Source organism: Neopelma chrysocephalum, unplaced genomic scaffold (assembly GCF_003984885.1).
Source record: "Neopelma chrysocephalum unplaced genomic scaffold, ASM398488v2 Primary Assembly neopelma1_98, whole genome shotgun sequence".
NCBI classification, from domain to species: Eukaryota; Metazoa; Chordata; class Aves; order Passeriformes; family Pipridae; genus Neopelma; species Neopelma chrysocephalum.
Window position 1 is genome coordinate 2,097,293 of NW_020897761.1, and position 277,975 is coordinate 2,375,267.

The 277,975-nt window shown below is 52.8% G+C and overlaps 4 protein-coding genes and 1 long non-coding RNA gene across 13 annotated transcripts in view; 3 read left to right on the forward strand and 2 right to left on the reverse strand.

The window, feature by feature from the left end:
• Nucleotides 1-3,665, reverse strand: part of STX6 (syntaxin 6) — a 12,539-nt gene extending 8,874 nt beyond the window's left edge. The window contains exons 1-3 of the mRNA XM_027694809.1: nucleotides 3,582-3,665; nucleotides 821-990; nucleotides 161-255 (exon numbers count right to left, since the gene is read on the reverse strand). Of these exons, the coding sequence (XP_027550610.1) occupies nucleotides 161-255; nucleotides 821-990; nucleotides 3,582-3,616 (300 nt within the window). The 5' untranslated portion in view covers nucleotides 3,617-3,665. The remainder of the gene's footprint in view (nucleotides 1-160; nucleotides 256-820; nucleotides 991-3,581) is intronic.
• A 10,040-nt stretch (nucleotides 3,666-13,705) lies between these two features.
• On the forward strand, nucleotides 13,706-15,129 carry IER5 (immediate early response 5). The gene has a single exon (XM_027694779.1). It carries the CDS (start codon nucleotides 13,827-13,829, stop codon nucleotides 14,523-14,525), a length of 699 nt encoding a protein of 232 aa, XP_027550580.1. The 5' UTR covers nucleotides 13,706-13,826; the 3' UTR covers nucleotides 14,526-15,129.
• Nucleotides 15,130-67,103: 51,974 nt separating this feature from the next.
• CACNA1E (calcium voltage-gated channel subunit alpha1 E) lies at nucleotides 67,104-178,423 on the forward strand. Of its 8 annotated transcripts, none has more exons than XM_027694868.1 (49): nucleotides 67,104-67,506; nucleotides 84,042-84,308; nucleotides 92,986-93,091; nucleotides 93,531-93,670; nucleotides 104,074-104,177; nucleotides 104,944-105,096; nucleotides 105,215-105,396; nucleotides 119,515-119,618; nucleotides 130,985-131,100; nucleotides 132,055-132,108; nucleotides 132,359-132,487; nucleotides 132,722-132,931; nucleotides 134,224-134,336; nucleotides 134,580-134,692; nucleotides 134,826-134,957; nucleotides 135,294-135,366; nucleotides 135,743-135,860; nucleotides 136,176-136,243; nucleotides 137,440-137,537; nucleotides 140,633-140,689; nucleotides 141,589-142,194; nucleotides 142,291-142,565; nucleotides 143,199-143,358; nucleotides 143,899-144,028; nucleotides 144,581-144,640; nucleotides 144,978-145,084; nucleotides 148,951-148,962; nucleotides 150,337-150,433; nucleotides 151,556-151,716; nucleotides 152,113-152,250; nucleotides 152,785-152,986; nucleotides 153,184-153,348; nucleotides 153,826-153,936; nucleotides 154,886-154,969; nucleotides 155,052-155,177; nucleotides 155,374-155,439; nucleotides 157,388-157,479; nucleotides 157,623-157,788; nucleotides 157,955-158,082; nucleotides 160,581-160,677; nucleotides 166,513-166,618; nucleotides 167,855-167,962; nucleotides 168,493-168,593; nucleotides 168,871-168,977; nucleotides 169,608-169,716; nucleotides 171,088-171,216; nucleotides 172,657-172,837; nucleotides 172,951-173,141; nucleotides 174,041-178,423. In XM_027694868.1, the coding sequence occupies exons 1-49, from the start codon at nucleotides 67,124-67,126 to the stop codon at nucleotides 174,578-174,580; spliced, it is 7,275 nt and encodes a 2,424-aa protein (XP_027550669.1). In that variant the 5' UTR covers nucleotides 67,104-67,123; the 3' UTR covers nucleotides 174,581-178,423. The 8 variants fall into 8 exon arrangements, with proteins under 8 accessions (XP_027550669.1, XP_027550672.1, XP_027550675.1 ...); XM_027694866.1 differs by lacking the exon at nucleotides 160,581-160,677 and adding an exon at nucleotides 164,657-164,753 and having other exon boundaries at nucleotides 67,123-67,506; XM_027694872.1 differs by lacking the exons at nucleotides 67,104-67,506; nucleotides 160,581-160,677 and adding exons at nucleotides 83,180-83,522; nucleotides 164,657-164,753 and having other exon boundaries at nucleotides 174,041-174,580.
• Nucleotides 178,424-210,616: 32,193 nt separating this feature from the next.
• Nucleotides 210,617-216,183, forward strand: LOC113973119 (zinc finger protein 813-like). Of its 2 annotated transcripts, none has more exons than XM_027694843.1 (3): nucleotides 210,617-210,741; nucleotides 210,891-210,996; nucleotides 211,736-216,183. In XM_027694843.1, exon 3 carries the CDS (start codon nucleotides 211,848-211,850, stop codon nucleotides 213,012-213,014), a length of 1,167 nt encoding a protein of 388 aa, XP_027550644.1. In that variant the 5' UTR covers nucleotides 210,617-210,741; nucleotides 210,891-210,996; nucleotides 211,736-211,847; the 3' UTR covers nucleotides 213,015-216,183. The 2 variants fall into 2 exon arrangements, with proteins under 2 accessions (XP_027550644.1, XP_027550645.1); XM_027694844.1 differs by having other exon boundaries at nucleotides 210,894-210,996.
• Nucleotides 216,184-255,244: 39,061 nt separating this feature from the next.
• Nucleotides 255,245-257,194, reverse strand: LOC113973106. Its single transcript, XR_003536134.1, has 2 exons — nucleotides 256,965-257,194; nucleotides 255,245-256,867 (listed from the first exon to the last, which is right to left on the reverse strand). It is a non-coding gene; the product is annotated as an uncharacterized LOC113973106 (long non-coding RNA).
• Nucleotides 257,195-277,975: the final 20,781 nt, after the last annotated feature.

Consider the following 277,975-nt stretch of genomic DNA (forward strand, 5'->3'; position numbering starts at 1 on the left):
CCAAACCCACCTGGGCAGCCCCAGGCGGGAGCGCACGGGGAAGAGGAGAAGCCTGGGACAGAGCAGGTAGCAGGTTTATTCTCAGCTCCCAAGCTTGACTTTTTTGAACCACCTTTTTTTAACCCCCCTGCCTTCCCCAGGCTCTGACCCCATTCCTTACCCTGACCACCTGCCGTGTGCTGGTGATGAAGGCTTTCCTGATGCCCAGCTCCGTCGCATCGAGGTTGAATTTCCGCGGGTTTGCCTCAACAATGCGTGGGCAGCGAGTCAAGGAGTGCCCGGAAGTGGTGTTGGGTGCACACATGGACACACAAAACCCCGAGTGTGCCAAGTGGCCATTGTTCTGTGCCTGTTCCCAAAATTTGATTAGCGAAGTACGGAACACTGGACGGAAGAACAGGCATGGCAGGAATGTACCATGCACCAGCGGTAGGTTCCTCCTTTCCATGTGTTTTTTTTGGTTCTGTGATGCTGTGCAGCGCTTTCAGGAGCGCTCAGATGAACACAAGGGAAAAGGAGTATTTCTGGAAGCCAGCCTAGAGTATGACTGACTCCGCAGAAATCCAGATTCAGACAACACAATAGGCTTTCTAGAACAAAGCATCTCGGAATATACCTTGTAAAAAGGAAAACAAAAAGGCAAAGGGAAAATCCTTGCCTTAATTTCTCATCTGCAGGTTGAGAAGAGTAAAATGTAAATGTAAAATTCAATCCCAAACAGTCCTGATTTCTGCAAAAAATGGCAAGCACTGGTACTTGGGGATTTAGTATGACTTGGGAACCACAAGCCCCTACCTCCAAAGGACCACAGAAAGGATATTAATCGTTTCATCCAGGTCTTCCAGGTCCCACTCAATGCTCCGCAGGTTGTTCCTGAGCTCATTTGTGGTCCAGTCGATTTCTTCTCTCGTGGCGATGGAGGGATCCTGCAAGAGCTCTGTCCACCTCTGGAAGAGCCCCTGGGCAGTGTTCACGGCTTTCTGCACCTCCCTGCAGCCGGGGGGAGTGAAGAGAAGCCAAGGAATTATCATCAGCTGCCCCGCAGCAGTGACACTGGGACAGCCCCGTGTCCAGCTGAGCAGGGAAGCTACGGCTTCCTCCCAAACATCTTTCCTTCAAACAACTAGTTTGGTTTGTAAAATAAGGATGTGCCCTACCTCCTGGACAATCCTGTCTCTTGCTGCAGCACAAGGTGCTGAGTAGCAACTTACAGCTATTAATGAAGGGACCTATTTCTTCAGGGGAAGTGTCACACAGGCAAGCCAGGGCAGAGGGTCTGAAAGAGGCAGCTCTTTGGCAATCCATGTTTTGCATTCCTTTCAACAGTTTTCCTCTGAAGGCTCTTGACTACCCATGTAAGATACCCCAAGGGCACACAGAGTCACAGGAACTGTCCCCACAACACAGCCAGGCAGACTGTTGAGTGCAGCACTGTTTATTTTAATTCAGCATTTAAAAAAATACACAGCCCTACTACGCTGGCTTAGGGAACACAAGTTTTTTCTGCTGCTCTAAGCTCTTTTGGAGACGAGTGCACTCACAGCAGGGGAAGACTTTGCTGACAGCACTGCTCTGGGGCAAGCAGGCTTGTAACTTTGGGTGGTGGGCCCTCAGTGTGGTTATCTGTATTTACAAACTCTGGGATCCTGAGCTGTGAACTGCTCCCCCAGGTTCACAGGGAGTTGGGGTGAGGAATGAAGTCGAGACCAGACTGTGCTGGTGTGAAAGGTGGCCACCATGAGCTTGCACACAGCATCCATGTCAGATGCAGGTGTTTCACCCCAGTGAAGGAAAGCAGGCTAACACCAGGAGAAGCTCAGGACAGATGAGATGAGCCCACACCCTGCAGGGGTGCCAGGACTGCAGCTCTCAGCGTTACACCAGGGCCTGAAGTCCTCAAACTGCTATCTGAGCTGCAGCTCTCAGTGCCCCAGTGCGTGCCCCTCCTCTTCCCGCACGCCCACGGCTCCGAGTCTGCCACATCCAGTGCCCTAAAGTCAGCAACCCACACTCAGGATCTGGAAAACTTCATTCCTTACACTACTTGCCAGCAGTGCTTTTGGTTTTGTGTTGGTTTTTTTTTTCATCTGAACACACTTGTGGAAGCACCCAGAAGCAGGAATGTAAAGCAGAGCTGGATGTTCTCCGACGGGAAGAGTTACAGACACCAGGAAAGCAAGTTAAATGCAACTCCAGTTGGCTCCACAACCACCAGCCCCTCAGACCTGCCAGGTAATAATTAACTCTGGGAGCGGCAGCACATCCCCTCTCCCCTCCCTGCCCTTCCCCAAATGCCGCAGGAATCTCTCTGGAAAGTCTGACAGGACATTTGTTCCCCACCCATGGCAACTCCTATTTTTTCCCCTTAGCACCGTTTCAACCTGGCAGAGGGACTCACTTTCCCTGGCTGCACCAGCATCCCTTCCCACACCTCCTGCACTCCCGTGCCTTCCCCCATCACCCCCCTACGAGCCTCTCTGCTGCTCCTCAGCGCTGTTACATTGTGACATGGAGCGGAAGACCATCCCCCAGCCAAAGCTGAAGGTGGCCCCGGGCTGTGTTTTGAGACTGCAGTGCTTTCACAGAATCACAGAATAGCTGGAGTTGGGACCTCTGGAGATCATCCAGTCCAACCTCCCAGCCAAGGCAGGGTCACCTGAAGCAGGTGACACAGGATGTGTCCAGATGGGTTTGCAATGTCTCCAGGGAGGGAGACTCCACGACTTCCCTGGGCAGCCTATTCCAGGGCTCTGCCACCCTCAATGTAAAGAAGTTCTTCCTCATATTGAAGTGGAACTTATTGTGTTTGAGTTCATGGCCATTGCTCCTCATCCTGCTGCTGGGCACCACTGAACAGAGTCTGGCACCAGCCTCTTGGCACCTTTGAGACATTTATGTGAATTGATGAGATCCCCTCTCAGTCTTCTCTTCTCCAGACTAAACAGGCCCAGCTCCTGCAGTCTCTCCTCATTAGAGGGATGCCCCAGACCCCAAATCATCTTTGTGGTCTCTGCTGGACTCTCTCCAGCAGCTCCAACGGAGCTACTTTCACCCTATGAAGAATAATTTTCCCTTGACCACCTTTGTGTTTGCCTATGTTCCGACTCCTCTCCGCTCGCTTCCTCTCACGGCCATTGTCCGTCCCACAGCCTGGTCCCCGCTTCTCTCCCCCTTCCCCCAGGGACACCGCGGCCCCCCGGGGCTCCCAGCCCCGAGCCGCCAGCCCGCAGTGCCCGCTGCCCGCGGGGCCGCACCTGCACCCAGGGCCGAGGAGCCCCTGCGGAGAGCGGGGAGGCCCAGCCGCGGCCCGACCCCCGCCCGCCTGCTCCCGGCGCCTCCCGTGCCCGGCCGCCACCGCCAGACCCCCGCGGTGCCCGCACTCAGCCCCTCGGCAGCGCGGGGGGGGCCCGGCCGCCATTTTCCCCCCCATACAGAGACCCCCGCCCGCCGATCGCTCCCTTCTCCACGGGCCTCCCGCGCTGCGGGGCGGCCGCGCCTGCCCGCTCCGCGCCCGGGAGCGCCCGCGGCCCCTTCCCGGTCGCTCCGGCCGCGCCCCGGAGCCCCCCGCGGGCGGCACTCACCCCTTCACCACGAAGAAGGGGTCCTCCATCGACATGGCGCTGCCGCCGCCTCACGCCACGGCCGCCCACAGGCCCCGCCCCTCGCCAGGCCCCGCCCCCGTCACGCCTCCATCAGGACACGCCCCCGCAGCACCGCCTATAGGGGCGTGGTCTGGTGACGTCGCCCCGCCATGGCGCGCGGTGGTCGGTCCGGCGGGATCGTGGAGCGGTCCCGGCTCTGCCAGGGACGCTCCCGCAGTTCATCCCGGGGTCCTCACACCCGCATAATCACATACACAATCGGTCAGGCGGGAAGGGACCACTCCTGGTCATCTGGTCCCACCTCCCTGCTCAAGCAGGGTCATCCCAGAGCACATGGCACAGGATCGTGTCCAGGTGGTTCTGGAATATCTTGGGTGAGGGAGACTCCACACCTTCCCTAGTCTCTTGTTCCAGTGCACAGTAAAGAAGTTCTTCCTCGTGTTGAGGTGGAATTTCTTGTGGATCAGTGTCTGCCCGTGGCCTCTTGCCCTATGGATCAGCACCACTGAGCAGAGCTCGGTCCATCCTCTGACCTCTCCCTTCCGATACAGTCATTGATGAGGTCCTCTCTCGGTCACCTCTTCTCCAGGCTGAACAGGCCCAGCTCCCTCTGCCTTTCCTCCTAAGTGAGATTCTCCAGACCCTTGACCAACTCAGTAGCTCTCCACTGGACCTGCTCCAGGAGCTCCATGGCTCTCTTACACTGTGGAGTCCAGAACTGCTCACAGTACTCCAAATGTGGCCTTACCAGGGCTGAGTAGAGGGGTGGGATCACCTCCCTTGATGCCCTAGTCTCAGCAGCCCTACCATGACAGAGGTGGTTCCATATTCCTACCTAATGCCTTCCCACAACAGTCCCCAGACTGAATCACCAGCATCACTGTGCCACCAGCAAGACAGTGCAGAAGGCAGTGTATGTCCTCTTCCTTGTGTTATGTGGATTTATAATGTTAATTAAAAAAAAAAAAGAACAAAAAGCAGCCTTCTCAGTGAAGAGAGGAAGTGAGGTAAGGAGTTCAACCACCATCTCCTCGCACACCTGGAGTTAGCAGCAGTATTGTCCATGCCAGACTGTTTTGTGTGGAGGACATTTTGTGCTTTATGCCAAAGCCAGGACAGTAACTTTTTTCTCCCTCACAGGATTTACAGTCTTACAAACCTCATATGAGCCAGCCAGCCAGCCTCTTCAGCCAGGTTCATTGGCCACAACACAAAAACCTGTGCCCAAGCGTGGAGATAATCCGGAAAAAGAAGGGTTCCCAACCCTTTGCCTGCTCTGCACAGGCACAGGGATCTCCTGCTGAAAGGGTTTCCTCCACCTACTGCTCATTTCTATTCTGCACCCTGCATTGGAGGCACCTTTCTCACTCCTTGCTTATCCGCTGTCCTAGTTGATAAAATGAGTAATATGAACTTGCCAAGAAGGAGGGGAAACTTCCAGCCACAGGGAAGCTCCAACAGCTCTCCCTGCAGCACTCTGAGGCCCCACGTCCCTCTCACCCTATGTGCCGGAGTCTTGGCACTGTGGGGTCCCATCCTGCCCCGGGCTGGGGTCCCCACCATGGTTCCCAGGAGGAGCAGCGCATCCAGGCTGTGTTCCCAGCCAGTGTGGGAGGAAAAAGGAGGGAGCTACAGGCAGTCTGCTCGGCTCCTGCTGCCCTTCCTTCCCCGGGAAGGCACAGGCACTGCTTCCTTCCTCCTTCCTTGTGCGGGGTGAGAACAGCCCTGTACCACTTGGCTTTTGTCCATCCCAGGGTGAGGATCCCTCCCTCCCTCATTCCCACCTCTCCTAAATCTCTGGGCTCTGATAGCTGCGAGCACAGGTAGCCCTGGGCTTGGAGCAGCTGGCAGGAGGGGAATGGAGCCTGTGGAGTGCTGGGGGATGTGCCCATCCACATACACACAGCAGAGATCCCTCTGCAAAGGGATGTCCCTGCCTCGCTCCCACGGGACAGTCTGGCACAACGATTGATTTTTGCAGAGGCTTGGCCAGGAGGATTGCCCCAAATTTTGACCAAAGTGCACACCCCTGCCTGTGCTTCCCAAACATGGCAGTGGTCCAGCATGCCGAGCAAAGGCAGTGCCAGTTCACTGAGGGAATGGGCACAAACCCCACTGGCAGAGGTGCCTCCTCAGCATGGGAACTGGATACCTGGCTTTTGCAATCCCAGCAGCTTTCCTCACCGGTGTGGGGTGGGAAGGCTGTGGCACATGTTGAACCGGTTTCTGCAGTTTTAGGGGGTGAGAAATACTCCTCCTGCTCCGGCCAGCCCCACACCAGGTGTGGTGCAATAGGTGGCAGCTTTAGGGCTGGTGTTTGCTGGCCCTTCCTTGCTGCATCTTGGATGGTTTTCCCACGCTGGCAGGTTTTGGGATGTCCCTGCCAAACGTGTGCTGAGCATGGGAGGTTCCCTCCAGGAACAAACAGAGTGCCAAGGAGCCACTGGGCCAGTTTGTCTGTCCCTGTCCCCTAAAGGCCTTACACTCCCCAAAGCCTCATGATCCTCCCATGACTTCTGCATGTGCACCGCCTGAAATATTCATCGCATTGGGAATGAAAAAGGGAAAAGCTCCCGTAGCCTCTTATAGTTAGTAGCTAGGAATTTCAGAAATCCTTTAATAAATTATGTGAGCACTTTATTCACTTAATTGAAAACGATTTCTTTTTTTACAGAATCATTTCGGTTGGAAAAGACCTCTAAGATCATCGAGTCCATTTGTGAAAAAGTGTAAAGCTTCACAGAGCTGTTGAGGGCTGAAGGTAAGGTGGTTTATTTACTGAAATTTAGGGAAGTTGCAAACTTTCCAGGAATAAAAAAAGACAACCTGGTCTTTGATGCTGGAAATTAATTTATGCGACGTAGTAAATTATTTAGATTTTCACCTGAAAGCCACTCCAACTGTGCAGCTATGTATTTTTTAGGAGGGCATGTTCCTTGTGGGAAGCTCTGATTTTGGGCTTGGAAGCAGCAAGGAGAGTTTCAGGAGCTTTTCGGAATGCTCAGCTAACCTATTCCTCCTGGGAGAGGAGTGCTGGGTGCACGGCACACAGCTGCAGAACTGGTCAGGAAAGATCTGATGAAACACTTCTGCACCAAAAAGTGCCAACTCATCAAAATCCCAGCTGTCTGCAGGAAAGAGCTGGGCTCCCTGGAACTTTTATCAGGAAAATCTTTGTGGCGTGTGTGTACATGCACAGGGATGTGTGTGTGTGATCCCATACCAGCCTGGTGCAAAGAATATGTGTTTGGTGGCTTTTTCTCTTGGGGAAAAGCTGCATTGGCTTGAACTTGGATTTATGAAAGTAGAGGGGACTTCCCCCCTCCCCCCTGAAAAAGTTTTACAGCTAAAAGAAGAAGTGATAAAGAGTTTCAGACGCTTTGGTGTTTTTCGTCCTTGTTTGCATTTTCAGTGAAAATTGAAAATTTTCAGTGGCGATTTTAGGAGGATTAAGACAGTGATAACAATACAAAACACTGGTCTGTAGCTAAATATTCAGGGGTGCGGTGGCCAGTGAGGGTTTACATCAAATCCTGAGGGTTTTCATCAAATCCTACCCACTCACGTCCTCTCTGTGTTTATCCTGAACCTAATTTTTCACAAATCCTTGGAGGTTTCACTGAGAGGCACAAAGGGAACAGATGACACGAGGCTCAGCCTGTGACACGGTGACCTATGGGGGCAGCTCCGAGGTGCTAAAAGAAAAAACAAGATGATGAGAGGTGACTGCTCCTTGCCAAGGAGGCTTGGATGCTGGATGCTCCAGGTGGGGCTGATAGAGCAGGTCTCCTTAGCCTTGCAGTTATCTAGGAAGGAGAGAAGCCTGACCAAAGCTTCTCCTGGGGGCTGTGGCTGTCTCTCGTGGGGTCTTGCTGTGTAGCAGAGTTGGTTCCATGCCACAGCCATACTCTCAGCTGGGTTCCTAACAGTGCCAGGCCTGTGTGCAGCGCAGACTGACAGGGCATCTGGACAAAAACGGTAAAAATGCCATCAAATATGGCATAAATGAGCAAATGCAACGTGGTAATTCACGTTAGGATGCAGGGAGACTGTTCAGAATAAGGGTTGTTTTGGAGAAAATTAATTTTCCTCTTTGCAGCGCATGAGCAATCGGTTATTTAATGAAGGTGAAAACGGGAAATGAAATTGGGGAAAGGTGGCATTGCTTTCTGCATGGCAAATCCCTGCCTGCCATGGGATGCCAGGGATGCTGAGATCATACCTGGATCCAAAAAAGGGTTGTTAAATTGCAGGACTAGTGAGGTGCTGGACTGATAGAGTGCTTGTTACTTATACAAGTGAGTGAAATTGGAAGGAACTTTTCTCCAGCAGCCTTTCCCTATAATCTTTCTTGTAATCCCTGTGTCCACGGATGACCTCTCCAGGACTCCAGGCTCCCCACAAACCAGGTGAAGGATGAGGCGGCTGGAGGAAGGTCCTTACAAGAGGGAAGGGGCACAGATCAGCAGGAACAGAGGCAGTCAATGCCTGCTGGCAGACACAGATGTTTTATTTTGCAGTTCTCCTTGATGGTGGGAGGAGGGATTCGACAGAGAGGATCTGCTCTGCCCTTGGAGAGGATCTGCTCTGCCCTTGCTGCTCTCAGTGGTGGTTGCTATTCTGTGGTGTGATTTTCTGGGAAGTCCCAAAGACCCTGATCCCCCTGGGGGTCCTTGAAGGAAGCGGGAAGTGGAGCAGGCAGCCTCTCCTAGGATAACAAACAGCTCCGTGGCTCCAGAGCATCGTTGTGCAACCTCCCCATCAGGCCCAAGCGGGAAGCAGTCGCGCAGAGGACACATCTGCACTCTGGGGCGTGCAGAGGGCTGCGGCTGTCATTTGCCCGATGGCTACAAGGAAGGTGACATTGAGATACAGGGAGAGGGGAAAAAAATAATTAGGCTGAGACTCCTCTGGGCAGAGGATGTACCCTGTGGATTGCTGAACTGTGACTGCGGCTGGCTCTGCGCGGAGTTCGTGTGATTAATTGGGGATGTTTAACCCTCGCCGCCGAGGCTGCTGCCTCCTCTAGCACAGAGTTTGCTCAGGAGCAAATCACTCCAGTGAAAAACACCGGCTGGGCTGGGAAGCCAGAGGATCGTCTGCTGAGCTGCATCCCAGAGCTGTCCTGCTTCTTTTACCCCTGGACACAAGGCAGCCTTTGGAAATGGGACAGGACCCGTTGCAGGCGTATCAGAGAGGGAAAAAAACATACAGGAAGGTGGACTACAATAGAAGGGGTGTCTGATAGGAAACCCTGGACAAATAAATGCATTTTTTTCCCCAGGAAACCCAAACCAGTTCCATAAGCCACTGAAAGATATGGGGCCACATTTTTCCAAGGGAAACGGCTGCCTGAAGAAGCTGATAGCTGGGAGTGGGATTTTTTTTCCCCCTTCTTTGTGTTTGGAGAGGTTGCAGGAGGAGTAGCAGGATATCTGATGGGCAAGGGCTCCGGGTCACAAGTCTCCAGAGGACGGGAGGGAAATCCCAAGCCTGTTTCTCAGAGTGAGGCAAGGGAAATTTTAAATCATTAATGTAGGGGGAAAAGGGGGAATCCCAGGTCACTGGGAAAAAAACCAAAGATGCAAAGGAGAGAGTCCTGCCTGCCTGGGGTATCAACACTATAATCTCTGTGGATGGGAAGGGGTTTTTAACTCCGGAGAAACCCTTTGCTTTCTAGTACATGGCTGTGCTGCAGGCTCACACCTCACAGTGGTTTCAGGGTAGGTGACAGAGCTGCTTCCTCTCCTTTGGGTTTAGGTCTGTATTGATTTGTTTGTGTTTGTTTCGCTTGTGTTTGGTTTTCATTCAACAGCGATAGTGGTCAGCGCTCTTTTCTGTGTTTTGGGAAGTTTCCCAGCTCTTCTGACCTTATCTCCAAGCACGGATAAACCAGAGCAGTTGGGAACCCTGGGGGATTAGTTACCGATATCCGATTGCGGCAGGTCCGGACCGCATCCATGCGAATCATCGATATTTCTGGAAAAAAACCCAACCACAGCAACCCTCCTCCTCCACCTCCTGAGCACTGCATGGGTCCCTCACAATTCAGATGTTTATTCCCATCCAGAAATGAACTCAAGCTGTGGATGGATTCCCATTTGGAAATGTTCCTCCCTGTCCTGTTTCGTTTACGTCAGCAATCGCTGGGGATGTGCCTGGATCTCCCTGGGGCTTTGGCTGTCCTGAAGCTCTGTTTTTGCTGCAGGCAGCTGCTGGTGCAAAGGCTGTTGCCCCAACCCTACTTTTAGTGAGGGATATCTGGCTGATTTGTTCCCAACCTCTTCCCAGAAAGGGTCTAACGCACAAATCCTGGTCCGAATTGAAGAGAGAGGGACCGATGCACTGCAGTGGTGCTGGGACAGCCGAGGGAAGTGATGGATGAGTTCAACCTGTGCTTTGAGGAGACTTTAATTTCACCGTCCATCCTACCAGGAGGGTTTTCCACCTCTTTACTGCATATGGCTTCCCCCTGGGGCCTGGGCCACACATTTGGTGATAGGGAGGGGCTGGCGGGGGGTGTGTGGGGAGGGGGACAGGCGCCGCTGTCGGAACAGGATCTTGCTAACCACATCCGCATCCCACGGCTGCAGGTCGGGGTGGCCGTGCTGTGCACCAGATGGCCGTGCCAGGACGGTCTCCAGCCACGCTGCCGCCGCGTGGGATGGGGCTGGGGGGGGACGGGAGAACCACGGTGCCGCCAGAGCTGGGGATGCGGGCAGCCGGCTGTGGATGCAGCCCCGGCATCCCACGCTGCTCCCGGCCAAGATGCAACCGCACGAACCCCCAGCGAGCTTCCCGGCGCCGACCTCCTCTGCTCGCCGTCGAAGGCGACTTTAAACGCCTCCAAAAACACCCGGTGGTGTGCGCGCAGCCCTCTGCAATTATTATTTGTACCACAAGCTGCTTCCTCCCTCGAGCTGCTTTTATCTCGCTTTGTTTTCCTTTCCAGGTGGGGCCGTGGGCTCCCCGCTGCTCGGCCTCCGGGGCTGCCTCCTCTGCAGGCTCTGCCGGCCGCAGCTTGCTGGCGGAGAGGCCACCTTTGTCTGCCAGCCAGCCCGTCCGCCCTCCTCCTCCTCCTGCCAGAGCTATTTCGGGAAACAGCAGCTGAGCCGGAGGATTGTTAATTGTTCGTCAAACCCCTTTCCAGCCCGCTTGGATCACATGAGGAGATTAGAGCGCCCGTCACACCCTTCCCTTCCCTCCGCCTCCTTCTCCCGTATCCCCCCCTGACCCGGCAGGATGGGGGGCAGTGCCCCTCCTGCGGACAGATGGATGGACACGAGGTGCATCCAACCGCCCGGGATTGCTGGTCCCGCCGAGGCAACGGCTCCCACGCCGTGCCCAGCTGTGGGAATCACGGGGATGCCAAGCCGTGGGTATCACAGAGGTGCCCTGTTCGGAGGGCAACCCCAGCGGGATCACCTGCCAGAGAGGCCGCTCCGGGTGCAGGCAGGAGCCCAGGGCAGGCATGAGCCCAGGGCAGGCAGGAGCTCAGGGCAGGCAGGCAGACAAAGCCACCCCAGGCGCTGACCTCAGAAGCTGCCATGTGACTGCCTCAAACTTACTAAAGCATGACATCAGCCTGGGAGGGAGCGGCAGGGCTGCCACCAAAATACCGCCAGGCTTCAACCGGCTGCCTGCTCACTGCCGGGGCTGCCTCTGCCTGCTCACTGCCGGGGCTGCCTCTGCCTGCGCTGCTGCTTGTTCTCTCCCCCCTTTCCCTTCCATGGTTCTCCTCCAGGGAAAGAAAATCACCACTCCGTCTCTTTGCAAAGGGCAGGAAGAGCAGGCAGGGGCAGGGCAGATGTCAAGTCTTTGGTGCACTGGGAATAATGTGCTGGGGGTTGTGCCTGACAGGCACGGTGCTGGTGGGTGAAACTGGTGGTAATGGGTACAAGCTCTGCTGTCTGACATCCTGCACCTCTGCTTCTCCCTGCTGGCTCTCTGAGCACTGAGGGGAATGAGGGACCGCTCTGTACCCATCCCCATCCTGCTAATCCTGAGCCAGGGCAGGGAGAGGATGCCGGCCCTCCTGCTCCTAGGCAGAGTAGGCAGCCAAAGTGCAGTGACTGGAGAGAAATGGTGCTTCATGCCATCAGGGTGAGGTGGTGAGCAGCAGAACAGGTCAATCCACTCGGATCCAGGCACCTTCACCCAGCAGAGCTCCCACGCTACATCTCCTCCACCTGCACGCGGCTTTTTCCAGCCGGTGTGATGACTTTGCACTGCTGCCCTTCATCCGGCATCTGAGCTGGGATATACGTGGCTGAGACGGATCAAACCTGACTTTATCCTTCTGACCCAGATCACCTCTGCTTGAGGATGCAGGTGCCCAGGTCCTGCAAACAGCAGTCCCAGGGCAACACACCTGGTGATGTACAAGCCTCTTTCCAGCAGCACAGCAGAACATTGTGTCACTGAGGGGACATGGGTGGCAAGCAGACGTGCCGGCTGCGGGCCAGGAGCCGTGACTGCAGTCCCAAACATCTGAGCCCAGACCTGCCCTGGCTGGTTAGACTGACCCAAGGGCTTAGGCCAGGGTGTTGCCAGCCCTCCGAGGTGTGGGGAGCAGGTTTGGCGGGTCTGGGATCCTTTGGTTCCCACCACTGGGACTCGCATCCCTCCAGCCTCCCACGCCGGGCGTGGAGGGGACAGCCCTGCTGCAGGCGGTCGGGAGAGGCTCACCCTGGTGTGGGCAGGGGGAAAGCTGGGACCAGCTGTTTTGGACAGTGTTTTGGCTGTGTGGTTGGGCATGCTCTGGTCTAGTTGTTTCAGACAGTGTGGCAGGTCCTCGGTGGAGGAGGTGGGCATTTTGAGATGTCAAACCCCAGGTTGACCTGCTGTTGTGTCCAACACCCAGAAAGTGTCATTTGAGGTTTTCCTCAAGCTATGTTTGAGCAGGAGGAAAACATGCATTTGGTCTGAATGTGGGATTTTTTTCTGGGGAGAAGACTCTTGTTATGTCAGCTCTGTCTTGGTGTGGCTGAATCTTCACCTGTTTTTTGTTACCACTGTGACAGCCACCCTCTTGTCCTTCCAGCAAACCAGGACATGGTGGCAGATCCTACTGGTAAAACACCATGACAGGCTGTGGCTTTCCTTTGGGGGAGTCTGTGGTTTAATCCCTTGGGAAAAAAGGGATCAAAGTGAGTTGTCATGTGTCACTGGGAACAGAAACTGATACTCAGGGGCAGCACATTGAACTTCCTTAATTTTGGGCCCTTTCACTTCTCTCCTTGCAAGTGGTGGTTACTCCCGGTGGATGAAGGAGAGTCCCCACTCCAAGCCCTGAAATACCCTCCAGGCTTTTTTGGAGGATTCCCTGGTGCCTGGAGCTGTGTCTGGGGGTGACTGTGTTGTTCCCTGTGTTCCCCAGCCACCAGACTGGTCCTGACACCAGCCCTCACAGCTACAACCAAGTGAGGTTTCAGTTCCCAGACAAAGTGCTCCAGTCTGCCATGATCCCCATCACCCCTGGAGATGCTGATGGCCTGTTATCCTCTCCCATCCTCCCTTGTAGCCACTTTGTGAATCAACCTCTTCTACCCTGGGCTTTCTGCAAGCTTCGCTGCCAGACCCCTGGAGCAGAATTCTGCCTGGCAGCTGGGCAGGGATGGCTTTCTGCTCCATGTCAGGGCAGATTTTCCTTGAAATACTAAAAGACACATTTCCCCCTCCAGCCAACACCAACACCAGTTCATTCTCTAACACGACAAGATGTCAGAGACGGGCTGAAATTGGGGGAAACCTTTCTAACCTGACAAAACAGGGGTTGCTCTTGGTTTGATTTTTTTCTTTTTTTTTTTTCCGCAGGAGCGTTTCAGTCGCCGTGGCCGAAACCACCACGGCCGCCGGCCGCTCTGACCGAGCCCGTGCGGGGTTCAGCGAAAGCTGGGGGTGCCGCCGCGGGTGTGGGCCCCACCGCCCGCCGGCGTTGCCGCTTTAAGCGCCCTCTCCGCGGGGCGAGCTTTCGAACGCGCTGCCCCGCGCTGCCATTGGCCGGCGCGCGCGCGCGGGGGCCAGCCGGCGGTTGGAGCGGCCGGCGGCGCGCCCTGATTGGCCGAGGCGGGGGCGGTATAAAAGGCGCGCGGGCGCGTGGGCTCGCTCAGTCTGCGGCGCGAAGGGGCGGCGAGCGGAGCTCGGGTGTGCTGCGGATCGACCCCCCGACCACCTCGGCCCGGCGCGGAAACCACCCCCCCCGTCGCCCACCCGGTTTCCCCCATGGAGTTCAAGCTGGAGGCGCACCGCATCGTCAGCATCTCGCTGGGCAAGATCTACAGCGCGCGGGGCCAGCGCGGCGGCCTCAAGCTGCACAAGAACCTCCTGGTGTCGCTGGTGCTGCGCAGCGCCCGGCAGGTCTACCTGAGCGAGCCGGGCTGCCCGCCCGAGCCGCCCCCCGCCGCCGCGGGGCCCCCCGAGGAGGAGCCGGCGCTCCGCACCGCTGCCTGGGCGGCCGAGCCGCCGCCGCCCCCGCAGGACGAGGCGGGCAGGGACTGCCAGGGCCCCCGGCCGCGGCGCTGTTGCTGCGGCGAGGAGAACCGCGGGGGCTGCGCCGGGGCCCCCCCGCCGCCGCACTGCCCCCGCAAGCGGAGCGCCGGCGAGCGCGGCCAGGCGGGATCCCCGGTGAAGAAGCCCCGCCGCGAGGAAGAGGAGCCGCCACCGCCGCCGCCCTCGCCGCCGGGCGAGCAGGAGGACATGGAGACGGGCAACGTGGCCAGCCTCATCAGCATCTTCGGCTCCAGCTTCTCGGGACTGCTCAGCAAGGAGCCCAAGGGCCGACGGCGGCCGCCCCTGGACGGCGGCGAGGCGGCGGCGGGCACGGCGCCCGCCGAGGCGGCGGCCGAGACGGGACAGATCTGCTGCGATGAGCCGGTGCTGCGGACCCTCAACCCCTGGAGCACGGCCATCGTGGCCTTCTGATGTTCCGGCCGCAGAGACTTGGCCCTCCGCCGCGGGACGGGGCGCCCGGAGGTGACTCCCACCCACCCACCCAGCGCCGCGGGGCTCCGGCGCCCTGCCCCGCCGCACGGGAAGGACCGCGGGGCAGCGGCGGCAGCACTTCCCCGTTCCCCGCCGGGTCCTGGCTGCCGGCACCCGCCCTGGGAGCGCCCCCGGCCCTGCCCTCCCGGAATTCCCCTTCCCGGTCGGGCCGCCGCCCTCCGCGGCGCCCGGGGGAGGCTCCTTGGCTGCCGCCGACCCCGGGGGCGCCCCCGCCGGGTGGTATTTTAAGCTTGGAAAGTATTAAGTTTATTAAATAAAAGTCTCTATTTTGGAAAGGTTTTAGGTCAGAACTATTACATGGTGCTTTTTAAAAGTGTTTTATTGAGAGAAACGAAGTTTACAGACGCTCTGACGGAAAGTCCTTGAGCCTGTTTGTTAGGCTTGGTAACTCCCGGTCTTTGTTGTATAAAGGCTTGGGGCTCCCGTAGGGATTTTTGTACAGTGTTCTCCTTCAGTGATGTATCATGTTTTGTATAAAATGTAATTCTACGTGTACAACACGTATTAAATATTTTCAACTGTATAAGCCTAGTTCCTGTTTGTGTCCCGCTGGCTTGGGGGGGAGGAGGGCAGGCTGCAGCCGGGGTGTGGTTTTGCATGTCTGTGGCTGGATCCACCCTGCCTCGCCAGAGGCTTGGGGTGGGTTGGAGTCCAGATCCTCTGGGAGCTGGGAAAGAAAGGGAACTTCTGTCAGGGCGCCTGGAGTCCTTCCCAGGGTCTTTGTAGTGATCCCACTACCTCCAGCTACAGTCTCTTCCCGGGGCTGGAGCTGCCGTGGCATTTGAGGTCTTGCTCTGAAAGTACCTAATGTGTGAAGTCACTGTCTGTGGGTGGAAAGCGGTTGCTAAATCCCCGAGGAGCAGCTGGGCGCAGTCTGACCAGGCCTGTGGCACTGCTGGGCTGAGGACTGGCCTCCAGTGTTGCCTGCTCAAAGGTCTGGATTGGGGTTGTGTGAGTGGATTTGTCCCAGTTGGACACAGCTACTGCTCTGCCAGAAACATTTTTCAGTGCCTCCTCCTTGCTGTTACTTGCAGAATAGTTCAAATGATAAATACCGGGAGGGTTTTTTTTTCCTCTTTCATTATCAGTAAAACTATAACTGGGTTAAAGTTCCTGCTCTTAGGGGTGGGGAGAAGAGTTTGGCCTCGGCTTCACAGTGACTGGAGCGCCTCAAGGCGTTGTAATTAGACTGAATTGTGGGGGATTTTTTTTTTCTCTGCTTCTTGCTGAGAGATTCACTAGAGGCTTCTCTGCTCCTAATTAATGAACTTTTCAACTGAGGATTGCATCTCTAGCAAGTCAAAGATGTTTGTGTGCTGTGAAATGCAGCCTGGGACATTTGACTGAACCTTGGGAGCCTGCCTTGGGTGGGAAATGAGGGATGACCAGCTTGAAGGTCTCTGGTCCCAGCTTTCTCTATGCTGGAATGGGCATGTGGGGAGCAGTGCTGTCCCAAAGGGGGGGCGCTGGGCTTGTAGGGTGGGGGTTTTAGACCTTGTTTCTGTGAAAACTGGAGACATCAGGCTTGGTGCTTGGGTAGTGGGGGCAGAATATGTGATAGTGGAGAAGCTGCCTGGTGTGGGGTGGCTTTGAGAGAGAGCTCTATTACTTTGTGTGCAATTTAGTAGCTCTCAATTCTTAGGTAAAAGCAAAAGTCCTACTATCTTAATTTTCTTGATAATTGCACCTAATGGTGACACACAATTTTAGTCTGGTAGAGAACACAAGGAAATGGTGTGTGATGAGACATTTGTTTTCACTTGGTGACCTTTGGGAGGTGATGAGAAGGGACTGTCCCTGCTTCTCTTGTGCAGGTGCTCTCTAGGAGAACCTCACAGTCAAAGACCCCCACCAAGGGAAAGGAGGTCACCTCAGGATCTCTCCAGTAAAAGGAGAGCATGAGGAGAAGGAGTGTGGCTACAGAGAATTATACCCCCAGCTCTCCTGCTCCCTCGTGAAACACCCTGCTTTGAGGGTCAGAAGCTGGGCTGGAGGATGGAAAGAACTTCCTAGTCCTGTACCAGCACAGTTTCCTTCCAAGGCCAAGGGGAGCAGGTTTCAGTTCTGCTCCTTGACCACCAACAGCATCTCCATGGAAGTGGATGGTTTGCCCAGCTCCCAGGTCCTGAAATGGGATGGGGACACTCCTGATCTTGGCATTTCTAAAGGTTTTCTGGGCATTCAACCCCTGGAAGATCATCTGGTCCTGATGGTTCCTGTGTCCCTGCGCAGACAAGACCCAACCTCCCTCTGGCACAGAACACCAGCAGGCTCCTATCTATTCGATCTTCCAGAGAAGAGTTGTGCAACAGCTTAATTGCTGCTGGCCTCTGAAAGCAGGGCAGAGACTGCCCAGAGATGCCCACGCATTTCCCTCAGGCTGGTGTGACCTCCTGTGGAGCTACCTGAGGTGAGCGAGTTCTCACTCCCCGGCTGATGGTCACAGAGCCGTGTCCCTGAAAGACCCGGCCCAGCTCCATCTGCTGTGCCGACACACGCCTCGCTTGCTCCCGTGGCTGTGTTTTTATGACGTGGGGGGTTTGCTCCCTGGGACGTGCGTGTCCCTGGGGAGCTTCAGGCTGCTGCGGCCGAGGGGGCTGGAAAAAAATAATGGGACACAGGAAGCTGCCATTGGCTCGTTACAGAGGGGTCTGCAGCAAATGAGCCTCAAATCAAAAAAGACCCATAATAACAGCACTGTGTTACTTCTGAAATCAATTATTCTGCTCTGTTTTGTTCTTTTTCCTCACCCACTGTCTTTTTTTAAAATTCCCATAATCACTTGCACCTAAATGGAGTCTGTTTTCCTTATTTCATCTGTTCCATCATGCTGCCTCAATCCCTAGACTGTTCCTTCTGCTCACGGTGCTGCCTTTAGATCGCTGCAGAGGTGAGGGTGACAGATGGGACAGCTGAGCAAGGACTGGGGAATGAGCTCCAGGGGAGGCTAATGACCCAAACTCACTGCCCAGGCCAGTGCTGAAGGAGGGAAGAGAAGTGCGTAAATAAGCCAGATAAAAATAAAAACTTCCATCACTTGGAAGAGAGAGTGACTCCTATGGAAACTGCCTCACGGGGTCGAGGAGGATATGACTTAATGGGAAGATGGCAGGATCCTCACCTTCCCAGAATAGCAACGAGCTGTTGGAAGAGCTCTCCCGGGCTGCTGCCCTTCCCCCAGTTCGGGTCAGATCCCGTGGGAGAGCAGAGGTGCTGGGAAAATCCCTTAGCACAGCCAGAGGGTGGGATAGAAGCCGTGGGAGGGGCAGAGAGAGACCGTGGCAGCTGTGCTGCCAAGGTGATGCTTGGGAAGGAGGGCAAACAGCAGGCTTTCACTTTTCTCCTGCTGTAATCATCCAGGAGTGATCCCTGGTTGCAGCTCTGGGCGGGTGAGCTGTGGCTCTCCCCAGGGATATCTTCTGGGGAGAGGGAATGATTTAAAACCTGCTCTCGCCAATAAGGAAGTGCTAAGGGTGTGAATCATCCCGACCTGTAAAGGTGTCTGGTCCGGGCCAGGTGCCAGCAGAGGCTGGGGGAAGCCCGCGGGGCTGGGAGGTGACAGCAGCGAGGGGCTTGCAGGAGGCTCCGTGTTTCACTCTGTCTGCTCTTGCTCCCTCCTGGCCTGATGCAACCCGGCATCACCCGCCCATCCCTCCTCTCCTGGGGCAGGGGAAGGGGAGGAAGGCTCTGCACACTCATTGCTGCAGCATCCTGTGTCAGTGCTCAGGAATCCGGCAGGCTGCTGGGAGGGAGGTGGGAGGCAGGCCAGCAGCGGGGCTGTGTGCCTGCTGGGGCCTCTCCCTGCCTGGGGAGCCATGGGCAGCCCGGGGGTAATGGAGCATCCCTGGGGGCTGTGTGCCTGCTGGGGCCTCTCCCTGCCTGGGGAGCCCCGGAGGGATGCTTTGCCAAAGGCTAATCCGTAGGACAGGGTTTTTTTTTTGGGCAAAGAGGGGTGCAGGAGTACTGTGGCACGGTACTGTGCTTAAATGGTAGCTCCATAGGCTGAGGAGAGGCATGCCTAGATCCCCCAAACCTTCGTGCCGCTGTGGGACTCGCATCTGTCTCCAATGTACTGTGCTCGCTGGTGACACTCTGCCAATATATATTTGGGGTGGGTGGAGGGACCCCGGTCCCCAGAGGGCTGGGGGCTTCTTGGAGCGGAGCAGGGGCTTGTCCTTGCTGCTCTCCCTGGGCAGGAAGAGGCTCTGTGTTTTCCTGGGCAGGGTGCTCCAGCCCAGGGAGCGAGGGAAGGCGGTGAAGCTTCCTGGCAGGGCTGAGGCTTGCAGAAAATCCCAGGGCTTCTTCCAAGGAGTATCCAAGCCTTTGTGAGGCTGGAGTGGGGCAGAGAGTGGGGTCGGCACCGTGAGAGGGTGACTGGAGCGTGGAGAAGCTGGCTGGAAGGTGCCCAGAGCTGCCTTGGCACGGAGGGACCTCAATGGGGGAGAGCTATTCCAGGCCAGCACTTTTCCCGGAGGCAGGGTCAGGGGCCAGGCAGGCGCTGGGATGCGGCGACAAACACAAACAACTCCCTTCTCCTGGTCTTCTGGTTGTGATTTCTGCTCCCGACATGCAAACCCTGCGGGGCCCCCCTCCCCTCCCCTCCTTCTCCCCAGCTGGGCGAGGGCTGGCCTGGCTGCCTAATGAAATGCAGAGCTGCTTGGGAGAGCAGGGGGGAAAAAAGGGCTCTGTTTGAGGTTTTGTGCCTCTGGTTTCCTCTGGCCCTCTCTCTCAGCGGGGTGATTTATTGGTGATGGAGCCTGGGGAGAGGGGGAGGGAAGGGCTTAGAGCTGCAGGCAAATAGTCATCCTGTATTTCCCAAGCACTCAGGCGAGGCAAAGGGAAAAACAGGAGGAGAGGGAGGCAAACTGCCCGGGCAGGGGCTGAGGAGCATCATTTACTGGAGCTGAGCTCTCCTGAGCTCCCAGTTGCTCTGAGGTAGTGTTGAGTGCTTTGCACACCGAAGGACTGGCTTTGTGATGGATGCCCTCTCCCTCCATCCCAATTTCCCCACCTTCCTATGGGCAGTGGGGTGCTGAGACCTGCCTGCAGGCAGCTGGACTGGCTCTTCTGGCCCAGCCCAGCCTGCAGCACTCGGTCCTCTGGTGCAGCCAAAGGAGACAGCTCATCCATTTTCTCTTTCCCAAGGAAGCCATCCAGACCTTTCCCAGGCCCATGGAGAAATGGAGGTACTGGTTGCCACTGACCTGTTTTTGGGCACCTGCATGCCCAAAAAGGCACTGACATGCTGTGACCTGCCTGGCTGCAGATGCATTTGCTGCCTGCAGCTACCCCAGCTCAGACCAGTCTTACACTTAGGCCAGGCTTTAGGCTCTGCTGTGCTGCTCTGGCACTGCCAGCAGCGAGCTCTCCTCCTGTGGGATGCTCCAGTGTGCTGCTGTGTTGCAGGGTGACCTCCTGCTCGGGAGAAGCAGGCAGGACTGCCTGTTGTTCCTGCTCGCTGCTCTGGCTGGGAACGTATGTGGCTTCCTAGGGGGAAGGTCTCCTCCTCCTCCTCCTCCTCCTCCTCTTCGCCTCTGCTGACAGCGTCTGACCTCAGCTGTCGTCCCTGGTGGTGCAGGGGATTAATCTGAGCCTCGGGACAGGTTGAGGCATGTCCAAGGCGGAGGAGAGCTTCATGCGTACAGACACAGAGGAAGGAACAAAAACAATTCCCAAGGAAATATTTTCCTGCTGCTTTTCCTGGCAGCGAGCAGGGCGGGAGGAAAAGACCTCAATATAAATTGCTTGCAGGAGACTCCAGCCCTGGGGCTGCTTTGCCTTTAAGCTTCCAGCACCGCGTGAAACTCAGCCCCCACCCCAGACCCACCGAGGGATGGCACAAAGGGTGCTCAGCTGCCCAAGGTGCCACTCAGCATCCCCTCGCTCTGCTCAGGCAAGACACTGCCTCCGGCACCCGCTGCCTGCCGAGCTCCAGGGTGCACAGAGCCAACCCAGAGCGTTTAGAAAGCGAGGGGAAGGAACCTCCCCACCCCGGAGCAGCCGCAGGGTTTGCTGGTGGACTCTGCCCTTTGCCTGCTCCGGCCTCAGCCGCCCTCGTCCTCCTCCTCCTGCGCTGTTTGCTTTGGCAAGCCCGAGGCTTCACCCTGCCAGTGGAGTCCTGCGGTCCTGGGTCAGGCGGAGCGGGGGGAAGCCGGAGGGAGGCGCGGGGAACGGAGAACAGGGAGGGAAATGGAGAAGCAGACGGCCGGCTGGGCGGATGGGACACGCCGGCCCTGCCCTGCAAAGGGCAGGAAGGACACGGCTGGCTCGGAAATCTGGAGGGTGGGCTGGGAGAGGCAGGAAAGGGGAACGAGGGCAGGAAGCAGGGAGCATGTGGGATGCAGAGTGGGAGCCCCATCCAGAGTGGGATGCAGAGGGGAGAGCCCCAGTACTGCCCCAGACTTGTTCTATGGGAGTCGTGTGGATGCCTCCTCCCTTCAGCCCTGGGCTGGGAGTCTGGCATGACATGGTGCCCTGCTCCCTTTCTGGAACAAAGAGGAGGATGCTGGCAGTGTGGCACAGCAGCAGCGGTTTCCCCTGGGCTATCCCTTGTGGAGCTGGGGTCCCAGCTGGAGTGTGGCTGGAGCATCACTAGAAAAAACAGGGAGGAAATGGCTGTTCCAGCCATGTCCCACTCAGTTCCTCATATTTACTCCCACAAACCTGGGCACGGAGCAGTGCAGGCAGGTGGGCTCTGCCAGCACACATGGTGCTCCATCCCAGCTCCCTCCATCCGGTGGTGGGAGTGTGTGGTGATGGAAGTGCCAAGCCAGGAGCCAGGGCAGGAGGCAGGTTTGCCCTGTGGTGCAGTGCTGGGACTACCAGGCATCCCTGCCTTTCCTCGACCAGGTGAAGGGGGCTATGGGAGCAGAGCAGTGTTATGTCTCCATGGCAATGGGGCTGCTGTTTTTCAAGGCAGGAGGAATTTATGTGGTTTTTCACCCAGAATTGGCCCAAGGCAGTGTTTTACAGGAGTCAGAGTGCAACATCAACAAGCACCCGCAGTCCTGCGGTGATGGGGAACATACAAGGGCAATGGGATACCCTCTCCTCTCTGGGGTGAGAGCAAAACCCCCGGACCCCAATATTGCCCCAAACCCAGGGCTGAGCACATTGACAAACCCCAGGGCAAGAGTGCAGGGGAGGGTAGAGCTGGCCATTGCCCCTTTGCAGCCTCATGTGCTCCAGTGGGAATATTTGACCCCTTGAGTCCTTGACATGGCAGAGAGGCTGGGAGGAGTCACATCCGGAGGAAGACACAACTCCCATGGGAAGGCAAGGGGGGACGGAAGGACAGACAGGGGAGGGAACTTGGACTTTCCTTCCTGTTCTTTGGAAAAGGTTGCCCAGAGAAGCTGTGGCTGCCCCATTCCTGGAAGTGTTCAAAGCCACATCGGATGGGGCTTGGAACAACCTGGTCTAGTGGAAGGTGTCCCTGCCCATGGCAGAGGGGTCAAGGTCCCTTCCAATCCAAACTGTTCTATGATTCTGTGATTCCCTCCTCTGTGGTGTGGCATGGCTGGCCAGGGAGAGTTGCAAAACACTCGCTGGTGTTTTCAAGCTGGGATTTACCCTGTGAGTGGCTGTTGGGGCCGCACTGCCCTTCCCAGCTCTGGCACTCGGCAAGGTCTGGTGACAGCACCCATTGCCAGACAGCCTGTGCCACTTCCTTCTACGCTGGGCCCTGCCCTGTGGCTTTTCTATTAATGGAATTAAAGTCAGAGGGATGTAAACACTGGCCGGAGGGAGCCCTATTGGATATTCATGTCATTGTTCTCCCATCCCTTCTTGGAGTGTGGCTGTCTCTAAAGGACACCCACTGCAGGGTGCATTTCTCCCACCCTTATCCTTGTTGAGGTTTTCCAGGGGGGAATGGGTGAATTTTGTGTTGGGCCAATCTGCAAGGAGGTGGCTGGGGTGACGCATGCCTCCCGCGTGACCTTGTCTCCCTTTGGCCCTGGCAGTGCTCCCTGCACTGAAATTCCCTTCCTGGAAACAGCAAAGGAGTGAGCGTTTGCCTTCAGCTCAGGAGAGTGTGACGTGATGTCCCTGGTCAGTGGCCAGGTGGGGAGGGACCAGCCACTCTGGGCTCAGAGCGGTGGCACGGGGCTGGCTGGCGCTGGGAGAGCACCAGCAGACACTCCTCAAGGGGGTCGGATCCAGGCAGGAGGGAGGGCTGTTAAAAATAAACAGGGTGACAAGTGGCAGGAGGAAGGAGCCACTTCTCATGTCCCCACAGCCATCCCCAGGGAAGGGAGAATGGCTGTAAGGCAGCGTAGAGCAGGGCTCTGATCCCAAGCCTGCCATGGTGGCAAGGTCAGTCCCATCCCAGGTCACTGCACTGCCTCACACTCCCGGTCACAGCCTGCTCCTTCCCTCTCCGCTCACAGTGGAGCGGAGGCCCGGCACTCCCAGTTTTGTGCCTGTGGCAGCCTCTGGAGCTGCAGAGGTCCCGCTGGCGCAGCCAGGCAGAGCTGGCTGTGTCTTCCCTGGGTGGGGAAGGTCTCAAGTGCCGGGAGGCAGTGGGGAGTGTGGCTGTGTGCTCAGCCGTGGCTCACTCCGTGCTCTTTTCGGAGCACAGCCCTGGGGGGAAGCAGCCGGTTGGCACAAGCATCCGCCGCGTCCCCCCGCGGCTCCCGGCCTGCCCGGCCACGCGTCGCTTCTCGTTACATCAGGAGCGTAGGAGGCTGGAAGTGACCTTGAGAGGTGGTGTGTGGCTCTGGCCCCCAAGGCAGCCCGGTGAGGGTGATTCCCAGAGGATTAAGGGGCTGCCCTCCCCCAAACCCCACTGTTTTGGGGACATGTTTGACGTTCAGCGATCTGGGAGTGCTTCAGCTAAGGCGGCGCTACCCAAAACGATGCATCGATGCATCTGTTCAAATAAAGGGTTTGTGTCTGTAAGGACACGCTCAGGGCTGGCCAGGCCAGGTGCAATGTGCTGCTGTCATTTCCCGGAGCCGGTGGCCTGCAACTTGTCCCTACACGTACCTGCACCGTGACTCATGTCTCCTGCTAAAGACCAGCATGAGTGCGCATGGAAATCAAGGTGAGTTCCTTTGGCCATGCCAGGGGCAGAAGACTCATCTTTCTCTCACCTCTCTCCTGCTCCTCCTCTGCCCTGCAGTTCCCACGGTGGCAGCCCAGCAGGCACTTATCTCCAGGGACGTGTGCGTGGGAACAAGGGCACTGCCCATCCATCATCAGATGTGCTTCAAAGCGCTCGGCTCTGGTGGGAGGAATTGTGGGTGACAGCCTGGAGCCTCCCAAAACGCAGTGGCCAGCTTGTTGTGCAAGTGGGTGCTGAAGGCTGTGTCTGTGTGTTGGGGCCAGGTTTAGTGCCAGAGTCCCCTGGGAAAGTTGAGCTCAGCTGTGGCCACCCTGGGATACAGCTCATCTGGGAAAGAGAGGCTTCAGTAACAAAACAAGTGACTTTTCAATGCTGTCACTAGCATATGAATATCACCTTTGGGTGTAATCCTCGGTGACTGTGTCCCGCTGGTGCCTGCTAAGCCCTGGGTGAGATGTGGGGAAAAGTCAGGACCTAACTGGAAGAAGGTTGTAAATGGAGCTCTGCTCGTTTTGTTTCCTTGTACAGCAAAGCCCTCTTGTGGAAGTCGGCAGTAGCTTGCCAGGAAAATTCTGGCTGCTGCAATGTGCTGCTGCTTCCCAGGGAGACACAGTTCGCTCCCTGGGACATGATCCCCTGGGGTCCCATGGCCCCATCCTGAGAGGATATGGGACAGACCCAAATGTACATCGCACCCTGAAGTCCCTATATGCTCGTCAGTGCTGTGTGGCTGTGTTTTATCCCGTGGGGATTCCCAGGTTTTCCCAGCGAGCTGCTGAACCTGCTCTCCTGGCTCTGCTAGGAGGTGCTTGGCACCTGGATCCCTCAAAACGAGATGAGAAGGAATGGTTGCAACTTCGGCTTTCCTTATGGGCCACCACTTGTAAGGACACCACAACACACCCCCAGGCTGTAGCATCTGTCACTGGGATCTGTGATGCTGGGGTGGGACAGCAGGTGCCTGCTCCAGGGCTGGTGCTGCCTGACCTGCTCCAGACCCTGTGCACATCACTGCAGCCTTGGCATGGATAATCCCCTGGGGCCAACAGTGGATGGTGTCGGCCTGTCACGGGGTGGCCTGACATAAAAGAGGCCAAGCCAAGGTACTGCATAAACACCAGCAAACCCCAACCTTGCTGGGGCAGACGTGCTGGCTGGCAGAGGGGAAGACAGCAGGATGAGTCCCTGCTTTGCAGCAACTTCCCTGCCTTCCTGCAGAAGTCAATGGCAATTCCTTCTGGAGGCGCAAGGTTCCCGCATGGACGGGGTGATGGGTGGCTTTGTGTTACTCTGCATGCCCTGGCAGGGTCCCTGTCCTGTCCCTTGAGCCATCACTGTCCAAGGTGACACGTTATTTACTGCAGTGTAGCTTGGCTCACCTGGGAGCATCAAAGTTAACAGTTGGCAGCTGGGGGTGTGAGCAATGTCCTATCACTCAGCATCTCTGGTCCCTCACAAACTTGAGTCACCTGCTCCAGGGAAACCTTTTCCCCTAATGCAATACAGCCTGTTTGGCTCTTTAGTCCTGCAGAGAGGAGCTATTGCTTCACCTGCAAAGCTGGGTCTCAACTGGTCCCACCTGGGCATTCCACCCACACCCTATGCCAAGGGCTATATTTAAGCTCAGCTCAGGGCTCTCATTCCTAGTTTGGCTCTTGAGGGGAGGTTGGGCTGTTCTGTCCTATCCTGCTTGTGTGAGGTTCCTCCTTGGACCTGCCTGGTATGTGAAAGCAGGGAGCATGGATCAGAGTGCACCAGCATCTGCTGCCCTGCTTACAGCTGAGGAGGTAAGGTTTGATCTTGGAAATCACAGGTTTTGGGGCTGGTGGGTTTTGTGCTGAGCTCTGGGGGCTTTTCCCATGTGCTGTGCTGCTGGAGCTGTGTCTTTTGCCTGGTCAGATGTAACGTTTAAGTGCCTGGGACAGCAAGAAAGTAGCTTTAAGGGATTATTTGCCTTTTATTTTGAGGCACCATTTAGTGCTCACCTTGTGCATATGCCTCTTTTCTGAGCCCCTGAGTCCTGGTTTAATTCCAGCCTGAGTGATTGCATCCTGCTGCCATCAAATGCTTCCTTCTGCCTCAGCATCTCTCCTCTTTGCTCTCCTGCAGCACCTAGGGAAGGGGGTATTTTCCACCAGGGAACCCATTTGGTGCTGCTGACAGAGCTGGGTATTCTCCTATCCCGATCCTGGCTCTGTTATACCAGTGGGTGAGGGGTGCCCTTGTGTTTTGGGGGCACCAATACCTCATGACCACTAAACTCCACTGAACCCTCAGGAGCCAGGCTTTTTCTGTTCACTGCTTAAGCACTCAGTTCCCTTTGTCCTGACCAAGTTTCATTTCCCACGTTGGATATGTTTAAGTAATTTTCCTTGTACTTTTAGCTGCACAAAAATTGTTATTCTAGCTGCGTTTAAATTGTAGAGTTGCCACCTCCTTGCCTGAGGGCTGATGGCAGTCTGTGTAAATATTTAGAGTTTATGCTCCTGATATCAGCCTCTTGGCTTTCCCAGCCTACCTTCTCTGCTGGTGTCAGCAGGGGCTTGTTCCTTGGGCTCTGGGGGCTGACTTACACCCTGTTGGAGGTGATGGGTACATTACTTGTGTATCTGGGTGAAGAATGGATGCATTTCTCTGCTGGGGTGTGCAAGGAGTAAAGCAATCTGCAGCCTTGCTGTGACTGATTGAGAGCAGGTAATGTTTGCAGGTGGGTTGTTGAGTAAGACTTTGGTGGCCAGGTGAGGCTGGTTTCTGGTGTGATGTGGAGGGGGAGCAGGGCTGGATGTGCCCTTGTTTCCCCTGTACCCACTGCAGGCATTTTGCTCAGAGCCAGGGCAGTCCCTCAGCAGTGATGGACCCTGGCTGCCGTTTGCCTTGGTGATGTCCTCTCACCCTGCAGAGCTGGGAAGTGCATCCTCCGTGGCCAAGCCGGCAGATGGGGCTCCTGCCCACAGCGAGCTGCTCCAGAGGAGGCTGGAGAGCTGGGCATCCCTGGGCAGGCAGTGCTGGCGGTGACCCAGGGATGCTTGCTGGCCCCAGTCCCTCCTAAAGGGTTTTTGGTCCATTGCACAGGCTTTTTTTTTTTTTCCCTCATCGTTATCTCACAACAGCTGAACTCAACACTTCCTGGAGGCTTTCCTTGCTGTGCTGAGCCTCATCACATGCATGGTCACTTGGGGTGAAGAAATCCTTGACTTCTGCTCAACATCACCTGCCCCAAACTCACCTCCAAGCTGCTGCTGGCCACGCAGTGTGAAAGGTCTGGAGCACGGTGTGATCTGGGGAACCCTTTCCCCTTGGAGGGGTCCTTATGGTGGAGTTGCACTGTGCAGGATTTATGCAGTGAGTTGTCAGTTCTCAGTGTTGTTGGTGGGTGTCGTTGGCCCTTTCTGCTGGGGTGGGTGCTGAGCTCGGGGAAGGATGAGCTTAGAGTAAAGGTTTTGCTCTGTTGACACCAGAGCATGGGTTTGCTGTCTTTTTGGCATCTTCTCCTTGACCTTTTCTAAACAGAAGTGGTCTGCAGCCAGGCATTTGTGATGGACCAGTGCAAAGTTTAGGTCAGGGTAGATGTTCATGCCCTGTAATGGTGTCCCCTCTGCTCCTGCTGTGCCTGAGCACCCCACAGCCATATGGGATGTCCCACCTGTTTTTTTTCCTTTCTAGAAATGTCCCCAAAGCCATCTCCTGGCATTGTGCTCTCAGACCTGTCTCTTTGCAATCCAGGAGCTCGGGTGCTCTGCAGTCTCCCTGCACCTCTCCCCTTCCAGACCCTGGCACTCTCCCACCCTGGAGAGCTGTACCTCTGTGAGCATCCAGATGCAGCGTTCACTTTAATTTTTCAGCAACATCTCTGATCAATAAATTACACTCTGCCATCTCCAAAGTCATAAAAATAAAAATCTCCTGGGTGTAGAATGAGGTGGTTGAGAGGAATGATTTTTTCTCCTTGCTTTGCTCAAGCTGTAAAACAGCCTCTTCCAGCCGCTGTCACTGCTGGCTTCTCTCTGCTCTGCAGATCCCTGGGGAGAGCTCTGTTCCAAGGAACTTGGCACCTTGAGGAATGGCCTGGGACGTTTAGCCCGCCAGGCAGCTGGGAGATGGTCGTCAGCATTATTAGCTGCTGCACTGCCTGGAAATTTCTCTTGGAAAATCCTCTTGGAGAGGGATCAGCAGGGCTGTGTAGCCCATCCCAACTCTTTTTGGCAGGTGGAGGAGGTTGGGGATGTGTCTCTTCTCCCCCCTGGACTGTGCTGCTGGTGATTCCTCCTTTCATCATCTTACATGCTGGGTACTTTCTGAGGAGAGGGAGGTCTGGGGGGTAACTGAGGCTGCTTTGCTGTATAAAACCAGTGACCCAGAGAGGGGGGTGGGAATTGATTTTGGATTCTGATGTGATACCTAAGGGGCTGGAGCAGGGGCCATATACATGGGGCTGTGGGGAGCAGTGGTGATCCTTGCTGTGGGGTGCTGTGGGTGCTTAAAAAATCCAGCTAATTCTGAGCTCAGGTGGTGAAAAAGTCTGGAGAGAGAAGACTATGGGGGGTGTATTAAATAAAAATGAGCTTTTCTTTGTGCTCTGCCATCATGCTTGCAGGCTTTGAGAGCTGGGAGGCAATGGCCCACATTGGGCTGAGGAGACTGGGACTGTCTTGCTTATGGAGCTCCTCAGGAATGCTGAGAGGTGGCAGGTTTGGGGTTTGCCTGATGATCCCTGGGCAAAGAAAGGAAAGGGCTGAATGGATCCACTGACCCCCAAAGGCAGGTCTGAGGGAAGGGGACCTGTGCAATACACCTCCCTGCTGGAGCAGAAACCAGATTGCTCCACGAGGGCAATTTTAGTTACTTTTTTTCTAATGTTGCTTTTCCTGATAAACTGATATTTGGAGATCCCACACAAGGATTTGCCAGGGTGGCCTTCCACTCCACCAGCCCCCTGGGGAGCACCTCTGGGCTAGGCAGGGTCTCCAGCAGCTAATTGCATGTGCATGCACTGGGAACATTGGTGTTGGACTGGAAACCCAGTGCCCAGAGTGCAGCTGCTCCCCTGAGAGACACTGGCTGGTTTTGGAAGGGAGAAGAGATTTGATCCATTGTAAATACTGTTTTGTCATGGTAGAGATAGTTAAGATTGTATATAATGTATTGTAGTATTTTGTATATTGTAGTATTGTAGTATTTATTTTGTACAGTGTATTGTAATATATTCCCTTCCCCCCATTTTGAGTCTCGTGTGGTGTCTGGAAAACCCATCTCACACTGGGTTGAGATGTGGGAGGGGGGGCTAGAACTAGGGAATTGGATTTTAGGGCTCTCAAACCATGACAGGAATGCAGGCTCCTGCTTGCAGGTATGATAAGGTCTGCTTACACTGCAGAGTGGTGGAAATGGCCTCAAAATGAGAACAGGTGTGAAGAAAAGGCTTGGTCTTTCCTAGTCCCAAATGTCAGCATAACATTCCCTGGCTGAGGGGGGCCCAACCATAAATAACATCTTCCCGGTTTCCGTCCGTTCTGACAATACAGCACCCAGCCCAAACCCTTGTCAGGGATGCCTGAGTCCCTGGGCAGCAGCTCTCCCAGACACCCCCATGAAAACCACCCTCAGGGACATTTTATCCCACTCCCAGACAGCATGGATGCTCTTTGCTGTGTAGCTTGTTCTGTTTGCAGCTCCCTCGAGCCCTTGCTCTCAATTAGCTGCGTGGTGATGAATCCCGCAGGTTAATTGCATTTGTACCTAAAACAAAAAACACAAAAGAGATGATCTGTCTACTGTTCTAATTTCATTGTCCTTGGGTATGAATTCAGGGCTGGTTTTGTTGATGTTTGTTGCAATGGAGACAGCAGAGCTTCTGCCTCTCACCCTGTTGCTGCTCTTTTCATTCTTGCCATGGCTGGGAGCTCTGCAGTCAGCCACTGGCCTGATGTCCTGGTCTGCTCCTCCCTGTCTCCCACGGAGCTGGGATTCTTGGAGTTCTTGCTGTAAGCCACCTGCAGCTTGGGGAGGCACTCCCAATGCAGAAGCATTGGTGTATGTCTTGTGGGTTCTCCCAGGGACTTGTAAAATCCTCCTTTTGTGATTAAATCTGCTCTTGTTGCTGTCATGAAACTGTTCTGTTGTTACTTGGACCTTTCTTGAAGATGCAGGCGATGCCTGGTATGACATGATCTTCTGGTGCTGTGCGTGAACCCCCTTTGTAACCGAGAAGTTGGGAATATTTTTGACGTAGCTGTTTATGGGTCAGGGCAGAAATTATTGTGCTTAGCACCTGAGGTGCTGGAAGCTTGCAGACTGCCTCATGGTGGGCACAGGAGGAGCTGGGGAGAAGCACATGTTTAGGGGAGGTGGATGAAAATTCAGACTGCACCAATTTAGTCTTCCTTCAGCTGACAAAACAGTTTTCCCCATCAGAAAATTGCAGTGCTTCAACACTCAGCTGTCTCAGATGGCAAATAAAAGGTGATTATTCGGTTCGGAAACTCCGAGTTGTGTTTTGGAGTGCTCCCAGAGTTGAAACCTTGCACTCCCAGATGCACTGAAGTGACCTGAAATGCTTGACCTGAGCAGGCACAGCCCAGAGCTGGATCTCTTCTGGCAGCACCATCAGTGTGAGGGAGGCTTACCTGGTGGCTTGTCCCTGTGCTCTGCCTGAGTGATGCTGTGACAGGGACTTGCAGCTTCATTGCCATCACAAACCCTTAGTGCCCTCCTGGGTTTGCACTGAAGACCCCCCTAGGCAGGTAACAAATGTGTCCCTGGGGGTGGTACCTCAGCCAGTATCTGATATTGAGGTGAGGAAGGGTCTGTCTCTTGTGGACTCCTGCACACTTGGAGTGGTTTTGGTCCCTGATGACACAAAAGGGCTTTGCACCCTTGGTGCTTCGTGGTCCCACCAGAGCCTGGCTTAGGGCCTTTGCAAGCTCTGCCTTACTTTGTACCTTTTCTCTTGTTGGGAGAGGAGCGACAGCCCAGGAGTCCCAAAGTGGGAGGAAAAGCTGGTGTGGAAACCTTCTCCTGCTGTGCTACATCCCCAGTCTGTGGGCAGAGGCTTTTAATGGGACTTTGGATGGTGATAGCTGCACCCATCTGCCTTTCAGCTGGAGCAAGGTGACCTGTCACTGCCTGTGCCTGCCGGGCGTTCTGCTGCTCTGAGGTGTCCCGCTTGGCTCGTTTCTCTGGCAGCATCTCCTTGCAGGGAGTAATTAGTGCTTGAGCAGTCGATATTGCAGCCGAGGTAAATGGAGGGGAGCTGGGGACGGGAGCACGATGTTGCCATGTGCTATTGGAGTGTGGGGGATAAAGCCCCCCAGGGCTGGCTGAGCTAATCTTCTCTGCTGGTCTTAATTACAGGCTGGTCTGGCAACAGCCTCTGCTGGCAGGATTGCTCCCAGGGTGGGGGAGATGGCAGCAGAGCCACAGTGTTCTCTGCAAACGAGCCGCTTCGGAGCTCTGAAGCTGTCCTTTGCTGTGCTGGCGATACCCTGGTGCCAGGCTGGGGGTAAGCCTGGCGAGGGAAGGGGGTAAACGGCCCTTTTGGGCTTGAAAAATCTTTTTCCCAAAGCAGTGGGCTTTCTGGTGCCCTTGGGGGCTCATGGCAGCTGTGCCCAGCCTCATCCAGGGAGAGCTGTGATGTGCTGACGGGTCTTGGGATGCCTGTGCACCCACCCTGCAGGAACACGGAGCTGAAGGCTGCACATAGAGCATGGGCTGTGTGTAGGAGATGAAGAGAGCCCTAGGCTGTAGCAGGAGAGGCAGGTGAGGTTTGGGTGGGGGCTGGAGCTGCTTCGTGGGAGCTAAAGGGGCTCTGGCTCCTGCTAAAGCCACCCAAGGGGGCTGCTTTGCCATGTGATGGAGAAAGTCTCAGGAGCATCAGCACAGCTCTGTAGGTGTCAGCTGAAAATGAAGAGAGAAAAAGTACCCCCCTTGGTGGTCATTGTGGGGGGGAAGGGAAGGAAATGATTGTTCTCAGTGGGCTTTATCCGATGGGATAAGAGAAACAACAGGAGCAGGAAAAGCCAGGAGAGGAAGTGATTCATATGTTTAATTCACCCTCCAGTTCCTGTTATCCCATTTTATTAGTGCTCCATGGCAGCACTTGGAAGCCCCAGCTGAGATCAGTGTCCCACATGTGCTGCTGTGGTTTAGCTTGGAGTGGGAGGCGCAGTAGGAGAAGGATGAGCGTCCTTCATCTGCAGGGAAACTGGATCATAGGGTGGGGGAATAGCTCTGCTGGCTGAGCAGGGGCTGCACTGAGCTCTCCTCCTTATTTCTGTCAAGAAATGGGCAGCAAAGAGGGGAGGTGATTCCCTGGGGGGACATGATATAAACTGCGTTGCTATAAATTGCTCCCCATCCCCGGATGTTTCTGCTACATATGAGGCCATCCTTGGCTCTTTCCATCACATCTTTTGGACCTGTGACAAACACCTGGGTCATGTGTTGCCCTAAACATCCGAGATTTGTATTTTGGAGCTGTAGCAGTTGTAGCCAAGGTCCCCCCTGGGGGTTGGCAGCAGGAGGGCAGCTGCACCCCAGCTGTGTAACAGGAGGATTCAGAGCAAGAGGAACGAGGGATGTGCTTTTCATAATCCCCATATTGGGCACTGGGGGAAAGGGACAGAGCTCGATAAAGCCCCTTAAGGCAGTGCCTTGTGGGGCAAACATTCATTGAACCATCTGCTGTCTGTGCTGAACTAGTTTGCCACTGAGCAGAGCTGGCCAGAAATGAAAGGCATTTTTCTCCTGCAGGCAGCAGGTGATGTGCTGCTGTGGAAACAGGCTGGAGGTGGGTTGTGCTGGGCTTTGGTGGGGGGCCAGAAACCCCCCAAGTTGGGCTGAAGCCCTGGGGGTGTCCTCACACGAGGCAGCTCTTCTCAGTGGGCAGTTTTGTAGCAGGGATGTGTGTGCACATAATGAAATGGAAGAGATCAATCTTGTGCAAAACATCTGTTTTATAGGATCATAGAATATCCTGAGTTGGAAGGGACCCACAAGGATCATAGTGTTCAATTTCAGGCCCTGCACAGGACAACCCCAAGAATCCCACTGTGTGCCTGAGAGCATTATATAGTACAGCGTACCCAGCAAGACAGTGTAAGGAGAGGCTTTTTTAATGTAGAAAAGGGTATTTTCTTTTCAAGGAGCTTGTAACTGCTTCCTAGGTCCCCCCTTTTGTGCTTAGCCTGGGCTGCTGTATGTCTCTGTGCAAGGCTGGGATTAGCCAGTAAAATTCCCAAGGGTTGCAGTGCAGACACTGTCAGAAGAGCAAAACTCATTACAAGCTCTAATGTGTTCCCAGGGGCAGGTAGAAGAAATGTGAGCATTTACAGGGTAACAGTATTGTGTCTAGTCTGTAGAATGACAAAAACTGATGTTACTGGGGGCAGCGAGCCCTCCCTATCCCAAAGGATAGGGATCTAGTGCCCACTGCTGAGCTGTGCATCCACTCTAGAGAAGAGACAGAGAGGAGGAGCTGGTCCAGGCTCCTGCAGCCCAAGGGGAAGCAAATGCACCTCAGTACTGGACTGATTTGAGAGGAAACCACCTCCACAAAACCTTTAATGGGTTCCAGCAGGCTGTGACATCCAGTCCTGCTTGCATAGCAGATGTGCTTTTCTGATTAGCATCAGCATCCTAAATAAGGATCTGATTTGCAACTATCTGGGCTGGGATTAAGTGGATGATGTATCTGAATCCATGAGCCTGTGGCTTGTGCCAGCCTGTGCTGCTTGGGTACTTCCAGCCCTGTGCCTGCAGGTGCTCCTCCAGCCAGGGTCCCTGAACAGTTTCCCAGCAACTGTTCCCTCAGCTCCTCACTGCCTTCATCTGAAACTGCCCAAAGCAGAGCAAAACAAGTGGAGCTGAATCTTCTAAAAGCCTGGGATGAAAAGCTGAAGCTTCTCCCTGCCTTTCTCAGAGCAAAGCATCAGCTCTTCTTCTGGAGTATCATTTCCATGTGAGGCAGTGCAGGCAGCCCTGGGCATCCCTAAGGTCAGACCCAAGGGACATATGGAGAAGCTTTCTGAAGTCCTGCCCAGGTGAGGTGGGTCAGGGTGAGCCCAACAGGGCCTGCAGCCCAGGAGGCTGCAGAAGAAAGGGAGCTGAGAGCAGAGACTCAGCTCAGCTCTTGAGAGCAATTTCTTTTCCCCTTATCCCATTGCTCATTCCAGGCCTGAATTTCCAGATTTTAAAAATAGTGCAGTAGCTTCTGCTCTCCATCAGCTGGGTAACAGGCTGTGCTCAAAGCTGGTACATGTTGGCATCCATCGTTTCTGTATTTCCCCAGCCTTCTTATAATCTTAATTTTTCATGTAGTTTTGCACCACAGGTTCTCCCTTGGCACAGTCAGCTTTAAATCTGGACTTCTATTACTCTGGGTTTGTCCTAGAGGAAGTCTCAACTGGCCCTGGGCTGCCCTGATAAAACATCCCAACATCCTGCTGGCTACTGGGATCCTTGGAACCTGGGCTTGCACACTAGCTGAGGAAAGCTGTGGTAATGTGCCATTACAGCTGCAGGCTGATGTTTTCCCTCAGTGGTTACCAGCTTCCCCTGGATTTAGCTGAATTGTCTGGATCTGAAGTTCCTCAAAGACCTCTTGAAACCTCATTTCTACTGACAGACGCACTGGGAGAGCTGTATTAAAGCTGATAAGAGCTGGCTTGGAGAACCCAGCTTTCATAAAATACAGCTGCTGACAGCTGCTCCTGTAATGCTTTAACACCCATTGTAAATAGCTCCAGCAAGCACAGGGATAAGAGCAGGATATGATAGCTGTGGCTTAGGATGTGTGCTGGTTTAAGGTGAGCAGCCTGGAGATCAGATGGAAGCACTGGGGACATGGCTGTGGCTCTGCAGGCAGCCCTGGGAATGCTCCCTCTTTGGTGCTGTGGATCCTCAGGCATCACTCCCATCCATGCTCCTGTCTGCTGGGTGACCAAACCCACCCCTGCTCCAGCACCCTGTCCCCAGACAGTGCTGCATGCCAAGCAGAGGGGAGGCATGTAGGATTTCTCTTTATGGGGCCTGTGTCTGGTTTGCCTAAAGCTGGGGTCCTTGAGGCTAAAACAGGAATTTCCCTCTAGGCAGGGGGGGAATCATAGAACAGTTTGGGTTGGAAAGGACCTTAAAGACTATCTGGTTTCAACCTCTTGCCCTGGGCAGGGACACCTTCCACTAGACCAGGTTGCTCAAAGCCCCATCCAACTTGGCCTGGAACCCTTCCAGGGCTGGGATATAGCATTCCATAGAGTGGAGACTTTGCAAGGTACCTCTCTACACAGGCAGTATGTGAATGTGCATCCACACAAGTCCTGACTGTCCCAGCAGGAGTACAGTGGGGAGGGGAAAGGTCTGTTTTGTGTAGAGGAGAGACTGCTCAGGGACTGAGATTGAGATGAGCTGCACCAGGAGGAGAGAGATGCCAAAAAAAGCTGTTGAGCATTAGAAGCCGTTTCCCTTGTATACATCTCTGAGTGCCTCCTGCAGTGAGAAGCTCTCCCTGCCTGCTGGCAAGAGGATCCTGTTTGGATCTGTTTAGACATTATTTTCACTAATATTGTTGTTTATCATGTGTTGGAACTGTGCCTCAAAGCCTGAGCAGCCCTGGGGATGCCGGCTGCCTGGCGTGGTGCGTGCCTCTGTGTTCCCTGGGCAGGATTATCCCCCATGGAAACATCACTGGGGCTCCCTGGGGAGACCTATCACCTGCTCTCAGCTTTGCTCAGAGGGTCTTTATCTCTTTGGTGCTTTCATATAAAGCTGGGGCAGGCTGGCAGTGTGTGGGTTCCCTAAGGACCTGGCGTGGTGGCTGTGTAGTCACCCCCACTGCAGGGTTAAGGTCATTTTGCAGCCATTTGGCTTCAAATCCATGGGTCAGATCCCATTGACCCATGAGCCAGTGTGTCCTGGTAAATCCCCTGGTTAAAGGCTTGGGAAATAAAACCCAGCTTGTTTCTGGATATCGAAGTGGGTAGAAAGGATGGATTTCTTTGGACTTGATGATCCTGTAGGTCTTTTCTACATAAATGATTCTGTGATACTCTGTGCTAAGCTCCTCTTGATCAAAGCAGGTGAATTAGGCTCGAGTTGCCAAGCCTCAGGACATCCCAAATGAGTGGTGCAGCCTGTGAAAATTCCTGGGGCTGCTGAGCTTCAGGTGTGGGGGTGGATGTGTTTGGGACAGGGCTATCATGTGGCTTTTGAGCTTTGTGTGGTTTCCTGTTCTGGAATTTGGGGTGAGGATCCGACTGTGCTCAACTGCTGCTTCTGCCCAGGCCAGGGCTGGAAAGATTTGGGAAGGTGAAGACAGATAGGACAGTGAATGCTGCAGGTTGCCCAGATCTTGCCATGGGCCCCAAAAGGCACTGTCCATCCTCTGAAACCCTACAAACTTAGGTCAGAGAAGGCAGAACTGTTACATGTTGACTTTTTTTTGAGGTGACACCAGATTCTGTTCATAGCAGATTATGGTAAACTTGCTACTTACTACAGCTGAAGATACTGACCCTCACCCCTGCTTCATCTGCTGAAGGTAAATGTTTTATGAAGGCAGGAATGAACAATGTTGAGTCAAGAACTTCAGCAGGTCTGGCTAAGGTACCATGCAGATTTTGAGGACAGTGAAGATTGCTGATGGACTGAAGGAAGCTGTAACTCGCTTCAAAAAACAGGTGGTCATGGAAAATCACAAGATGGTTTGGGTTGGAAGGGATCATCTTGCTCCAACAAGTCCATGTTGGGAGCCCCAGAAAATGAGCCATAATGAACTAACTTGGTGTTGCTCATAACATCACAAAGATAACACATAAAAGCAATGGTTTAGGAGTTATGCTTGACTTGAATAGGAATCATATTAGGAGAACTTGAAGTGGATAAAAAGTTTTCTGGTCCATTTCAGTGTTACTGTAAGTGGAGAAACATTATGAGATTTTTTTTTTTTTTCTGGAAGCATTTCAGACTTAGCCCTAAGCTGTGCACATTACTACTATTTTTAATAATTCAATAATACTTTAATAATGTGAAAAACAACAAAGCTGCTGGTGATGTCTGCAGCTGATGGAGTAGCAGTGTGTAACAAAGAGGACAGGAGACCAAAATGCTGCTGCTGGGTGCTTGGTAACCTGGACCCCTTCCCCATGCAGTACTCAGGGTGGGAAGCAGTGGCTGGAGAGGAGTAGGGGCTGCTTTGGAAAATCCACCAAGCCCTGCCTGAAACCCACCTGGATGAGCCCTGGGTTTGGGGAGGAGCAGCCAGCATGTACATATTAAAAATACAGACATTTTAAAGCTACTTCTTGTACTTATTCTCTTGGGATAACACGCCTTGTTCTGTTCTGCAACCAGGGGGATGCTGAGAAGTTGGCTTGGAGCAGATTCAAAAAGCATGATTAAAGGTTTGTTGGGAAAAGTGCCACGTGGCCAGGGACCTGGTATATTTGAACTGTCACAGGGACGTGACTTGATCTGTCTCTTGGCTTGCTACAAGCATTTTAGGGTGAGGATTTGCCCATCCTGCCCAAGGATGAGGAGCACAGCATGCTTTTTGGGGGAGATGGGAAGATGCCGTCCAGATGATGGAGTTGGGGGCAGTGCTGCTGGGCTGCCCTCCCAGGGACTCTGGCACTGTTTTGCCTCCCTCCAAACCCTCCTGATCAGCTGCACCTTTGGATATGGAGCAGGGGTGGATTTGGGGAGGTACCTCGGCTGGGGCAGTGCTGTGGGAGCAGGTGAGGAGGTAACTGGGCAGCACAGCAAAAGCATCCTTGACCTGGTCCAGCACCCAGTGCACTTGTTTGGGTTGGCTTTTCCCCACGTGTGGACACCAAAGAGCTTTGCCAGCATAAGTTATTGCAGGGAGCTAATTGACTTTCCATCATCTCCTCGGGTCTCTTTGCGATTGAAATGACTAAAACGCAGCCGCAGGCTTCCCAGTAAACAATGAGCAGTTGGTTTCACATGGCTCCCTGTCAAAAATCCCAAACTGGAAAGGCAGGAAAACAAACAATCAGATCAGAGAGAAATGGGTTTTTGGCACTGGTTCCCTCCGTGTTGACTGGGCTGTGAGACAGACCCTGAGAAATGGCTCAGCTTTGAGTCAGGCATGGATGGGGAGGGTGAGGAAGTGGATAAAAATGTTTCTGTGCTGAAATCCAGACACCTGCAGTCACAGATGAACGAAGGAAGGGTGCAGGTCCCTGTGTGCTTTTCAGATGGCTTTAAACACGAGAGGCGTAGTTATACCCTGGGTACTGAAGCAGAACAAATGCCAGGAAAATACATGCTTCAGCTAAAAGATGGGAGCTTGGAAGCCAAGACCAGCACTTGTCTTGTAACTGGAATATAAACTATGGGTCTGAGGTGGAGCAACAGGCAGGGCAAGGGCATCTCCTCTGTGCTCAGACTGGAACTGCTGCCTGTTTGGTCATAACCTAATTGATAAAAATTTGCCAGAGCATTCGGAGGGAAATTTGCTGATATTTTTTTTTCTTGCAGTCTGCAGTAGCTGATGGGTGATGCAGATTTTAATTTTTTTTTTTTAACACAAATTTGATGTTTCTGGATCATTCCCATTCAAGGTGCAGCTTCCTTGTGATTCAGCTGGCCAGAAGTGTGGTCCCAAAAGAGATAGATCCATGCTTTTGTCTGTCTCCCACTGCACTCTGCTATTTTCCTTTTGTAATGCAGTCTTGGAAGTTTCTGTTACTGAAAAGTTTTTTCCAGAGAGGATTGTCTGGTTTTGGAAGAGTTCCTGCTTTGGGAAAGTTTAGTCTCACTTTACATAAACATCCTGAGATTTAGTACTTTTTTTTTCTCCTCTGCTTATTGTAGTGTTCATATTATTGCAAGAGAGTAAATATTAAAGATGTGTCAAGTTCCATGGGCTCTCTTGTTGTTAAACAGAAGCAGGTAGTTTGGCACAAGCAGGTCCTCAGGAGCAAACATTGACAGGACCATGTGGCATTTCCTGGAAGGTGCTGTTTTTACCCCACAGCAGTTTCACAGGTTTCTGAGAATTTACCAGGTGTGGAAAATCACACGGCAACCCTTACCCAATTTCTCTTCCCCATGGCAATTGCAACCTCCTCTCTCTAGGAGACCAGCACTTTTCCCCCATGGAGGTCCATGGTTTTCTGGTGGGTCTCTCCAGCTCTCCCCACTCGATGGGACCAGCAGACAACTTGGCAGCTCACGTATGGGCACCTCCAACTTTGCTGAAAACGTGGGGCTTCTTTGTTTTTCAAGATGCTTCCATCTGGCATGGGCTTCATCTCATGTCTCTTTAGCCCAGTTTAAAATACCCACGTGCTTATTTGGTAGAAAAAGACATGGATCAAAGAGATGAGTGTGGAAGTCAAGAGGTAGGAGACTAACAAAACAAGGATCTGAACTTTCTGATCCAGACTGATCAGCTTTACAGATACTGATGACCCAGGGGGGAGTGAGGAGTTGTACCCCACCATTAATTCCTCCTGGGAAGGGGAGGGTGGGTGATGCCCTCCTGCTGCAGCTCCCCTGGGATGGGAGGTGGTACCTGCATGGTGGTCCCTGATGTGCTGTGGGTCCTAAGCATGGGACAGACAGACATGGGACAAAGCTGGGTGCTCTCTTGTCCCAGAACAGCCCTGAGCCTGTGCCAGGGAGAGCAGGTGGAGATGCTGTTGTACCTGTAATGCCATGGGCACTGCAGAAGGTGGAGGCAGAATAACCTGGAGGGGGTATACTTCAGGGCTGGGAATGGTGTGGTCTGCATCACCCCCAAAAAAGCTGTTGGTCCACTCGTGCTTGGCAGAAATCAGTGCAAATTTAGCTTGAACCAGCCACTAAGTGCTAAAATCCCAGGGCAGAAGCATACCTTGCAAGGGGGTCCCTTTCCCAGTCTAAAAAAGGCAGGTGCTTCATCGAGACCACCTCATCACTGTCTTGCCTGCTCTCAAATCCCAGCAGCTTCCCAGCTGTCTATCCCAGAGCTTAAATAGTTTGTGCTACTGAGGTGTTGTTTCTAGTGTGTCATCTACAATTTACAGCCCATTACTCCTTGTCCTGTTCCCTGTGGGGATGCAGTACAATTTATTCCCACACCCTTTGCAGCAACCTTTTCCATAATTGAGGACTGCTGTCAAGTCTCTTCTGCCTTCTGATTTCCAGACTAGATAAATCAAGTTATTTTGGCCTCTTTTTCTGAATAGATTGTTTTGCTGCCTTTTGATTCCTCTTTTTACTGCCCTCTGAACTGCCTTCTGTTAGTCCATGCCTGAAGTGTTTGTGGCTGTACGTGTGGGAAGGAGGAGGAGGAGGAAAGCTAGTTAGGATTTTGTGCTGCGTGAAAGGAAAGCAGGATTAAAAAGCGGGAGGTCCTTGAGGTTACTCTACCCAGTGCTGCTATATGGGAATAAGAGGTTAGCCTGCCAGCAAGAGAACATGGATCAAGTCCAAGTAGTGCTGGGTTTGGACAAGAAGCTCAGGTGTCTGCAGGTGCTTCCACAAAGTTCGGGGTTGCGCGAGGTTGGACGCTCCTGGATGTAAAAGATGCTTGTTTCTGTCTAGCTGGGCTGTGCAGGGCTGCATTTTTTGGCTCCCTCTCCAGCCAGCACCTCGGGCTGATAACTTGCACCCCAGGCACTCACCTTTCCTTTGGACACTTGCAGGGGTGAGGGAAGCTCCTGCAAGCCCACTGGGAATACTGTGGGCGGGTGGGCACTGCTGCTGTTTTTTGCTCCCCTGAGATGACAGCAGCTCAGCACTGGGATGCCAGCGCTGCTCCTGATCCTGTCTCTCCATATTTCATTCCTGTCTAGCTCTGGGTGGTGGGAGGAGATGCTCAGCTTCGTCTCTGCGCCGATTGGGATTGTCTTTTCTTTCGGGATGAGGAAGCTGATCTGCATTCGTGTCTAATCATCCATGGAGCCGACAAAATTATCCCGTAACGTGTTCTACGGGAGAACCTCTCTCCTCCTCCCCCTCCTGCTCCACTAGCAGGGAGCTGGGAGCAGCCTCGCTGGGAAGGCAGAAGGGCTGTGTGGAGCTGTGGGGATGGGTAGAGGGAGATGGGCCATGAGTGGCGAACCCCCAGAGTTCGATTACCCCCAGCTCCCACCGTGAGCAGGTAACCATGGAGACATCTGAATCCGAGGCATCACTGGTCCCTGAGTTACAGCATATATGTATATTTAAATGCAGACCCTGGGCTTGTCACTGAGAAAGGGGTCTTGGAGTGTTTGGGCTGGCTCCCACCCTCGGATGTCCCAGTTGCAGGGAGGCCATGGAGGGATGGATTTGGAGGGCTGTGTGTGAGATGGTGTTAAAGCCCCTTCTCTGGGGAGCTGGAGGGATGCCCCCTCACAGGGAGCAGTGCCAGCTTGTAGGAACGTGAGAGAAACAGTGAGGAATGGGGTTGCTGACATGAGTGGACCCTCTGGCAGCATTTGTACCCTTCTGTACATTCCAGGGTGGCCTTGCTTGGGGTGGATTTTGGTGCGCAGTGTCCTGGCAGAGGGATTTCTGTCCATCCCAAAGAGGATGGGTGTTTGTGGGTTTTCCTCTGTACCTCCTCCTTGAGGTGCTGGCAGGAGCGTGCTGGGGCAGGAGCATGAATGAATGCTGGAGGAGACTTCTAAATGAAGCACTCATCTCTAGGATTTTCTTCCCTTCGCTTCATTCAGATTTAGGGATGAAGGTTTTAAAGAGACAGCACCCAGGCTGCATGTCACCAAGTGGGCATCCCTGTGAGGGGGTGGTTGGGTGTGTAGCTCTGCTGCTTTCCCAGCCCCAGGGTTGCCAGCGAGGCACTGCAGTGTCCTGGCAAAGCAAAAGGAATGTAACCTGGTGTCCTGGCTCTGGGTGATGTGCACCTGTGGCATTGTCTGCCCATGCAGGTGAGGTGTGTGCCCTGGCAGGGGTTGTGCATCACACAGCAGCACACGCCTGGGTGCAGTGTAAGGATCAGGGGCAGCTTTGGGACAGCCTTTGTGTCCAGCCCTGGAAGCTTCAGAAGTCCTGGATGCTGCTGGATGCTGCCAAGCAGGACAGGTTTGCTGGGATGCTTTGCAGTTGGTAGAAGGAAGAAGCTTGAGGGGCAATGGAGTGTGGGGGCATCCTGCCCACCCAAACGACCCCCTGGCCGAGGCTGCAGTGGGTGGTCTGCCGGAGAAGCCAGCAGTGCCAAGTCTTCAGGGGCTTCTGTGCAAACCAGCTGGGCTCATGGTGAGCTGTGCCATGCCAGGGTTTCTCCTCTCTGCCCGTGCTAAGGGGCAGTATAAGAAGAACTGTGTGCTGCCTTGGACCAGCAGCGTCACTGTGACAGTGCTGTGGGGCTCCTTGACTGAAGTGCAGTGAGCCTGAATCAGCTCTAGCTTCCCCACCTTGTGCCTTCAGGTCCAGTTTTCCGTGGATGCTGCCTGGGAAAGCAAAATAGAGCCCAAGCAGAGAAGCAGTGGGGATGCACCTCTGCAAACTGGACTGAAAAAGTGATGTAGGAGGAGGCCTGGAATGCAACCCCTTCCTACCGGCAGCTCTCAGATGCCATGAGATCAACTGCTGGCTGGTCTGGAGGGAGGCATGTGCATCCATGTTCCTGGTCCCCACAGCTGCCGTTGTTTTGGCTGGTTGTTAAGGTCACCGTGCCCTGGTGTGTGCAGAAAGGGGACCCGAGCTGCAGAACAGGGGTTGGGGAGCACCAACACGGGCTGGTGGGGCAATGTGGGGGGTCCTTCGCCAGCAGTCCCAGCCCCAGTTGTGGGATCAAGCCAGTCGGGGTGCAGGTTTCTGGCTGCTGCTGCTGGGCAGGTGGCTGGTCCCGGGGTGACCTGGGTGGGCAGAGAGGAGGCTGTGTGCCCCGTCCTTACCCCGGGGGGGGGTGTGCGCAAGGGGGTGTGTGCCCGAACAGTTGCCGCTGTGTTTTGTCTGGGCTCGTTCCCTCCTTTGTTATCCCCCGTCTGCCCCCTCTGGTTTATGTGCGAGTTCCCTTCCTCCGATTGTCAGAAATTTCTTTTCCACTGTGTGGGCAGGAGACAGATTTTAGCTGTCTCTATTTTCTCCCTTTTTTTTTTTTTTTTTTTTTTGTATTTCGTTTTATCCCCCCTCCCCCTTTCCCTCCTTCCCTGCTCCTCTCGTCTCTCCCTCCCCCCTTCTCTTCCCCTCCCTCCCTTTTTTTTCCTCTCCCTCCCCGCGGCTCTTTTCCTCCCTTTTCCATTACAAATCATGTCTCTGGAATAACCCCCGGCCGGATCCATGCCTCTCTCCCCAGGTAAGCGATGCCCAGCGGGATGGTGGCCCTGGGCAGCAGCTCCCGCTGGCTCTCCCAAAGTCCGTGGGGACATCGTGTGTCCCCCCCCTGCTCGCTGCTACCTGTTGGGGACGGCCGGGAGACAGCAGTTGGGGCTGTCTGCATCCTCCTCCTCCTCCTCTCTCTGAGCGATTCCCGGTGGACACCTCCTCCCCTCCCTTCTGTCTCTCCTGCTCGCCGGGATGCGCGGGGCTCCGGGGATGGAGCGCGGGGGAAGGAGCCGGCGGCAGCCAGCGGCCAGAGGTGGGTTGTGACTGGGGGGGGCCGGGGGGCTCCAGCAGCACTTTGGGACGGCACCCCAAGTTTGAAGCCCGGCTCCTGGTTTTTCTCATTCCCCAGGCTTCTGGGACGCGGGGATCGGCTCTCATAAAGTTTGTACTAAGGGAGCCCTGGCTCTGTGTTTAGGGTGGTTTGGGGAGCTGGGGATCCCAGGGGTCCCGCCACCCTCGGGAAGGAGCCTGTGTGTGTGGGCCCGTTCCGAGGGGCTGCCGAGCCTCATGCCCCGGTGGGTGGGTGGATGAAGCCGGATTGAGGTGTCAGCCCCCTGTCTTCCCCTGCCTTGGGTGCTCCAGGGAGCCCTGGCTGAGATGCAGGACAGCAGTGGTCTCCTTCAGTGCCAGTCCTCCTCCTCTGCCAGCCCCAGGCTTCCCAAACGTGCAGGATGTCTTTTCTCCTTTCCCCTTCCTGCCCTGGGCACCCAGTGCTTTGTTTTGTGTCATTTCCCTGTACCCAGTCCCCACATTCCATGGGTCTGGGTGCTGCTCCTGAGTTTGGTCCCTGCCTGGGTGCTGTTCGTGGCTGTGATGAATGAGTGGTCCCCTAAATCAGGGTTTGTTTGCCTGGTTCCTCCAGCTCTCCTGGCTGCTCTTGCATTGCAGAGCATGTGTGTTTTGGTGCTCGTGGCTCCTGCTGCCTCTTTACACAGCTGGAGTGGGGCCAGGGATAACTCTTCTCCAATGATCCTGGAGAGACAAGTGTCACTTGTACCCTGGACCACCCTGCTCTCCTCCATGGGCCACATCCCCCTCCATGAGATGAGTGATCTCATGCTGCTCCCTGGGCTTGGTCTGTGCTGCAGATGGGGGCTTCTGGACTCAGGATGCCGTGGGATGTGGTGACACCCTCAGCTGGTCCAGATCCATGGCTGGGGTTGTTTGGCAGATGAGGCACAGCGTTAGGGAAGGCGCTGTCGGCGAGATGAGCCACACGTTTGCAGCCTTAGCTGCTGCTGCTGCTGGCAGCCTTGGCAAGGCTGGGGCATGGCTGCCACCCATTGAGTACCTGGAGACCAAGTGCCATCCAAATGGGAGTGTGTTTTGGAGGGGTTGCCTTCAGCTCCCTCTCCCCAAAGTGTTTATGCAGCACTGCAGGTCTCTGTGCTACTGGGCTGAGCTCCCCTGGACGTGGGGACTATATATAGGAACTATAGGACTGGGAGGTAGTGGTGGCATCAGGCTGTCCCCTAGGATTGAGCTCCCCTCTGGTCTCTGCTGCTGCCTGGCTGAGTTTCCTCACTCCTTGGTATTCCTGGAGTACCTGGAAAGTTTGTTCTCCGTAGCTTGGGTTGCATTTGCGTCCCTTGAATGCCCAGAGGTTTCCTCCTCCTCTGCTGTCACACAGGGCAGTGTAAACCTTTTCCCAGTGAAAGGATGAGGGAGAGCGTGGCCTGTCCCCACTGCACCTTGGCAGCTATTTTGGGCAGGTGACAGGCTGATGCTGTGACACAGTCTCCCTTGGGTTCACCCCTGGTGCTGAGGGCTCTGATGGGGGTCTGAGCGTGTGTGTGGCACCTCCTGGCAGTGGTGCCTTTGACCCCATGAGAACAGGGCTGACCCCGTGGCCGTGTGAGGCTGCAGCCCCCCGTGCCCCATCCCCGGCGTGGCTGAGTCAATGCACCCACCCACTGCATCCACTGTGTGACTCACAGACTTTTCATACACTGGTGTGAATCACTCACACACAGCCACACTGATGACTTTAGTGACAGCTGAAAAGAGAAAACAGTCCCCCCAAACTGTCCCCAAGCATCACTGCTGCTGCCAGCTGGGCTCCTTGCTCACAGGGACCCGAGGAAACTTCTGCGAATGGCACTCTGGTGATGGCAGCTGGAGTTACTGCTCACTTCCTGCATCCTGTGCTTGGGTTGACCCATGGGTGCCACTGAGGATGCTCGTGGCTGGAATGGGTTGGTGAAACACCAGGGTGACACAGTCTGGGGGATGGCTCTTCTGCCTTGGTGTTAAGGGGGCTCTGCTCGCTAGATTTGGGTGAGTCTGGTGGTCTTATGAGCCACTTTCCTCAGGGCAGGGCACAGTTTGGGCCAGTTTTCCCAAGGCTGTTCCACTTTCCACCTCTCTCTCTCTGGGGACCACCACATGTGGTGATGTGGAGCCCTGTCCAGCCAGCTCTCTTCCCTTTTCCCAGCCTGCTGGGGTGCAGCAAGACTGTCTGAGCCCCAGTGTGAGCATCTGGTGACGAGCAAGAGCTCTCAGGAAAAGAGCCAGTTTCCCCCCCCATGGCTTCGGCTGCTCCTCTCCCCGGTGCTGCTGGTTGGCAGATGGTCCTGGCCAGCAGCTCGGCTGGTGGCTGGGATGCTCTTTGCTCTCCTGCCAGACACTGGGGCTGTGTCTCTGCTGGCTCTCCGGGGGCCGGAGGTGACTGTTTCTAACACAGGGAAGATGCTCATTAATTACCCTCCCCAGGGATCGCTGTCTGTCACCTTCCTGGCTCTGCTGGAGAGAGTCCAAAGGAGGAGGATGGGGTCCAGGTGATCCTGCACCCCTCACCATGAGGTACAGGCTTGCTGGGATTTAGTGGTGCACCCCTGTGTCCCCACTCAAGCAGTGTGTTTAGGAGGAGAGGTGATAAATCCAGTGCCTTACAGCTCCAGAGAAGTCACAGGCAAGGAGCAGGGGGGATCAGATAGGCTTCCCAGGTTCCTTCCACATCCCAACCTGCCCCTTGGCTATCTCCCGCATCGTCACCACGCTGCTTTGCTTTATCCCTGCCTGTTGCTCTTGCAAAAGCTCTTCCTGCCCTTCCCTCCCAGTGTCGGCTCCCCCCCAGCATGTCCCCTCCTTCCTTCCTGCTCCCCGTGGCTGAAATGAAGTGCTGGAGTATTTCAGGGATGTCAAAACACACCATTAGTCACAGGCGTGAGCCCTCGTGCCTGGGGAAAGGCTGCTGAGCTCTGTCAGGCTGAGAAATGAGCAGGGCAGGTGGGAGCCAGGGGGTTGGGGGTGTGTGTGAAGATTTTGGGCTTTCTCCCTTTTCCAATACCTCTGGCATCATCCCAACTTTGCTCTGAGCAGCAGGTGAGGTCAGAGGTTCCCTGGCATCGATTATTTCACAATTCCCCTGTGATGATGGGACGTGGCATCTGAAAAAAGAGGGGCTAGGTCCCTCCCAGCTTTGCTGGGTGGGGTTCTCCCCCTGAGTCCCATTCCAAGGCCAAGGGGACCCTCCAACCATGTCCAGCTGTGTTAGTTATTGACTCAGAAGGGTTGTTTTTCTCCTCTTCAGCAGAGGCATTATCTTTAGTGTTTTTCACGCTGGGATACATGCTCCCTGCCTCAGAGGCCGCCTCTTGTGGATTTAAATCAAATATTGGGTTTTCCAGGCTGTTGTTTAAACAAAGCAATTCGGGTACTGAAACACCCATTCCCTGCAGAGGCACCGAGCCCTGCTGCCCAGTTTGCCCTCCACAAGCATCTGTGCTCCCCAGCCTGGCTCAGCTTTATTGTCCTATTTCTTTAGTAACAAAACATTCTATTTCCTTTCATTTAGCAAGCAGGCAATGGGGGATCCTGTTAAAAATACACCGAGCTCCTGGTGCACAGCCTGTCTCCCAGCACTGGCAAGATGCTAGAGATGGCAGAGCCTGATTTCTGAAGAAAAGGCAGCAGAAAGCTCAAAGTTGTCAAGGGGAAGGGATTGAGCTTTATCTCCTCTCATTATTCTCTGAGGACTGCTGCCTATAAATAAGCACAAACCAGCTGGAAAGGTGCCTCAAAGCGCAGGGGTGTAGGCAGGCTTGGGTGGTGCTGAGCCTTACCCCTGTGAGCACATCCCCAGAGAGAGCCCATTAAACTGTGGCTAATATTTTTGTGAAGCCTTCTGGTTCAGCAAAGCATTTACATTCTCCTTGCCTTGTTTTTTTTCCAAGCTGCAGGCAGAAGATGGGCTTTAACCCCTTGTTACCATGGGGTAACATCTGCTTTGTGCCCTCCAACTGGGACCAGTGTGAGTGCTTTAAGCAAACTGGTCTGTGCTGGGCAGCCTGCTTGGTGCTGAGGCATCATGTGTGATTTTTAGAGGTCAGTGCTGGAGGGTGGAGGGCTCTGTGCAACCTGGCACTGTTAGCAAAGAGCCCTGAGAGGGTGCAGGCAGTGATCCTGCTCCCAAAAACCTGGGCAGGGTGCAGGAAGCTGCTTGCTGTGGGATGTGGGTCTGAGGGGGGGAAGGTGGGATAATGGGAGCGTGTGGTCATTGCTCCAGAGAGAAATTCCATCTTGTCTGCACTTGGGGCATGGATCCTGTCCTGACATTGGATGGGAAAAATGCAAACCTCTCCTGCCCTCCAGCATCTGTTCTCCAAAGCCACTGTGTGCTTGCTGAGGCTTCCCAAGCAGGGCTGGGAAATCGTATCTGGTTTAAAATTAACTAAACTGGGTCCTTCAAGGAAAGGAGCACCTCTTGTATATGTTCTTGTGCCCTGGATGAGCCCTTTGGTGTGCCAGGGTGGTACTTTCAAGTTGGCTGTGTGATGAGTTTTAATTGAAACCTCGTGAGCTGACTGTGCCTGAGAAAATCAGGCTGTAACTAATGGGAGTCGCTCAAGATGGTGGCTAATTACTGTGATTAACTGAGCAACAGGTTGAGTGACTCTTCCTCCTGCTCTGCCACTCATCCTGGACCCTCGGGGGAGTGGCTGCAGCAGCCAGGGAAGGATCACACCCTGCTTACCTGGGGGGTCAAGAGGCGGTGTGCAGTGCCCCAGTAGTGGAGCGGTTCTCTGGCCATTGCTGCACCTCTGCTTTCCCTATAAATAGGGGGTTTTTCTCTCCGGAAGCAGCTGGTGAGGGGAGTATTGGTGCTGTGGGCATGGCTGGAGCTGGGACCCCTCCTGCAAGAAGATAAAGGGTGAGAAACTCCATCTTAAAAATCTTAAAAGTGTGAGTTGAGGCATGTGGGACGTGTTGGGAAACGGGGTCCAACCCTTGAGTTTTCCCCTCTCATCCTCCTCTGTGGGAATTTTTCCCTCTCGTTGGGTACCCCCTTCAGTTCTGCCCCATCAGATGGTGGCTTTGGATGTTTGATCACGGCTTACTAAGCAACCTTAAAAAAAGCCCTGTTTACAAAACACATCCCCAATGCGAAGTGAGTCTGGTTCTGTGGGCTGCCACTTGCCGGCTCCGCTCAAAATGTGTCACTTGCACCGAGTGTTATTTTTAGAGCTGAGGTTTGCAGGAATGCAAAAGCTGGGCAGGTTTTGCCAGGGTGGCAGATTCCTGGGAGGAGGAGGAAAAGGGGACTGGGGTGATCTCTTGCTCTCTGCTGGTGTATGGTGGCTGCTGCTTTCACCATTGTCTTCTGGTGAGACAGTGCTCACGTGGCTCTTCCACATCTACATGGGGATTTATGGATCCTTTATGTGCCTTTCTCCTGGTCCTCCTTGCTCTGTGTTCAGTGATATTCCTGCTTCCCTACTCCATCTTTAGTACCTGATGCTTCCCTGGAGGATGCTCCAGGTCCCCGGTCTCTCTGTCAGGGCTGACTGTGGTGCAGCCCTGCCTGCTTTTCCAACCCTTTTCCTTGCCCTGGAGCAGCTGGACTATCTCCAGGGTCAAGAGTTGGGATGGACAGTCAGGAGGAATGGGTTGGATGTCAGCCTTGCTCCCTCCCCAGCTGCCCTGGGGCTGGATGGGTGCAGTGATCCTGTGCTGATGGAGCCCAGTGGCTGTGGGAAGCTGGTCCTGGCAGGAGAGTGTTGCTTCATCCACATTTACCTTCATACCTGCCTGTGCAGCTCCTCTATCCCCTTCCAGCCTGCTTCTGACCCCACTGATCTTGCATCCTATAACTTAACCCCAGCCTACTGCCTGTTCTGTTGTAAACCCTCTCCTGCTCCCTTTCTCTGGGTGCTGAGCTCTGGGAGAGGCTGCTTCCCCTTCCAGCCTGACTTTTCCCAGAGTTGTCAGCCCTGAAACTGTCCCAGGACCATCCCCTCTGTAGCTCCTGGGGCATCAAAAATGCTGCTGGGTCTTGGAATACTTCCCAGTGTCACAGGGGATGAGGGTTGCCCTGAAATGCCTTCTTGTGTGTTGGGCTGATGCTGAGCAAGGAGAGGAGGAAAACAGCTCCTCATGGTGCAGTGTGGTGATCCAGGGAGTCCAAGGGCATCCTGCATGATGGACCAGGGTGTGGTCTGGTAACCATGCACAGAGGTGTCACCAGCCTCAGAGGCAGCGGTTTGGTTGAAGTTGAAACACCTTTATGGAGTGAAACTGGTTTGCACCAGGCAAATTCATGAGAACCAGTCAGAGGGGTAAGGAGAGTGTAGAATCTTTAAAAATGGCCAGATATGATGTTGCATGTTGGAATAGGAAGTTGAAGGTTTGGAGGCTTTAGGTTTGAAAGCCATCTTTCAAATCTGGTGCTGTTTTTCCTCTGGTGGATGTGATATAAAAAGCAGAATTGAAATGAAGCGTGTCTGCTGTGTTGGAGTAGACATTTTCCACCAGATAAACTGAATTTTTTCTTCTCCCCCCTCCTCCCCCCTTGCAGTTTTTTCCCCAAGCAACTCCTGGAGCCTACACTCTTTGCTCACCAGGTTTCTCCTGCCCTGTACCCAGTCACCTCCCCACACTCTGGGCTGTGAGCCCTTGTGTGTGTTATTAAAGGTCTCAGAGGGAGAATTTCTCACTCTGGTGCGGGATTTTATCATTCTCCCACTGAGTTACGGTCCTGGTTCTTGTGTCAGACCTTCGGAGTGCAGTTGTTCTTCTCCCAGCACTGCATGGCCAAGTTTTACAGCTGGCTGTGGAGTCGGGCAGCAGGGATGCTCTGCCTGCTTTCTGTTCCAGTGCCTGTTTCCAGCCAACTGCCAAAACTTACTCAGTTGTTCTCATGTCTCACTCGACTTGCTTGTGACTGTCGTGACTTTGTTTTAGTCACTTTATCTGTTTTGCTCATGCAGAAAGCTGTTAGTGTTGCTTGGAGGGTCTATTAACCTTGGAGCTGTCACCTATTTCCTACTTGTTATTCCAGGTATTTAATTTTCTCTTTGCTCCTTGAGAGCTGGAGCTTGTTTTCCCTGTGATTCCCTCTGGAGGAAGGTGGTTTTACAGCTTCTGTCCCGAAGAGGGGTTGATGGGGTGGTGGAGAGGGCTTTTGTGTGCCTGGGGATGGGGCTGTGGCTCAGACCCGGCGCTATCCATTCTTGGGATTTCTGGATGACTAGAGCTCGCTTGGAGCAAAAGCTGAATTAATGTTTTAATTATGCCAGTCTCTTCCCCAAAGGCTGTTCTCTTTGTTTCTAATTTGTAAAGCTCTTGCACGCGATCTTGCTCTTCTCCTACTCCCATCATCCGTGCCGTGCAGCTCACCCTGGGAAGTGAGCTGCAGGCATGGGATGCTTTCCCTGGCAGGAACATGAACTGCTGCCAGGGCTGCAGAGCTGCTCCTGGAGAGCAGGCTCAGGCACCCATCCCACTGGTGCTCCGAAACAGGCGGATTGCTTGACCTTGGTTTTCAGAAGAGGCGTTGGGTAATGAGATGGGGAGATCCCGTGCTGTGAATCTCCAAAGCAGCTTCTCCCAGGAGTGCAGGTGATGGAGGAGAGTGTGATGCTTTCACCTTGGCATCTTGAAGGTGTTGCCTGCTGCTAGGGGTGTGGGTGCTGCTGGGGTGCTCCATGCCTCAGGGAATGGCATGCAGGGTGCTGAGGATGGGGGCAATTCCCGCTCTCACTCCTGCACCGAAGCAAGGAGCAGGGTCAGTTCTCAGCAGTGCTGTGCTTCTCCTGCCACGGGGGAACATGGACATGGGAGGAGGCTCTGGGATGCTGCTGCATGTTTCTACCTGCTTGGAAAAGGGGAAGAGTGTACATGTATGTGTGATAGTCCAGCCTTGTCATCCTCAGGGGAGTGTCCTACCTGCAGTGCCAGTGGAAGAGAGCTGGGCTGAGGCAATGAGAAGAAAAGCTGAACCTGCTCTGATGGATCAAATATGTATTTTATTAATAAAGACTTGCACTGCGATTTGAATGCCCAGCAGCAGGAGCAGAGTCGAAGTGAGGATTTAAATGCTTTAAAAAACCAGGTTGGATAGAATGAAGAGAGCAACTTTTCATCTCACTCTGTTATTCATCAGTTCCCTTAATAATTCAGGTGGACTTTTTTTTAATATATTAGAGGAGACTAGACTTGGAAAATAAGTGGAATGTGGCTCCTGGAGCTACAGAGTAAGTACTGAGGCTTGACAGATCTTCCTTCCAGGTGATATTGGATTCTTGCCATTAGAAAATACGAGTACCCCACACCAGGAATTGATCACCTCATCTCTTGTCCTTGTAGCACATCAGTATTATCGTTGTTTAACGGGATTGCATTGGGAAATGCTTCCATCTGCCTGGGGGATGTTGCTTTGCTGTGATGGTCTTACTCACAGTAGCACGATGGGGCGGGAAGGACCTTCCCATCCCCCTGCCTTGATGTGGGGCTCCTCTAGCTGAGACTGGACCGAGTGGATGTGGTCAAAAGGCACAGGTGCTGCCTTTGTGATGCCGGTGCCTTCCTGCACGTCCTGCTCTGCCGCTGGGAAATCACCCAGGCTGCCCATGGCTATTGCTGTGCATCGCTGTGAGGAGAAGACAAATCACCTCCCTCCAGCCCTTCGTGGTTCCCAGCACAATATATAAAAGCTGTCCCGGAGTGTTTAATGTGTTTCCAAAGGGCTGGAGGGTATGAGTGACTTGAAAAGGTCTCCTTGTGTGCCGGTTGCCTTAAATGTCTTTGTTTGGGTTTTTATCCCTTTTCTCCCCTTTTTTTGGAGGGGTCTGTAGGTTTGTGGATTCAAGGGTTGAATGCTGCAGGCTCTGGGCTGCTGTATCCTGCTGTTTCCTCCGGCCAAGGAGATATAAACATCAGGTTGGGGTATAGAAACATGTAATGCTTTTAGCTTGTGATCTAAAAAATGAGCTAAAAAACATTGGTGCTTTTTGTCCTAACTTTTTCAGGTCCTCTGTTGCCAGGGAGGGAGGGCTGGGAGGGACTTCTGGTCTAGTCCTGTTTTGTCTGGGGAACATTTTATTCTGGAGGCCTCTCAGTGATGTTTGGTGGGGTTGAAGGTGCTGTTTCCCCTATTTCATCTTCTTAATGCCAAACAATTGTACTTCTCATCTTTTCTCCAAACCTATGGTTTTCCACATCATGGTTGTTTTCTGGGCTCTTCAGTAAATCAGCAGCTTGCTTGATGTGTGTTTTCCCTGAAGCCTCAGTGGCTGGGGGTGCTTTGGGAATTGTCAGGCGCTGCTGCTCGTTTAGTTCTGAGCCAGGATTGCATCTCCACAGCATGGTGTGTTGGGCTGGGCCAGTCCTTCCTCTGGAGTGAGCTGAATTTTCCCTGATTTCCTGCTTCCAGACCCCAGGGTTTCATAAATAACCAAAATATCATTAGATTTGCAGGATCCCCTGGGCACACTGTGGTGGATTGGGATGTCTCTATGTTCTTAGCTCTGTGGCAGGATGTGGAGAGGGCTGAGCCTCAGCCAGAGCATCCCTGCGCTGGGGCTGGACTTATTTGGATGCTGCAGATAGGAAGGAGCAGGATGGTGGGCGGCACTACCATAACCCTCTCCCAGCCTGGGATGGTGCACACTGGCAAAATGCATGGAGGAATCCTACAGGGAAGAGGAAGAAGAGCTTGCTCCAGCCAAAATGCTGCAGCTCTCCTGCCCACTCGTTCCTTCCTGGGCTGCTGGGGGTTTTCTCCCTCCCCAGCGTGAGACAAGGTGTTTGTCACGTGCCACTGGCATCAGGCACGATGGGGCCAAGGTGATGATGCCTGTGTGAGCTGGGAGAGTCAGAGGTATGGAGCCTGTTTTTAACAAGGACCGCTTTGGATCCAGAGGGCACTAATTGGTTCTGGTGTGACGGCTGGTGCAGGGTCTCAGGGCACCACGATGGTCAGGTGAGCCATGGAAGGAGCTGCCATAGCTGTGGGTGGTGCAGCCCAAGGTGAGCACCCTCAGCTTCCCCTCCTGCACCCTGTGAGCGTGCTGGCACTGTGCAGCTGCTGTGAGGGCCAGTGGGGGTGAAGGGCTCGTTGCCTGAGGCTTTCCTGGATGGAAAACTTATGGCTAGGTCAGAACTGGCCCTGGGATTGCTGAGGAGCTTTGCAGGTTTGGCTGGAGGGGCTGAGCCCCTGGTTCACTGCCACACACCTCTGCAACTGGACACTTTGCATGGGAGCTGTCTGAGCTCTGAGCATCCCTGGGCATCGCCCCAGGGGAAGCCAAGCAACAAGGGTGAAATTGGGCCAGTTCTGTTGGGTTTAGGGTGAACTCTTGTCCCTCCTGCCACTCTTGGTTAAGTGCTTTTAGGTCACAGCCTGGTGTCTGGACTCTTCCCACTCTTCCAAGGCAGCCTGTGTTTCCGTGCCCTCCTTCAGACCGGGGGATGAAGGTACAGGTTTTACTTCTCAAACAATAAGCTGCTGCAGTGGATGCTGAATTTGATGGCAGCAGTGAGAGAGACTGTGGTTACTGTTGTCCTTTTATACACAATACCAATCTTATAGAAGTGTGGGCTTTTTTCCCCCCCTCCTTCCTTTTCACTTAATAATTTGGCATTCGCAGCACAGGGGAGTTTCTGGGAGATGCCACGAGGCTGCTTCTACTATGGGTTTTGTGTTGTTTTTTTTTTTTTTTTTTCTCCCTTGCTACAGTAGCTTTAGAAATTTATCATCACTGCTTTTGGTTTTGGGCTTTTTCTTTTTTTTTTTTTTAAATTATTTTTTCCCCCTGGCATATGGAAGTAGCAAGCTTGGAATCAATGCAATCCGTTAGCCGTTTCAAGCAGGCTGTACGTGCGCGGGGCTCCCAGAGGCAGGCTGGGATTTTTAGAAACACTCTGCACTGGCCTCGTGTTACAGCTCCTGTGGGATGTGGGAAGCACCCAAACCTCTTTTTGGAGGATGCATTGCTTGGTGTGTAGCATCCTTGGTCAAAGCTTATTTGGAGGGTCAGGCTGGGCGGTGGGGCCTGTGTCTGCAGTGCTGCTTCCAGGGCTCCAGATGTGCTGGACCACATCTGGACCAAGCAGTGCACCATAGCTGTGCACTGAGTGCTCTGGTCCTCATCTGTGTTGCTCAGTTGGATTTTCAGACAGAATGGGGAAGAGTGTAGGGGGAGGGAGCTTGACCCAGAGGTGTTGGCTTGGCTCCTGGCTGTTTGCTGGGCAGTGTGGAACCCCCCTTGCTCTTGGAAGTGAGGCGAATACCTGGGTTTGCCCTTGGATCCATTCCAAGCTATGGGTGATTCAACGCTTTGGAGGTCCAAAGTGGCTGGAAAGAGCCTAAAAACACTGTGGACTATTCTTGCCTCTGAGAGGTGTAACTTGGATGCCGAGGGCTGTGTTGAGTCTTGTGCCTAGAATCCCAGCCTTGCCTCCCGACACCACAGGGATGCTGACAGCTTGGGAAGCTCTTTGCAGGCAGCTTGACACCTTCTTTGGGCACTTGCTGGTGTTAACAAGCTTTGCTGCTGAATTTCTGGGGCCAGGTTTTCTGTGCAAAATAAACCAGAGCATGGTGGAAACGAGCCAAGACACAGTCTGTGTGTGCAAGGCTGGGGATGGATGGCGAGACATCCCAAGGTGGTGCAGGATGCATCTGGGAGGTGGGTCATATGTGAGGGGTCTGCTCTGGTCTGTATTTGGCTGGCAAAGGGGATGGTTCATGTGTAGGGCTAGTCTTAGCCTAAGGGTGCCCAGTGCCCTGGCTCAAGGGTGTTTTTGGAGAAGATGGGGCAGGCTTATGTCTTAGTGTCCACCTGGTGCTCCCTCAATAAGGGATTGTGTCCAAGAACGGGAAGGGGCAGGGGAGGAGGGAACAGCAAAGTGCTGGACACAAAGCCTGCTTCCTCCCTGTCAGGCTCCTAGAGTTGTTTCACTCTGAGGCTTTAGGCAAGAAAAAGGACCAGGACAGACCAGTTGCCTTCACCTATTTTTCCTGGACCCATGGCTACTCCACCCCTAGAAGTGTTCAAGGCCAGGTGACAGTGTTGTGGGGCTCTGGGGCAGAGCCTGGGAGCAACTCTTGGAGCTGGAGGAGGCTTGGCCCTGGCAGCCACTGTTTTAGGGGAAGCCTCGGTTTTGCTGGAGAGCCCTGGTCCTGGCTGCAGTGCTGGCTCCTGGGGACCCTGTGCCGGGTGCCCTCTGAGATGGGGGGTCCCGTCTGGGTGCTTGCAGGCTTTGAGCACCTTCTGTTTTCAGCTTGGGACTGTGACAAATTGCTGGCCCTGTTAGTAGGGGTTGTCCAGTGTATTTCAGACAGGAAGAAGGGTGTAAAATCCAAGCAGATGAATGTTGTATTCCCAAACGGTGATTCTGTGCTGCCATGGTGGAGTTTTAAGGTGCCCCAGACAGACCAAGAAGCACTGGAGGAAGACTGGAGCCCTCACAAGTGGTTCAGTTGGCAGCTAACACACAAACAAGGCTTAAAGCAAGAAAGTGACCTGGTTTAAACCTGAAATGCTGGAAGGGAATAATGCATCAGTGCCTGCCAGCGTGGGAAAGGGTGGATGTGTCAGTGTGGTACCCTCCTGAGAGGGATGAATTTTGGTTGCTGCCACTTGTAGGTAGTGCAGGCGGGGGGCTGGGGACTGTGAGGGATGATTGCTTGGTTCTCCCCAGCTTGCTCAAACATCTTGCTGGTGCTCCAAAGCCTGCTGGCAGACGGTGGATGGCTGGCAGGGGAAAATCAGTGGCGTTAAACTATTTAGGAAGGAGCGAGTGGGCAAGAGGAGAGAGAGGGGGAGCGACGCTGCCAGAAATAGCACTGCCCATTTATGAGTTGCCAAAGGTCTGGAAGCAAATGGGCTCTGCTGGTGTCCAGTGTGAGCAGGCACAGGGCTGGTGATGAGTGAAGGGGCTGTGCTGGATGAACTGGCAGTGCTGGATGGCTGTGCCACGCTGGAGGAGAACCCCCCAGGTGTCTGCAGGCTGAGTGACATACGCTGTCAGTCTCGCACTGCCGGTCCTCAGCCATCCTCGAGGTGTCTAAAAATTACAGATGGCAGTTCCCCAGTGTAAAAAGAGCCGTGTGTTGCCTGTGGAGGAGCCTTGTCTGCCTTCCTGGAGACGGAGAGGGATGGATGGAGGTGCCACTGAGGAGTGGCCGTTTGCATGTCGTCGCCACGTGAGTGCTGATGTTCGCAAATGTGGTGAAGTCCAAGAGCACGTGCTGCTGCAAAAGGGACTATTTCATGAGTAAATTGTCATGAGCTAATTGAGCCTTCGGGCATCATTTCAGTAGGGAGATGGGGCTGATGAGTGGAGCAGTCGGCTTGGGTTGGAGCAAAGCTCCTTCTAGCTCTATGCCTGGACTGGCTGCTCAGCCAGGACTGTGGAGGATGCGGAGCTGGACTGGTGTGCATCTTATTTCTCGCACCATTATTTATATTTTGTGGGATGTATGTTGCTCTTTTCCTCCTGGATCTTCCCAGGCTCCAGCTATCAGCAGCACAGAGCTTGGAGATTGGGGCTTGGCTGTTATTCCTGGCTGTGCCTGCTCTCCTCTTCTCTGTGAATTAGTCTCATCCTTAATTTGAGCTCATTTTCACCGTGCTTAAGTGTCCCACAAAGCAGCTATCTGGCAGGAAGGTTGCTTTGGTGTAAATTATTCTGCGAAACGTGCTTCAGAGGGATGAAACAGCAGAGATGAAATAGTGCCACAAATAAAGAGGAGAAGGAGGGAAGGCAATCGGGGCTCGATGCCAGCAATTGTAGCAAACGGATAAAAGAAGGGAAAGTGGAGCTGGATGAGCTCTCCTGGTAAGAAGAAACATTTTGAGGAGGAGAGGGAGCCCAATGATAAGGCAGTGGCTTTGGTCCAAAGGGAGGTGCTGGAATTGCTGGCTGTAAGGAAGCAAGGCAGACAGTGGGCGATCAGCACCGCTGTGGCTGTGGTTTGGAGGGGGAATTGGCACCAAGAATTAGGGGCATTCCTGTGTTGCTGGAGGGAGAGGAGGCCACTCACAGTGGCTGAGGTCCAACTGGGTGTTATCCAAAAGAGCAATGCCTAAAGATGCCATGCTCTGTGCTTGTCCTCTTGCCCGGATGATTTCCAGAAACTCAAACCCATCTCTTGGCATCTTAGTGATTGTGTTCATGCCCAGGCTGGCTTAGCCCACCAGTCCTTAGTCCACCAGTATAACTGTCTTTGGGAGCCAGAAGAAAGCAGGCAAGCTTTCCTGAGGGTCTTGGTGATCTCCCCTGGGCAGGAGAGAAGCCCCTGAGACTTTCTGGGGGTGTGTGCATTGGGTGGGAGGTGAGAACTCTGTGCTTGCTGAGCCAGGTTATTAGTCCTGGTGGAAAAAAGCAGGATTGCTGAAATGTTCTCTTTAGCTCTACAGTAACATTTATTTGTTTTACTCCTGTCTCCCCAGGGAGAAACTGGCCTTGGAGGATGAGCTCTGGGGTGTGTGGCAGCTTGGAGTGGCTGAGGATGACAGAGACAGGAAAGGGTGTGGAATGGGAGGAAGGAAAGTGGCTGGCCCAGGCTTTTGCCCCTGAGCAGCCGAGTGTCCTGGGACATGCTTTCCTAATCAGCAGGGAAGCTGGTTGCTTGCTGAAGGATCCTCAGGGCCTGATTTGTGCATCTGTTAACAGGCAAGAAATTCCTTTTTGTTGTCCATTTGTCCCAACCCCGCTCAAACCAGGTTAAGGTAAAAGGATAAGATAAGGCAAATCCAGTCAGTTCTCTGCAGTGTGTAAGGTGAACAGGGACTGGTTATGGAAGACCTGCATGAAGGAGCAAAAGGAAAAACCGTTTTTCCTCCTTTAAGGTGGAATCAGGAAGGTTTTGCTCTCTTTACCAGTGATTTGGGGCTCTGCCCTGTCCTTGTGGCTGTAGCTGCTGGAATAGCATGTTCTTCATATAATACTGGAATGGTTTGGGTTGGAAGGGACCTTAAAGATCATCTCATTCCACTCCCCCTGCTATGGGCAGGGTCGCCTTCCTCTAGACCAGGTTGCTCTGAGCCCCATCCAACCTGGCCTTGAACATTTCCAGGGATGGGGCATCCACAACCTCTCTGGGCAACCTGTGCCAGGGCCTCACCACCCTCACAGGGAAGAATTTCTTCGCCCAGCATGGCAGGATAGACTTATTCTCTATCCCCTTCCCTTCTTCACCGTGCAGTTTGTGCAAGAGATTGTCTTCATTTTTGCACAAACAAGACGACCTTTTTACTGAGTCTTTCTACATAATGGGAACAGAAGTCAAAGAAGAATAAAGCCTGCTGTCTCTCACCTTTACAGCATCCCTTTGTTTTACCCTCTCAGGGGTGCTGTGACTCCTTGTGCCAGGAATCTGATGTTTGCATGATGGTAAAATTACCTTTGCGGGTCTATTAAGCAATGACACACGATGTGGTTTGTGAGTCACCTCAGTGAAGGCACTGCTGCAAATGAGAACTTGTTCTCCCTGGCTTTGCCAGGTTAAACATTAATTTTGTGGCCACAGGATGCCATCCTCCTGTGATGCTGTAGTCCAAGCCACGTGTGTGACCTTCCTGCGACATCCCAGCAGGTGGCTCCTGGCTAAGACAGGTGTTTTTGGAGAAGCTGAAAGTTGGAGCATGAAGCCAGAATTGGGGCGTGTGCTGGTGATGCATGAGGTGCTGCTCAGACCCAGGACAACCCTCTTGGGAGCCCAGACTGAGCAGCTCCTGGGTCCCATGGCCACCTCTCCTGTGAGAACTGTCTGAGAGAGCTGGGATTCAACCTGGAAAGGAGAAGGCTCTGGGGAGACCTTAGAGCCCTTTCCAGTGCCTAAAGGGGGCTACAAGAGGGCTGGAGAGGGGCTTTCAACAAGGGCCTGGAGTGACAGGACAAGGGGAAATGGCTTCAAACTGACAGGTTAGATTAGATTAGATGGCAGGAAGAAACTGAGGTGGTGAGGCACTGGAACAGGTTGCCCAGAGAAGCTGTGGCTGCCCCATCCCTGGAAGTGTTCAAGGCCAGGCTGGATGGGGCTTGGAGCAACCTGGTCTAGTGGAAGATGTCCCTGCCCATGGCAGGTGGTATTGGAACCAAATCATCTTTCAAGTGCCTTCCAACCCAACCCATTCCATGATTCTATGATCTTGGGGCCACATGTGTTCAGCCTGCCTTGATATGGCGGTACAAACTTTTCCCAGGACAGTGCCCAGAAGACCTGAATGCTTCATGTGTGGCTTCATGTTTTTCCTTCTCTATGTACATCAAATCCTCTTTACATCTCTGGTTTCAAGCTGACCTGGGTCTCTGATGTCCTACATCAGCAGCAGTGCCCTGTTCTCAACCCTTTCTTCTGCTGCTGCTGTATTTCAGGTGCTCTGGAGCAAGGAGCCAGGGCTGGCTGCCTTCTGCCAGCAGTGCATCCCAGAATCTGCTCTGTTTATTTTTAAAAGCATTTTCTTTCTCCGTCGCGCAGCAACTTCTAACACATCCTGGCTCGTGCTGGCAACTCCTGCTCCTCTCTATACCTTGGCAATTCTTCAGCTGCTTTTGGACTGAGGCAGATGGGGACTGATGCTGAACCCTGATGTCACTTGGGACCGCTTGTCCCCCTTTGAAATGTGCCAGCTCAGGCTGAGTTACCAGGCTTGGCAGCACTGCTTCCCATATTCCCATTCCTTGGGTGCGGGAGCAGCCGAGGTGTGACGTGCAGAGCCAGCACTGCTGCTGCTGTGTGCTAACTGAAGTGTAAATTCAGGCTTTCCTCGGGGTGGTGGGGCTCTGTCCATGACTACCCGTGTGCACTGGCTCTTGGATCGCCAAATATCCAGGGAATGGTGGGCTGGGACGTGGAGATGTCACTCTCCCCCTGCCCATGGGTGGGTGAGGGGACAGTTTTAAGGACCATGAGCTGGGGGCTGTTTCCATAGGTGTGCTTTACGTTGTCTTTGGCTGCCTGCTCTGCATTTTGGGGAATGACAAGCAGTCAGAAGGGTCGTTGGGCTTTTCCAAGGAGAACCTCCTTGTTGTGGGAGTGGAGGGAGAAGGGCAGCGTAGCTCCATAGGGGTGACAGCCTATGCTCTTGTGCAGGAGCAGAGTTAATTCCTGGAGGGTGGCCTGGAAATTATCTTAAGAAGTCCTGGCTCTGCCCTTCTTTGGAAAGCAAACTCCTAAGGGCGCGCTCCCTGGCTACGTACAGCTTAAAGCACTGCTGGGTTCTGGATGCTGCTGTTGCACAAATCACGCTCGCTTTTCCATCCTGGATTATTTCTATTGCCAAGCTCGGTCCGTGCTGTTTGCAGAGCAGTTCCCACTGGAGCAATACCTCTCCCCTTGGCCCTGCTGGATGGAAGAGCTTGAAGGGGAACACTGAGCTGTGCCAGGCATTGTCCCACGTCCCCCATCCCTGCCCACGGCTGATGGAACACATCCCCTCAGGTCTGTCTGTCTGCATTTCCTCTGCCTTCCTGGGGATCTGGTTACTAGTATGGGGCTGGAATTGGGGGGTGGCAGGTTGTAGATGTGATGGATGTGTGATGAGGGGTGCATTGCCTTGAGCTGCAGAGACACCTGCCTGATCTGCAGCAAGGGGCGCAGGAAGAAGTGATGAGATGAGACTGTCTCAAAGGTGCTGCTGGAAGAAATTTGGGCACTGGGTTGTTTGTCAGGATGGGTGTTCCCAATCACTGTGATACCTTGCTGTCCATGCCCTGTGCTACCCTTGTGTCAGGCCAGATAGAGCCCTGTCTCCCAGAGCCACCCCAGCAGTGCCATGCCTGCCCACACACTAAAAGTGCCCCCAGGGCTGGGGCTCACTGCCTGCAGCCAGCCCTGGAGACCGGGGTCTCACTCCCTCTGGTAGTCTCTGTCTCTCCCAGCTCTCCATGATGGAGATGGAGGGCTGATTTATTTGATGTACATTTATTTATATAAATAATAATAGGGTTGTTTAACAGTTGCTCTTAGAGGAGAGATGAGATAATTTCATGTTTTGATATTCCTAAAGCCGATCCCCCTGGGAGTGGTGCTCTGCAGGAGGGCCCTTGAATCCAGGGCTGTGCTACCCCACTGCTGGCACAGGTGAGCCCTTACACCCACTGAGGTCTCGCTGGACTCGGAGATGCCTCCTTATTGGGATGGGGCCTGAGCAGCAGCCTGGCTCCATCTGGACTCAGTGCAGCTTTTCCCAGGAAGCAGTGCCGAGCCCTGAGGAGTAGGCTCTGCTGCTGGAGCGTCACTCCAGCTGTAAAAAGCCTGGCATGGCAGAACAAAAGCTGTTTCCCAGACAAAAGGTTGTCTGAAGTCTGGTGCCAGAGTATTTCCCAGCCTGAAGCAGCCCCTGGGTATTCTAAGCTGTGCTCTTTCCTCCATCTGATCTTTGTAGGTGTTCCAGGGGTCTTTGTTGTGTTGTTTTGGAGCTGTGAAGGCCTAAAAAAGTAGTGAGTTTTAGATATGAATGGGTGATGAATGTTTCTTAAGAAATGAGCCAAGTGGTTTGTCTCTGATTTCAGCATGTCCCTCTGCCCTGAACATGCTGGTGTGTGGGGTGCTGCCTTCCCTGGCTCTCCTGTGTTGGGACATTTGACCTGATCCTCTCACCTGCACCTTCTGCTGAATGTAGGACTATGTCTGTGCAAGGAGCCTTTGCCTGTAAATGTCTCCTTCCTATCTTCCCCACCTTGCTTAAGTGTCTCTCTGTTCCTGGTGTCATTCAAAGCTCCCAAGCACAGGATGCAGCCCTGGCTCTCATGGGTACCAAGGATGCTGGGATCCGTCCTTCCCAGAGCTGCTGCAAACCTGCCAGTGGCGGGGGCTGTGAGAGGGGGGAGTTTGATCCAACAAATTTTTCCCCGGTATCAAATGACTCAACCTAAAATAACACCCTCTCCAGCTGGCTCCTGCAACCACTGCCCTGCACAGACCCAGCCAGAAAAGCTGCAGGACCATGGGGGGTCCGGAGCTGACCTGAGCAGGGCTCACCCACCACGGCATCCATGCCACTGGGAGGGGAAGTGCACGTGGCAGGAGAGGAAAAGGCCACGAGGATGAATCAGCCGCTCTCGCAGCCCATCTGTCTCTGTTTGGAAGGGCCCCACGCTGAAATTCTTCTGAGCACTCCGAGCTTTAGTGCTCTCCTGATCCACTCTGCGTGAGCTCTCCTCCTCCCCTTGAGCAAGGACTAATAATTAGCAGCTCAGGGCAAGCATGGCTGAGCACAGAGAGGCAGATGGCATTTGATCATCTTGAAAAATCGAGTGGCCCCCATGGCCTGGGAGAGAAGCGGGTTAGTGAGTTGGAGGGAAGGGGCAGCAGGGGATGGATTTGGAGCATCCCTGTGCCCCAGGAAGGATGGAACTAGGCCAGGATATCTGAGCATGTGAGTTCCCAGGGAGAACAGCCAAGTTTGGGAAGGACACATGTCCTGTGGGCTGGTGAAGCAGAAAATCCCTGCCTGGCTTGGGGTGTCCCCAAGATGCTTGGGAGCAGCATCCTAGATGCTCTCATGTAGGCTTATATTTTATATATATACACAATATCTTATAAATGTTATATATATATATTTAACAGCTTCTTGCTCTGGTGCTGCTGTTAAAAATCACTCCCCAAATCTCCAGGGAAGGCTGCTGGGGTGCTGGACCATGGTTGGAGGACTCCAGCAGCTTTGTTGCCTGTTGAATATACAATAGCCAGGGCTTGTCTATTACTCCCTCTCCAGGGAGGGATCTCTGCCTCCCTGCTCGCCCTGGGGCTCATGGCAGTGCTGGAGCTCAGCATTGTGGTGCTGGACCCTTGTGCTGCCTGGGGAAGATCAGCTCCCATGGACCAGCACAGCATTAAGCCTTTCTGTTTTAACTCCAATGGTTTTGGTGAAGTTTATTCAGATAAAGGAAGCAAAGAGCTCACCCAGTGCCTTAAGTGCTGAGTGTACTTATTATGGTAATACACAGTTACTTGGCTAAAGACATGATTGCTGCCATTGTAACACAAACACACAGGCAGAGAAAACCCCTAAAAGGAATTTCCTCTTCGTAGGTCAGTGGTGCTGCTGGGAACCCACTTCTCACAGCAGCTCTTTATTAGTTAATCAGCTGCTAGAGGAAAAAAATGAAGTATGTTGTGAGATTCCAGGGCCTCCTGCCTGCTGGGGCTGGATTCCTTGGCTGTGGCACATGGTTGGGGTTGGGATAACGGGGCTGGGTCTCTTGGCAGCGTGTAGCACCTCTTGAGGATGCTGCAGAGAGGATCTGTTTGTTTTTTCTTCCATCACATGTGCTCTGGTGCTTGAAAAGGCTCTTCTCAGTGATTTGTGGGGTTGGGATGCTGCCTTTGGGTGCTTGTGTCCCGTTTCAGCCCACACTGATGTACAGACTAAGGGGCCAGAGCTGCTCACTATTCTGTCCCTGTTTGGCCATGGCAATCCCGTGCAGGAAGGGCTGGAGGGATGCTGGGTGCAGTCTCTCTAATGAGATCCCCATTAGATGGGCTGAGCTCCAGCTGTGTCAACACAGCTGGGTGCTTTGTGTCCTCATATATGCCCTGGGCTGAGCTGGGACTGTCATTCTGCTCCCAGCAACTGTGCAGGTGAAAGCACAAGTGCCCATGTGTTTGCAGGTGAGTATCCCCTCTCTAATTCAGTTTGGCCCCGTGGCCATGGTTTTATCTGGATGATTTCCCCGCGGCAGGAGCAAACAGTAAATTTCCTGACTTTTATTACTTTGAGACTGAAGTTTGGGAGATAAGAGCCTGTAGAGACTTCATTTTCAGGTGTTGAAAGCCTGTGATGTGTCACAGCACAGCGGTTCCTTAGCTCTCCTGTATCAAAACCAGACAAATGTACCATTGCTGGGCAGCAATGTCCCCCTCTCCGGTGGAGGTTGGGGTGGCAGAGGCTGCTTGGAGTCCTGTGCAGGTCTGTCCTATACTCTTACTGCATCCCAGTCGTGCAACCAGGGATATGGACAGCAAGTATGAGCTGGGGTCACCTGTGGGAAACCACATGTGGGACTATGAGGGGGTCATACAGGTGGATATGCTATGTTCCTTTGCTTTTTTAACTAGTAATTGTCATTAATGGAGCTGTGAAGCCATATTCTGTCCAGCTGTTACCAGGGAGCCGTGTGGCAGCCTGGGTTTATTCCCAGGAAAAGACTGATTTGCAGCTGGAAGGGCTCAGAGGCACCAATACCTGAAGGGAGCCTATTAGAAAGATGGATACGGTCTATTTATAGAGGCATGGAGTGACAGGACAAAGGGGGGAATGGCTTCAAACTGAAAAGAGAGTATATTTAGATTAGGTATTGGGAAAGAATTCTTCCCTGTGAGGGTGGTGAGCCACTGGCATACATTGCCCAGAGAAATTGTGGCTGCCTCACCCCTGGAAGTGTTCACGGCCAGGTTGGATGGAGCTCTGAACAACCTGGTCTAGTGGAAGGAATCTATGGCAGGAGGTTTGGAATGAGATAATCTTCAAGGTCTTTTGCAACCCAGGCCATTCTATGATATGCACTCAAGCTGTATGTTATTAAGCAAACCCAGCATGGAAGTTGGGCTGCTGGCTGCCTCCGTGGTCCCAGCTCTGTCCACGGTCCATTTCCAGCACATCCCGAGCTGTTTCCTGCTGACAGAGGCAGGGCTGGCATTTAAACAGCAGAAGCCAAATTACACGATGAGCAAATGTGGTGGTTTTTCCCCACCAATTCAGATTTAGTTTGGAAATAAAGCGTGTTTGTTTTCCGTGTAAGGAGGGGAGCAGAGGCCAGAGGACGGGCAGGTGCCCCGGTGCCGGGTGCGCGGCACCCCGCGAGCACCCTCGTTAGCGCGTAAGCCTCGTCAGCTTCCCCTCACAAAATGTTCTGGCATCCTCCCTTCTCTCCTTGTCGCTTCTCCAGAGGGAACGTGGCTTGTTCCGCTGGCAGCGTGAGCCCTGTTTGCTGAGGCGGAGGCAAAGCTAATTATTTCTATTTATTTCCTCAAACTTTCTCAGTGTTTCGTTTGAGGTCTCTGCTTGAGCTTTCCTGCTTGTCTCCAAGCCTGGGAGTCACCAGTGTCCCTGGAGCAGCCAGCCTGGTGGGAGGTGCATTGGTAGGCATCAGGAGAGCCAGTCTCCGTGTGGATGCTGGACCTGCCCTCGGGTTGTGTCCTCATTTGCTCTTGGCTAATTGTCCTCAGGGCTCTGCTGCAGCCACAGCATGGCTGAAACCTGGAGTGTTCATGCTTGGTGTGCCTGAACGTCTCCTGTCCTTGCCAAGGAAATGTTCAGGAAAGGAACAGGGCCACAGAACAACAGTTCTTTGGAAAAAAAAAAAAAAGTAAAACCAACACTAACCAAACAAAAAACAAAACAAAAATCTCATCAGCTACAGGAAAAAAATAAACAAAACCACCCAAAACAGCAACACAAAAGAAAAAAAGCCTCAAGAAAACCTGGAGTAGCTGAACAAGGAGTTAAACTTTAGCAGGGGAGGGTTGAAAACGAGCAGAGCGAGATGAAAAGCAGAAGTTGAGGAAAATGAGATCTTATAAAGGTGTCCAGAACTGACTTGAAAAAGTAATTAATGCTCCTAAAAAAAGTCGCATGGGTAAGCAAAGTAGTGGAGTGAAGGATCTGTTTATAGCTTTCAGTGGGAGCAGCCAACTCATCTTATCAATGTGCTAATTAATTTGCTGAGGCTCTTGCTGGCAGTTGCCTTTTCCTTTCCGGAGAGCTTGCCAAGAGCTAAATATCCCTTGGGCTGGGCAGGTTTAAATTTGGGGTGATTTTAGATACCTTCTATTTACAGTGCATCACTACAGACCCGAAGGAAACAGGATGTTCCCCTGGGCTGTCCATCCCTTCCCCTGCAGCAGGGAGATGTCAGGCTTATTTTGATGAGGATGAAGGGCCATGCTCTATGTTGTCCCCTCAGTTACTGTTGATTTTTTTTTCCTATATTATTTTTTCTCCTGCTGTGGTGTTTCCCAGCGTTTATCCCAACCTCTGTTTTCACCTCCCTGTTTGTTCTGGAGGAGGGGTTAAAATGATGATGTGCTCAGTTTGCTGCATTATTAGGGGCTTTAAATCTTCCTTTTCCTTGCTGGGTTATCTTCTCCTGTATCAGAGATGTAGTTAAGAAGGGGGCAACAACCCCAGCTCCCTTGTCCCTTCTTTCACCTCCATCACAGGCAAACACTGGGAGAGGAATTTCAGGGACTGATGGAGCAAAGGCCTTCCTGGAGCAATTCCAATGTGAGAGTACAGTGTTTCACCATGACAAGGCTTTGGGTATATTCTCAGACACAAGCATCTCCTGTCTATAGGGCATCATCTACTTTGCTTAGCAAAGGAGAATTACATGGCAAGGTGTTCCTGACAGTGTTCCTGTGCCTTTTGCTCCCATGTGTAGCTCCTGAGTCAAAGTCACACTGATATTTCCACATCCAGCTTCATGAAGTACTGCCTGTCTGTCTGTCATCCCATGAATGTGAGGCTGGAGTGGGATATGGATGATCCACCCAGGCATAGCTCACAGAGAAAACCCAACCAAATGGAAGGAGCGCAGGGGTGATCTGACCTGGGTGTCCCAAGGCTCCTCCCCTGTAATTTTGCTGTGATTCATCTATGGGAAGCTCTGCTGCTCCAGGGAGAGCTGGCTGCAGGGTCAGAGAGCTGCAGGTTCAAGAGGTGCAGGGGTGCCCAGTTTGGGAAATATGAGGAGAGCACCAAGGCAGGCAGTGGTACCCCTTGACCTAACCTTAGGGACCCAGTGATGTTGTGCACTGTGCCTGGTTGGAGACAGTCTAACCCAGCAAACCCTGGAGAAACAGGACTTTTGGTTGACGTGGGGTGAAGGGAGGGAATTGTGGTGCAAACAGAGCAAACCCCTGAGCCTCCCCTCTCTGTCTTGTTCCCCTCCAGAGTGATGAGCCGCAAGAGCACCCAAGATGCTGGGATTTGGCACGTGCTCCATGGGCGCGCCGGGCAGGGGGGCTGAGCTGGACGATGCCTCCCCCCGCTACGTCCTGGCCCTGCCCGAGGAGGAGACGTGGCGAAAGCACCGGCTTGGCTTGATGCAAACCACCCAGTCCTGCAACCTGCTGGAGCCCGAGGGCCTGGCCGAGGCCCTGGTCTCGAGGGCTGCCAGCTTTGATGCCCTCTACGAGCCCCGCTCCCGGGATGCCGACGCAGACACCGGCAGCGCCTTCGACCTGGGCCTGGGCCAGTATGTGCCCGTGAGCCCGGACGTCATCAAGCGCCGGCGGGGCGGGCTGATCGAGCAGAGGGACATTATCAAGGCACACGAGGCACACAAGATGCAGAGCACGCCACAGGCGCGGAGGAAGGAGTGGGAGTAAGTACCGGAGAGCCCCCAGCCCAGGTGGGCAGCCGGGGGGAGTGGGAGCGTTCCCTGTCTGATTTGGGGCTGGCGGGAGACTCTGGGGGGTGTCATGTCGGTGGCATCATCCCCGTGGTGCAGCTGCCACCCACTGTGCTCCATCTCCTGTTCCTCCTGAGCTGGGCTGCTCAGCTCCAGGCTGGAGGGCGGCATTCCATGGAAACGGTGCACTTTGGGTGGGGGTCCCCTAAGTTGTGAGGTGCTCTGTGGGACGTAGAGGAAACTTGGAAGTTCTCAAGATAGTTTTCCTTGGATGCCGAGTGAGTTTTGGATGCATTTGGGGTCATTGCCTTCTGCTTTTGCTGTGGCTTGAGCCCTGCTGTGAGGGCATTGTACAGATGTGTCACTTGGGGACGTGGTTTAGTGGGGCTTGGCATTGCTGGGTTAATGCTTGCCTTGATGACCTTAGATGTCTTTTCCAACCTAAATGATTCTATGGTTTGTATTTAGCTCCAAAAAGCGTTCAAGTCGGAGTCAGAGTAAGTTGGAGAGACTAACAAACTTGACAAAACAGAAGTGCTTGGCAGAGCTAGAACCTACTGGTTTTACTTACTGTTTTCCTTTAATTAAGTTATTCCCATAGTTTGCCTTGCTGCTGCGAGAAAACCCCGGTTCCAAGTCCTGGATTAGTCTCTCCCACCTGGCTCTCACTGTGTGACCAAGGCTGCAGCCATGTGCTTCAGTCCTGCATTTAAATTACAAGCTCCCCCTCCCCGTGTCTGCTCAGCAGAATTGCCTGGGAGAAGCTGTTACAGCACATCCTGCTCTGGTATCACTGGTCTAGAGCAGCTCCCTGCCTCAGGCACTTTGTTTGGGGAATAATGTTTAATAAAACACCCGAAGGAGTTGGGAGCCCCTGTATTAATTAGATGTGGCACGTTGCTTTGGCGAGATCCAGGTCAGCGTGAAGCTGGGAAGGTTTCTTTGGGATGGCTTCCATGATAAAACAGCTTGTGATAACACTGAGGCTGCTCCTGCTTTTTTTTTTGGAGAGCAGCCCAGTGTTGAGGCAGGCTCTCCCTGGCCCTTTCAGCTCTGTGCTCATCCCTGTGTGCCCAGGGAACCTCCTGGCCGGTGACTCAGGCAGCCCCACACAGGGAAAATAAATTGACATATGGGCTCGGCAAGCACTCGGTGCCTTGTTATCTTTTGCATCCCACCGGGGATGCCAGATGAATAAATCATGGCCGGGCAGGAAGCAGAGGGATGGCCTCGTTAATTGTCGGCTGGCGAGTGAGTCCCTAGAACGGCTGCTCGCTAATTAACTGCCTGGATCCTACAGCTCTCTTTGGTGGCAGGGACATGAAGCCAGAGCCCTTCCCGCTCACACTGTGTGGGATGTGCCCCTTTGGCCGCCCTCAGTTGCTCCATCCAGCGGTAACTCAAACACAAAGCCCAATATTTCTGTCTTTAACACATTGGGAATACACGGGCGGCCGTGCCGGCTGCTGCCGTCCCAGTGTGGTTAATAGGATGTTTCCCCAGGCTGGTAGGGTCCAAACTTTGCATTTCCCAGCTCCTGGATGCTTGGGTTTGTCATCTCATCCCACTTCACGGTGGTTTTGTGGGAAGCCTCTGGTGTGGGGTGGATGCTGGGCTCTGGCACTAGTGGCAGCTCTTGGGCTTTGCAGACCTCATGTACCACTGAGGACCTGAGAGCCCCACTGCCTGTCTCTGCCAGGTCCCTTCCTGGGAAGTTGCTGAGCACCAGGGAGCTTGATCTGTTCCTTTCCCAGACTTAGGTGCCCAGATACCCCCTCAGCCTGCAAAAACCGCATGCCAGAGGCTCCTTCTTTAACATCAGACTCATAAATGTTGGGAGAGGGACTTTTGATAAGGGCATGGAGTGACAGAACAAGGGAGAATGGCTTTAAACTGAAAGTGAATGGGTTTAAGATTAGGAAAAATTCTTCTCTGTGAGGGTGGTGAGGCCCTAGCACAGGTTGCCCAGAGAAGCTGTGGCTGCCCCATCCCTGGAAGTGTTCAAAACCAGGTTGGATGGGGCTCTGAGCAACCTGGTCTGACAGAAGGTGTCCCAGCCCATGGCAGGGAGTTGGAATGAGATGGTCTTTAAGGTCCCTTCCAACCCAAACCAGTCTTTCTAGGATATACCAGTGAGGTTTTCCCCAAAAGCTTTGCCAGAGCCCAGACTGGTGTGCAGAGCCGGTAACCCTAGCATTGTGGATGCTCTCTGGGAAAAGATGGATAGCGTGTGGGGGAGAAAAAGCAAATTAATTTCCTTGTGTGTAATTTTATTAGTAATAATGCAATTTTCTTGTGATTTAATTTTCAGAAGGGCTCATCTCACATGCCTTGAATCACCCTGGGGGCTCTCGCCTGGGCAGTCTGGCTCTGGTGAGCAGTAGGGGGAGTGTTTTCCCGTAGCTCCAACATGGCAGTGGACATTAAATGGAATATGAGGAATGTGGAAAATGGCTGGATATTTGCAGGAGGTCTCCTTGTACTCCTGTTTGCTAGCTCTGGCTGGGTAGTCTGCAGTGTGGTGGGCACAGGGAGAGAGTGCAACATGTGCCTCTCTGCTGCTGCACGAGACCTCTGCTCCCCTGGATTAGCTCTCTGTCTTTGCAGATGTGGCATTCCTGGTGTGCAGCCAGATGTTGGTGTTTAGCTGCTCTTGATCTGGGTTGCAGTGAGGGAAGAGAAGCAAAGGTTTTTTTTCTACTAGCATTGGCAGGTCCAACCCTTACCAAGCCTCCACCTCTGCTGCCTTTTCCCAGTGAAACAACCCCATAAGTGGAATAAGAATAGGAAGGATAAAATTCTCTTTTCTGGTTTTTTTTTTATTATTATTTTTCCATGAGTAAGCTGAGGCAGAGAACAGCAAACACTGTCTAAGTGCCTGTGGAGCAGTGGCTCTGTGGGAGGCTTTAACTTTATGGTGAAAGGTGCATGTACCAGCCCACCTTGTTCTTGTCTGAGGGATTTAAGCCCAAGGCAAACGTTAAACCCTGTATTCCAGAGTCCCAGCCTGATGCCCCACCCTCCATCCTTCTGTTTAGGTGCTGGGATGGAAGTATGTGGAGAGGTTTGCCATGCTCCAAGGCTGGGTGTGCTGCTGCATGGAGTGGTCATGGCTGAATCGCTGCTGTCGTTGCTCTGTACGTCTGGCAGCATCATTTGGGTGATGTTTGGCTTAGAGACAGCTCAAAAGAGAAGCTCCTCGTCAAAACAAGCAAACGGGGAACCTCCTGTGGCTTCTCCGGGCTGAGCAGCTGCTTCCTTAGCTGATGGTAAGGACAGGCAGAGCCACACAGGGAACATCCCAGAGAAGCTTCAAGCTGAATTGGAAGCAGACAGGACCCAAACCTGCTTTTGCATGGCCACAAACCGAGTGGGCATGGGAATTCGTTAAGCTTAGCTTATGATATTTGGGGAATGCAAGCTGTGCTCTCATTTTGGAATGATACCTGCAACAAGGATGCATGGAAAAGCCTGATTCCCAGATGCCAGGCAGGGAGCATGGGAGCAGAGGAGACTGGAGGGAAAGCAGCCAGGATGGTGGTACAGTGAAGGTGGGATGCTGTAATTCAGCACTGGAGTCCCTGAGTGATGGGTGGCAGGTTTCAGTGTCCCAGGGAAGGGATGCACTCTGCCCACAGCATAGGACAGTGATCCTAAAGAATAAGGTAATTAGAAGCGATCTCCTGTTTTGAGTTAATGCCTCTGATGCCACGAGTCTGTGAGGTCTCCCTTGCAGGGTATGATCTGGTTCATGGAGCTGCAGGATAGGAGAGCTTCCTGCTGCTCCCTCGGATCCATACCTGCAGTGCAGACCGTGGGGAGCCTTTTGGGCTGGAGCGTGTTGTTACTGCAGCTCTGCCTTTGTGCCGTTTTATGGGAAGCAGGGAGAGAACAGAACAAGCTGAAAACGCACAGGGTGTTGCTAACAGATCTCAGTGGCTTTTTATGACTTGGCAGCCTCTGTCTGGTTATGTGCACGCTCTGCATCCCAGATTACAAATGAAGCTGCCTTTTTTTTTTTTTTTTTTAAATCCTTATTTCTTTTTACTTGTGCTGAACGAGACAAAGGGCCCCCTTGGTGTGTGTTGGGCTGGCAGCTCAATCGATGCTTCCCAGCATATTCCCCAGCACCATCTGGGTTTAATTGGCTGCAGTGGTGGGGAGAGGGCAGGAGTGTGCATGGGGTGGCACTGCCTCTTGTCTGGGAAATGCCCCTGGGCACTGGGGCTGTTTTGGCAGCTGTTTCAGCACTCACTACTCTGTCCCTCCTGGGCTCTGCAGGGAAGGGACAAACCCTAGGTGGCTCTGGGTCATCGCTACTGATGCTTTGTGGCACAGTTTTGGGAGAGGTGTTTGATGTAGTGGGTGTAGCTGCTGTGCTGTGAGCAGCAGCCCTGCTCCCACCCGAGTGGGCTCTGTGGGGGCTGCTCTGTGCTGTCCTGGGGGCAAAGGGCTGGAGGAGGGCAGTGGCCCTTAGCTGCAGCATCAACGTTGAGAGGGATCTGTGGAACAGCAGCCCTTGCTCCTCTGTGTGTGCTGCTGGGGAAGGGAGAAGGTGTCCCAGCATCCCATCCAGGTCTCAGCTCTGACACCACTGTCCAGTGCCTGTCACCCCTCCTCAGGTCTCCCTCCTGTTTCTTCCTCCAGCACTTTTGCAGTGTCAGTAACTGTCAGAGGCAGCTTAGCCATGTCCTTCTCCACCATGGGCTCCTGTTCAGACTTCTGCTGCCATGTGTCTAGGAGCTTGGGAGGGCTGGGCAGAAATGTCAGGGCAGCTCAGGAACTGTGGGAGCTCTGCAGGTGAAAACCCTGAGATGTTGGTGGCAGGTGATGCTGGGGTTATGTACCTGGGAGCATCCTTCATGTAGATATATCCATGATTCCTATGCAAGTCCTCTGCAACCCAGGGCAAAGAAATTAACCTCTCTGAAAGTCTAATGAGTGCCTTGGTTAAGGTGATTCTCTCTGCTCATGTTTTACCCTGCACGAGGAGTAATACAGGTGGTAGAAAGGACTATGGATATGCTAAACCTGGGAATAGGGACACTGAAATAGGGCTTTTGTCGTGGTAACTTGGCCTTGAGCAGCAGGGAAGCATTTCTCCCAAAAGTATCTGACCTGGACTTCCCTGTGCTCTCCCTGCTTCCCTTTAGTGCAGACCAAGGTTTGGATCCTTGGGGAGGAGTTCCTTTTCTGACCTGGGATGAACCTGAGTTCCACTGAATATCCTGGCAACAGCACAGAAATAGCAGCATCTTTCGCTGAACTGCCTCAAAGTCTGGGTTTCTGGCACACCCTGGAGGAATTTCCTCTCTGAATTAATTCAGGTGACTGCAAAGCCTCCCAAGGGCTGCCAGGGAGGTGGGCACTTTAGGGACAGTCCCAGCCTCCCTGCAGAGCAGAGCCCATTCTTCCAGGGAGCTGGGCTCCTTAGGAGCTGGATGCTGAACATGGAAGCCAAGGTGGCTCCCAGCAGATGCCTCTGCTCAGGAGCTGCTGCCTGGTGTTTTGCCACCACATCCTGGCAGTTCCTACTTCCCTCGCTGGAATCTCAGCTGCAGGTGTTGGGAAGCTTTATTAGCACATCTTGGGGCACTGTTGAAGCTGTGCACCATACCGTGGCTGGTTGTGTTTCTCAGGAACAAGCCTTCGGAGGGAGCTTCCCCCCTGGCCTGGCCATGGCTCAGAAATGCTGAATTTCTGGGAGGCAGGGCCACCTAGAGCAGGCTGCCCAGGATTGTGTCCAGATGGGTTTTGAGTATCTCCAAGAGTGGAGACTTCAACCTCTCTGGGCAGCTTGTCCCAAACACTTAGTTCCCCTCACACTGAAAAAGTTTATTCCTATGTATAAGCAGTTTGTTTTATTGCTGTTTGTGCCCATTGCCTCTTGTGCAGTCACTGGGTTCCACAGGGAGGAACCTGGCTCTACTTTCTTCTTGCACTGTCAGGTATTTTATGCACTGATCAGATCTGTTTTGAGCCTCTTCCAGCCAGGTTGAGCAGTTCCAGCTCTCCCAGCTTCTCTCCCTTAGTCACCTTTGCTGGATTTGCTCCAGTAAGTCTCGGTGTCTCCTGTCCTGGGGGCACAGCACTCTGGATGTACCTCACCAGGGCTGCACAAAGGGGATGGGTCCCCTCCTGGACCCGCTGGCTTTGCCTAACACAACCCAGGAGGCTGTTGGCCCCTTTTTGGAAGAGCACATGGCTGGCTCAGGGTCAGCTCAGTGTCCACCAGGTCCCTCGAGGCTTTCCCTGCCGAGCTCCTCCCCAGCCAGGTTTTCTTCCACAGGTGCAGGGCTTGGTGTTTGCCATGAAGCTGAACTCCAGGCTGTTCCCCTGCCTGTTTCTCCAGGCTGCTGAAATCCCTCTGGATGGCAGCACAGCCCTCTGCTTTAGCAGTCTCTGGTTTAGAGCACCTGTGAGCATATTTCAGTGCAGCGTGCAGGCAGGGAAACTTCTGATATTCAGTGCTCGTTTGCACCCTCGTCCTTTCCCTCCCATGGGAATAATTCAGCCTCTTCCCCTCTCCCAGGCAGCCCTGTGTGATCCTGATCAGGGGGCTGTCTGCTGGCAGAGAGATGTTTGTGGGAGAGGTGTTTTCCAACCTCTCCACTGTGTACAGCTGATGTTATTTATTGCTCTGTTTCTAAGGTGTAGTACACCCTGCCCCCCCATACTATTTGTATTCAGCAATGGTGGAGTAATAAGTTAATTCAGGGTGGAATTCAGGGACCTCAGGAGGTGCCTAGTCTAATCAGACAATTGTTTATTTTTAAGGTAACTCAACATTTTGCATTTTAAAACACAGTGCATGTCTAATTGCACGTGCCCCAAATGGCATTTTCTTGTCTGAGAGGGTGGTGAGGCCCTGGCACAGGTTGCCCAGAGAAGCTGTGGATGTCCCATCCCTGGAAGTGTTCAAGGCCAGGTCAGACAGGGCTGGGAGCAACCTGGGATAGTGACAGGTGGCCCTGCCTGTGGCAGGGGTTGGAATGAGATGATCTTTAAGGTTCCTTCCAACACAAATCATTCTAGGATTCTGTAAAAGGCTGGGAAGGTCCCTGAAATTGCACTAATGCAGCTTTCAAAAGGTGACTCCTGATTTCCCCAAGTGGCTTGTGAAACACTGAGACCTTTCTTAGAAAAAGAGATGAGAGATGCTCTTCTTGTCTCCACTTACCTTTTTCATGCTCCATGGGAAAGGCCGCTCCGATCCTTCAGCACAGGATTATGGGTGTGTGGGTCATCCAAAACATGTTGTGTTTCTGTTGTTTGGCTGGTTTTGGGCTGGTGCTACACAGCCCAGCAAGGATCTTGCTTTTTAACTGGGGAAAACGGACTGGGGAAAACCCTTCCCAAACTGCTGGTGTTGTCTCATCTTTCATGGATGATTCTAACCAGCTGCCTGAGGGTTGTTTGGTGGGAAGTAGCTTTCCTGCAAGCTTGCAGCGTGGCACCATGGTGGATGATGCTGTAGCATAACACATGATGTCTCCATGGGCTCTGATACAAACCACAAGTCCTTTATTTGTCATCAGAGAAACTTCACAGGGGTCACTCTTTTCCCGCTGCAGCTCCCGAAAAGTAAACTGGTATCTGGTGTGCTGTAACTCTTGTCCGTGCATTCGCTCGAGTGGAAATAGGCCTAAAAATTCTTCAATGGACTTTTTCTCATTGAGGAATCATGGAAGCCATGTTCTGCTGGGGCTGTGGGTGAGGGTGTTTGCCTTCACAGAGGCTGCTGAGCTGATGACTCCCTGCCGACGCAGCAAGGGGGACGGTTTCTTCGCACCTCCCAGCACTGAGTAGCTTTCGGAGAGAGGTTTTGCTCTTTTGGCCTTTTCTCTTTCACAGGTTTGGAAGATGGGAGCAGCATCTCCTTCCTGGCTGCGCTCCAGGGATGGAACTTCTCTGACTGTCTTGAGCATCAGCTGCTCAGTGCAAGTTCAGACTTGGTGGAAAAAATTTTTCAGCAGCTCCATCTTCTCCTGGCGCTTGTCCTGACAATGTAATTTTGTCAAAGCCACCCTGTTTGCCAGCAGGTTGCTTTGAAGAAAGCTGAGACTGTGTGAGTTTGGCTTCATTAGGTTGGGGATGGAGTTGACGGGTTTCTGGTCCGACTTTCTTTTTGTTTCCAGGGGTATTTAAAGCCCAAAAGCAGAACAGAGGCTCCTCTGTCATCCCCACTTGCTGGTACTGTGAGTTTTGCTGTGTTTATCTGACTTGAGCCTTGCAGGGCAGGCAGAGGATCAGAGAAAGCATGGGATGGTCCTCAGGCATGGACCTGCCTCTTGTGGGGGCGAAGAGGAGATCTAAGGGAGAAGAAAATCTCCTGCTGGCTTTGACAGGAGCTAACACTGCTGCGCCAGAGGGGTCATGAGGATGCTGAAGGAGAAAGAGGGATTTATTCTGCTTTGGGTAGTGTAGCACTTGAAAAAATACATTTCAGAATCCCTCTCCAACCTTTTGACAGGCTAGAAATAAGTTTTCTTTTGTTGGCTGTTTATGGATGGCCCTGGGGATGTTTTTTCTGATCTTGTTCCCACACACCAAGTTTGGCAGCTTGGTGTTTGGCTCTTGCAGGTCTTGGGTGGCAAGAAGAGGAATATCCTTCTGGGGCCGGGCTCTTTCCCTTCCTCCTTTCTGTGGTCTCCCTTTATCCATTCTGCCCAGTCTTGGTCTTTTGGGCAGGGTAATTTTCAAATATTCATATTATTTCCCCCATTGGATCCTCTCAAGGGGGCCCCTCTAGAAATGCATTGCCCAAAACTGGACCCATCTGAGATGGAGGAGGATGGAGAAGTGTGATCTCACCTCCTGCCAGCTTAGTTAGTATGAGGCTGGGATGCTCCACAGCTTTTGGCTGAGGGGAGAGGTTGTGTAGAGGGATTTGGGGGTTGGAAGCAGGGAAGGAAATTTACTTTAATCTGATGGAAGAGCAGGAGAAGGCGGATAGCTGTTCTGAGAGGTGGGATTGCTGCATGCCTGCCCAGAGCAAACAGGATGCAACTGGAAGTGCTAATTACAGCCCAACTCTCAAGGCTAAATAAAGCAGCAGGGCACTCCAGGCAGTTTACTAATGGGTGGTTATTTCAGGGCTCTTCAGTTGAGCCATAAAACCTCCTGGCCTAAGGCAGAGAGTTAGGCCAAGGAGAGCTGTGTCACCAGGAACACTCCAGTGGGGTGTTTAGGTAAGAAATGGGAGAGCAGGCAGTGACAAGATCCTTCCCTGCTGTGTGGCATCACTGCAAACAGCACTGGGGCCAAGTAATGCTGTCCCTCATCTGTGGTGGTTTAGGGGTGATGGGGTCTCACCTGCCTCTGCTTGAGGTGTCAGCAACCCCCTTGTGCTTGTTTGGGCAGAATGTGCACCCACAAATGGGGCTGTTGGTGTGGGGTTTGGTGGTTTTGGGGAGTACAAAGCCCTGAGCAGCCTGTGGGAGGTGGGTGAGTGCAGGCACTGAGCTTCACAGTGGCAGAGTGAGACCAAGCACCAAAACCGGCTCTTGTGAGTTTTGTGGTGCTAGATGCACATCCCTAAAGTGTCCCCATAAATGCCCAGGTTTCTTGGCTGTCCTTTAAGCCTCTCTTAACCCTTCCAGACTGACATCATTTCAAGGCCAGGCTCTGAGCAACCTGATCAAGTTGAAGATGTCCCTGTACTTGGCAAGGGTTTGGACTAGATGACATTAAAGGTCCCTTCCCACCCAAACTGTTCTATGATTCCATGATTTGGTTGCTGAATCCCCCTTTGATCCAAGATGCAATATCCTTCTGCTTTATCAGTAGTGCTGATGTGTGAGCTATTCCAGTCCCACAGCAATGCAGTGTGGGGGGACAGCTAACTTGAAGGCTCTGTGGTATGTTTGGGCACTTTTGGTGGCTTCAGGAGGTATGTGAGGAGTTTAGCTTGGAGTGTATGTGATCCCAGGGCACTGTGGGTCTTGGGCCACCTGAGTAGGACCTGGTGCTAGGCTGTGGTGCTGGCATCTTGTCATGCCTGCCCTGTGCTGAGGAACACTTGGGGAAGGATAAAAAGCAGATTATACACAGCTCCTGATCCCTGTTTTGACATCCCACCTGACTTGCAGAGACACCTTTAACGTGTCTCCCCTTTGCTTGCACAGAAGGATGTCACAACAGATCAGCCACTGGGAAGCATCTGCATGTAGGGGAGGAGGAAAAGGGGCGGAGGCTCTCAGGGTTTCCTCCAGGCTCTGCCTGGAGCTCCCTAAAATGCCCTGGCTGATGCATGCCATCAGTCCTGACATCTTACCCCTAGAGAAGCTGGAGGCTGGTGGGCCCTGCTGGGGTGTGGTGGGACATTGTGGGTTTGGGAGCCTCGAGTGGGACCTGGTGGGAGCTACATTCGTGTTTATGTGGCATTTTGCTTTAGGTTTGTGTTGTGTTCTGCTTGGCACCTGAGAACTTGCAGGCATTTTAAAAAATGGGGCCAAAGACGTTCCAGGCTGGGTTCTCTTAAGCAATCACTTGCAGAAGGGTTAGGAAGAGGGATCCCTGGGGTGGGAATGCAAGGTGTGCTGCAGCTGGGGTCTTGGAAAGGGTCTGCAGGAGGAGGGCTGGGTGAGAGCTGCTCCTTCTGCACCACTACCACTTGCAGGAGCTGGTTGCGGGGGTGGTATGATGACCAAAATCTTAGTTTCCAGAAGGTTATTGCCCCATCCCAGCAAAGAGAGCTTTTACAAGATTGTTTTCCTATTGATTTTAAAGATGCCAAGGCTGGATGTTGGACTCAGGGGCCTTGGTAATTAAAACCAGCAGTGTCTGTGAACAGGGGGGTGTTTTATGGCAGCCAATTACACTTTCAGCTTCAAGCAGATTCAAGTTTTCCTGCTGCTGCTGTGTGACCCTTGGTGTGGCTGCTGCAGCCCAGTGACCAGGAGGGGTTGGTGGAGTAGTGGCAGTCACTTAAATCTGGAGGCAGTCTCTAGCTTGGTGTAAGATTTGCTGGCTTTTATTAGTTCTTCCAGCTGCCTCATTCCTCTGTGAATAAACTGAAGTGCTGACCCTGCAAAGTCAGCCCTTCGGGTCGGTGCTGGGAACGTGTCCTGGGGGTTGTGAAGGTGATGTTGCTCATCTCTCTGAGTGCTGGGGAAGGCGTGTCCTGGTGGGATGGGCAGTGCTGTGAGTCAGGTGAGGTTGTTGGGGAGAAGAGTGAGCAGATGGCAGAGAGGGAACACCCCAGTTTAGGTGAGGGCTGCCTTGCTGTGGGGGGGCCCAGAGCCTCTACTGTGCTCAGCCTGGGGCTTTGTTGGCAGGAGAGACGCCAACAGGGCTGTTGTGGCCTGTGCCACAGCTGCCAACATCTGCACAAACGAACATCAGGCAGATGCTGGTGTGGTGCCATCCTGGAGCTGCTTGGACCTTCTCCCCCCACATCCCTGGGTGAGCAGCACCAGCCTGGGAATTTTGTGCTCAGCTCAGCAGAACTTACCCTCTGCAAATGGGGAGAACATCCTCTTCCTAATCCAGCAGGTAATGAATCTGTTCCTGGAAAAAATCCTTGCATTCCTGCATGGTTATAAACGTGCTTCTGAGTCACAGCTACTCAGTCCCAATTTGAAATTTGGCCAGAACACCACTGTAGATGATTCTCATTTGGTCCTTTTTTTTTTCCCCAGCATAGCCATATTTCAAAAATAAATTCAAATAAGGTTGCCAAAAGCCACTTTCTAAGATGAGTGCAGTCCATCACAGCTCTTGGGAATATCAGTCATGGAAGGGGAGGCTCTCCCCCCTTTCTAGACCCTGCCTGGGCTGCATTAGAATCACAGAATGGTTTGGTGTTGAAGGCATCTTAAAGATGATTTAGCTCGAAACCCTTGCCATGGACAGGGACACCTTCCACTAGACCAGGCTGTTCCAAGCCCTGTCCAACCTGGCCTTGGACACTTCCAGGGATGGGGCAGCCACAGCTTCTCTGGGCAATCAGTGCCAGGGCCTCACCACCCTCATAGGGAAGAATTTCTTCCTAATATCTAATCTAACTTTGCCCTCTGTCACTTTGAAGCCATTTCCCCTTTTCCTGTCACTCCAGGCCCTTGTCCATCATCCCCCTCCAGCTGTCTTGGAGCCCCTTTAGGCACTGGAAGGGGCTCTAAGGTCTCACTGGAGCCCTCTCTTCCCCAGGCTGAACACCCCCAACTCTGAATATCTTCAGGGACTTGCCTGATGCTTTCCCCGAGCAGGGGAGTAGCTTCTGGCTTTCTGAGCAACCCGAGGCTTGGCAGAGGATACTTATAATGCTATTTCCCAGTTTTTTGGGTGCCTGTACCCAGGAATGCACAGGTGGGAGACTTCGAGGTGCCTGGGCTGAGCCAGAGGCTGCTCCAGGGGGCTGTGCGGTAACTGCGTGGGGGGTTTGCTTCTGCTTCTGAGCATCCTTCGGAAAGGGGGTCATGCAGGGGGAGCCCAGACGAAGCCCTGGCTGCTGTCTGAGGCTGGGGGATACAGGGAGGGGACAGCTGCCACTAGATGGCAATGCCGGAGCGGCGGCAGTGGCCCCGCCACGGGGGGGGGGGGAGGGGGGGGGCTCGGGCTCACCCGGGAAGGGGCAGCCCCGTGTCTCTGGTGATGCCCTGCCCTGCAGGGGTGGTGGCATGGCTGGGAGTGGTGGGGGAAAAGCAAGGAGAGGGCTTGGATGGCAATATCAACGTGAGAATCATAGAACCATGGAATCATTTAGGTTGGAAAAAACCTCTAAGCTTATTAAGTCCAACTGTTAACCCAGCACTGACAAGCCCACCCCTCAGCCATGTCCTCAGGTGCCATATCTATATGTCTTACAAATCCCTTCATGGATGGTGACTCCACCACTTCCCTGGGCAGCTTGTTTCAGAGCTTGACAACCCTTTTGGTGAAGATATTTTTTCTCCAATATCCCATCTGAACCTGCCCTGGTGCAACTTGAAGCCATTTCCTCTTGTCCTGCCCGCTTGTTGCCTGAGAGAAGAGACCAACCCCCACCTGGCTACAGCCTCCTTTCAGGTGGCTGTAGAGAGTGGGAAGGTCCCTCCTGAGCCCCCTTTTCTCCAGCCTGAACATCCCCAGCCCTCTCATCAGCCTTGTGCTCCAGACTGGAGGAGTGTTAGCCTGTCTCCACAAAAACAAGCGCATCCCAAGCGCCTTCCTGTCCTGGCACCGCCTGTTCCCCTCTCTTCTTGGATTTCCTTCATTCACAAAAACCCAAACAGCCCCCTATATCTGGCTCTGGATCCCTGTGCCGTGTTGAATCATGCGGGTATCAGCCATCCTTCTTCCTGACTCACGGATCCCAGTGTGCTGGGTGAGGGTCAAGATGAGAACAGCAATAAACATCCTGGGAAACCGAGCTTGCATCTCTTGGCATAGCCAGAGACTTCTTTTTTTTCCTTTTGGCTTTCAATCTTCTCTTAAGGAGCTGCTTTCTCATAAATATCCCATCCTTCAGCACTGTCTGAGCAGGAGAGAGACTCCCATCAGGGTCATCCTGTGCTCTGCTCTGCAGCAGCAAACGTAATGGTGAACCCCGGGTTGAGGGAACAGCCCACTGCCCCAGCAGAAGTGTCCAGGTAAGGTGTGTATTCCTGCTTTGAAGGGGCCAGGAGGAGGAAGGCTGCCTTCCTCCCCCTCAGCCCCTTGCTCTGAGCCAGGCAGGGGATGCAGAGGCAGTGCTGGGTCCATTCTCCTCAGCCTCTGGGCACCACACACAGCCTGAGCATTTAGGCGGGGTGGGGTCTTGCAGTGCAGGCTTAGGGGGTGGGAGAAGCCTTGGGGGGCCGGGAGGAGCCAAAGCAGGAGCTCTGCAAGGCTGAGGATCTGCTCCTGGCAATCGGCCCAGGCTCAGGTTTAATTAACAGTGACTTAGAGGGTTGAAAGGTGGGAAGTGTGGCATCGCTGCTGATGCTGCGTTGGTGGTGGGGAGGAGGAGGAAAAGGGGATGAGCCACAAATTATAATTGATTTGTTTAGGGTAGTGTCTTGACTGAACCGAAGGGACTGTAATTAGTTGGTAACTGGTGTGGCCACCTCGCTGCCTGCTGTTAGTGGAAGGGAAGCCCAGGGTCACTCTGGCTGGCTGGTGGCCTGGGAAGTGTTTTGGGAGGAATCTGCCCACCCCTACTCCACTCTGTGCTGCAGCATAGTGGTGATGTAGCTGGGGACTTGCTGAAACCCCCCAAAATGACACCCATTTTGGTTATAAGGCTAATTGGAGGCATAGTCAATAGGGATGCAGCAGATGGGCATTGTGAGCTGGTGGGCTCTTGGTGCCTGTCTGGGGCAATGATCCCACAGTCTGTTTTGCAAACATTCCTCTGTTATCTTGCTGAGGAGGACCTGATCCTTCCTCTTCCTCACCCAGTCAGCCCAAGGCCTCCTGGCAATGTACCCGTGAGAGCCTGGGACAAAAAGCACACCCTCTGGCCCTTTGGTCACAGTAGTGCCTGCAGGGTGGAGAAGTGCCTGGTGAAGTGGTGCCAGGCTGCACCAAGGGAGAAGCCCTTGCCCAAATGAGTTAAATCAAGCCCTTAATAACATAAATTGTTTTTTTTTTAAAATTTAAATGCCTCAAGTGTCCCTGGCTGCCGCACAGCAGGCGTGAGGGATGGGGCAGCAGTCACTGTGTTTGCAGAGCACTTTGGTGGTGGTGTTGTGGACAGGGGAAGAGCATCGTGGGGACACAGGGTGTCTTGTGAGACCAGCTGTAGCTCTGGGTGCTCTGCTTGAGGCAAAGGCAGGCAGCGAGTGTCGGAGGCCCTGGGGACCTCTCTGACCTCGGCGTTCAGTGGGAGGGGTGGGGGATCCTGTGTGTGAACAGCTCCCCGGGTGCGCTGAGCAGTGAGGCTGTGCCCTGCCTGGTGGGTACGGAGGACTTGGGGACATCCCTGTGGATCTGTGGATGTACCCTGTGGGTGCCAGGAGGGCGGGGGGGTTCCCCAAAGGTGGGTGGGCAGGCAGTCCCTGCACCAGGGCACAGCCCAGCCCAGGGGACCCTGGGCACCCCTGGGTGACCTTGGCACATGCAGAGGTGCAGCACCAGCAGCGTCCCCAGTCCTCTGCCCATAATGGGTTGGCTGGGTGGGGAGCAGGGTCAGAGCCCTCCCCCCTCCCCGTGGCAGCTGCTGCAGGGACAGATCCAGCCCGGGCTGTTTACACCTCTCCGATGAGCTGCTGCTGCTTCTGGCCAACATCATGTGTCAAACAGAAAATACCGAGTGGGGGGGAGGGATGCAAAGAAGGCTGATCTGTATGCGAGTGAGCAGGAGGGCTCTCCCCGGGCACCCGCTGGCGACGGGGCGGCTCCGGCGGGGAGCCGGGAGCCTCGAAGTGTCCCAGGGATGGGGGGGGGAACACAGTCCATGTGGCCGGAGAGATTCTCGGTGCGGGCTGAGATGCGGTGGGAAGGCTGCAGGCAGGGGAGCCCCCCTTGCCCCTCAGTTTAGCCACTCACCTAGGAGCACCCGTGTGCTGGAAAGCCCACTGCAGCCAGGGCGGGAGGGGTGCTTCTGGCAGGGTGAGGGCTCCCCCATTGCCTTTGTTCCCTTCAGACCCACCCCTCGACTCTGATTTTCCTTTGCGGCAGCTCCCGTGCTTGCCAAAAGAACGCACTGGATGGAGCGAGCGAGCGAGCCGGGCGTGTTGTGCGTGTGTGTGCGCTTGTGTGCGCCTGTGTTGCCACTGACTTCATTAAAGCGAGCTGTCCCCGAGCTGCAGAGGCGCGGCAGCCTTTAATTTCGTAGCCCGGCTCCTGCGGGAAGCCGACGCCGCCTTACGCGCTCCTGCCCTGGCAGCGAAGGGCTGAGCATCCCTGGTGCCTGCCTGGGGGCTCTGCCCTCCATCCCTGCCCGCTGCCCCAGGGAGCCAGCAGATGGGTGGTCGGGCTCCCTCAGGATGCTGAAGATGGAGTCGGGAGGAAGGAGTTGGACACTTGGCTCCAACTGAGCCGGACCACGCTGCAACCTGTTCCCCCGGCCTCGGCTGCTGCGCTGGGTGCTGTACCGAATTGTGTCTTCCTTTGCGATCGGGTGGATGGAAGGACTTGGATCCCAGCCCTTTCCCTGCCTGATCTCTGCTTGCCTTGAAGCGGGGGGGTTAAAAGGGGCTGGTTTGGGCTTGCAGGCAGAGCGGTGGGAAGGATGTGGCTGGGTTTAACCCCTTGCTTCGTGGTGGAAGGTGCTTAGGGACTGAGCCGCCGCGGCCTCTGGCGAGCACGAAGGAGGGCTCGCCGCCCTCCCTGCTGCCCGAGTGGCCGTTCTGGGGGGGCTGGAAGCAGCGGGGTGCCCCTCATGCCGTGCCGGAGGCACTGAGCCGGTGCCGTGCCTTGCCGCCTCTCCTCCACGCGGGTCCCTGCTCCCTTGGAGGGATGGAGGAGAGACGGAGCTGAGCATCACCCGGAGAGGAGGAGGGGGCTGTGGTTGGGACTGCGCCCCGCAACCCCCTCCCTCTTCTCTCCCACCCCCCCGCCGCCTCGGTGCTGCTGCTTTGGCTCACCTGTGTGTTTTCTTCCAGGATGGCTCGCTTTGGGGAGGCAGTGGCTGGCAGGCTGGGCTCTGGAGATGGGGGCTCCGACCAGAACCGGAGCCGGCAAGGAGCTCCTGCCCCTGCAGGAGGGAGCCCGGGAGCCTTCAAGCAAACCAAAGCGCAGAGAGCCCGGACTATGGCTCTGTACAACCCCATCCCCGTCCGGCAGAACTGCTTCACCGTCAACAGATCGCTCTTCCTCTTTGGGGAAGAGAACATAGTCAGGAAATATGCCAAGAAGCTCATTGACTGGCCATATCCTTTCTGCTCCCCCTGCGAGCCCCCCCTTGCTCCCCGGATTTGCCTCGGTGGCCGCCCAGGACACGTGTGTGGCACTAACAGCAGGTAAGGCGTGCGGAGAGGGGTGCCCCGTCCCCCGGGGATGCTCTCCTCGCCCTGTTGCTGCTTCCCCTCCTGTCCTCTGCTCTGTGCCTGACGGGAGCTGAGCTCTTTCTCCCGGCAGGGAGCCCCCCAGCCCCTCCTCAGGCTTGGATTTGTTATCCCCCCATGCTGGTGAGGTGGGGTGCTCTGATCCCAGTTTAACCCTGCGTGCTTTAGGATGCTCTGTGCGTGTGCCTGGCGAGGGGGTGGTGGTGGTGTCGTGGCCTTTCCTGTGTGCCTTGATGCCTTGCTGGAGTTTTGTCACCCCACCCCACGTGGAGCCACCCATCCCGTTGGGGACAGCTCCCTGGGAGCCCATGAATCTCCAGTTGCTGCTGGGTGGCGGCTCTGTCGCTCCTGTGTGTGCTCTCTTTGCTGCAGATCGCTCCTGGCAGGGGCACAGCCATCCTCGCCCTGCAGCCCCCGGCCCCCCACGGCAGCTCTGGGAACTGGCTGCCCCCTCCCTGCGGCAGAGGGAAGGATGCTGAAAACCTCTGTCTGTGCCCCGTGGCCCTTTTGGAGAAACTGGCACGGGGATCTGTGATTTTATCCCAGGGATCCTCCCCGTCGTAGGGCTGGGTGGTGGGTGCAGATATCCCCCCTGCTTCCCCAGCTCCTCCATCCTTTCATACATCCCCACGCACTTATCTCTCCTCCCACCCTCCCTGCGGGTGCCCCCGGGCGCCTTGGCCGGTGCCCAGCACCGCAGCACTCAGCCCCTCATCAGCCTGGGCTCAGTGCCCTGCTGCCCCCTGAGACCCCTCCTGGGCTTTGTCCCCAAGGAGGACCTGAGCCTGAAAACTTCAGTGTGGCCATGCTTTGGCTGTAGGACCCTCCCTGTGCCGTGTTCTGCAGCAGTCATTCCATGCAGCTCTCGCCTCTCCCGCTTTCTCTCCCCGCAACTTGTTGGTTGAGTTACCGGCTCCTCCAGCGGGCATGGGAGGGCTTTCCCTGGTGCCAGGCAGCAGTGCCTTGGTTTGGTGCAACAGGTACCTCAGGGAAAGGCCTCTGGTAAGGCACAGGGATGCAAGACAGGTCACCCACCCCGCTGAGCATCGCCCGGGAAATGTCCCTTTGCAGCTCCGACATGTCAGGTCAAACCTCTGCAAAGCAGGAACTGGTCCTGGTTGGGGAACTGCACTGTGTCCAGGCTTGAGGGCGTGACCTGGGTGTGCAGGGCCAGTTTAGAGGAGCCCTGAATTCCCTGTGGCATCCCTAAATCTGCCCCTCCTGGCAGCACCCACCGGGTGGGTGGCTCCAGGAGCGTTGGTGCGGTGGCGAGGACGGGGACGTGGCGGCTCAGCGCGGAGCCCTGCAGGGCAGCGGCCCGGCTGGCTGCCTGCTTTTCCAGAATATGCCAAATTATTCATGTGCTTTTTCAGCGGGATGTGGGAGGGCCCTCGCCCCTTCGGCTCTCGTTTAGAGTGAGAAGGAGCTGGGGTGCTGCTGCTGGCCCGGCACTCCCGGCGTGGGCTGGGGTCCCGTGCCGGCGTGATGTCTCATCTCCAGGCAGCCGCTGTCTCCTAGAGACTGGAGCTCCACGACCACGCGATAAAAACTCCCCGGCATTATTCTCTCCTGGAATTTGCAATGCATGAGGGAGATGGGCTCATTTTATATTTCTTTTTTCCAGAAGTAAGTGACATATTCCCGTGTGAGTGCTGGGAACGGGCGTGCTCCAGGCGCGGGAGCTGAGCGTTCCTGCCTGTCCTCCGCCTGGCTGCCATCTCTTTCCTAGAAACTCATCCACCCTGGAGTTCCTCTGCACCACTGGAGTTTTGAGGGCTTGGGAATGGGCAAGACCTCTTAGTGATGAGTTTTGGTTAGCTTGGCCTGGCAAGTTGTTCCCGTCCTTGTAGCTGTAGCCTGGCACAGGCAGCCGGTGCCTTTTGGTAGGGCCAGGAAAACCTCAGCTGCCTGGCCTGCAGCCCATGGCATTGCTCCTGGATGAGGGTAGTCTGGGGAGGTGAGCGTTGGATCTTGGCCATGGCCAATGAGAGCTGCAGGCTTTGGGAGGGTGATGGGCCAGTCCCTGTGCCGTGGGTTGGAGTGGGCACTGCACCGAGGACAGCCAAGGGGGCTGGAGTGGAGCGCAGGGAGGAGTGAAGGCTCTTCTTCATCCAGCTCCAGTTGACTAGGTAATAGGGCTAAAAATATCTGGTGATTCAGGCCTGGATATCTGCTGGGTAACTGTGTAATTATAACCAGCAGCCTCTGCAGTTTGGCTTCCCAGTGTAAATAGGGATGATGCATGGAGGGAAAGGAGGAGAAACAGGAGCAACTGGGATTGGGATGCAGCTCCATGGGGAGGCAGGTCCTTGCCGACTTCCTTGCTTGGAAGCCCAATGCGTTACCTCCACTGGAGCTGCTCTTTTAGCCCGTCCTGCCCAGAACGTGAGGCAGCTGCTGTTTTGGCTGTAGGAACATCTCCTCCTCTTCTCCTTGAGAAACACAGCCTCGTCCTGCCTGCTCTCCTCCTGCTGATGGCCAGGCCTTTCGCCCTGATTTCATTTGTTTGGCTGCCTGGAAAGCTGCAATTCAGTTAGCACATGAGATGGGCTGCAGCTCATCCATATCTGCTCCGTTCCTCATCCACCTAATCACATTTGACCTGGATAAGATCCCTCTCCCGCCTCAGAAAGGCCAGATGACATTGTGTGGCTCTGGCTGCGTCCCCAAGGACAGCATCTGGCTGCAGGCACACCCTGGCCACTCCACCTGTCCCTGAGTTCGGCAGGGGAGAGGGATGTCCATCAGGACCTAGTTCCCTGTAGTGAGGGGTTTCTCCTATCTCGGCCCCTTGGAGGACCAAATCTGCTGTTGGGATGGCCAAGAGCAGCCCGAGTGCCTGCAGGGCCCCAGGGTGCATTCCCAATCCAACAGTCACGGGGATTTTGTTCCGTGGGAAGCACACCCGTGTGTGCCTGAATTGTTTTGCTCGTGATGAGTCTCGCTTAGACCTGACACTGTGTGGGCAGTGCCCCTCAGGGACCCTGGCAGTGTCACCTGGCCGAGCATCTTCTGTACCTTTGCTTTTCCCCAGCCAAGATTCCGGCAGGTCTTGCTTTCCCAAGGGAAGAGCTGCGCCATGTCGTGCCATCCTTGGGCAGCTCCGCTCCTTGCGCTCCCCAAGAACGTATTTTTTATGATTTTTTTTTTCCCCTCTCAGGCTGTTTTCTGTGCCCTTCATTCATCAGATTTTAGATTTTTTTTTTTTTTTTTGGGAGGGGCGAGTAGGTGTAATGGCAGGTCCATCTTTTTGACAGCCGGGGAGAGCGAGGCTGCCTGTCAGATGGTGAATTTAAACAGAGGCAGCTGTTGTCATGGTGACGCCAAGTTGCATCCTGTTGCTGTGGCAACCAAAGTTAAAAAACTGATGTTAAGGCAGGAAAATCACATGATGTGGTTCTTTTTTGTTTAAAAAAAAAAGAAAAGGAGGAGGAGAGGAGAGAGATTTGATTTCCAGGGTGAGGTGGGGGAGAAGGAGACGCTTCTCCATGGAGCTGTTTGCACGTGTCAGGCAGACCCCGCATCCCACATCCTGAATCCTTACAGGAGCAGCAGCAGTAGCAGTGTGGGCAGCTCTGCCCGTTGGACTCCTGGCTGTCACTGCCTTCTGTTTAACCCCTGATGGAAACCAAACCAGCACGTTTTGGAGTCACAAGCAGCAATGTCTGTGACTGCAGAGAGTGAGCATGTCTGTGCAGTGGGATTTAGGCAGGCTGGGTGCTCCCTGCCAGCTGTGCAGGGACACGAGCACAACCCCAAGTCTATGCTTGCTCTCCTGACCCTGTGTGTAACAGGCACATAGGAGCTGGCTTGTGTTTAAAGGGTAGTGGGAGGATTTGGGGTCTGGACATCACTTTCTGTCAACCCCAAGCACAGCACAGATGGGCTGTTATGGGTGGCGGGATGCAGGGACAGGGTCAGCATGAGGGGTCACAGTTCTACGACTGCTTGAGGGCACTGGGTAGTCTTGTTGGTGGGGGAAGATCCCTTTTGTCCTCAGGGACAAGCCAGGGAAGTGTTGTGGGGCTGGGGAATCCCAGAGTTGAATTAGGGCTACTCAGAGGCTTTGCTCTACTTGGCACTTCTGTTTTTTCCTGGAAACAAAAAACCTCTCTTTTCTGGAGAGGTTGTGGACTCCCCATCCCTGGAAGTGTTCAAGGCCAGGTTGGATGGGGCTCTGAGCAACCTGGTCTAGTAGAAGATGTTCCTGCCCACGGCAGGGGGTTGGAACGAGATGATCTTTAATGTCCCTTCCAATCCGAACTGTTCTGTGATTCTATGAAAACAGCCTTGGAGAGGAGGTGCTCTCTTTCCTGCTGGGGTGTGGAGCTGAGAGGAGGGGCACTGGGGTCCTAGAGATGGGGGTGTTGAGGAGGTGGGGTTTTCTTTCTGTCTTGCCATGTCTGCATGGGACAGGCAGCAGTGCTGGGGTTGGGACCAGGAAGATGAAGTTCATGTGTGTAGAAACTGATGCTCATTCTCACTGACACCTGGGAAGCAGGGAAAGCCCCTCAGAGCAGTGGGTCCTTGGGAAAACCTGGGGAGAGGCGGGGAAATGGAGACATGAGTTTCTAGGAGGTGTTGGAACTGAGCTGGATGATGCAGATCAAGGGGTTGAATTGCTCTTGCTCTTCTTGCTGGCACTTGGAAGTAGGATTCCCCAAGGCCCCTGTGACCTCACTCCTCTGGCTCTTCTGCTGCTTCCCCACTTTGCCTGCCCAGGAGTGGGAGAGTGGGAGAAGGCACTGAGAAATGGAGGGATGGAGCGGAGCTCTCCATAGCTCCCATCTTTTGCCCGCATCCAGGGAGGGATTTGTCTCGTACCCAGCCTCCTGTGGAGATTGCATCAATGTACCATCAGCACCATAAATCTATCTTTGGGGATGGGAGCTGGGAACACTCCCTGCCTTAGCAATACAGGTGTTCTGGGCAGGCTGGTTTGGGCTTCTATCTGGGGAGGAAGGTGGGGAGGAAGGTCGCAGCTGGAAGAAAGGATCTGCTGGTGGCTGAACATCTCCCTGACAGACCCACCAGGGTGCTCCAACTCCAAGCTTGGGGTTAGTGCCTGCTCCAGGTGGTCTGGGTCATGGCTTGGGGAGATGCCTATATGGCCTGTGGTCACTGTTCCCACCTCAAAGGCTCTGGATGGGAAGCATGGAGCTGCAGGTGTGGCGTGCACAGGGATCGGCCGAGTTGCTAAGGAAACAAGTCAACGGTTCAGGGGAGAGAGCATTGGGTAAAGGAGATAAATCAATAAGAAAACCTATTTTTATCGGCTCCCTAATGATCTTCCAGGAGAAGCCAGACGAAGGAGGAGGAGGAGGAGAAGGCTGGAGGGAGATGGACTTTTGTTACCAGGCTTGGAGGGAGGCTAGGGCTACTCTGCAGTTTGGATGGCTGGAAGGTTGTGTAATTAGACATCTAATGTGAGAGAAAACAAAGCAGTGACAGAGCATTGTCTGGTGGGCTCCAGCCCTGAGCTGGGAGGTTGCTTGTTTGGCAGACATGAAGTGTGGGGATAAAATATCCCTCAGTTCAACCAGATGTTCCTGCTGTCCCTTGGGAGGTTTTCTTACCCTTGGCCTCTCAAAACCTAGCACAGCTGGAGCTATGGGAGATGGTTTCCACAGAGTTGATGTCTTGCAGCTCTCACACAGCTCTGGATGTGATAGCCTAGGCTCAGCTCCTCGGAAAAGTGGGCCAGTGGGGTTTGGAGAGTCACTTTTGGCAGTGACCTCATGCTTAGGTCAGTGCTTAGGGAAGCAATTGCCCTTTTAGACTTGGCCAGGTTGGATGGGGGTCTGAGCAATGTGGTCTAGTGAGAGGTGTCCCTGCCCACGGCAGGGGGATTGGAATGAGATGGTCTTTAAGGTTCTTCCAACCCAAAACATTCCCTGATTCTGTGATATCTCCTCACCCACATGCCATGCGCTTGCTGGAGGGTGGAGCAGGGATGTGGTTCTGTGCTGGGGTAGGTGTGTGCCGTCCCTGTGCTGTTGAACCAGATGTTGGAGCCCTCAAGGAAACATTGGGGTGAGCTGAGCCACTGGAGGTGGTCCTGAGCCCCCCAGGCACTGCTGCCTTGGGAGAAGTTGGGTTTTTCCCACCTGGGTGTTTCCCCCATGGGAGTAGTGGCAGTGGTGGGGAGGAGTGCAGGATGCTTGGCGGGTTTAGCCGTGCCGGGGCGGACAGACGGACTCGCCGAGCAGTTCCCACACTTCCCATCTAGGCAAATGTGCCTGGTGCCTGGGGAGCTGGCTGCACCGCCCCGCTAACACGCTGTTTTTCTTTTAAGCCGGTGCTAATTGCTCGCAGACTTTCAGGAAAACGATACAAAAAGATCCCAAACAGGCTGGTGGCTCGGGGCCAAGCGCCGCGGTCTGCCCGTCGGCTGGAGCGTGCAGCCAGGGGTGGGAGGCAGGGAGGGGACGTGGCTTTCGCAGGAGCCACGCCGTGAAACCCTCACTTGTGTTAAGCCTCAGAGGAAAACTTTTGGGGTTTGTCCTCTCCCTCCTCAGGTGCAGGAAGCTGCTCATGCTTTGTGCCTGGCTGGCAGCATGGTGCGAGCCGGCAGCAGTGAGCTCTGCAGCATCTCTCTTTGGGTTTGCCTCTAACTTAGCGACCATTAATTTCACTGAGTGGCCTTTTAAATGCCTTGGCTGAATCTTTCCTGGCTCTTCTTCCTACTGGGCTAAATACCTCCCAGCTCCTGCAGGCTCTCCTTGGCTGTGCCTCCTGGTCAGCTCTCTGGGGACCTGCTGATGCCCATCCCTGCTCCCACCTTGCTAGCTGCTGCAGGGTTGCTCCTGCCAGGGTCGCTTCATGGTTCCCCGTTTTCCATGCTCGTGGCCAGCGCTGGGGTACCTTCTCTTGTCCCTGGGCTCAAGGCCACTGGTTTAAAGCATTACGCTGTAGTTAGTGGCCAAAAGACAATGTTGCAAAAGGCAAAATCACCCCTTTTCCCTGGGGTTGATGTCATGGGCTTTGGGCACCTCCTGGTCTGAGAGCTGTGAACCTGAAGGTGCTGGGTCTGGAGAAGCCTGGTGTGGTGGGGAACGGCTCATCCAGGGGGCTGTTCTCTGTGCTGACTTGGGATGGTGGAAGTGTGGACGATTTCTTTACAGGCAAATCCATCCCTGGTGGGATCACATCCTCTTTCCACAGAGACAAGCTCTGGGAAGGTGGCAGTCCCCTCCTGGGGTGGCTGCTGATGCCAGTGGTGACAGTAATTGAGCTGAGGGTTTTTGGCATAGAGGGAGTGGAGCAGGGGTGTGCTGCCTGCTGATGAATCGCTCCACGTTTTGTTATTGAGGACAACAGGGCTTTTATTGCGAAGATGTGGGAAAGATGGATGGGAAGTTGGAAAGATATGGCCATCCTGTCACTTGGAAGTGCTTTGTTTTCAGGGCTTGGCACTGGGCCAGGCAGGAGGAGGGAGCTCCCTGTCCCTGCCTTGATCCCATAAATCAAAAGGCAGGAGGGAGCTGAGTTTGGGGTGCTTTCCTGGGCATCAATGTGCCCTTTCCTTCCCCTCCCACTCAGGTCCTCAGATGCCAGCACCTGCTGCCTCTTGTCCAGGCTCAGGGTTGCTCCTGGAGAAGGGTGTGTAAGACCTAGACATGGCTGTAGGATTTAGGAAGCTTTTAAGCGTCCAACCAGGCCCTGTTGACAAAGTGCTGCTACCCCTTGGAGTCTTGCTGAGCTGTGGCTGAGCTGGGATGTCTCCACAGGGAGTTTCCACCTTGCCTGAACTGAAGCTCAGCCTCAGCTGCCATCACTGTCTTGAGCTGTGAATGCTCAGCCACATGCTCTGCAGCTCCCAGTGCCCTCTAGGCTCATCCTGCTGCCCACAGGGTGCTTGGCAAGGGCATGTCCATCTTACCAGCACAGGGAGGACTGATCCAGGTCAGATTCCCAGGACCTGCAAGGGGTGTCCCATCCTACCCAGGCAGTGCAGGTGGTCCCTCTCATGGGGATGCTTTAGGACCAGAGCTGCTGATAGTCTGTGACACCTTCCCTCTCCGAGCTCTGAGCCCCATCTCCTGTCGCTTTGTGATGAAAAGAGAAGGAAAGCAGCCCTGGCCAGCAATGTATCATGCCAGGGAGAGCCTCCCTAACGCTGCCAGAGACCATGGCAAACCCTCTTCCAGACAAAGCCCAACCTGATCAGAGCCTGGCTGTCCCCCTTCAGACTTGTGCCCATCTTCTGTGCTACCACCACAAGCACCATCTCTCTCCCAAGGGAGTTCCCAGCCCAGCAAAGGCTTTTGGTTAATGACATGTGAGCTTGGGAGGGAGGTGATGAGGCGAGGAAGGTCTTGGGGGCTCTCAGTTCCCTTGTCACCCCTCCCATTTCCAAACAACACCAAGGTGTGCTTCAACCACCTGCCTGGGAGCAGCAGGAGGTGAAAGCCAGGCTGTGTTGTGTGCGTGTTCCAGTGGGGAAAGTGGTGGTGGTGTCTAACGAGCAGGTGAAATGCAGGGAGGGCTGGCGGGTTGGGAATGTCATCCACCTCTTCTCTGTTCCTTAACTCCCCTCCACTCCCTTTGAGTACATGATCCTGGCGACCATCATTGCCAACTGCATCGTGCTGGCCCTCGAGCAGCACCTCCCTGAGGATGACAAGACACCCATGTCAAGGAGATTAGTAAGTACCCTGTGTCCATCCCTCTCTGCCCTGCATCGGGTGGGCTGGTGGGTGAGCAGAGGCATCAGCTAAGGGGAGATATTCAATCCTGCCAGGCTTCTGGTTTCAGGGTGGTAGGGCAGGAAGTTTCCTCTGAGACCAGCTCCTCTAGCCTTTCTGGGGCTGCTGTAACATATTCCTCCTCTATGGAGAGGGTTCAGGAAGGCTTAAGCCCCTCAGAAAGTGGGGTAGGGAAGGACTGGGCAACCTTGGGTGACTTATAGCCACCATCTTTTTTCCCCAAGGTTGATGTGGCTGAGGAAGGGCTGGAAAAGCTCCCAAAGGAGAGGATGGGGCTGGGGAAAGTGGGATGGAACATGAGTTGGGCCAATGTGAAATGCCTGGTGCTGTGTTTGCTCAGTCCCCCCCTCTCACTGCATCACTGACTTCCCTCTGGCAGGAGAAGACGGAGCCTTACTTCATTGGGATATTCTGCTTTGAGGCTGGGATTAAAATCGTGGCTCTGGGGTTCGTTTTCCACAAGGGCTCGTACCTGCGCAACGGCTGGAATGTCATGGACTTCATCGTGGTCCTCAGTGGGTGAGTGGGGTGGGGCTGGGGGGGATTGGTTGGGCAGCTGGGCATGGGGGCTCGTCCTGGTGGGGACATGAGCTGCAGGATGTCCAGGGCAAGGCCCTGGTTTGCTGTTGTTTGTGGTGGTTCTTCATCCCAACTGGGAGGAAGGGGAGGATGGTTCTTCGTGCTGGAGGCTCCTGTGTTGGATTTGCTGTGTGGGCAGCTAAGGGTGGGACAAGGGTCCCCAGCAGGCTGGGATGGCTGGCTCTGAGGGCACCATGTCTCGCTTTCCTCAATTGGTGTCCTGACATCTGTGACCCATCTGGGCACGGGGTGAGGTGAAGACGAGGAGAATGGCCTGATAAGCAACTGGATGTGTTCTGGGAGAGGTTTTGTTCAGACACTGCATGGGGAGGAGGAAAATCTCTTGTCCTTTTGCCTTCTGAAGCACTTTCTAGGGTTGGCCTGATGCTGGGGGCTTGGGAACGAGGTCTGGGTGGGGTCACGTTCCCAGGTGATGCCTGCTCAGCATGCCAGCGTGCAGCAGTGATGCTGGGGGTGGTAGCACACAGAGCTTCACGGGTGCTGCTTGTGTGTCACTGGTGGTGTCACCTGCCAGGGACGTGGTCCAGATTTGAGTCCTGCTTGCAGTGTGATGGGCTGTGCTGGTGACAGGAATGAGCAGGGGCATTTGGGCTTGTGTTAGCTGACAGTGGCAATGGCTTGAGCAAAAGCCTCCCGGGGTGACTCCCCTCGCTGTGTGGAGGGCAGGTGTGTGCCTGCAGCCACCAAGGGAAGCGGTGCCGGGGTTGTGCCTATTTCTTTCTGTGTGCTGACAGAAACGTCACGTTCAGAGGAGCTGGTTTGATGTGTACAAACAGATGGTTTGTGTGGGTCTCTGAGCACTTTGTGGGCTTTGCTGGATGCAGAGCAGTGGCAGGGTTGTGGGGGAAACTGAGGCACAGGAGCCAGGTGAGATGCCTGGAGTCTCCACAGAGCTGTTTGCTGCACAGTCCTGTCTCTTGGCTTGCAAGGTGGTGGCACCACGTGGGATGTGATCTCCTTTGGGTGTTCAGAGGAGGAAATTGGGATGCTGAGCCTGGTGCTGCCAGGGGTGTGGTGGTGGGTGCTGCTTGTCCGTGGTGGAGAGGTGCAGGTTGAGACTGTGCTTGAGAGGAGTCTTGAGGAGAACGTGGTCTGGGACGTTTTGACTCCCTTTGTCCAATCGGGACCTGGATGGCCTCGCTGGGGTGTGGGACCATGTCTGCCTGAGAAGGCAGGGTGTGCTGGTGGTGGGGTGATGCCTCTGGTGGGGGCAGCAAACCGGCTCCCTGCGGACGGTGCAGCCGTGGCACAGGAAACTGCTGCTCTCCTGCATCTGCCAAATGACTCCTGGGGAGGACTCTGTGGCTCCTGGACTGGGAAAAGTTGCTCAAATCCCTGGTCACACTTCTGGGGACAGCATGGGACACGTGTCACCCCTGGTAGCAACAAGAGGGGCTCTCAGCCTCACCGTGCAACTGCAGTGCAGGAAGCGGGCGGGTGGATGGGAAATGCCCTTTGGGCATCCTTTGGGGCGTGGGCCAAGGGGAAGCACTGGGCTGGGAGGGGGGGTTTGCTGTGGACCCGTCCCCGCCCTCCCCGCGGCTCGGGGCGAGCTGACTGTAACCGAGCCGGTGCTGAGTCAGCGCTCGGCAATTACTCGCAAAAGCCTCGCCAGCTCCTTTCAGTGCCGCGCCGGGCCGGGCCCCGTGCCAGGGAATCAATTGTCCATGAAGGGCTGTGAGCTCCGTGTCAGCTGCCCTGATAGGAGGTACCTGGGTCCCCCTGGCACTGCTGGTTGTGGGGCAGAGCCCTCCAGCATCTGCTTCACCACCATCACCTGCCTTGTGTCCTGATGTTGCCTCCAGTGGAATGGAAACCCTTCCCAAGAAACCCCTGGTTACCTGCTGGCTTCATTCCGTCAGCGCTGGTGCCTGCTGACATGACCTCACTGACCTTTAGGGGCAAAATCTGTTCTGTGATGGGTGGAGGAGGCAACACACAGATTTTCATTGTGGACTGGTTTTGGGGAGGATGGGGTCACTGGGATCAGCTGGACCAGGTCATTGGGCTCCTCTGTGCTGTTCACATTGGGCTCCTGCTTTTGCTGTGTGGTGCCGACAAAGCTGCTGTTCCTTGGTGCCATGGTTGCGCCTCCCTTGCAAGAAACTCTTGCCTGTTTGATCTGCTGAATTATTGGCAAATTTCTGCAGCAAATAATCCTTGGCTGGCAAATGACTTGCAAACAGCTTGTGGGAGAAGATTTGCACTTGGCGGTTCGTTCTGTGTCGGTTGCGTAAGGCGGGTGGTGAAGCCTGCACGGGGGACGTGTGCGGGCGACCGGCGGGTTCGGGATCGTCTCTGCGGACTAAAACTTTCCACTTGATGAATATGCGAGTGTCTGGACAGAGATTTGTGGGAAGTACTTCTTGGGGATCTCTTTGTCACTTACCAAGAGGCAGTGGTGTGGTGGAGGGGATGTTGTGAGCATCAAAGGTGTAGGGTAGCGCTTGCCTTGGGATGTGCTGACCCATTTGGGAGGCTGATGGACCAGAGAGGATATCTGTGTGAGCAGAAACCACCCCAGGATCCATACCAGAGGGACCCAGCATCATGCTCTCTGGCCCTTGTCCCTCCAAGTGTGATGCAGGATATTACTCTTCCTTTCTGGACTTATTTTTTGCCATATATCTGATGGGAGAGGTCCTTAATGCAGGTGGCATCATGGTCCCAGACACCACATTAGGATTTCCGTGAGAAGTGGGATTTTCTGCATGCTCTCCCTGGTGTAAATTAGCCTAATGAGGGACTTCTCCTGTGAGCAGCCTCCTGGGACCCTCTGCAGGAATGGATGGCACTGACTAGGGTTCAACCTGTGTTTGCTTCTTGTGTCAATAAATCCAGTTTTTTTCATCTCAGTGGAAATCAACGCCCACCTAAAGCTCCCTGATGCTAAAGCTTCCACCGGGGAACTAATAGTCACATTTGTAAACCTTTCTCTGTTTATAACCTGTGGTTTCCAAATCTTCATTGCTGCCTGAAAAAACAGCCTGTTCTCCTCCAGCTAAAAATAATTTTGTCTGAAAGTGTGCATAAAATACCTTTACTCGTTCTGAGGCAGAGCCAGGGTGGGGAACATCTGTGTTTCCCCTGGGGACTGGGGATGCTCACCTTGCCTGTGCATGGACCAGAGCTGGCCAGGTGCTGAAGCTGGACTTGTGACCCACTTAATGCAGTGTGACCAGGACCAAAAAAGGATAAAATGGGTCAGAAAGGGCAGTGGGAGGTTGGTGACCTCTTAATTGGTGGTCCTGAGAGGGTGAGGTTGAAGGAGCTTCAGCCATCAGGAACTGGAGCATTAGCTCTCTGCTCCCTGGGTGCCATTAGGAAGAGAGAACAAGGACCCTGCAGTTGCCTGCTTTTGTGCTACACTGTATTTGAAGGTGCTCATGGAATAAGAAGGGTTAAACTCCCTCTGCAAATATCCAGGTGGGTGTGTGCTTCACACACTCCAGTGCCTGAGCATCATCTCACCATTGGCTTTTTTTATAGCAGTAATACAATAACATGTGAGTGGTGAAGGAGTGGGGGAACACTGCTAACAATGGGGGGAAAAAGCAAAATGGGAATCAAAGGGCCCTTGTGAAGTTGTGCTGCTCGGGAGCCGGGGAAGCAGCTGCTGTAAAACCAGAATAAATACACTGGGGTCACTAAAAGGAAGAGCTGGTGTCAGTGTTTTTCAGAGGATTTAATAACAGCTGCTACACCTGGGTGCCTTTTGTGAAGCCCTTGGGCACGGTGGTTTCCATTAAAGGATTTTGTGGGGTGGAGCGTGGCCAAGGAAAGGCAGAACTGAAAGATTGCTGGTGCTGCTTGCCATGCCCTTAGCAAGCCCGGAGCCAACCGGATGGGCACCAGCCTGTGCTGGAGGAGGAAAGCTTGGCTCTCCCAAGTCCTGTCCCAGAGACCAGTGTCCTCTCCCTGCAAAGCCAAGTGGCAGCCGTGAGCCAGGCCCCTCCCTCTGACCTGCCAGGGAAATCCTGCACATACCTGTGCCCTGATTTCCTGCTGGGACTGGTGTGAAGCAGGGCAGAGCGTTTCTGAGGAGGTTGCTTCCTGCCACGCTGCAGGGCTGCAATGTGAGCCCAGGGATAAGGAGGGCATTTTTGCTCCTTGTGGTGCTACCTAGATTTTGGTATGACTGTCCTGGAAAGTTCCTTTTCACACTTCCTCCTGATCTCCCCCATGGCAGAGGCAGGGATGCTTTGCTTCCTGGTATTTAGTGCACCTTGTGCAAGTTCTGTGTGTTTGGGTGGTCTTCTTGATCTCGGAGTTCCAGAGTTGGAGGGGGAACAGGGGCTGGCGGCAGCTCTGTCTGGGAATATTCATGTGCTGCATCCTCTCATGGTTTGGGGTGCTGGCCCCCAGCAGTGTGCCTGGCACACCAAGCATTTGTGAGAGCACAAACTTGCCACTCCTGGGCTAGGAACAGGCTCTTCCCCCAGCACCCACACATATGTTTTCCTAACCAAGGGAATATAGTGCAATTCTAGGCAAGGAAGCTTGAGGGAGTGGATATGAGGCTTGGAGAAGAAGCACTAAATCAGAGTACCAGTGCAGTATCCCGACATGGTTATCCTGCTGGAGCCTCAACCATTGCAAGGAGTGTTGTCCTGTAGTAAAGAGACAACTCTGGGTCCAAAAGCTGAACAATGCTTTGGTCACACCAGACAGGACTTTTTTTTCTTCTCTTTACTTTGTTTCCTTTCGTGAATGGTGCCTGCCCCATCTCCCACCCCTTTCCCAGCTCTTTCCTTCCAGGACAATTAGTAAGGTGTTTTGTCTTTCATTTGGATGAATAATTGATTTCCCAGCTTTGTGAATGTTTCATGTGCCATATGCCACGGCGGTGGGACGTGCCCGACATCGGCACCTCGTACAAAGGGCTGCACCGTTTCCCCGGCTCGCTGAGGGGGAAAGGGTGGGTGATGAGGGAAAAGGCTTCACACTGCTGGAGATGGTTAGTGGGGGGACCCCTGGGCAGGCACAACTATGGCTCTGGCTTTGGGGGGACAGGCATCCTGCCTTCCCCCAGCGCAGGATCCGTCCCGCGTGCCGCTCACGTGCTGTGCTCCATCCTTCCCGGCTCCTCTTCCCCGGCGGTTGGTTTCCTGCAGCCGCAGAGTGAGTCAGTCCCTCCCACGTGGCTGCTGGTCCCCGGGGGCATTGCCTCCCCTCACAGGCACCCCTCTACCCTGTGTGATCCCCTTCTGCACCCGGACATCCTGGTCTGAGGTGAAGCTCCTGTTCTTCCTGTGGGGATAAAGCCTTGGGCAAAAGTCCCTGTTTCTTTGTGCTGCCATGGACCTCGCTCTGGGAGTCGAGTTGGAGGGTAGAAGCCTGGCTTGAGGGAAAGGACAGTGGGTTATTTCCCCCACATCCTCATGTGGGGAGTTGGGATCACCCAGGTACATGTCCCTGGGATCTTGGACCCCTCCTTTGGCATGAGTTCAGACAGGTCCTGCTGTGGTACACGCTTCTCTGTACTATATTTCTCTTGCAGGATGGGCTCTCCTGCCTCCTGTCAATGACTTTAAGTTTCCACCACGTCCTGTGTGTGCAAATGCAGTTTTACCAGCATCATCTCTCCCTGCCAAATCCTGTACCTGCCAAGAAGCAGGGACCAGAGGCAGGAGGGAGGCAGCTCTCAGGGTCCAGAGCAGAATACTCCCTCATGCACCAAATCCTGGGGGCTGTTCCAGGGAGAGGTGGCCTTGAGGAATTATTTCATCCCCCTCATCAAAGGCTGGTGAAGGCAGATTTTGTCATTCAGCCTCGTCACACCTTGCAGGGAGTTGCTGGTGTCCAGTTCAGGGCCCTCAAAGCTGCTGGGAAGGGTGGGAGCAGCAGCTTTGCACCAGGGCAATCCACTTGTGTCATGGCCCTGAAACCTAGAAAGAGCAGGCTGAGGTGATGGAGGCTTTGATGTTGCTCTGAACTGTGCTGAGGGCAGGACTTGGACCTGATATCCTTGTCCCCTGGTATCCCTATCCCTTGGTATCCCCAAAGCAGAGTCACTGCACTCTGCTGGAGCATCCTCAGGGTGGGTGACCTGATCCCACTGGCCCTGCCTCGAGCTAGATTTGGACCCAAGAGTGTTGAGAACATCCTGCTATGTATGGTGCTGTCTGCAGAGAGGGGAGGGATTGGTTCACCCTCAGAACAGGGCAAGAATGGGGTAAATTCATCAGGTAACTTACTTTCCGTGAGCTGTTTGACCAGTGTATTAATTATGAAGTAGTCTCCCCTGTAGAGTCAGGTGGCAGTGCAAGCCTTCAGGGGCCTTTCCACTTAATTATAAATATTAATTTGCACGTCAGCCAGCCAGCCAGCACCCTCCCTGCCCCAGATTTTGGGCTGAGATTAGTCTGTCTCAACCGATCCCCTTCTCCACCCTGCACACCCTTTGCTGGGACAGCTTGTCTGTGCATGCCTCAGCAGTGGTCCCTGAGGGAAATGGTTGAGGGATACTCAGTTTGGGGTGGGAGGATGAATTGAGGGTCAGTCTGATCATTTGGGTGTTCAGCCTTTGCTTGGGGTCCCCGGTGTGAAGCCCTTTTCAGCATGCCCTGAGCTGTGTGTGCTATACCTGAGGCCTGCTGGTGGGCTGTGCTGGGCTGATGGGGATGGGAGCCCAGCAGTGAACATCCCCTGGCACAGGCAGAGGAGGCACAATGGGTGCTGTACTGTGGGACAGTGCCTGACTTCAGTGATGACTTTGTGTAGGCAGGGTCGTCGAGCTTCACTCGTAGTTTATTCTGCGCAGTCCTGAAGACCAGGGAGTCATTTAAAACACGAGTATTCTTTCTTTTTGCCTTTTTTTGCACCCCTGGGTGAAGAAATCCATAGGTGCAGGTCTTCTGCTGGAGGCGAGGGCGTGTGTTCTGCTCAGCTGCTGGGAGCTGGAGTGGCGCCGAGGGCTGAGCGTGGCTGTGCCGGCAGCCGGCCCCGAAGCCTGCAGGTGTGTCAGCCCCAGCGGGAGCCTCGAAAATAAATAAAATAAAATAATCATCCTGCTTGCAAACACAAAGCATCGGATTATTATTTTTTTTCCTCCCCTGAAAGCGTGTTTTTGTCTGCCGATGATTGCTCACTATTCAATTATACTTTGGGGGGGATTAGCATATATTTCCCATCCTGCCTCCTCTCTCATTTGCATCCTTCCAAAAGCTCCTCTCTGCTCTTTTCTCCACCTGAAGTCTCTCTTCCCCCTTTTCTCCGAAGAAGTAAAACTAACCCCTTTGCCTGGGTGACCTATAAAAACGCCTTCACTTTTTTTTTTCTCCCCTTCTTTTTTTCCTCCAGTACATATGATGAAAAGTATGAGATCATTGGGATTTTTTTAGCCTAAATCTGGCAGCTTTTTTCAAATAACTTGGATGGTGAGATGTAATTTTAGTTTGGGTCCTTGCCTAAAAATAAAGAATAATTATTAGCACATCAGACGTGGATATTGTAAGTGATCAAAAAGGGTTTAAATTGTTCTACCGGAGCTGCCACCCTGTATCAGCATAAAGGTCTGTCACAGCCCGATCCCATCTCTGGGCTGTGCATCCTCAGAAACTATAAGAAACCTTAATTGGGTGATATGGTTTAAAAAAAAATTAACAGTAGGCGTTATTAGAGGGTTAATAAGCAATTGACAGGTGCAATGCTGAAGTCTGAAGCAGCAAGGTGTGTTCTGAATGTTGTATTTATTATTAGCAGTGATGTGATGGTGGTGTCTGTTTGTACCAGCAAAGCCTGGTTATTGGGGAGAGGTTGTGTCTGTTACTTAGAGCCATGGAAGGGCTTGGGAAAAGCAGTCAGCAGCCAGGCTCGTGTGCCTGGGAGCTTGATTAGCTTTTTCCAGCTTCTTTAATAGGTGTAAAGGTGGTGCCAGGGCTGGTCAGACCCTGCTGGGAGGCTCTGGGATGGAGGGGTTTGCTGGGAGCAGCTCCAGCAGTGTGTGCTCCCAGTGTGCTCCCAGTGCCCCGCTGTCATTGTGAGCCGTGGCTGTGTCTGCAGAAGGATGTGCAGGCACCTATTTCATAGTGCTGGGTCCTGCTTTTGTCATCGGTCAGGAGACAGGTCTGAGTGCAACCGCCTTGCTCTGGTGATCTGTCCAAACCTCCTTCCGAAACAGCTCGTGATGTCCCTTGTCCCCCAGCGAGGACAAGGAGCATGTCACCTTGCCACAGAGGAGTCCCATTCTTAGCAGCTAATTTAGAGCGCTGGGAAGTAGTGCCCTGGAATCGCCTGAACTTTGCCTGGAGTGCGATGGCTCCGGAGCCCTTCAAACAAATCTGGGTTAGCGGAGGACTTTGCAGCCAGGGCGCTCCCAGGTGCTGCTCTGGCCCTCGGGAGGGGATGTGTGCTGGTGGGGCTGGGAGAGGTGATGGCTCCACTTCCATCACTCCATCCGACCAGGTAGGACCACGGCTTGCACTGATCTGTGGTGAGAGGAGAGAGCTGTCGATCCCCATCCTGCTCTACTACCAGGAGCCTTCCAGCTGGGCTTGCACTGGCAAGCCCTCGGGAGAAGGGCTGGGGCCTGTGTCCAGCCCAGGAGCATCCCTGGCCTCCTGGAGATGCTCAGTCCTGACTGGAGTCAGAGCAGGGGCTGCACAGGCCCCTTTGGGTGGTTTGGTGGCACACCAGGTGTTGGGATGTGGGGAGCAAAAGCTGAAGAAGGGTCTCGAGGTCTCCAGCATGATGTTGGCACAGTGTGTCCTCTATGCTGGCATTTTGAGGAGTGCTGGGTTACCCTGCTCTCCCTGGCAGGTTGTGTGAAAGGGATAAAAGTGCCAGTGCTCTTCTCTCTCCCTCATGCTGCTGAGTGGCCGTGCTTTATCATACTTATTGATTTTGATCTTACAACCAATTTAACAGTGCAGCTCTCCCCAGCCCCCTGGGTGCTTCTGACTTAATTAAGTCCCTTTTCTGCTCTCTCGTCAGCCCTGTGGGTAGGGGGGGCTGGTCATGGGCTGGGGCAGGGAGATTGTGTTGAAAGGGCTCAGGGGAAAGGGAAAGTGCCATGAAGGGTAAAAGATCCCTGTATATGTGTGGGATAAGCAGTGTGATACACAGGGAGTTGTGGGTGATGCATCCCAGCTGCTGCTGGGGCCAGGCTTTGCAGCTGACCCCTTGTGCTGGGGCAGGGAGGAAGACGAGACCGCAAAAAGGAGCTGAAACAACCTGGTTTGCAGATGTGAGAGCATTTCTGCTGCCAGGGTATCCTAGGAAACCCAGCCGCCTTTCTGGAGGGACAGGTTGGTACCTGCCGTACCTCGGGGAGAAGGGGAGAGAAAGAGTGCTAATTGCTCAGCGCGCCAGAGAGCTGCTCTGGCCTGTAATTAGATGAATTAGTGGAACAATGACCCAATTTCCCTCGGTTTTTGGATTGCTGCAAACAACCCGGAGGTTGCTGCCTCCCTCTGTCCCGTTCTCCTCCCCATCCCCTCCTCTCCCATGTCCTGCTGCTCTACTGCATCTTCCCTCCTCCTCCTCCTCACCCAGCACCTGGAGACCAAGCCTGGATGGGAGAGGGTTCTGCCAGCATCCCTAAGGCACAGCTTCCCTGTTCCAAGAGCAGGTACAGGAGCCCTGAGTGTTTCCGCTGCCGGACTCAGTATGTACCAGCCCCCTCCTGCCCCAATTTGTTTTCTGGAGATGGGCTTGAAAAAAATCTTTTTGTTTTAAAAGAAAATCTCTGGAGTTCTTCCTGTGCTTGCAGGTTGCCTTCCAAGGTCATCAAACTTTCATTACTATAGATTTTTGAATGTATGTGAGGTTCTCGGCTCCTTCTCGGCAATCCCAGAGGTGGGACTCTAAGGAAGCTCCATGTGTGGAAAAAGCCAGAGCAGCTAATGGCTGGAGGTGCTGCCAGGGGAACATGGTTGACCATCAGGGGAGTGACCCACATTTCTAGGGCACCATCTCTGCTCCACGTGCCACCTGCCTGGAAGGAAGGTTAATCCCTCGCAGCCAGGACGAGCACGATGTCGGCGGTGTCGAGACCCCAGAGTGCAATTGCACGGCACGGGTGATGTGGGGCTGCCCCCAGCCATCCTGGCACGTGGGGGGGCATCAGTGGGCGACTGCTGGGGCTGAGGGGGCCCCTGGGTCACTTTGGCTGATCACAGTGGCCCATGAGCTTTGGTGCCAGCATCAAATGGGGCTGACTGACATGCGGGCCTTTGGGGGGTGTTGAATCTCTGTACCTGCCCGGGGGCACGGTCTTCCCTGTGTCTTCCCCCAGCCTGGCACGAGAACATGGCTTTTGGCACTGAGGTGGCCGAGGGCGTTGCCTGGGATAACTCTGCTCTCTCCCTGTCTGCCTGCAGCATCCTTGCCACCGCTGGGACACACTTCAACACCCACGTGGACCTGCGGACGCTGCGGGCCGTGCGCGTGCTCAGGCCTCTGAAGCTCGTCTCGGGCATTCCCAGTAAGTTGGATGCTCCTGGTCCTCCTCTCAGGGTGTCTGCATCTGTCCCTGATGTCCTTCAGAGGGAGAGGGGTGAAATCAAGGAAGAGGGGACAAACCTCCTGATGTAGTGGGAACTCTAGGGTGGCAGCATTTGGTGTCCCCGGGTGGCATTGCCCCCTGCCCAGCCCTCCCTGTACTGGCACAAGGCTGGGCTTGGTGGAGCCTGCTGGCAACTCTGCTTCCCTGGCCAGAAGGCAGTGGGTGGATCCTTTCAGGACTGGGGTTTATTCAGGGGAGATTTTTTTTTTCTTTGTTTTTTTTTTTAATTGCAAAATTTCATCTGTTGGCATGGGGATAAATAAAGAAACTAGGCTACTGCTGGCTCCAGTCTTCCCATCCCTCCTGCCCTGGGCACCAGCAGGGCAGTGTGCTGGATCTGTGCCTTGTGGGCAGTGAGGGGGATGGAGCTGCACTAGTCATGTCCCACCAAGTTCAGGTGGGACAAGGACAGCTAGGACACTGGAGTGGGGACCAGCTCCAGAAACAGCCCCTCCTGGAGCCTTCCTCTGTGACCTAGCCCTCCTTCTCTTGGGATGGTACTTTTGTCCATGGTTCTCCTGCCCAAAGGGATCCTCCAGGCTCTGCTGGCTTCTTGCATCTCTCTGAGGATGACTGTCCTTCCTCTCTGCTCACCGTCCTCCTCTTGCCAAATGTGACCCAGACGTGCTTCAGGTAGGGGGTTTGGATCAGTGTTTTGAGCTGTGCCCTTTCTTTCCTCTCCCAGGCTTGCAGATTGTCTTGAAATCCATCATGAAGGCCATGGTGCCTCTTCTCCAGATTGGCTTGCTGCTCTTTTTTGCTATCCTCATGTTTGCCATCATTGGCCTGGAGTTCTACAGCGGGAAGCTGCACCGAGCCTGCTACACAAACAATTCAGGTGAGGAGAAGGGCTCTGCACCCACTTTGCATCCTTTGGGTGGTAAAAAGCTGGGAAGAGCTGTCTCCTACCTCTTCCTTACCTCTGCCTCCTTTGCCTCCTCTCTGTGTGCTCTCAGGTGAACTAGAGGAGCTGGACCCTCCCCATCCATGTGGGGTGCAGGGTTGCCCCCCAGGCTACGAATGCCGGGAGTGGATCGGTCCCAACGACGGGATCACGCAGTTCGACAACATCCTCTTTGCTGTGTTGACCGTCTTCCAGTGCATCACCATGGAAGGGTGGACCACAGTCCTGTACAATGTGAGTAGAGTTGCTCTGGGGTTTTTTTGGGCAGATGGGCATGGGGGTGAGGGAGCTGGAGGCAGTATTTCTGTGTGCTGGAAACTTCTAAGATCCTGAGTTTCCTTTGTGATGGGAATGGAGTTGGTCCTTCCCATTTGGGCAGGAGATGGTGGATAGAGGCATGTGTTACGTTCCTCCAGACGAAGGGAGCTCTAAGGGCTTAGTCCCCAACTCTGGGTAGTGCTGCCCATTGCAGAGAGCAAAACCTTGTGAGCTTGGGCTGCAACAATCCTCCTGCTTGAGGGCTGTCCCTGGGGAGGCATCCTTCCTTCCATCCTCCTCCTCCTGTGCTCCCCAGGGCAACTCCATGAGAGGGGACATGTTTTCTGGGCACTGCATATGTGCTCTCCCTGTACACCAGGCAGCAGATGTGCCTGCATCCCCATGGTGGCCTGGGAAAGCCCTGGAGCTAGGCTTGGACCCCCTGCCCTGGGGAGTCCAGGGCATTTCAGTGTCCAACAGGGAACTGGAATCTTTGATATTTGTGCTGGTGGAGCAGGGAATGTCTGGGCTGGGTTCCTGTGGTTTGCAGCTGCTTGAAGTTGCCGATGGCCAAACTCTTGGGGTGCCCAGAGAGCGACCTGAGGGCGAAGCTGGAAGCAGGAAAAAAAGCTGCAGGCGATCACAAAGTGCGGCATCGTTGTGGGCGACTGGCCATATAAGTATGTTTGAGTTTGTGGGCTTGAAGCAACCGTGCCTGTTCTGTTCCCAGCCTAATTTCAGCATCAATTTTGGCGTCATTGCACCGGGAATGTTTTTATACCCTGGTTCCCATAACGCCCGGAGTTTTGTAGAGTGGCATTGCTCTGCGGGAGGCAAATTGGATGGCATGTGATGGGGAAACGTGGCTCAGTGGTGGCTCTGTCATTGATGGAAAGGCTGCTTTTTAACCCCAAGGTAGGCCAAGGTACCAGGCTGCCGGTGTTGGGTCCCTTCCTCCCACTCAGTCCATCCCAGGGTACTTCTGGGGGTGCAGGATGGTGCGTGTGGACAGATGGATTGTGAAACCTAGACTGGAGTAGGAAGGAGAGAGTTCATGGCAAAGGCTTGACCTTACCATGAGGATTTGGTTTTCTTCTTCCTAAAGGAGATGGCGGTGTCAGAATCCCGCTGCTTCAGCGGGGGAATTAAGCAGGATTGAACCACCTGAGTGTTCAGACCGAAAAAAGTCGATTTCTTGTCTGCTTCTGGTGTGTCAATGGGATTAGAGACTTAACTACAGCACCTATTGCCCAGGCATAATTGAGTGGAGCAGGGAAGGTGATTTTCCAGTGCCCTGGGCAGCTGCTGCCTCCTCCCTCTGCCATACGCAGCCCGTGCCTGCCTGTGGCTGGTGCCAGCAACCTTCCCTGCACCTTGTTCTTGTGTTAATGACTGTCTCTCTGTAAAACTGCTTCTATCAGAGCTCCCCATGTCTCCTCCTTCTCATCCTTTGGTGCCCGCAGCAATTAGCAGCAGCGCTCCCTGTGCTGGAGCCCCAGTGGCGGTGTGTGAGGAGATGGTGAACTACACAGACAGGCAGTTTATGGTCTGATCGACTTCAAGGGTTTGTTTGAGTAAGTCTGGTCTCCTGTTGCTTGGGGTGTCCTTGCTGGGAAGGCTGGAACTGATTAGTTCAGTGTCTGAGATTTGCTGATTCATCAGCTGGGTCTTACTGGAGGGTAAGGATGGGAGGTGCTGCTGGGAGCACTGAAAACTATGCTCCACAGGACCCACCCTACAGAATCCCCCTGTTTACCACCACAGCTGATAAACTGAGGTCTCTCTGGAGCCCCTGGGGCAACCACAGCCCTGGTATCCAAGTAACCTTCCCGGCACCAGTTGCAATGCCGGGCAAACGTGCTCTGTCACCGTGTTCCCGATGGCCGGGACCATAAATAAGGTGCCTCCCTTTCCCGCTCCTCTGCAAAGAACCAGCTATTACTAACCTATAATGGAAAAGATTAGGGACCTTCCTTGGCTTATAATTGAATGAGAATTTGGGCCTTGGTATGGTAAAATGCTGCTGATTCACTTTGGGGGGTGGCAAGGGATGGTGTTCCTGGCACTACTGGGCGGCACCTCCTGCCCTCCCCAGGGACACGGGCTGTCTCTCAGAGTGCAGAGGTTATGGGTGCTCTGTCCTTTTGCTGCTTGGAGAAAGAAAAATGGATTTCTGCCTTTTTTTTTTTTTTTTTTTAATAAAAAATGAGAGAGGCCCGTGGGGAGATGTAGTCCCTGGGGGGATGGAGGAAGAGGGCTGGGAAACACAGGAGTACTCTGCCAACAACTTCATCACTTGGAGCAGCAAACCAGAGCAGGCTCCTGCTGCTAACCAGCATGGACCTTGCCCAGCACATGCCCCAGGTCTGGGGGGCTCGGCGGGGGACTCTGTTTTCCCACTGGGGTAAAGCAATGGGAGGCTGCGTCCTTGCGGATTAACGCTGCAGGGGAGAGGGAGATGGCAGGAAAACCACTTTAGCAACCTCTCAAAGAAATTGCTTACTATAATATTCCCCTGTGTAACTGTATCATGATTTTAAGATCCATTTTTCCACAATTTTACCGGCTCTAGGAGCGTAGCTCCCAGAATTTGTAGGCAGCATCACGAAAAGCTAATCAGCCCCATGGTACTTTCCACGTGTGTTGTTTCATCTATGTGTTTGCTTTTTGCCTTCTTTTCTTCAGCCTTGCCTCTATGAAGGTAGAAATCACAGTATGGGTTAAAAATAGAAGAAAAAGCCTCAGATTGAGGGGGTGTTATAGCTTTCCCAGCTCCTGTCCCCGGGAGCCTGGTGGACATTGTTTTCTTTTAGAGGGGAGTTTTGGTTTTATAGCTGTCTCTGTGGTCTGAAACGGGCTAAGGAATATTTTACTTTTCTTCTTATACTGGAGCATATGCCCCTTCCCTGGGCTGGCTTGAGACCAAACCTGATTTCTGTAGGGACCAGAGGGAAATATAGTGCTGGCAAAGAGGCTCACTGTCCTACTTCTCCGCCTCTGCAGCCGTGCTGGCATGGGGCAGGGGCTGGGTTGCAGTTTTGTCATTAAATGGTGATGCTTTGGGAGTGGCGGGGCTGGTGAGGGGCTGCCACTGTGTGCCATGGAACTGGCCAGACACATCACGGGTACACGGTGATGCTGGTGGCTTTGGATGCCCAGCCCAGCTCCCAAGGTCCCAGAAAGCAAACTGGACAGGAGTTTGAAATCAATATTTCCTCCAGAATGTCGGCTCGGGAGGCTGTATTTATTCACTCCAATTGTTTATTTGCTTTCCCGTTTGGAATTGCTCAGCTACTGTGCTTGCAGGTAGCAAGGAGGAGGCTGGCTTGATGGGATCTGCCACTCTCCTTTCCCCCCACGCTGCCAGGAACTGAGATGGGAAGAAAAACACTTGTGGCAAGGATGTGCTGGGGCTGTGGATGGGTGGGCTCTGCAGGGAGAGGGGACAACCCTGCCAGGCTCGTGTGCTCCTTTGCCTGGAGCACTGCTCTGTGCTCTCCAGTCACACCAGTTCTGGGCACCACAGCCCCTGGCTGGGATTTAGTGTTTGGACAACTGGCAACACAAGTGTGAGGAGAAAGCTGGTGTTTATAGCTGTGGGAGCAATGCCAGCATGGAGACATGCAGCCAGGGAACCCAGGGCTGCCTGCCCCTCGTGGAGCAGGTCTGGAGCACAAGTCTGATAAGGAGCCAGCTGAGGGAGCTTGGCAGGGGCAGCTCAGTCTGGAGAAAAGGAGGCTCAGGGGGACCTTCTCACTCTCTACAACTCCCTGATAGGGGGGTGCAGCCAGCTGGGGGTACAGCTCCTCTGCCGGGTAACAGGTGACAGGATCAGAAGAAATGGTTTCAAGTTGCACCAGAGGGAGGTTTAGATTGCATCCCTGGAGGGATTTGAAAGACATGTGGATGTGGCACTTGAGGACGTGGTTTAGTGGTGAACACAGCATGCTGGGTTAATGGCTGGACTGAATGATCTTAGAGGGCCTGTGCAAACTAAACAATTCTGTAATTCTATGATTCCTGTTGCATGTTTTCCTGCATGGATCTGGCTGTCAGCTTGAACTCCTCCTCCTCTTGTGGCACCAGGGATTGGGACCACAGGGAAGCATGAGGGCAAAACTGTACAGGGAGCCTTAGGAGGTGCCAGGGCTGAGTGTCGGGAGCCTTCTGGGTGCTTTTGCAGCAGGAGGAGAATGTTTGCTGGGGGAAAGAACACCAAGTCCTTGGCAGCTTCCAAAACACCTACCAAAATGCAGTGGTGGTGGGCAGAGCTGTAGGTCTCGTGTCCCCATGCAGAGCTGAACAGCTGCTGCAGAGAGCCAGGCGGCTGCAGAGGCGCTGGTTAGGTGTGAAGTGTGAGCTGTGTGTGCAGAGACGGCAGCTGAGACGCTGCAAGAGCGGCTGTAAAACAGGAGCTGCTGCAAGGACGGGGGTTTGCAGCAAATGTGACTCAACCACCATGTGCTCACAGCATGCTGGAGGTGCTGGGGCCAGGAGGGTGTGAGGGGAGGACATCCCAGTGTTTGGCATCTCCTCTGTAAGTGGGGTGCAGAAGGGTTTTGATGAATCTCGCTGTGTGCAGAAGTTGAGGTTTCGTGCTGGTGGGCACAGGGCTGGTTTTGTTTGTGAAGGACCAAACCTGAGATCACAGAATCACAGAGAGGTTTGGGTTGGAAGTGTCCTTTTAAAGATCATCTGGTTCCAACCTCCTGCCATGGGCAGGGACACCATCCACTAGACCAGGTTGCTCCAAGCCCTGTCCAACCTGGCCTTGGACACTTCCAGGGATCCAGGGGCAGCCACAGCTTCTCTGGGCAACCTGTGCCAGGACCTCACCACCCTCACTGTATAAAAATTCTTCCTTATATTTAATTTAAATTGACTCTCCTTCTATTTAAAACTGCTACCCCTTGTCCTATCACAACAGGCCCTCCTAAAATATTTGTCCTCATTTTCCTTACAAGCCCCCTTTAAGTACTGAAGATCTTCTGAGATCTGCTGGAGCCTGGTTTTCAAATGTGGTGACACATCCATCCTTTTTGAAACAGGGACTGTTCAGGCAGCCCTGATTTGGGGTGCTGGGAAAGGGAGGTGTGTTATCTCACTGGCCATGCTGGAACACGTGGATCAAAAAGGGGAGCAGGGCTTGACTTTGCCCTTGTCGACCCTGGAGGAGGCCAGAGGAGGAATCTGTTGCAAAACAGTTATTTTTCCATGTGTGTGTGTACAAAATTTGCATGTTGGCACAAATTCCTGGGGTGTCACAGTTGTCCCATGGGATGCTCAGCACTCAGTTGCTCTCCCTGAAGCACCTTTGTGTGAACAGTGTGAGTGGGAACTGAGAATCATGCAGATCCGGGTGGGTTCCTCCTCTTGCCTTTCAGAGTGAGGACATTGCCTGCCTTTCCATGGAGCAGCAAGGAGGCAGCAAAATCAATGACCTCGCCAGAGAGGATTTTCCTCTTTTTGGAGTTTGCTCACACCTGACATGAGCTGGGAAACCTGAGCCCCAGCGCTTCCAGGAGCTGCTGCAGTTCCTCTGGACATTGATATCTGTTTCCTGGGATACCTGGTCCCAGGGCAGGAGCTGCAGCAGTGCCAACCATGTGCCAAGGGTTGCAGGGATTCTGCAGCGAGGGCTTGTGATGCAAAGATCCCCAAAACAGCACCTGTCCTCACACCATGGTGATGGGCAGAGCACGGGAGGAGCTCAGTGATCCCAGAGCTGGGGGCTGAGCCTGCCCTGCTGCCCCTTTGGGTACTGTGGGTTCTGGGAGTGTGATGGATAACAGTGCTCCCAGCAAGGAGCAGCGCTGGCTAGAGATGATCTCTGGGGAAAGGAGGAGGAGGAGGGAGAGAGGCTGGGGAGCGGGGGAGGTGGGAGGGATGGCAAAAGAGGGAAACCACTTGGCTTTTTAGCCCTCTGTGCCCTGGGAGGACGCCAGGCTCTCAAGCCGGAACGGTTGGAAAGGGAACAGGAGTCCCTTCTTATGTGTTTTAAATTAAAACACAGCGCACACAAAATATCCTGTCGGGGAGGTATGAAAATTTAATCAGCACCCAGAGCTCTGAGCAGCTCGGCAGCGAGCACAGCCCGTAATGCCTCTGCAGCTATTCCTGGCGGCTCCCGGCCGTGCGGGCGCAGCGGGATGGGCTCTGTGCTGGGGGAGCAGGGGCTGCCAAAAAGTCCCCCACACTCGTGGCACCGCAGGACGGAGCCCCTTCCTCCTCCTTCCTCCAAAATGTTAAACGCTGAGCGTTTTAAATATGGTGAAATTAAAGAGGAGTTAAGAGAGGAGATGTCAAATTCCACCTCGAAGGTTCAAACGCTTCCTAACTTAACAAAGTGAGCTGTTTCTCCCCAAATGGCTCCAGTTGGTGCCCGTGCTGGAGCCCGTCCCTGCCAGGCACATGTGCAGCAGCCAGCCTGCTCTCCCCTCTCCTCCCTTCAGGAAAAACGGCTCTTTCTCTGCACTCAGCAAAGCCAGACCCTCGCCAGCTTGCCAAATGTTCCTGCCTTTTTTTTTTTTTTAATCCCCTTTTTCCCTCTCTGTGTGTGTATGTGCTGAAATGACACAGCAAGAAACAAACTGTGTCTGCTGGATCCCAGCTTTCAGGCATGTTCTATCAAAAGCTCCCTGCCCACACCCTGCTCCCTGCCCGTGCAGGAAAGTCTCACTCCTGGCAGCATTGGAGGAGCCGAGGGGCTGGTGGAAGCACCAATGCTCCAGCATGGATGCTCTGGCATTCCCCAGCAGCTCCAGGCTCAAGGATAGGAGGTGGAAGGGGTTTCAGTGCTGTCTGGTCCCCCATTGCTCGTCTTTTTTAAGCCCAGGACTTTCAAGTCCATTAGCAGGTTTGGTGCTGGAAATTGTGTTGGTGAGGTGTTGGAAAGCTGTTTTCATGGTCAATGTGCTGCATCAGGATTGGGTTGTGGGGGTCCACGAGTGAGGTTGTGCATGGGTCTGTTGCCCCAAAGCCTTGCAGCTGGAGTTGGGGATGTTCCTGCATCTAGGAATGTCATACAACCATGAAAATCATATTTTGGGACAGCATATCATGAGGCCTGAGCTGCCTCTCTGGGCTTAAAATGTGCCCAAAACAAAGCAGGGATCCAGGCTGGAAATAACCAAGCCCCATGGGAAAACAGCCCCAAAGCTGATCCCATGGAAACCGTGCCCTGCTGCAGCATCCAGGGTCTGAGTCCAGCTGAAAGGGCAGTGGTGCTGGCATGTGGATCTGCACTGGAAACACTGGCACTGCCTTAGCTAAGAGAGGGGTCTAATGAAGGCTGCGAAGATTTGCAAATGCTCCATCAGGAAAAATTCATCCTGCCTGTTGGGCACTTAGGAGGGTGCTGGGGAAGGTGCAGGAGGGATCTGGGCAAGGGGAAGGGAGAGATTTGGGAGCAAAAGTGGGGGTAGGTGAGGGGTCACGGTGAGGGATGACTGTGGGGAGAGGCAGAGAAGGAGGCACACATGGGGACAAGGTTTGGAAATCAATGCTGGGGCATCTGGGTGCAATTTCTTGGTGGGTTGGCAAGAACAGAACCAAAATTGGTCTTCATGCATATCTCAAATATTTTGAATGCTTGATTTTCAGTAATGCTTTGAGCAATGCATTTTTTGCATTCCATTTAGAAAAGGGAAAAATGAAATATGTTGTGGGTTTTTTTCCTGTTTCCCCACTCCTTCCCTGCACATGCACAAACAAAAGCGTGCCCACGTGATGTGGGCTGTGCTGATCTTTGTGTCCCCTTCTGCCAGGACTCTTGCTTGCCCTGGGCATCCAAGAGCATCCCGGGGTTGTTCCAAGCACAGGGAATAGGGCAGGAGGTGCTCACCCTGCCTGGAGACCCCAACATGTGGCCATGACAGGATGTGTCCTGCCACGGGTCAGTCCTGGCCTTGCAGAGGAAATGTACCAATTTCCTCATTAACCTGATTTGGAAAAGCAAAGCATTTCCATTCAGATCTTGTCCAGTGCTGGGGTCGCTGATGGATCCCAGGCAGGGCTGGCAGGGAGTGAAGCATGGCCCTGCATGCAGGAGATTAAATTACCACTATTAAAGGGAAGAAAGAGATCTGTTACTGTACTGGGGAGAGCAGCAGCGGGTGTCAAGGTCTGGAGGGAACTGGTTAGGCCAGGGAATCTGCTGTAAGGTATTTTTTTAGTTATTTTTCTCCCCCTTTTGCTGGGATATGGAGATTTTGAGGCTGTTGCTGCTGACCCATGTGTCAGTCTCAGCTGGATGCAGCTGTCATTTGCAGGGAGGAGCATGTTGGGGGCTGCAGAGGTGATGCTGGGGGGATGCCATCAGCCATGGCAGGGGTGTGCTGGGTGTCACCACCAGACAAAGACCATCAGGAGTTGCTGAGCCAAGGGTTTGGAGTACAAACCATGGAAGCTGTGTTGGTTTCACACTTGCTGTCCTGCTCTGCAAGCACCCGAGAAAGGCTGGTGAAGGCAGGCACAGTGCCCAGGGCAAAGCCCCTTGAGATCCTGGCTTTCCCCATCAAACCCCCTCACTAGGATTGCAGCCAGTGTGGACTGACAGACCTGTCCTGCCCAGCCATGGTGGTTGGGACAGTTTGGTCACCCCATCCCTGCCCGGCAATGCAGGCAGAACTGTGGTTACCCGTGGGAGCTCTCTGTGGGGCAGGAAATTCTGGGCAGAGAACAGCCACAAGAACAGGGTGCTGCCACCCATGCTGCTGGAGATCCTATAGATTCCCTCCAACCTCCCTGTAGGTGCCATATCCCCCGAGCAGACCACAGCCAGTCCATACAGTAATGAATGTGCATTACCCCAGTCTAATTATGTGCTGTTTCAGTCCAGATTCGAACAGAAACCACAGAAGCTCTTTCCTCATGCAGATGGATTTTGTGTACAGGGCATCAGGGTGTGCTGCTGGTGTTGGTCACTCTGGATGTGGAGGTCTCCAGGACACATCTGCTGGGAAAAGGCAGAAAACTCCCCTGCCCCTCAGGGAAAGCCTCAAGTGGGAGCCCAGCCCTGTTACGAGACACTGGAGAATCAATGAGGATGGATCTTGATAGGGCAAAGGGGAATGGCTTTAAACTGAAAGAGATTAGATTTACATTATATATCAGAAAGAAATTCTTCCCTGTGAGGGTGCTGAGGCCCTGGCACAGGTTGATCAGAGAAGCTGTGGCTGGAAGTGCTCAAGGCCAGGTTGGATGGGGCTCTGAGCAACCTGGGATAGTGGAAGGTGTCCTTGCCCACGGCAGAGGGGTTGGAACTGAGTGGTCTTTAATGTTCCTTCCAGCCCAGAATGTTCTAGGATTCTGTAATCTCTGTGTGAATGAAATCCAGCGACTCCCTGTGTCCTGCTGCTCCCCAGATGAGCTGGGAGCCCAGACCCTCGGGCCCCAGTTCCCCTCCCTGCGCTGGTGAGCAATGAGTGGCCACTAAGGCACCCTGCACAGACAGTACGTGCTCTCTGTTTATTTTTAGCTAGGAGAGACTGAGGGGTTTATTGAGGTGGTTTTTTTTCCCCTCCCCTTCCCCTGTAGCAAAGAAATCCTGAAGTTTCCCATGCGCCGCAGCCCGAGGGAGGGTACGTGTGGGCTGCGCGCTTGTGCTTTGCATTCGACTTGAGTATATATTTAGATTTCTTTAGATTTCTGGCCCCCCGAGTGAGACCTGCTTTTGCAGCTCCCTGTGCCTTTTCCTGCCCTTTGGAAAAAAAACAAAAAAACCCACCAAAAACCCACCACAACACAAGAGCTGCCTAAAGAATAAGCTGGTGCTTGGGGGTTGAGAAGCAGAGGTTGGTGGGGGTTCCTGCTCTGGGTTGGTGTCCACTGTGCTGGCTCTGTTCCCTCGTGAGGATCCTGCTCCCACACCCTGGTGGTGTCATTTATAGGCTCAGAGGGTTTTGCTGGCAGCAGAATTGGTTGTGCCAAGATGTGAGTGTGGTGGTTCAGCTCAGGCTGGGAGTCTCCACCAAAGCCTTGGTATGGGAAATACCCTTGGGTGTGTGGTCCCTTGGGGAAGAAGCTGTGACAAGCTCATGCTGGTTGTGTTGTTGTCTGAGGTGTGCCTGGAGGCAGCAGAAAATGTTTTTTAGTCTGGTGGCCATGGGAGAGTTTGAGAGGTGGTGGTTTAGGCTGGTGGGGTGCATAATGAGAAGGTGGTCATCTTAAAGGGAAGGGAAGAAGCAGCAAAGATCAGGCAGCTCCTACATTTCCCAAAGAGCTTGGGTGAGTGTTGGGACTTGGCCTGCTGCACTGAGAGCTGGGGAGGAACCAGGAGTTTCTTCATTAAAGGAGTTACAGCATTGGCGTAATTTGGGGATTAAACTCCCTGTGTCTACCCTGAATTCTGCACATGACGACCTCCTGGTACCTTCAGCAAAGGGGGAAAAAAAACTATGGGAAGGCACAGTGGACCAAAGTGATGAACCACTGCCTACAGAGGGATATTAAGAGCAAATGATGCTCCAAAGGAACAGGAAAAGGGGCTGCTCAGTCAAGACAACTACATCTTGGTGCTAAAATTAGTTGGGAAATGCTGTGAGAGCCACCAAAGGTCATGTTGACAAAGACCTCATGGAGGATGCTCAAAGGAGCAGCGAGCGGTTCCCCACCTCTGCAGATGGAAGCAAGGCACAGTGAAATGATGTCTGGGGACATTTGGGCATGGATGGATATTTCACCCCAGCTTTTGGTCAACACAAAGCAACAAAAGGCTGGATAGCGGGAACGAGGACACGTCCGTGAGCACGCCCAACATGGAAACCAAACACTGAGACCATGGCACCCATCAGCCAGGCCCTTGGGATGGCCTCCCCCCCATGCTTGGAGGGAGCTGGCACATGAAATGGCAGGTCTGGTAACAAGTATTTTTAACAACTCCATCGAGTTGGGGGAGGCACCATCTGACTGGAGAATAGCGAATGCGATGCCTATATTTAAAAGCGGGGGGAGGAGGGGAAGAAAAGTAAGGCAGGCAGGAATAGGACTGTAAGCCTGACCTCGATCGCATGCCATTTCGGAACAGATTTGGAAGGCAGGAGAGGAAAATGAATCATGGGTTTGCCAAAGGTAGGTCACTCCGGGCTAACCTGGCATCAGAGGCCTGGAAACATTGTAGAGCTGCTCTTTGTAGTAAAGCTTTTGCTATGGGAGAGTCTTAATGAAGCAGAGAAGAGGGGAAGGGGATGAGGAGCAGGAAAGCAAGTAGTACTGGGATGATCCTGAGTGGTGTTGAGGGGATATAGAGGATGTCAGCAACGAGTGGAGTCCTTGGGGATGAGTCATGGGCTTTCCTGCTTCCAGCATCGACTGGCTTCCTGGAGGTGGAGGGATGGAGACTGCTACTCTGGGCTGGAGGCATTTGAGGGCTGGAGGAAGAGATGTGGGATGCAGTGAGAAATGGAAAGCCATGTGCTTGTTGAGGAGCAGCAAAGATATCTCCTTGGAGCTTAGGTCTTGCTGATTGGGAAGCAGCAGTGTGGAGGAGGAGAGGATGAGTGTGGGTGACATCAGGGTGACCATGAGGCGACCACAGGGCAGCAGTGCCGTGAAGGAGGAGAGAGGATTGAAGGCGGGATGGCAAAATCTCTGTAGCATCATGGAGGGATGGAGTGGGACCCATTGAATTACTCACTCAGATCTTCTGTGTCCAGGGAAGATGGACTGAGCCTGGACAGGAGGAGGGAAGGGGCTACTCGGTAAATAGGGCAGGAGAGCCAGTCATGCAAGAGAGAACTGGAAGAACCTTGCTTTGGCTAGCAAAGCAGAGGCTGGAGATGGCCATGATTGCTGTCTATAAATAGATCAGGATGGGAAACGGGAAGGAAAAGAGCTATTTCAGCCTAAGGCCAATACTGGCAAAAGAATAGAGTGGTATATAAAATGACCACAAATAAATTTAGGCTGAGAATTACAGCAGCCATTGGAGCATCTGCCTGAGGAGCCTTCCAGTGGGGATACTTAGTTTTTGGCAGTCAGAGTGGTTGAGCAGGTACCAGGTGACAGTCTGGAGGCACTGCATCCTGACTGGGCATCGCCAGCTCCTGGGTTTGTAAAGTGCATTGGGATGTCCCCTGGGAAATTTTATTTTGGGGTGGGGGATCCCAGCAAAGCTGGCACCAGCCAGGAGGCTGCTGGGGGCAGTGCTGTTCCTGGGGCTGTTGGCATCAGCCTGGGTGGCTGGGACCCTCCCTGAGCTGGCTGTGGCCAGTGGTGTGTACTTGAGTGTGTGGGTCCATGACCATCCCCTCCTTTGCCTCAGAAGTGTCCCTCCTGGAGCTGCTGGCCGCTAGTGGTGCTGGACATGTAACCTCCCAAACCTCCTTAAAAATCTCTCTAATCCCCTTTACCTCCACCTCCGTGGGAGCTGGGTACTCAAATGGACATAGAGGTCAGGATTGCAGACAGCTTGTCCCATTGGGATCCTGCCAAGCCCCTGCCTCAGCTTTTCCTTGTCTCATTCTCCTATAGGAAAGGAGCTCATCTGTTTTCCATTCCCCATAACAAGGACCTCTGGGAAAGCCTGTGATTTTTAGGCAGGAGCCTGTTTCAAATGCTAGCAATCCTAGCATGGGTGGCAGGTACACAGAGGCATCTTGGCAGGGAGCTGAAGCCCAGCCAAGCTTGGGCTGAGGGCTGCACGGTGCCTTGAAGACTAATGCCATGGCCAGTGGTGCTGTTAGAGCAGAGCAGAGTGGCCTGAGTGTCTGAGGGCTGTGATGAACATGGAATGCACGGGATTCCTGCGCATCATTCCTTCCTCCCTGCAATCACTTCTCCCATTGCTCTGAAGAAAGGGACTGGAGGTGGACTGGGAAAGTGCAAGATCTTGGGAAGATGTGTGTGGTTTCCCCAGTGCCAAAGGAGGAGGGCAGTGAGTCCTTCCAGGTGCTTTCCCCAGCCTTGTCACTGAGGTCTCTGCCTACAGCATCCTCATCCCAGTGCATTGAGGCATGCTGGTGTTACCAGTCCTTCGTTGGAATCAATGTCAGGGTGTTGGGGACACCCAGCTGAAGTTCACACTGGTGCCTCAGTCACTGGAGGAAGACTCCAGCACGGTGGCTTTCTCTCCCCCTTGGAGACGCGCTTCTCCTCTTGCAGAGCCTCGCCTCAGCTCCTGCACTGGCTGACCGGGAGACGTGGTGCCAATGACTCAGATGAAGATGAGGGCTTAATTAGCACAGGGAGAGGAGGGGAGAAGAGAGAGAAAAGAGAAAGAGTCTTTCATCGCAACAAGATTGATACCACCTCCCCCAGACAGTCACGTTCTGCCGCATCACCCTCCAGCCCGGCGTCATGTGCACCGTGCCTGACACCGGAGGACAAATGGGGCCTGGGAAGCAGGGACACAGGGGCATTGCTTTATTAAAACCCTCGGTGAATTAATGTCTGGAGGTATTGAGCAGGGCTCGTCAGGAGCCTTTATAGCCGTCGGGCTGTACCCTGCGATCAGAGCTCCCCTCTGATCTCAGCTCCTCAGATTTGGGGTAAGGTACCCAGGGTGGGAGGGTGTCTGTGAGGAATTAGTAATGATGCCAGCAGCAGAATGCCCATTTGAAGGTATCCCACTGTGCATTAAAGGACAAACATTGTCTGCCCCTTCTTCAGACACCAGCTTCTCTGGTCTTATGGCACCTCATAAATCTGTGCTCAGCAGGCACAGCTGCTCCAGGGCTGCTTCGCCCCATCTTGGTGGGATGTGCAGGGGACAACTGAATCGAGCTGCTGGGGAAAACATGCTCAGCGTGGCCCTCTTGCCCTCAACACCCTGATTTTGGGCTGCAGGACCCTACACTTCTGACTATACCATTGCCTTAACATCGCATGTCCTTGCAGGGGTGGGCAGACGAGGTGGAGGAAAGTGGTCCTGGCCTATGAGGGCTGGAGACTGGGGAGAGTATGGCTGGGGCAGGATGCCAAGGGGCATCAGGCCTCTGCTAGTGGGGAGTTCCTCTGCAGGGTGCCCACCAAGTCTTGACAGGCATGGCCACGTTATCCTGAGGAGCCCAGTGTGGTCAACCCGGAAGGAGAATCACCACCACATGTTGCTGCTATTGAAGGTAACATCACGCATGTTTTTTCTTTCCCCTCCAGACCAATGATGCCTTAGGAGCCACCTGGAACTGGCTGTACTTCATCCCCCTCATCATCATTGGATCCTTCTTTGTCCTCAACCTTGTCCTGGGAGTGCTGTCAGGGTAAGTGAGACGTGGTCCTTCTCCTCTGAGCTGTGCCCATTGCATGTTTCAGAGCCCCCAGGGTGGCCCCTGGTACTGCCCAGGACCCCAGGACCCCAGTAGCTGGTCTCTCCATGTCCCCTATGCCTGCCTGCCCCACAGCAAGGGATTGTTCCCTGGTTATGCTTGGCTCTCTCTCCCTGGGAGCTGGGAAAGGGGCAGCCTTGATGATGCTTTCTTGCTGTTTTGTGTGGCTGAAGAGCTCGTGGTTTCGATCACCTGTAATAGATGGTTGGTGGGGATCTGGCTGCCTGGGACCTGCCAGAGGGGAGAGACATGGGGGGAGTCTTATGGAAATGCGTTTGAGTCCAGGATGGGTTTGCAGTGGGGTGTGGATTTGCTGGCTGATAGAATATGGTGGGCATGGGTTGGGGTGGGTCTGGAGAGTGATGCAGGGCACCTCCATGCTGTGCAGGCTGTGCCCAGGAGAGATGTGCCCAGTGCTGGTGGGGGGTGCACACTGGTGAGAGAAGGAGTGCCTGGGGTGCGTGTGGACAAGCCAGAGACGTGGGGACAATGCAGCTGTTCCTGTTCTGCACTTCCCAGGGGAAAGGCGGTTTTAATCCAAGCCATTAAACTGGGTTTAGAGAGAAAAAGTCTTGTCTCCATGACAATGAACTGTGGTTGCATCAGCACATCCTCAACCGCTGGCAGGGGTTGGTACATGGGGAGAGCATGTCCTCTCCTGCACTGGGAAGGGGGCGTGGGCTCCTCTGCCCTTACTGAAGCAGGTAACTTTTTAGCTAATTTCTCACCATGCCAAAAAGCAAAAGCTTTTGTAGCACTGTTTTGGCCAGGTGGAAAGCCCTTGGATGAAGGAATCAAGGTAGAGAATGGCCCTGGTCATTTCTGTCCCTGTCTTGTGAGTTCAGGTGTGATGGTGGTGGTTTCAGGAGTTTCTGGAGCAGCAGTTTGGGCTTCTTCAGAGTCTGTTGGTGGGTTGAATTTCTCCAAATCTTGTTCTGGGGTCTGAGTCCCGGGGCTTTGGGGACAGGCTACAGGAAGGGCTTCACATTGCCTTGCAGGGAGGGAATTCTTATGGGGGATGAAGATATCCAAGCAGTGTTGGATGGCTTTTGTATTTCTTATGTCACATCCAGCTTGGGCGTTTGAGCAAAGTCCAACTGGGTGTAAGTGTCAAGCAGGAGCTTTCCTGCAAAAGCCTAAAGAAGGAAAGTTAGGAAGCTCAGGGCTAGGTAGCTGGGAAGCCCCCTTGTTAGAATGTTGAATTGTGTCAGTGTAGTGTGTTGTGTGGACTCTGGAGCTTTTGGTGCTGGTGAGCAGCTTGGGGGCACAGCAAGGCAGCACTGCTCTGGCCTGCAAGCCAGACACTGGCCAGAGGACCAGAGGGGGGCTCATGGGATGCCTGGCCATGCCCTGGTCCGTCTTGGTGCTTTCCTGCACCGGGCCTGCACAAGGCAGCTGTTTCCATACCCGCCAAATTGGATGCAGTTGTCTAGGGCTCTTCCCAGGCACTGGCTGGCATTTCGACTGTTTGTTTATTGCTAATAGGGTTTGTATTGGGGAAGGATGCAAGTGGGTGGGTGGCCTAATTGGCAATGGAGATGCTCTCGTGGCGTGCCAGATATCTAGGGAAAAGCAGGACTGCTCAGCTTCCCAGAGGGCTGAGTGAGGTGAGCGGAGGTGGTGAGCTGGGCTCTGCCACTCGATGGCAAAGCCACCGTGTGTGACACAGCCACATCCTCTGCAGCTCCGTGGATGCAGCACCTCAGTGGGGGTGAAGCATCCGAAGCTGCTGCCAGCAGGAGAAGGTACTTCTGCACGCAAACAATGGATGTTCTTGAGCACAGCAAGAAGAGCTTTGTTCCTTGCTCTGTTTGCTTAGTTTTTATTGTTTTTAACACTTATCGCAATCCTCTTGTGCTGGAAGAGAGCACTTGGCTCTGCTGCAGGAGGGGAAGGGTGACCTTTCCATTGCCCAACTCTGAGCTGGATGAACAGGCAGGGTCTGGATACGCCGTGTGCCCTGCGGCTGGGCTGAGCTGAGAGGAGATGGTCACTTTGGGAGTAAGCTACACCTCCACTCGAAGGAATTCCTTCCCTGGCATTGCAGCACTGCTTTGGAGGGAGACAGGCTGTTCCCAGCTGGCTGAAATCGTGGTCACTCAGTTAACATGGGGCACACTGGTGAGCGCTTAGCCCTGGTAACCTGCTTGCAGAGGTCTGGACCCGTGTTGCTTGCAAACTGCTCCACCTGCATCGGTGAATAACGAGGTCTGCTCGGGACTTGCAGACTTCTTCTCCAAGCTCACGCTCGGGAGCTGCTGCCGAGCTGCCTCTGCCCTCACCTCATCTTGGCAGGGGTTTTCTTTGGGGCAACAGTCAAACATCCGGGGTAGGACCCGAATGCAAAGAGGCTGCAGGAGGACATTTGTATGTTTAATTTGCGCCCAGCAGAAGCTTGCTGGAGCCCAGATTTAGCAATCTTCTGGTTGCGATGAGCATCTCTCCCAACAGTCAGTTCCCCAACTGTTAAGCTGAGGCATGACCTCCGTGATGTAAACAGCCTGGATCCATCTGCTCCTTAAGCACAAAGTATGTGGGAGAGGAAAAGAAATCATCATACCAAGGCTCCTCGATTTCTCTCCCTAAATACTAACAGGCACACATGCACTGGAATTGCGTGCGACGCTATTAAGAGGAGATGGAGCTGCTCCAGGCAGGGGCTTGGAGAGCCAGTTCTTCTGTGGCTTTGGCATTTATTACTGTGTCTATTAACTTTCCCCCTCTATGGGTGCAATTACAGATCAATTAATTCTAACTGAAAGCAGGAAAGAAGAAAAAAAAAACTTGGCCCTGTTCCTCTTTGAGAGCAGGTACGAAGCCCAAGGAGATGTGACTGCTCAGCTTTTAAAGCTACACAAGCTACTGAAATAATCCTGGCAGAAGAGAGTCAGTGGGAGCGAGCAAGGATGGAGCATCCATTGAAATGCCCTGTTTTCTGCCATGTGGCAGCTGGTGGATTTGGGAGCTTGGGAAGATGCTGAGACTCATATCAAGTATTACCTGATGCTGTCTTGTGGCCTGAGAAGTTGCACATGCCCCATGCTGGAGATTTGCAAAGATTTCCTCTCCTTTTTTTTGTGAAATTGCTGAGTTTTGGTTTGGTTTTTTTTCTCCTCAGCTGTTCCTCGTGTAAAACAATTTGGATATGTGTGTTCAGGCTGTGTCTCCAGGGCAGCAGAGACATGATGAGAGCTGTGCTCTCTCCCATGCCTGCTTCCAGCAGCAGTAATGCCACCCTAGAAGTGACCACAGCTCACCACTGGTCCTCTGCCAGCCACTGTAGACACCCTGCCTGCTCTGCCACTCCTGGCAAGAAGATGGTTTATGTCTATCTTGTCCCTGGGAGCAAGAGGGTGAAAGAGTGAAGGTTAAAAAAAAGTCATGCTTGGAGGAATAGCACTGAGAACTCATGCAGAGTTCCCAATACCAGACAGGCTGCATTCTCACTCTTTTCCACCTCCTTTTCCCCAGCTTCTGCAGATCTGGTTTGCAGTCACCCTCCTCCATTCATTGCAGCATCATCCTCTTGTTAAGGGCTGGTAGACTCCATTCCCTTATCCAGTCTTGTACTTCTAGCCCCTTTCCAGGGTAACAAAGCTGCTATAATCACTGGTATTTGTGGTCTTCAACAACAGCTGAGTGGGTGCACAGTGGATGCTGCCTGACCTGGGAAGGCTGGATCCTCAGGCCAGCCAAGGAGGAGACCTTTGGAAGCTGATCACAGAGGAAGAAGTCGAGCACAATGGCAATAAAAATGAAATCCATCTGCCTTGTACCAAACGAGAGTAATTTAAATCCTCCTAATTGCTTCCACTCATCCTGGTGATGTTAAGTCTTTTCTCCCTTTAAGTCTTTTCTGCCCCCCACCCCCAGCTCTTGCACTAAGCCTTTGAAAGAAACGACTAATGTTATAATTAAAGGATCAATTTGGCAAGATTTCTTTGTCTTAAGATCTTTCTTTCAGGTTGGGTTAGCACTGCATTCCCAGTCTCCGGAGAGTTTTCTTCAGTTCCTTCAGGAGCCTTCTATACCATCTCTGAAATCTATTCACTTTGCTTAATTTGAATTTTTTTTCCCATCCAATTTGGAGGCATAACAAATGATGAATAAAATTAAGTTTTATAGCAATTAATAATAAAGGTGTTGAGGGAACAGGTATACATTTTCGATGGAGATGGGCTTCTTTTCTCTGGCTCTCCACAAAAATCTGGGCCCCCATGTGTTTGAGCAGGATCAGATGGTTTGGAGTCAAAAACACTGGGAAGAGGATCAGTATCTTGGAGGTAGGCGGTTCATGGAGGGGGATGTGGGGAGACACGTTGCCACAATGCAGGAAGGCTTGTGTGGGGATCATGAGTTGAGAACAAGGTGTCAACAAACAAATTTCTTTGCTGAAAGGCTGGTCAGGTGTTGGAACAGGCTGCCCTGGGGTAGTGGTGGAATCACCGTCCCTGGAAGCATTCAAAACACGTGGATATGGCACTGGGGGCAGTTTAGTGGTGAACAGGGTGGTGCTGGATTTGAGGATCTTAGAGGGCTTTTCCAACCCTAATAACTCTGTGATTCTATGCCCAAGAAATAGTTGGAAGCTTGGAAGCGTTGTGTTGTTTTTTCACTTTACTGATTGTAGGATCTCTGGGAGTGGCTCGGATGAGATGTGAAATGTCTGCGCTTGTGTGTTTGGGGACTCACTGGTTGAAGCCACTTTTGAGTGGAGGTGTGGGTGTGACGAGGAGGGTGGGCTGTGATGCCTCCTGCCAGGTCCCACGGCACCCCCATGGGCTGCACGTTGGTTGGGCCACATTTGGCGAGAAACGTCCACGCTCGTCACTTTGTTCTGGGGAGGCTCTTTGTCATCGACGTGGTATTTGAACATGAGTGAAGCAAAGGAGCCTCTGAGACCTTCATCTCAATTCAGCAGGCAGGTGGGCATCCATATTCAATGAGAGCCTCTTTGCCATGCTCTGCTGTACCATCTTGCTGCAGAGGCCCTCCAAGCCCTATGCAAACAAGCTGCCTGACAAGGGATGTGCGTGCCTGGTGTGCCATATCCTCCGGTGTTACAGGGGAATAATGACTCCTCTTACAGCCAGCTGGACGAGATTAAAAAAGAAAAAAATCCACAACAAAAAGATGACTTGGTGACTTTCCCCTTTGATTTCTCCTGGCAAATTATTTGCCAGCATGTCTCAATTGCTTCAAAATTGCTCTTGTTCGTGCCTCCTTGCAAACCTGCTCTGTGGATTGCCCGTGGTCTGCAGACTGTGGGTGAAAAGCTCAGTTTTTTGATCCTCTTGACAAAGCACTAGGCAGATATTTGTGCTTATAGATTGCTTTTGGAGTTGTTTGTTCCAGGTTATTGTAATTTCTGTGATCCTGGTTGACGACAGCAATAGAATGGCCATGGCTGCAGCTGTTTGACTTGGTGGATGGCTTTGGAGATGCCCAGTTCCTCCAGGATCAGCTCCACCTTTGTAAGGTGGTGCTGGGCACTGCTGTTTGGATGAAGCTGACAGGACACCCCAAATGACATCCATAGAATTATCTGTCCTTTGTGCATCAGAGGCTGCTGTTCGGTTTGCAGCAGCAGACTGGCACATCTAGTAGTTGCATTGCAGGTTTCACACTTGATGGCTGCTTCTGAATTCATTGTATCTGTGTGTTGAAGGCTTCAATTAGAGTGCTTGGAAGCTCCTGGGAAGTTAACATGATGAAATGTTGGAAACTGGTTATTTTTTTTTCCCCGTGCTGTAACTCACCTGCAGTACCGGCCATGCACCTTTCATCTGCAGATCACTGTTGCTTGCAAAGGGTGACTGTAAAACTGTTCTCTGCTTAAAGAGGATAAAAACTGGAGCATAGGAGAGAAGGGGAGGAGTGACATTTTTCCAGCACTGCATGAACCAGTGGGAGTGATTGCGAACAAAGCCCGGGGCTCTTGAAGCAGTGAAGCTGTGCTGCTCATGCCAGCCCTGCCTGATAAGAGTGAAATGCAATCTAGAGCTTCCAACTCTGCTTCTGGCTGATGGGGCTTCCAGACCCTCCACCACCCTTCTGCAGCTTCCTTGCAGCATGGGCTGACTGTCCTATTGCTGCATTTGCTGCATCATTGCTCATGGAGTTCTCTGGGCAATGGGGACAGCAATACAAACCTCAGCGTTGTTACCCTTGGAGAAATGTTGAAATGGAGAGTCTGCAACTGGAATGTTGGTGGCCCTCTTATCTGCTGGTGATGCCCTCTTTGGTGCAGCCCTGCATCCTGCTGGCTTCCTTTGCTGCAGCAGCACGCTCTTTGTTTGCATTGAGCTTGTCACTGGGACCCACGGGCCCCTTTCCACAGAGCTGCTTCCCAGCTGGGTAGATCCTAGGCTGTGCTGCCCTCCTGGATTATGTTGTCCTGTGTGCAAGACCTTACAGTTGTCCTTGTTGCTTCAGAGAATAACAGAACGGCCTGGGTTGGAAGGGACCTTAAAGCTCTTCTCATTCCAACCCCCCTGCCATGGACAGAGACACCTTCCACTAGACCAGGTTGCTCAGAGCCCCATCCAACCTGGCCTTGAATCTTCTCCAACTTCTGGCAGTTCAAGTGAACTTAAATCAAGCAATTTCCCATAGCCAAAAAACTTGTTTCCTCCTACAAAGCAGGCCTGTGAAGCACATCTTCCCTCTGCAGAGGTTTTTGCACCTTTTGGTCCCCTTGCTCCTGCCCTTGCTGTCAGTTCAGTGCAATAATCCTGGTCTGCAGTGCCAGTTTTGCTGTGCTGCTTGTCACCGTCTGTTTGAGTTGAAGCTCCAGGTTACAGACTGCGCAGTCAGTTCAACACTCTTACTTCAGTTCCTTTACACCTCTTGGGTAAATACCATCTGATCCCCCTGGTTTGCAACTGTCTCAGCTGTGTTTTCCACACCGTCTGTTGTCAGTTCTGTCCCATAACCTTCTCTGACACCCTCCTGGAGTCTCGAAGGCAGTTTTCCCTCAGACTGTGGTGCTCAAACCTGAAGTGGAGCCATGAGCTGAGACCTGAGGAGAGCAGCAGTATTACCTGATGTCTTACACATGGTCTTCCTTGGTATGCATGCCATTATATTTGTTTTTTTTTTCATAGCAGCATAGTACTGCTGTCTCACCTCAGTGTGTAATCGAGTATTTTTTTTTGCTTCCCATCCCATCCTTTCTGCTGCCTTATGTGGTTTTAAGTTTGGTAACTTGTTTGCTGGAGGAAACTTTAATGGTTGCAAAGGGTGGTGAATTGATGGGTTTGAAGATAGTTGGCTTGTTGTTTCGAAGCGTGGAGCCCACAATACTGAGGTGACCAGCATTATATACCTGCTCTGGACTCAAAGATGGTCCAAAAAGTAGAAAAGTGGATTGCAGTATCTGTGATATTCTTTTTTCTTAACTGGTTTTTGGTTGTTGGTTTTTTTGTGGTTGGTTGGTTGAGGGTTTTCCTGTTTTCTTGTGTTTTAGCATTTGGGGTTTTTTTATGTTTGTTTTGTTTTGTTTTGTTTTGTTTTCAAAAAAGGGGACCCATTTTCAAGCTGGCTGCTTCCACATGCATGGTTCTCCCATTAAAACCCGACCTGAGCTCTCCAGTTAGAGCAGAACACAACATTGCAGTAAAACCATCACTGCCCTGGTGTGGGGGAGGATGTGGGGACATGGAGATGAAGATGGCTGAGCATGGTGGTGTCCCCCTAAGGCCTCCTACCAGGAGCAAAGATGCTCCCAGGCTGCATGAGGGGAATGCCAAGGCTGTAGAGGAGAATTTGTAGGCAGAGGAGGAGCAAACCATCTGTGCTCTGATTGCCCCAGCAGGCTGGGCATGGTGTGTGGATGGATGGTGCCCTTGTGTGCAGGAGGACAGATGGCACACACTGCTCCCCAGATCCCACCATGACCCTCAGCACTCACCTCTAAAGCTCTCTGAGCACCTTCAGCTTCATGAGATCGGGCAGAGAAGGGCTGCAATGACACAGGGTTGGGACGTGTGGAGCTCAGCCATCATGGGTGGATGTTTTCATGCTGGAGCCATCAGGATTTAGGGCCTGGAGACCCAGGTGGACAAACAGAGGTGTTGCTGGTGGAGACTGTGCAATCTGCTGGGCTCCCTTGAACCCCCTTGCAGGGACCCCATGGGGCAGCAAGCCCTGGGCTCTTTGCAAGGCAAAACTGGGCCATCCCTGGCAACGTAACCCAAACACACCGGGAGCAGAGCCCTTCAATGGGAGGCAGGAGCCTGCTCTCTTGGTGATGGGATGCTGCCCTGCCTGTGACTTGGAGCCTTCCCAAGCGGCTGTCAGTCAACATTGCTGGCCCTGTTCTCACTCACACACAGTATTATCTCTACCCGCTGCTGCAAATTGGCTCTGAGCAATCCTTGATCTGTCAGCATCGCCTACCCACTCTCAGATGTCACCAGCCCCCGCTGCTGCCCTGCTCGGTAACGTGTCTCTCTGAAATGTAATAATTCATTAAGTTGAGATTAACTTTTTTTTTTCCCCACTCCCCTTTCTGCCACCCCTTCCTGCTTCTAATGGACAAAAGCAATTAAGATCCATTAGGGATCAAGTGTGTGGGAAGCGACTCCCTCCGAGACGCTGCCGCAGCTGCACGGACCTTGTCCCTGAATGCCTGTGGCACCAGCCTCCTGCAAAGTAGTGCTCTGTGGGCAAATGGTTGGGTAGGGGGAAAATGCTTGAGGAGGTGGGCTCTGGAAAAGGTGCTCCCATTCCCTTCTTCAGCAAAAGGTGACTTGAGGCTCAGCTGGTCCTTCTGGATGGCTTCTCTCGCCGTGCAGCAAGAGGAGGCACCAGCCTCAGCAGAGGAGGAGATGGAAGACAGGGATGGCAAAGCAGGAGGTGGCAGAGTGGCCTGATTCCCAGCTGGTGTAAAGCAGGGGAAGCTTACCAAGTGCTTCCAGTTGCAGGCAAGCTGAGAGAGCTGGGGTTGTTCAGCCTGGAGTGGAAAAGGCTCTGAGGAGACCTTAGAGCCCCTTCCAGTGCCTAAAGGGGCCACAAGAGATTTGGAGAAGGGATTTTGGACTAGGGCCTGGAGTGGCAGGACATGGAGGAATGACTTCAAACTGATAGAGGGCAGGGTTAGGTCAGATATTAGGAAAAAAATCTTCCCTGTGAGGGTGGGGAGGCCCTGGCACAGGTTGCCCAGAGAAGCTGTGGCTGCCCCATCCCTGGAAATGTTCAAGGCATGGTTGGAGGGGGCTTGAAGCACCCTGGTCTAGTGGGGGGTTTCCCTGTCCAGGGCAAGGAATGAGATGGTCTTTAAGGTCCCTTCCAATCCAAATCATTCTAGGATTCTATATGGACAGGATCTGGCTGGGTAAAGTGCTGCCAAGGTGCTGGCTGACATGGGGTTATGGCCTGTGGGGCAGAGGTTCAGGCTTTGGGAGGACCAGAGGACCAAACCAGAGGAAGACAGTCAACTTCCCCACTGACTCAGACTGCAAATGGCATCTTCTCATTTTTTGACATCCCAAATTTGCAAACAAAGGCTGGTGAAGAATGATAGCACAGCCAAATGCTCCTGCCTTTCCTCCAGATAGGGCAAGGAGGGGTTTTGACATGGCCTGCCCAAAACTGAAAGTGCATTTCACTGTTGGCTGTGGGAGCTCCTTCCTTCTCCCCCATCTCCTCCCACCCTCCTTGCCTTCACTTAGGCTGCTTTTCTCTTCCTTGCCTTTTGTTCTCTTCCCCTTCCCTGCCCTGGGAAGAAAGTTTTATTTCAGCCTGAAAGCCAGTGCTGGAGGGGGAGAGTCATTTGGTGCTTAATGCCAGAGCGGCAGGAAACTTCACCTTCCTGGGGTGGAATTAAAAACACTTGAATTGTCTGGGGACCTTAAACAAGAGATTGCAGGGAACATTCAGGGCTTTCCACACAAACACATGCACACACACACACATGTGAGAGCCCACACAGCGTCAAGGGTGTAATAGCTCAGCTGGGGTAATGCACTTGAACTCTCTCTGCAGCAGACAGACCAGTCCTTTCAATTCTTTTGAACATATTTTATTTTTCGAGGCTTGAGATTGCTGCTAGTCTCTGGGGAGAGAGATGTTCATCTTCCAGAGAGAACAATGCCATTTGTTCTTTGTAATCATGCTTCCCTCAGGGCACCATGGGACCAGGAGGGGGAATGAGGGCATGGGCTGGAGTTCTGTGGATGCTGGGACTTGGGGATGGAACAGGGAGCTGCAGCCAGCAGATTGTGACCCCCTGATGTTGTGGCAAGGAAGGAAGGGTGTGCTGGGGGGATGTCTGGTATTAGGGATGCTCCCCGTGTGCAAACGTGATCATCAGTGGAGGTGTAACTTTCGGGTCAAGGTGCCCCAGGTATATGGTGTGTGCAAACATGGGGTGTGGGACCTCCTAGAAGCAGGTCTGGCCGTGTCATCTTACATACAGCCCCTGGTGTGGGTGTAGATTGCCTGCATTGCCACTCCTGTGTTCCCTGCCAAGTATTTCCATTTTTCTGTACTTTGCGAATGGGGGTGTCTTGTCACACAGCTTTGGGCTGGGCTATAGGTGTAATCCTGTCTTGTGTACTGAGGAGTGTGTTTATCTGTGTGCTTAGGGGTGCATGTGAGCACGTGGTTGCTACTGCCTCTGTGCACCATGTATGTTGGAGGCTGCAGCAGGCACAGCATTAGTTCTGGCCAGTGTTGTTCAGTGTTGGATATGCCCCAGTCTGCACAGAGCCCCTGTGGTGCTGCCTGACCTCCTGCCCATTGCAGAGATGCCCCAAGCTGTTGTCCTCTTCTGGGCTGGTCATTACACCTGGACAGTTCTTGTGAGACACTGAAATCCAGAGGAGGACAACAGGGATGTCTCAAGTCCTGAGAAAATAATCCAAGGAGAAACTGGAAAGAAAAGGAATTCAGAGGAGGAGGTAAAGGCAGGGGACATGACCTGCCCTGCTCCATCTCCTCACTGTCTCTTCCCACTGCCTGGTTTTTATTCCCTGAAGGGACACACAGAAGCCGAGCCTGTTTTGGAGTTGGGTGGCACTGGGAGCATCATCCCTGAATGGTGGCAGCTCCCAGCTGGGGCATGCAGGACTCAGCAGTCAAGCAGGGGGTTTGCTCGTGTCCATCCATGCCTCCTTTTCTCCTCCCCGATCATTCACCCATCCCCTGGCCGTGCTTTGGCCAGGGATGGCTGTGCATCTCCCCAACAATCACCTTGGCAAACCCTTGGTCCCTGCCGTCCCCGTGGTTCTCCAGCCCCCTGCACATCCTGCTGCCCGTTGGACCTGCTCTCACCACTGCCTTCTGCCCTTCCCCAGGGAGTTTGCCAAAGAGCGTGAGCGAGTGGAGAACCGCCGAGCCTTCATGAAGCTGCGGCGCCAGCAGCAGATCGAGCGGGAGCTCAACGGATACCGGGCATGGATAGACAAAGCGGGTAAAGGCTGGGGGGCCGGGGGGCTCCAGGGGGCACCACAGACTGCTGGTCATGTGGGGTGGTGGGGCTGGAAGGGGATCCCTAAGCGACATCCAGTGCAACCCCGAAGTGGCTCAGGGGGTCCCGTGGTGATGTTGGGTGAGCTCGGTGTGACAGCCCGGCCAGGCTGCAAACAAGGACATCACCAACCGCTGATGAAACCTCTTGTTCTGTGGCATGAAACTGTCATGTTCTGAGCACGAGGCGTGCTGCATCTCCAGGGGAGGCTGTGAGCAACACGGCTGTCAGCTTTGCTCTGCAGTGGTTTCCTTTCTCTTGGCATTTGCTAGAGTCCCCTGCAGTGGTGGGCAGTGGGGATGTAGAGCAGTGAACGGTGAGACTGGTTTTCCAGTTAAATCTCCTCCTGGAGCTGTCTGGAGGGGATGCACTTACTGGTTCCTGCCTTGGGGCTGGTGGACCTGAGCAAGAGCTTGGGGTGGTGGAGGTTCCAGGCTTCCTGCTGACACCCAGCCAAGTGTGACAGCCTGTGGGTGTTGCCACAGTCCATGTCCTTGCTTGCTCCTCATAGGAATCAGGTCAGGGCGTTGAGCTCTGTGAAGGGAAGATTTACACTTTCATCTAGCATTCAGACTTCTAAAATATGGGTATCTCGAAACGAGCCCTGAGTCCCAGACCTTAGTTTTGGCCCTGGGTTGGGTTGTAGAGCCCCTGACCTGACTACAGTGGTCAGCTTCATGGTGAGGTTAATGACAGTGGAGGGAGAAGGGACGATTACAAGTAATTTTTCTTTCTGACCCAATGTGTGGTAGCTGCCACTTGCTACCCTCCTAACCAATACTTGATAAGAGTTTGCAACCTAGAGCCAGCCTCTGGGCTGGGAAAGGTGATTAGGTACAGGGCAGTGATGTCTGATGGTGTCTCATCTCCTGATGCTGAACTGTGTGTTTTGCATAGAGGAAGTCATGCTGGCTGAAGAGAACAAAAATTCTGGGACCTCAGCCTTAGACGGTAAGACAAGCAATGCCCTTAAAATCTGCCTGCTCTTCCTTCTGCCTGCCTAGTTGAGACAGGAGGTCTGGGGGTGCCTCAGTGGAATCTGCAGCCCATGAGGGGGGTGTGGGGAGGTGGATTGACAGCTTAACCCCTGAGCTTAACCCCTCTTGCCAGACCTAAGCACTGGTCACCAGGTCCTGGTTAATGAGCTGGCTGCTGGCAGAATTTTGCTGCTGTCCAACACCCATTCCTCTTCCCTTCCCAGTGCTCAGGCGAGCCACCATCAAAAGGAACCGGACAGATGCCATGGGCTCGAGTGACGAGCACTGTGTCGATATCTCCTCCGTGGGCGAGCGGAGGCTGGCACAGAGAAGACCTCTTCATCCAACCTTGGGTCAGTGCAGTTTGCAGCTTGCTTCCCCAAAACCTCTGCCAGCTTATTGAGTTGCCAGAGTCACACCCATCACGTGGAGGCTGTCGCCTGTGCCACTTAATAACCATTTGGATAAGTTGTGTCCCTTAAGAGCCACCTGTCCTGTCTCATGTTGCAGGGAAGGCTGGAGCATCCAAGTCCCTCTCTCACCTTGACTGGAGCACCCAACTCCTTGTCCCCTCTCTTTTCCTTTAGGTAACCCCTTGAGTCAGTCTGGCCTCAAAGGTGCCAGAATGGACAGTGCCTCCTACTTACGACACAAGGAACGGCTCCTGCGCATCTCCGTTCGCCACATGGTGAAATCCCAGGTCTTCTACTGGATCGTCCTGAGCCTGGTGGCTCTCAACACCGCCTGCGTGGCCATCGTCCATCACAACCAGCCAGCCTGGCTCACCCACTTCCTCTGTGAGTCCCTGGGCTTTGTGTAGGTGTGAGAACTCTGCCTGGGTGGGCTAAACCTTCTTGTCTCTGGTAGCTGGAGGTTGCAGCACACCCTCGCTCCTTGGAGAGTGGGGATGAACCCCACCAGAATCATGCTGGTATGGAGCTGGGTGGGGAATAACCTGAATTACATTCGCTGTTGATAACAAAGGAGTGTACACAGCTACGGAATTCAGCTTTGCCCTTGGCCCTGTGGCCACTAAGGGCTGTCTCAGCTCTGTGAGCAAATGTGGAGGGGTTGTACCAGCCTTGTGTCCTTCAGGTCCGATGCGTTTGTCAGCAGAGAGAAATAGACTGGGGGTCTTGGTGGGATTTATCCTAAAATTGTGACCAGTGGTGATGGAAATCTTGCTGGAGACATGTTTTTGAATGCCCACAAACAATTGCTGAAAGGTGTGAGTTTGCAGGGACGGGACCGGTCACGGAGTCAAAATTTTGGTGCAGAGCATGCCATGGGCATTCCAAGCTTCCAGTTACAGGAGTGTCCCTCAGCCCGTGGGCCATGGTACAAGGTCAGGTCTCAAAGGCACTATGCCTATGTCTATCCTAGCGTAAGCAAAGTGCAGAGCAGTGTGGTCAGCCCCGCGGCAGTCGTGTGTTACTCCTGAGCTGCTGCTGCAGTAGTGCTGCTTGTTATTCTTACCTTGAAAATGTCCCTGTCAACCACCGGGTCTACCCAAATCTGCAATGGTGTGCTCAGGCCTGCCGGGATCCCAGCATGCCACGGTGTGGTATGGCAGCTGGTCGTGGTGAGAAGCATCTTCTGGACGAGGGGAAGAGCCGGGCTCTTGCCTGCTAAACGTGCAGGAAATAGCTGGAGAAGCTTTTCACTGGCTCTTGGCTGTTCAGCTTGGTTTCCCTGGCCAAGTTCCAGCCATGTGCTGATTTAAATCCAGGTTGCTAATATTCTCCTACAGTGTCATGTGGTTGATGCCTTTGCAGACGCCTCAACCACTGTCAAATCACGCTGAAGAGCTGCTCTGCTCTGTGCTGGCCACCCCTGGTCCTCCCAAACCCCTGGGACACAGGTGTATCTACCCTGAAGAATTAAACCATGGGGTTGATGCTCTGTTACGTACAATTTAGCTCCTCACAGACAAGCTCCCCTCATCCCAGACTCTGAGAGCCTGGGGATACAGTGTGGTCCTTGACTTGTCCCGTTTCTGTGGTGTGCTGTATGGTGACAGGTGGGTGCATGCAGGATGCTCCACACAGCTCACTGTCCCCAGGGTAGCATGTTTGGGTTTTCTCTTTAGACTATGCAGAGTTCCTGTTTCTTGGGCTCTTCCTGCTGGAGATGTCCTTAAAGATGTACGGGATGGGGCCACGCCTTTATTTCCATTCTTCCTTCAACTGCTTTGACTGTGGGGTAAGCAGGCCTGGAGATGCTGTGGGTGTGGGGGGAGATGCAACATAAGGCACCAAGGGGGAGAATGGGATGGCCCTCACAGTGGGCAGGGGAGCCCTTTCTGCTGGGGCAGCCTCCCTGTGCCATCCTGAGGCACCAGGTCTTGGGCAGGGTGGTGGGTGCCTCATCTTCAGGCACATTATGTTTCCCTGCAACAGCCTGTCCTGAGCCTGTCTTTGACTTGTGGCTGTGTCTGTTTCTCAGGTCACAGTGGGAAGCATCTTTGAAGTGGTTTGGGCTATATTCAGACCAGGAACCTCTTTTGGGATCAGTGTCCTACGAGCCCTCCGTCTCCTGCGGATATTTAAAATAACCAAGTGCGTACCAACCATCAGAGCCTGTCAGTCTCCATCTCAGACTGGGGCTGCAGCCCAGATCCAGTCACTCCTGCTCTCCTGCTGGTAAGGTCAGCATCACTGTGAGTGCTGCAGCAGCATCTCTCTTTTCTAGGTACTGGGCATCCCTGAGAAATTTGGTGGTCTCCCTGATGAGCTCCATGAAGTCTATTATCAGTCTTCTCTTCCTCCTCTTCCTCTTTATTGTGGTCTTTGCCCTGCTGGGAATGCAGCTGTTTGGAGGCAGGTAGGTTGTTTCAAGTCTGAGGAATAGGAATTTCTTGATGTTAAAACCAAGTGATGACACCCTCTTTAGGTGCCCAGGAAGACTGTAAGCCTTCCCCCTCAGTCTGCTCCTAACAGTGGTACTTCTCCCACACAAAAGTCCCTGCTCGGGGGGTGCCTTTGGGCTGTGGGGGTCCTTCTAACCAGGAGACTTTTTGGTTTCTAGCACCAAATATTCAGGAGACCTTTTTTGGACTGGGGAGAGGTCCTCCTAAGCGCAAGAGAGCTGATAGCATAGCAGTCAGGGTTTGTTGACCTTGGTATTTCATCCCGTTTATGTTCCGGTTCCCCTTTCCAGGTTTAACTTCATGGACGGGACTCCATCAGCCAACTTTGACACTTTCCCTGCGGCCATCATGACAGTGTTTCAGGTAGGAGCTGGACTGCAAGGGAACACAACTAAAGAGACTTGGGACTCACTCCCCTGTGGCTGGAAGGGGCTCTTTAAACCAAAAAGGCTCCCCTCTGTTAGGATATAACTTGCTTCCTCCCTCTCCTGTATAACAAAGTGGATGGCAAGAGATGGAAACTCTTCCACCTCTGTTACAGAAGATGAAGAGTTTCAAAACTCTTCTGAGGAGACCTAAATCCTCAGCAACGTCCAGTGTGATCTCCCTCAGGTGCTGCAGCTTAGGAGCTGGGTTACCCACTGCACAGGGTCTCTGTACTGGCTCCTGTGTATTGGTGGGAGAGATCCAGGTGACAAGAAGGTGCAGGTGACAGAGCTGCTGTGTTGCTTTCCTGCAGATCCTGACTGGTGAGGACTGGAACGAGGTGATGTACAATGGCATCCGCTCCCAGGGAGGCGTTCGCTCAGGGATGTGGTCCTCCATCTACTTCATCGTCCTCACCCTGTTTGGAAACTGTATCCACACGGCTGCTGTGCTTTGAGTGGTGACAACCCCATCTTTGGGGGCATTCCCCTCCCCACCCACTGCTCCTTCCTTCTCTCCCAACTGGGAAAGACCCACCACACATGTGGCAGTGCTGGGTATCCCAAGTGCAGAGGAGCAGCTGTCTGGAGGTGCACTGAGGGCTGTTTAAATGGGATGGGTGAGGAGTTTATGCCTTTGGCTGCTCCTCACTGCGCTGACGAGGAGCCATCAGGGCCACCCTCCCTTGGTAGCTGCAGACAGGCATGTCCTTAACACACGGCTTGTGCATCCTTAGCTGCTCACAGATACTCTGCTGAACGTCTTCTTGGCCATTGCCGTGGACAACCTGGCCAATGCCCAGGAGCTCACCAAGGTACCTTCCTGCTGCTCCTTTTCCTTCTCTTGTGAAGGGAGTGGGGGCAAAGCCATTTAGACTTTGATTTAGGAAAGTGCTTAAACCTGCTGATCTCTTCAGCAACACCCACACTTCCAGTGTGGCTTTAACTGTTCCTCCATTTAAGCTCCCCAGTTCTGTTTGCTGCCAGTCAGATCAAGACAACCCTCATCTGTTGGATGGGATCTGGTGTGGGGACTGTTATTTTCTGGAGCACTCTGGAGATGTAGAGTGGGAAGCACTTTCCAGTGGTGTCAGTATTTAATCCCCATCTGCCCGCAGGGCAGCGAATGTGATTTAGGATGCAATTTAGACTGGTGCTTAAGAAGGTTATTGGGCTTACCTGTTTTTAAGACCATGCTGGGAAATATTTGGGGAATGCTAAATTGTTGGAGCACCATCTGGATAACTGTGAATACGAGAGAGCTGCAAGGGTCATTGCCACTCTTTGGAGCAGACCAGTGATCCCGTGGGGACCAGATTTTTGTAGAGCCTATGCCTATTACTCATGTCCTTGGGGCTCACTGCGAGGCTTCTGCGCTGGTGTAAATCTGACCCGAAATGGAGCATGGTGCTGGTTTGCCTGAGGGGTGCTTGGGGGGGTCCCTGTCCTCCCACAGTGGGTGCAGATGGCACTTCCAGGAGCTGCTGGCTGCTGCTGGGGTGAGAGGGATGGGAGAGCCCCACGGAGTGCCAGCAGCATCAATTAAGAGAGTGCCGAGTTTTTGAAAAGGCTGAATGCTCGCTAATGACTCCTAATGACATTTTTTGCTCCGGAGACACAACCATACTCATTAAATCAATCCGGTCTCTGCCGGGGTCATTCATGGATGTCTTACCTCCCACTCTGTTAGGGGGATGCCTGTGTAGCCCCTGTGGCTGTGAAGAAGGGAGGGCTGAGCTGGTCTACGCTGTCTGGGGCTGTTCTAGCTCTTGCCTGCAGTGGGCTGGGTTCACTTATTTAAGTAGAGCTCACGCCTTCAGTAAGATCTGGTGTAGTGGGGAAGTTGCATCCCCACAGCACAACGAAAATAAAGGCTGTTTCTGGAAATACAGCCCCCCCCCTTTGTCCCTCATGCTTTGGCATGTAGGGTAGCCCTGCAGATCCTTCGCATGGCTGCACCTTCCCTTGAAATCCCATCATCCACTAAGCAATGCCTCTCTTTTCTCTGCAGGATGAGCAGGAGGAAGAGGAGGCCTTTAACCAGAAGCACGCCCTTCAGAAAGCCAAAGAAGTCAGCCCCATGTCTGCCCCAAACATGCCAGCTATCGAGTGAGTGACCCCCCCCACTGCTACCCCAGTGAACCCCTGAGGCCAGCCAGGCTTCTGAGAAGGGCACAGAGCTGCAGCAGAGCTTGGTATGGCTGGTTGTGGGGGCTTCTCAAAAAAAAAGAGGTCCCTGCATGGGGTGACCCTCTCTGGGTGTCTTCCTGAGGATGGATGGATGGATTGAGGTCTAGGACTGTGCTCCCCAAGAGCAGCAGTGCCTTTGGAGAGGTGGCAGCACAGGGACCAGGTCACCCTGGAGGACCTTGAGTTGCCAGACCCTACCCCAAACAGCAAACCCAGTGCTTGGGCATGGCAGAAATACGCTAAAAAAAAGGCTTTCTGCCCCAAATATGAGTTCAAACACTCAGGGCCGATGCTAAGGGCGGGCAAGGAGGCTGGGGAGGAGGAAGGTATCTCAAGCTATTCTTGAGGAGAGGTGATATTTGTACCTGGGGAGCATTTCTTTGTGGCAGAGCTGCAAGAGAGCAGCCAGGGCTGGGGGAGAAGGGAGCAGCAGTGTCACAAATCTCCCCCAGGCTCCTTCCTTGGGAGTGAATGCAGTTAGGAGAGATGGAGCAGGTTTGTGAAATGATGTTTGCTTGTACAGAAATGTGATTTGAGCAAGGAGAAAAAGCCTCAAACTACATAAACCTGCAGCATGGTGTTAAGGAGCCTTGTCTCTGTGTTTCAGCAGGAGAAAATTCTGTTTTTTCCTTTCTAGATGCCTTTTTTCTCTTTATTTTGCAGTGTCATATGGTCTAAATCACATAAAACTTTCAAAGTCAACATTGGAACGAGGCGTTTTGATTTGTTTCCCAAAACAGTACATTTCAGTACAGCTGAAGGGATTATTTTTTTTCTCCCTTTTTTTTTTTTTTTTATAGAATCCCTTCCCAGGGAATTTTAAGGTTTCGTTATGCTTTGAAACCCAGCCAAGCTCGTACACGGCAGAATCTCTTGCAGATTTGCTGAGAGAAACTGCTGTTTTCAGTGCTGATCTTGGGGGGTCAGAGGCAGCGTTGGCAACAGCCCCCTCCCTGGTTTGGCAGTGGTGGGATCTGATGGTCTCCCCACTCATGGTTTTAGGGGGAGCAGGAACCAGGGGTACTTGTGAGCCCTGCCTGACCTCCCAGCAGCCACAGATTTCACCTTGTTTTGGGGGTGATGGGATGTTCATAATAAATCTGTGTCTGGCCAAGTACCTGGGGGGATTATGGGAAAGGTGGTGGAGTCCGTATGCCATGACTGTTTCTGGCTACCAGTGGGAATATGTTGGATAAAGTAAGGAAATAGAGGGATTTAGACTGCAGGAGAGAATGAAGAATGGACAGATAGAAGAGAAGAAGAGGGGAGATGGAATATATTAAGGCAGTAAAGGATTTGCCCACGCTGCACATCCCTGATAAAGCTTTCTAGTCATTGTGAGGTAGAGGTGGTTGGGAAAACAGTCTCTAACCTTTCCTTTATTGTTCTCATGGCATTGAAATGAGAGGTATTGATATTCACAGGTCTTTTTTTCCAGCTCCTCCCACTCGTGAGGATGGATAGGGTCGGGGCAGGTAGTGTGATGCCATGGTGGGGTGTGTTGCGAGCATCGGCTCTGATGTGCTTTTGGTGGTGCTGCACTGATGCCAGCAGCCAGGGAGGGACAGTGGGGACAGCACAGCACGGGACAAGCCAGAGCAGACCTGGCCTTTGAGTGTGCACGGGCACGGATGGCTTCACTCCTCGGTGGGTACCCAGCGCGGGCAGGTCGGTACAGCATTCCTGCCTGCAGAGGGGTCTGGCGGCGTGCGGGGACGAGTGCTCCCACGGGACGAGTGCTCCCACGGGATGAGCGCTCCCACGTGGCCAGGCTGGCGCGGGCGGCGGTGCCGGCCGGGGTGCTGTGTTGGTACGCGGGCGCCGCGGTGCAGATGGAGCGGGGCCGTTTGGCGAGTGGGTGGCCAGATGGACGCGTGCGGGTGCTGTCATGTGCTGGTGCCCAGCGTGGTGCGTGGATGCGTTCGGAGGCTTGGGCACTTGCTGTGGGGACGGCGGTGGGTGCCTGCAACTCGATCCCTTGCCTTGAGTGTGGCACTGGGCTGTTCCCACGCTGTAACGATGAGCGTGACCGGAGCACCTCCCCTGTGGGGACAGGCTGAGAGAGTTGAGGTTGTTCAGCCTGGAGAAGAGAAAGCTCCAGGGAGACCTTAAAGCACCTTCCAGTACCTAAAGGGGCTGTAAGAGAGCTGGAGAGGGACTTTTGACAAGGTGTTTTTTTGACAAGTGGTAGGACAACGGGGAGTGTCTTCAAACTCTTAGGGGGTGGTCTTGAGCCTGCCAGAGCTCAGGAAGCATTTGGACAACTCTCTCAGGCACCTGGTGTGATTCTTGGGGTTGTCTTGTGCGGTGCCAGGGGTTGGACTCAACGATCCTTGTAGACCCATTCCAACTTAAGGGATTTTGTGATTGCATCTGCTTGGGGCAGTTTGCTTGGAGCTGTGCTTATCTTAATCTTTTCTGTGTTGATATGAAGGTTAAAGCCTGGAATCTCCCCAACTGCTGGTGGGGGTGAAGGACACTGCCAGCCTTGTTAATCTTCTCTGTGTGGGGGCTGCTCAAGTGACAGGAGCTCTGTAGCATCTCACCCTGGGCTTGTGCCTTGCATTTGCTGGGGAGCTTCCTGTTCCCCTCTGTAGTCCTAGGGCAGCATGGTGACAGCTCTGAGCAGCTTGGGGCTGGCCTGATACACTCCTTCCTCTTTCCAATTGCCACGTTTTTCTTGGGAAAAGTGAATTTGGAGCAGTTTGAAACAGCTGTTAAATATCCAAGGACGAATGGGGGCTTCTGAAGGACTGCTCTCTCCCCTTGCGTGGTGTGGGGGGGGCTCCGTGGCCCCCACGGAATGGATCACAGCGTGTCAGTGGGATTGTGGGCAGCCCACTGCCGTTGTGCAAGTGGGGCTTCACTGTGCACACGCAGGGACTCGCTGCCCTGCAGCCGCTCGGCAAGGAGATGCTGGCTGCCCGGGGTGGGAGGGACGCCTCTCTGTGCTGCCCACAGGAGTGGAAGGCGGGCGAAGAGGGGGATTGAACCCGTTTATTTTTCCTCCCCAGAAGAGACAGGCGGAGGAGACACCACATGTCGATGTGGGAGCCACGCAGCAGCCACCTGTATGTGGGCCGCGGGGGCGCGTGTCCGTCTGTGGCTCCTGTGCTGTCTGTGCGTCCGCGGGGCCGGGGCACACCCCGCTCCCCTCCGGCCTCCTCGGCAGGGCGGGGAGGGGGTGGCCGCGTGTGTGTGCCTGTACCCGTGTGCTCCCGTGCACCCCGTTCGTGCGTGCGTGTGGTTTGGTGTGTGCCGGACCCCCCGTGTGTGGTGCTGTGCCCTACGTGCGTGTCGCCGCCCGTGGATGTGCCGTGAGCGGTGTGTGAGCGGTGTATGTGCTCGTGGGTGTTTCCCCGTGCCTTAGGTGTGTCGGGAAGGGCGCGTCTGTCTGCTCCAGGGTGTTTGCCGGTGAACTTACGACACTGCTAAGGTTTTCGTGGCATAGCCTAGTCCTCCACACAGAGAAGCCCAGTGCACCTCCTTCCCCTGCAGACAGTCAAAATTCCTGCTCCCCAAGCCTCGGGGCAGGCTTCCTACCCGGGATGTGCTGGCGAGAGGCAAAAAGGGGTCCCTGTATGCAGCGAGAGGGCTTGGCCCGTATTTAAGGTGGCTCCAGGCAATCACACAAGAGGAAGGTGGTCCCTGCCTGTCTGGGATAGGGCAAGCCAGGGTGCTGTCTGCTCCTAGAAGCTGGACAAGAAAGCTTCAGGGCAGCAGCGAGGCTGCTGGGGCTGGTCATCCATCAGCCCGATGCCTTCTGAAGGGGCCAGAAGTACAGTCTCAGCCCTGTTTCCAGCCCCTACCAGCACCAGAGGGATGCTGACGAAGTCTTAGCACAGCCTGTAACCCTGGTGGTGGCATTTCCCTCTCCCTGGGATTCCCAGATTAAATCCGGGGCGGGTGCTTCACCTGGTGGGAGGTGGGGTCAGCCAGGATGCTGACCCCTTGCTGTGCCCCGTCGCAGGCGGGAGCGTCGGCGGCGGCACCACATGTCGGTGTGGGAGCAGCGCACCAGCCAGCTGCGCCGGCACATGCAGATGTCCAGCCAGGAGGGCATCAACAAGGACGAGCCGCCCCTCATCAACCCCCATGCCAGCATCTTCCGCAGGAAGAAACCAGGGGATGGCGTCACCCTGGAGAAGTGCGCCGAGGAGCAGGGCAAGGGCGAGCGGCCGCTGGCTGAGGGACCGGAGCAGCCTGTCCCGGGAGCCAACCCCGGCGGTGGTGAGGACAGGAGGAGCCCATCGCCCCGGGCCAAGCGGGACAAGGATATGTGGCAGCAGAAATCATGCCATGGGAACTGTGAGCCGGGCGAGCAGGACGGGGCAGGCGGCAGCGTCGAGGATAGGGCCAGGATGAGGCAGAGCCAGCGGCGCAGCCGGCACCGCAGAGCCCGGATGGAGGGGAAGGAGCAAGCTGGCATCTTGGGGAGCCGCTCGGCCAGCCAGGAGATGGGTCTGGAGGAGGCCAGCACCATGGAGGGGGCACAGGATGGGGACCGGCGTGGGGACGTGGCCGCAGCCGAGGCGCTGATTCAGGGGGAGCCAGAGGCGAGCGGAGAGTCCATCAGGTTGGTAACTGGGGAGGGCATCTTGCCATTCCCACAGCTCCTCGTCCTCTCTCCCTATCCTCTCACACCTTGTTTTCTCTCGCATCCCTCCTGCAGGACAAACGGAGTCCCTGCCGGTGATGCTGATCTGATTGGGACTGCCAAGAAGGGGAGCCCCCCACATGCAGTCCCGGAGCCCCACGGGGGGAAGACAGGCAACCTGACGGAGCAGGACTGCAGCAGCCCGGACACCAGCGAGCAGGCGCTGCTGCAGGGCAGTCGCACCGTCAGCCGGAGCGAGCCCGACCTCTCCTCCATCACCCCCAACACCGAGAAGGCCACGGAGAGCACCACCATCATGATCGATGTCCACGACTCCGCTGTGGTACAGAGTGAGGACCATCTCTCTTTCCTGAGCCCCTCTCCCAGCCCTCGGGGACCCTGTGGGGATGGAAAGCCGCTTGCATGGCTTTTCCTGTCCACACCCGTCAACTGGGGGGGGGATTTCTTTGCTGCTCCTTGCAGTACCTCCCTCCAGCACCCCGGTTCCACATTTGGGAGTCCCAAATGTAACGCTGATGTGCCACCATCCCCTGGGGACCATGTCCCTTCCTCACCTCCTTCTCATCCACCCCTTCATCTGATTCCTCATTCCCCCTTCCTCTCTGCCTGGGCAAAACACTTGCATTCCCTGTTTTTCCTGACACGTGCACAGCCTCCACCAGCTTGCTGCCGCTCAAACACCTTAACAGCATTCTCGCTGTCAAGGTGAGCTCCTTTAAACAGTGTTATTAATTAAACAGCTTGGTGAAAACTGGCCTTGTTAAACCCCATTTCATCTGCTTCATCCCAGCAGCTTGTCTCTTTTTTTTTTTTTCCCCATCTGAGAGAGGGGTCCCTCTCCCTGTAACAGCACGGGGATTTAAAGAGGGAGTCAGGAGGTTTGCATGTGCCTGCATGTGGCAGGGACACCCCAGGGTGCTGTCTAGGTGCAAGGCCGGGCAAAGGCTCTCGCTTTCCTGCAGTTAGCAACAAGACAGATGGTGAAGCCAGCCCATTAAAGGAGGCCGAGACCAAAGAGGACGAGGAGGAAATGGAGAAGAAGAAGCGGAAGAAGGAAAAAAGTGAGACGGGCAAAGCGATGGTGCCGCACAGCTCCATGTTCATCTTCAGCACCACCAACCCGTGAGACATTTTTTGGATCATAGGAGCCCCGGGACTGGGGAGGGCTGCAAGGGGAAAGACCTCTTGACATCACCAAAAACAGGGAATCCCCGTGGGAGGGAGTCTGAATATCTCCCAAACAGTCTTGATAACCAGCTGTGGTGTTCCCCAGGCCCCACAACACTCTCCCTCTGTGCCAGTCACACTCTTGGCTCTCTCTCCCAACTGCTGATGGCTAGTTGGGATTTTTATTCATTACTTGTTATATTTATCTGCAGTTTTATACTCCCCTGTAGCTCTTCCCTGGCTCCAGCAGCCTGGAAGAATAAGCACCCCAATTTGTCAGAGTCTTTCCCTGCCTGGTTGTGGGGGTGTCTGGATGGATGGGACAGCCAAGCAAAGGGATCAGCAAGCCCAAATTCACCCTTCTCTTGCTCCTCAGACTTTGCTGCCCATCTTTCCGCCCTGGAAGGTGGTGACGTGGGGTGGGTTTTGCGCGTGGGCCGTGGCTGGGGCCTGCCGGGGGCTCACAGGTCGGGGTGTTGGGCTGTGTCCCCACAGGGTGCGGAGGGCCTGCCACTACATCGTGAACCTGCGCTACTTCGAGATGTGCATCCTTCTGGTGATCGCCGCCAGCAGCATCGCCCTGGCGGCCGAGGATCCCGTCCTCACCAACTCCGACCGCAACAAAGTGATTGCAACCCTCTCCCGCTCCCCCTGTCCCGCAGGGCAGTGCAGGCAGAGGTCCTGTAGAATTTTAGCTTCTGTGGTGGGGCACGTGTGGGACAGGGAATCAGGGCAGCTGGTGGCAGCACCTGCACTGTGCCATGCAGTCTGGCTTCTTCCTCATCACCTTCCTTTATAAACCCCAGCTTCCCACACGAGGGGTTTAGAGCCCGGGCTGCAGACCAGGGCACCTTGTCAGCAGTAAAGTAGCTTAAACTACTTTAGATGCTGGTGTTCATAGGCCCTGGTGTGGAGACAGACGATTCCAGCTCACAGCATGAGTCCCAAGCCACTTGTGCCATGCACAGGAAATTATTCCCTCCTGCCTACACAGGCTGGGTTTATGACTGTACTGAACTCTTAGGGAACAGGCTGGGTTTGGGGCAAGGAAACCAACCCTCTGTCTGCACCTGAGCCAGGCGAGCCATGGTGTGGGGTGGTAGTGGGGTCTGGGTGGGTACAAGTGGGCCTGTTTGCTTGGCAGCGGCTGCAGAGCACCCGTGACCTCTCTCTGCAGGTCCTGAGGTATTTTGACTATGTCTTCACTGGCGTCTTCACCTTCGAGATGGTTATCAAGGTAAGAGCCCTTGCAGGCTGTGGGTGCTGAGACTGGCAGCATCCTTGCAGGGGATGGGAGATAGCTCAGTTTTTCAGTTCTGGTCCTAAATCTGGGTGGCAGAGACCCTAAAGTTTGGTTCTCAGCAGTGGGAGTCCAGAGTGCTCAGCACCAGTTTTATCAGCCTCCAGGCTTCCACACAAATATGATGCTCCTTGACCTATACCCAGGACACGGGGATGAGTCTGCTGCTCCCCAGCAGTGTCCCTGTGCCCCAGCTTGTCCTACCAGTGGCTGCTTCCACTTGATGTCTGAGCTGCTCATCCCTTGCCTGTTTTTCTCTGTTTCTCCCCTCCAGATGATTGATCAAGGCTTGATCCTGCAGGACGGCTCCTACTTCCGAGACCTGTGGAACATCCTGGATTTCATCGTTGTGGTGGGAGCACTGGTGGCTTTTGCCTTGGCGTAAGTGGCTGCCATCCTTGTCAGCTCCCTGCCTTCCCTTGGCTGTGGTGGGAAAAGAATGCAGCTGTGTCTTATGGCTACTAGACCCTGACTTTGTTTTTTTTATTTCTCTGCACCCTTCTGCTCTGCTTCTGGGATGGCTCCTGGCAGCGGTGTGGGGCTGCTCCAGAGATTTATTTCTCCTTGTTTGTCAAATGCTGGTGAGCAAGCAGGCAGGGAGCAAGGCAAGGCGAGCTGGAGGTGCTAGGAAGAAGTTGATGGTGAAAGTAGATTTGAAACAGAGCAGAAGGGGCTGTTAGAGAGGGGAGAAAACCTAAGGGTGGCAAAGCTGGAGCTGTACACCTGCTATGCATCTTGGGGTGCACAGAGACAGCAAAAGCAGTAGCCAGCAGGGTGAAGCTGCCCTCTGAACATGTTTGTGCTGGAAATGGTTCCCCCTGGCTGATGACTTTTCCTCTGCTCTGAGAGGGAGTGTTGCTCTGGAGCCCTGCAGGGATGGGGATGTGGCCGGTGGGGTTTGTGCCAGCAGCCTCTGCAGCACCACAGTGGGGGCAGGGTCCTGTGTGCTTGGCCTGCAGTGTGTCCTCACTGAGCATCACCTTGTGGTTGGGCTCCGGAACCGAGCTTGTGGCACCTGCAGGTACCACAAGATGTCTGTGGTGCCTGTGCCCTGGAGGGGAGGAGCACCCAGGGATGAGTTTCATGCTGCTCTGCCCTCCTGTGTGCTGCTGGTTGGGGCAGGTGATGCAGCATGAGCACAGGGCTGCGTGGCACAGATGCGTGGTGCCAAGGTGATGCTCGCAGGCCTCAGGGCTGCGGTGCCCTGCTGGTGCCCGAGGAGGGAGAGGAGAAGAGAGGAGAGGCTCAGGCTCCTTTGTCACGCTGTTGTTCTCTCTTTGTGCCTCTGACACTGGCGGCGGTGGCGTTAGTGCTGGTGAGAGGGGAGGGCCTGGCAGCCACGCAGACTGGAGCCTTGTCCTTGTCCACAGCTCAGGTACCGTGCGAGGCTCTTGGGGCAGCTGTATCGGAGCCCTGAGGTCGCTCGATGGATTACAGCCCGTGATCCATCCCTCCCATCTCACCCCAGACTGGGCGGCAGCTCCTCCTCCTGGTTCTTGCCCACTTGCACCCTCCCTGGCTCGTGGCTTTTGCCTTCCTCACCCTCCTCACCCCATTCCTTGCCCGGTGCTTTCAGCCCCTGCTCTCTCCTCGGGAAGAGCATGGGAGAATTCAGCTCACACAGCGCAGGGATGAACCAGCCCCTGGGCAGGGCAGGGGGATGACTGCAGACCCTGACATGGGCAAGGGGCATGGGGCAAGTTTGCCGGCTGGGGACAATGCTCTGAGCCCCCGGGAGGCCACCCAGGCCACCACAAGGGTGGATCAGGTATCTTTGGGATTTGGCTGATCCCTCCTCTGCCAGGGCAGCCCTTCAGAGCATATCTGGCAGGGCTCAAGGGCATCACCTGCCTGAAGATGCACTGAATAGTTTGAGAATCTTTATTGGAGGACAAGAGAGCCTTTTCCTTCCAAGGCCTTTTCCTTCCATCAAGACTTTTGATGGCTGAAGGAGCATAGGTTGATGGCTCAGCCTGCTCCTGGGTGGATGGGTGTCCTCACCAGTGCTAACAGTACAGTAATCTGTGTTTGCTGTCCCCTTGCCCCCACCCCACAAAGGTGGCACAACTCCTGGGATTGCCCTGGGAGCTAGAAGGGTCCACCACTGAGCATGTGGGGAAGCTACCGTGTTCCTTCCAGCCCTGCTTGTCACCTGCCTGCCTCCACCCATGCTCTGGAGGGAAGGACATTCCCTCTGGGCATGGGGCAGCTGAATTCTCGAGGGTGATCACCCCATGGGCTGTGGCACAGAACCCCTTCCCATGGAGAAGGCCCTGGCATCTCCACATCCTTTTGCAGCAAGCATCGATGTCGCCTGCTCACTCTTGTAGCCGTAGCTGGGTAGATACTGAGTTGCTTGTGTCGTGGACAGGGGCTCTTTATAATGTAAACCTGCAGGATTGTCCATCTCCCCGCCTCCAACAGTGGCTCCCACTGGAGGAGATGATCTCATGGCTTTGGGAGTGAGGGGAACAAAGGAGCCATGGCGATTTCCGATGGGTTTATACATTATAAAGCATTTATAAGAACACCTGCCTCTCCTCTTGGCAGCCCATCACTGCTACACCCCCTGGAGCTGCAGGATGTTCACCAGGTCTGTGTCCCAGCCTGCCACCCCCCCCCCCCCCCCCCCCCTGGTCTCGACGGGAAAACTCTGGTGGTGATGTTTGAATCCATCCCTTTTTTTTGTCCCTCCATGAGCTCTCTGTTGTGGGTCTGGGGTGGGGTGATTGTCCTCCTTCTCGAACTCCCTCTCCTCTCCTCCATGGTGCTGGGTCAGCAGTGATGGCCATGGAACGGCTGTGGTGATTACCTGGATGAGAGAGGTGACCTGGTGACTGAGTCCAGCACTTCCCAGTAGAAGTGCTGGGACGTGCTGTGAAGATTTTCTGCCCCATTTTGCCTCCCCTGTGTGGTTTGGTTTTCTCACAGGGGTCCTGGGTAGCTGTGGGCACACCAGGAGGTCTTTGAGCTCGTCCAGTGGTGCCAACATCGTCTGCTGACTGTTGGTGCCACATCCAAATCACCAGTAAGGAAGAGCCCACCCATAAAGCCACCTCTTCCTGTGCCGTCTCGGCTCATCTGTAGCTCTCCACATGGAAAGCTAATACATCAATCCATACACAGCCTAAATAAAAAGCCGTAAATCTCCAAAGAGTTCAAATTCAGTTAGCTGGAATAACCAGAACCGTAACTAAAGACCCTGCTCACTTATGCCTCCTGTGGCACCCTCTGAAGGAGGCACTGTGCAGTGGAGTGGTACTCGCTCGTGGCTCTGCACAGCTGCCCAGAGGTGGTGGGGAGGCTGAGTGGTCAGTGTGTAGCCCTCATCTTACCTGGTGAGCAAGGGCAGGTGCCCAGCAGAGGTGCCTCTTTCCTTGCAGAGCAGCACCTCCTTCTGCCAGTTGACATCAGTGTCTGGAAGCGAGAGGGACCCCTACATACTGCCAAATAAGCTGGTGTGAGGCTGGTCAGGACAGAGGTCCCACCAGAGAAGTGCTGCGAAGTTAAACTATCCCCTTTTCAACAGACCTTCCACCTGTTGGACTAACATGCAGCCAGGGTCTGGGGTTAGTTTTATGTGTTTTAAGAAATGTTTTACCTGTATGCACGTGGCAGGGACTCAACTCAAACAGGGACAGAGGTTTGGTTACAACTAAGGACCTTGTAGCCCACCTTGGCTTGTCCAAGTGCGTGTCCTGCTGGGTTGCAGGAGATTCTGTGCTGCAGTTCAGGCTCTTAATCAGTGGATTTCTTGATGGAGGTGATTTGGCAGAATTTGGATGGGAACTATTGTGGCTTTGAAGGTAGGTTCCCTTGGAAGCACCTACCTTTGTCTGGTTGGGGCCGAGTCTTGAGCTCCCCCCTCAACTCTTGGCTAAGGAGGACCATGAACCCACTTGTTGTTGCCCAGTGTCCTGCTCTCTGCAGGTTTCTCTTGCAGCAGAGCTTTTGCTGTGTGCCCCCAACCCAACACCTCCAGCAGGGAGGGCAGGATCTCCTGGCTTGCTGGATGAGTCTCTCCCTGGAAATATGCCCCATCCTGAAGGACACAGTGTGGTCTACTCATGGTGCCTTTCAACCTAAGCATGGGTGGTGGACAGCTGCCACAGGGTCCCCGTACCTGAGAGGCTGCAGTCGTCACTGTGCAGCTTCCCTGATGCTTTTCTTACCTTCTTCCTCTTTTCTCTCTTTTTCCCTCTCTCTGCTGGTGCTGTTTGGTGGCTGCTGGGCTGGATCGCCGACAGGAATGCTTTGGGGTAACTATGGTGGTTGGGAAATTGTGGGGTGCTGCTCTGGGGAGCACAGGGGGATGGGTGCAGATGGATGTTGGTCTGTCCAGTGCCAGTGCTGACCCTTAGCCACATTTGCAGAGACTGCAGTACACTGCTGTGCAGGCACCCCCGAGGTCTGAAGAGATCCCTCCTTGGTAGATGTTAATCACTGCAGTTGAGCTGTCCTTGGTGGCAGCTTGCACCAGCTGAGCACTGCCCCCAAATCCTTGCTCCACCCTGAGTCAGATGCCCAGGCCCCTGATAATGAGCAAAACAGGAACCAGGAGGTGTAAAGTGAGTCCCAGGGCTGTTTGTACAGTTGCTTCCCATGCATGTGTGGGGCTGTGCTCCCAGGGAGGACTATTAATTAGTGGTTTTGTTTACATCTCTTAACGATTAAGCCCATTATTGTGCTCCCTGTTGCATTAACCCTAGCAGAGGAGCTGTGTAATTGGGAGCATCTGTTGTTGCAAGTCATTTCCTTGACGTTTTTCCAGGGTGCCTGGTGGATCCAGGCTGTGCCACCTTCACCAGGATCTCTGCTCCATCCTGAGATCTAGTCCGTGGGCAGTGAAAAGATAAGAAAAAAAACCTGGTATTGTGGTTGAGAATAATCATCATATTCAAGAAATGAGGGTCATGAGTGGGCTTTCCTCAATAATTCTGCCAGTAAGCTCTGCCTCGGCTGACTTGGGGTGGAGGCAAGTGCAGCCCCAATCTGTGGAGACCTTAGAGACCCTTCCAAGGGTCCAACCCTGCTGCCTTGGGCAGGAACACCTTCTACTAGATCAGGTTGCTCAGGGCCCCATCCAGCCTTGCCTAGAATACCTCCAGGGATGGGGCATCCACAATTTCTCTGGCAATGTAGATCCCATTGAGTACATCTCCCTCATTTTATTATTAATTTCTTGCAACTAGTAGTAACAGTAGAAGACAATTTGCAGTGGTGGGGGCCTTGTGCAAGCCCCACCTGCAAAAGGCACATGCCTGTAGTAGGGAAGCTCCTGGTACTGCCTTTACCCTGAAAGTCTGGCATTGCCTGCCCCAGCCCTGGCTTCCCACACAGAGGGGTTTGTTAAGGTCACTGCTCCCCGGTGAAGGGGAAAGGTGCTAATCCCGAGGAGGAGAGCACTGCTTCATTTGTCATCTCTGCCAGCTGTCAGCGCGTGTGTTGGAGGAGTTGTGTTTAGGTGGGCTGAGCACTCAGCAGTCACACGTTTGTGCCCCTCCTGTTCCCACCTTCACACGTGCTGGGGGGGGGTGTTGTCAGCAGTTTAAACCCCCAGAGCATCCAGGTCTACAAGGTTATTGTCTCTCCGTTCCATTTTTGGGTGTGTGTGCCTCCCTCCGACGTGGTAGGACCAACAAGGGCCGGGATATCAAGACCATCAAGTCTCTCCGTGTGCTGCGGGTCTTGAGGCCTCTGAAAACCATCAAGCGACTGCCCAAGCTGAAGGTAACAACCCCCATCTCCTGCCTTACACCTGTCTTCTCCTGCATGGAATGGTGGGTCAGGGACCATGCACATTGATTTGCTCATGGGCAGTGAACAAGTTGTTTTCAAAGCTTTGGGTGTGCTTTAGGAGCCCTGTTTTCAACCACAGCACCCTTCAGGCTGCTTCATATCTGGAGATGCAATGAGTTATTAAAAGCGAGCCCGGACCTCTGCAAGGTGTCAGAGGTAGTTCCTCTGTCAGTGGGGCTTGAGTGGGTGCAAGGCAGCAAAACCCAGATGCTGTCCTGAAAAGTAGATTGTCCTGGTTTTGGAGAGCTCAAATCTCTTTCCGGAGTTTATGATCTTTCTCTCTGGAGCAGCTTGCAAAGGACTTGGGGTTTTGTGTGCTATGCTGCCATGGTGTTGCACTGGAGGGATATTTCCCATCTCAATAGGGGGATTATTCCTGTGGCACAGGTAGGATTATGGATTTCTCTGCCTTAGCTGATGGGGTATAGAGCCAGAAAGGAGAAGGAGACCGAGGCAGCCCTGTTTTTTATGTACATGTGGTTATTTGTCTGATGAACTAAGCACAGTAACATGGGGTTTGACCCCAGTTTTTCTTCCTCATCACTGGATGGATTCAGCCCACGTCAATTCATTTCTGGAAATGCCTGTCCCCACCATGAAACAGGGATATGGGCATTCTTCACGTAAAGTGCTATGAGAACTAGGGCTGAGAGCACTAAGGGAGGTGCTGCTGCTGCAGGCAGAGGTATTTGCTCTGCCTTGTTATTTGGGGTGATGCAAAACAGCAAAGTGTTTACTGATTAGTCCTGAGTGCTGCTAATTGCATCATTAGGATGGTCCCCTGTCTGCTACCTTGGTTGCAGAGAACACTGAGGATACAAACATCCATCCCTGGTGCTGCTCCGGGGGCTGCATGGTGCCTACATGTGTGCTATGGGTGCTCTGGTGTTAACCTCGTTTATAAAATAGCTTTTTGCCTGGGAGAAGGCCCAGCTTTTTTCCTTCTTTCCCCACCAGGAGTGGGAAATACCTTTCTACATGCAAGCTTGGTTTTGGTCCTGCCCTTTGCCAGGGCTGTGGGTTCCCTAAGGTGAGCTCTGCCCTCTCCTGCAGGCCGTCTTTGACTGCGTCGTGACATCCCTCAAGAACGTCTTCAACATCCTCATTGTCTACAAGCTCTTCATGTTCATCTTTGCTGTTATTGCCGTCCAGCTCTTCAAGGGGAAGTTTTTCTACTGCACTGACAGCTCTAAGGACACACAGAAGGACTGCATGTAGGTTCCCTGTTGATGCTGCTTGACGCCTCTGGGTAATGTCTGCTGTGGTTCCCAGTTAAGTCCTTGGTCATGACCCGCTCTTGGCTGTATCTCTTGGGTTGGATGGCATGAGATGAGCCCTGTCCCATTGCTGTGTCAGCACTGCACATCCTTCCATGGGATGCAGAGACCCTTATTTTGCTCCTGTTCTTTCCTCCTTCTCTCTTCTGTTTTGCCTTCCCCTTCTCTGCTTCCTCACGGTTGTTATCCAGCTTCTCCCCATTTCTCCCTCCATCCCTGCAGGAGGAGAGGTGCCCCTCACTGCACACACACACTTCCCTCAGGGTTTACACCCACCATCCTTTAGTCTGGCAGTGTAAAAAGCAAGGTCATTGCTCTCTCCCAACCTTGCAGAGGGAACTACGTGGACCACGAGAAGAACAAGATGGAGGTGAAATGCCGGGAATGGAAACGCCATGAGTTTCACTACGACAATATCATCTGGGCTTTGCTCACCCTGTTCACAGTCTCCACCGGCGAGGGTTGGCCCCAGTGAGTATTCTTCTCTGTCTGTCCCCTTGAACGGGGGTGATCACATCCCCATTGGATCCCAGGTGGGACTGAGAGAGGAACTGCTGGGCAGGAAGGAGGAGAGGAACAATGAGAAATTATATCAAGACCAAAGGGCTTTTAGCTCCCCTATGAGGCTGGGGTCTTCCTTAAGGAGTGAAAAATGGATAATCCTTTCTTCTCTATGGCCCTGCGATACATTTTAGGTCAATATTAGAGATGACCATAGGAATAGACCTTTCTACATGGTCACGTGAGCTTGGGCAGTATTATTCTCTGTGTGTAGACCACAGGAAAATCCATTTTCCATCAGAGGCACAGGCAAAACACCGTAAAACAAACTGTAGCTACTTAGAAAGGTCTTGAAAGCAGATTAGGACAGAGCTTTACCTTGTCATTGCACAAGGGGGGACAGACAGAGCTGGCTGTACAGAGCGAGTCCCATTGGAAGTGTCATGTGGTGGCAGCCCTGAAGGACCTACCTCTGGTTGCTTTTCTTCACCTGTCTGCCCACAGGGTGCTGCAGCATTCGGTGGACGTGACGGAGGAGGACCGTGGGCCCAGCCGCAGCAACCGCATGGAGATGTCCATCTTTTATGTCGTCTATTTTGTGGTCTTCCCTTTCTTCTTCGTCAACATTTTCGTGGCTCTCATCATCATCACGTTCCAAGAGCAAGGAGACAAAATGATGGAGGAGTGCAGTCTGGAGAAGAACGAGGTACAGTCTGGAAGGGGGGAAGAAGATGCTTCCATGGGGTTTTTGCGGTTTGGGAACTTGGAGCTCCCCAGATATTGAAAAGGTGTAAGAGACCCGCGGGCCACCTGCCTTCTCAGATCATGAAGGAAAGAAATGTGGCAGCCGCTGTCCCCCATGTCTCCATCAGCCAGGTTGTGACGCACGTTGTTTTATTCCAGAGGGCCTGCATTGACTTTGCCATCAGTGCCAAGCCCCTGACGCGGTACATGCCCCAGAACCGACACACCTTCCAGTACCGTGTCTGGCACTTCGTGGTGTCCCCGTCCTTTGAGTACACCATCATGGCCATGATAGCGCTGAACACCGTGGTGCTGATGATGAAGGTGAGCCGGTCAGAGTGAGCCTGTCCTGGTTGGAGCAGTGGGGAGAAGGAGGATCAATCGGGGTGAGACCGGAGGGTGTTTTGGTCATGGAGATGCTTTGAGGCAGAGTCTGAGCATGTGTTCCCTTGGCATAGGCACTTTAAACGCTGCATGCCCCAAACTGGAGGTGACATCTTTTCTAAGTGAGATGACCCAAATTATCTGGACCTCTTAACTAGTGGAGACAGATCTGAATTTACTGTCTGCCTCCTCTTTACAAGGAGTGGCAGCTTCCCTGGGAGAGAGGTAGAGAGAGTAAGGAGATGTTCTTGAGACCCCCAGGGCAAGGAACATAGACCACCACAGATTTGTCCTGGGTGGAGAAAGAAAGGAAGTCTTGAGGGAGCCAGGGCAATAAACATGACCACATCAGGTCTATCAGCCTATCAGGGCTGACAGGCCCCCTCCTGGCTAGCAATGTCTCTCTGTTTCCATCAGTACTACTCTGCTCCATACACCTATGAGCTGGCCCTGAAGTACCTGAACATCGCTTTCACCATGGTGTTCTCCTTGGAGTGTGTCCTCAAGATCATCGCTTTTGGCTTCCTGGTGAGTGGCTGCTCCTGTTCTTTACAAGGGTGTTAATTTGGACTTTGGCAGCACACAGATCACAGGGGGAAGGTGTTAATAATGTGAGGTTCTTGCTACTTATTTTGGATCTTGGCCTGAGAGCTGCTTTTAGGGTGGATTTGCTCCTTTAGTTCTCCTTACACTTCCCACTGCTGGATGCTGCTGGGTGAAGCCACACTGCTGCTTTACTTCTTGCCTTGTTTCTGCTGTACTCTGGTGCCTGGACCATGTATGTGCTGTACCACGGCTCTGTTTAGGCCAACTGCTGCTGCATGTGCTGGTGGCTGTGGTCCCTTGTCCCCAGAGGGTCAGGAGATGCACTGCTGCCCTTGGGTTGTATCATTTGGATCAGATCTGAGAATCGGTGAAACTTTCTTGCCTGATTCACTGTCCTCAAGTCCCCAGCTGCTCACTTAGGATTTGAAACCATGGACTGCCTTGCCTCCACCTACTCCTTCCTGCTTATGGGAGATAAGATCCACTAGCAGCAGGGTTCCTAGCCACCCTCCTTGCTCCCAGTGTCACCAGCCACGTTTGGTCTTGCACCAGCTGCTGCATAAATAGCAGGGCTGAGGTGGGTCCAGGTGCCCATGAAGAGGAGGGCAGAGCAGCCTCCTGGCTGTGAGGGCTGGCATGATGAGCTGTTACAGCCTGACCTACACTGTCTGTGGCTACTTTTCCTGCTCCCGTTTGCCAGGGTGGCCTGTTGGATGTATGAATCATCTCCCAGGAGAAGCTGCTTGCTGCAGACATGCTCAGGTCTGCCACTGTCTCAGACAAAGGACGGTATTCCGGACCCTGGCTGCATACAAATGGGCTGCAAGGTCTCCATGGTTGTCCATGAACAGCTTTGGCCTGTGGCCCAGTGCCTTTCAGACCTGCCATCCCCGAGCTCAAATCCACGTTCCCTCTTTCCTTCCTTTTGCAGAATTATTTCCGGGACACCTGGAACATCTTTGATTTCATCACCGTCATTGGCAGCATTACGGAGATCATCCTGACAGACACCAAGGTGAGGCAGGGGCTGGGAGCAGCGGGGTGTAGCATGGCCCTGGGGGTTCCCACCTCCCTCTGACCCTCTCATCTCCTCCCAGCTGGTGAACACCAGCAGTTTCAACATGAGCTTCCTGAAGCTTTTCCGGGCTGCTCGGCTGATCAAGCTGCTCCGCCAGGGTTACACCATCCGCATCCTCCTCTGGACATTTGTGCAGTCCTTCAAGGTGAGTCTCATGTGCCGTGATCTCCACCCAGGCCACAGTGATGTGGTGCTGCTCCCAAATGCAGGCTGTTCCCAAGGTCTTGTTGGCTCGTAGGAGAGATGGATGGGCACAGCTTACCTGCCCACTGTGCTTTTTGTACTCCTCTGGAGCTGGACCTGTGATAAATGATGGGATGACTCATCTGCTTCTCTTGCAGGCGCTCCCCTATGTCTGCCTCCTGATCGCCATGCTTTTCTTCATCTATGCCATCATTGGCATGCAGGTGAGCACAGACATCCCTCTGGCATGGACAGCCTGCACCGGCATGTCCTCAGCAGTACACACAGGAGCAAGCCTTGTGCCTGCCTGTCATTGCCTCACTTGGTCATGGTGTCCGAGAAGGTCCTGAGGGTGGAACAGCTTGTTTGGGAGCTGCAGAGCCACGTGCCCTGGGGAAACTGCCATGGGCTTGTTCAGTCTTGCTCTGCAGCTGCCTTCCCAACTTGGACCTTTGGAGATGTGGCCTTGCAGACTCAGCTGGGCACCCTGTGTAGTGGCTGCTGGCAAATCCCCGCCTCTTTGTTTAGCAACTACTAAATCTCTGACTAGACAGCCCCCAGGGACTGATTTCGTGCCTGAGGGACCCGGTGAGCAGCCTTCTGTCTTTCCCACCCGAACGGCTGGATCACAGCAGTGATCCCTGCAGCCCAATTGTCCACCTCATCCCTCCACAGGGGGTTTATGTTGTAGCTGTGCCGCTGCTTGGGCACTCCTGCTTAGAGCCCTGTGATGACCCACCAGCTGGTGGGAGGTCTGCAGAGCATGGGGAGACAGCAGCTTTCCAGGCTCCAACTGGTAAATAAGAAGCACATGAGCTAAAACGCTCAGCTCTGCACGTGCCGCGGGGCCGCCTCACTTCTGCGGTGACTAAATCCCACGCTGAAGATCTGACAGAGCACCTTTGACGATGAACACTTGGGTTGTGGAGCTGCCTGATGAGCTGCTGCAGTACCTAATGCCTGACATGCGCTGCCAGGACAGGCAGATTTTTGGCAGCGCTGGTGTTTAGGATCTTCCACCCCCTCTCTCCCGCCCCGAGAGTCCCGTGGCTGGTTTTTGCTGCTCTGCCCTACACATCTCGGCACCAGCTCCAGGTGTTCTCCGTGCTAAACAGCCGCCATCTGACTCAGCCCCCCCACCCCACCCTGCCATGTGGTAGTATTTGATTTATTTTATTTTTTTTTCTTAACACCATTGTGAACAAATCCCCAAGCAGTAAAGTCTGTGGGCGTTATTTGAGCAAAATAGCTGGAGGCAGAAAATATTCTACAATTACACATTCCAAAAAACCTGCACAGGGAAAAAATACTCTGCAGCTAGTGTATTTTTAGGTTCAGGGAAAGGGGAATAAATATTTAACAGTAATAACAGCACATTTTTCCTGTTTGAGGCGCTTTACGAATGTTCGTTATGTCTTTCCATGGCCTTGGCTGTGGGTCATTATTAGAATATTGTCCATGTTTGTGGCTTTGTTGCCTCTCTTGGCCCTAGGAATGGTAGTGTCAAGTGTCTGGCTGTCTGTGGCGGCTTAGCAGTCTGCCTGTCCCACCCTCCCTGAGCCCTTCCCTGCCTTGTTTGCACTTCTGTGCCAGACCCCAGCATCACAGACCATTTGTCCACCGAGGGAAAAGCTTCTGAGAGTTCCCAGGACCACGACTCAGCCCCTGCCCGCAGCAGTGGGACTTTGTCCCTGCACCTCCAGTGCGCTCAGAAGCGCTGGGTGCTGTGCCGTGCTCAGAGGCCACTTGTAGCGCAGCAGAGGGGTGGATGTGGAGCGGTTGGACTCGGTTGATCCCAGGTCCTCTCTGTGCTCCTGTTTCCATGGTAGCTCAGCCTCTCGCAGCCTTTGCCACCCACTGTAAATCCCTGCCAAGGAGAGGAGAATCCTTCCCCAATGGCTGCTTGGCGCCAGCTCCTTGGCGCGCTGGCTGCTCACCAGCCTGTGTTTGCTGGGGTGCTTTTGTAGAATCAGAGTCTTAGAATGATTTGGGTTGGAAGGGACTTTAAAGGTCATCTTGTCCAACCCCATGGCAGTGACATCTTCAACTAGGTTAGAGCCCTGTCCATCTTGGCCTTGAATGTTTTCAGGCATGGGAATATGAATGTGAAGCTGCTTCCCTGGCAGAAGAGTTCTTGCCTGAAGAGCTGAGCTATTTTTCTCCCTCCTGTAGGTTTTTGGCAATATCAAACTGGATGAGGAAAGCCACATCAACCGACACAACAACTTCCGCAGCTTCCTGGGCTCCTTGATGCTTCTCTTCAGGTAAGCAGCCATGGAACACGCTCCTCTGCATGCCAGAGGTGTTTAATTTGGGCAGGGGGTTGTGAGATTTCTCCCAGGGGCATCCTGCCCTGACTCCATCCTGTGCCACCATGAGCTGCTGAGAATGGCTATGTTGGGCACAGGAGTGCCACAGGAGAGGCGTGGCAGGAGATCATGCTGTCCTGCCTGGAGGGCAAAGGCTGCGAGCCAGACACGACGGCAACATCCGGGCAGAGCGAGAATGAGCGCTGTGGAACCGACCTGGCCTACGTTTACTTCGTTTCCTTCATCTTCTTCTGCTCCTTCCTGGTTAGTATCTCCTGCCAAGAGCCCTGGGGATCCCCCTCATCAGCACCCCAGCCACAGGGTCATCTCCATCATCTTCCCACAATCACTCTTCCTTCTCTTTCCCTTCCCTTCTTTGCTCCCTCTCCCCCCACTTTCCTTTCTCTCTGCTTTTTTCCCTTCCATTTAGATGCTCAACCTGTTCGTGGCAGTCATCATGGACAATTTTGAGTACCTGACAAGGGATTCCTCCATCCTGGGACCTCACCATCTAGATGAGTTTGTCCGGATCTGGGCAGAGTATGACAGAGCAGCGTGGTATGTAGCCAGCTCCTTCTCTCCTGAGCAACCTCTCAGAGCTGGTTTTAAATGAGCGTCTCTGTGTTCTACTACTGGAACCATCAGTGATGCCTGGGATGGTCAGGGGTGGTCTGCTGTCACCCAAGGGCAGAAGCTGGTTCCTACAATGGCTGGTGGCACAGGCATCTTGGGTGATGTTCATGGTTTACCATGGTGTTTATCCTGAGAGCTGGAGGTTCCTGCTTTTCCTTTCCTCCCTGCCCAAGTGGGCAGATCCCCCTCAGCCTCCTTCCCTTTCCCCGTGCACCAGCTGGGTGCCTCTGCCCTGAGACTGGCTCCATCCCTTGGTCTGCAGCACCCACAGCTCCCCATCAGAGCAGGGCCAAGCAGGGATTGTTCCCAGCCATGGGGAGATGCTGGGGGTCTGCTGAGCTCCTGCCAAGCCACCTGCAGAGGACCTCGTTTGGGGAACTGTGTTCCCATGCTGGCCAGCCCACGCACCCCTCTAGGGATGGGAGGACTTTGTTTCCTGCATTTCTGCCCTGGCTGATGAGGACCCCGGTGAGCAGGGCTCCTGTTTGCAGGCAGCAGCCTGTTCCCAGCAACGGGATGGGCTCACAGTGGCTGTACATACCGTGGGTGGCCAGACTTTGGCTCTGCTCTTGCTGCTGCTACTGCAGGGGGCTTGCTGTCCACTCCTCCTCCCCCTAGGGTGATATCAAGCATCCCTTGTGCAGTGGAGAGCCCTTGGCAGCTCTAGGAGCATGTTTACCCTTCACTCAGCCCCCACACCACAAGGGTGCTTTATGTGGCCCCTTCCTTCCCCCCTCAGCCCAGGGACAGTCTCTTTGGAGCCATGACCTACTACTGCTGCTGCAGAGCCTGGGTGATCTTAGCTGGAGAGCCCTTGGCAAACACACACGCTCCCTTTGGAGACTCTTTGCCTCCGCTGTTAATGTCCTACCCCTCAAAAGACCAGCCACAGCCAAGATATTTTTTTATACCTAATATCAGCTGCAACTAGAGAGAGGAGAGGAGGTGAGAGCAGTGAAACACCCAGCTGCTCAGGGTGGGGCATCTCACCCATGACTCTTGGGAAGGATTTCTTCACACCAGGCACTTCATTCACTCTTGCCCCCCATGTTGGTGGCCTCATTCTCCAGGAGAGTCACAGTAAAAGCATGTCTGGGCTGTTCTGTCTGAGCCATGTGCCCCTCTGATTTCCGAGCAAGCTGTGCTCTTTTGTCATAGTATGTAGCCAGGGGTTAGGGGACATGCACAGGAGCCGGTGGTTGAGGGCCTGCCAGGGCAGCCCTGGCCCCTGGTGCTGGGTGAGGAACGGGTGAGTACATCCAAGCGGGTCCCAGTGCCTGAGTGGGGCAGCACTTCTGCTTCCTGACACCGGGACCATCCCAGGAAGGTCTCATGGGGGGAATATCCAACTCCAGGGGGGCTCAGGGGATGGATTTTGTCCAGATGGTTGGGTTCTGGTTGGGTTCTCCATCTCTGGCCAGCGATGGGGAGGGGATGGGAGACGAGCAAGGAGAAAACCAGAGGCGAAGGCACTGGGTAGGGCGGTAATGCTGTTCTTTGCCTCCTCGCGTGGTTTCCCTCCAAGCTTGTCCAAGGATGCCCGGGAGGCTGCAGCACGCTGCACCTCAGCACTTCCACCCCACAGGGTCCTGCTTCCCAAAGGGCTCTGGTCTGGAGTAGAGTGGGAGGCTCAGCATCCAATGGCCCCTGCACCCTCTCCTGCCAGCTCTCTGCCACAACTGCTTCCATATTTCAGCGGTGCAGGAGGATACAGGCACAGGCCATATCCTGCAACAACTGCACCGGGTCTGGGGAGATGAGCTTCTGTGGGCAAGAAGGGGTGTGTGCAGGGGAAGGTTTGCTTCTAATAATGTGTACCCTTGGCAGAGCGTGGTCTGGTGGTCGGAGCACAGGACTGGACCTTGAGAGACCCAGGTGCTAGTGCCACAGCCACCAGCTGGTCACATTATCTCTCCCCATCTCAGGTTCCCCAGATATTGGAGTCAAGTGGCTCAGCTGCCAACTTCCCTGGGACCTTTTGAGGCCCAGAGAGTTGGTTGTGTGAGGGCAGGATCTCTGTTGATGTGATGGGACACAACTCCACCGGAAGGGCTTGTGGTGGTGAGAACCCCAGCCAAGCTGCAGGCTCATCCTGTCTAAAATCCCAGCCCTCTCCCACCAGGCATAGGGGTCAGGGGCACGATGAGGAAGGGTGATGGAGTGGTGTTCACCACCAGAACTGTCCTTCTCCAGGGTGAAGATGGGACAGTGTGAGGAGATATGAGCTGACTCTCATGGTGGAGAAGACAGTAGCTGATGCTCACAGCTTTCCCCTCTCTGGGTCTGACAGAGCCAGAAGGAGAAGAGCCATGTGCTCCTGGGGGTCTTGCCCCACAGATGGCCCCAGCATCCCCCGGTTAAGCTCTCCATCCTCCCCTCCTCCCTCTCAGTGTCCTATTAACCCACCTGTGCTTCCTTTGCAGCGGCAGGATCTCGTATAAGGATATGTACAAATTAGTACGGGTGATCTCGCCTCCTCTGGGCCTAGGAGAGAACTGCCCCTACAGGGTGGCGTGCAAGGTTTGCCTCCCAGTCCTCCGCCACAACCTGGCCACGGGACGCACCATCCACCCCTCCTTCCCCCCCGCTCCACTGCCACCGCGCCTCCCCAGGGAACCCTGACGTTGCTTTCCTTCGAGTTTAAAGAGGTCCACTGCCTCCCAGAGCCAGCAGCTGTTCCCCTCGAGGGGAGGCATGAGCGGGGCTGGGGGGGCCCAGAACCTCCTGGGGTGGGTTTTGACAAATTGCGTCCCCCAGCCAGCCCCCCACCCCAGAGCCCCGAAGGGCGCCAGGCCAAATGCCACCATCCCTGCTCAGCTTCTCAAAGTACCTCACGTGGGACAGGGAGTTTTTTGCGGGGCTTAGATGTGGTTTGCTCCTGGGGAGGGAAGCGGGGGAGCGAAGGCTGGAGGATGTTGGGGACTTCGCTGTTGTTTTGGAGAATGAGGGCTGGGGGAGGATGGGGAGGCCAAGGTGACCCCTCTCCCTGGGGCATGCTGTGCTGTACCCAGCAGACCCTTTCTCAAGTGTGGCACTTTGGAGGACAACTGACCATGTCTCTGGGGAGCAGGACTTTTGCTAGTCTTGCCCACAGGTTGCTGGATCTGCCGGGGAGGTGGTTGACACCAGGGCACATCTCTGAAGCTCAACAGCCCCTCTCCCTTATCTTGAGCCAAACTCCCGGCTGCTGGCCATGGGTCCATGGCAGTGATTTGGTCTCTGTGTGTCTCACTGACTTGCACCTTTTTTTTTTTTTCAAATTTTATTTTGGGATGGCAGCTGAGCAAAATGCTCTACCTGCCACTTTCCCTGAAGTGCCATGACCTATGCCATGGCATGAAAGAATGAATCGTAGAACTTGCTCTTCCTTCTGTATCCCTCACAGCATCTGAGATGTGCGAGGGAAGCTCAGATGCCTCTGGCCTTTGATCTTGCCTCTGCAAAAGAAGAGGATTCCTTGGTGCAGCATAGTGTAGTTGCCCCATCTTTCTCGAAACATCAGAAAGGCTTCTTTCACTCAGCATCCCTGGAACAGGTCTGTCACCCTACACATCTGCATGTGGGGATGATGCACCACCAAAGAGGCAAAGCAGAGCAAGCAAGACAAAGCCTGGATGCTCAGTCATGAGAAAGAGATATTTAGGGACAGGAAATTTCTTGCAAGAACCTCAGGAAGAGCTCCTTGAAGTCTTTCTATTCTTGTCTGTTGCATCCCTTGCAGAGGATGGCACCTTTGCTGAGGACACTTGCCCAGGTCCCTGCAGACAGAAGACACCTTTGGAAGGAGTTGTTAGTCTTTCTCATTATCAACAGGGCTCCACTGGCAGACACTGCTCTCCTAAGCTGGATCACCTGGTGCTTAAAGGGGTACCTGTAATGCTTCCTAGGAAGAGGGAGCTCTGGAGCAATCTGGGATTTCTGCTGACTGTGGATGGGCAGAGCAGTGCAGGTGGATAAACTCAAGGTGAGGTGGAAGCCAAGGGTACTGAGAACAGCTTCTGTCGTCACGTGAGGGAGACCATCCCCATCTCTTCCTTGGTCTCCTCCTCCCTGTGCATGAGGTATTTCAAGGACACAAGAACTTTTCAGGGATTCTGACTGCCCTGGAACAATTCCCAAAAGGCAACTGATGAAAGAAAACCCACATGGCTGTTGCATCTTGTCAGATCCCAAAATGCCAACCCAACTTGCACTCCTTTCAGTTCAGTGAGCCCGCCCTGCCTGCCGGGAGAATGCTCCACAGATGATGTCCCTGTGGATATCACCTATTCCTGAATCTACTGTCACATCGCTTGCTTTTCCTAACAGCCTGGTATGGCACAGTACTTATTTCTTAACCACAGGAGGAGAGATGTCCCCTGGATTTCCTCCTCTATCACTCACAGGGTTCTCTGAGGAGCAGGACTAAGCCATTAGTCCCTGCTGGTTTTACAGGCCACCTTGTGCTGTAGTCATGGATCACATCTCCATCCAGACATGGGTAGATGGGTCAGCTCTCGCATCAAGAGGATGTTCCTGTGCTTGGACCAGCTCTTTGGAGCCTTCCTGTTCAGATGGATGTCATTCCATGTGCCTGCCAGTGCTTCACTCTGTGGGGAAGTAGTTTTTGGGCACTGCTGTGCTGCTCAGAAAGCTTTAAGGTCTCTGCTCTGAGGAGCAGCAAAGTGCAGTTCTTGTGCAGTCCTTCTTGGTCACTGATGCAAAACTCCTGTCACAGGAATCCATTCCTCCTTCATTGTGCAGAGAACCTCAGTGTGAAAGACAGTGCCTGTCATGTGCTGGGTACCCTAAAATCCCCTCTGCCAGGAAGGGTGGGTGGAAGATCACTGTCTTGCTTCCTTTTAGCACTAAATTAATGCATGAAAATTTCCAAGTCATCTCATCTTCAGACACCTTGAGTCAGTGCATATCCAGCTCTGCCAAGGCACTGCTTACAGACTCCTGGATCTGGATATTTCCTCTTCATCATCCCACTTAATGTTCTGCAGTGTTGTTATCAATCCTCTTTTCCACCCACTTAGGTATGTTAGGGATCAAAGGGGATGGTCCAGCCTGTTCTATGCCTGTACCCCAAACAGCTCCTGTTGAGGGACATCACCATCTCTGGTTCACATTTGACCTGTCAGAACTTGTCTTGGTGGGGCCTCTTTGGCCAGGAGTCTGCTTCCAGACCACAGGTACTCCCTGAGGAGATATCTTCTCCCTCTTCCACACTGCTCTGAGCACATTCTAGGGAAGAAGCAAAGGTCCTGTGGAGGTGCTTAATTTTTCAGCAGTGCCCTCTCTCCCAGGCCACCCCGGCTGAGGTGGGCTCCTCTCCAGCAGCGTCCTCCCAGCCCAGCTGTAAGGGTTGATGCCTTTGTCACTGTGAGGTTGCCCTTGGCCATTAAGCATCCTGAACCTTGCAGTGCGGGACAGAAGCCTGGCACGAGGGGAAGAAGAGGTGGCCGAGCCCAGGATCCCTGGGAAATGTGGATGTGCAGAGAGAGGGAGACACAGCCCAAATACCTCAGCCTGGCAGAGGGCTCAAGGCATCACCAGATGGCCTGTTGTTAGTAGCATTCCTCACTGCAGCAGTCCTAGGCAGGTCCTCGTGGAGCAGAGGAGCGCGAGGTGGGGGCCTGCCATACCCGCCTCCCTTGGGAAACCCAAACGAACCCCAATGTTGGAAGGCCCAAACAGCTGCCTCTGCTGAGACTCTTTAAACTCCAACCTGGTGGAACTTGCAGCCGCATGTGGGAGAGAGCCAGGGCGGGAGCATGGCATGTACAACTTTTCCTCCCGGTTTTGTTTTTTCAGCCGATTTCAGCATGCCTTTTGCACTGGTGCATGGTGGGAAAGTGGTCCATCCGCAGAGCCAGACGGAAGCAACTGGGCATCTTCCTTTGACAAGTGACCCTGGCCCACTGCCTTCTATGCAAGATGCTGCCTCCCAATTGCATAGACCCCCACGAGCTGGGGATACACAGCCTTCCGGCTATGGGTTAGGTGGCCACGCAAAGCAATACCCAGGCCCCCCCCCGGGAGGGAAGACGCTACAGAGGCCACAGAGCACTGCGGTGCAAACCACCGAGACCTCAAATAACCCATGGCTCGAGTGCCGTGTATCTGATTTATACCACTCGCACACAGCCCTGGAACCTGTGGGACAAGGTGGGGGCTGCTGGAGGGCTTTAGGAAAGGGTTTGAGACCAGAGGAGGAGCCCCAGCATGGTAGCGAGACAGGCACTTGAGGCCAGCAGCAGAGAGGAGAGGGGTGAGTTGCTTTCTGCCAGCATTCCTGGGTCTGTGTGAGCAGTGCTATAAATCCACATCAGGACAGTCTCTCATGTATGATTTGCCTTGATTAACGGGTTTCCTGTTCTTTTCCTGTTTGTCCGTTTGTTTTTTTTCTCTCCTGTTTTCCTGTACTATTTTTCGTTTGTACGTTTTTCCGCTCTCTGGGAATGCCTCCTCTCTCTCTGCATCTCCCTCCCTCCCCTTCCCCCTCCATGAGCAGTGGCCGAATCCATTACACTGAGATGTATGAAATGCTGACTCTTATGTCACCACCGCTAGGCCTCGGCAAGAGATGTCCTTCCAAAGTGGCCTATAAGGTAGATCAACCCTTCCTTCTACGGGGGTCAGAGCTGAGCAGGAGCTGTGGGAGGTGGGACTGGGGGAGCCGGGGAGGTGTTGGGGAGTCCAACATGTGCTTAGCTTGCCCCTGGGGAGCCTGGTGTGCTCAGAAGAGCCCTGGCCACGTTGGCTGGTCTCCACTGCCCGCGCACGTGGCACTGCCATGGTCACTCAGAGCCCCGGGGATGGAAGACCCCAGTGGAAGAGGAGGGGCAGGATGAGCAATAGTGTGGAAGTGTGAGGGTTGCAGGGGATGAGGTGGGGAGCAGCCCTGTAGTACAGTTGGGAGAGTGAGATGTCCTTAGGAGCTCACTGAACTGAGCTCATCCCCGGGGTTTGGAGCCACCCTCATCCCAGCCAGCACAGAAGCCCATGGAGACGGGAGGCAGGTGGGCAGCAAGGACAAGCCCCACAGAAGCAGCTCTGCTGTGTGTGAGGAGCCAGGTGCACTGGCACGGGCTGTCCCAAGGATGGCTTGTGCAAGGCAAAGCCAGGTGCCTTCTAAAGGTGTCTCTGAGTTTTCCCCCCCGGGGTGGTGACTCTCAATCAGCTCCTGGCACCGGCACAGCGTGTTCCCAGCTGTGCAGGCATGGAGCAGGAGCACAGGAAGCCCTGAAGGACGTGGGGTGGGAGCTGCATGGCTTTGCCAAGGGCATTATCTGCCAGGACATGACCAAGAGCTTTGGAGTGATTTGTTGTCCAGGTGTGGAGCAAATGGAAGCTTTTATTGGCCATGGGCTGCTGCCCACAGCCCTTTCAGCAGTGTTCAGGGCTAGTGCAAGGGGATTCCTGCACAATTCCAAACACGCTTCCACCCTCTCCAGCTCTCATTTGTTTGTTCACACAAGCATACATCCACCATCACACTTTTCCAGGAGAAAAAGGGAGGCTTGAAGACAGGGAAAGGACATGAGAATCCATGCGAAAAAGAAAAGAAATGGGCAGGGAAGGGATGACCCAAGGTATTCACAAAGCAAAATATACTCTCGGGAAAGTGGATCTGGTCACTTCGGTTTGCACCCCGCCTGCCCAGGGTGGGGAAGGAGCATGGCGTGTCTAACCTGCCTTGGTTGCCCTTTTCTCCTTCCTTCTGCACTTTTTCTACCCTCCCTTCCCTTCCCTTCCCTTCCCCACCCCTGGATAATTTGGACCCCCTGCATGTGCTGGCAAACTTCATCTCTGAAAGACGCAAAAAGGGAGCGCCAGGATGTAGCATGCTAGAGGAATCCAGCTGATCTGAAGTCCCTGAAGGTTAGGGACCCTCCTCTCCCCTGCCCCAGGTGGGAAGGGTTGAGAGCTGGAAAGCCAAACCACCTGGGAACGGAAACCTGAGCCCCCTCTCCCCTTCCCGCACATCCCACATGCCTGCATCCCTGATGGATCAGGTGTGTCTTCCCAAAAGTGCCGGGAGGTGCTGTGGCAGCCCCGGTGCCATGGGAAGGGGGGCTCAGGGGCCGTTCCTGGGGTGCAGGAGGAGCCCTGGAAGGCAGTGAGCCGGTGTCCTGGGGTGGAAGGAGCCGGGGGGGGGGGGGGGGGGGGGGGGGGGGTGGGGGGGGTGATCCTTGCCCTTCTTTTTTGGCTGTGCTGTTTTGACACTCTTTGTTGCTTTTTATTTTTTTTTTAATTTTTATTTTTTTTTTCCCTTTTGTTTAATGTTTAATTTCTTTTCCTCCAGCCTGGTCGATGTGTTTTTCGATATTGTTTTCCGTCCGCTGTTTTCTTCTCTCTCTTGCGCAGAGACTGGTGCTGATGAACATGCCCGTGGCCGAGGACATGACGGTCCATTTCACCTCCACCTTGATGGCGCTGATACGCACGGCCTTGGACATCAAAATTGCCAAAGGTAGCGTCGGTGGCAGAGAGAGGGGACAGAGCCAGGAGGGCTGCAGGGTGACTGTCGTCCTGTCAGAGTGGTTTGTGTTGGAAGGATCCTTAAAGATCATCTTGTTCCAACCCCTGATACCTTCCACTAGACCAGTCGCTCCAAGCCCCGTCCAACCTGACCTTGAGCGCTTCCAGGGATGGGGCATCCACAGCTTCTCTGGGTGACCTGGCATATGGGTGACAGCAATTACCTTGAACGGGCAAATTTTTGCCACTATCTCTAAAAAATGTATTTCTTTAGGGAAGAGGTGGCCAATTTTTCACTTGAAGCTGTTTCTAGAGGGTAAAAACAGCTTGATGTCCACTGTGTAATGGAGGAGAGAGAGAATTCCCCTTCCTCCCTGTGTGCAAAACGAAATCAAGGAGAGGGGAAATGTGCTTGACTTCCTAAGGCTGTGGGGAAAGAAATCTCTCTCTCAGGGAAGATAAAATGTTCAGAGCAGGAAAACCTTCTTTGTTGTTGTTACTGGAAAGGCTGTGATTCATCAGATCAAAAACTTCCTGCAGAAACATGGCATTTTCAATAACACATCCCCTGGGAACAGCTCAGCTATTGGAAGAAAACCCAACCCAGGGCAAGATATCAGCCAAAGCCCAGTCCTCAGACAACTTGAATCTTGAAGCGATGGGTTCAAGCCCCTTGAGATAAAGCAGAGATTTGAACCTTTGTCTCCTGCAGCTCACTCGAGTTGCCCTGGGCTCAGGTGTCTCTGGTTCATCCATGTTGACAGCTCCTGATGAGCCTGGGTCTTCCTAAGCTCAGCAACCCCCTTCACCACTGGCCAGAGAGCTCTGCTCTCCATGCACAGCCTCACTAAGCATTTAAAGATTTACCAAGTGGAGCTGCTCTTTCACCAGCACATGATCCACTCACCAGGAAAGTGGGGCAGCAGCAGGTGTGTGTGGGCAGGAGTAGGATTGGAGCTGCAGAGACGGACCCAAGGCAAGCTTGAAGGTGGCAGCTTTGAGTGGGAGGGCAGGGGATGGGGAGATGGAGGCACATATGGAAGGGATGGTAGGAAAGTTTCCCCGTGAGAGCAGGAGACCAGGCTTGCTGATGCAAGATGGCCCTCCCAGCCCAGAGAGCTGGTTGCTGCTTGTGAGCCTCCCTTCAGGATGGGAGAGGGGGGGATTAGGTGGACCCTGGTGCCAGGTCTTGATGTGTGTGGGCCATTTTTACCCCCCGTTGTTCTAGGTGGTGCAGATTGGCAGCAGTTGGACTCTGAGCTTCAAAAGGAGATCCTGACCATTTGGCCTCACCTGTCCCAGAAGATGCTTGACCTGCTGGTACCCATGCCAAAAAGTGAGTCTCTGGGGGTGCTGTCAAATTCCCATCATCCTCACAGCAACTTCTTCCCAAAGGGAGGTGGGGACTGTTCAGACCCATCCCCAGCTGGTGGAGAAGTAGGGGAAGGGTTTGTTGCTACAGGCTGGCTTCTATCTTGTTCTGCTTGGCTGCTTGGGAACTCTCTTGAAAAATCACCCAGTTTGCAGGGATCTACTCCTGCCAAACCCAGAGTCTCCTGTAAATCATCTCTGGAGCATATCGGGGAGGGAGGATGAGCATCACTTGTGCTGTTACATCTGATGACGTGATGAGGGTGTGTGCCTTGGTGGCTTAGGGTGATGATTTCAAGCCATCTGCATTCATTTTATCTCTATGAGGAGTGTCTGGGTGTTCAGCGCTCTCTCTTTTGGAGCAGCGAGCGGAGTCTGAGGGTAACCAGGGTATCCCACAGCAGTGCTCTTCCTGAGGTCCACGCTGATGCCTTCAAACCTGCTGTTTCTGTTACAACACGAGTGTTCCCACTTTGTTCCCTGTTATGCTCTCAGCCTCTGACCTGACTGTTGGGAAAATATATGCAGCCATGATGATCATGGATTACTACAAGCAGAGCAAAGCGAAGAAGCAGCGGCAGCAGCTGGAGGAGCAGGTGAGGCTCAGTGAGGGCACGTGGTGGGCAGATCCCTCTTGTTGCTTCCCACCACCTCCCAAACAAACACACAGCCAGCAGCGTGGGATGCAGCTGGGGATGAAGGTGGTGGTACAGGTTGGGGTTTGGCAACTACAGGGCACGTGTACGTGCCTTGGTATCCTCAGTCCCTGACAGCATGATGTCCCCTTCCCAAGTGGTGGGAGCTTGGTTGGTGAAGTGCTGGATGTCTGTTTACATTTCCTACAGGCTCAGTCTCTTCCTCTCTTCAATACAGAAAAATGCCCCCATGTTCCAGCGCATGGAGCCATCCTCCTTGCCGCAGGAAATCATCTCCAACGCCAAGGCTCTGCCGTACCTCCAGCAGGACACCCTGACCGGCCTGTGAGTACTGCCCTGACAAGAGAGGTGGTCCTGGCTCTTTTCTGTTCCTGCAGCGCTTGTTTTGTTCTTGGAGCTGGCACTGGGATGCACAGAGGGTTAAATTGCTGCTGGGAGCAGGGAAAACACAGTCCTGGGCACAAAGCTTTTGCAGGATTCCAGGTAGCCAGTGTGCCTCAGCATCACCAACAGCAGCAGAGGTGGCAAAGAGGGATGGCCGAGGGTCTGCATGGACGTTCTTGCTGCAGGACCATCCCAGCACTAAGTGCTGGCACTTTTACCTAGGAGGGTCTGGGATGGACCTGAACCCTGGGAGCAGTTGAGCAGTGGGTCCCTGGATGGTGCAGGGTCAGTGGGACATCCCAGCACCCAGGCTGGTGGGAATGAGATGGTGGGAATTGCTGGCACTGAGCTTGGTATGTCCCCACTGCTGCTGGGGGACCCGAGGCACTGGTGTCCTCTCCTGCCTTGGCACCACTCCAGCCCTCCACAGAACGTGATGTTTGTCCTGAGGGTTTTGAAGGCCTGGGTAGCAAGCACAGGGGCTCCCCAGCTCTGAGCCGCTGGAGGGGCGATGCCCAGCGATGGCAGCACCTGGCTTGTGGCCTCTCTGAAGCTGGGCTGTCTTTGCAGGAGCGGCCGAAGTGGGTTCCCCTCGCTGAGCCCGCTCTCACCGCAGGAGATCTTCCAGCTGGCCTGCATGGATCCAGCCCAAGAGCAGTTCCAGGAGCACGAGTCTCTGGTAAAGTCACCCACTGCCTGACGGGCGCTCACCTGCAGTCCCGGCACGGATGCTGGTGGGCACGGGGAGGTGTGGGGAGTGGGCACGGCACAGGGAAGGCAGCTGCTGGGTCATACACACATCCGAAGCACAGGATAAATGTCCCCAGGTGTGCTCTGCCCCTCTCCTCTGGCACTGGGTTCACAGCCAGCCCTGGCCAGTGGGGTCAGGCAGCAGCAAGTGCTTTAGGGGCAAGAGCTGTGACCGTAGTCCGATGTCCTGCAGTAAAATGTCCTTCTCTTCACAGGCGCTCATTTCAGTGGGTTACCCCGTGCTGAGTGATGGTATCTGATGTTTTCGGGTTCATGTTCATTTTGTTGTCAGTGCTGGTGTCCCCAGTCCCAAACCAAGCTGTCAGACTGTTTCCAAGGGGAGCACACCCCTCCGGCCCCACACACATGCCGGCCTGTCTGTCTGTGTGTGTATATATATATACATATCTATATATATCTCTCCATGTCTGTGTGTGCCCTCGTGCACCACCCAACGCTGTCGGATGCAGTGTTGTACCACTGTGCATCTCCAGCCCAGTCCGTGTCCCTGGGGTCTGTAGCACTCTGTGTGAGCTGTGTACCCCTGCCCCCGCCACCCCCACCACATGGGAAGGTGGCAGATGAGACTCTCCCCCTCCCCATTAAGTTACCTACTAGCAGATCTCTCCAGAGTTACTGCCTGCCCGTCTCCTTATCCTGTACAAAGGCTCCTCTCAGCTGGGAATATACCAGTGTGCTGTAGGCAGCATGTGTTCTTTTAATGGGGATGTGTCCAGGAAGCCTTTAAAGCATGGTCAGAGAGAAAATCCTATAAATTTATCCCCTCATGGCAAAAGAAGGAGTTCAAGTGTGGGCAGTCAAGGCATCACCAGATCCAGGCAGGGTTGCCACTGTCACTGAAAGAGGTACAAGGTGAGCTGGCCATCAGGCAAACCTGAAGCATCACATCAAGGCTCACCTGCAATGGATAGTGAACTGGAGATTATTTTTTTTATGGCAACATGATGAATTATAAAGTCTTAGACTCTGTTTTTCATAGAATCATAGGATAGTTCAGGTTGGAAGGGACTTTTAAAGCTCACCTATTTCCAACCCCCCTGCAAGTTCAACTTGCTCAGGTTGCTCAGAGCCCTGTCCAACCTGCCCTTGAGTGTTTCCAGGGATGGGGCATCCACACCTTTCTGGACAACCTGTGCCGGTGTCTCACCACCCATTTTTGGCCCACTTAAATTCTGCCTCTGGTTGATCAAGCAGGGCTGTCCCCTGCCAACAGGGCAGAAGCAGCGCACTGCCCTCCTCCAACTCCATCCCAAGAGCTTGGCTGTGTGTTTGTTTCCAGGAGCCAGAGGTTAGGGAGTTTCAAAGAGTGCAGCCCTCTAACCGTGGCAGCTACCTTCCCGTGGACACTCAGGACCACGCTGTCTCTGGGAGGGCCTCCTCCATGCCTCGTCTCACTGTGGATCCCCAGGTAAAACCAAACAAAGCCCCCACGGGTGCCAGGTCCATTCAAAGCCTGCCAGGTAACACTGGGGCTTCTCTCTGTGCTGAGCCTCGTGGCTTCCCCACACCCCAGTACTGGAGCATCTCCCCTTCTCTGGGGTGCTGCACAAGTAGGAGAGCTGCTGTTCCCCTACATGGGGGACACTGGCAGCAGAGAGCAGCCTGGGGAATCGATCTCCTGGCTCATGGGGGAGGTCCATGGTGGAGCAGGACCATGCAGGGTCTCCTCACAGTGGGACACCCCTCCTTTCCTCCGGCTCCGGGCACTGGCTGAGGTTTGAGGATTTCCAGCCCAGCTGTCAGATGATCTCACAGGTGATGAAATGCGTTTTCTGTCCTTTCCTGTTGTCCCAACACATGTTCTTCTCTGTCTGTCCAGAGGAACTCAGGCCACATCTCACCTCCTCATTTGTCTCCCTAGTTTCTCTGTTATGTCTTGTGCTCAGCCTCCACCAAGAAACTGATGCTTTTATGGGGTTCGGTGTTGCTGTGAAATCTCTGGGTCTGCTTTCTCCCAGAGGTGCTGGTGCAGGCACCAGGTCCTAGTGTTGGTGGCAGTGTGACACATTTTGGCACTTTGGGGTGGTGTGAAGAGGAAGCCTCATGGGCTTTCTTGACCATTCAGCAGCAGAGGAGATGATTAGAAGGAGGGGATGGGAGCAAAAATGGTGAGAGGAGATGAGATGAGATGGAGGATGGCCTGAGGCTGCAGAGGCAAAGACCTGCTAGAATAAAGCAAAGGAAATATGGAAGGGGGTGATGTTTCCCCCATAATGGTGAGAACGCAAGCTAGAAGGAGGGGATAGAGAAAGAAAAGGAAAGATAAAGTAACAGCATCAGTGGGGAGAGAGGGAATGAGTGCAGGGGAAAAGAGATGGGGATGTGGGAATAAAGGAAGAGTAGGGAGGGGTCTGGAAAATTGGTGGCAGCCATGAACACAGACCGATGGGCACTGGATGATCCCCTCTCTGTCAACGATTTCTTCAATGTTTGCTCCACTTGACCCTGTTTTCCAGGCAGGGAGGGATGTTGAGACAGCCTTGGGGAAAATGGTCTGGTACCCTCCACGTCCCCATGCCTGGGGGAGATGCTGCCAACACCCCCCCAGCACTCAGCACCTTGGCTTCAATCGAGGCAGCCGGCTTGGCTTGTGCAGAATGGCTCCAGCCAGCTGGGGAAGGGGAGCCCACGAGCACCAAGGCTGAACCCCACTTTCCTGCCACTCCTGATTTGTGCAGAGATCATATGGAGGGGCTGTGCTCGGGCTGGCTGCTCCCCGCCCTAAATCTCCCCATCCTGCAGGGCTGGTGATCCCAGTGATGGGGGTGAACTGGTAACTCTTGGCCGCCGTGGCCCCCAGCCCTGCCTGGTGCTAACCCCCTCCCCGGCTGGCCGGGGTTGCTTGCAGGTGGTGACAGACACCAGCTCGATGCGGCGATCGTTTTCCACCATCCGGGACAAGCGCCCCAACAGCTCCTGGCTGGATGAGTTCTCCATGGAGCGCAGCAGCGAGAACACCTACAAGTCCCGCCGGCGCAGCTACCACTCCTCGCTCCAGCTGTCCGCCCGGCGCCTCAACGCTGACTCGGGTGAGCAAGGGCAGGTGGCCCCATTCCACACCGGATCCCCAAAAAAACCTCCAGCGTGAGCGTTCCCTGCTCCTGCAAAGGGGATGGTGTGGACTGATGTGGATGTCCCGCAGGCCACCGGTCCGAGGGGCACCGCTCGGGCAGGGAGCGGGGCCGATCCAAAGAGCGCAAGCACTTGCTGTCCCCCGACATCTCCCGCTGCAACTCTGAGGAGAGGAGTCCCCAGGCACAGGACGAGTCGCCGGAGCGGCGGCGTGAGTCCCGGTCACCCAGCGAGGGCAGGTCACAGACGCCCAGCAGGCAGGTGAGTGACAAAAACCCTCCCTAAGCACAAAGGGAAGCATAAAAAAAGCTCCTAGCCAAAACTGGGAAGACAAGACCCCACTGCAGGAGCTCTGCACTGTCTCTCTTCCTTGTGGTGGCATCTCCGTGTCCCCTGTGAGCTGAGCAGGTTGGGGCTGCTCGGGCACCCTGCAGAGCATTTGGGAAGAGGGGTGGATCTCACACTGGTCCTCTCACTGCTGTGGCATCCACGCCCTGCCAAGGTCAAGGTGTCCCAGCTACACAAGCCTGGAGCTGCCAGTGCTTGAGTCAGCTTGAAGCCCACGGAGATGCTGCCTGTGGAGACCAGCAGCTGGCGAGCTGTCAGCTCTTCCTGCAGTGGGTCTGTGGGTGCTTTTTGCTTTTGACCACCAAAAGCATAGAATCATAGAATATCCTGAGTTGGAAGGGACCCACAAGGATCATTGAGTCCAGCTCCTGGCCATAGAGTCCCACCATGTGCTGAGAGCATTGTCCAAATGCTTCTTGAGCTCTGTCAGGCTTGGTGCTGTGAGCACTTCCTTGGGGAGCCTATTCCAACTGCCTTCTTGGGGAAGAACCATTTCCTAATACCCAGCCTAAATCTCCCCCTGACACACCTTAATGCTGTTCCCTCGGGTCCTGTCTCTGGCTGGAGATTGATGCCTGCCCCTTGTGAGGACGCTGCAGACCCCGATGAGGTTTGCCCTCAGCAGGCATCATCCTCATCCCTGGAGCAGATCCCGAGGCAGGGATGGGGCGGGCAAAGGCACAGCGGGGCCCCCATCCGAGAGGGAGGATTCTACGGGAAGCTCAGGCTCAGATTGGGGGGAAATGCGTGCACGGTGCTGCCTGTTGCCTCTGTATCCTCTGTATTCCCCGGCGCGTCTCGGTGCGTTGCAGGGAATGGGCTCCCTGAGCGAAAGCTCCATCCCCTCCATCTCGGACACCAGCACCCCCCGGCGAGGCCGCCGCCAGCTCCCGCCGGTGCCTCCCAAGCCGCGTCCCCTCCTGTCCTACGCCTCCATGCTCCGGCACGCCGGGGACGCCTCGCCGCCCGCCGAGGAGAGCGAGGGGGGCTCCCCGCTCCTCTCCTCCACCCTGGATCCCAACACCGCCGGCCTGACCGAGTCTTCCAGCTCCCCGGCGGGGAAGCAGAGCCGGCAGTCCACGCCGCAGCGCTACATCTCGGAGCCCTACCTGGCCCTGCACGACGACTCGCACGCCTCAGACTGCGGTGAGGAGGAGACGCTCACCTTCGAGGCGGCCGTCGCCACCAGCCTCGGCCGCTCCAACACCATCGGCTCGGCGCCGCCGCTGCGGCACAGCTGGCAGATGCCCAACGGGCACTACCGGCGGCGGAGGCGAGGGGCAGGGCAGGGCGTGATGTGCGGGGCCAGCATCGACGTGCTCAGCGACACCGAGGAAGACGACAAGTGCTAGAAGCTGCCCCCCCTCGCACCCCATCTCGGCTGCCCCAACCCCCCCCCCGCCCTTTGCCCCCCAACCAGCCCCGCCGCCCTCGACCCCCCCTCTCCAATGCATGCTCTTTTGCCACGCCTGGGAATGAAACTTAAACCGAAACCAAATGCAGGGGAAAAAAAAAAAAGGAGAAAATCAAAACCGACCGGAACGGAGGGGGGGATAAAAAAAAAAAAGAGAAAAAAAGAAAAAAAAGTCTTTGTGCAAAAAAAAAAAAAAATTAAAATCTGTCGAGTTTCATTTATTACTATCACTTTTTTTTTCTGCACAGAGAAGCATTTAATGGGCGGTGGAGTGGCCCGGCCGGGTGTGCAAGCTGGGGGGCAAGGGGGAGCCCCCCCAGCCGCAGCCCAGCTCCCTGCCCCAAGTGGGACCCCCGGGAAGGCTCATCCTGATGGTTTTCTGCTCCCCAAGGCCAGAGAGCCCCAGCAAGGGGGTACCAGGGGCCCCCTTTGCTCTATTGCTTGGGCTTGTGCTGCTGTGGCTTTGAATTACCCTCCCTGGGGGTCTCATCCTGCCGGGAAAAGGGGCAAGGTGTGATGGCGAGGTGCAGGGGATAAGAGTGCACCAGACAGACCAGAGCAGCTCTGTCTGCCAGTGGGGGCAAAACTGAAGCCAACTGGTTTGTACTGGGGCAGGGGGGCTCAGTGCTGCCGAATGTATACTGTCTCCCACCGACATATATTTATTTATATACGGAGAACTCTAGGTGTGCCTGTGTGTGTATATATGGGTGGGTGTGTGTATATATATTTATATGCTGTATATATAAAGATATACACATACATGGATTTGTTTAAGTCACCTGACAATGCTGGGGAGCCCCTTGGGGCTTTTGCTGCCTGCACCCCCTTTGGTGGGGGCAGGACCAAGCCTCCCCAGGGGGCTGCTGTGCACCTGTCGCTGTAGCAGAGCCTTGGGAATGTCACCCTGCTCCCTGTTCCAGGCGTTTCCAGTGGTGGGAATTGCATTTTCTCCATTAGAGATGGCTGTGGCAAAGGGTCCTTGGGCAGCTCATCTGCCGGCAGTGCCTGCAGGAGTGGGATGCCCAAGGGATGAGGATGGGGTTGTTCCTGGGGGTGCAGCTCACTTGGCACCAGTGCTGCCAAGATGGTGACAGCAAACCTCTCAGCGGCCTCTTTGCTGTGTTTTCCCAGGAAAAGAAGATATCCATGTCTGCAGGGGAGTGAAGATGTTGTGCATGCATGATGGTATCTTAAGGTCTGTCCTCCTGGGAGAGGAGCCTGACTTTGGCACCACCCCTGCCTCAGTTTCCCCTGCAGCCATGGCCCCTGCCCATTCCTGGGGCCTAGCACCTCCTTTGGAGAGAGGAGCTGCCACATGGGGGGGCTGGGTTTGCAAACCCCATGCCCCCGGTGCTGGAGCAGGTGGGTGTCTGAGAGCTGGTGGAACTTTGAGAGAGGAGCATGGTCTGGGGGGTGAGCAGGGTGGCTCACCCCTCCTGCAAACACTGAAAATGCAGGGCCACCTTGGCCACCTTCCAGCGCTGGTCATTAACTAAGCTGATAATTATGTGCTGTCAGCTCTTAAGGATCCGTGCACACCCTCGGCTGTGGGTGCGATGCTGTGCCTGCCAGCCCAGGGAGGTGCTGGTGGCCTCGTGGTGATGTGTGGCTCACCCTGGTGATCAGTGGTGTGTTTCTGCTATGAGTTGTGTCTCTCGTCAGCCTGAGCGTGGTCCTGGGGATCCAGAGGGTGCTGTGCCTTTGGAGCCTCAGGAAGGGCTTGCTCTGTGGGCCAGGGGGTGGTCGGTGGGTTTGGACCAGGCGTGGCCGTGTTTGTGGAGATGGGCAGGGGGAGGCAGTGCAGCCCTCGTCCTGCCCTTCCTCCTGCTCACGGCTGTGCTGTGCTGCAGGTTGTTGTGGTGTGAGTCCTTGGGGCTGTTCTTCTGCAGAGCAGTGGCTCTGGCCAAGCTTTGCTTTGGTCCTGGATAACTCATGTCTTCTCCTGACTGAAAGATGCTATGGGCACAAAGTGCCCCCCTCCTGCATGTGCAGATCAGTCCCTGCCCTGATTGCTTTGTGAGCTCCCCTGATGGAGCTCTGCTTTGTGAGAAGCGAGTCCCACCACTTCCAAACGCTGCCTACTCCAGGGCTTGGGCATGGACCAAAATCCTTCTTTCTAGTGGTCAAACTGCCCTCTGTGCACCGAAGTTTCGCTTATGGGGCCTAAAGCTGCTCCTGCCTCCGTTGGTCCCTGCTAGTGGGTGGCACCTCTGCTGTCCCTGCTCACCCTGTGCTTCCCAAACAGACACTACCACCTGCCAAAGGATCAAAAAATTCCCCAGGAAGCCCTTTCCATTGCTCTGGCTCAGATCCTGCATCCCCCATGTCGGCATTTGGGGACAAACCATGCCCCATTCAGCTGTGGGGAAGGTCCCTAGTGCTGGCTGGGGGCGTAGGCATCACCTGTCCCCTTCCAGCCATCTGTGAGCAGTTCATGGCTTCAGCCTGAAGCTGTGGGAGCATTGCTCCCTGTGCTGGAATTTGGGGGAGCCGGGTCTGACGGGCAGTGTGGGATTGCGTGGGATCCGGGACCGGGGCCGTGGTGGTGCTGGGGGCCGGGGGAGGCGATGCCGTACCTGCTCTAAATATAGGTGGTGGAATCGTCTCCTTCTAAATGCAGAAAGGTGTCTGACAATGCACCGGGCTCTGAGTAACAGCCCGCGGGGAGGGGAGGAGGCGGCTTTTTGTGTCTGTGCCTGGCGGGTGGGAGGGAGGGAGTGATGCTCTCAAAGCGGGGGCACGTTTCATACGGATTTCAGGCTTTGAGCGTTTTTCTTTCCTCAGCCCCCGAGTGGGGCCGGTGAGCAGTGTGTGCTGATGCTCTACAGTGGTGGTACAGGCTGGGGCACAACCCCTGGTGGCACTGGGCTGCAGTGTCCAAACCTGAGCTTTTTGGCATGTCAGCCCCGCGTTTAACTAACGTACAAAAACTGTGTGGAACAAAACAGAGCCCGTCTTTTACCCTGAGAGGGCCCAAAAAATGCCCTGCTTCTGTGCCTCCTGAAACAGCCACAGTCCTGCTCCCATGGTGGGAGGACAGGCAGGGACCCACGAGGACAAGGTGGCACCTCCAAAACACGTCTCTGAAACCAAAAACACCACCCAGGAGAACCACGGAAAGGACTGTGCTGAGGGGGAAGGTAAACCAGCCCCAAGATGCCATTGCAGCCTGTGCCTTGCTTTCCAAGGCTCTGGACTCGCTTTGCTGCGGTACAATCTCTTATCTGTGGCTTTCTGGACATTCCCTTCTCCTCCCGGACACCAAGGATCTGCCAATGCCCTCGCCGTCTGTGGCTGTGGCCATGCTTGACCGTGGGAGGGAGGATGAGAAGCGAGGGATGTATTTCAACCTCTCCCTGCATAGGACATGCCCCTGCCCAGGCAGGAGTTCACCAGTAGCATGCAACTGGTTCCCATTTCGGTGCTGGGACTGGACTCAAAGCCCTGCAAAGCTCCTGGGTGGAGATTGTGGTGGGTTTGTGGGGAGATGAGCACAGGGCCCTGCTGTCCCCTCCAGGCTGGTTGTCCCAGCACCATCCTCCTGTTCTGCCACGAGGCCTCAGACGGCAGAGCCCCCCAGGTGTGGGGCTGGTGGCTCCTGGGGCTGTGGGAGGGTGGGTGGGAGATGCTCTGCCTTCACTCCCAGGCTCGGGGGTGGGATGTTGTAACATAACATGCTCGTTCGGACCCAAACAGGGAACCGAGCCGATTGAAAACAATGTACAACTTCAATGTTTTTTGTCAAAAGGAAAGAAAAATAAAACCTTGTTGTAAAGAACCGCTGCAGACCCTGTCTCATTGGCACCCCCCATGCTGGTGGGGCCATGGGGACTCTGGGTGAGATGATGGACCTCTGCAAAAGGTCCCCAAGGCAGGGAAGGGGTGGCACACAGCCTGTGCTGACAGTCCCATCAACATGGGATGGGGGGTTACCCAGCGTGGACATCCCTATGTCCCCAAGCAGGGTGGGGAGCTGCGAAGAAGAGAAACAGGGAGGATGTTTGGGAAGGGTTGGTGTCCTGGGGGAGCTGTGGCTTGTGCCTGGCTGCTTCCAGGCATGCCAGCTGGGGGGCACTGGGCATCTTGGGGGTCCAAGACCAGGAGCTTGAGGAGCTGTGAACACTGGCACCACAGCAAACCTCCAGGGGAAGCCAAGAGCATCATGATGATATTGTATTGCTGAAGAAATGCAAGGGACCATCAGCCTGGAAACCGAGGGCTTGGAAACCCTGCTGGGATCTGCTGCTTTGGGGAATTCAAACAGCTTGGCCACCTCTCCATGCCTGCGCCCAGGAGACGTCAAGTGTATGCTGATGCTGTTGCCTGGTCCAAAGCTCATGGGTGAGTTGTCAAGCAAAGATGCTGAAGTCATGTTTTATATTTCTTCTTTGCAGAGCTGTTTAAAGCACAGAAAGTTCTCAGGCAGTCAGAGGTGAGGCAGCAGCCTGTGGCAGCCTCCGGGCTGAGCACGGGTGACAGGGATGGTTTATGGCTTTTCAACAGGACTCTTTTTCTTCCCAGTGACAGGAGGGTGCCAAGTAGAGCTCAGGGAAGGATGAAGGCAGTCGCCTTGTTTGTCTGGACCACTTTGAGATGAGCTTTACCCTGTGTGTTTCCCATGTGCTGCAGTCCCTCTCTTTGGGGTGCCAACTTGTACTAAGCCCAAATGTAAGAATTGGCTTTGTCTTGCTCTTTGCTTTGTGCATCTTTCCCTTTATTCTGTTCTATCTATTGGGTCACCAGAAACCCAAATGCTGACAGGCTTAGTTTTCAGTTCTTTGGCTCATGAAGTGATGAAAAGCATGTTTTCAGTGGGAAGTGTACAGTTCCAGGAGATGGCCCAGCTTTGAGAGCACTTCCTGAGGCGATGGATGCAGTGACAGCCCAGCATTTTTTCAGGCTGGGAAGTGAATTCCCACTTTATAGTCAAGAAAATGTTCTGCACTCCTGACTGTAGGAAAGGCTCTGTGGGGTGGTGATGAGGGCTTTGCACTGGTGCTGGAAGCAGTTTGAGGAGAGGACCTCCTCCTGTGCGAGCCATAAGTCCTGCATTGACGTTCTTTGAAGTGATTGTCTTCAGTATGAGCTGCTCCAAAGGCTTTGAAAGCAGGATGGAGTATGCAGGTGTCTCTGATGGACATCCCGTGGAGCCCTGCTTGGGAGGTTGGTACCAGGAAGAGTGATGGATGTAGCTAGTTGAGTGCTTAACCACCTCTACCACGTTTCCCCAAAACCCTCAAAATATCTGGGGCCATGAAGACGCCCATGAGCAAGGCAGAGAGGCAGAGCTTCACCCTAGCAAGGGAAACTGGTGCTGCAAAATGGGGAGCCTCTGCTGCCGGAGAGCCAGCCTCTGGCTGGCAGGCGCAGAGGCTAAAAAAAGCCCCTTGACAAATGGAACAGAAAGGTTAAAATTATCTGTACATCATCTGAATAACAATGGCAATGCAGATTGTACCTGCTTATAATAGCTCCAGGAGACAGGGGATAAATTGGGAACAAAAGTACCCCAGAAACAGATGCTGCTGGCGTGCGGCTGCCAGAAGTGCTGGGGCTGCTCCTCCTCGCCGGCGCTTGCAGAGCTGTGGGGGACAGGTTCACTAGAAACCCAAAAGCCTGGCCTGTGTGTGCTCCCCTCACCTTGCCCTGGGTGCTCCAGGACCCTTCCAGCCCCAGGTCCCAGGCAGAGCTGCCCAGGCAGCTCATGGGCTCCCGGGATGTGGAAGCAGTCCCTCCCCTCTGTACCAGCATTGCAGAGAATGTTGTGTATGGCTTGTCTTGCATCCAGGTACCTGGAGGATGTGAATAGTCCTTTTTCTGGGACTGCTGCAGATCATCCCCCCGTAACCTGGCTCTTTTTCCTGGGAAAAGACCCTTCCTGGGAAGAAGCCTCATCTTATTAGATTTTTTTTCTCTCTGTCTCTGCCCTGCTTTTCTCCTGCAGTGCCAAATGGAGGCCCATGGCACTGGGTGCATCTGTAGCTCTGTGGGCACTGGCTCTTCCCTAAAGGCTTTCTGGGCAGGATGTCAGCAATTGTCCACCTCTGGGGGTTTGCAAGAGAAGCCAGGCTCTGGTCCTTGGGACTCAAACACACCCTCAGTCAAATGCCTGGTGATGACCATGCTCACTCCTCTGGCAAAACAAGGGAAACTTGGATGTGAAGATGCTGGACTCAAACCCAAGTCCCGTGGGGGTGGAAAGGACAACAGGAGGGGACAGGGTCTTGAAAGAATGAAACCTTTTGTCTTCCTTTTTTCAGTCCCAGTGAGGTGTTTAAAATCCATATGTTCAAGGATGAGCGGGCAGGGATTTGTTCCTGATAGGGGGCACAGCTGACGGCTCAGAGGGGAAATGCTGGGGTGGCTCTCATCCCCCTCCTTCCCTTTCGTTCCTCCAGTGGCACTTGCAAGCACGTTTTCACAGTGCCAAGGATGTGTGTGGGCTCTGAAGTGGGGCTGGTGCTTACTCATGCCGGGAGCCATGTGGAGCTGCTGGCTCACAGGCTGGCAGCACCGGCAGTTCCCCGAGTGAGCATCCCCCCCATGGGCGAGCATTCCCACATAGGTCAGCATCACCCCACAGGTGAGCATCACCCTGAAAAACAAGCGCATACAACCTCCAGTCCTTTCCAGAACCAGCGTGGCTTTCAAAGTTAGTGGGATGTGCTCGCAAGGGTTGTCCTCCCCGAAGGGCTGGAACATCCTGGCCTGGCTCAGCACCTCTATTTTTTCTTCTTTTCATTTATTTATGTCTCTTGACAGTGATCTGCCCTGCTCAGTGATGTAGTGCTGCACATCTACGCTGGCTGTATTTGTCAGACTCCGTGAGCAAGGAGTCTGTCGAGCAGGTAAAATACCGTGGACCTCCCTGGAAACTGATCCCTACAAGTGCCCAGGAGAGCCAGCTGGTACATACTGTCTCCCACAAGGTTCTTGGGAGCTGTTTGGTGTCACCTTCAGCTTTAACAGGCAGCAGGGAGGAAGAGGATGGGCAGGGCTGGTCTCACCTCTGCCTCTCCCATGGTCTTGTCTTGTCTCAAAATTCACAATCCTATTTCCTGGTTAAATGCCACTGAGCAGGAAAGAGCCCACTGTTCATTTGCTTTTGCTATTTCTGTGTGGATAATTAAAAAAAAAACAGATCAACACAATTCTGGCTTCTAAATGAATGCCAAAAGTGTTAATTGCTCTCCTTCTCCAGCTGATATCACCCTCTCCCCAAAACAGGGCTCTCCAGGTGTCCCTGGCAGCGGGCAGTCGGGTGCTGGGAGAGCTGGGTGAGTGGGTAGCAACCCAACAGTGGCAATTAGCAGCCAAGATCACCCAAAATCACCTGATGTGCTCAGCCCAAAGGCATGGCAGGGCTGAGCTGGGTGTCTCTGCAGCGTTTCAGTGCACGAGGGAGCTGCTGTAGAGACCCTGGTGTGGGTGCAACACACCTGGCAGGCTGTTCCAGCTAACTTCAGCAGAGGTAGTGGTGATGCTTGGGTTGCAAGGGAGAGGGGATTGATGATAAGGTTTAAGGATGGATAGCTATTTTGTAAAGCCAGGCCTAAGCTAGACTCTCTCTCCCTCCCACACATGTTCCCCTGGGACTCAGTCAGTCAATTTATGGAGCAATCTGCCATAGATGATGTGATTTTCAGATTGATTTTCACAGATCTACATCATGGCCATCCTGAATGATGTGAGGGGGTTTTTTCCCTTCCCAAAAGGGGAAGAGCAGAGAAGAAAATAAATCCAAGGTTATATTTCCCAGCAAAGGTTCGTCCTATGGTATCTGGGCTTCGGACAACAGTGTCACATCTCTGGGTCCTCTGGGCAAGGGATGGAGCGTGCAGGACCATCAGCCAGAGCAACAACTCCCAGCTGCCCACTCCCTTGGTCTCTGAAGTGTTGACAGGGGCCTGCAAATATCTTTATTTCATTGCTAGTTTACTTTAGGGGGAAAAAAAAGTGCAATCAAGTTTGTTTTTTTTTTTTAGGTTCTTCTCACTGATCAAAAGGTGGACCCCATTTACACAGCCATAATTTTTTAAGGACCTGTCCCAGCTTGAGCCCTTCTTCCTCCAGCATGTGATATTGTGCTGTATCAGCAAGTCTCACCTCCTTAACAGCCAGGAGCACATTAGGAAACCAGCGTGAGCTGTGCGAAGGAGCTGTGAATTAGCAAAACCTCCCCTGCCCCTTGGCAAAGCCTCGTCTTACACCTCCCAGCAGGAATAGCTACAGCTGCTTTCTGCAGCAGAAGTGAGAGCAGAGAGGGTGTGATGGGGGGGAGGCAACGGGACAAGCCATGAATCCTTGCATCCTCTCAAGGACACAGCCTTGGGTCACAGCCAGTCTGCCACCCACAGCCTGGGCTATCCACAGGGGCTTTGCTGCAGTCCCCACATGCCTGGTGTCTCCAGCCATGCGTGTCCCATGGAGGATGGATCACCCCGCTGCGAGGACAAACATCCTCATCCCCAGGTCTCAGTGATCGCTGAGGGATGGAAGATGTTCCAGTGGGTCAGGCAGCAGGGAAGGAGCGCAAGGAAGGGTGCAAGTCAGTCAGAAAAAGCCCACCCGCTCCTCTTTGCTTCTTGGGGGCATTTTTGTGATGAATGTTGGCAAATCCCTGCTTTGCCCGGTGTTGATTTGGGAAGAGGGAAATATTCCCACCCTGCTCTTCCGCACCTGCAACATCTCAGCGGCGCCAGCAGGGACGAAGACCTATGGCTGAGAGAGAAACGGGCAGATAGGATTATCAGTCACATGTGCCACCACTCTCTCCTTGTCTTAGCTCCTTTTTTCCCTGCATTAGCTCCTCGAGCGGGTTTTTCAGCCTGTGCTAACGACAGCGATTTGATGTTTTACACAATCGGCTTCTTCCCGCTGTCTGTGAGAGGCTGGTGGGTGTTTAAACACACCCGGTGGGATGTTTCTGAGCAAGGCCGGCCTTCCTCCGCACTGTGCCCAGGAGCATCCCATCAGGAAAGCCTCCCTGGGTGCTGGAGAGCCCAGCAGCTCTCAGGGAAAAGGCCTTTTGCCTCGTCACCTCTGGCTGTAAAACTGCTGCTGCCCTCAGAACCTCTGTCTCCACCCCCGCCCTGTGCTGAGGGACCCCTTAGAAACGTTCAGCCAAAGCAAATGTGCTGCAGGAAACTGCAGAAGGAGATTTTGTGGATAAAATCTGCAGCCCCTGCTGGGATTAGCTGTTCCCAGACCCTGATCATTTGGAGGTAGAGCTGCTGGCATCAAGCATTTCCCTGGGATTCCTGTGAGACGCTCAGCTGAGGGCTTGGTGCCAGCTCCAAGCTCAGATGCCCATTCCCACCTGAGCAGGGTGGGCTTACTGCAGTGTCCAGGTGTGGCCCATAAACCACCTCTGAAATAGCAGTGAGGAGGTTGAGGGGATCTCCCTGCCCTTCTCCTGGGGGAGTTGCAACTGGTTACTGCTGTCCTTAGGCCAGCACAGGCTTCCACTGTCCCCAAGTCCAGTCCTGCTTACAGGTGGGGAAACTGAGGCATGAGATCACAGGGCTGAGAATAACAGTTCCTCCTGGGTTGGGCATTGCTCCTCTGGTCTTGGCAGGAGCTGGTGTTTGCTAAGTGCTTTAATTGTGTTTCTTACAGTTTCTCCCTGTAGCAACCCTTTTTTGGTCTGCTTGGTTGGGGATCTGGAGGCTTTCAGTGAGGGCTGTGCTTGGTGGGGCTGAGCTGCTGTCCCCAGTGCCCCCAGGGCTCTCACCTGCTGCTCAGACCAGCCTCTGTGCCAAGGGGAAGAGGTTAAGCCTTATTTTGGCACACAAATGACTCCAGTGAATTAACTCGGAGATGTTATTACAAGCTATGAGAATAGGTCAGGTTTCAGTCTGGGAAGGAAGTGGGTAAGTAATGTTTGACAATCATCTCCTGACTTAATCAGGCCAAGAAATCAGGCTTTTTTTTCCATATTCTGCCCCTTCCCTTGGCTCACAGTGAAGGGGGGTGGCTCTGCCACTCCTGTGCACCACTGCAGGCACAAGGGAGCTGGGAGGATGCTGTCCCACAGACTGGGGCAGGGGAGAGGCTCCAGCAGTGCTGGGAGGGAGTCTGGCTCTTCTCCCAGCAACAAAACCTTATTTTAGCTGGGAAATTGGAGGTCAGGAGGACTAGACAGACCTCCCAGGCTGAATTTCACAGCCCTGAGTAGAACAAGTTGATTTTGCTAGCACTGCCATACGGAGACATGCTGCAGACGGAGAACGCTGTATCCTCTGTTCCTGACAAACGCCTGTCATGAGAGCTTGGATATAAAGCAGGAGCTTTGGCAGAGGGAGCTTATTTAGTGTTTGTGTTTATCCATAAATTCCCATTCCTCTGTAGATCATAAGAGCCTCCAGAAGCCCAAAGCAAAGCCAGGGCTCCCGTGTGCACAGAAATGCAGGAGCAAGACCCAGCACCTGCAGGCTGGGTCCTGCTGGAGAGGAAGCCAAGCTGTTGGCATCCTTGTGAAAACAGGCAGAGAGGATGGCAGTGATGTTCCCATGAGGTACCTGGACTGGACAGGCCTGATGTTGCCTGGTCCTATGTCATGGAGCCTTATCCTGATGCTGTAAAGCCAAGAGGTCATGTAGTAATGCTGGTGGCCAAGCCACCAACCTCCCCACCCCGGTGTCAGTGCCATGGGTCACTGACAAGATGTGCTGTGGAGAGGAGGGAGAGCTTCTTTTTGCCAGGGTGACCCTCCTTGGCATCCTCCTCCCTCTCAGCTTCCCCTGGTCCTCACCATTTTCTCCTGCTCCCCCAGAGAAAGGATTTACTCTGAACAGGGTCACACCCTGGCAGTGTCCTTCGCCCCTCCTGGCAGTCGGAGAAGTGGGACAGGCAACAGCAGGACCAAGGGGACAGCTGAGAGGCGAGTGGTAAAACTGCAGTCAGATTTATTTCAAGATGCAGCTGGAATTTTATCTCACTTCTGTTCCTGTGCTTTGTGCCTGATGCTGTGGCATGTGGGGACAGATGTGAAATGTGGCTCCGTGAAATTTATCTCTTTTTAGGACATGGGAATAGCAAATTCTCCCTTGAAAAGCCATGTCTTAATTTGCATTTCCAGGGCTCTGGCAGAACCCTGGGTCCTGTGGTGTACTCAGCAGTGGATGCACTAAATGGCCATGAGTTTCTATATCACTGTTATACTGGGGCAGTCTGGGCAGCTCTCAGACTCAATAGCTCTCCTGGTGTTATCTCAGCAGTGATGGTTGCAAGAAGTGGATTGGGAATGGGGGGGGTGGACCAGCTGGAGGGATTTTTTTTAGTGGGTTTTGGTCTATAAATCCAAACCTCAGCTTGGCTTGACTTCTTCAGTGCCTGGTTGAATGGGCTACAACACAGGATTAAATGTCACTGTGCAACAAAATGGGTGATGGGTTTAAGAAGTAAGGGAAGGCAAAATCAAAAGGGAGGGGAGAGAGCAGCAGGGCTGGTGGTGACCCATGCAGACACATCCTAAGAAACAGAGTCTCCAGGAATGTGAGGATGAACTGCTCCTAGAGAAACTAAAAGGAGGGAGCTGCAGCCTAACAGCTGCTCCTTCACTCTCATTTGTAGAGCTGTGATGCTCGTGTGGTCATGGTGACAGATCACAGAATCACAGAATGGCTTAGGTTGAAACAGACCTTAAAGATCATCTCGTTCCAACCCCCCTGCCATGGGCAGGCACACCTTCCATTAGACCAGCTTGCTCCGAGCTCTATCCAACCTGGCGTTGAACATTTCCAGAGATGGAATGTGAGATGTCTGCAAGGTGCTGTCACTCTTGCACCAAAAACTCTCTCAGTGCTGCTCTGAGGCTGTCAAGAAGCCCTGGGCTCGCTGGTGCTGTGTGCTGCAGTAACAGCCTGCCTCTCAGCGGGGATGGGGCTCCTGGGGACGATGCCATCTGGGCGCACAGGAGGAGACAGCCTTTGCTCCCTGAAACGTGTCAGCTCGGGGTGGAAGGAGCAAATCCTGCTTTATGGCGGCACAAATAGCTTCACTGATGGAAGAAGGAGACTTTACCAGAGGTGGTTATCGAGTCCTGAGCATCCCAGCTCTGGCTCTGGGCACGAGTTGCCCGATGGCACGAGGTCTCAGCGGTGCAGAGAGCAGCGTGTGTCTTTGGTGAGAGCAGATGCTTGCAGGCAGCTCGCTCGCCATGCAGGCAGTGGTTGCCTGCCTTGCCTGCCCACCACAGATTGAGTTCGCCTGGCACAGGGCTGGCTCCCTGCAGACTGGCTGCTTGCATGCCTGCTTGGCTGCCGGTGCCTCGTGTTGGCTGGGGCGATGCTTCTTGGGGCGCAGCAGGGCTGCAGAGATTTTGATGGAATCTAAAAATCTTCCCACAGATAATCTGAGTGCACCCAGCAATCAGCCCGTGCTCTGTGGTTTGGTGAAATCTGGGGTGTCACAGTCTGCATCTCAGGATGCCCGGTCAGAAAGTCACGCGGAAGTTTGTCAGCGGAAGAGGCTGCATGGTAATGGCTCCGAGGCTGAAAAAGGTGACTCAGGATGTTCCAGAAGGCTCCAGCAGCTGTAGGAGCTCACTCAGCAGGGGCTTCATGGAGCAGCAGGGCGCAAGGATCCCCTGTACAAAGGAATTCTGGCATTTTCGCAGGTCTCCAGCAGCAGTCACAAACACGAGTGTCTCATAAGTGCCTCTCCCATGGGAACCCTGATGGATCTTTCATCGCTGAGTCAGGAAGAGGAGCTCTCCAGGCTGAGTCACAGAGCGTGCTGACAGCCTGCTCATCCAGCTGTGGGTCCTACTGGGCTTTGGACACTTCAGCTGAACCATTCAAGCGAACACAATGTCTGTGTTTCTTAAATGAAAGCTGCTTCTTCTTCCCTTCGCTCTGCTGCACTCCCAGCTGTCCTCGTGTCTGCTGAGTGCTAGGACTGTCACGGATAGATGACCCAGGCTCCTTCCTGGCTGTCATCCCCTGGGAATACCAGCTCCTGTCTGGAGGACCAAGTGACCTGAGTTTCTGCTCTGCTCCCTGTGATGCCACCACTGTCCTGTGTGGGCATCGTAAGCCTGCGGGGACGTGCAGCGTGGCTTGTCCTCGCTGTTCTGCAGCAATGCTCTGTCACTCTGCAGGTATCTGTTGCTGTGTGCCTGCTCGGGCACTGATCCTGCAAACAGAGCCAAGGGCGCATGAATTTTTTCCTTTTTAAGCAGAGGCTATGCAGAGGCAGCTGGAAGGCCCTGCCAGTGGAGAGCACCTCATGTTCTGCAGGAATGCAAAAGCCAGATGATTCCTCCATGTGTCAGCTAAGACGGTACCAAATAATCTTGCTCGCATTTCAATTTCCCAGCCCTGTTGGGAAAAGCTGCCACGCCACTGCCCTCCCTTCCCGTGGGTGGTGTGTGCCTGTGAACACACTTGTCGGAGGGCAGCAGTAGCAGTTGGGCTTACCCTGACTACCACTCCGTCTGCCAGGAGCAGGGGCATCAAAGTGACATCGAGGGCTCCAGGGTGGCCAGGAGAGGGTTGGTGCTGTGACACCGAAGGCTGACCCACCGGCTGGGAGGCGCAGCAGGACGCTTGGCTTCTCTTCCCCATATGCCTCGCAGAAGCTGGATACAAGTGGCAGCCGCCTCCTGCCCCCTCCCCAGCGGGGCTTTCCTGTGCTGAGAAAGTGCCCGGCTCCGTCTGGTGGTTTCTCCCGGCTGGTGGAGCTGAGTCATTGCTGCTCTTCAAGGAGAAGGTTCATTTGCCCCCAAGCGGTGCCTCTCCCTGTGTGGCAAAGCTGGTGTCCCTCACCAGACTGCTGTTGTTTTCTTCTTGTGAATCCATGGATTTCTTTAGCTGAGACATTTCTTTGCCGGTCATATATCCCTGTTCTGTAAAAATGGCCACTTCTCTCCAGGGATGGACTGTTAGGAGGCAGCTCCACCTTTGTTCATGGGTTAGCCCAGTACGTGTGAGAGACTCCATGCAGCCAAGTGTGGCAATAAAATCCATCTTTGGAGTGCCACAAAGATGCTCAGAGGGTGGGAGCACCTCTCCTATGAAGACAGGCTCAAATAGTTGGGGTTGGTCAGCCAGAAGAAGAGAAGGCTCTGGGAAGACCTTAGAGTGCCTTCCAGTGCCTCCAGGGGCTGCAAAAGAGCTGGACAGGGAACTTTAACAAGGACATGGAGTGACAGGACAAGGGCAAATGGCTTCACATTGATAGAGGGCAGGGTTAGATTAGATAATAAGAAGAAATTCTTTCCTGTGAGGGCAGTGAGACACTGGAACAGGTTGTCCAGAGAAGCTGTGGATGCTCCATCTTCTTCCCACTTCTTTCTTTTTTTCCCTGCCTTGCCTGTCTTGAAACTCTTTCCTTTCTCTGGAAAGCTAAGGAAATAATTAAGTGTTTGCAACAATTTCCTACAGAGCCCGTTTTCTCAGAGAGCTGATTAAAGGCAAACAGGAGAGAATCTAATTGCATCCATGCTTTTATCTCCTCCCGAGGCATCACACTTTGCCAGGAGAACAAGAAAATCCTGGATTTGGTGGGGTTGAATAAACTTCTGTTGTGTCCCTTGTTAAACAGAAGCATCAGCTCTTGGGGTGTCGGTGTCAGTAGCGTACCCGGGGTGATTTTGGCCTGGCTTGTGTCAAGCATGTGAGAAGAGATGGGCAAGACTCTTATCTCTCCCTACAAAGGAGATCTGGGCAGAGGCAGCTACCAGTGCTGGGTTGCACTGGCCTGTCCCACATGGAAAAGCAAATGAGGCTAGGGAATCACAGGCTGAGCATCGCTCAGCACTGAGAAGGTTGCAGGAAGGTTTCTCCCAGTAGCTGCTGTGCTGCAAGGCAATGCTGCAGTGGTGGGGTGGGATGTTGAGTCTCCCAGAAGGGCAGGCCCTGCGCTACCTGCCCCCCTCTCAATTTTCTGCCTCATACTTTCATCCTCTCCCTTAAGAAGTCATTGTTTCTGCCTTTCTTCCCCTTGCCATTTTACAGCCAGGCTCCTCTCATTTAGCACTGAGCTCTGGAGGGGATTGGCTGGGAATATCCTCATAGAGATGCCAGGACCTGCCAGAAGATCCGCTGTGGCAGAGGACACCAGCTCCTGTGTCCTGTGAGTGGGCTGGGGGTCTTGTCACACACTCATCCCCATCCAGGAGAGTGGAGGCTGCTGAGTGCTGCGGGCGGGTGAGACATTTCTTTGATGCACAAGGACAAGCCCTTGCGTTTTCCTTGTTAACTTCCATCTTTGTCTCATGTAATTTCCTAAGCAAATCTCTATGGAAACAGGTACTGTTTGTTATAAAGCCTCTGTTTTTCACTTTGCTTTGTTGCTGTCGAGGAAGGAGGGGGGGCAGAAACCTGTAAAGGGCAGATGAGGTTTAGGTAGGGAGAGATGATTCAGCTGCCTCAGCCCTTGGCACGAATGGGAGCAGCCTTAGCTGCTTAGATCTTCTTGGCTTCCTTGATTTTGATTAGGACTTGATGCCTGGCTTACACAGCCCTTCTTCCAGTCGAGTTGGAACTAAATGGCCTTTAAGGTCCCTTCCAACCCAAACCATTCCATTATTCCTGTCCCAATTGGATGGAGGGGAGCACTGTGTTGTTGAATGGGGGTACATCATTCTTATGCCTAGTTAATAACGCAGATTTCACGTCTCCCCAGTGAACCAACAGCTCTGCAGCACCCTGGGTCTCCTGAAGGTCACCCAGCACCAGTCCTCTTATGGTGTCCTGACAGCACCCACTGTGACATTGCTCTGGGGTCCATGTGAGCTGCCTCCGTGTTCACTGTGGTGTGGGGGGAGTGGGAGCTGTGGGGTGTGACGCAGAGGGGCCGGAAACCACCGGGAGACAGAAGGATGCACAAGCCCCCGCCTTCGTGGGACGCTGGAGCTCCGTCATCTTGCAGAGCTTCCTGCCCGCAGCCGGTTCCCAGGCTCGTGAGCTTTCTAACTTGTTTGTTTATTTTGGGTAGGGAGGGGGACGTTTTAAGAGCTGAGAGAGGAATATTTTAAAGGAGGAATTTAGTGCCAGATTGGCATCCTCTGCATCAGACGGAGCAGTGCACCAAAGCGTGCTCAGAGCTGCAGGAGGGAGCTGCTTCTGTCAGCTCCTTCTGCTGAGAGTCGCCCTTGATATTCAGCCACCCTGGGCCTTTACAGGGGCTGCGCTGGCTGCGGGGGCTACTAAATCCAAAGCATTGCAGTAGACTAATGCTCAGATCCTGGGGTATTTTTTTTGGACATTCTAAGCTATTTCTGTTTTCCACCCAGTGGGAGTGAGCTGGGCCCTGAGGCAGATGTAATTGGCCTTCAACACAAAGATGAGTCCATGGTGGCAACTCAGTCTTTGGGTCTGGAATGAAGGTCTTCCACCCTGAGCAGGAGCTGGTGTCCTCTCCTCATTGAAAGCTGATCCTGCTGCCCCTTATGTTGGAACTGAGTCCAACCATCGACCCAATGCTGCCAAGCCCACCACTAAGGAGCCAGGGGCCCCTGGAGGATGGAAGGATGAAAGCATGTGCTTTAAGAGGTCCCTCTCCCACCCCTGGTTTTCTGTAAGTCATTCTTTGTGTTCAGCCCAAACCAGCCATGCAGCCACCCTGCAGTTGACACTTGCTCCAGGTGAACTCCAGCTCATCTGTTCCCTGACCCACTCTACCAAGAGGCACAGCCCAAGGGCTGCTCAGCTGTCAGGTCTGATGTTTGGGGATCATCACCTCTGGGTGCTCTGAGGGCACTGAGCATGGAAAACACTCCCTTTTCTGCGAAGATTAGATTTGCTTTAAGAACGGGAATTCGGTCTATAATGTTAATTGTTATTTCTTCCAAAAGGTGTCAATATTACAGAGTCTTTGTTGTTCTGCTGGAATTATGTGATTATCAGGGTTGGGATGCTGATTAATTACCTGCTCATCTGTTGTAGTGCTCCTGAATAGCTTGTGTGGCAAATGCATTACTTCTCATTTTAACGGCTTAGACGAGGTTATTCATAGATAGTAGAAGATAAATAGTGTCGCGAGTCATATTAGGGTGGTACAGCACTTTCCTGCTTCCTTTGGGTGTCCTCTCTTAGCCTGGGGAAGGCAGGAATTCATATGTGAGATGAGGTAAGCACCTTGCTGTGATTCATTTCACATCCAAGCTGATCACATCACCTTGGATGTGATTCAGACGAGCGCAGCTTTCACGGTCGGCGTGGGAGCCGTGTCAGCAAGGTGGGATGGTTCAACCTGCTGGGGAAACTGGTTGGAAGGAGGTCCTGCAGCAGTGCTGAGCCTTGTTGACCTTGGTTATCATGGCCTGCTGGTGTCAGGGAGCAGAGAAAGGGGTTTTATGCCCAAGGATAGGGGTCAGTCCTCCCCCAGCCCCACTTCTGCTCCCTCCCCTGTGCACTGCCTGATTCCGTGCCCACAAGAGCACACACGTCAAGGCAATGTTTGCTCATACGAGTGCCTGTTTGCCCACACAGCTCATTTGTACATCTGGCTTGGCAGATTGGTGCACATGCAAAAACGGGCAAGAAAACACTGAGGCCTGGATGGCAAATTGGGTCTGGTTTTTTCCTTCTTTTTTTTCCCTCTTTTTTTTTTGTGTGTGAAGGTGCTGCTCACAGTTTCCTGGTTACAACTGCATTGAAGTGTGCCCTTCAGGAGAGCTTTGCCTTCCAGATATTGTGCTCTAGCCATCTAAATTTTGCCTCCACTTTTGCCTACTCCACTTTTGGTGCAGTGGGGCACCTAAAATATTTCCTGGCTTTTGATCAATAACACTTTCTCATGACCCTTTCCCAAACTTTGCATCTCAAGATATGTCCCTCCTGCAAGGGCCTTTGGTCCCTTCCCTGTGCTACCCCAAAGCAAGGCGGTCTGTCAGCACCAGACATGCAGTCTGAGGACAGGCACTAACTTGGGTCCTGGACCCAAGCCTGACATCTTCATGTGATGACACCCTAAGGGACCGTGATTTAAACAAGCTGCTCTGCCCACACCAGGTTCAACCTGCCCATACAGATGCTAGGAGCTGCTTTAAGCTGCCAATAACTTGGTTGTGTGTCTGAACCCGAGGACAGGCAAAAAGGAAACAGAGCATCTTCTCCGGCCTCACTGAGTGCCAGTGGCTGTTGTGGTGTCCAGCACTGGTTTAAAGGTGAGTGTTTCTGAACATGGCTTTCTTGTCTTGTTCCATCTTACTCCATTAAGGCTGAGAGAATTGGGATTGTTCAACCTGGAAAAGAGGAGGCTTCGGGGTGACCTAATTGCAGCTTTCCAGTACCTGAAGGGAACTTACAGGAAGGATGGGGCAAGACTACTTAAAAGAGTTGTGACAGGACAAGGGGGAATGGGTTCAAATTGAAAGACAGAAGATTTAGATCAGATATTAGGGAAAAAATCATTACTGTGAAGGTGGTGAGGTCCTGGCACAGGCTGCCCAGAGAAGCTGTGGCTGCTCCATCCCTGGAAGTGTTCAAGGCCAGGTTGGATGGGGCTTGGAGCAACCAGGTCTAGTGGAAGGTGTCCCTGCCCAGGGCAGGAGGGTGGCAACTAAATTACCTCCAAGGTGCCTTCCCACCCAAAACCATTCCATGATTCTGTGATCTCCCATTTCATCCTCTTTTAAGCAGAGTTCTGTGGGCGACTGCCTGCAATGGCTGAGACAACACAGAGATATCTAGGTGCAGCTCCCTGTTTAATTTCCCTGCTCAGCAAAGACAGGCTTGAGAGATTATCCCAGCTCGGGTGATGGTTTTTAACCACAATGGCCATGAAAGTCTCCATTATTTATCTCCAAGCTGCTTAGTGATACAGTGGGTGGAGAAGGAAGCCACATTTCCTGCTCAGAGTGTGTGGGAATACCTTTTCAAATGTTAATTTCTCATGTTTTTCAAAAAACTACCCAAAGGCACTGGTCCGAGCAAACACTTAAGAAGCCTGTGCATATTCAAACCAACCAGGTTTTAAAAAGTCTGCAAAGATATTTGGGATGAGGAGGGAGTGGGGAGAATAAGAAGGAGCTCCAGGAAAAAAAACCCGCCACCATTTCCCCCACTTCAAAGTTAAAATTAGATGTGTGCGTTTCCCTCCTCTCTGATGTACCTTTCTCCAGGGAAATAGGTGATGGATGCAAAAGGCTGGAGGGAGCAGGATCAGCCAAGGGGTTCCCCTCTGGCAACGCTAATGAACGTCCCTCTTCCAAATCCTTCACCATCATCAAACCCCAACAGGAAAAGCACCAGGCAGGGATGATGTGGGCTGGCTTGGGACCAGTGCTGAAGAGATACAGAAAACCACACGTCCTCACTTCTGTTCTGCATCCAAGGCAATCTGATTCCCCAATATTAAAACATCCCACTGTAAAATTCATCAGCTTCCATGATTTTATTTTTGATAAAACCCTTTCTACAAGAGCTGCCTGGGCAGTGTGTGGCTGCTGGGCTGTTGTGAATACACACACTCAGGTTTTCTGCTGTAGCTTTTGCTTTAAAAAAAAAAAAACAAAACAAAAACCATGTGTGATTTTAATGCAGATTTGAAAGAAAAGGACAAAAAAATCTCTTGGGTCTGTACCCACCATAAGTTTTAAAGTGCAGAGTCTGTGTCTGTTGTTGAATAAGAAGTGTGTGCCGACTGCCAAAATTCAGCTTGAAAGCAGCCAGAAGCTATCTGGGAAAAAAACAAATGTTTTGCAAATACCTTTTGTAATTGTAAGAATAAAATAATAATTTAAAAATACCCAAACCCAAAACCAGAAAGAATTCACCAGTTATTAAACATTGAAAAATATGGGACCTTGTATAACTCAGAGCCCAGAAGTGAACATCTAAGCTGAAAAAAAATACTGAAACCAGGGATTTATAGTTTGTATCTTATTCCTCGTAGCCAAGAGGTTTTATAACCAATGTTTCTTTATCCCAAGTGCTCAAGCAAGAACAGAAAATGCCTCAAGCCTGTCAGTAAATGCGGTGAAGGGATATGGGTCCTGCTGTCCCTAAGTACAGATTTGTAAGGGTTTGGTTAACTCTCATTTTGGCCAGCCCTGGAACAGCAATATCTTTTTTAGATCAGGAATTTGTCACCATGGGCCACGCAGCTCCCAGGAGGATCATCTGATGATCTTTGTTTCCCTCTTGCTTTTCCTTTGGCCAAGCAGTCCTGGGAAGAAACGGGGATGTTCAGTGAAACCCCTCCCTGCTTGCTCCAATGAAACACAAGAAGAGGGTTTTTTCTGTGAAGAACATGAAGTCTGCAGCAACTGGAAGTAGGATGGAGGGGTCTCAGCTGGTCTGTGTCCCTGAGCTGTGCTGCAGGTGTGCTTGGTGAGCATCCCTTTGCACCTCGGTGAGCATCAGGTAACACAGTTCAGGAACCGCATGGCCCCGTCAGGGTCAATTGACTGTGTCTGTCTGTGACAGCTCCTGAATTCAGGATAAAGGTAAGGGGTTTGGGGTTCAGCAGGTACACCTCTTCCCTATTCCAGGTTCAGGGCCACACAGCTGATGCTGCTACGCTTGCTCTCGCCCTCACTCTCCTGGGGGCTCTCCTGACTTAGTCTGGATTTGCAATCCCCACCCCGCTATCGAGGCACTTGGTGTACAAAATGATAAGTCTTCGTGATGCACAAAGCAAAGGCAATCGTGGGGAAAAGCTTTTCAAAACAGATTTCTTTTACAGATCAAGAATTTCACGATTTTAGTGGAAAGCACAAACAACACTGGGCCAGGAATTCATAATATTTGGTGCTTGGTTTGTATAGCTACTGCAGCTAATATCCCAAATAAATACTTCCGTGACTAATCCCTTGGAAAGAAAAACACAAAGAAAGAGGCTGACACATGAAACAAGATGATTTTGATGTTTGTTTTATATTCCTAAACACAAATTCTGCCTCTTGGGTTGTGTAACATGCTTCATCTAAAACCCTGTTAGTCTCTCACTAGGTAAATATGTGTTTGTTTTCTGTCCTCGTCCCATCCCTCTCTCCTTCCCCAAAAGCCAGCCAACGAGTCCTTATCCTCCTCTCTAGACTCCAGAAAACTCTGCATAAATTTTGCTGAAGATCTAGAAGCACAAAGTCGTAAATTCTAGAAATAACTGCAATTTTATTCAGTGTGATTAAACTATGGAAATTTTCTCCTTGGGATTTTTTTGCATAACAGCAAAAATAAAACCCCACAAAGAAAAAAAAAACAACAAAACCTGTTAGCGTCATCAGAACCTAAAAATAACAGGAAGATGACTGCTGGTGCCAGAATGATACCAAACAAAATATATTATTGAATTAGATTCTTTCCAATTGTTGTTCTTAGGAATATATTTCCCTTTCCCCCTCAGGGTTTGTTTGGAGCCAAGGTATTCTGCCTGCCAGTGCCTTTCCAGTGCTCAAATTAACAAGAAGTGATGTCTCTTACAGTAAAACCCAGTATCTATTAAAATATTGATGAAGGTGAATAAGCTGAGGAGTTTGTGGTGTCTGGTTTCTAGCTGGCAGCCAGGGATAATTTTGAAGGAATGGGAGGGAGAGCTGGACATCCTCACCCTGCTGCCATAGCCAGGACGAGCTTCCTGTTCCCAGAGGACAGACCTCACATCCCAGGACCAAGTAGCAGGAAAAGCCTGACTCCAGGTACTGATGGAATGGCTGGGATGTCTGTCACACATTCCTTTCTGCTTTTCTCCCACTGCCAGTTCAGCAGTGCCTGTTTTCTATCCCATGTGTAGTTTTAGAGGCTGTGTTTGCTGAGCTTTGCTGTCCATTCATTTAAAGCGTTTCATCTTTTATTTTTTTTTCCCCATCTTTCATTCTAATTAGGCACCTTTCAATCTTGTTGCATTGTAGCTGAACATCTTGGTGACTGTGGGACTTTCTACTATGATGAAGAAGGGACTTGGTCCACCAGGTCAGATTTGGTAGCTTAATCCACACCTCTCTCCTGCTTCTAGTACCTTAACATTATTTTCAAGGGCCTCCTGAAATCATCTGTCACCATTCCTCAGAGTGTCTCTTGCTCTGGCACTGCTGCCCCACCATTCCCACTACCTTGACCAGCAGAAATGAGCTGATTGCTGACGCTGCAATGTGGTCCTCCTGACACACAGGCTGTGCTTTCATTAGCTCAGAGCCATGCACTCAGTCTGCAGCCCCACTCTGAACTCATCTAACCATGTCATCTCCATCTATAAGGATTCCCTGGACATTACACTAGCGCTGCTGGCATCCTTCTCCTCTCTGCTCTGGCTGCTGATTTTCTTACAGCCCTCCCAGATGGAGCATCTCTGCCATCAGGAGTGAGCTTGGTCCTGCAGATGTGGTGATGCTGAACAGACCCACTGTAAGGGCTGGAGGAGTCCTGGCTTTGACCCAGGATCAAAAAAAAAAGCCTCCATATTATGCAGCACCCTCTCTGGAGCTTTTCTGCGCTGATGGGAGGCACGTGAGGTGACCCAAAGCTGGTGCAGCCCAGCAGTGCAGCCAGGGTGATCCCACTGGCAGCATTAACACCAATGACCTGCTTTACCATGAGTTGTTTTTTTTTGATAGCCAACGAGCATGTTGGATGCAATGCCTTCAGCTCCACGATCCAGGCAAGCACTAAGTGACACAATCCAGGCTGGAAGGAGCCATGTGTTTTCTTCTGCATGCAGCTACCACTGTGCTTCCAAACACGTCTCTCCTCATTCCTTTTTTTGTACAGTAACTTTGCACACACAAACGTCAAACAGCAGCTGTTTGGCCAGCATTTTGAAAAGCAACTAGTGATTTTAGCTGCCTTAATTTTGAAGCCAGGGTTTCCACTCTACACGGTAAAAAGGCTTTTTTTTCTTCTCAAGTAGCTGTGTAGATATTTTAACCTATTTCTTTTGTGAATGTGAACCGTGGAAACAGTCAGACCTTATCAGTCATGAGCATCTTTGAGGTTTCCCCTTGTACAAAGAAAATGTCATGGTGCTTGTCAGAGCCAAGCTACCCAGGGCTTCTCCTACTTAAATTAAGCATAAGAAACCTACAGTGTGTCAGAGCCTCCACTAGGTAAACAACATGCTGGATAATTTTGGAGGTCACTTCAATGCTGGGGTTAAAATCTGAGCAGGAAACTGTGCTGAGAAAGGTTTCTTGAAAAGTCTTTCCCTCCTGGCTGAGCCATCTCAACCTCAGAGCCTTTGCTGATGTTTTGGCCCTTCTTGTCTCTGGATGGAGCTGGAATTAAAAAGGATATGTACAGTTTTTGGATAAAAGGACTAAAGTCACAATTTAGACCAAGGCTCTGAATCCTTCAAAGTGTCTCAGGAAAGCCTGAAAAATGTGGCTGAAGGAATTGATTTTTAGGGTACCAATTTAATCTGCTGCAGCTGAAAGATCACTTGTTAATAGTTTGGGGGTTTTGCTGTGGGCCCAGAACAGACCTCTGGGCTTGCAGTGCAGGGCTGTAGCTTTTCCAGCAAGTGGTTAAGAGCAGAAGGGAATCAAATTCAACTGGTATCCCCTTGGGATTGAACTAGGAGCACTGAGTGAATTAAGTGCTATTCACTGTGGAAAACGCTACAGGATACTGATTTGTGTCTATGTCCTTATTTCATGACACAAAAGTAAAAAAATAATATCTTTATATGTGCTGAAAAGCATTAAACCGGAATTCCTGGTTTAATTCCAGAGAGAGAGTCCTGGTTTAATTCCATGCAGAGATGGAATTGCTGCACCAAGTTAGCTGTGGACAGCCCTGCTGGTGTGCTCCCACAGAGAAGGTCTGCAAGAAGGGACAAGCCTATGTACGTCCCAAGGTCAGGATAAAGCCACGTATCCCACCCCAGAGCACCTTCAAAAGGTTCTGTTGAAACCCCAAAGCACAAAGAGGAGACTGTCAGCGTCCTTCACCTTTCGACGAGCATCAACAGCAGGACAAAGTGCTGCAGAGATGAGCTCAGCTCTGCATGTGTCCCCTTCCCATGGATGGAGGCAGCGACTGTGCAGGGTGCAGGTTTGCCTGTAAATCCCATTCATCACACACCAAGGCTTCTCCTGCCTAATCCTCTCCTCTTCCACGCCTGGCTAAATGATTTCCCCGCAGCAAGGCAGTTGTCCCCGATACGTGATAGCAGGCGATGGTTGACTGGCTTATGTCAAATCTCAGCAAAATAAATGGTAAGGATGTGTCCCTATTAATTTATCTACTTCTCATAAATTTCATCTTGCTAATTCTTGCTTCTCAAATACCTTCTTTTGGTGGGGTTGACTTCAGCTGCTCAGACAGTGCCACTTCTCTACAGGGACAGGCCCAGGCCAGCAGTGGAAAGAGGGAATTGTAGAAACACAGAATGGTTTGGGTTAGAAGGGATCTTAAAGATCATGTAGTTCCAACCCCTCTTCCATGGGCAGGGGCACCTAACACTAAACCAGGTTGCTCAATGTCCTATCCAGCCTGACCTTGGACACTCCAGGGATGGGGCATCCACAGCTTCTCAGGGAGATCTGACAACAGGCTGCACGTTTGTAAAAATCCTCCTCCTGGGTGGGAGAATCAGTAGACTTAAACAATAGCAAAACAGATGCAGTTTGAGCACTATAGAGGAGGGAAAGAAAACATGGTCATGATAGGCACAAGGTAAATGCTAGAGCAGATCGTGGGAGAGATTGCAGAGGCTGCATCTGAAAAGGTTGTGTGTGGAGCTTGTCAGAATTCTGTCTTTGGAGTGGATTAGGTGTAGATGACCATGCCCTTGTGTTCCCTAACAACAAGAGAGAGCTTTTAGATCTCTGTCATTCATTTCAGCCCTATTTTTCATTATTTTTGTAGTACTGCTGCTGGAGATCAGGAAAAATAAAGGGGAAAGTCTGTCTTCTCTTATATAACTAGAAGTAAATACATAATGCAGCTTAATTGAAATTACTGACTTCCCCAAATAAGCTGGATGTAACTCGATCAACAGTGATCTGGTTAATACAGAAAAAATGACTTTGTGATATCCAGTGCCCACAGATTAGAGCACTAAGGATGGAGTAATGAGACACCAATAGCAGACCCACGGGGAAAGACGACCATGTAGGTTTGCTGCTGACGCAAAAAGGATAACTTGAGCAAAAGCAAAATCCAGTAGTTCAACCCTGGAGCAGGAAAAAGAAGGCATGAGAAAGTGGATTCATGGTACCCACCCTGGGGTTTTGTTCTTTGTTGGATTTCTTGAGCAGGTCTCTGCTGTTCTGGACCTCAGTTCAAGGTGTAGTCTCATTCTGATTTCTAAAGTCGTACAAAAAAAATGATGTCATTTAAGGATATACTTTGAAAACACAACAAATCCATTGAGCTGAGTGCTTTGTCCTTGAGTTCAGCTGGAAACCTGTAACATTTGAGGGACACTCTAGAGGAAAAGACAACTATTTAAGGAGCATCTGAAGAGATGGGCTTCAGATGCCCTTTTCCCTATTTATGCTTATTAGAGATGAAATTGAAGTTCAGCATGATTAAATTATACATATAAAGAAAAGCTTCCACAAACAAGAAAACATAAGCAATGTGGGAAGGAACAGAACTGCAAAGAGAACGAGAGGAATGAAACCAAACAGGATGCCAAACTGCAAAAGACATTTCAACAGCACCTAATTAAAACTGTTCACATTTGCAACAGACAGAAGGTAAAGACATTCACTAGGAAACAGAAGAAAGGGAGGTTAAAAAAAAAAGCATTAAAAGGAGTGATTTAGTCAATCACAGGAGATTCTGGAAAAATAGCAAGATTGAGCAAAGGGCAGTTGCAGAACGTGAAGTGCATTTAGAGTTGGGGAGTTATTTCCAATTGTCTCCCAGCAGAAGTGACTCCAGCTGGCAATAATGAGGAATGTGCTGTTCAGCAGCCCCTGCCCACAGTGCAGGCAGCCTATGGGGAGCTGGCACTGCCAGCCTTCCACACCCGTCTCCATGCAGTGCTTTGAATAATATCACATAGCAACCAGCCCAGGACTGAGAAATCAACCCAGGTCCCACTCCAATAACTTAATCACGAGATTATCTCACAGCTTCTTTTGTTAATTAATGACTCTTCGTCTTCTGGCTTCAGAAGCCGTAGATACAGCAGTAACGGTGAGGCTGAAAATCCAGCATGACACCTTTGTTAGCAGGATGAACTAATAATACTTTTTCTCCTGTGACACCTTTCAAAACCTGACATGTTCACCACTGGGCTCATCTGGTTTCCGATGTGTAGGAGAGCAGCAGCAACTTATAGAGTAGAATAATCAGGACAAATCTTTCAAAAAGGTCAAATCAAACCTTCACTAGTGACAAAAACATGGAAGATGAAAAAAAAAAACAAGAAGAAGGAGCTACACTGTACTTGGCTTGTCTCTGTCTAGGCAAAATCATTTTCATAATTAGCGAGTAAGGGGTGAAAAGAAGAGAATAGTATTTGAAAGGGAAAGGATGGTTGTGTACCATGTCTGAGAATGAAAAGGGAGGGTATTTTTCCTTCTTGTGGCACAGACTTCACTTTCAGAAAGGGCTGGCTAGGTGAAAACTGAGGTTTCTAGCTAGAGAGAGGCTGATTTATGTGTACACAAGAAATCTCCCTGTTCCGAGATAAGACACCGAAGTGCTTTGTTAATGATGAATGATGCATGGGCAGTCAAGCTGTAGGAGGGAACTCTCCATTAGGTGAGTCGAGAGCCACCCGAGGCCTTTGGTAACCCACCAGTCTAGATGCTGCCTGAGATCCAGCCATCCCTTCCTCATCCACCCACGATGCTACACGGAGACGCCATAAATCACTCATGCGCTCCATGAAGAATTGCCATCAGTCCAAAGGTGCATGTTAAACAATCCCATCCTGGGATGTTTGTGTTCCCTCTCTGCCTGGATAGGTCCCAGATAATTAGCTCTGTGTTGGTGGATGACAGCCAGCAGGGATGTTTCAGCCCTCCAGAGCAGGAGGGTGCCCAAAAGGCTGGAGGTCCTGCTCGGGCCAGCCCAGGTTACTCTCTTGCCTTTGACATGTTGTGATTCGACTGTGAGAGTCAGGACGAGGCAGCAGGGTTGTTTCTAGCCCTGACACAGAGAAATAGAGAGTGTCCCAGAGAGGCAAGTGGCACAGGCATGTGGCTGTACTCATTGTCTCCTCAGTAATGTCATTTTTGCAGGGGCAATGGGAGAGGGAAGAGCAGAATCCCCCCCAGACCGCCTCCTTCGCCGGGAAGTGACTGATAAGCCTGGCAGCCTCTGAACAAATATTTCTGATGCAGAGAATTCACTTGTCAACTTGGAGGAGCCCCGAGAGGAAATTTCCAAAGCAGATCTGTCGGAGATAATGACACCGCACAAGGAAGCCCTCCTTAGGAGGAATGTCTTCAGAAGATGTGGAGTGTTTGAAAACACGATGCCTCTGTGTGCTCCTGTTGATGAGTTAAAATTCAAGCAGCCGTGGCTGAATTTTTAATCTGTGAGCTGTAACAGGTGAAGCTCAAGGAGGCAGTGAGTCATTTTTTCACCTTCCCAGATGCTTCCTTGGTCAGTCAGACCTTGTTTTCTTTCCAGATCAGAAACCTCTTTAGGCCCGAGATAAGTCACTGTGTTCTGCCTCATCCAGATTACAAACCAGGGAATTTTTGTGCATCTGGATGTTTGTGTAATTGCCTAACACTGCGAAACCTCATCTCAGCTGAAGCCTCTTAGCTCCACTGTTAGATAAAAAGCAATTAACAGTAACCATAACCAGAAACACTTTTAGTGTGAGGACAGGCAGCAAATGGCAAATAGATATATCAACAAATCTGTTTTTGCCTTGTACTTTGCTGTTTGCAGTCAATGGGTCATTAATTTTTATATGAGTATCACATACTTATAAGCGGTTTGGGAATCTTGAAGTTATTACCTGCGACAGTGGCTTTGATTATGTTGGCTGCTCTGTGCTGCCCCTGATCCTTCAGTTTAAAAGCCACCCAGAAGGATAGAGCAGCCAGAATCACACCCCAAGGCAATCCTGGGTGCCCAAAGGCACTGATTGCTCCTTGCACTTGTTGAATCTCTGGAATATGTTTCCTCAACACAGGGCTGGGTTTGTAAAGCCATTTCCCCTCTGAAAGCTCATCAGCATGCACACATCGTAGGTGTTGTTCTTCTAGCTTTTCTGAGTAGCGGTATTTTATCCTGTCAAATATGAAATTGGCTCGGGTCAGGAATTTTGTGCTGAGCTAGTCGATCTTTGGGGTTTTCTCTAATTAAATCTGGGACAGACAACCAATAGATTCGTCAGCTGAACACGGATAACTATTTTAATCTGCTTTTTTCAGGTGTTTTCAGATAGTTTCACATTTTCTGATTCATTAGCTTGAGTTTCAGTTCTCTGGGAAAAAAAAGTAGGAAAAACTATATTTTACTGGGCAAGTCAATTGTTTTATATAAAATAAGGTTTGCTTTCCATGTGGTCACAGAGGCACTTGTAGATTATCTGTGTGCAAAATGACATGAATAACATTAGCTGGATTCGTGCAAGTGGCGTTTTTTAATCTGAATAAGTGCAGAGTTTCAAAAAAAAGCAGATACAGAGGTGTCAAGGATGAGATTGCCTGTTACCACACTCTGCACTGGAGCTGTGCTTTGGTTATCAGTTATTTTTAAGCTTGGTCTCCTGGCGTTAGCCTTTGTCTCCAGATAATGTATCAGCAATTACCTGTTCAGTTTTATTATGCTCTTGTTCCCTCATGCAGACATTCAGGACTTCATTTGCTCCCACCTTGCAGACAGATTTAAATGTTAAGCTTATTTTCCTACCAGATGGAGAATAGATGCCTCTATTTCAGGTAAGTGTTTTGTGATCTCTCCCTGGTGTGAGAAGATGATCCTGTGCTTGTTATAGTTCAGGTCAGGAAGGCTGCGAAATGCAAATCAAACCAGACCTTTTGTGCCTGACAGGTTAGAGGGGCTTTGTTGAGCTATTTGTATCTTTAATATAATTTGGGTGTCTTTCTTGTGCAGTAATGTAGCTGTGGGCAGTGCAAAAGGATTTTGCTGGAGTAGTTCAGCCTGGAAAGCCCCATTCCTGGAAGCACTCAAGGCCAGGTTGGGTGCAGTTTTGAACAACCTGGTCTAGTGGAAGGTGTCCCTGCAGAGGGGTTGGTCCAGATGATTTTTAAGGTCCCTTCCAACCCAAACCGTTCTATGATTCTAAGATTTTTATGCCTTGGCCCTTCTTGAAGATTATGGTAGAGTAAACCAAAACCAAGCCAAATGTGCAAAGACCAGCACCTTGGTCCTTGCAAAATATTGGGCTCCTCATAAAATATTCAGGGAAGAGGGTTTCTACCCCTTGAATGATGTGAATTTTGTGAATGTGGTTCCCAGCACAGTTCTTCAACCACTTCCACCCCCCCCTTACTTCTCTTGTAGAGGATAAGTCTCTGCTGTACTAGTTTCCCACAGCCAAATGCAAGCAGGCTGCCTGTCTTATCTCCATTTGCCCCCTTCTGTGCAAACGCTTCAGTCACTTCCTGCAAATTTAATGTTTTTTCAACTACTGACGTGCTCCTCATCTCCACTCTGCAATTATGAAATGATGTGCTGATGTTTTAAGGCAAATGTTTTTGTTTTAAAATGTGCAACATCCAAATTTACAAAAAAAAAAAACAACCCAAAACAAACCCAAACCAAAAGAAACAGATCCCTCCCCAAATTCTCTCTGATGCTAATTATAGAAATCTCATCTCCCCAGCAGAAGCATCAGTCAACAGAGGGTTTGGTTCTTTTCAGAGGCTGAATCTTTGGAAAAATATACTGAGGATGGTGCATAAAAGTGGGGGATGTGACAGGTACGTGCTGGAGGTGAATGCTGAGAGTTTGGAAATGCAAACAGACTTGAGGATTTGCCAGTCCTCTTCCTCCCCCAACACCCAGAATATTGCATTTGCTGGTTGGTCTTCATTTTTAAATCATCCAGTGCTCTGCTGTCAAGACACATGTGTTGTTTTCATAGAGTTGGCACCAGAAGTTATTATTTTTTTCCAGCTCAATTTAGAGAAGGGTAACAAATATTCTGGGTTTGCTCTGAAATCATTACGGGAGGAGCTCCTGGATTATCCATCATGGTTGCTCCCGCAATGAAAGTGCAGCTCTTCTGTCAGCAGGAGTTTCAGCCTGATGATGTCTCTGGCTGTCAGGATGCAACCTCAGACTGTCCCCACCGCAAGAGAGGGTTGCAATAAGCTGGCAAATTCATTCCAGTGCTGATTTTTATTAGGGAATCTTATTTAAATACTACATGCTCCTCTTTCACAAGAAAGCCGGAGGCTTTTTTTTCCCTTCTAATGCGTTTTAGAGGCAATCTGACATTTTCTAATGGCTTTCAGGTATGTATAATTTATCCTGTTCCATGTCCACATTTTCCAAAATAACACTGGAAAATCATCTGGGTTCCTGCTTTTTTTGGACAACCATTACTCTCACTTTTTTTTTTCCAGGTTGACCTATAAATGTCCATATGCTGCAGGATAATTGCAGTAGGTGTAGGTTCCTTTGGAGACGGTCTTGTGTGGGAGACAATATGACAGCTCATCTGCATAGCACAGGCATCATTCCCCCGACTCGATTTAGCAAAGAGTCCTGGATGCAAAGGCTTCTCCCATATCTCCTGTATATTTAGGGGATTGCTCATACACACAGTGCACTCACGCTCTCCCGTGCAGTCATTTCTCCGCTATCTGGGGGCAGCTCAGCTGGCTGGAGAAGAAATCACAGAGTGCCACAAGTGTGGCACACCGTGGCGTGGGGACGTGGCCTCTGCTGTTGGATCCCCACGCTGTATCTGGGGATCCTGAGCTGTGTCAAAACTGTGTGTTAACACATGGCTGGAATATTTCATCACGTTAACCGGGACGAAGGCTGTGCTGATAAACTGGTGGAACTGATGACCCAGGAGAGTGTTCAGTCTCCCAAATGCCATTACTTTCGATTAGGAGCTTGCTGAAACTATGAGAGACTTTTGGGGGATTAAAAAAACAACACGAGAAGCTGGGATTTAAGTTATCAGCGTGGAATTGGGATGAGGTGAAGGAAAGGGAGCTGTGTCACCCCACACCTCAGCATCCCTAACCCTGCTACAGCTGGATGTCAATGATTTTCACCTGGCATCTAAGGAGTCTGTGGACATTTAAGTGTTTAATTTAAAGACCTCCAGCAGACAAGCACCCTTTCCACCCCAAAATACACCTTCCAGGTGTGTTTTGGAGAGGGACTGAGCAGGTGGGCTTGAACACATAGCAGAGATGGGGCACTTTTATTAATTTTGGAGGTTTTTCTGCTCTGACAAGGTGTGTTCCATGGCTACAGTGGCTGTGTCAGCCTCATGGCAGCACGATGAGCCAGAGGACACGGGGGTGGTCTCAGCACGTCAGTCATGCTGGGGGTTGGAGCAGGGGTTGGTCTCTGCCTGTGACAGTCATGCAGGTGTGTGTGACAGCAGCGCAGCCTCCGAGTCTCAGTCACACTGGGAGAGTGACAAGGCTGGTCCCTGCCAGCGTCAGCCACGCTGGGTGTGTGACAGGGGCGATCCCTGCCGGTGTCACTCACACTGGGGGTGTGACGGGGGCAGTCCCTGATGGTGTCAGTCACACTGGGGGGGTGATGGGGTGGTGCTGCCTGTGTCAGTCACGGTCTCTGACGGTGTCAGTCACACAGTGGGGGTCGATGGGACGGTCTCTGCCCGTGTCAGTCACATTAGGGGTGTGATGTGGGCAGTGTTATTCGCGCTGGGGGTGTGACAGAGGCGGTCCCTGCTGGTGTCAGTCACACTGGGGGTGTGGCAGGGGCAGTCCCCATCTGTGTCAGTCACACTGGAGGTGTGATGGGAAGTGGTGTCTGGCTGTGTCAGTCACCAGGGGGTGTGACAGAGGTGGTCCCTGCCTGTGTCAGTCACACTGGAGGTGTGACAGGGGAGGTCCCTGGTGGTGTCAGTCACATTGTAGGTGTGACAAGGGAGGTTCCAGACGGTGTCAGTCACAATGGAGGGGTGACAGGGGCCAGCCCCCAGCTGTGTCAGTGGTGCCGGGGATGCACCGGGGATGGTCTCCGGGAATGGCAGTCCCGTGAGAGTGTGAAAAGAGGCTGTGTCAGTCATGGTGGTGTGATGGACCGGTCACAGGGAGTGTGACAGGGGCTGATCTGTGGTTGTGTCTGTCACAGGGGGTGTGACAGGGGCTGATCCCTGGCTGTGTCTGTCACAGGGAGGGTGTGACAGGGGCTGATCCCTGGCTGTGTCTGTCACAGGGGGTGTGACAGGGGCTGATCCCTGGCTGTGTCTGTCACAGGGAGGGTGTGACAGGGGCTGATCCCAGCCCTTGGTGACGCCAATACTGCGCGACAGCTCTGGGAGGAGCGAAGGGCGAAGGTGGGACAGGTTGGGATGCTTTGGAGTGGTCCCAGTGCAGTCAGAGATGCTCGTTTGGTTTCCTTTTTAATCACAGAATGGTTCACGTTGGAAAGGACCACGGTGGGTCATCTGGTCCCGCCTCCCCGGTTGTGAAAACGAAGAAGAAAAAGAACTCACCGAGAGTTTGTATTTTCCTGGGGCACCACTAAAAACTTACTATTTACGCTTAATCAGGTGCTGCGTTAAAAAATCCTTTGTGCTGAATAGATCATCAAACGGATTATCAAACGCTTTTCTGAGCCAGCCTAGAAATCCAGGAGTTACAACAAAAACCAGTGGGTGCAGAGAACTGCTCAGCAGGTGAAGATTTCCCCTTTAATTCTTTAACAAGCTCACGTGTGCATTTTCAAAAGTAAGCACGTGTAAGGTGCAGGCAGCAGAAGAATCTCCAGATCCACGGCCAGTCGGGGCAGGAAGCCACAGAGTGTGACCGTTCTTGCACAATCACCTTCTTCCCCACACCAGAAGTTACTGCCCTGCAGGCTCCTTTAGAGTCCTGTATCTCCAGCCCTTGAACTGAGCTGTCAGAGTCGAGCTGGCAGAATCAGGCAGTGGTTTTTGCATAGAAAGTTGCTGAGAGTCTGCGTCAATACATGCCAAGGAAAATGCAAGTTTGGGAAACTAAAGCATGACTGGCCTGCTTTATACAGTCCTTGCGTAGTTTTTTTTTGTTGGTTGTTCCATGGTCTTTACAGCTTGACTCTAGATTTTGTAACTGTGGTTAGAACTTGTTTTCTCCATCTTTCTTCCAAATGCCTCATTCCTGAGATGCCCACTGACTGAGACCCAGAGAGGTAGAAGATCCTGGCAAGCACCACAGGAAAAAGCATATTAGGATAACCAGGGTGGAGCTGGCTAGGATAGCAAAACGATTCCTTGCTCCAGGTGATTTGAGAGAGCACAGCATGGGAGATCCTGAACCTTCTTTTAAGGGCACTCCTAGGGTTCTGTGCTGGTGTTCTTTCAAAATTCAGAGTCTCTAACAGCCATTGCAAATCTGTCACCAGAGTTCAGTGGGCTAAAGGGAGCCCAGCTTTCCCCTGGGGAGTTAAAATCTCAACCTTCAGCCAAATATCACTTAAGTCTCTCTGAATTCAGCTTCTACTTAGTTAGAGGGTTTTTTGGGTTGTTCTATATAAAAGAGTCTGAAGCTCTCAGACGTTTTAAAGTGCTTATGACAGTCCTAAAACGAAGTAGCCAGATGTCAGAAACCCCTATGGCCAATAAAAAATTCAAATTTAATGGGTTGGGTTGTTAAACCCTGCATAAAATATATTACACTGCCATTGTGACAGCAAGCAAGTTTGCATGTTTTAGTGAATTTAATGGGAAAAAAATTTAAGAAATTACTCCAAAGTAGATCTAGCTGACAAATTGATTACAGGTCCTCATCTGTCCTGACAGATTCTTCAAAACACATGGCAGTGAGGTAGCATAAATAAAAAGGATTTGGCATCCATATATGTGCATTGGCAATATAAATCTAGGACAGGCACAAAACACCAATAATGTAATTTTAATAGGAATCATATATTGTAAGGAAATGGGTGATTCACTTATTTTTCTGCCTTCTCCTTGAGGATTACAGCTGATTTTTATGTGTGTGTGTGCTGGAATAACTCATCTAGACTGATGGGAAAATCTTAGGACATGGAATTTAACAAAAACATGTGCTTTCAGAGGCAACATATGAAAGAGAAGGCAGAGTGCATTTAAATACCTCAATACCAGGAGAAAAAATTAAAATATGTGGAACTTGATAGAGCTGAGTATGTTTCTCTGAGGACCAGTATAATAAGATCTCTGAATTTTGTTTGTCATTTTAGGCTAATGGAGAAACATTAGCAGAGAGGCCTGTTCTTTGTTACCGAAAGTCAGAGGCGAGGTTTGGGACTGTGCTCATGAATTTGATGAGTGTGTTGACACTTTTGTCATTCTGAGTGTTGGGGTGTGTACGTGCTGGTTTTATTACCTTACCACAGAAGCCCTTTTCTGTCTCATCTCAGACCAACAACAGAAGACACGATGCACTGACTGGCACTGCCCTGGGTCTTTGATCTAACCCATGAGACATCATTTGGAGTGTTCTGCATTATTTATCACTACTGAAGTATTTTCAATTAAACTGACAGATTAAATACTAACTTTGCCTGGCAGATAATGAAATTCTTGTTTCTTTTCCAAGGAAGCTGACATGAAAGAAGCCAGACATGAGAGGGCATGGGAATTTGTACTGCCTGTCTCCACATTTACAAACAAGTAAGCACTGTATGATACCACAGAGTGGAGGCAGGCTTAGTTTCTGGTGCCGACAGTTGTCACACAGGTGAGGAACACTCAGGTGATTCTAGAGAAGCCTCACAAAGGTTGGGCAGCTGGACATGGAGGAAGATTACTCACCACCTTCCAGTCCTGCTAAACCTTCAGTGCAATAAGAAATCCATATGGATTTCTGCAGTGGCAAGAAGGGGGCACCTTTGAAATTTAAAGTTGATTCAACCAACCCACTAACTCACCTGCAGCGTGAAAATGAATGTTTAGAATCTTTTCTTCTGAACAATCTGAGGAACCTCTAGAAAGGATAAGTGAGGATGAGGAAATCATAATTGCTACTGATGCTTTTGAGGAGAAGGATCTGGAGATACTTTAGTAATTTCCTCCATGACCCCTCTGAGGAAGACCACTGGTTGCTGGCACTACACCATTCCTTGGTAGTTGTAATAAGCCACAGTTTGGATTTTTAAAAATTGGCCATTCATCATCTGTGCCCCACACAGACATGCTTGGCTGTGGATATTGGTGCATGTCCTTATGTATTCCTGGAGTTCATCACAGGGATGGAGCACCTCTGCTATGAGGAAAGGCTGAGAGAATTGGGATTCATCAACCTGGAAAAGGGAAGGTTTTGGCATGACCTAACTGCCCGGCCTGCCAGTACCTGAAGGGAACTTACGGGAAAGATGGAGCAAGACTATTTATGAGAGCATGTAACAGCAGGACAAAGGGAAATGGCTTCAGACTGAAGGAGAGTAGGTTTAGCTTAGATATTAGCAAACAATTCTTTACTATGGGGGTGGTGAGGCCCTGGCACAGGTTGCCCAGAGAAGCTGTGGCTGCCCCATCCCTGGAGGTGTTCAAGGCCAGGTTGGAACTCGATCTAGTGGAAGACGTCCCTGCCCATAGCAGGGGTTTGGCAGGAGATGATCTTCAAGGAACCATTCTACGATTCTATGAATAGGCTCCCGGAGCACCAGGGGTTCCAGAACCGCTCCGCCGGGGCGGCGGGAAGGAATCCCGGTCGCAGGATTTGAACGGGGCGGCGGAGCTGAGCCGGGAGCGAGGGCTGTCGCTGTCGTTGTCGCCGGGGAGGGGCCGCGCTGTCCGCCCGGTCCCGCCCCGCCGCTGCAGCCGCGGCCGCTGCGGGCACGGCCGAGCCGCCGCTGCGCCGGGACCGCCGGCGCGGGGGATGCGCGGGGGATGCGGGAGCCCCCAGGTAGGGCGGGGGGAACGGGGCATCGGAGCGGGCACAAGTTGGGAGTTCGTGCTGCAGGGAACAATAAATCCCTTTCTTTTTATACGTATATTTGTTATTATTTTTCAGCCTACATCGCGGTTTGAACATCCCCCTCCCCCGCTGCAGGGACCGCACGGCCATGGTTATGGAGTTCTCTTAAGCCACGCAGCGCCAGCATCCCTTGGAAAGTTTTCCTTCCCCAAAGGCAGCAGCAGGTCAGTTAGAGGGCTGGAGGTGAGGAATACTCCAGTTACCCAGCTCCTTATTAAATTAAGGGGAATGTCTGAAGTTGGGGCTGAGTCGAGCCACGCTGTTCCAGGCAGTGACTAACGAGGACTAATCCAGATTGTTTTCTGTATCGCAGCAGAAGAAAGCGCGGCTTGTGTGGCTGATGAAGCTGGCCTTTCTGAGATGTGAATAAGAGCTTTCTCTGATGGCACATCTCTCTACTGCCCTGATAACTGTCCTTGGTAAGCCTACTGAAAGTAAATAGGCAAGTTTTATATTTATATATGCGTGCAAATACTGAAATGTGTATGTTTTTATATATGTGTGTTCTTACCTATATATGGTTGTATTTGGAGACGTCTTACCCGGCCTGCCAGTACTTGAAGGGAGCTTATGGAAAAGAGGGAGAGCAACTTTTTACATGGACAGATAGTGACAGGGCAAGGGGGAATGTTTTCAAACTAAAAGAGGAGAGATTTAGATTAGATGTTAGAAAGAAATTCTTCCCTATGCTGCAGGTGGTGAGGCCCTGGCGCAGGTTGCCCAGAGAAGCTGTGGCTGCCACATCCCTGGAAGTGTTCAGGGCCAGGTTGGACAGGGCTCTGAGCAACCAGGTCTAGTGGAAGGTGTCCCTTCCCATGGCAGGGGGTTGGAATAAGATGAGCTTTAAGGTCCTTTCCAACTGAAACCATTCTGGGATTCTATGATTTTTCATCTTTACATGAATTTAAAGTGGAAATTATCAATTTATGTTTATAGTTAAGGCTGGATGATGATAGAGGATTTAACTTCATTAAATATAGTCTGTGTTTCATATGCTGAATGTATGTTTTCTACATATCTAATAGTAGATGATTCTGTTTCTCCTACTGTCTGTAGTCTGTCCCATTCTTATAATAAGAAAATTACCTTTAGTCTTGTATATTTATCTTATGTTAATATCAGAAGAATCACTGATGAAACAGATGTTTTATTTTCTAGGGAGGACTTTAAAGAGAGCTGAAAATGAGATGCCCTTACCATGAATGGCCCAAAGCTCTGGGTGTGCACACCATTGATGAGCTGCAGATGAACATAGCGTTTGCCTCAGAAGATGGATGTGAGTGTGGACTGGGGCTCTGGGAATAACATTTGTGGCACAGGTGAAAAGCATTCAAATTGTTCCAGAAAGACAACTAAGCAGGAAGGCCACACACTTAGCGTCCAGAAGGAGGTAGACATGAGTTACTCACAGATGTGCAGTCCTCTTTGCAACTCTGCTGGACCTTCAGGTAAGCAGGAGCTTCCTGCAGAGCTGCAGTGTGAAGATAAAGAAACCTGTGAGACCTACTACCAGAAAGAAGGTGAGAGTCCAGCTGAGGTGTTTGTCCCTTCCGATACCAACTTTGACCTGCAGTGTGAGGATAAAGATTTAGAGCACAGTTCCTCTGACTGCTCCAGGAAACCACGGGGAAGACTCCATGATGGTGATGAAAATACCATTCTTGGTGACGTGTTTGCTGAGGACCTGGAGCCTGTCCCCGAGGAAGCTTTGCCGTATCGGTGCAAGAAGTGTGGTTCCTCTTTCCAGGGGATGAGCGAGCTGCAGGAGCACAGGCGAACTCACCTTGTGGAAAACTCCTACCGCTGTCCCACCTGCGCCAAAGAGTTCTTCCGTGCGGCAAACCTGCGGATGCACAAGCTCATCCATTCCAGCGACAGGCCGCACAAATGCCCGGAGTGCGACAAGGGCTTCATCCGCACGGCCGACGTCTGGAGGCACCTGCACAACGTGCACAAGATCGAGCGCTCCATGGTGATCCTGGGAAACGGCATGGCCAGGAACCCCTGGTCCGTAGTGCACCGTAACCAGCACGCTGTCGAGTACAGCGATCGGCCTTGCGCAGAAAACCAGAAGCCCGAGGACGACGACTACAAACCTTACACCTGCCCGACGTGCGGCAAAGGCTTCGACAAGCCCAACCTGCTCTCCAAACACAAGGTGATCCACCGGGAGGACAAGCCTTACAAGTGCCAGGAGTGCGGCATGGCGTTCGTCCAGCTGCTCAGGCTGAAGAGGCACCAGCAGACTCACTCCGGGGCGCGCCCCTTCTACTGTGAGGAGTGCGGGGGGACGTTCACCCGGCTGGCGTCGCTCCAGCGCCACCACCGCATCCACACGGGAGAGAAGCCCTACTCCTGCAGTTACTGCGGGCACTCCTTCACCGAGTCAGGGACCCTGCGGAGGCACGAGCGCACACACAAACTGGACAAACCTTAATTCTTGGCTCATTTGTGGTCACGGTCTCCTCGGTTGCTTCTCACCTGAGCGAGGTCTGCTCTGTTGGGCTGGAGAAGGCACCCATTGCATGTGCTCTGCCCAGTGCAGACCCGCTGCCCCAGCAGGGAACGCTGCATCACAGGGATCTCTGGAACTTGTACTGGGAGAGGTTGCACTGACTGGCTTTGAAGTGCTTTGTATGAACAAATTACCTAATTACTACTGAGTAATGAAATTACTGCACGTGGGGAGACTGAAATCACTCACGTGCTAGTGCTGTCTCAGTTTGCTGGACTGACCAAGCATCAGCTTGAGCTTTGTGCAAGGATGCACAGACTGTGAGACTTCTCTCCACAGCCTCAGTCACCGGATAAATTGGCCCTGGCCTCTTGAATGTGATGGCTCTCTGGCACTGGGTTTGGAGATCTGTTGTTGCAGGTCTTTGCTAAGTCAAAACAGTCCAGAATTGTCCCTCCATCCCTTCCGTCCTTGTGTTTTGCTGAGTTTTTCTTTCCACTAAATTTTTTCTATTTGGAGGGGGAATATCATGTCAGTTCTTTAAAAAAAATCAACAAACTACAAACCACTTCCTTAATAAATGCAACAGTTACCAGCTGTATTTCACAAATGGTACTATGTAAGGGAGTAACAATACTTTATGCACTTTTGTGTGATGAGTTGAATGTCTGTTAATAATGGGAAAAGCTTTATTTTGGCTATGATGGTGCATGCTCTTGGCATGAGGGGTTTGAATGCATTTGTGTCTCTGATGGAACCATGCACTCTATCCAGCTGAGTATTGTGCTAAGAAGCGTTTGAGAACACAAAATTCAAAGAGCAGAAGACCAAATTTAAGCCACCTTTGCTACTCATCGCATAGGAATCTCCTTGATTTAAATGTTTTCACACATAAGGAAGTTTCCCATAACAAACCCATGTTTTGTGTTCTGTAACATAACGTTCTGTAACTTCTGAGTGCTACTGAAGTGTCTGCTTGATTCTTCACTTTGATTTAGATGGTTAGTGAATAAAAGTCTCCTTAGAAACTAGCCTGGCAGACTCAGGTGCTGCCAAATACTCCAAGGCTGTAACTTCCAAAGAGGTTGGTATTGCCTCAGTTATGGCAGTGGGGTTTTAACTTTGAAACTTCATAATGACTTTTTTATCTGCTGTTAACCACCGTGGTATAAACATCCAGTTTGTCTTTAATTTGCAGCCGTTTTCCTTTCCATATCAGCTTCCTTTTTCCCTGCCAGCTGCCATAATTTCACTAATTCCTCTCCAATGCTTTCTGCCTTTTCAGTAGGAAGTTGTGCAGCAGAGTGAAGGTAAAGCTTCAGGGTGATGTACCTTTGCATTTACTACCAGGTTATTGAATATAAAATACTAATTGTACCATTAGTTTGCTTATTCCATGCTGTAAAAAATAATGATGGCTGCTCAGCACCTTCCACTTGTGCAAGACCTGAGCAGGTGTCACACAGCTGTGGGTCCTGCCGTGTTTGATGTGAGGTCCTTGGCTCAGATCAAGCTGAACCACTGTCTGCAGCAAAACTTTAACTCCATTATGAATGGGAGACTAATTCTCCTGGCATCACTGATGGGTCATTTTCATTAAATTCCTCAAAGAAATCTCCAGATGGGGGAACTGATCTGCATCCTGCTTCTGAGGATGTGTTCTGTTGTCTGTGTACTTTTGTAATGCTGGGATGGCTGGACCCTGTGTACCATGTGCATTTACTACAGTGGGACTGAGACTTTCTCCAAACTCCCCTCCAGGCAGGAAGTTCCAGTATGGTTTTAGGTTTCCAAAGGGCTTTTGCTGGGGCCCCTTAGCAACAGCTCAGTCTTATCTGAGGGCTGCTTAGCCTCTCTAAGAGGAAAGATCTTTGCATGACAAGAATCCTGGCTGACTGTGGGTAAGTGATCTGCAGAGAGAGGTCAACAGTGCTGTTCTGTGGGGACTGTGATGTTCAACACCTTCTGAAGTGACCTGGAGAGAGAGAGGACAGATAGTGAGGTGACAAAGCTGTTCTAGAAGCTTTCATGCATTAAGTTTCCACACTCATCTTCTAAACCCATTTTGAAGTTGTCATCTACAGCTTCCCCTGTTCAGCATCCTGCTTCTCCCTTGGGTATGCAATGCTCTTGCTGCAGGGGGTTTAATATCCAATTAAACTGCACCACTATGCACATCTTTATGTTGTGTGACTGTTCTGCTTAGGCAGTTGCAGTAATTGGGAACATCCAGTTATTCTGCTTTTTGGTGTTAGCAGTTGGTGGAATTTGTACCTATAGGATAATGGTGAAAGTATTTTGAATGAAGGTCTGTTATATGGGAAGAGGAAATGGATGGTGAAATGAGAACCACTAGGCTTAACTAAAAGGTTATTAAAAAGACACTTGCCTGGAAGGTTGACTCGCATATAAAGTGCTTGGATGTGTGAAAGGAGTAATTAAAATGTGATGGCTTCTGGGACAAGTGTGTTGAACTTCTTCAAAGAAACTTCCATTAACTCCTTTGCAAGCTACAGTGACCTATAAAACGTGACTGCCACCCCTGGCAGAGGAAAGGATGGAGTCAGCCAGGCATGTACCTTCCTTATTCTTCCAGACTGGTCCCCAAATCCTTCCTGGAAGAGCTTGCATGCAGGAGATTGGACAGGGCAGGAGATGGGACAGGCTGAGGCAGAACGATACCGACTCTGGAGAAGCACAGTACTCTGGGTTTCATCCCTCACCTGCTCACCTTGAGAGGGAAGGGGTGCTCGTCCTAAAACCATGCAGAGCCCTGTTCTCCCTTCCGGAAGGTCAGTGGTAAACACAAGCCCAGGGTGTGCTCAGGTTCACTCTGCATGAGAGAGACTAAAATCCCGGGATACTCTGACTTGGGAAAACATCAGAAACATTCCTAAACTGTAGCTGTCTCCTGCAAATGAACCTGGAGTTGGGTTGGCAGAGCAGGAGGGGTGGAAGGAAGGGCCAGAGGCAGGGGTACCCTGGGGTGATGGGCTGAAGCATAAGCCAAGCATGGCTGGTGGAGATGATGGTGAGGGTAAGGATGACTTGGGGTTGTGTCTACAGGCATGACTTTCATATGAAAAACATGCTGGGACTTGGATCCTGACCAGACTGGCATCCAGTAAATAAATATCCCTCTTTTCTTTTAGCTAATGGGAAAGGTGGAAGGTGATTTCTGTTTTCTCCCACACACCGGGGCCCTTGCTGCACTGAAGAGGTACATTTGCTGTGTCCCCTCATCTTTCAGACCCACCTCTGCTCCCATGGGACACTCAGGTGTGGGGGGGTGACTCTTTCTTCCCGAGCACTGTGTTCATGGAGTTGTGAAAAACAGCTGGGAGTCCCTGCAGTGTCGAGCCCTGTCTGCACAAGGATGCTCCAAGGGGGGTTCCTATCCAGAGAATCACCTCTTCCCCGTAGGCTCAGATGCAGCTGCTGCACCAGTGTAACTGGTGGGGAAGCAAATGATGCTGGACAGGAGGACAGCAAGGGATGGGACTGCAGATCCACTGTGGAGCTGCTCCCAGGCAGGTGCTGGAAAGACCTTTCGAGCCGGTTTCATAAACCAGAAAATGAAGCTCTGAGCCTTTCACATGCGTCACTTGAGCAGGGAAATCTGACTTGCAAAGTGTGGCTTGTCACCAAGTGAGGCTGGATAAACCAGGTACCGACCAGTAAATACCTCTCTCGTCATTTGGAAAACCCTTGGGCTCTGGCATTTGGGGATGCAGCAGTAACTAGACACTAATTACCGAAAAAGGAAGACAAAAATAAAAAGCCAAAAATGCTTCTTGACCTTTTGTTCTTCACAGCAGACAGGTGAAAACAGTATGTTCCCAGCAGTAGCTCTTAATTATTTCACCACTGCACATCCCTCTTGCACTGCAAGTTAGAAATGTCAGTTTAATTCTCTTTTAATTGCCTCAGCTATCAGATACCTGAGAGAAGCCATTTTTACCAACTGTTCTTGGGCTCAGAAAGCAGGTCATTGCTGTAGAAATACTCTGCACTTTTGCTTTGGAAAGGGGCTCTACCAAGGGGAAAGCAAGGGGTGCAATTATTTTGCCTATAATTACTGCATCCAGCATGCTCTGTGTGAAAAGGTTGTGTGTTTTGCAGTGCTTGTCTCACTGGCAGCATACGAGAGTTTGGGCTTTTGTTTGTGGGCATTTGGGGTGCTTCAGGCTTACCATGCTCCTCACCTGCATCAGGCAGGGATGCCTCTAAAGCTCCTCCAATCTCAGGGCCATTGCTGTAGGGAACCTGGATTTTAGAGCAGGAGGGGATGACAGGCATAAGGAGCAGAGCAACCAGGCAGCTGTTTCTTAATGTAGCTGGTTTTGTCTTTGGTCACATTGATTTATGCTTAGATATGATGCTCTTGATCCCTCTAATGGCTACAATGCTTATTTGAAAGCATGGATTTTCATTTTCTGCACTCTGTTAACTGTTTTCCCGCTCTTTAAAATACAGAACTACCAGGAAACAAAATGCAGAAGGTATTAATTACAGAGACCCTGGGGCTCTGCCAGGTTTCAGATCCAGTGGCTGTTTCTCTTGATGGCTGAGGAGCTCAAATGTTCCAATGCCAGGCAAGCAGGAGCTGCTACTTCCTTTCCTGGAGGGCCCAGCAGAGATGCAGAGTCATGCAGTATAAAAAAATACGATCTTAATAAAGGTCACCTGGCCACACAGAGCATTTCTAGAGAAATAAAAATAGCAAGAGGGTGAGAATCCAAGATCAACACCTTGGAGCTGTGATGGTAAAGGTGGGAAAGCTGCCTGGCATCCCACTAGGCTGGCTCAGCAGAGCAGATGCCCTGCGAGCTGTTGGCAGAGCATCTGGGCAGGTCAAGCTGCTTCCTGCCCCTGGGCACAGACACAGCAGTGCAGGCACATTTCTACCACTTAAAGAGGATTAAAATCAGACCCTGACCTCGAGCCAGGTGCAGCCAGCACCCAGTGGGTTTGCTGTCGGTGGGACATGCAGTGCTGAGGGCAGGAGGTTTGGCCTGCGACAGTTTTATTTTCACTGCTCTTTGCAGTTTTGCAAGCAGGTCAGCAGGCTCTGCCCTGCTCTTATGTGAATGTGTAACATTGCCCAGGGAACTCAGGATGTGTGAGGAGTCTGAAGAGCAGCATGTGCCTGCTCCCCATGCTGGAGAAGGAGGGTATCTGAGCAGATGCTTCTCAGGAAGGCAAATCTGATTACAAACCGCCACAGAGAAAGGGAGAAGACGCATTCCTCTCCCTGACAAGAGGTCAGCAAATTCCTCTTTGGATGCTCAATTCCTCTCTGGATTTACTAGTATCCCCCCTCACCTTGATGGGTGAGCAGGGGTGGGTAGCCAGCCTGGCAGGAGCAGCCCCCAGGCTCATGTGTAGGAGAGCAGAGCATCCCGTGTGAGTGTGCGGGTGTCTGGATCACCTTTTTGTGTCCAGCGGAGCAGCTGCAGAGCCTTTGAAGCTGGGACCTCTATCCTCATCCCAACTTTGGTGCCTGCATAAAAGAGAGCAGCCTGGGAAGTACAGGAGGGCTGCTCTGCCTGCCTGAGCCCTTTCCCACTCCTCCTCCCTGCTGGTGATGGAGAGCACCAGCTGTCTGCTGGAGTTGTGCCTCCCACCACACCTACCAGGAGGCCTTTGCCTGCTCCTGGCTTTTAGATACTATTTCCACTTCTGCTGGAGAGAGCCTCAGCACTGGCAGAGCTCTCAAGTGCTTTTCCTCCACTTTCCTCACAGGACTTCATGCTGTGACTTTCATATCCGGTACCTTGTGATAAATCCTTGTTTTTATTCCCATTCAAGATGTGTTTGTCACTGTCTGGTCAGTCCTTGGCCACTGTGCAAGCAGTTTCTCCCTCCTCACAAGTCCAGCACGTGTGTTTCTGTCTCTCTCCACTGTGTGAGCTTTCCTGCAGGGATATTTCCTCCCTGCTTCCCTTACTGCCTGTCTCGCACATGCTGCTTAGCTTTCCTTTCCTCACAGTGGGGATTTCTGTCTCCTCTCTGGCATCAGGATTGAACCTTTCCCCTTATTTTGAGCTGACTCACTTCATGGGCAATCTCAGCACTGAGGACTCTCGCCCTACAGTTGTTTTATTTGGGATTAGCAGAAATTAAATCCCCCAAAACCCTGGCAACAGGTAATAATTCGGCAAAAACACTACAGAGCAGCCTTCAGCATTCAGCATTGCTGACCAGGACTTTACACCTGAAAAGATGGGAGTATGATCCTAATGCCAAGAGCTGGGAGAGCATGTGGGAAGGGGTAATTACCCCTGGGCTGCACTTGGAGCATCTTAAAATGGCCCAGAGCACAGTACCAGTGACCAGGTGAATGCCTGACAAAGCTGTCACCATCCCACTGCCTCCTCCCAGGTGCTCATTTCTTCTGGTTTTCCTCTCTTGGATAACTTGTATGCAGTAGATGAGAGCACATGCCTTGGAAACGGCTTTAGATCCAATAAAGGAATCAATGTTGTGACACCACAGGAAACCAGAGACGTGCAAATCCATTTCTCTCTGAAGTTGGAGCCAACTGGGCCAGGAGGTCACTGCTGAGTGACGGCATCCGTGAGCGCCTGTGAGCCGCTGCTTCAGCGGGGCACTGTTGCTCTCCAAGGGGCTGAAACCATTATTTATTGCCTGGATGTGAAGTAAATGAAGGATCCCTGTTCACAGTAGCCTGAAATCCTTCTCCAAATGGTTTTATTCCCATGTAACCTCCTGTTGCACTGGAGCCAACCCCACCACACCAGCAAAAAGTGTTCGCTGGGTCTTGGCAGCATCTCTACAAAGTGGAGGGGTTTAGCTTGGGGTGGGGAAATGATAGGGCAGGGGACGTTTGAATTGGATTTTAGGAAAAATTTCTTCACCCCAAGGGTTGTCAAGCACTGGAACAGGCTGCCCAGGGAAGTGACAGAATCACCCTGGAGGGATTTAAAATATGTGTATCTGTGGCCCTTGGGGACATGGTTTAGTGGTGGGTGCTGGGTTAATGGTTGGACTGGATGATTTTAAAGGGCTTTTACAACCTTAACAATTCTATGGCTCTATGATTCTATGACTTGAAGCCTGTCACTGAGCATAAAATGGGCACGCTGTAAAAACCAGAGGGCAAGAGAAAGCCATGGGAAGAGACGTGCAGGAGTAAGACACAGGTTATGGTGAGAGGAGCATCATCATGGGGACCAGCTGAGGCCTTTCACAAGCTATAAAGAGAGCAGGGAAGAGGGCTGGAGTTCCCTCTCCAACACAGGTTCCCAAAAGTAGTGCCAGGTTGGTGTGGTCCCCTGGTGACCCTGGCATTGCTGATTCCTCTCCAGCTGTGCTGCATGTTTTGGGGGCGTTGGGTGGAGGTCCCTCCCCGTGCCCACCTCCTTCACGAACAAAAAAGAAATGCTGGAGAAGAAAAAAGGTAATTTTGATTAATATCATTCTCCCCTTCAGTTTTTTGAAACAGGGTAAAATAAACTGTCCTCCCTGCTTGGATCTGCGAGTAACATGTTTTCCTGGGCTGGTTCTCCCTGGAGAGGAGCTCTGGGCTGAACACGCAGCCAAGGAAAAGCCTTGAGAGATGCTGTGTATAATAAGAAAGCACAAAGTCATAAGACCTGGGTGAGAAAATGATTTAAGAAGAAAAAGATGTCACAAAATCTATAGTGTGCAGGTAAGTGCTTTTTAAAATTCTTTTTCTTTGTAAAGTCCTTCCTTTTTTTCCTTGCGGTCCCTGGACTGCTCTGAAATCCACCTGGTATTTTCCCTGGTTACCAGAGTTAGGTTATGGGGTAAACACCATGTTGTCTGCCCATAGAGAAGCAACAGTGGGAGGAAATCAAAAAAATACCTTGTCTAAGCTGCTCCCAGGCCCATTGCAGGAGCTGTCAGAGGTACAAAGGCAGGTAGAAGCCCAAATTACAGGCTCAGAGGAGGAGATATCCAGGGTTTCCCTGGGACTGTCTTGGGAGACCCCCCAGCCCCATGGGCTGTCAGGACAAGGCAGCTGGGACAGCTTTCCTGAGCACTGCTGGCATGGATATGCTCAGGGGGATGTCTGAGACCAGCTCCTGGGGGTCTGTGCCACAGCTACAATGGAAGCGTGGCACATTCCCAGCAACTGGGGAGACTGGGATCTGGGGGAGTGACTGGGCAGGCTGCAAGTCTGAGGCCACATGGGTGGAAAATGTAGGAAACAATACTTCAATATTTAGGAACGGCCCAGCAAATCTCAGTGCTAGACCTGATGGGGGGAGGAAAAGGTGATTTTTCTCTCAGACAGGCCTGATTTCACTCATTCAGCCTGTCCATCGTGGCCACATGCACACCAGCACCAAGTGACCTGTCCAGCCATCAGTGTTTGTCCAGGTGGTCTGTCCTATAAATCCAGGCCTGATGTGGAAACCTGTCTCAGGTGGGTAATCTCAGTTATAAACCACACAGCCTCTTGGAAAAGATCAGCTTAAAAGCATTTGACTAGTATAGCTGGAAACCCAGTTCCTTCTCTGAAGGCTAAACTTTTGAACTACAGATAATTACTACTTTTCTCCTCCCTTTGATGGCATCTCCTATCTTAAGCTGTAGAAACAGTATGTAGGTACTTTTAAGTTTAGAATAAGTGAACATCTCTCGGTGTGGCTGTGAGTTAAAAAATACCATCTTTATGTTTCCAGATGAAGAACCCAAGGCACAAGAGCTGGAGGTGTGTGTTCCCGTTTGGTGGGTGAGTCACCAGCAGGGCTGAGGGCAGCACTCAGTGCCAGGACTTGTCACACAGCAGCTCAGAACAGTTAAAAATGGTGCTTATGGAGGGGGGGGGGAAACACTGGCACAGGTTGCCCAGAAAGGAGGTGGCTGCCCCATCTCTGGGAATGTTCAAGGTCAGGTTGCACAGGGCTCTGAGCAACCTGATCTAGTTGAAGATGTCAATGCTTATTGCAGGGGGGTTGGACTAGATGACGTTTAAAATATCCCTTTCAACCCAAACTATGTTCGATAGTCACAGAACCATAGTTCTTTGGCTGTGAAAGCAGGGAACATGATCCTGGTTTGGGACTCTGCTCTGCCATCCCTGTGCTGCCAGGTGGCTGCATGTTCATTAGCCACAAATGAGCATACCAGCCACACACCCTGGAGCAGGACAGACCCGGAGGTGTGTGGTGGGATGAAGCACAGCTGCCTTGTGCTCCTTGCTGCTGGGCTGGAGCTGTGAGCTCAGTGTGGAGGCGGTGGCGTGGTTGCTGCCCCAGCGCCTGTGGCACTCGGTGCCGGAGGGTCCCCGCAGGGACAGCCATCCATCCCCCCAGGGGTGGCTGGAGGAGGGCCATGCGTGGTGGCAGAGGCAGGCTGGCGTGTCCTGTCGAGCAGCAGGCAGCAGGTGGCAATGTCGCCCTGCCAGAACCGCGGGGATGTAGGTGGATGTTTGCTGTGCTGACAGCCTGGGGACAGGGGACACCCCTCGTGGCAGTGGGTCCAGCTCCTTTAGAGAAGCCAGAGGGTTTCAGGAAGCACTGTGTGGCTGGTGGAGGTGCTTCTTGGCCCCGGGTTTGTGCAGCTCCTGCTCCCCACGGAGCACCCAGACAGGAGAGGTGAGTGAGGGGGCAGGCAGGGGCACCCCTTTCTGCCTGCTGCCCTCCCTTCTGCCTGCCAGAGGCTGCTCTGGGGCTGCCCACACCGTCCTGGTCACAGCTGGAGTAGCCTCAGATGTAAAATAGCTCTTGCCAGGCCTTGGGGTAGGATGATTTTGACAGCTGGGGAAACTGAGGCAGGGAGCAGCACCTGTGAATGGGTATTGGGGACAGCATGGACTTGGTCAGCTGGTGTTTTTCAGCAGGGGGGTGAAGCTGCTCCCACAGCTGAGCCTTGGCAAGGCTGGGACATGGGCTTTGGCAGGGTGTTGTGCCTCCTCTCCCTAACTCTCTGTGGTGCCAGTGGGTATTTTCCAGGTGGAGGAGGCCTGGATGGCCATGGTTCTTCCTCATGTTCAGGGACTGCTCCTGTGCCCCACAGCGCCACAGTGGGATGGAAAGCTGGGCTGTTCCCTGTGGCTGCCTGGCTTGATGGTGTCCTAGGGCCACCCCAGAGCCATACCTCTGGGACTTTGTGCCATGCACTCTCTATCTGATGGGAGCAGAGCCAGCACTGGAAACGTTCTCTTCTCCTTGTCTCTGAGCAGCTCCATCCCATGTTTTATCAGGTAGGGCTGCTGAGCTCAGGGAAACAGGAGCTGTTTGCCTGCTTGGGGCACGCTCCTGAAGAGTGGCTGTGGGTTCTGTTGACTTCTCCAAGGTAACAACTTACTGGTGACTGCACCAGTGGTACAGAAAACAGGGCTGGCCTTGGCCCTGGGTGCAGGTGGGAGCTCTGAGTGCTGCCACTGCAAGTACCGTCAGCAGCCAAGGCACCTCGTCACAGGCCTGTGAACAGGAGGCCAGAAGGTACTAAGAAATAATTTTGAGTTGTCAAAAAGGGTACTGTGGGTCCCCTTAGCCTCCCCATTTCCCAAATCCAGCATATTTCATTGTGGTTTGGAAACAAGCTGTTCCTCAGGGCACCAGGCACTGAATCTCACATCCTCTGCTCCCCAAGCAGCAACGCCTCAAATCAGCGTAGGGCCATGCTGGTGCTAAAAAACAAATTAATTTCTTCCATCTGAGCACTCCTGATTCAGTATTTCTTCTGTCAGCACTTTAGAGTGGGTGTGAGATAACGCAAAGGTACAGTGTGCAGAGGGGAGCCCGTCATCCCAGCCAGGTATCTCCCCATGAAATGCAGTTAGAGAGATACTGGCTGTGCATTCTCAGCACATGTGGGCTAGAAATGGGTTTAGCAAAAGTGTACATGGGTCATGAACACCACACGGTGTCCTCGTGGTGCCCTTCTCACCAACTCTCAGCTGTATCCCTGGCTCTGTGCTAAAGGATGTGAGTACGTTGGAAGGTGCTGGGCTTGGGATGCTCCTTAGGAAAATTTGGGCTCTATGCCAGAAGGCATCAGATCTGTGTGGCCTGAGCTTAATTTCTTCCTCAGAAGAATTTGTGTGGCCCTGTATTCTTTTTGCCTTTACCTAAAGCATATAATTTCTGATTGTTGTCATCAGTTAGACGGGCTCTGCTGCAGGGCAGCTGTGTTTTGGGGGAAGGAGGAGTGTCCCGGGCTGATACATCCATGAAACATCACAAACAGTGCTCATGAGAAAGAAGTCAGACTGGACAAGAGGTCCCGAGAGAGCCACTGAGGTTTTCAGTCTTGCCTCTGTGTTGATGCTGTCTGTGGTTTCATGTGCTCCTCCCCTCTGGAGTTATGCTTTGGTTTCCAGGAGGGACTTGACTTCGTGCATCAGCTCTAAGCTGAGTCACTTGTCTCAGCTGGGGGAGCTCCAAGGAGACAGAGGCACAGTATGAAGGTGCAGAGGTCCCCTCTGTCCCAGAGGACGTCAAGTGTGGTACCTAACAAGTGGGGACTGACGGCAGAGAGGGGATGTGGGCACCTGTGGAAGGGGGGGACTGGCAGTGCTTGAAGAGCCATGGCTGAAAACAAGGAGGAAGGAAACCCTGCCTTGGAATCCAGTACAAACTGAGCCAGATCCTTTTTCACTTGCTTTGTGTCCTGATCACCAAGAAGTCTTGGAAAAACTAATGGCGAGGGGAATGCCATCAAAACTTGAATGCACTGCATCTTAGCAGTGCAGGGACCTTCCCTGGCAGAGGAGATAAGGAATGTGCAGTCTTTGCAGTCAGGGGAAAGAGCTGATTTCAGTCCAGGCCCAGGAGATGACTATCAGGCTGGAGATTGCTTGTGCCACGTAAACCTGCTGGGGCTCAGGTTGCTGCCAGTGTTATAAACCCCTATCACTCCCTAGATGCAAATAAGACTTATCTCCTGAAGTGAATCTTATTAACCAGGAATGGACTTTGCTGCCTGTATTGTGGCCTTTAAACCTCTCTCAAAGTTTTTCACTCTCAAATGAACTGGGGAGGGTTTTAACAGGATGGAGGAAAAGAAAAACAAAGTGGTTCCTTCCAGTGTGAGCTGCTTTGAGCTGTGGGTGTCCTGCCAGCCCATGGCTGGACGCTGCTTCAGGAGCAAATCCAGGTTTGCTTTGATGCAATGCTGGGGATCCAGGGGCTCTGCCAACTCCAGCCAAACCAGCTTGGATGTTCTTTCTTCCCAAGTTCGGAGCTGCCTTCGCTCTGCAGTTCTCCTGGCTGGCTCAAAAGAGTTGGGCAGAGGCACTTGCAGACCTAACACTCCTTGCGGCCGCTAAATCCACTGGTACTGGACTTGCAGCTAATGATGCTGGGCTACAGCTAGCCTTGCCTCCAGTCCTGCAAACAGGAGCATTGCCAGGGACATTTCTGGGCCATTGTTTAAATAATTTCTGTCTTTGTGTTCCCATGAAGGCTTCTGTAGCAAGAGCAGTAATTCACTGAGGTCCTGGTATGGGTGATGTCTACATTTCACACCTGATTTGTACAATTCCTGGAAAGAGTTTTCCACTCCCTGGGACAGTATGGATCACTAGCCTGTCCTCCCCATGTGTCTGCTTCTCTCCACTTCTTCAAGATGAAGCAGCCCATTTCTTTTGGGAGGGGGAGCCTCAGGTCAAGGGGAAAGGGAACATTATTTTGTCTCCCACACTGACTCCTTGTCCCTTAATCTTGTGCCCATCTTGCCAGGCTGTCCCTCCTCCCCATTGCTTGGGGGAGGACAGCATTGCTCAGCATAGTGAGTGGGACTGCAGAGAGTAGGGAAGATCATAGAATCCTAGACTGGTTTGGGTTGGAAGGGACCTTAAGGATCATCTAGTTTCAACCCCTGACCCCAACCTACTAGACCAGGTTGCTCCAAGCCCCATCCAATCTGGCCTGGAACACCTTCAGGGGTGGGACATCCACAGCTTCTCTGGGCAACCTGCCCTAGGTGTCCTGGCTTCTTTAGGTGTAGTTATAGCTTGCAGGTGTGGAGTTAGCTGATGGAACCCACCTGGGCCTCTCCTACCAGCTCAGCTTCTCAAACACCTGCTCCAAGAGCTGTGATAAATTGCAGATCATCAGCAGAGAGGAATGTACTGGCAGGCTGCCCCTTCAGAGGTTTGCAAAGCTGCTGAGCCCTGGATGCTGTTCCTTCCAGCATCTCCCTCAGTGGCCAGATCAGCAGAGGGCACTGCATGTTCATGCTTGATCCACCTGGGAAAGGAGGGAAGGTCCTTTCCACCATTCCAGCTCCAGCCATGAACCAGCAGTGTTTACTCACTGGCCACCAAACCTCTCCCCCAGCTCCCTGCCAAAGAGCCCCGGGCTGCAGAGCCGCCTCCCTGATGGAAAGATTGGTTCTGATGAAGGAAATCAGGAGGCACTTGGTGAAACGATGGGAAAATTTAGATCAAACGGCAGGAAATCCACTCCCGGGCAGCACAGAAGAGCTGTGCTGTGGGAAGCTCTGGTCTGGCAGGAGGTCATCCAAGACAAACAGGGAGCTGCCTTCTGGGGTGGACTGGCTGACAGGCAGGATGGGTGAGAGCTGGAGATCTGGGCAGGCAAAGCCATAAAAGCAATTTGGCTTTGTGCTCCACTGTGGTCACTGCAGGTGGTCAGGAGCTCCCACCCTGCCCAGTCTGCAGGATAGCACCCCCAGCCCATGCAGGATCAGAAGGAGCCTCTCCCCCCATAGCCTGAGGTGGATATTTATATTTATAGGTGGATATTTAACAGATATTTACCAGCCTGAGTGGCATCAGCATGGTCTCAGCTGGTTTGGTGCAGATGGTTTCCTCCTTGGTGAGGTGGGCTGTGTGGACAGGCTTTGGGCTCCTCCAAGGAGAGTATTTGTGTGCAAACATAGAGATAAATGTTTGCAAAGTGGATGTTCCCATAATGCCTGTGGAAGTAGCTGCTTAGTGGAGTGAACGGGGAGCCAGATGCTACCTCTTGCATTGCTGTAGCACAGCAGGTTTTATGCAGTAGTGACTTCTCCTCAGTGCGGGTCTCTCTGGCTGCAGAGGCAGCAGTAAACATCAAAGGCTTTTGATTTTTTTTTTGTTTTCTTGGATGTCAGCATGTCCTGCTGTCTTTGATGGGGCAAGAAGGGAAAGTGATTGAATACTGGAGTGTTTCCTCTTGGATTTCTTCACTGGTTGAAATCAGGGCTTCTTTGAGAGCTCTTGCCCTTGGATAATGAGTTGTCAGCACTTGGGTGACCACCCTATAACCTCCACCTGTCTGGCTGGTTCCTGCAAGGCAGAAGTCACAGCTGGAGCAGTGTGAACCCCAGCAGGAGAGCAGGCTTGTGCACCTCCAGGACGTACCTGTGGGTCGAGCAAGTCAAAGGTTTCACTGAAACATAAGCTGATGCATTTCTAGCCAGTAGAAGTGACTGCTGCCTGGAAACGTGCCCTGGAGTGCAGTTGTTGGCTGAAACCTTTATCAAGAGAGTGAAGGTGGTTTTCCAGACTTGTTGATGTCCTCGGGAGATAGCTTTCATGGAGGCTTTCCAAGACACTGCAATCTCAGCTATTGCCCTTTGACAGCAGCAAAGATAACAATACATGAACCTCCTGTTCAGGAAATCTCCCTCCTCCTCCTGAGCGGTTTTCTTGAGATTAGCCTGCAGTCTGCTGCTCCTGAGGCTCTGTCCCCTGAACAACCCACTGGGGATTCACACAAGCCCTAATCATCCAGGAAAGTGCTCTCTGACTTGTCTCTCCTCACCCACTTAGAGCAAGGGCTTGTGTGGAGGTGTCTGAGCTCTGCATAAGTGTGAGAAAGCACTGGGGTGAAGCTGACTGATCTGCTCTGACTCTGCAAGCAGGAGAGTGGATTTCATCCTGCTCAGGCTACCTAAACAAGTCGCTGTTGCTCAGAAGAGGTGAGAAAGCTGAGCTAAACCCATGTTCCCTGGCATGATAATGCCTGAAACAGCAGTGTGTGTATGTAGGACTGTACAGGAGCTGGGAAGTGATGCCAGCCTAGCCATGGATGTCCTGGTGAACCTCCTGGAGCCCACAGCTGTGGCAAAGCATCAGACCCAAAAGGAAATGTCAGTAGGAAGGACCAGCTGGGGAGCTTGAGGCTGCACAGACCTGACATAAGAAGGGCCTGTGGCAGTGCCAGTCAGTAAACAGGGAAGGAAAGCTGAGCCTCAATGAGCTCTGGACCATGTCCATCCTGCAGATGGAATCACAGAATCATTTCAGGTGGAAAAGACCTTTAAGATTGTCAAGTCCAACCATTAACCCAGCACTGCCAAGGCCATCACTAAACCATGTGCCCAGGTGCCACATCTACATGTCTTTTAAATACCTCCAGGGATGGTGACTCCACCACTTCCCTGAGCAGTCTGTTTTAATCCCTGATAACTCTTTTGATGAAGAAATTTTTCCCAATATTCACCCTAAACTTTCCTTGGTGCAACTTGAGGCTATTTCTTCTTGTTCTATTCCTTATTACTTAGAAGAGACTAATCCCCCACCTGGCTACAACCTCCTTTCAGGGAGCTGTAGAGTGAGAAGGTCCCTCCTGAGCCTCCTTTTCTTCAGGCTGAGTCCCCCCAATTCTCTCAGCTGTTCCTCATAGGACTTGTCCTCTAGACCCTTTCCCAGCCCAGTTGCCCCTCTCTGGACACACTCCAACACCTCAATGTCCTTCTTGTAGTGAGGTGCCCAGAACCGGACACAGGATTTGAGGTGCCTCAGCAGTGCCCAGAACAGGGGGACAGTCACTGCCCTGGTCCTGCTGGCCACACTGTTGCTGATACAGGCCAGGTTCCATTGGCCTTCTTGGTCACCTAAGCACGTGCTGGATCTTGTTCAGCCACTGCCAACCAGCACCCCCTGGTCCTGGTCTCACCGGGCAGCTTTCCAGCCACTCTGCCCCCAGCCTGTAGAGCTGCAGGAGGTTGTTGGGACCCAAGCACAGGATCCAGCACTTGGCCTTGATGAACCTCACACCAGCAGCCTCCACCCATTGATCCAGCCTATCCTGATCCCTCTGCAGAGCCTTCCTACACCCTAGCAGATCAACACTCCCCCGCAACTTGATGGTGTCTGCAAACTGACTGAGGATGCTCATCCCCCACAGCTCCTCCTGGGAGAGGGAGCTGGTCTTGCCAGGTTTCTCTTGGGATGACATTTCAGAGGCTTTCCATAGACGGAGTGTTGTAAAGAGTCCTGAACTTTTGGGCTTACAGTCCTTGAGCTGATGAGTGCAGATGAGACCTGCTCATCACAGGCAACCCGCTAGTGCAAGTGCTTCCAGAAGCCAATTGTGCTTTGTCTTGGAAAATGGTTGGTTTGGGATATTTTTTGTTCTGTTGGTCCCCTTAGGAGACTGTCTTGGGAACCTTCCCTCTCAATCTTCTACAGATTTCCAGCACAAACGTATCCATGGCCGACATTTTCCCTCATTTATTCCTGAGCCAGAGGACAGTGCTGGCACAAACAGCTCTTCTCCCTGCCTGTGCTCTTCGATGTTGATTTGAAATAGTCTTTCTTTGGCCTTGGGTTTCAGAGGGATGCATTTCAAAACCAGAAATAAATGGGCTTGAAATATTTCCCATAATTTTGCAAGATCTCGACCCTCTGATAGCCAGATTAGAAGAACTATAACAACAAAATCAGCATTCAGGCTGGAACCACTATTGTTAAATAGACACCACTGTAAAGCCAGTACTTCTTGTTTACAATTGAACTCATGAATTTTTAGATATTAATGTATGAGGGATTGAGTAAACAACCATTGTGCCTCTAAGGAACGAGTCCCAGGCTGTCCTGAGCTGGAATACTTTGTACTTTCCTGATTGCCTTCCAAGAATTTCAAATTACTCGGTAAGAGAAAAACAAGCCAGCTTCACGAGATGTTTGCAAGGTTCTCGGGATGGACTTAGTTCCTCTCTGGCTGGTTTTGGGGCAGAGCCCTGTGGCTGGGTACTGTGGGATACGGAACACCTGGGTGTTCCTGGAGAGGTGGGGACTAACCCGTGAAGGATAAACCACTGGGGTCAGGAGGGTCAGCCTGGGTGTGTTAAAACCCTGCTGTAGTGCACAGGTCTGCAACTGGTGTGTAGCCCTGGCAGTCTCTGTTCCCAGTTCGATGGGCATGGAGACATCATGGTCACTGGCCCAGAAATCCTGTCACTGCCACAGAGAGGTGAAGGTACTAGTGGGAAGTCACACAGCAGGTCAGGGCAAGAGCCCACAAGAAAAGGACTCTGCCTGCCTGATTCATGAACCTTTCAGGAGCAGTTAAGATGCTCTTGGGCACGGGTTCATGGGAAGAGCCCCCAGGGTCAAAGGACATGTTCCCTGTGCCACAGAGAGACCATGCCATGCTCTCCAGGGAAACTGTGGACCATGTTATATACTCATGGGCTCTCCAGGCTTACCAGGGTGTTTCTGAGCATGGTGTGGCCCTGATGCCACAGGCTGTGGTGCACTTGCAAATTGTCCCTCTTGGCCAGCCCAGACAGCCCTGTCTTGGGCATCATGACCAGCACTTCAGTAAAACAGGCAGGATGGATCCCTCACTACCTGGCTTGTTCTTGGGTTTGGTTTCCCAGCCAGCAGCCTGGAGCTGTGGAAAGAGTCATGAATTCAGGTTACCAAACCATCTGCTGGCTGCATTTTAAAAAGCAATTAAAGCAAAATTGTTTCCAGCCCTTCTGTTTGCAAGATGTAGTCTCTAAAGAGAGATAGCCAAGCCAGGATTTGCCCAATCCTGCCACAGCTCCAAGTGTGAGTTAATTTGATTTAATTCCTCTGCTGAGCATGCAGGAAAGTGAGGAGTTCCCTACTGAGGGCTCTAGGAGCATGCAGGTAAACAGGACTGCTGTGCTGTTAGGTTTAAATGATGGTGAAACTCAGGAAATTTTTTTTTGGACTTTTAAAAATTGCTTTTAATTAGAAAATATTAAACAGAGTTAAAAGATGTAGGAAGTAAGAACACTTTTGCATGGTAGAGGATGATAGCATGTTGCTGGAGACTGATGGATGGCAGGTCCAGGATGGTCTGAGGAGCTGCCCCAGGGGTGCCCCACAGGGCTGGGGGACTGGTGTGGGGGTAATGAGTCTTGAGAGCATGCCCAGGAGAGCTGGGGAAATGAATCCTCATAACCCATGCAGGGCACATGTTTGGGGACACCCTTAATGCCTGGGGACTGCTCGACAGCCAAAGATGACAGGATCAAGACAAGAAACCAGGGACAGTTTGTCCTGGTGCTTCAGGCTGTGCTTGGTAGAGAGGACACACACCTGTGCCAGCAGTGACAAACCTGTGATGCTCTGGGAGCAAAGCAGAGGGAGGTGAGGTTTCATGTTATGGAGCTGATATTTGGGCCAAAGCATCTCCTTTCCCCAAGCAGGAGAAGGTAATGTGACCCAGTGCTCAGTCTTGAAGGGGGTGTGATGAGATCAATCATGGAATCCCAGAATGGTTTGGGTTGGAAGGGACATGAAAGCCCCTCTAGTTTCCTTGCCATGGGCAGGGACACCTTCCACCAGACCAAGTTGCTCCAAGCCCCATCCAAGCTGGCCTTGGACCATTCCAGAGAAGGGGCAGCCACAGCTTCTCTGGGCAGCCTGTGCCAGGGCCTCCCCACCCTCAAAGGGAAGAATTTCTTTGTATATCTAATCTAAACCTACTCTTTTTCAGTTTGAAGATGTTCGATGGTGGAAGCTTGTGGTGTTCTATTGAGTCTGGGGACTGTGGGGACATCCTGGCTTGGCTGCCACCCACCACCCATGTCCTGCCACACCAACAACCTGCTGAATGCAGCACGGCTGTGTATCGAGGGGCTGCCCAGGTCTTACATCTTATTTGACAAGGATCAAAAAAAACCCCCAGCAGGCTGGCAAGGAGGCAGGAGAGAGCTGTTCACCGACTGGCAGAGGGGGTGGCACAGCTTCAGGGTCCCGGTGGGGCTGCTTGGTTTACAAGAAAAAAAGCCCCGAGCAGAGCACCGGGCCGAGCCGAGGGCTTATGTAAGAGCTGGCAGCGGGGCCGGCGGTGCGGAAACCCAGCGGGGCGCAATCGCCTTTGATTTTCTCCTGTTTGCTCAGCAGCTTTCATGCGGCGGGGGAGCGGGGCAAGGACGCGAGATTCCTGCACACTGAACTCCTCTGTTTCTCTCGGCAGGATAAACAGGACATAAAACAAAGCCCCGAGCCAGCCCTCGCCTCGGAGGCAGTGTGCTGCCAAACCCCCCGGGGGACAGCCTGTCCCCCCGTCTGCTGCCTGGGGAGCAGCCACCCCTTCCAGGGTGACACGGCCTGGAATGCAGGAGATTAAGGGAGCCCACCCAGGGGGGTTTCTGGGTGCTGCAGCCCTTTTTGTGGCTGGGTGAGGGTTGCCCCGTGGCATTGGTGAGCAGGGAAAAAGGAGGCAAAGCTCTCTGACAGGACTCAGGCAGCAAGTCCCACGACCTTGGAGAGCCCAGGATGGGCTCTCCAGAAGTGACACCAGGCTAGACACTGTGTGGCCACTGTTTGGGCTGGGTGTCACCTGCCCAGCTGCCCCACAAGGTGCACTCCCAGGCAGCAGGATCAAGCCCTGTCTGACCCACCATGGGATGCAGCGGGACAAGGAGGGGGTGAAACTCTGTTTCTCTGCAATGGACTCTGTCTGAGGGTTCCAAAACTGGGCTGCTTTATTTATCACTTCCCTTAAGGAATAATTTCCAGGCTGTCTTGCCCCAATACTAGAGCCCTGACAGTGACAGAGGGCGATGGGGCTGACCTCAGCCCTTTCCCAACGCAGTGTTAGCTAAGCTGGCTCCTCAGGGACACACCAGCCTGAACTCATGCCAGCTCCCCTAAATTTCCACAGAACCACGATTTCACCACCACCAGCCTGTTGCAGGGTAAGGTGAGAAGGCAGAGGGGCAAATGCTTGCTGCTGGGGTTCGGAACACTTTGAGACTTTTGAGTGGGGTTTGCTTTGGAACAAAGTGTCCTGTAACAAATCACTTGGTTGGGGAAAAGCATTGGCCAGGTGCGAGGATGTAGCAAAACACTACTGCTGCTAAAGGAACACCAAGGGAGGATGGTTTGGTGCTGCACCTCTGTCCTGGTTGTCTGTTCTGTCAGCCATGGTGGGCAGTGAGGTCCCCTCTATTCCAGGCTGGTGAGTTATCTTGAGCTGCCTTGCCCCAGCCCTGCCACGTTCCTTGTGCTGCTGCGTGCAATGGCACTGCTGACTTCTGCTCCCAAAAGGAAGAGCTGTGGCAGGGGAAAAGCCATCTGGGCAGAAAGCTGTTTTCCTGGCTGGGTTATGGGGATTCTGAGTCACACACACACATTAACCCCTTGGAAAGGCAGAGGTAGGAAAGGCAGGTGCTGCCCTGAGGAGCAGTGTCTGGTACCTGCTCTGGCTGCTGGTTGGTAGCTGCTGAGCACCCCTGCAAGTGCCCAAGCTGTGTTCTTCCAAAACCCTTGCGATCTTGGTGGCAGGGAGGATGCAAACCCTGGGACCGCTTATCCAAACCTCTTGGCCAGGGGTTTTGTGAGAGCTGTCTTTCTCACAGGATTCCCACTCCGGGCTTGATGGGTTGGAAATACTGCAAGAGCAGCCCTTTTTCTGTTTTGTTTTGGTTTTTGTTTTTTCCCCCTGATGTTTGTGCCTTTCCACTTCTGTCTCTGGCCAAGGCGAGCAGTGCCAAGGCACAAGGACCAGGCACACCCAGAGGGAGGGATGGAGAAGGAAAGCACCCTCCAGCCGCAGGACAACAGGGACAGAACACAAACACGGTGGCAGGAGTGAGGAGGAGGAGTAGGAGGGTTTGCTTACCAGCTCCAGCCAAGGGATGGCTCTCTTCATGGGATTCATAGAATCATAGGATGGTTTGGGTTGGAAGGGACCTTAAAGATCACTTAGTCCAGTCCCCTTGCCATAGGCAGGGACACCTTCCACTAGACCACATTACTGTCCAACCTGGCTCTGAACACTTCTAGGAATGGAGCAGCGACAGCTTCTCTGAGCAACCTGTGCCAGTGCCTCACCACCCTCACAGGGAAGATTTTCTTCCTAATGTCTAATCTAACTCTGCCCTCTGTCAGTTTAAAGCCATTCCCCTATGTCCTGTCACTCCATGCCCTTGTCCAGAGTCCTTCTGCAGCCTTCTTGGAAGCCCCCTTTCCGTACTGGGAGGTACTGGAAGATTCTTGGAGTCGAGGCCAGTATCATGGCTCCAATCCTTACACCCTGTCCTCTGCTCTTGCACTGATGCTGGATTACCACAGGAGAGTCAGGAAGGTCTGCACATGGGGTGTACAGAGGGCTTGACACACACCCCTTCCCAGCCTGGGGTCCAGCTCTCCCTGCCCCTGCTCTGAGCAGCAATATGGGCTCCAGCTGCACGAGCTGAAAAGGCTCAAGCTCTCAAAAAGCAGCACAGGATCAAAGCTTTCTAAACACTTGGGGCATTTGGCCCGGGAGGTTTTGTTCCGACTATTTATAGCAGCTGAGGCCAAGCGAGTTCAGAGTTGGAGGCAAACTTTTCCAAAGCTGGGGGCCATTTGGATGAGGGAGGGGGAAAGGGAGTTCAGCCAGGCCCGTTTCCAGCAAATGTTGACTCCTTCCCTTAGGTATGTGTTGCTATCCATGACACACTAACAACAGCTCCACACACAAGTGCCTGGCTGGGCCTGTAAAGATTGAAACAAAAATGTGAATTGGCTGGAAAGGAGAACATGAAATAGAGGAAGTTTCCAAATAGCAAAGCTGTAGCATTTGAAAGTGAAAACTTTCCTTACCAGCTTGTTTTCATCCTCCAGCCAACATCTTTCAATTACAAATACACTGGGATTGTTTTCCAGGGGAAAGCTGGCAATGATTTTAGGGTAGAAGGACCAAATTATGGCTTCCTGAAGCATATGCCATGCCTAAGAATGGACAGCAGGGGCCTTTCTATCTTCAAGGTAAATTTTTTTGTGCTGTTGCTAAAGAACATATCATTTTTCTGTGCTTCTCCCTTATAGGCAAAGCCAGGCTTAAACTCTGAGCAAGCAAAGCAATGTGACACCCTTGAAATCATGTCCCCCTTGAAGCTACAGCCCTTGCAGAGCTCGAAGGCAAAGCTGTGGTTTTCCTGTCTGCCAAGTGAATTGTGCTCATGACGATGTTTAATTGTGAGGAGCATGAGCAGCATGTTTTAGATATACACCGCAGCTTTTTGCTCTGCTCTCTTGATTTAAGGCACTGAGTACAGCTTATAAAAATATCCCTCTATTTGCCAGTAGCTTCCCAGATGCACTCAGCATCTCTGAGTTCCTTCTCCCCAGGAAAAGGGTGCAATTAGCTTGGCAGGTAATTATAATCAGCCTAATGACTGGATGGCCCAAGGGAGGTGGTTTTGGCAGCTGGGTGGTGTCCAGCCCAGGTGGGCTGTTATAGGGAGTCGCGTTATGCTCTTTCCTGGCAAGGGTCTTATGGGATTTCTCCGTGCTGTAGGAGCTGGGTGCTGCAGCAACAAACAGCCCAAGCCTACCGTGTGTGTGCCTTGGGTTGTTTTCAGAGAGAAATTCCATAGCTAGAAGATTTCCTCTCCTAGAATCACAGAATGGGTTTGGGTTGGAAGGGACCTTAACGATCATCTAGTCCAATCCCCCTGCCATGGGCAGGGACACCTCCCACTAGATGAGGTTGCTCAGTGCCCCATCCCAGCCTGGCCTAGACATCTCTGACATCCCCACCAGAGCCTGTCTTCTGCAGAGGATGCCTGTCCTTGCTGTGGACGGTTGGACTGCACTGAAGGAGCCAAACTGTTCTCCTTCAGGGAAGGCTGCAAGATCTCCAGTGGATTTTGAAGAATGAAATGATCTGTATGTGTTTGGAGAATGGGATGAAGGTGGGTCTGGACTGGCTGCTTGTCAGGTGGCCATGGCTGCTGTTGCAAGGGGAACTGTCAGGCAGAAGGGAAGGTTTCCCCTGAAGCTACAGATATCAGCCTCAGGGCCTGTCTTGTTTTATGCTTCTGTGAGTGACCCAAAAAAGTAGAAGAGAAATGTTGAGATGTGTGAACGAGGCAGAGCTGAGGGGGTGTCAACAGTAAGCTGATACAGTAAGTAAGTTACAGGTGTTATAAAAAGATAATTGGATGACCAAGAGCAAAAAAAAGATATGAAGCTCAGCAGTGTAAAACACAAGGTCTTTGAGCTTGAGAAGCAAAAACGTGTGATAAGATAGGACTTTGCATTTTATGGAGGTACCAGAGAAGGGCTTCTTACTGTCTATTGATCTCACAGTGCCTGTGAGCCACTGCCTGAATACTGTCATGCAAAAGTAGATGCACCCTTACAGGACTCAGATGATGAGGCCTCTCCATTGACCCTAAAACCCTCAGGGCAAGAGCCTCCAAGACCTCCACTGGAACAGCAGAGAGAAATCTGATCCTCCTTCCCTAGAAAATGTTAAGAGTGCAGTGAGTACAAAGCAAATCAACTGTCCTGGTTGCACCACAGGTGAATTTGTTGTGGGATCAGGATGTGTTCTTCTTCCATTTTGTTCTTTTCAACATGGCAGAGGTGGGCTCTGAGCCCAGTTTCCACCCTTACCCAGCAGAAGAAGATGTTCTTCTCATTTTTGCCTCCTAATGACGATGATCATCATCATTCACCTCTTGTTTTGTACGTGTCTTTACTGTGAAAGACCTTTCTTGTGCTCCATACTAATGTTCCCAACTCTTGACTTGGAAAGGGTGCACTGGCCAACTGGACAGTCACTCAGTTTGCTGAGAGGCTGTGTGTTCTGCAATTAACAGACAAAATGCCCACCGTTGTGGTTGGAAAGAAGTTTTAATTAAAATCCCTTGGTATTGGCTTTGGCCAGACTGTGGAGTGAATGGGAAGAGGGTGGAAGGGCCAGGTCAGTGACTTGGGTCAGCCTAGGAGAGCATCCACTGAGCTGAGACTGTACACAAGGAAGGACTCAGTTTATAATTGCATGGGCTTTATGTTGTTTTTTTCCCTTGAGTGACCTGCCCAATGGACAATTCCAAGCTGATAGGAGTGCAGATACTGCCAACCAAAAGTTGGGATAGGTCCACAGGTTGTTTGAGTCCTAATGAGGAACCATGAATGGAAGCTCACATCTACAAGTGAAAAACACCTCACTCCCTTCTCTAATGAGCGTGGCTCTCCAAACCCTTTTATGTGGGGCTTTGCTTGGCTTTCAGAGGTGCCCAGGGCTGCATCTTCCAGGCTGGCCTCCAAGCTGCTGCCTCCTACCCCATCTTCTCTCAGCTGGTGACCAGGAAGATGCTGGGTGGCCAAGGCAGACCTGCAGTATATTCATGATGGTAGCATGGATAAGCAAAGTCTTTGGAGGGTGAGATACCCACTTGGTGGGATGTGGTGGGGTCTGGTCGGTGTCCCCTGGGTGGAACTTGCCCTCCACGTGCTTGCTGGTGATGTGCTGGGCTCTGGACAAATGGGCACATTGTTTGGTGCGTGGTGTTCCCTGCCAATGCTGTAACCACAGGTGCTACTCTGGTGACAGAGGGAGTGATCCTCCCCGTGTCAAAGTGCATTCAGTAATGCAAACATCACATAAAAAGCACCAAGAAACTGGAACCAGGATGGGTTTCCTGGTTGTTTGTGTGGAGCAGGTCCTGCTTGCTTTCATGGTAGCCAGCCCTGTGGGCCTGTTGGTATTCCCTCTGTTCAGGACAGGGTGATGAACTTTCTGGTTTGCACACTAATGAGCAAGCAAAATTAATAATTATAAAAAAGCTGAGCAGGTGTTAGCCCCACAACTTGTCACCTGAAGTCCACCACAAGAGTCCTACCGACCCATGTTACCCCTTGACAAGGCAGCAGGGCACGTAGATGCTCTTCAAAATGTTACTCCAAAATTCCTGTTTATTTTCTAAGATTGTTAAGGTAATTTGGGGGGGGGGGGGGGCTTTTGCACCTTCCCCACTTGCCCCTCTTGGTTCCCTGCACTGAGCAATGACTCCTGAACCTTTCCTTCAGACTTTTTCCAGAAGCACCCCATGGAGAAGGATGGAGTGGGCATCTGGCACAGGGGTTTACTTTTTCTCTTGGACACTAGCCTGAAGAAATCAATTTACTTTCACACGTTTTAAGGAAAAAGGGAAAAAAAATTCATTTTCTGCTGCAATTTAAGGTTTTTTCTCCTGCTTTTGGGTTTAATTTTGTACTGTCAAGCTGTGTGGAAGTGCTGAGCAGCTTTGGAATTTCTCAGCCCGTGCTGGTGATGGACAAGACATTGTCCAGGCGAACCCAAGCTACACCTGCACGTGGCCGGGATGAGTATAGATGCCCAGGATGCCTCTGCTCAGCACCCATCCTGCGGGCAGGGAGGGAGATGGGGCAGTTTGGGTAGATGGGGCTGGGAAATGGAGACATCCCCAGCAGTAAAGCTTGGGGACTGGGCTTCAGGGCTGGGTGAAACATTCTGCTGGGGTTAGTTTAGCCCTGTGCTGGGCCAGCCACCTGGGATGAAATTAGCATTTGGGGGCAGTGGCAAGTGTTTTTTTTTTTTTACTGTCCCCCCTAGAAAAATGCCACTTTTACTGCTCAAGCGTAGCAGACAAAGGGGTTGGCCGCATTTTTCCCTTTCCTTTCAATCCTCTTTCTGCACGGGGACATTTTCTACTTCCAGACCCTGGGATTTTTTTATTTTTTTTTTATTTATTTTTTAAACTTCTTTTCCCCCTCCTATTTCCTCTCCCTTCCCCCACAAATACCCCCCTGGGGGCACAGCCGCTGGCCCTTTCCCGGGGTCCCCCCGTCCTGGCAGGGTGCCGGGGAGGTGCCAAGGCGCGCAGAGGGGCGATGCCAGCGCTTCCTGCTCCCTCCCTGGCAGCACAAAGGGGACATTCAGGCGGGCACCGCGTAGCCCAGCACCAACCCAGCGCCAGAGAGACCCCCCCCCCTCATCCCCCCCGCCATCCCTGCTCTCCCCTATCGCTGTCGCCCAAAGAGCAGCATGAGACAGAAAGCAGCTGACGCCGTGTCCCAGCGCGCCGGCGGAGGCGAACTGGAATCCAGCATCACAAAACAAGCCCTGTGCGCGCTCCCCTCCCGACGCAGGCGCGTGTGCCTGTGTCCCCCTCCCTTCATCCCCCCCCCAAAATCTCCAAGTCTGCCCAGTAACACCAAACCGGGCTCCCTTTCCCACCCACCCCCGGCCAATCCTAGCGCTGCCAACAAGCCAGGGCCTCCGCCGCGGAGATGCGAGGGGCAGGAGCCGCTGGAGCTGCGGGAACGGCATGTTTTGCCTTCTCCCCTTCTTCCTCCGGAGCCGCTTGTTTTTTAATGCGGGGCCGGAGGGGAGGCGTGGGCTGGAGCTTGGAGGCAGCTCCCGTCCTTTCCCAGTAACGCAGAACACCCTCAAAAACATGAAATGAGATTTCATCGCTGCTCAAGGGGGAGCCTTGTTCCTTATCACGGGCAGATCAGCGGGGTTTTGGAGGTGGGACGAAGGAGAAAGGAGGGGGAGCAGGGCAGGAAAAGCAAGGCTTCATCCTCCCTGGGTCCAAGCAGATCTCTTCAGCCTTTCCTGCCTGCTCCGAGGGGTTTGGTTTTCCCCCTCCTCTTTACTTTGCTGTTTTTCCACCTCTCTGCCGGTTCTTGCAGCAGCTGCTGTGTTTGCAGAGCAGAGGCCGAGCTGGTGTGATTCCAGTGGTCCTGAAGCACTGGAAATGGTTGGTAGTAGTTGCCTGCTGCCCTCCAAAATTCCCCGGGAAGGGGCCAGGGTATGTGCAAGGATGAAAACACTGAACATGATGGATTTTAGGGGATGCCTTGCAGGGGAGCTGCAGGTCCCTGTGCCTCCTCCCTCCATCAGGGCTTTTTGCAGGTCCCTGGGGCTCAGGAGCCACAGAGCATGAGCTGAGGGTGACTGGGTGCAAAATAATAAATCACATTTTGGTCTTTCCTGGCATGTTCCTGGGGCAGCACCTCAGGATGGGCTTGCCAAGGTGTAAGACACACTTACACCACAGAGGTATCAGGGATGTCCAGTGCCTTACATAAGGAATGGATGGTTGGACCCAGGACCAGTGGGACAGGCAGGATAACACGTCCCACGTTGCCTGCTTGGATGCAGAGTTGTGCTGAGATGCAGCAGAGCTCGATGAGAGGTGGAGGCCAGCTCATGGCTGCTCTTCTGTGGAGCTGTAGGAGCTCTGCAGTGTCCTTGGCAGTGATGCCAGTGGACAGGCTGCCCAGGGAAGTGGAGGACTTATCATAGCTGGGTTTATTTAAAAGATGTGTAGATGTGGCACTATGGGACGTGGTTTAATGGTGGGCTTGGCAGTGCTGGGTTAATGGTTGGACTCCATGATCTTAGAGGTCTTTTCCTACATAAATGATTCTGTGGTTCTGTACTCTGCTGATTTGCATCCTGCTGAAGCCTCGGCCCAGGACGTTGCACTGTGGCTTGAAGCAACCAAATCCACATGGAATCTCAGTAAGTTGAGGATTTTGAAGGTAGTGGCCCTATTGCAAAGGGTGGAAAGCAGAAGGCCAGGTCACTACACACCTTATGTCTTGCAGGGAAATTGCTGCCAGAAATCCTACCATCCAGAGGGGGTCGTCATGACATCCCAACATTTTGCAGCCACCTCCAGAGGTGTGCCACACTCTCCTGGTTATTTTGGGTGTTGTGAAGGGAGGATGGACAAACATCTGCCTGGCTTTTGGGGTCCTAAATGGCTGAGGAGAAAACATCTGCCTGCTGTAAGCTGGTGCCTGTAGGAGAGGGGACAGGCTGTATCCTGCAGGCACAGTGTTGGGTAAACCACAGGGACAGAGCTTGTGCGGGGCTGCAGATGTCCCGGGAATGCCGTACGAGTTGTGCCAGTCGTCGGGGGGTGGCTGGGAGAGCTGGCAAGGGCACCATGTTCCTGTGTGTGCTGGTGGTGCTCCACCCCAGGGAGAGGCTCAGCCCAGGGCTTCTTGCACAAATTGTTTGCGTAGGGTGAGGAAAGCCGGGGCCCAGGGGCATGGAGCAGCTCGGGACGTCCCATGGCAGCTCTCCTGCAACAGCTGCTGGAGCTGGGCAGGGACTGTGCTGTCGCTGCCTGCGGGAAACACCAGGAATTACAGCTCCCAGGGGCAAAGACACTGCCTGGCGAGCGGGACGAGCTCAGCCCCATGGGATCCCCCTCTGCAGGGATGGGACAGGCAGTGCCATTGAGGGCTGTCCATGAATAGGTGTCATTTCTTAAAAAGCCTTCAGGGTGTCTTTGTCCTGTGTCCCTCTGCCCTCATTTGTTTCTCCACATCTCCTCCTCTCATTGACTCCACTGAGTTGTATCAGGACACAGAGTATCTGCCCCAAACCCACAAATCTTGCACGGATAACCAGCAGCACCATCACTTCCTGGCTCTGCACACGTCCAGCACACAGCCAGACGAGGAGTCCTGGAAGATTCAAAGCCCCAGGCTTTATACAGCCCTTCTGAATGACACCCTTGGACATGATGCCCACATGGTGGCAGAAGAGCAGCCAGGGCCCTGCCAGCGAGGACAGGCTGGAGAGTGGAGCTGGTTTCAGACAGGTGAAGGACAGGTACAGTCTTCAGGTAGACTGAATCATAGGACAGAGGTTCATCCAGCAAACACACTGCCCTGTTCACCCACGGGTGCAGAGCCAGGGAGAGGGCAAGTGCTGCCTGCCCCCGGGGCTCTTTATGGCATTCACTGGGCAAACTGGTCCTCCCAGGCACCTGCTCACTCAGACTCAGGCTGGAGTGAGAAGTAGGGTGCAGGCACATTATATAGGACATCCTATATGATATCACAGTGTAGGATACAGACATGTGTAGGACTTGGTGTAGAAAACATCGGCCAAACTAACAGCTCAAGAGCTGGATTTCATGTTGGGTGTTGCAAGAGCTGCAGTGGTAGGAAATGGGCTGGTTTTTCTCTAGTCCAAAGGAAAAAGAGAGGGGGGGCTCATTCCCTCTCTGACTCAGGTTCAGGTCAGGGATATGGATGGGTTTTGCAGTAGGATGAGGGTCCTCCTTGTGCAGGACAGCCCCATATTCATGAGGCAGCCAGGGCAGGGGCTACCTTAGCTGCAGCTCAGCCTTTTGTGCCAAGAGAATGGGAAAGGGCAGGCAGGGAGTGGGCAAGAGAGGGACACCTCAATCAGGGTTATAGGAGGGAAAACATGTTTAGAAGGGTGTTAGCTGTGGCATGGCCCTGGGGCTATGGTAATTCCCCCCCCCACTGGCAGTGATCCCAGCTGTACCTACTGCAGGGTAGTGACTGGTCCAGAGCATCAAGGGTGACCTTCCTTTCACTTTTCAAATCTCAGAGGAGACTTCCCTGGAAGAACGACTAAGTTTTCTTTGGAGCAAAGATACTCTTCCCCTCCTCCTCCACTGCCAAGTGCTCTGGCATCGCACCAAATAGCAAAGACAACATGAAATACACCCTCATTTCCTTGGCCTCCTCTTCCCAGCCATCCCCCAGCAAGGAGGAGCTATACAGCATCTGCTCTTTTAGCTCTAGTCCCTCTTCCAGAGCCGAGTCTTTGACACTTTTTTTTTTTTGGTGACAAAAGCTTTGAAATCTGTTCAAGGCAAGGCAGCAGCAAGGAGAGAGCAGCAGAAGCAGCACTGCCTGCGTTAAACTCTGCCTGTTGCTGCTGCTAGTGCCCTGAAGGGCATCCATTTTTCTCAGGATTTTAAGGGGCATCACTGAGGCCACCAGCATCTCATGGCATTGCTCAGTCTCCCCGTTCAGTGCACATGGGGAACAGAGCCACTCACATCTCTTCCCTTCCAAAAGCAGGCAAAACCCAGGTTGGAATAAGGATGTTGGCTCTGCCCCTTTGTCTTGGGAGCTGCTGGCCATGCTGTGATGCTGGCTCTTATTTATGGGCTAAGGAGATTCGGGAGAAGCTGATCAGCAGAGAGTGATCCCATCAGTGTCAACCAGACCATTTGCCTCCAGGAACTGGAAGCAAGATGGGATCTAAGGTGTGTGTGGTATCCACTGTGCCTTTATCTCATTGGCTTCTCATCTGCCTCCCAGTTCCCTTGCAAAGCAACTTGGGAGCCAGAGAAGCATCTCTTCCCATCTCCATCCCCTTGACTTGCTGCAGTGACCTTCCCAGGACAGGTCCTAGCTCCTCCTTGGCTAATGGCACAATGGACCCACCAGGATGACGCTGGGACGAGCTCTCACCCATTTGCTGTGGACTGCAGAGGACATGGAGAGATGGACCCATCTTAGACACAGGACTGTCTGGTTTGGGGGGGATGGGAAAAGCAGGGGATTTATTAAATCCTTTGGAAGAAGGATTTACAGAGTACAGGATGTGCCTAGTAGAAATTATTTAGTGGTAGGCTGGTATCTCATGCTGCCCATTCCTTTGCCCATTCCAGCCACCCTCCTGAACTCAGAGCCACTGCAGTCTGAGCTGTAAATCACTGCCATTGGCCTCGGGATTCCCATGCCCTCCTGATTGCCACCTTTTGCCCTGGACACTCGGACAGGAACCAGCCTGGGCGGGGCAGGAGGATCAAAGAGGGAAATAAGATTAACAGGAGGGTGAACTTTGGAAATGACACATTGGACAGGACTCAGATGGGGCCTGTGGTGATAGAGGATTGATCCCAGAGGTCAGATACCACGTCTGGGTGTCAAAATGGGAAGAGGTGTGAAGGTTGGCATGGGGATGTGTGTGCAGATGTATTTATTGCCTCTTCAGGGTTGCCTTACAGTTAAAATTTATGGTACATCTTCTCTTCCAGCAGCATTTCCAGGATCCAGCCCTTGTTTCCAGGACTGCAAAGATGACTCTGGCAAATGGCATGCAGCAAGTTTCCCCCCAGCCCTTGCACTGTTCTGCCTGGGGTGAGGTTTTCCTCTGCTCTGCCCTTCTCTTCCCTGCTGCTCCTTTCCTTCCTCCTTGTTTTTCATGTCCTGCAGAGCCATCTGGGCAATGTGCTCTAATAGTTTCTTCCAAATGAAGTTTCCTACAGCAGTAAAAAAGGGAAAATGTGGGTTTTTTGCTGCAAATGAGAAATGTCCATGCCCTACAGCTCTACACACCGTGCTCCTCTTCCCTGGAAGCTTGCAGTAACCTATGCAGATAGGTCTGGCAAAGCCTCTGAGTCTCCCTGTTCCCCATTCATTCCCAGTTGTGCCCAGACCTCTTGCCCATGGGCAATGCCTGGAGGAGACTGGGCCCCACTGACAATGTCCAGGCCAGTCTCCAGCTGCTGGAGAAGCAGGTGACACTTACTTTCCTTGTGATTCCTCACTGACATCAGCTCCAAATAGATGGCCCTTGATCCGCACCACAATCCACGCATAAAAACCCAGCTCTGGTCCAGGTCTCCTTTGCTGATCTCCACCCTCAGGCCCACCAAAGGGTGGCCATTGCCTGCTCCTGTGTGGTGACACTGCCGAGGGTGGGCCATAAGGGAGAAGCTGAATTATAAAAGGAGGAGGGAGCCACGGGCAGAAAAGGTGTCTCCTACATCCTAAATCCGTTCACTCCGTGTCAGTGTTACTGGGCTGTGAGGTCTTAGGGCCTGTCACTCCTTCTCAGATGGAAGGTGATGTTTCCTCATAGGCTCTTGAAGCCTTAACACCAACTAACCCTACAGAAAGGGGCAAGCAGGAATATTTAGAGGGAGAAAAGTGACAAAGGAGAAATTCTGCACAGAAAGGAGCCTCTGCTGGAGGTTCCTCTGTGGCTACAAACCTGCGATCCTTGCAGGAAAAGAAAGATGCAACCCCTCAGTCCCCCTCCTGGTGTCATCTGATCACTGGTGTAGGAATCCCTGCTTGGGCAGTTTATATAAAGGGAAGAAACAGCTTCCCAGCATAAAACCCAAGGGATGGGTGGATCATGCCAGGGAGGCACCAGCTGAGCATTTTGTGCAGCTCCCAGGCAGTTAACAGGTCTGACTGGTGACGTGACAGGGCACAGTGGCTGCAGAGAGAGATCAGTCTCCAGTGACCACCAGACACAGACCATGCCCCCAACAGGTATGGAGCAACCTCTGTGCCCCAACATGGGAGCTGAGTCCATGCCCAAAGGTGGCACAGCAAATTCGTCATGAACCTCTCTAGGAACTGGACTGTTCCATGGCCACATCTCCTCCTGTGGTCCCTGTGACTCCCCATCCATGCTCAGATAATCTGCTGGATTATAGTCCTTATATTTAAATTCATTTGATGACTGTTGCTGCAGTTACTGTTACTGTTTTACACTGTCCATATTTATAGGGTGCTCTGGTTATATTTATAGGGCTGCAGAATCAAGTTACAACTTCAAGGGCTGCAGTCCTGGACCTGGTAGGTCCCCTGGACCTAGAAATCCTCGATGAACATCACCAGTGGGTGCCAGCACTTCCAGGGGGTCGTGGTGCCTTTTGGCTGCAGGGCAGCATATGGCACTGCAAACAGAAACCCCCACCTCCCTGCACCTCAAATTGTGTGTGATAGCAGTGCTGTGTACTGAAATCTTCTGATTTGGGGGAACAGGCCCAGGAAGACGATCTTAGACCCTTCTGCCTGAAGAGGGGGCAGTTCACACGGCCGTCAGTGTCCTGGGAAAAGACATCTTTAAACCTGCTTATGACATCTGGGTGTCTTTGGGGCTGGAGCCCTGTGGCTGCCTCTCCACCTTCCCCACTGCAGGCTTTGCCCATTGGGGTCCCTGTCCCCCCCCAGCCTGGCACACAGGGGTGCTGGCTCTGTGGGAAGCTGCCAGCTGCTGAGCTGCCGTTATTATGGCAGCAGTAAACACCTTCCAGAAGCTGGCCAAAGTCCAGTCCCACAGCCTGTGTCCCAGAGCCACCCTCCTGACACTGGATGCCAGCCTTTCTGCCCATGGAGGGAGCGAGGCAACCCCTCTGCTCTTCCTGATCCATATTCAGGGTGTTTGTGTGGGCCTGGAGAGTAATGCCCCCAAGACACTGATTCAAACACAGTGAGCAGCAGGCAGGGATCAACACCCAGCTAAATGTTGACTTCCACTTTGCACAGTCCTTGCTTGTCAGGACACCATCTTCTTGTGTCCATCTTCTTTGAGTCCAGAGGATGTCCCTGAGGGCACACACAGCAAAGCTCCTGGACTTAAGCTGGACTTAAGGATGATGAATATTGAAGAGTATTAAGCAAATGAGCCCCCTCCAACAGGATCTATTTAGCTGCATCTGATTTTGGCTGTGCATCCACACTGCACTTTCCGATGAGCTAAAATTAGCTGTGTTCCCATGCAGAGGCTGTGCTGGAGCTGTGCTTGGATCATCACAGCGTTATGAGCTGTGGTGCTGCTTTTAGGTGTTAGTGCACGGCCAGAGCTGTATCAGTGCTGGGCAGTCCCTGTCCCAAAGATGAACCTGTTGCCTGGAAGCAAGGGTGGGTGAAATGAATCACATGGAGGCTCAGGCTGTGTCGTGGCTGAGGTAAAGACCCTGGTCACACAGGCATGTGGAGCTTGTCCCTTCTCACTGAAGCCCCAGGACACGTGGGGAGACTCACAGAGCCCCCACTAACTCAGCACCCACCATGCTGCCCCAAAACCACAATCTCACCAATGGAAAACCCAGCTCTTTCTTCAGTGTCTGGCTGCTCACAGATGGCAGTGGGATGCACAAAGGCACCTCCCACTGCTTGGAGACCCTGGGCATCCTGTACAGTGCATGGCAGGACCGTCCCTGGGGACACGGAGTTCCAAATAAGCTCTTTGTGAGTAATGAGGAACTCCAGCACATGCACTAAAAATAAGGAAACAGCAGGCAGCAGATAAATCAGTTGCAGGGGCCTCTGGCCAGGAGGCTCCTGCACGCTGGGGCTGATGGAGCCCTAATTTGTGGTCTGACCTCGGCCACACTCACTGAACTCCACAGGCCCCGGCTCGCCTGGCTGGGAAACCGAGTAGAATAAAAAGCAGGACGTCAAGGCTGAGCTTAGCTTTTCCTTCTGCAGATAAATCACTTGGAGATGAGGAAATTGTCTGTGTTTGTTTGCCAACAACTCGTTTTTGGCGTGCCCAGCCTGTCCGAGCAGGGCGGCTGTGCGGGGCAGGTTGCAGGGCTGAAGTGGGAGGATGAGCAAACCCCCTGTGCTGTCCTTGGCCTGATGAGGAGGTGATGGAGAGTTATCCCAAAGAGTCAGTCCTCACCAGCACAGTGGTACCCGGGCAGAGAGAGCAGGGCATGAATCAGCCATGTGCAAAGGTAAGAGTGGAGGGACCTTCCATGTTCTGTCCTGCAATATTTGCACTGTGCCCTGGGTGCCTGGGTCACACCAACACTCTCCATCACTGCAGTTACCAAGGCAACTGCATAAATCATCCAAAAATAAAAAATACAATGTTTTTCTTTGAGCATTTCCTCATCACTAGAGCAAGTGTTTTTTGGTTTGTTTTTTTTTTTCATTCCAAGCAAGAAATCTTTTACTTTGTGATCCTTCATAACTTAGTCTGTGTTTTGGGGGAATGAGGTTGGTGTCCAACAGCCTCACCAATGTTCCCAGGCTGTTTGGGGTGTAGTGCTCTGTATAAAGGCACATGCAGCTTGCTTTCCCTTCTCTGGCTGATGGGAAGTCGGGAAAGGTGATACATTTTAGCTGGGGAAGTAAATCAGCCAGAGGAGCAGGCTGAGCTCATGGATGCTGAGATCATAGCAAACGTCTGTGGTTTTGACAGTAACGAGTCTATTGAGAGGCACCTTTGCCATTTGGCACCTGCAAGGCTTTATTTGGGGTATCTCAGTTATGAAGTGCTTAACGAGGAAGGCTCAAGGAGACGGTAATAACTTGCACCTTCCCCATCCCTATTTTCTCCCCAGCAGCAGGAGCAGACTTTACTGTAGCTTCTGTTCCCATCTCTTCTGGAACTGAATCCATGCAAACAAATGGAGGCTGATTACACCACACACTCTCAAGCACTGAGGAATGGTGTAGATGCGGGAGGCAGAAGAAAAACTTGCTCACTTGGTGTTTTTCTGACTGCCTGCCAGGGCTGCATCTGCTCCTCGGCCCATGCAGCACAGGATCTCTGGCTGGCTGCTAGAGGAGAAGAATCTGAATAATTTTTGTCACGTGGAGGAAGAGGGAGCAGAGACCCACCCTGATGGAATTTCTGAGCTGAAAACTGGTGCTCGTGTCCATCGGCTGCCATGTAGGAGACATCAACATATGGATTTTTAGTTTGGTTTTTTTTCCCTTTTAGAGAAGTGTTTTCTAAAACATCATTTGAGGAGCTGAGCTCAAAAGGTGGGGCTGTGCACAAGACAACCTGAAAAGCCTTTTAGAAACCTGGAATCCTGTATTAAGCAGATCCTAAATTCCTATTCCTGGTGCCCCACAGACCACAGTGGGAGTATAAAGCAAATCCCCCCACTTCTCTCTCTTATATACCTCTTAACCCTGCTTTTATATCATTCATGGAGATGTCTGTATGGACCAAGCATCCTCCCAAATTATTCTGAGTACTGGGCCACGTAAAAGGCAGAAATATCCACTAAAATCAGACCTGGTAAAGTCAAATAGAGAAAGAAAGCCACGGGCAGAAAAGGTTTGCAGAAGAGCAGTAAGAGCTGGTGAGAGGTTTTCTCCAGTCCCACCTCCCTGACCTCAGCAGACCCTCTTGTTTCTGGTCTCTCTTGGAAGTGGAAAGGAGGGGAGAGCATGAGTGGATGGGGTTCCTTGCAGCATCTTGGAGGCACCTGGGTTCATGGGTCCCATGGACTGGGAGAGCCTTCTGCTGCCCTCTGCCTCTCCTTTCCTCCCATCTCTCAGCAGCACCTCTTCAGGGATCTGGAACCATTTTAAACCCATGTATTTGAAGCCAAGGAGGGAGGAAGGAGAAGAAATACAATTATTGGGTCAGAGATTTGTCTCCTGCAAGGTGCCTGGAGTGCAGTGTATCTGCGGGAACAACAATCACCATTCGTCTGGCCCTGATAATTTCATAAGCAGCTCCAGACCCGGGGATGAAATAGGGCTATTCCCAAGGAGGTGCCTGTGTTTTGATGGATGCTGCAGACAGCAGCTCTGTCTGGGATGAGCAGGGACTGCAGGATGGACTCCAGCAGCTCCAGATGCACCACAAAATGGGCCCTTTCTTTATACCCATCCCAAGAGAGGTGTTGGGGTATTCAGAGTAATCCCAATGGCAGTTTTTCAGGCTCTCTGCTCTAATCCCCAGGGACACGCTGGGTGTGTTTGGAGGCTGGTTTTAAATTGCATTAAAAAATGTGATGTAAAAACAATAATAATAGCATTTAATTAGGAGGATCCCAAAGCCTGCTGTGCTCTGGTTTGGCCTGGGGTAGGGAATGGAGCTGGGAGTGTACCAGGATATAACAAGCAGTAAAACATAATCCTGGGATTACAGGCAGCAGTTAGCACCGTGGGTATGTTTGTGTCACCTTGTGCTCTGCAGGGTTTGGGATGCAATACAGGGATTGGATTGTGTCTCCTGCCCAAGCTCACCTCATGCCACAGTCCCTGGGTTTGGGCTAAGGCAGGATTAGACCCATGAGTTGTTCTCACCACGCTGCAGCGCCTGCTACATGTTGGCATCACAGTTTCTTAGGAAAAAGCACCACTGGGCCTGGATGACTCCAAGGAATGCCAGTCTGGACCGCGAGCGGGGGAGAGCTGTTTGCAGTTGCAGGAGATGGGGGAGAGATGGAAATTCTCCATTCTCCAGAATTTTCCATTCTCCAGAGGGGCAGAATGGAAATAGGAGAATAGGAGCCGCAGCCAAGGCTGTGCTGGGCGAGGATGAGTTCCCCAGCGTGTGCCCTGTGCCCACCTGCACGGCTCAGCCCACACTGGGTGGGAGCAGGCGGCACCAGGCACGTCCCGGGATGCTTTCCAGACCTGTGGGTTCCAGCTGCAGCAGGTGCCTCCTCCCCAGGGCAAGCTTGCCAGACAACCCCCTCAGCATGACTGAGAGGCCACAGCACTGGGTTTGCAGGCAGCCAGGCTTTGCCACAGCCTCACTCTGCTTTGCACTGTCTCCCTTGTTCGAGATGGAGACACATGGAGACAACATGGCAGAGTGCAGCCACTCACTCCTGGTCTGGAAAATGGTCCCCATGAATAAAATGGGAAATGCAGGGAGCCATTGGTGATTACTTGCCAAGGAGGCATCAGGATGCACCAAATGACAGGCCTTTCCCTGGGTTGGAACTAGATGGTCTTTAAGGTCCCTTCTAGACCAAACCATTCCATGATTCTATGATTCCATGCCACCATCCTTCCCTGGCCCAGCAGACCCATGTGAGCTGCACCCCTCAAACAGCTAAGGCTGTTTTGCCAGAGGGAGCTTTTAAAAATCCAAGATATTTTCCAAAGGGGGCTGACTGTCAGCGAGGTGGCATCCAGGAGAGGGCAGGGTTAGCTGCCACACAGCCCAGAGCCCACATTTTGGGTTGTAGCAAGCCATTATTTCCAGCCCAGAGACAGCTTTGCCTTTTCCACATACCTTCTTCTTCTTTTTTTTTTTTTTTACCAGCTTAAACCCCACTTACAGCTGGGAGGTTTGTGCCTTTCCTGGCCCCTCGCAGCCCCAGGTGTCCCTGCAGAGCCAGGGGCCGGCAGGCACCTTGTTTACAGCATGTTTCTGGTGCTGAGCCATCGCGGCTGCTCTTTCGAGAGGTGACATGTGCCCCGGGGGCGGGGAAAATGCCTTGCCTTGATCGAGGGATCGGTTGCAAGGAGCGTTGTTGCCCTTCCAGGAAAAACACGCAGCTGTGGTCACCCTCAGGCCACCAAGGTGTGGAGAACAGGGTTTGCCACGGGCTCTGCCCCATCACGAGGGTGCTGGAGCAGTGCCAAGGGCTCGGTGGGGCAGTGGTGGAGTTGGCATCGCCCCGAGAGGGTGAGCAAGCACCCCAGCAGCATCTCCAGCCAGGTCAGCCTCAGGCAGGGTGTGTGATATCCTGCCTGTGGAGTGATGTGCTGGGCAGCTCAGACTCCAGGATGTGGAGAAAGCAGACAGGGAACAGAGAAGGATGATGGAGGAAGGCTTTCTGTGAGCAGTGATGGAGGAGCAGCCAGATGGGAGAGAGGGTCACTGGGCAGCACAGTGGAGGGCACTTTATTAGCACTGCTTTCTCTAGAAATAACACCCTTCCCCAAGCCACTCCAGAGACTCCCCTGGCCTTGTGCTGGCCCCACCCTGTTAATGTTTAACCTCTGGATGGGGACAGCGTGTCGCTGACGGCACATGGGAGGTGGTGTCAGCGTGTGGGGACAGCTGTGGGTGGCTGGGCATACAAGAGGTCACCTCCCTGCACCGGTGGGACCCCGTGTCATCAGCAGCACCCAGCTCCTGTGCTGCTCCCGTAAGCCCCAGGACTCGGTGGGGGTGAAGTGGCTTTATGCCAGTTCACTTGGAAAAGGGCCTGCTGGGTCTGTGTGATCCAGGATACCTTGGCACCAGCTTCATCCAAAGGTGAAAGGGGGGGATGTTGGCTTTGGCTGCCCTCCACCCCGTGAGGCTCAAACTCGGCCGGCAGAGCCATGGGGTGATGCACAGTGCGAGCTCCGTGTGTTTGCACACATCGAGGCCCTTTTCCCCCAGGAGCATCATCCCCTGGGAGTACAAGCAGGCCCAGGGCTTACAGGGGTGGTTGGTGTCATGTTTTAGGGCGAGCTCTGGCGCATTGAGGAGAAAAAATACAGTTTCCTTGTACGCAAACAAAGCTTGACTTTATTGCCTTTAAAATGCAACCAGCACAAACAGTGGCAAAAGTGCAAACACTGATAATGCTCGGAACATTTTGAGCTGTGCAAACAAGCCAGAGGTGGGTGAGTGTGTTGAAATGAAGGAGTGGAGGGTCTGGGGGGAGGAAAGTTCCCTGCCCCAGAAGCAAAGAGCCCCCCCATTCCTTCATCCCGAGCTACCCCAGGCAGTGATTCTGGCCCTGGGTTGGAGGTGGAAGCAGCCTCTGGGTGAGCAGGGCTGAATGAGAGCCCACCGAGATGGGATGCAGATGTGATTACAACAGTTTTAGCCCCAGCCTGAAGCTATGCCCTACCCTGGCAGCAGGAAGAGCTCCAGAGCTGTCCCACAGAGCCTCTGGGACAAGACAGAGCTGTGCATCCCTTGCCTGGTCACTGCCCACACAGGGCATCCCACCCATGTCTCAGATGTTGTGTGGTGCACAGAATGCTGCCCCTGCCTTGCTTTCCTCCCTTCTTCCCCTATCCCACCTCCTTTTTCCTTGGCATTCACCTGCATTGCACACAGCTTGTAATCCTCCTGAGCCTTGTTCAACATTTTCTCTCCCATTCAGCCCTCCAAAGCTTTCTCCAGGTGATGATCTATAGGCAGCTGATGTATATCCCAGCTTGCCTGGTGTCACAAACCCCTGTTTCCAAACACCTCGTGCTCCTGAGGGCACATTTTGCCCTGGGTAGTGAAGGGTGATGCATGGGAGGCTCGGTCCTTGCAGAGGTGTGATGGCTTACAGGGAGCCAGAGCAGTGCTGCAGGGAGGGATTAAAATGCAGCTCCTCAGGAGGCATTTATGCATCTGCCTCCTATTCCTTAGGATTACCAAGAAGGCTGGGAGAAGCAGGCCACTGCAAACTGGAGGAAAAGAAGAAAGGGAGAGACCTCAGGTGGATCAGGCAAGGTGCAAGGACCTCAGCCTTTATTTTGGCTCCATACATCTGCATCCTGATGCACAAGAGGATCTTCCCAAACTGTTTCTGCTGCCAGGCTGGGGGGGAAAGAGGTGCCTGGAGTCAAGGCAGCCCCATCCCACATGCTCTCAGCACAGCCCACCTCACCCCAACGCAAAGGGATTACCTGGTTTTGTGTCTGGTTGACAAACTCTTCCCTAATCCAGCCCTGGGGGGAGAAGAAAGCTTTTCTTGTTAAATCAGTTGCCAGTGGATTTAACCATCCTCATCCCTTTCCCATCCATGCTGCCATGTGCACCTCCCTGGCTGCCCAATGTGCAGCTGATTAATTCCTGCCAGAAGGGAATTTCTGGGAAACCAAGGACCCAAAAAGCCTTTTCCTCACTGCTAGAGATCAACTCAACCTCCAGCACTGGCACCTATTTTTGTACAGCCAGAAAGACCTGAATGTTGGGAGGAATTAATGCCTTTGCCAGACCTACCAGCCAGTTCAGCATGTTACTGAAGGATGGGACAGGAAAACAGAACGAGAACCCACTTGCTTTTGTAAAGCTTGGGAAAACAGGCTGGAGTACAGTACAAAAAGTAATGAAAAATAGACATACTGTGCTGAGTTCAGTTGCTTTGGGACAAAGTGATCTTTTTTCATTTTTTTTTTATAAACCAAAGCTTCCTTTACTTTTGGTTCTAATTCTGCCAAGTCTCTTCTGAGTCAAGTTTTGGGGATTTTCCCAGCTGGACTCCATTTCTGGTAGGAGAGGCCAGGGCAGGAGTGCCTGCAGAGCCCAGTCTGGGAGCAGAGAGGTGATGCACATCAGACATGACACCTGGAATAGTTCTGGCCCAGTGCTGATACAACCAAGGCTAGAGGCCAAAGGCAATAAGGGATTAGAGTCAAATGGCTCAGGCAAGAAAGCACGAGGTTTATATCAGCAGTGTCTTTGCTGGGTGGTGTGGACAAGAGGTGATGGCTTCAACCTGACAGAGGGCAGGCTTAGATTAGATATTAGGAAGAAATTCTTCCCTGTGAGGGTGGGGAGGCCCTGGCACAGGTTGCCCAGAGAAGCTGTGGCTGCTCCTGGATCCCTGGAAGTGTCCCAGGCCAGGCTGGACAGGGCTTGGAGCAACCTGGTCTAGTGGAAGGTGTCCCTTCCCCAGGGCAGGGGATGGGAATGAGATGATCTCTAAGGTCCCTTTCAACCCAAATCATTCTGTGATATGTGGGTGATGCTCCCACATGATCAGCAATGCTGGAGTGTACCCAGGAGTGCCGATGTACCGGGACAGAGTCAGGACACTGACACACAGTCCATCACCATCACCCATGACATTCAAGAAAGAAGCCAAACAAAATGGGTGCTTGATTCTGTTGGATTTTTGGAGCAAGCTGTTATTCCCAAATGAGCTCTTTCTCTCCTGCTGCTCACCCCAAACGCTCACTTCCCTTCCAAAAAATGATGACGAGCATCACGTGAGCCCCATAAGCCCCACTTTCCCCCGGTCCTGCCCCACTGAGCAGCTGTGCCTCACCTGCAGGGTGCTGGAAGTTGTCAGACCTAAAAAATTCACAGCTCTCCAGGGAACAGGAAAGCTATTTTAGAGGATTTAAAATTGCAGCAGCTGAAATTATTTCCTGAAGCCTGCATTAAGTTATTCAGGCATCTGGCTGCGCAGGTACAAAGCAGTTCGCTCATAAAAATGCTTCTGCCTGATAATTTTCTTCAGTTTTCCCACAGTCACAGTTTTCTCTGTGCTACTGGGATGCAGGGAAATAACCTGCCTTTAGTGAGCGTGTTCAGGATGGGACAGGATGGGACCCAAGCCACCATGTCCCTGGAGCACTCGGCCTGTCACAAACACGCTTGGGATTCATCCAGGGAGGAGAAGCCGGGTCAGTGCCCTCCCCAGCGGGCAGCCCGTGTCCCAGCCCGTGTCCCAGCCCGTGTCCCAGCCTTACGCCAGGGTCAGGCGCCCCACATCACGCGCCGAAGCATCGCCACCGACTGGCACTTCACAGCTGCTTTGAGGTGCTGCCAGGGACTGTAGGTCGGCGACTGCCAACAAATCACAGCCATTGTGCTCCATCGCTCCCCCCTTTCTCCCTGTTAATAGCCCCTTTCTGTACGCAGGGAACGTGATTCTGCATCATCCCATCCCTCTGTGAACCCCAGCTCTGCTCCAGGCTGGATGCCTGCACCCACCACCATAGGCGATGTCTCCACTGGGGCCTCTTCGTGCTGGCCCTGCAGGAGGAGGGTGCACACTGAAAAAAAAATCACTTTGATGCTTGGTGCGTTCGGAAAAATCTTTGCCACCTCAGTATCCATAAGCCCTTCCACGAAAAATGGGGTTTATTCCCCAATTGTTGCAAAAGCATCTCCCCTGCTCACCCCACAGCGCACTGTGGTACCCAGAGCAGTGGCACCAACATGAGGGCTCGAGCAGGTGGGTTGTTTGGAGGCTCTCTGGGAACATGGGAACACGAGCCACTGAGCCAAGCTGTTGTTCTCATCTGCTATTCAGCGCTAAGGAAATCTGCACCATTCTCCCGCCAGCCTCCCCATCCCGGAGGATAATTGATGCTAACGTCATTTCATTTTGGTCCAGCTGCCGGGCTCAGGAACAGATGTTTTATTGTTCAAACTGAACATGCAAAACCCCAAAAAAGTAAAAAAAAAACCACTAACCCACAAAGCAACAAAACCCAACTAATTTGTGCTTGCGGAGAGGTGAGCTGCAGTTTCCTCTCCCCAGAAATGCAAAGAGACAGAGCAGCGGTCCCAGGGAAGACCCGGGCCTTGGGAAGGCCAAGATTTATACATCCAGCTAAAAGTCAACCTCCAATATATGATGCAACACCCACCCCCTTGAAAATTCTGCTGTGTCCAACAGGCAGGCACTTCCAGCAGAGAATCATTTCCCCAACACTGAGCTGTCACCTTCAGGTGGGATGTGCCTTTGCATCCTCCCAGGAACAGATATCCACCCTGGGTTTTGCGCAGAGGAGCACAGCACTTGTTGAAGAGGAAAGATACATGTCTTCTCCAAGGAGCAGACAAAAATAGGTGCAGAAATGTGCCATTGACACGTGCATCTTCAGAGCTCACCCCCTTTTACAGCTCATTGACAGCGTCCTGCACATTCAAAGCTTTTGTGGCTCACAGCTACAGGGGAGTGCTGGGAACCTCAGTGGACACACACATTTCTTCAGGAGCATGGGATGAAGGGAGGAGGTCCATGACTTGCTCTGCAGCAGGTGCAGGATAATATATGGAATCACAGGCTGGTCCAGCCCAGGTCCAGCCAAGCACTCCACTGTATCCTTCAGCATTCCTGTGAAGCTACCACCAGGCAAGCTGTGGAGAAAGTGTAAGACACTTCCCTGTCTGCCAAAAAGAGAGCTGTTTAAAACAAAAAAATCTGGCAAAAAAAGAAAAAAAAAAAAAAGCCCTAAACCCACCCAGGTTAATAGATATTTAATATTCATTTTAAATCTAGCACTAGCAACCCTGTAGGTAAGAATGGCACTTCTTACTGGGAAACACTGGTATCTCTTATACAAAATGGGGAGGAGCTACCAGAGAACAGGCATAGCTGTTCTCCTTGCCTCACTTGCAGAGGCACCTTTGCTGTAGGTGAAACCTGCCCCCGGAAATAAAGGGCTATGAAATACCCACATCAAATTGCTTGAGTAATTTTCTCTGCATGGCTAATGCAGAAGGCACACAGCTGCCTGTGAGGTTGAAGGGAGCATCTTTTGACACCTCCTGCTGTGTGGCATATGCTTGGCATTATTTCCTGACAGCATATTGTGTTTTCTCTCTCTGTTCCACAAGAGGGGCGGTGAGAGGGATCTAGTCCTAAGGAATCCAATCCATGAAATGCCCCAGTCCCCCTCAGGAGACTGCACTGGAGCTGGGACTTAGCACACGGTTTGAAAAGCCCCAGCAGGAGAATGACAGAGAATGACCACAGCATCTTGTCTTAGCAAGCCAATGGTGGGGGAAAGACACTGATTTTTTGTGGTTGCAAGTAAAACAGACCTTGACCATGAGGAGCCCTGGGCTCTGCATCACCTGTGCTGCGAATCCAGCTGCCAAGACCCGCCGGGGATCGGTGCCAGATGTGACTGTCTCCTTGAGAAGAACACTGTCAGGAGGGAGAACTCTGTACAGCACAAACAGTGAGAGGCTGGATGTTGAAAACACCTGCTGGATTGTGCTCCCCTTCTCATTCAGCTGGGTGAGCAGCAAGGATACGGAGTCAATAAGTGTCTCTCCTCTCTGCCTGGTGACAAGTTGTTCCTAACTTCAGAACAACCTCCCTGCATCCCACCTCAGGCCCACGGATGCTTCGCGCCTGCTCCAAGGCTGCTGGCTCCAGTTCCCAGCTGGCTTGGCAGCAGTTCATGACCACAGGCGTGTTAGAGCTGTGAGCGGGAGAGGGGAAGTGTTGGAGAAACCATCACAGCAAGACGGCAGGATCCAGTGTCCCCAGGGAGCAGCACTGGTCCGTGGGACACCTCGTTGGCCAGCGCAGTCCCTGGAGGGGGGTCCAGGGAGGTCACTGAAACCTTCAGGTGGTGACATTGTATGGGGACATGTAAGGAAACAAGGAGAGGGCAGAATTTAGCCCTGCCCCAGCAGAGCTGGCTGCAAACCTGTAGCCGGCTCAGCTATAGGTACAGAGCTCGAGAGGAGATGTCCGAAGGAGATGTCATGGAAAATATTTACTCCATGAGGTCAGTGCACCCTTGGCTTCTCTTTGGAGGGGACTTTGAACACAGGAGGGCAGACGTTTCCCGCACGCTTCTGCAGGCAAGAGGCCGGGGAGAGCAGGCGCTTCCTCCACTGGGAAGATGAAAGGCACAAGTGGAAAGTTTTATGCATAAGGCAAAGCAACTGAGCCGTCAGCTGCCGGCTGCTGGGCACTTGCTATTAGGGGAAACAGCCTGTTTTGGAAAAAAAAGGGGTGGATCTCTGAGAAAAAGGCCTGGGGAAAAAAAACATCAGAGGGGATGTCCCCGGAGCAGAGCCATGGACTGGCAGTAGACACCAGGAAGTGCAGGCTCTGGGTTGTGTATTGGAGGGGAAGAATCACCCCAAAACTCTTGTGTGTTGGAGGAGAGGTGCAGGCACAGGGGAGCCCTTGCTCTCAGCATGGACAGGCAGAAAGGATTCAGCATGCCCACGAGGCCGTCCTCTCCCCATCACATCATCCTGTGCACCACACCAGGAAAGGATGGCCCAGAAAAGAGATCCCAGTTCCCAAGCCTGCCTGTTTCCAGCAACAACAACAGTGCTTTGCATCCTCTTCTTCAGCTCCCTCCTGCAGGGATTCTGTCACAACTTTTGAGGTTCAAGCTGTGGTCTGAGTGTCGGTCCTGCTAAATCCTATCAGTGAGTGTATCTCTGGATGAAAGCAACAGGCTCCCTGCATGTGTGATCATCACTGGGTGCTTGGGCCACCTGAACCTGGTGATGCCAAGTATTTGGGGTAGCTCAAGCAGGGAAAATCATCTCCTGAAAGATCATCAGAAAAGGTTGATGAAGATATTTCACACCTTGTGAGGTGCAGCTCTCAAACAACAACTCAACTCTCAGCTCACCGTGCTTGTCCTCATTGCCAGGCAAATCGCTTGCCTTACAGCTGGGATCTGATACCTGCTGCTCTTCCTGGGAGCACCTCTTGTTACACTTTCTGGTTGGATCAGCATCCCAGGAGACAGTTTCCCTCTTCATTTCAGATTTAAATTAGAAAGTGATGGTTTTCCCCTGAAGTCCCCCCAGGGGACTGTGACTCCATCACCCCTCACAAGGGAAAGCTGGTGGGGGGAGCTGCCAGTGCCGTCAGCAGTGATTCAAGGGATGAGATTCCCACCCACTTGACTCACTCCCTGTTGAGCCCAAGCCCTGGCGAGATGCTTCCCTTGCATCACTCGCTGCTGTAGATGATGAAGTGACCCGAGCTGTGTTCTCAAGGAGATGTCCTGTGCCATATTAAGCCCCACACGTTCCCCTTTGCTGGGTTTTTCCCCCCTCCTCAGCTTTTGACTCACCTTGTTGCCAACTCATCACTGAGCAAGCACAGCACTGGTGACCTTCTCCTAGACATACTGGAGCTCCCCACCACTCTCCAGTTTGTCCAGTCTCATCTCAGCATCCCAACCACCCCCAGTTCCCTCGGTGCAGGGTGCCCATCATCCCACCAAACAAATCCCCCACTGTGATCACTTGCACTGAGAGCCTTTGGGCATCCTCTGCCACCCCAGAACAGGGTCTCCAGCTTGGAACAGCCAGACCCTCACTCCCATAGGGCTTTTCTAGGAGTGATAACAGCAGGAGGGCTTTCCTCTACCCGCTGCCTTGCTGGTCCCCAGCTCTGCCACTCAGAGCCCTGGCACCCACCCACCCACCCAGCTGCCCCTCGCCTCAGCTGGGCACTGCAGTGACCAGGACACTTGAGCCCCAGCTCAGCTGTTGACTCCAGTCCATCCCCAAGGAGAGGGATGGGGATGAGGAGTTGCTTCAGGCTCCAGGGTGGAATTTCACTCACTTCAGTGACCCAGTGCCTGTGGCGCGCTCTAAAAATACAAATAAACCAGTGGGCGGTACAAAACCCACCCTGTTTCCCGCAGAGGGCTGCTCGGCCAGGCCCTGCCTCCCTGGCTGAAAGAAATTAAGCTGAGGGCTAAAAAAAAGAGAACCAGATCCTGTTCTTCCCTAGTCTTGGCCAATTTGCTGGAGACCTGGGCATGGGGTTAGGAGCAGGAAGGTTCTGTGTGTCCCTCATGCTCCCTGCTTTGCTAAGTCAGACCAGCCAAGCTTGTCCTATCTCCCCTGGGTTCTCCCATCCCTCTGAGCACCCTGTTGCCCCTCTCATCCAAAGCTGCCTCCTGCAGGCAGGCCAGGCTGGGTGCAGGGGGCACAGCAGTCCCCTGTGCCATGGGGAGCATGTCCCAACCCACTGAGAGCATCCCACCCTCATGGTGTCCTTGTCCTCAGCCATCCCCTCCTCTGCCACTCCAGACAAGCCCCAAAGCACCAGCAGGAGCTTTTCTTTCCCACCTTCACCTGCATGACTTTATGGTCCACATTAACTCATTTCAGCCCCATTCCTACCTCCCCACGTCTCCCCAGCTCTCCCACTTGGGATCATCCATACTCAGTTACCACGTGGATGTTGTTAACAGAAACTATCCAAAGACCAACACTGGTCTAATTCATATGACGTGCTGTTATTGCAAAACCCCCTTCCCACCCCTCTCCTCTCGTATCCGGATATCCAGGCGCCCTGCCCTGCCTTCGGGTGTCCCCTCGCATGTCCCCAGCCGGCCCCCTGCCGCTCCCGGGGACAGGGAGCCAAAGGGGACGGCAGGCAGCAGAGGTCACGGTTTCCCTGCACCCAGCAATAAACAAGTTCTCCCGAGAGGCAGGGGAGGGGGGGGGGCAAAAAGCCCAAGCGAGATGTATTTTTGCGAGTAGGCAGATTAGGAGCTGCTCGAGGCGTGCTGGCAGCCAGAGCAGGGGAGGGGGTGTTATCTCTCAATGGCAGAGCAGGGGAGGGGGTGTTATCTCTCAATGGGTGCGGGATGTTATGCACAGCTCCTGCCGCCGCTGGGACGGAGAGGTGGGGAAGGGGAACGTGGGGGAGAGGGCTGTTCCTCAGCCAAGCGGCTATTTCTGACTGAGAGGGTTTGCGAGCAGCAGCTGGACCCAGGCTGCTCCCGAGGAATATCCTCTCACCCTGGGCTGAAGAAGATTCCCTGTCTTCAGACTCTAAAGTGCAAGCTCCCCCCACCGTTCCCATCACTCCCGCCCCCCCGCTGGTGACGCCGCATGCCCCGGGACACGCTGTCCCGTGCACTTGCCACCCCGAGAAGCCACCAGGCTGGCGAGGTCCCCGGGTGGGGAGCAGCTAATGCAGGGAGCCGATTGAGTTACAGGCCAGCGGTTGTATCATGTTTACCAGCTCCCCGCCGCGTATCCTGTGCCGGGAGGATTCCTGGAAGTGGGAGCTGCTTTCACACCCCCTCCCCGTCCCGCACAAGCATGCGGGCTATGCCGAAAGCAAATCTCCGCACGTGATCCCCGCCGATATTGCCCAAGCGGCTGGCAGGGACCAGCCACCCCCTCCCATCCCTCCTCCTCCTCCTCCTCCTCCCGTCTCCGGCACAGGGCTGATCCCTTCCTTTTTTTTTTAATTCTCCTTCCCCTCCCTGTTTGACTTTTTCCATCTGTAATTTAAAGCAGAGGTGGTGGCCCTGCCAGAGATGTTGAAGGTCTCCGAACCTCCAATGGGGTGGTCAAATCCTAGGTTTCCTCTGATCCTGTGCCATCAGGCTGCTCAGGTGACACCAGAGCCCCAGCCAGATATTCTGAGGTGAATACAGTCTGGGAGTCCAGACTCTCTACGTGGTATATGAGCCCTTTACCTGTGCAGGGAAACATGGTGTGAGTCTGAGCATCCCTTGCAAACCCAGGCATCAGGACAGCAGTCTCCAGCCTCATGGCACTGGGGTTTGAGCGTGCTGCAACACCTTCCCTCCATCAGGCAGACAGGCACAGAGCAGGAAGATTTTCCTGGCTCCCCCAGGCCATGCATGGACACACATTGCACACCTCTGACACTGAACTCTGCTACCCAGAAGCTCAGCCTGAAAATCTTCCCTGCACAGGCACCTGAAGGTATCCATTTGTGGAGTTCAGGCTGTTTCTGCAGCCCTACCAACCTCTCTTCTCCCTGCCAGCAGATTTCAAGGGGGCAGTTGCTGGGTTGGTAGGTGCCACCACTGCTTTTCTTTCATATCTGGGCCAGCTGACTTGGAAAGATAGCCCCTGGACTACCATCTTCCCCTTGGAGACAACACTTCACTGGGGACCTCGCTGGTGTGCCACTGCAGTGGGGTGGGACACTGGGCAGAAGGGCTGGAACTGGGTGGATACATCACTGCTGGGGAATCTGTTTGCAGATGTTCTGGATGGGGACCCCATAACTGGCGTTAAGCAATAAGCCACTCCATAGCCAGGCAGAGCACAGCCCTGGTTTACAATCTGTTATAAATCATTTATTCTGTCTCCCTTTTGGGAACAGCATCACCCACATCTGGTCTTTACCTGGTGCCCCACCTGAACTACCCTCATGACTTTCAGTATGATGTCCAACATCTCCATGGGGCTCCTGATATCCTTGCTTTCTGATTAATTTTAAAAACGTCCCTTCTTAAAGACAGATTGTTTACATCTTTCAGAGGGTCTTGTGTGTCCACATCTTTCTATTTTTATTCAAGATTTCTTCTTGAGATAGACTGGAAACTGTACTGAGTTGCCACCAGGGCAAAGGTTTCCCTTGGATATTTTTACACATTCAGAAAGACAAACTACAAGATTTAATCTTGCAAAGACCCCTGGAGCATTTGACTTGAGACACCTGCACTATTCCTTCATGGCAAGCAAAACAGCTTCAAGCTGAAAGTTAACCTAAACCTCCTGTTTTTTTTCTGGTATGCATTTTTCCCTTGTAAACAAAGAGCCAAGCAAAGTACCTTTGCTATGGAGTGGAAAATTCAATTTAGGCAAAGAAAAAAAGCTTTTTAAATAAAGGGTTGGATTTGCCAAGGGTCAGGTCAGCATCCACCCCATTGGGTGAGCTCTGGGAACACATATGGCTGCATAAAAATAAGGGAAAAGGAAAAAGGGAAAGGAAAGATGTGAAAAGGAGGAGCAGAGAGCCTCTGCAGGACTGCAGGAAAATGCCACGAGCACCCCCAAATTTAAGGTGACTGCTTCCAATACTCAGCATTGTTTCCACGTGGTGATGGATCAGCTCTGACACTGTTTGGGGTCTGGATCCCCATCCCACAGACGGGAACACCCTGTCTCCAGCCTTCCCAGCACAGCGATGACTTGGGAGGGATCCCACGCTGATGCCACGGATATGAGTAATCTCGATGCTGACTTTCAGCATCAGCATCGCTCCCTGTGACCTCCTCGGAGATCCCCAGCTCCTCTGCAAGCTCTGTCTCTCCCATCACATCTGTGTGCTGTTGTCCTCGTCCTCCGCCAACCCCCTCCCACCTTCCTCTAACTACAAATATCATGGAAGCCCTGGCAAAAGCCCAGTTAGCAGCCAGGCCCCTGTCAGCACCCATTATCTCCCTGTGTCCTTAGAGAACTGCTTAAAAATAAAGGCAGAGGGATGTTGCCCACGGGCAGGAATTTTCCACCGGGAAGGTACGGCCAACCCGGGTCACGCGATGCGGTGCCCTGGCTTGTGTCACCCACTGGCACCACGAGAGGCAGCTGTGCCCATGGGCAGCCCCTTCCTGTGCTGCCCAAACCCCTCTGCCCAGGGCATTTCCCCTAAAAGTCACTTTTCCTGGGCCAGTTAAACCTGAAACACCCCCACCTCATTCCAGGGGGGATTCCAGTCTCCAAATTCATCCCACAGGGACACCACAGCTCACTTGAGAGTCATGACCTTGGCACAAGGCTTCATGCCCTGTTGAGCCCTGCCCTTGGGACGTGAGGACTGAGCAGAGGGATAGGTCTCTCGGTGATGGGTCTCTGTCCCATCAAGTTGCCCACAGGAATTTTAACAGAGTCCCGCCCCACTGGTGCGGCTCAGGAGGAAATGATGAGGATCAAGAGCTGTTTGAGGATGAAAAGATGCGGACTGAGGGCTCCCCAAGGATGCAGACACACCTGGGAGGGAAGGCACCCTCACCTTTGCTGGAGAGGCACTTCCTCCCTGCAGCATGGAGCACACTCGAGCTGTGGCAAACCAGCTGAATAGCTGGCAGGGCATCCCAAACCACTTCTCTTAGTCACAGCAGTGAGATCCAGAGGGTTTCCAAGGGAAAACTCCACTATCCTCTCTTCAGCCCACTTCCTGGCTGGCAACGGGCTGTCTCCGGCTCCCTGCCACTCCACATCTGGAAGGGAAGCATCAGGAGGGGACATGCTGGACACTTCCCTCCTGCACATCTGGGAATTGAGAGCGCTGCTTCATTGTGCTGGGGCAGGGAGGGTTTTGCTGGGGTTATTATTCCAAGCTGGCCTGGAGTCCAAGGGAAACAAAAGCTTCTTCCTTGCCAAAGGGAGGGCTGGTTGGAGGAAGCCACCGGAGACGAGGGCTGGGCTATTCTCTGGGCTTCTAAATGCTACATTTTGGTGTTTAAATTTAGCCCCAGATTGAAGTTTTGCAGACATGAGCTCTTCTGCTGAGCCAGCAGCCTGGCCAGCATCAACATTAACTTGCCTTTCCTTCCCTGCAAGCTCAGCCTCAGAGCCTCCAGCCCCAGCAATGATGTGCTTCACAGGGCAGATCCCTGGCAAAGAAACCATCCAGACATGCTCCGGAGAGCAGCCATGGCTGGGCAAGGCAGTCTGGTCGGAATAACACCCTGTTTTGGCCATCCAGACTGCATCAAGAGAAAGGGAGATGCTTGCAAAATTTTTCTCTCCTTGTTGGGCAGATGACGAGCTCGACCAGAAGGGATGGAGAGGTCAGGTGTTGAGAGCTCTGGCAGTGCCCTGTGTCACTTGCTTTTTTCCTGGGGCACAGAAAGCCCTTACAGCTTCTGGCCTCTTGTACTCCAGCCCTTGAGCTTTAGGATGCCAGTCCTTGCCCAGGAAGGGAGCCAAGCCCCCCACCTCTATTTCATCACCACAATTGCAATCCACTCCCCCCACCTTACTGCAGAGCACAGCAAATGGCTTCAAGGAAAAAAGCCTTGCTCACAGCAGCTCTCCCCTCTACACTTAGACCCCCAGATGTTATAGGCATGTTTTTTTTCCTCCCAAATCCGTAATTTAAAGGCTCCAGCAGAAGTTGTTTCCACAGTGCTTGATCATACTACCTGGGAAGCCAGGCACTTGCCAAAGGCTGTCACCACCACCACGCCCCACCTCTGCTTGAGTTGGCCACTGGAGTTAAAGTAGGCAAATAAGGAATCAGGAGGAATGCTGTTTATCTGCTGGAGTTCTGCAAACAATTAAGACGGCCTTGTCCTTTGGATGAACCTAGTTTGATAAGGATCCTATTCATATTCCAATGATTCCTTAAGAACCGAAAGTTGAATGCAAGTAAGCAATCCAGCTGTTGTCTGCTCTATGTCTGCAAGGGAAATGCTTCTGCTGGGCTTGTACCCCTGGGAAAAGAGTGATGCTCCAAGTTTCCAAGGCTTTTCTGCACAAATCCCGTGTTGTGAGAGAAGTACCCTATATATAAAGTGGAAGGGAGAGGGGGTGGTAGGGAATCACTGGCTGACAAGCACTGGAGTAGGATATGGCTGGAGAGACAACCTGACATTCAAAGGGCACCGAAGGATAGAAATATCACAATAGACCTTTAAGATGAATGGACTAAAACCTGCAATTTTTTAATACGCAGCTGAGTACCCAATTTCATGGCTTATTAAAATCCTGGGGAAGATGATCCTCTCTGCACAGAACTCCCTAGGGACGAACCATGTTTCACTGTTCTTGGTAGGGTTCAAATGTTATGGGGATGCACAGAAAGCTTTGAGCACAGCAAGCCTCCAGAAAACACAAAGGTAGCTTTTACTGGAGTATGTCGTCCTTCTTTTTTCCTAAATACTAATTCTGATTGGAAGATAAATATATAACACACATGGAAATATGTGCTTCTCTATAGGAAAGGAACTGTAAACATGCACAGCCATGTGCAAGCTGGGAAGAGCAGAAACACAGCCAGCTCCATGCTGAAAAGCTTTTCCCCATGACAAAGACAACCTGGTGCCAGCATAAGGAGAATTAAGTGGATTCAGCGAGTGGCTTAAGCATATGTTTTGCTAAACTTGTGGCTCATCAAAGAAGAAGGATGGAGGGAAGATGCTCCCTGCTGCACAAGAGAACCATAACACAGACATAATCAAGCTTACCTGCTCTGCCGAAGCTTTGAGTGATCCTGAAGATCTGGGAAATACAGGTCAGCTTGATTTACATCAACTCAGTTGCTCCTACAATCCCCATCTTTTCCTTAGCAAGTGCTTTTCCTTTCAACCACTTTTATTCCTTCCTTTTACTGATCACTCTCTGCCGTGACAGGTTCAGTGCTGCCAGAAAAGCTCACAACTGCAGATTAAGATGTGATTCTGCCCAAAGAGCAGCTCTGGAAGACTTGAGCTGATTTGGTCTCAATGACCTGCAGAAACTGAGCCCACGGCTGCATCAGCTCTGCAGTGCTACTGAGGGATAACTGAAGAGTTTGATGCTCAAAAAACTCATGGGAAGCACATCTAAGTCCCAATGGGTTTTTTTTTCCTGTAGAGACAGCATCAAGCCTGCCAGAGGTCAAGAAGCATTTGGACAACGCACTCAGGCACATCGTGGGGTTCTTGGGATTGTTCTGTACAGGGACAGGATTTGGACTCAGTGATCCTTCTGGGTCCCTTCCAACTCAGGATACTCTATGATTCTATGTTTCTCCAGGATGGACTGTGCTTGGAGATGATGGTTGAACCCCACTAATAAAACCAAAAGGAGAATTAGTAAGCTATAGGCGTAGAAGAACAGTTTGCAGTTTTATTGCCCAGAATCACATATTTGCTTTTGGTTTTTAGGAAGCCCCGATATTTTTGCAAAGGCTTATTTGACCTTGGTAAAAGGGAAGTGTTTTTTGACTCGAGCTCCTCTGGGCCAAGTTCTGCTCTGTAGCTGCAAAGTGCCATCCCATCTCACTTCTGTGTGGTTATACAAATATACACAACACCTCGCTGGGTTTGTACCACCCTATGGATTTCTGGGCAGGTCTTCATGAGAATCCTCCTGGATGCCGTCTGATTTCACAAGTGCCAAGAACTTTGTAAACAACACATAGAAATCGGGGGAAACATATTTAAAATGAGCAAAGACAATCAGCTGGGGGAAAAAAAACCCAGCAAACCCACAAACACCCGCCCACATGCCTTGAGCTCTTCCCCCTGGGGAAGGGGAGGCAGAAAGCCAACACTGGCCTCGATGCTGACTGTGTCCCATCGGTGGGGATGCTGCTTGGGAAGCTGGGAGGGCAGCCCGGCACAGCCCACAGCCTCCAATCACACCCGCCGGCAGCTCTTGTTGCTATGGCCCTCAGGTCTGAAACTTTGGAAATTAGGTAAAAGGTCTAAACACGAAGCTTTTTTTTTTTCCTCCCCTCCTCCCCCTACGCAGTGGTGCCCCTTGCCTAGCACAATCCCTCTTCCTGCTGAGCTCTAGGAGGAAAGCAGCTGGGATGAAGAATTAACTCTCGCAGTCCCAGGGGTTTTCCAAACCTGGAGCAGCGATGTGCGACTGGAATGATATCACGGGGAAGGGGGAATGCACCAGCAGATCTTCTTTCCCACCTGCCCTGTGGCAATGAACCAGAGAAAAAACATGGGCTTAAGGAGGGATGCATCCTCTCCTGCCCTCAAAAAGGGGATGGGTTTTAAGTCGGTTTCATGCTGGTGTAACAAGCTGCTGGGAGATCCCAAGGGATGGGATTTTTCCATCCCCTGGGTAGCATTTGGGATTTTTAAGGGTGCCTCATGGACCTGGAGGGACCCAACTCCTCCCCTTCCAGAGCAAAGGATACAGTCCCGATGCCCACACCTTGGATCCCCGAGCTTTCCTTTCATCCTGGCAAGGGGGTGGCTCTGCACGCCGGAGGTTGGTTTGGCACCAGGTTGGACCAAGGGCATCTCTGGCCAAGGTCAGAGTGCTGGTGATTAGAGGCAGCACCGAGCTGGCACCGTGCCCACCCACCACGGGCCCACGCGGTGACGCTCACCCTGTTCCCGGAGGAATCCTGCCTGTGCCCACTCGCTCCGTGCTACACGGCCATGCCTGCACCCCCCTGCCCACCCAGCGTCACCCCAGGGGTACCTCAAAGGGTCACCCATCCTGCCATGAGCATCTCCACCTCACCGGGGTGGGCTGGCAGGGAAGGTGCCAGCCCTGTCAGCAGTTTCGAGGGTTATCTCCTCCAAGCCCCATTGTGCTGCTGCCAGGAGAGAGGCTGCTTTTCCAGGTGAGAGAGCAACTACCACCAAGTTCCGGCTCTGGGAAGCTCTTGGCTGCTCAGCCAGCCTCCCCCAGACCTCGGTAGCGAGCCAGGCACCTTAATGGCATGGGGCCAGGAAGCTCTGCAGGGCTGGCAAACCGTGACAAAGGTGTCTTTGTTCCTCCTGCCTGCTCCCTGTTTCACCCCAGCCCTGCTGTGACACCTACGAGGCGGAGTCATTTTTCCAGAGAAAGCCTCCAGCAGCGTTTCCCAGATGCTGCATCACACAGCCGGCTCGGGTTCACCACCCCCACCTTTCCCTAAGGAAAACACCAAGCCAGGAGCAGAGCAAGGGAGCCAGGAGTGATCCAGGCAGGATTTAGCTCCTATCTGCTTGATCAGGTGTTTCAATTAATCCTTCTTGGAGCAGAGTCCTGTCTCCTTCTCCGCCTGTCTGCCCTAGAGCCAGGCTCACCTCCCACCCGGTACTCCCCTTCCCAACACCATGGGGTGGGGAGCTGTGAAAAGCACCTTACACGTCTCTCTTTCAGCCTTGTTTACATAGGAAAGTTAAGATGGATAAACTACAAGTGTCAAGTCCTTAAAGTCTGTAGGGAAAGGGATTATATTCTAGCCAGACAGCTGGGAAAACCCCAAAGAGATGCTGGCACAAATCCATCTTAGGTCTGAGATGGAGCACGAAGTCTCCAAACCATGGGCAGACCAGGAGCAGAGCTAGCTCACATACTTAGTTTGAAGCTGGCCACGTTTCTGCTTACACATTTCTTGGTTTCTTTCCCATGTGCCAGCAGGTCACCTGTTTTTCTCCCAGCGATCCGGTGTGTCTAACAAAGGTATTACCTCTCCTGACAAACACTGCCTTGCCCAGCACCCAAAACCAGCCCAGCAGCCACAACAACCCTATTATAATCCATCTTCCTGCAGATGATCTCATTGAGAAATAAATCTCCATTTGGCACAACAGCTACATTTAGGGACAGCAAAATATGTCCACTTTTAGAATATTATCATGTACTTCGCTCACGCTCTCGATTCCCTGCTTTAGAAAAAGCCCACCTGGGAAAAAAAATGGCCCTTGGATACTAAACATCTGCAGCTCATAAAAACTCCATAAAACTCACAAAACTTCATCTGGGAACATTGAAAAGGAAAGGACAGCCCATCCATGGAGGACTTTGCTGCCTGAGTCTTGCTTGGCTGCTCTCAGCACCATTGGGTGGTTTGGGCACCGTGAGCTGGACTAGGATGGAAGCTCACGCCTTCCCGCTCCAGCCCTGCTGTGATACCTTTTCCAGGGCAGCCCAGTTCCTGGCCATCCCTATCCCTGTCCCAGGAGAGCAGTAGAAGCCAAGCCAGGACTCACTAGGGTCATGCACCATGTGGCTGTTCAGATCCCAGGCCGCTCTGGCACTCTGGGAAGTAGCAATAACCATCATTTTCCTTGCAAACTGCCTTTGATCACAATGCATTTGGGATGCTAAAAACGTGCATCCTATGCCTCGCTTTTGCTTCTAAATACAGAGCTGCTTTGCAGAGCAGTGTTCTGCCTCACCACCTGCAAAACAGCACCAGACTCAAAAAAAAGAGCTGAAAAACAACCCCAATGGTGGGTGAGAGATTTCTCCCACGTGTTGTGCTTCCCCAACCTTCCCACCAAGTTAATAATTTCATCCCTCCCGCTGAGGACAGACTGCAGAAGTGAGCTCACTCTTTGCCTGACCTCGTTACTCAGCGGTTCCTGGTCCTCCTCCTCCTCCTCTGGGAAATTCCCTGTGCCCAGCCACTCCTGCAGGGATCCTCAGCCTGTGTAAGCATCCCATATCCAGGCAGCAAGGAGGAACGCACCTTGCCCAAATCCCACTCCAATCAGAGCTGCAGCCTCCACATGGGCTTGGCTGCAATGCAGGAAGCACCACACTGCCTCAAGTGCCATGTGTCAACAGCCAAACACAACATCCTTTAGCCCCCACTCCAACATGGTGATAGACAATTAAATGGCACCTCATTTACCCCTAGGGCAAGCAAAATTATATTCCTCCCAATCTCTGCAAGAGGGAAAAAATTGGGAAGGATGGAGGGTGGAGGAAAAATTTTTCGAGGTATCCTCCCTTCCTTTAATTCTCTCTTGCCACATAGGATTTAATGGTTGGAAAGCAGTCTGAGATCAGCAGATGTCAACAGCACTGGAAAAGCAGACCCATGCAAGTGAGCCATGAGCCCAGCATACCCACCCAGCCTAGAGATGGTGCAGAAACCTGAAAGACAGTAAACTCTGGGCAGGTCCTGGGAGAAAGAAACCAAGTCAGGCAGCAAAAGCCACCCATGGGCATGATTTATTCTGTGCCTTCCTCTCACCCCCACTGCTCCCGTCACTGCTGTTTCCACTTGCTGTTTCCACTTGCACTGAGCACATCCACGTGTTGAGGGCACATCCATGTTGCTCTGGAGGAGCCACCTCAACCCCTGCAGATTTGGCAAGCTGGAACCAGATAGCACAGGTACTGGGAACAGCACAGCCAGGACAGAGGCATTTGTTTATTCAGTGAGGGGTGGAGGGAGGTGCAAAGGAGGGGGAAACCTCTGATGGCAAAGGTCCCCTCAGGTCTAAGAACCAGATCTCGGGGTGGGGGGGTTGTGGGGGAGGGACATGGAAACCACAAAAAACAACAAAATAAGTTACAAAAAAAAATAAAAAATCAGGGTTTTCTTACGGAGAGAAATCACATGTTTCCTCATGACCAGAATACAACAAATGGCCCAAAGAGAAAATCAAAACAAACAAACCTTTCCCTCAAGCTCCCCCCAGACTTCTCCAGTCCCCCACATCCTTCTCATCCCACTCTCGTGCTGAGCTACCCATTAGTGGGAAAACAGAGCAGACAGACAGGAGAGCTGAGCTGAGGATCCAGAGGAGACACTATTTTAATTGATGAAGCTTTGCTGCCCAAGCCCTTCTTTTCAAAGGACAGGGGTCTGGCTGAGAACATGGGGCACTCTGGTGCATGGGGGTCCTGCTCATCCCAGGGTTCCAGCAGCACAGGGACAGGTGTCTGCAGGCAGCAGTGCCAGAAGAACGACTCCTGCTCGTGCCAGGGAGATGGGACAGCAATGCCCATGGGCACATCTGCCCCTGCCTTCTTTACTTTCCATGCCACCGTGTTCCAAACAAGCTGTTCCCAAGCCCAGAGGAAGGGCTGGCGCCTGCCCCGTGGTACCTGGCAGAGGGAGGCACAGCGGGACAAGCACACACTGCTGTGGACGCTTCCCAGAAGTGCCGGATGTCTTGGCAGGGCTGGTGCTCTGCTCTTGCAGCATGCACAGGCAGAGTGTGGCAATACACACACACAGCTCCAGGTACCCCAGACACAGGAAAGGATCCTTTTTTTTTTTCTTCATGCTTCAAAAGAGGACTATCCAACAGCGAGTGCTCGGAGACCTCTCCACACAGCCAAAATCCTGCCCAGCAGCAGCCAAGCTCCTCACCCTCCTGGTCCCACAGACACCAGTAGGAGCACGTGACTATTTCACCTCTCCAAAGAGCACTTCTCCTCCGCCCAAAACCGCCCGAGGCCTCAGTCTGGGACCCCAGTACAGAGCTGGTGTAAAGCAGCTCAGTACTGAGATCAACCAGAATTATACCAATTTCCCCCCGCCATAGATCTGGCCCAGCTTTGCTGAGAACACTTGATCTCCTCCCCGAGCACTGCCAGCTGGGTGAAATACAGCTGCTGCTTCAATAGCGCTCGCAGAAAAAAGGCCTGACATTATTCACAACAAAAAGACAAGTATTGCAGTGCTTGCTTTTTAGATTTCATGGGAGCAGTTTCCACTGGCTCGATGGGAGGGGGAGACAAGCAGAGGGAGCTGCTGGTTGTCAGAGAGCTCTTTGGGCAAAGCTGTCACTAGCTCCCACCCAAGATGTCCCACTGACCTGCAGAACCCATGTGGCATCACCACCATCTCCCCACCCCAACTTTCGCATGGAGATTTCTGGTTTGCCAAAACCAGTTCTTCCAGCAGAAGCTCCCATCTCACGGGCTCCATGACCTTCTCCAGCCCAAGCTCAGCAGCCAGACACAACATGCAGAAGGGCTGGTTTTTGTTTCAAGAGGAACCATGCCTACCCATTTGAAGGCTCAAATTGAATGGCCAATTCCTTCCTGGGTGCTCTGCAGCCACCACTCTGCCTCACAGCTGACTCAGAGCTCTTCTGCTCCTGCCATGCCAAAGCCTGACCCCCTGTAAACACAGGGGTGTTGCAGTAGCACCATTCAGGCTGTATTTAACCCCTGCTACTCTCTGTTGCCTGCATAATCCAGCCAGACACCTTCTCTGGAGTCCTGGATACTGCCCAGGATATTTTCAAGCCATACCCTACCATGCACAGAGAGGTGTGAGTAGGGTTTGCCATGCACGAGCTCTACAACTCACACTTTGGTTACCAACTCTTCTCCCTCCCCATGAAAACAGAGACCAAATGCCCCAGAGGAAACACCTCGCTCTGACCAGGACATTTCCATGGCACAGACTGCTAGCACACCACAAATCTTTAAGATTTGGTCCCAGACCACCATCCATGGAGCAACCCTGTCTCCTGGTACATGGGGCACAGCCCCAGCTCTGTGCACAGCCCCAAAATATTGCAGGGGACAGCCCTGCCAAGACTCTAGAGACCACCTCCTTCCCCAGCCAGCCTTCACGAGCAGTTTTCTTCATCCTAGAGAGATGACAGATAAAAAGTTTTTGCTCCAGAGCAATCTCTTCCCTTAATGAAATGCTTCCTCACAGGTCCACAGCCCACAGTGGCAACATCACCCGCTGATCACTGGCATGGTTGTTTGCCAGGAGGGAAGGCATCCATTTTACAGTGAAAGCATTTAGAAGAGCGGATGGAGAACTTGCCAGGAGAGCCAGCCACAAGGAGAGGTGGAAAAAAGAGGGCCAGTTAATCACCCAGCATGTGTTATATGTCTGGGTGGAAAATAGGCTGAAAATATCTTGTGTTTCAGAGCAAGCGCATAGTTTTCGGTGGTTCAGCCAGCTGAAGGCCTGGCCTCCAAGCTTCAGAGACAGACTAAGCCCATCTCTAAGCCCAGCTGTTCCCAGGCAGCTTCCTAAATGGGCATGGCAGTTGGAAAACATAGCCCTGGGCACAGCTATTCCCACCTGCGACTTGGGAACTTGCTCAGGGTCCCCTAAACACAGAGAGGCATCAGACAGATTGGGTTTTGTGATTGAAGCTAATGTTGGTCCCAGCATTTTACCAAATGGCCATCATGATTTCCAGAGTCTTACAGGTTCAGCTCAGCAGGGGAGGAGGCTCCTATTCCCTCCCAGCATTTTTGGCATTTTGGCCAAGGTCTGGCTCGGGGCAGAAGCAGCTGGGCAATCCATCCAGCAGCTCAGCACCTTCACGAGCCATATGGATGGGCCTGAGCCACCCAGCTCTGTGATTAGGAATAACAGCCTAACCCTGGATCTGATTAATAATTCTCAAATAACAACATGTTTGGCACTGGGGGAAGCTGCCAGCAAAAACTGTGGAGTCTAGTGCCTCGTCCACCCACAGGAAACGAAAACAAGGCACTGCTGCTGTCAGCTTCATCTAAAACCCGCATGGAGGATGAGGACTTTCCCTTCTGACCCCGCATAGCCCATGCCCAGCCAAATGGGGTCCTGAATATCATCAATCCTGAGCTCAGGGGATGGGATCAGGCTGCTGGGGAGCCAACAAACATCCTGCCAAGTACCCATTGCTGTCCTGCACCCTCCACCCAGCCAGGTTGGTGCCACAGGACCCCTGGGTTCAGGATCTCCAGGGCTCTCCCAGGTCCTTGGTGGGACAAGAATCGCATCCTACAGATGGGACACCCTGAGAGGGCAGTCAGCGGTGGGACAGATGGAGAAGGTGTTGGCACCAATGTGGTCTTACCCAGGCTCTGCAGCCTGTGGTTTCCATGCCAGCTTGGCAAACCACCTTTGCCATTGTTTTCTGGGGCTAGAGTTGAAAAAGTTTCCACTTCCTCACCAGCCTTTCTGAGAAAATGCAAACTAAGCCATGGAACATGGAGAGTTCAGCAAACAAGGGGAAGAGAGGAAGGTCCAAGGTGTGGTGTGCATGCCTGGGCCAACACTCCTCACAGCCAAGGAAAGGGCTTGCTGAGAGGAGTCATGGGCACAACCTGTTGACAAAGGAGAGCAGGGCTCCCACAGAAACAAGCTGGCTCCACCTGGAGCAAGGGATTAGAAACCTCGGCACAGCCCTCAGATTCCTCTTAGCAAACCAACTGTGGCTGGAGGCAGGGATTAAACCCAGTGCCGAGGAATGTGGCTCCTTCCCGCTGCGGAGTCCAAGTTGGCACCGCATCCTCACTCAAGACGCAGCTTACATAATGCAGCTTATGAAAGCAGAATAGCCCGGCCATGCCAGCCTGTGGGCAGGCCAGGATGGAGAGGAAATAAAGGAAAGGAAAGACATTTTTTGGCTGAGGTAAAGCCTAGCTGCCCCCTGCACCGCTACCCCAACCTTGCACCATCTCACCAGGGAAGGGAGGAAGGGAGCACTGAGGGAGAGGGCTTAGGAGAGGCAAAGGGCCCAGTCCTCCCACAAGACTGTGAAGAACTGCAGCCCTAGTGTTCATTCTGGAGTCAGAAAATAGGGATTTTTCCCCCAATTTGCCCCTCTGACCCTGGGTTCCTCCCCAGCCAAGCAGGTTCCCATTGAGATCAACCCACGCATGCTCTGCGTGCATGGCCACTGCAGGTTTGGGGAGGCTAAGCCACAAGAAGCCTCCAGCCCCAAATCTCATTCCTTCCAAACACAGGCCAGACACCTCCAGAGGTAGCTGGGAGATGCTCCAATCCACATCATCTCCCACTGGAGATGCTTAGTGCAGAGAGCAGCAGTGTTGGGCCTACCCAGAGCCCTTCTCTGCATGTTCCCATCAGAGATCATTGCACAAGAGAGGGGGACAGTCCCCAAACAATTGCACAAGAGAGGGGGACAGTCCCCAAACACCCAGCATTGGCTCAGAGCAGAGTCACAAGGAGGTAACTAAGTTCACCATTCATGAACCAGGCAATTCACAAGTGACAGCTTTAGGCATCCAGATGAGTCACCACTCAGTGGCTGATATCCCACATAATTTACCTGGCCTCAGGGGAAGCAGATCCTACAGACGGGATGGCCCCTTTATCAGCAAGCAAAGAGTCAGAGTTCAATTTAAAAGCCACAGGAGACAGCATGGTGAAACCAGGCATTGCAAATAGGTTGTCATTCTCAGTTGAAGAGCCTGGGGAACCACTTGTGGGTGAAGGACCCACTCACGAGCCAGCCCAGGTCCAACCCTGCATCCAGCTGGCTGGGAAAGCCAGGCAGACCTAAGGAGATCTTCCATTTCAAGAGCTCCCACTTGTTTCCTAAGCAGCTGTCCTCAGTTTAATCAGTAACTGAACAAGTGGGATGAAATCCTGGCTCAGATGAAGCTGAATTACTGATGTCTGTGATGGCAGGGTTCCCCTTCCAGCTCCACCACCTTTCTCAGCAGGGTCACATAAGAAACTACCAAGTGGCCACACTTGACCTGTTCCCAGTGAGCTGGGCTCCAGCACCCTTCCAGAGCATGCCCTGGCCTCCTTCAGAGGGGAAAAAGGACCTTCAGCCACTTTTCCTATGGCTTTTATTGGCTGATGAACAGCAAGCACAGATCTCAGCAGGGACTTGCGGCTGCTGGACCTCCAGGAGGCATTTCAAGAGAGCAAAGCAGGGCTGCCCTGATAACATGAGCTTCTGGCCCAAACAGAGGCTCTTGCAGTTCTGCAAATCATCCTCTCAGCAGTTTGTGCCTGGCTCCCTTCCTGGGACCATCCCTTCCCATCCTCCACAGGCAGAAGGAGGTGCAGGACAGTCACACGGGCCAATATCAACACTGGAGAAACACAGGCTTGGAGAAATAAAAGCAATTTCACCTAGCAACAAGAAGTGCCTCTCTTCTTCCCCTTCCACCCCAGGTAAGGGCATCCAAAAAACAGCTCAGCAAATCCTTACCCACCTCAGGCTGGCTGATTTCTCCTCCAAAAGCCATGTTCAGGGAGAGGTGTGTTCAGCCAGAGGCTGTGTAAGCATATGAAGGCTGATCTACTGTAAAAGGGTAATCTAGGAAGATCAAATAGCACTAAAAAAATCACACAAAATAAGAAGGGAAGTGGTATGTGGATACTGGAGCAGCATCAGGGCACTCTGGAAGTGTGAGAGGGTAGGAGAAATCCAAGCAGCCACACCTGATGCACGAGGCTTTGCAGGAAGAGAAAACCCCTCGTGTCCTTGCAGTAACTGGGCTGGCACAGCCCAGCACTAAAAGATGCTTCAAGTGTGATCTTGATTAGCTCGTTTGCTCCAGGCTGTATTTGAAGGGAGCTGTGGCTAATCTTATTTTGGTTGCCTTAAAACTCAGTTATGGGGAAAAGCCTGGCATGTGAGCTGATATATTAATCGTTTTGGAGCAGCCTTGTCTCCCAGGCTGGTGTTTGATTAAAAGGGAGCACAACCAACAGGCACTTCAAAAAGCTGGTGCTATTTTTGTCTGCTTCATTTGGAGCGGTTCCTGATGCTTCAATGTGCCCGGCAAACCCTTTGGGACTGATCCTTACTATATCATTATTCACATTTTAAGGATGTGTGAGTACAGAGAAAAGGGATTCGCTTCCTCCTGAGAGGCTAAGATCAAAAGTCAAAATGTTTTCTATGAATACATAAGCTGCAAATTCAGCTTCTGAGGGTTTCAGCCTCAATTTGTAAGAGCCCCATGGCCTTAAGAGGAGGCCTCCCTACCCTGTAGAATTGGGAAACAGTGTTTAGGTAACTATAAAGCAGATTCAGAAAGAAGGCTATAGGCAAAAAGTCAGAAAACAATGTCTAGAGGGAATGGGGGATTTTTTTTTGCCTTCTAATTCATTATAATGGGTTTTTTTCATGTATTTTTTAATAATCATCTGAAAAGCCACTTTGCAGCACAACGCTGTTTCGACCTTGTTTTGAGTCGGGTAATTGTGCAGTGAGTGGATAAATGCTTTCTCAGCTGAGAACAAGAGGAACCATTAAGCTTCAAGCTCCTGACCTAAATTTATGTTCAGGGCAGCTGGAGAAGCAAAGGACTGATGCCTGCTCCCCTTATCACCCTGATGGGCAGCCTGGAGATGGCATCTTCTGCAGGGACACACAAATGGTGCTCTGCATCCGTGGGGCTCTGTGAGGCACAGAGAAGTGCTGGTTATCCCAAGGACTTTAACCCAAGCAACCTGGTCTAGTGGAAGGTGTCCCTGCCCATGGCAAGGGGTTTGGAATGAGATGATCTTTAAGGTCTCTCCCAACCCAAACCTTTCCATGATTCCATGACAAAACCTGGCTGCCCATCAGCAACTGCCTTGGTGATGCTTAATGGCCAAAACTGAGCCATGCCCCCTTTTACCAATTTTTTCATTCCCCAGGGTCTCTGGAGGGACAGGGATCCAGCCTCAAGGATTCACAGTGTTTGGAAGTATAGGAATAACAAAAAAAAAAAAAGCATTACAGTGTCTTGTCCCTCCTTCTGCACAAATGCCTTTACAAAAGTTTCCTTAATTCAGCTTTTCCTCTGTAACATTTTCTTGGAAGGCAGGAAGAACAGTAGCTGCCTGGCCCCTTTGCCCAAATCAGCACAAAACCTCAACATTTCTGTGCTCATGATTTATCCCATGGGTTTCTTTTGGCTGCAGCACCCCAGATCCAAAATCCTCGTGGCCATGTCACGATGGGAGGAAAGGACATGGTGTTCACTTTGCTTCTGTTCTGGTCACACTCCACCCCACACAGGCACAGGGATAGGGTCATTTTGGGACTGTGGTGAGGAAGGTGCTGCCTTGAATGTTCCCCATGCAAAAGAACAGTTGGTCCAGGAAAACACAATAGCAGGAATGGCCTCATCAGCCCAGCAGGATGCTCTGGTGTGGTTAATCCACATTTAAAGATGGGAATGGTTAAAGCATCCACCCTTGTGGGAAGTACCTCCCAGGGAGCTGGGGAACAGCATCACAAGCTAAATAAAAGACCACAGGAGCAAAGTGACACATTTCTACTACCTTGGTTACTTTTCTCAGTGACTGGTTTTATGCCAAAGGCACATGAACAGCATTTTCTCAATAGGGAGAGTGGAAAAGGGTCTTCTTCCACAAAGCCCCCTTTAAAAATGAAGTTTGCTGGAACTTTATTTTCTGTAGGATTTCTATATCCTGTAGAACTTGTAAGGGAGGAGGTGGGGGAGATGCAAAAACACCTGTAGTGACCCCATAACTCTCTCTATGGA

Excerpts from the sequence above, each read along its gene's own strand:
- IER5 (XM_027694779.1), top strand. The coding sequence starts at position 13,827 with ATGGAGTTCAAGCTGGAGGCGCACCGCATCGTCAGCATCTCGCTGGGC.
- LOC113973119 (XM_027694843.1), top strand. The coding sequence starts at position 211,848 with ATGGATGTGAGTGTGGACTGGGGCTCTGGGAATAACATTTGTGGCACA.
- CACNA1E (XM_027694868.1), top strand. The coding sequence starts at position 67,124 with ATGGGCGCGCCGGGCAGGGGGGCTGAGCTGGACGATGCCTCCCCCCGC. Across the intron at positions 93,671-104,073 it reads TTCATCGTGGTCCTCAGTGG|CATCCTTGCCACCGCTGGGA; the intron begins GTGAGTGGGGTG and ends GTCTGCCTGCAG. Across the intron at positions 131,101-132,054 it reads GGCATGGATAGACAAAGCGG|AGGAAGTCATGCTGGCTGAA; the intron begins GTAAAGGCTGGG and ends TGTTTTGCATAG.